General features: G+C 45.8%; 10 protein-coding genes and 1 long non-coding RNA gene across 26 annotated transcripts in view; 3 read left to right on the top strand and 8 right to left on the bottom strand.

Moving 5' to 3' along the window:
* EPHA10 (EPH receptor A10) overlaps positions 1–5,863 on the bottom strand; it is a 36,838-nt gene extending 30,975 nt beyond the window's left edge. Inside the window, exons 1-3 of the mRNA XM_081307269.1 lie at positions 5,627–5,863; positions 3,230–3,294; positions 867–1,545 (exon numbers count right to left, since the gene is read on the bottom strand). Coding sequence (XP_081163395.1) covers positions 867–1,545; positions 3,230–3,294; positions 5,627–5,732 — 850 coding nt within the window. The 5' untranslated portion in view covers positions 5,733–5,863. The remainder of the gene's footprint in view (positions 1–866; positions 1,546–3,229; positions 3,295–5,626) is intronic.
* Positions 5,864–23,458: 17,595 nt separating this feature from the next.
* MANEAL (mannosidase endo-alpha like) lies at positions 23,459–29,589 on the top strand. The gene is made up of 4 exons (XM_081306620.1): positions 23,459–24,683; positions 25,815–25,924; positions 26,803–26,879; positions 28,078–29,589. The coding sequence occupies exons 1-4, from the start codon at positions 24,137–24,139 to the stop codon at positions 28,712–28,714; spliced, it is 1,371 nt and encodes a 456-aa protein (XP_081162746.1). The 5' UTR covers positions 23,459–24,136; the 3' UTR covers positions 28,715–29,589.
* Positions 29,590–30,289: 700 nt separating this feature from the next.
* On the bottom strand, positions 30,290–34,619 carry YRDC (yrdC N6-threonylcarbamoyltransferase domain containing; the record flags this gene model as incomplete). The annotated part of the gene is made up of 5 exons (XM_081306621.1): positions 30,290–31,251; positions 31,544–31,686; positions 33,349–33,468; positions 33,589–33,703; positions 34,228–34,619. The coding sequence occupies 5 exons, from the start codon at positions 34,617–34,619 to the stop codon at positions 31,179–31,181; spliced, it is 843 nt and encodes a 280-aa protein (XP_081162747.1). The 3' UTR covers positions 30,290–31,178.
* LOC308656016 (uncharacterized protein C1orf122) lies at positions 34,616–35,883 on the top strand. 2 transcript variants are annotated; one of them, XM_081306623.1, is made up of 3 exons: positions 34,616–34,745; positions 34,970–35,171; positions 35,409–35,883. In XM_081306623.1, exons 2-3 carry the CDS (start codon positions 35,124–35,126, stop codon positions 35,502–35,504), a joined length of 144 nt encoding a protein of 47 aa, XP_081162749.1. In that variant the 5' UTR covers positions 34,616–34,745; positions 34,970–35,123; the 3' UTR covers positions 35,505–35,883. The 2 variants fall into 2 exon arrangements, with proteins under 2 accessions (XP_081162749.1, XP_081162748.1); XM_081306622.1 differs by lacking the exon at positions 34,616–34,745 and adding an exon at positions 34,751–34,879.
* Positions 35,884–35,970: 87 nt separating this feature from the next.
* MTF1 (metal regulatory transcription factor 1) lies at positions 35,971–81,648 on the bottom strand. Of its 2 annotated transcripts, XM_081306618.1 has the most exons (11): positions 81,526–81,648; positions 79,423–79,881; positions 61,806–62,044; positions 60,501–60,632; positions 57,724–57,797; positions 56,818–56,954; positions 52,075–52,152; positions 46,513–46,615; positions 45,252–45,847; positions 42,834–42,897; positions 35,971–41,530 (listed from the first exon to the last, which is right to left on the bottom strand). In XM_081306618.1, the coding sequence occupies exons 2-11, from the start codon at positions 79,828–79,830 to the stop codon at positions 41,430–41,432; spliced, it is 1,932 nt and encodes a 643-aa protein (XP_081162744.1). In that variant the 5' UTR covers positions 79,831–79,881; positions 81,526–81,648; the 3' UTR covers positions 35,971–41,429. The 2 variants fall into 2 exon arrangements, with proteins under 2 accessions (XP_081162744.1, XP_081162745.1); XM_081306619.1 differs by lacking the exons at positions 35,971–41,530; positions 42,834–42,897 and adding an exon at positions 42,924–43,752.
* A 963-nt stretch (positions 81,649–82,611) lies between these two features.
* Positions 82,612–137,584, bottom strand: INPP5B (inositol polyphosphate-5-phosphatase B). Of its 13 annotated transcripts, none has more exons than XM_081306610.1 (24): positions 137,214–137,584; positions 136,464–136,612; positions 135,998–136,092; positions 134,548–134,645; positions 134,366–134,395; positions 132,875–132,985; positions 129,088–129,471; positions 105,812–105,908; positions 103,106–103,273; positions 101,682–101,783; positions 100,405–100,519; positions 99,960–100,076; positions 98,772–98,959; positions 97,144–97,255; positions 95,194–95,303; positions 94,128–94,263; positions 92,117–92,227; positions 91,136–91,298; positions 89,940–90,175; positions 88,231–88,344; positions 86,824–86,908; positions 86,329–86,456; positions 83,912–84,023; positions 82,612–83,454 (listed from the first exon to the last, which is right to left on the bottom strand). In XM_081306610.1, the coding sequence occupies exons 2-24, from the start codon at positions 136,518–136,520 to the stop codon at positions 83,339–83,341; spliced, it is 2,985 nt and encodes a 994-aa protein (XP_081162736.1). In that variant the 5' UTR covers positions 136,521–136,612; positions 137,214–137,584; the 3' UTR covers positions 82,612–83,338. The 13 variants fall into 13 exon arrangements, with proteins under 13 accessions (XP_081162736.1, XP_081162737.1, XP_081162731.1 ...); XM_081306611.1 differs by having other exon boundaries at positions 136,464–136,543; XM_081306605.1 differs by having other exon boundaries at positions 136,464–136,574; positions 137,214–137,583.
* An 8,507-nt stretch (positions 137,585–146,091) lies between these two features.
* On the bottom strand, positions 146,092–171,821 carry SF3A3 (splicing factor 3a subunit 3). The gene is made up of 17 exons (XM_081306602.1): positions 170,974–171,821; positions 170,660–170,707; positions 168,558–168,610; positions 168,358–168,463; positions 165,233–165,305; positions 164,801–164,892; positions 163,803–163,885; positions 161,925–162,063; positions 161,364–161,432; positions 160,886–160,953; positions 160,604–160,711; positions 159,714–159,783; positions 156,847–157,011; positions 156,642–156,752; positions 155,300–155,390; positions 147,567–147,622; positions 146,092–146,399 (listed from the first exon to the last, which is right to left on the bottom strand). Exons 1-17 carry the CDS (start codon positions 171,067–171,069, stop codon positions 146,322–146,324), a joined length of 1,506 nt encoding a protein of 501 aa, XP_081162728.1. The 5' UTR covers positions 171,070–171,821; the 3' UTR covers positions 146,092–146,321.
* A 2,465-nt stretch (positions 171,822–174,286) lies between these two features.
* Positions 174,287–181,981, bottom strand: FHL3 (four and a half LIM domains 3). 2 transcript variants are annotated; one of them, XM_081306604.1, is made up of 6 exons: positions 181,807–181,981; positions 177,140–177,315; positions 176,857–177,031; positions 175,438–175,607; positions 175,154–175,349; positions 174,287–175,054 (listed from the first exon to the last, which is right to left on the bottom strand). In XM_081306604.1, the coding sequence occupies exons 2-6, from the start codon at positions 177,293–177,295 to the stop codon at positions 174,900–174,902; spliced, it is 852 nt and encodes a 283-aa protein (XP_081162730.1). In that variant the 5' UTR covers positions 177,296–177,315; positions 181,807–181,981; the 3' UTR covers positions 174,287–174,899. The 2 variants fall into 2 exon arrangements, with proteins under 2 accessions (XP_081162730.1, XP_081162729.1); XM_081306603.1 differs by having other exon boundaries at positions 181,745–181,979.
* A 2,894-nt stretch (positions 181,982–184,875) lies between these two features.
* On the bottom strand, positions 184,876–186,765 carry LOC308655638. Its single transcript, XR_014023483.1, has 2 exons — positions 186,630–186,765; positions 184,876–185,579 (listed from the first exon to the last, which is right to left on the bottom strand). It is a non-coding gene; the product is annotated as an uncharacterized lncRNA (long non-coding RNA).
* Positions 186,638–198,321, top strand: UTP11 (UTP11 small subunit processome component). Its single transcript, XM_081305711.1, has 9 exons — positions 186,638–186,848; positions 189,904–189,965; positions 191,639–191,741; positions 192,113–192,226; positions 192,716–192,809; positions 192,904–193,034; positions 196,207–196,317; positions 197,071–197,155; positions 197,935–198,321. Exons 1-8 carry the CDS (start codon positions 186,786–186,788, stop codon positions 197,152–197,154), a joined length of 762 nt encoding a protein of 253 aa, XP_081161837.1. The 5' UTR covers positions 186,638–186,785; the 3' UTR covers position 197,155; positions 197,935–198,321.
* Positions 198,322–215,543: 17,222 nt separating this feature from the next.
* On the bottom strand, positions 215,544–218,520 carry POU3F1 (POU class 3 homeobox 1). The gene has a single exon (XM_081305234.1). It carries the CDS (start codon positions 218,463–218,465, stop codon positions 217,110–217,112), a length of 1,356 nt encoding a protein of 451 aa, XP_081161360.1. The 5' UTR covers positions 218,466–218,520; the 3' UTR covers positions 215,544–217,109.
* Between the last annotated feature and the right edge of the window lie 48,113 nt (positions 218,521–266,633).

Here is a 266,633-nt window from a genome sequence, read left to right as displayed (position 1 = left end):
ATTTTTAGTCTTTGACTCTCTCCATGTGGTTGTGAGCTTCTCAAGAGCTGGAACTGTCTGATTCATTTCTGTTGCCCTGGCACCCAAAAAAGGACCTGCTTTAGAAAACGCGTCCCTTGATCTTCCTACATTAAAGGCATACATTCATAGCCCTGTCTTTAACACCCACTCCCCATTCTCAAAGAGAGAGGAGAGGTCTGTGCCTAATTCCCCACAGACTTGAGAACCCAGAAAAAAGAAAAATCTTGGTGGATCTCTCCCAGATGACACAATGAGTGTGGTGCAGAGAGTTAACAGGGACTTTCCCAGTCCTAGTGCAAATTTGCTCCACTCTCTCTTGAACTCACAAGCCCCCCCCTCCAGCCTCTGACTGGTCAGTGACCCCAGGAGAACTCACTCCCTACAGTGCTGGCTCAAAGTTTGGGCTGCTGTAGATTTCTTTCTTATGTACAGCAGAGGCAACATGGTATAGTTATAAAGAGCTGGACAAACCTGAATTCAAATCCTGGCTTCCCATTTCCTAATTTTGCAACTTCGAATCTGTTTCCTACCCATAAGTTAGGGATAATGATGACTGAGTTAGTTGCTGGGCAAATAAATGAGAAGGCCTGAATGAAGTGCTTATCCTAGTGCCTGAAATATAGATTCCTAAAACTTCCTTATATGCAGTCCAATTCACCTCTTAGGAACTTCACTCCTTGGTCCCAACTGAACCCGCTAGAAGTTCCACAAAAGGTCAGAACTCCCAGTTCCAAAGCCCATGGCTTCTCCACTCCCTCTCCTGCTTCTTTCATCTAGGACACACACTCTCCCAATTGCCACCTGCGCTCTGTCCTCCCACCTCGCACTTCCCATCCTCTGGATACCTTCGCAGATGTCACCACGTTCCTGGAATCCCGCACTGCAGCTGCAGCGGCCCACCGGCACCAGCCACTCGCCATCCGCGCCGCAGTGCATGCGCGGAGGGCTGCCGGGCTCCCCTTCCGAGTGTGCCACGCACGTTCCAGCCACTTCTACCAGAGTGGAGAAGGCGCTCTCCGCCGCGGTGGCTGGGAACGCCGCCAGGCCCCGCACGGTGGCGCGGCACTGCTTGTAGTAGACGCGCACAGAGACCAGCGCCACGCATGCGCCCACGTCCTGGAAGGCCAGGTGGAAACCCTGCCGACTAAGCGGGCCGATCTCACGCACCTCTGTGTTCAGCTTCATCTTGCGCTCGCCCAGGTCGCCCTGCGTGAAGCTCTCGTCCGCTGCAATCGTGTCAATCTTGCGGGGTCGGTTACCTCCTAAGCGGGGACGCCCGCGGCCCAGGTCTGCCTCGGTTTCCAGGTAGTAGACATTGAAGGTCTCCTTGCAAGTGCCTGAGGCGCCAGGGATACTGCTGCAGTCGCGCAGTGTGAACTGCAGCTCCACGAAGATGCGCTGCCCTCGACCTCGGCTGATCCAACCAGTCTGCAACCAGTTGTCCTGGTTGGGCTCCAGCACGTTGCACACTTGGTATGTGCGAATGGGACGGTCATGTTCGTCCACGCCGCTGATTTCCTCCCACTGGGGCAAGAGTAAAGAAGAGAACAGCTCAGAGCCAAGGTGCTCCTAGGAAGTCAAACACTGACTCTGGCTGAAAACTTCATTTTGCATCATTTTATCATTTCCTGCCTCCCCTCCCACTAGCACACACACCCCCTAAAATTATAAAATGCAAGTCATGCACACCTGTAATCCCAGCAACTTGGGAGGGGCACAAGTTCAAGGCCAGCCTCAGCAAATTAGTGAGGACCCTGACCCAAATTTAAAAATTAAAAGGACTGAGAATGTAGCTCAGTGGTAGGACACCCCTGGGTTCAATCCCAAGTTTGGTGTGGAGGTGGGGGAATGGAGGGGAAATCTGGGCCTGCAAATCACAGTGATTGGAGAAACTGAGGCAGGTGGATGGCAATTTCAAGGACAGTGTGCACAAGTTAGTGCTACCCATTCTCAAAAAATGAAAAGGTGGGCTAGGATTATGGCTCATAGGTAGAGCGCTCACCTAATGTGCAAGGCCTTAGGTTTGATCCTCAGCACCACATAAAAATGAATAAATAAAACAAAGGTATTGTGTCCAACTACAACTCAAAACAATAAAAAAGGGGGGCCAGGGATAAAGTGTCCCTGGATTTAATCTCCAGTACCACAATAAATAAATACATAAATAAAACCTGGTTTCTCTGTGTACCTACTTTCCTTCTTGCTAACTGGCACTACAGCATTGCAGAATTCAAAATTCCCTTTCAGGCAAAGTAGTAGAAGTCCAAAGTGATTCCAAAAAAATCCCAAAAGGGCTCTAAGGAGCTCCTGAACAAGGGAAAAGAAGGGTGAGGCCTGGCATGCACTGTCAGGGAGAACTATGGGACTTCAGGACCCACAGAGTCCAAGAGTTTATTCATCTTTTTCATCCAATGGTGGTAGAAAGCAGCCCAAAGTGGAAGGGCGGTGGGTAGTGGGTAGGAGAAGGAAGAAGAAGAAAAATAATAGATAAATAAATAAATAACATTGGCTGGAGCTAACTCAGGGATAGAGTTCTTGCCTAGCATGTGCAAGTCCCTGGGTTCAATTCCCTGAACCAAAACAAACAAACAAACAAATAATGGAGCACTTCACAAATCTGCATGTCATTCTTAGGCTGTGCTAATTTCTGCATTGTTCCAGTTTTAGTATATATTCAATTGAAATAAACAACAATCCTTATTGTTATTGGTGAGGAATCTGAAATTCCAGAGGGAAAGCAATGACTTGGTATGCACATTGAATTAGTGGCAGAGCTAAGAATGGTATCTGGAGTGTCTTGACTCTATATCCAGTGCCCTTTCCACTACACCAAGCTCTATTGCCTCCCACAGTACTCCACCCCAAGTTCCCAAGCCCTCTTTTAGGACTCCAAGTCTTGCTTTCTGTCAATCAACAACACTCTTTGCAGGATCTACTATGTACAAGCACACTCCAGCATTAACTCCACCCATTTCTCATATTTCTGTTCTTAGACATAGTCCTTCTTTCTTTTCTTTTCTCTTTCTTTCTTTCTTTCTATTTATTTGTCTAACTAACTGAAGACAACATTTTTTAATAGGCCTCTTTGGTTTGACACCAGGGCAACTGGAGATCTCACAGGTTTGAGTGTGTTTTGATCTGAGGTGACCATGGGGAGGTAAAGGCATTGAAGGATCTCTGAGACAGTGAAGGATAGTTTTACACCTACCCCATTACTTGGCAGTGAAGTCCAGCCCAGTTCAGCCTGGGAGGCTTTGGAATCCAGGAGGACGACTAAGGAGAGGGGAGAAGAGAGATGTGAGAAAGTCAGAAGGTCAGTATACAAGGAGGGTGGGATCCTTTGCTGAATTCACTGTAAATTTGCTAACTGAGGGATAGAGGATGTGGCAAAGGATACAAAGAAATGTTTCCCACTCCATACTTCCTCAGAAATGGAGTTATGAGTACCACAAATCCAGAGATAGGTAGCCACAATGATTAGAGAAGGAGTTCATATTAGTTTCCTGGGGTTGCTGAAACAGATTGCCACAAATCTGGTGGCTTTAAACGACAGAATTTTATGCTTGTCACAGTGATGCACACCTGAGTCCCAGTGGCTTGGGAGGCTAAGGCAGGAGGATTTCGAGTTCAAAGCCAGCCTCAGCAACAGCGATGTGCTAAGCAATTCATTGGGACCCTGTCTCTAAATAAAATACAAAATAGGGGTGGGGATGTGTCTCAGTGGTCAAGTGCCTCTGAGTTCAATCCCTGGTAGCCACCCCACCCCCACCCCCAAAAAAGCCAGAATTGTATTTCTTGTACGGTTCTGGAAGTCAGATGCCTGATCTCAGTTCCACTAGTATGAAGTCAGGTATCATCAGTAGGACTGATTTCTTTGGAGACTCTGAGAGGAGAATCCATTTTCTTGCCTTCTTCAGCTTCTAGTGACCACCTGTATTCCTTGGCTCATGATTCCCTCCTTCACCTTCTGAGTGCCTCACTTCAATCTCAGCTTCTGCCATCACATCACCTTCTTTCCAACAGACTCCTCTTGCATCCCTCACATAAGGGCCATCGTGATTATATTGGATCCATCCAAATAATCCAGTATAATCTCTCCATCACAAAATCCTTAATTATATCTGCAAAGCCCCTTTTGGCCACTTAAGGTAAGATTAACAGGTTCTGAGGATTAGGGCAGACATTTTTGGAGAGGGGGTGTCATTTTTCAGCTTTCCACAGATTCCTTAGAGAATACTCTAGAGTTGGCTCTCAAATTGGGGGTGGGGAGCCCATGATACACCCCAGTCTTTCCAGGTTCCCTAAATTACTGTTAAGTGTCAATTAGAGGGAGAAAAGGAGTGTAGCAGGGGATTCCTGTGTATACCCCCAAAATTCAGATTCAGGGGCTTTTTAAAAGTCATGTATGCAGGCAGAGAGGAGGCTTAGCCTTTTCATTTGACTCCCAGGATCTCCAGAGAAAATGGAGTGGAGAGACCTTACTAACCACAAGAGGAATAAAAATCTCTCATTTCCTCAGCCAGCTCCTTTCCCAGGGCTGTCACCTATATACTATGTTTGAAAGAATGTCAGGGTGTTTCATGTATGATCCATGGCTCCTCCTGCACCAGAGAAGCTTGGAGCCACTTTATTCCCCGGGAGGTGTCAGATCAGCAGTCTGCATCCTCTCAGCACTGGTCACAGAAATGCACTGGTTTGGACAGCAGAGCCAGCAACCCAGACACTGGAAGCCAGGCTATCCCCAAATCTCGGAAGATTACTCATATGGAGCTTAAGGTAGGGGGTGGGCCACCAAGACGAGAGCGTCTAAGAGGGGTTGGCTCCAGAGGCGTCAGCGACAGTGGGCAGGACCGCCAACAGCGTGCTGATTTCACACAACTGACAGCACATAGAAATTGCATACTGGAAGGCATCGGCTATCCGGCGCCAGGACCCTGCAAGTCAGCGCCTGATTCCAGCTCCTCAGGATTCTGCACCTGCATATGACGCCAACTGAGCATACAGCTCCCCTAAATGCAGAGACAGAAGCAAGACGCGGGCTCTGATACCGCCGATCGCCCCAAACCCGGCAACCGGGACCGCGGTTTACACTAGGCTCCAAATTCAGCACTGCGGACAGTTCCACGGCCAGCACTTCGCGACCCTGCAACCAGCATTCCACCTCCTGTTGGCCATACAGTGGTTTCCTAGCCTCCACTATGCGGGCTACATTCCATCTCCTCACCCTCGGATCTCACCTCCGCACACCCTCATCTCCTCCGCTCTCTGCATCTCCCCGCCCCCACACCTCCCACCTCCAATCACTCAGCCTGTCGGTCTCACTGGCCCCTTAACCGCTGCCTCTGGCTCCCGCGGTTCCTGGTCTCTTTCTTCCCCAGCTTCTTAGGTCTCCAGCCCTCAAACTCCTCAACGCCCCTCTCTTCCCCATTGCTTAGCAGCCTCTCGCTCTCTCGCGCTCGCTCGCTCTCTGCCACCCGCTGCCCGCTTGCTTCAAAAACCAATACAGACTCTAGTCTCTCCAATGACTCCTTCCCTAGCATTCCAGCACCCCAGCACTCTATCTTTTGGCATTCCAGACTCCGAGCACAGCCACCGGTCTCCTTACCTTCCTCGGCAGTCCCGGGCCGCCCGGGTCCCAAAAGCAGCGCGAGACAGAGTGGCATCAGGCAGACTAACAGGCGCAGCGGGTGTGGACCAGCGCCAGTCTCCATGGTCCGCAGACCGAGCTGTCAGTGCGGCGGCGGCTCAAGCCGCGCCAGCCCAGCACCGCTGAGCAGTGCCCCCAGACCCCAGCGCGGGCTGGAGGCGGGGTCTCGCCGGTCACCATCATCCATGGGGACCAATCACTAGGCATCGCCGCGGGAGGTCCACCAATCCCTGCCAACAGAGGGTGGGAAGGTGGAGTTTTATAGGCTAGGGGCGGAACACCCAACTGGAATGGGAAAGGAAGGGGTCCCGCAGATCTCCAAGCCATGGGGGTGGGGCAGCATTGAGAGCTGGCTCGTTTTCTGGGGAGAAGAGGACCTGGCGTCGGTGGCCCAGGGACGCTAAACCTTAGCCCCTCAACCCTGAGAAGTAGGCATTGTGGGCGTGGCTTAAGGAGGGGCGGCACGCGGGGAAGCGGTGACACTTGCAGCCTCTTAACCAGCCTGGAAGCTCCCTTGGTCCCAAGACTTGCAGGGGGTTTCGAAGCCTGACCCCAAGCTCTGGGGAGCTCTTCGATCTCCAAACCCCTTGCCTGTTTCTGCGTCTGCGGCTCTCGGCGTTTCACGTCTCGACCCCTCCTCTCTTCTCCCCGCCCTCATCAGACACACACCGAGGCAGGAGGGAGGGGCCGAGCCCGACCCCAGGAGCTGCTGGAGAAAACGGAGCCAAAAGGGAGACAGGTCCCACCCTACCAGCAGCGCTTCTGAGGCTGGGAAACCAAGTGGACACCAGTTTGGGGGCCGCGGTAGATTTTGCATGAGTGACTGGTTCCTCAGATTCTTGCTCCTGCTGTCAAGACACAAGTAGCACATTCCACCACCAGGCTGTCCTTAGGCTGGGGTTCCCCTCTGAGCACCCCACTCCGCCCACACTAGGAGACCGGTGAGGAGCGCAGTGGCGGGGAATCCGAGGCAGCTGCGAGAGAGGCGGAGCAATTTTCTCAGAGTTCAGCTGGTGCTGAAGAAGCCGCAAGAAAACGTGGAACACGACCTCTATTTAGTGAAGGTCATTTATGTGCAAGCTGAGGGTTTAACCGTTTGGTGGTGGGAAGGGTTGCGGCCCTCTAGCATGAGGGAGGCGGCGGCTCCTGAGCTTCACCATCTGAGCTGAACTCGAGGGGAGAAAACTCCACCCGACTCATTGCTTCTTCAAGCTCTTTACTTAGGGGACCCAACCCCTCTCTCCCTTTGGACGGTATATTAGCTCGAGCCGCCTCAAGAGTGAGGGTGGGTCCTGCATTTACTTGGCCTGTGTGGTCTGAGTGTCTCTGCATTCTGCATAAATGTACTCCTCACCCCTCCAACCGACAATTATTGGGCGCCATGCTCTGTGCCGAGTATACCTGAGTGAATCACCCAGTCTCTGCCACAGTCCATACCTCTTTGAGCATCCAGTGTAATAAGAGTTCCTAGCATCGTAGATCACTGGTCACTTACAAGCTGCTTTCAAGTGCCATTTGTGTGTGTATTTGTGTGTGTGTGTATGTGTGCGCTGTGCACACACCCACTTGCTCACTCACATACGTACCATATAGTAGCAAGAAGAGGAGTGGGTGATGGAATTAGTATCCTTTTTCTGCTGAAAAGAAAGAGAGGCTGGGGCTCCGACGCCGCAGGAGACTGAAGCCCACCGAAGAAGCAGAAGGAGGTGTGGCTTCGGTCCGGTTCCTGGATGCAGGCGGGGTCTCTGAAATAAGATCTACCTGAAGAAGAGTTACTACCTCCCCACCTCCTTCCTATCTCCATTCTCCTCATGCTCCATTGTCCCCTCCCCCTTCCTCAGCGCTGGGAGATGGTATTTTTAGAAGCGGCTCAGAGACCCAGGACTCCTTTCATTTCAGAATGAGTCCTCACTCCATCACCCCTCACCCCTCCCTTCAAACCCCACCCCCTTAGCAGGCTCTAAGGCACCCGTCACGGTTGCTTACCCCAGCTCCAGGGACTTCAGCCCAAATGTTCTGACCCTAGGTAAAAGCTAAATAAATCACAATGCAGGCTCCCTCAGAGCCTCCCAAGGATCTTTCAGGCTCCGAATAAATGAGGAGAATTAACTGAGGAGAGCTGCATAGGGCGCCTGGCTGTTGGAAGTCTGTTGTAGGCACACAGGGGAAATTGACAGACTGCACCCTAGGACTAGGGGAAAGAGGAAGAAAAAGAGGGAGATAGTCCTTCTCTTTCTTCTTCTGAACATTTATTTATTTACTTATTTGTTTATTCATTCATATTGGGAGTTAAACCCAAAGGGGCTTTATCACTGAGCTACATCCCCAGCCCTTTTAATTTTTGATTTTGAGTCAGAGTCTCACTAAGTTGCATAGCGCCTTGCTAAATTGCTGAGGCTGGCCTCAAACTTGCTATCCTCCTGCCTCAGTCTCCGGAGTGACTGGGATTACAGAGGTGCAGCTACCATGCCTGGGTGAACATTTATAATAATAAGGCCGGAATGGAGAAGACCCAGAGTATACAGATCTATGCAAATCAGCCAGATCTTAAGAGCTACTCCAAGGTGGATCCACACTGCCAGGAGACTGCATAGTAGACAGTTCAGTGAAGAAATTCTGAAGGGCCTTTGAAGGAAACCAAGTCATCATTTATCACAACGTTTAAGTGCTGGGCCAGTCAACCAAACAATGGCCAGGATTAGGTTCCTCTCTGGCATAGCAACAGGAGAGGGGAAGGGGGTAGGAGGTGAGCAGGGAAGGAGCCCCTGGCAGTAGTGCTGAAGCCTCAGCTTGCAGCCCACCTTTGACTTCATTTCCATGGTGCTGATCCACCAGGGTCTGGACCTTCCAACTTCAGTCATAGGCTGCTGCCCTATGATCCTCAGTCTAGGACTACCCACTCCTCCAGCCTGTTGCCACAATCTGGCCATCTGTGTGTGCCAGAGCCAAGCAGCCTTCACTGTCTGGAGTAAGAGTTGAGAGCCTGGGACACATGGAAGCAGCCTGCTTTCTCTACTGCCCTTCCCACACCTCCACTGAAATCTGTAAAAAGCATGCTTCTCTCCAGTTCACTGTCTTCTGGGACCATGAGGGAACACCTGTTGGGGCTACGCAGCCTAGTTCACCACCCCAAATATTCAAAGTGGTCTTGGGAGGGCAGATTTGACGTAACCACAATTTCCATCTCTGAGCTACTAAAAGTTACAAATCCAGGTGCTGAAATTTTGGTTTCCTCATTCTTCACATTCTGGTCACACTAGACAGAGAGGGTCGTCTCCTCCATGGAGAGGACTAAGATGGCTCCAGAAAAATCAGGGGCAAACCCTGATCTCTGGGAAAAGGGCAAGGAGGTGCAAAGAGAAGTCGGGAGCTCTGCCGTTCACAGGGACAGCTGCAATTCCGTATCATGCTCATTCACTCTTCATCTCATGTTCCTTTTTCCAGGATGAGAAAGGAATAAGCATCCTTCAGGGAGATTCTTCTCTGGGACAATTGACTCACAAGCAAAAGTAAGATGGAAGCTATGAGCAATTTTAACTGAATTTTTCTGAGATAAAGGGTTTCATTTAGTTACTGAAAATTACGGAGAGAAAAACCTTTAATGTTATGAGCTACAACCATTTAGCCTTTCAGAGCCTCAACTTCCTCCTCTGCACCACAGGAACAAGACCCTTTCGGAGCTATTGTGAGCTCAGAATATCATTTTAGTAGACAGCCGGGCACAGTACTGTTGAACTCTAGTATATACTATTATTCAACTCTGTGGTTAATTAAAGTGGAATATGGAAGAAGTAAAAAGGAAAGAAGAAAGGAAGTTAAGTGGTGAGGTAGGAAGAGAGACAGAATTAGGGAGAGAGTCTTAAAGGAAAAGGGAGTGAGGGATAAAGAAGGAAACCGCTGGTTGAGATGAACGTGGCAGGAAAGCACAGGAGTCTGCACTTGATGAGACAGGGGTGTCATCAGACAGGCTGGCTGGCCAAGTGCCAAATGGTATCAGAGGTGACACTTACTTGGTGAATTTATCATGGTCAGAATTATACATTTGACTCTAGCAGCACTCAGAGAGAATCTGTTTCTTGGAGGGCTGAGGGGAGATCTTACTGACTCAGTTCCTATCCTACTATCTGAGCTAAAGAACCAAAGTGTTCATTCATGATGAGAAACAGAATGTCCAAGGGGACCAGGAGGTTTACATCACCATGTCCATCACATCCTTTCCCTGTAGGGAAATGTACAAGGAAGCCAATTGATGACGTGAAGGCAGCTTTGAGAGTGCGAGAGAAGGAGTTGGAAGCTTAAATACTTCACAGCATCAGACTCTGAGAGCCTGGTGCCTCCAGACTCCCAGTGAGGACAAACCTTCCACTTGGACCTGAGTGACGATACTAGGGCTCAGGGCTGGAAATAAGACATCCCATATGCTTCCTTGACTCTTTGCTTATAAAATCCTAGCTCTGTTTCTGAGCATGCCATTTTCAGACTGAAGCAGGCCTCTGAAAGTTAAATTATCAAAGTAATATAAACTAATAAAATATTATAAGTAAAAATTGAAAAATTCATTCATTACACCCCAGATAACCTATTCCCAAATTCGAATCATGTGAAGATTGATATGTACCATTCCTATACACACACATATTTTTCTTTTTTTTTTTTTTTTAAAGAGAGAGTGAGAGAGGAGAGAGAGAGAATTTTTAATATTTATTTTTTAGTTCTTGGCAGACACAACATCTTAGTTTGTATGTGGTGCTGAGGATTGAACCCGGGCCTCATGCATGCTAGGCGAGCGCGCTACCGCTTGAGCCACATCCCCAGCCCACACACATATTTTTCAAGAAAATGAATATATTAGTAAGAGGGGGTTGTATAACTGACTACCCAAAATTTCTCCCCCTTTTCATATTTTATATTGCTGACAGAGCCTCGGCTTTATTTGTTCAACCATTATAGTCCTTTGCTTAGGAAATATGACCTTCTCCCCAAGATCAGGGATAAAAGATGATGATGATAAGGATGATGATTGTGGTACCAGGGACTCAACCTAGGGACACTCAACCACTGAGTCACAGCCTCAGTCCTTTTTACCTTTTGAGACAGGATCTCACTAAGTTGCTTAGGGCCTCACTAAGCTACTGAGGATGGCTTTGAACTTGCCTTTCTCCTGCCTCAGTCTCCTGGGCTGCTGGGATTACAGGCCTGAGCCACCAGGCCCAGCCAGAAGATTATTATTGGCTAATAATATTCATCCCATTCCATGTGCCACAGGATACATTTCTGGTCTTCTGAATTGAGGATTCTCGAAAAGGTTTTCCCTCCTAATAAAAAGAGCTGCAGGAAGGGATATGTCTGTTGGGATGTGGTGTCTGCATTAGGCACTAGGAGCAGCTACAACGGTATTGACATCGCAAAGAGTGATATCTTCAACTCTGTCACTTAAGTTTTTTTTTCAGTTCTATATAACAAGAAGCCCAACTAAAATTGGCGCAAACGGAAATGAGATTTTATATAACAAAATGGAGGTAGATCTGTGCAGAACAGTAAGATTTTACATTGGAATGGTGGTAGAGTGACAGCTCATCACCCAACCTGGATATTCTAAAAAGGAATGCCTCTTCAGCATTAGAAAGAAAGGAAGAGAAAGAGAGAGAAAAGAGAAAGAAAAGAAGGAAGGAAGGAAGGAAAGAAGGAAGAGCCAAACTGGGTGGTGCACACCTGTAATCCCAAAGATTTAGGAGGCTGAGGCAGAAGAGCAAAAGTTTGAGGCCAGCCTGAGCAATTTAGCAAGACGCTATCTCAAAATAAACAATAAAAACGGATGGGGATGCAGTGGTATAGTGCCCCGGGCTCAATCCCCAGTACCCACCCAGTCCCTCCTCAAAAAAAAAAAAAAAAAGAAAAAAGAAAAGAAAGTTTGGTATGGTGGTGAACACCTGTAATCTCAGAAACTTGGAAGGCTGAGGCAGGAGGATCACAAGTTCAAGGCTGGTCTGGAAAACTTATTGAGATTGTATCTCAAAATAAAATAAAAGGGGCTGGGGTGGAACTCCCAGTTGAGTGCCCTGGGTTCAATCTCCAATACAAAAAAAAAAAAAAAAAAGGTAAAATCCCAAAGATAATGCAGAGGCATCTTTAAAGTGATAAGGGAAAGTAACATATAATCTAAAAATTCTATACCAGGTGAAAATATCCTTCAAAAAAAAAAAAAAAAGGCAAGAAATACCTTCTCAGATCATCAACACTGAGAAAATTCTTCCTCAGATCAAATACTGAAAGGTATTTCCCCAGCACTGAAAAGAAAAAAAAATACTAAAAGGAATCTTTCAGTGAAAATAAACCCAAAAGGAAGCAGAAACATGCAGGATTGGAAAGAGTAAAAATATGGGTAAAAATAAATGAACAATGGCTATATAAAGCAATAACAGGATGTGGAGTTTTAAATGTAGGCAGAATTAAAGCACATCACAACAGAGCTGAGTGTGGGAGCCGGGTCCAAGACAACTTCCGCAAAGCTGAGGCTGGAACACAGGCCTCCTGGCTGAGCACTACAGGCCTATTTAGTCAAAGTGGGTGGCAAAGGCGAAGCTAGCAAATTACTATAAATTCAGCAGCTCCCATTGGCCATTAGTCCAGGTACAATTTAGATGGGTCCTTTGCGCATGATCCAACCAGGCTGTAACCAAAGTGTTGGCTAGGCTGCATTCCCTCCCCACCCCTCTTCTTTCTGCAGTGCTGAGATTGAACCTTGCATATGTAGGCAAGTGCTCTGCCACTGAGCTACACCCTCCGCCCCGTTAGGCTGCATTTTTATCTGAAATCCCACCTGGGAACAAGTCTCTTCCAAGGTCACTCAGATTGTTGGCAGAATTCAGCCAGGCATGGCGGTGCACACCTATAATCCCAGTGACTCAGGAGGCTGAGGCAGAATGATTGGTAGACTGAGGCCAGACTCAACAATTTAGCAAGACCCTGTCTTCTTCCCAGGTGTGGTGGCACATGCCTGTAATCCCAGTGGCTTGGGAGGCTTAGGCAGGAGGATCTCAGTTCAAAGCCAGCCTCAGGGCGATAGCGCGCTCGCCTGGCATGCGTGCGGCCCGGGTTCGATCCTCAGCACCACATACAAACAAAGATGTTGCGCCTGCCAAGAACTAAAAAATAAATAAATATTTAAAAAAAAATAAAGCCAGCCTCAGCAATATGTAGCAAGTCACAAAGCAACTCAATGAGGCAAGTTAACTGAGAGGGAGATAATTCCGACTTAATCATGAAAAGGTCCTTCAATAAATAAAAATAAAGGACTGGGGATGTGGCTCAGTGGTTAAGCACCCAGGGGTTCAATTCCTGGTTCCAAAATAGGAACAAAAATTAAAAAAATATATTGTTGGCAGAATTTGTTTGGGGATCCACACCTGGGGGCCTGGCCCTTTCGCTGACTCTCAACTGCAGGCTCTTAGAGCTGCCACTCACAGTCCCTGCCTGCCCACAGTTTCCCAGCATGACTGCTTACTCCATCCAGTCCACAAGAGTTTCTTACCTAGGGCTGGGGATGTGGCTCAAGCGGTAGCGCGCTGGACTGGCATGCGTGCGGCCCGGGTTCGATCCTCAGCACCACATACCAACAAAGATGTTGTGTTCGCCGAGAACTAAAATAAATATTAAAAAAAAAATTCTCTCTCTCTCTCTCCTCTCTCACTCTCAAAAAAAAAAAAAAAAAGAGTTTCTTACCTACTCTCTCTTTGAAGGACCTTTTCATGATTAAGTCGGAATTATCTCCCTCTCAATTAACTTGCCTCAGCTGATTTGGAACCTTAATTACATCTGCAGAATCCCTCATCATGGCTGTGTTTTACGGGCTCTGCCCACACTCAGGGGAGGAGATGTGGAAGGTCACCAACACCCCAGGGAATGGGGAAATGGGGACCACTCTAGGGTCTGCCTACCACAGAAATATTCAGATCACCACAAGCAAATGAGGGAGGAGTGACTGAGTAGAGGAAGCATGTCCCGTATGAGCTGGACAACCTGGCAGGTAGTGGAGCTAGGCTCCGCGGTGTGGTTACAGAGTTGCTGCTTGCTCCTTTGCATTTCATTTTAATTTACTTCTTCACCTGTGGTTCTAGGTGAACCTCGGGGTATTGTGCATGCTAAGCAACTCCCTCCTTTTTAAAAGAGCTTTTTATGACCAGGTGCAGTGATGCACATCTGTGATCCCAGTGACCTGGGAGGCTGGAAAGTTTGAGGCCAGCCTGGGCAATTTAACAGAAGCCCCTGTCTCAAAATAAAAAGTAAAAAGGACTGGATATAGCTCAGTGATGGAGTGCCCTAGATTTGGATTTGATCCCTAGTACAAAAAAAAAAAAAAAAAAACAGTTATTTCCTTCTTCCCTCCACTTCCAAGATCCTAAGATCCCTCCACTTCCAAGATCCAAGATCCTAAAAGAATCTAAGCGATGCCAGGTGAAGGAGTGTACTCCTGTAATCCCAGTAACCTGGCTCCGGAGGCAAAGCAGGAGGATTGAAAGTACAAGGTCAGGCCAGGCCAGGCCAGGCGCAGTGGCACATGCCTGTAATCTCAGCAGCTCAGAAGGCTAAGGCAGGAGGATGGCGAGTTCAAAGCCAGTTCCAGCAAAAATGAAGTGCTTAGCAATTCAGTGAGACCCTGTCTCTAAATACAAAATAGGGCTGGGGATGTGGCTCAGTGGTTGAGTGCCCCTGAGTTCAATCCCTAGTACCTAAAAAAAAAAAAAAAAATATATATATATATATATATATATAGTGTTGAAAGTACAAGGCCAGCCTCAGAAACTTAGTGAGGCCCTAAGCAACTTAGTGAGACCCTGTCTCAAAATAAAAAAGGGTTGGGGATGTGGTTCAGTGGTTAAGTGTTCCTGGGTTTAATCCCTGGTAGCATAAAAAACAAAACATAAATAAATAAATAAATAAATAAATAAATAAATAAATAAATAAACTAGAAGATTCACTATTCAGTTTGTTTAAATTCACTCTCATTTTTCATCCAGGTAACATTGTGCATAATATTAAAGGGTATTAGAAGTCAAATAGGAGCTTGGGACTGGGATTGTGGCTCAGTGGTGGAGCGCTTGCCTCGCATGCATGGGGCCCTGTGTTCGATCCTTACCACCACATTAAAAAAAATAAACAAATAAAAGATATTGTGTCCACATACAACTAAAATAATATATTAAAAAAAAGTCAAAAGGGGCTGGGGTTGTGGCTCAGCGGTAGAGCATTCGCCTAGCACGGGTGAGGCGCTGGGTTTGATCCTCAGCACCACATAAAAATAAACAGATAAAATAAAGGCATTGTGTCCAACTACAGCTAGAAAAAAAAAAGTCCAATAGTACTACAAGGCTTGTAATAAAAATATCAATTTCCTGCCTCTCCCTCCAACCCTGAGCTTTGTTTCCCAAGCCAATTACTTCTGACACTCGGGTCATATCTCCTCCACTGCTGAACATGGTTCTGAATCTAGCACAGAATGAGCCCTTCCTAGGCAGAATCTTCTGCTCCTCTCTGTTCTCTACTCCTCAGGACATGGTCAACTGGGGTGACATGATGAGCCACACACCTGGAACAGCTCACGAGAAGCTCAGCTGACATTTCCAAACACCTACGTGCTGAGTCAGCACAAACTCATGCCATGATTAAAAGCACGGCAGATGTGGGCTCAAATCCTTGCCAAGCCTCTTCCCACCTCTCAGAGACTTTGCTTCTTTCCCTTTAAAATGGTGGCACACGTCTATAATCCCAGCTTCTTGGGAGGCTGAAGCAGGGGGATTGGAAATTCAAGGCCAGCCAGGGCAGCTTGGGAGTCCATCTCAAAACAAAATATAAAGGGCTGGACAGAGTGTTGCCCAGCATGTGTGGGGCCCTGGGCTCTGCCGCAGTCTGGCTGGGCACAGAATCACGAGCCATTCACAGCTCTTTAGATTCAAACAGCAATTCTTTATTCCCGAACTCACACCGGCCCTCTACAAACACGTTCTGGGGAAATCCACGTTCTGGGCAAAATTCACTTTCTCCACCAGGCTCTAATCAGCAGGATATGCCCTATTCCTGGCAGGGTACACCTTAAACCTGGAACCGCCCTAAACCCAAGGAGCGGGATACTCCCTAAAACCTGATCCTCCCTAAACCTGGATCCGCCCTGGTCCTTGAACAGGGTCACCTTACTCAAGCATACGTGCAATGTCACTGCAAATGACCTGAGTCTAAGACAAGCCCATTTCCACAATGGAGAGTCCTTCCTCTAAGCAACATGGGGTAGGCTGATAAGAAAACTTCGATGTGTCATTCCTACTTGGCAATGGCTCTCAGCAGGGCTCAACCCCCAGTACTTGAAAAAAAAAAATGGCCATGACACAAGATTGTTCTGAGGATGGGGTGGGAAGGCGGGCACTCTAGTAGCCATCAGTCAGGAAACTGTGGCTGGGGGAGTTCTTGAGGGATGAGTGGAATTTGAACAGAAAGCAAAAGAAAAGTTTTTATAGAAAACAACTAAACTGCAGATTTAGAAGAATGAACATGGGGTGTTTGAGGAGCAGTAACAAGAGGTGGGAATTCCTGGGGGGTTGGCAGCGGTGGAAAGCCCTGCCGAGGTGCGCCAGAGGGCTGCTGTGGGGTGGGGGAGTGGGGGGAAAAGCAACCGGGCAGCACTGGAGGAGCATTTGTTTGTGAGAAGCAGGCAAAATGGATTCAGGGGAGTGGAAGACCCAGGTGTGATCGAGCTTTGCCTGATGTAACAGGCACGGAGCTGAAAGTTTTCAGAGAAGTGATTTAAAAAGAGCATCAGTAAGAAAGAGTAAAATGGAACTGGGGGTGGTGGCACATGCCCATAATCTCAGGGACTTGGGAGGCTGAGGCAAGAGGATCAACAGTTCAAGGCCAGCCTTAGCAATTCAGCAAGGTCCTAAGCAATTTAGCAAGATCCTGTCTCAAATAAAGTTTGGGAACTTAGTGGTAGAGCACCTCTGGGTTCAATCTCCAATAGAGAGAGAGAGAGAGAGAGAGAGAGAGAGAGAGAGAGAGAAGAAGAAGAAGAAGGAGGAGGAGGAGGAGGAGGAGGAGGAGGAGGAGGAGGAGAAGGAGAAGGAGAAGGAAGGAAGTTTAAGGCCAGCCTTGGCAACTCAGAGAGAGCCTATGTCCAAATAAAATAAATAGGGCTGAAGATGTAGCCCAGTGGTAGAGTGGCCCTGAGCTCAATGCCCAGTTCCACCTCCTCAAAAAAAAAAAAAAAAAAAAAAGTAAAATGGAATTATACTACATGGATGGTCTCTAAGATCACTTATGTCCTAGTCTATAATTTCTAGTATTATAGAATTAGTATGGGAATATAGAAAAAGAATTGGGCTGGGGCTGTAGCTTGAGATACAGTGCTTGTGTAGCATGTCAAAGGCCTGGGTTTGATCCCCAGTATAAGGGGGAAAAAAGAATTAAAATGATTTGCAAGTAGTATCAATAAGACTTGTTACCATTTGGATACTGGAGGGGAGGAAAGTCATCAATAGGGACTGAAGTTTACAGGCGGATGCCTGGGGATTGAGGCTCTCATGACGGGAAGGTGGGTGGTGGGATTAACAGTAAAACATGCAAGTGCTGCAGGAAGAACTTGCCAGAACAGTCCTATCTCCAGGATATTGAACTTGCTGTTGCCTCTGCCTGAAACTGTCTTCCTCCAAATGTTTGCATGTTTTCCATCTTCTCTCCCTTCAGGCCACTCTCTCAATAGTCTCTCCCTTGATCAATAATAAAAGTCTCTGTAACTAATTAGAACAAATTAAATTGTATTTATTTTATTTTTTTTTGGGGGGGGTACCAGGAATTGAACTCAGGGGCACTTGACCACTGAGTCACATCCCCAGCTCTATTTTGTATTTTACTTAGAGACGGGGTCTCACTGAGTTGCTTAGCCCCTCACAGTTGCTGAGGCTGGCTTTGAACTCACGATCTTCCTGCCTTAACCTCTCGAGCCACTGGGATTACAGTCATGGGCCACTATGCCTGGCCAAATTAAAATTTTAAATAATTTTTTAAAATAATAAAACCCCCAAACATCCACCACCCTACCCTTGCCCTCCTTGTCCCAATCTCCCACTTTACTTTTCTCTATAGCATTTAACACCTGGCCACTGTGTGTAATTTATCTATTCACTAATTGATAGACATCCTAATGTGAAGACTATGGAGAAGATAGAATTCAGGGGGATTTTACAGTCGTGTTAGAGAGTTTAAGAAAAATAACCAATAAAGATATAGAAAATAAATCAAATGGGGGGAAATGGAAATTATTTAACACAAGGAGAAACAAAAACTGTATGAGAAAGGAAGTGTTATCATAGACCCCAATTTGATTAAAATATGATAATAATATATCCACTAAAATAATGATCTACCCACAGAGGAGCAAAGAAAGAGAACTGGTTGCACATCAGGATACCTATTAATTTCATTTTTTTTCTGAGAATTTACCCACTCACTTGCTCACTTGTATTAGAACAAATGGCTACTTTTTGGTGCTGGGGACTGAACTGAGGGGTGCTTTATCACTGAGCCACCTCCCCAGCCTGTTTTTTTTTTAATTTATTTTCTAAAATCCATTTATTTTTTTTTTGAGAGAGAGAGAGAGAGAGAGAGAGAGAGAGAGAGAGAGAGAGAGAGAGAGGAAAAATTTTTTAATATTTATTTTTTAGTTTTTGGCGGACACAACATCTTTGTTGATATGTGGTGCTGAGAATCGAACCCGGGCCGCACGCATGCCAGGCGAGTGTGCTACCACTTGAGCCACATCCCCAGCCCCTCTAAAATTCATTTCTAAAAATTTCATTTTTTAGTTGTAGATGGACATAACTTTATTTATTTTTATGTGGTGCTGAGGATCGAACCCACTGTCTCACACATGCTAGACAAGCAACCTATCACTGAGCCACTCTACCCCACCCTCCGCAGCCCTTTTATTTCTTCATCTTGTGGTGCTGGGAATTGAACCCAGGGCTTTGTGCATGAAGGCAAGCACTCTACCAACTGAGCCATATCCTCAGACCTTATTTTTTTATTTTAAGACAGGGTTTGGCTGTGTTGTCAAGGCTGGTCATCCTCCTATGTAAGTCTTTAGAGTTGCTGGGATTATAGAGATGTGCCCCTGGGCCCAGCAAGGAGGTTAATTTTTGTGCTGTTTTTAAGTTGTCAAATTTGTAGTTGTTATGACAGCAGAGAAAACGAATATAGCCAGAGTGGACAGTTCTGTGCCAGTGTAGGATTATGTCAACTAGCCCACTTCAGACATACAATGTGCCTGTTTTTTTTTGTTGTTGTTGTTTTTGTTTTTTTTTTTTTTTTTGAGGGGGATTTGCTGGGGAGGAAACACAGGGACATGTGCTTTGCTGTGTGAGTACTCTACCACTGAGCTACACCCCCAGCGCCACCCCCCATTTTTAAACTTTTGAAACAGTGTCTGACTGAATTGCTCAGGTTAGCCTTAAACCTGCCATTCTTCCAATTGCTATGTGTTTATGCATCAATTTGGAAGAGTCCTGTTGGGATCAAGACCTCATTACCTATAGCAGCAATGTTCATAATACACCATTAGCCAGAATTGGAGACACGCACCTAAAGTCCCAGATATTTGGAGGCTGAGGCAGGAGAATTGAGTGAGCCCTGGATATGGCTCAGCCCAGTCTGGGTATCATAGAGAGACCCCATCTCAAAAATAAACATACGTACAGGCACAGTGGCACATGCCTGTAATCCCAGCTACTTGGGAGACTAAGACAGGAAGACCACATGTTCCAGGCTGTTTTAGTCAAGGAGGAAAGGTTTATTTAGGGATCATGGATGCAGAGGTCTCAATCCATAGACAGTTGGCTTTATTCCTCAGGTCTCCAGGTGAGGCAGAACGGCGTGGCCTAAGAATGTGGCAGAGGAAAGCAGCTCACATCATGATCAGAGGCAGGGAGGGCAGTCTCCACTTGCCAGATGTAAATATACACCCCAAACCCACGCACCCATACCTTTTCACTTCAGTTACCACTCAGTTAATCCCGATCAGGCGATTCATTCATGATTGGTTTAAGACTCTCACAACCCAATCACTTCTCCTTTGAACCCTCTTGCCTTATCTCCCGTGTGAGCTTTTGGGGGACACCCCACGTCCAAACCATAGCACAGGCTCTCAGATTACTTAGGGAGACCCTGTCTCAAAACAAAACTAAAAGGGCTGGGAGTGTATCTGAGTGATAGAGTGCCCTTGGGCTCAATCCCCAATACTGTAAAAACAAATAAATAATATATAATAAGATTAAAAACCCAATGCACCATAGATCTGGCTTTTCTTTCTTTGTTGTCTTCTTCTTCCCAATTCCTCACTCTTGCTTCCTGGGATTGCCTTCTAAATGACTCCTGTTCCCACCACTCTCAATCTCTGCTTGAGATCTATGCACAATCAATAAAGCCTGCTCCATCTGCTCGCCTTCCTTACATTAAAAGGTAACTCACATTTAAACTAGGTCTCAGGTGAACTAAAATCAGCTTTCTAACATGACTACTTCTCTCTGTTGCTTATCCCTTCTCCTGCAATGGCCTTACCTTTAGAGGGTATTAAATCAATCCTCTGTACCAGAGAGAAAAAAGTCAGAGGATCGTAATTGATGGGTCAGTGACCATGACTGGTACAATGGAAAAGAGAGTGCTATTATTGATTCATCTTGGGTCAGAGTTACAGCCCTGGATCAAATGATGATGGCCAGGAGGCAATTGTATTTCAAGTCATTCTTAAAAGGAGTAGAACGGCCAAGAGCTCAAGAAACACCTACCCATAAATTGTCCAAAACTGTCACCACCTACTCCCAATCTTAATCCTTCTGTAATGTTTATAATGATTCTTTCTCAATTTCCTTTTTAAAGTAAATCACTGGGGCTGAGCGCAGTGGTGTACCCTGTAATCCTAGCAACTCTGGAGGCTGATGCAGGAGGATTGCAAGTTCAAGGCCAGCCTCAGCAACTCAGTGAGACCCTTAGCAACTCAATGAGTCCTGGTGTCAAAATAAAAAATAAAAAGGACTGGTGATGTAACTCAGCAGTAAAGCACCTTTGGGTTCAATCCCCAGTATCAAATAAATAAATAAATAAATTTTTAAAAGAGAGAAGAAAATTAGTGGGCTGGGGATATAGCTCAGTGGTAAACTGCTTGTCTGGCATGTGTGAAGCCCTGGGTTCAAACTTCAGCACCCCAAAAATAAATAACTGACTATTATAGGGAGCCACTGTTTTGAAATTCTACACTGGGCCCTAGCCGACCAGGCTAAAAATCAACACAGAGTCACACTTGTTAAAGGTATATTTTACCAAGCTGGAAACTAAGCTGTTTATCTGACCTTCCAAAAAATCAGGATTCCAAAGATAACAGGCAAATTTCCCAAACAGGCAGTTTCAATAGACATGATAATGGAGTTAATCTTTACATAAAAGAAGAAACCTGAAATAATTTGAGGTTAACTAATCTATTATTTCCCTATTGTTCTCTCTATTCCTGCCTTATAAGGAAAGTAATTTTGAAATGAGCAGTTTGATTTTTGTTCTTTTGTTTCAACTTTCTTCAGCGTTTCTCTGCCTATAAAACCCTTATCTTCCATTCAGTTCAGCAGCACACAATTTATTTTACGGAGTGCAGTGTTACCCTGTTCTAGAATAAAAAATAAAGTCAATTAAGATCTTTCAGCTAAATTGTTATAATTTTGTCCTTTGGTACCTGTATAGGTGCCTCCCCTCTCTGCTCTGCTGGGGATTGAACCCAGGGTGCTTTACCACTGAGCTGCAACCCCAGTCCTTTTTATTTCATTTTAAAAATTTTGAGACAGGGTCTTGCTAAGTCGCTGAGGTGCTCATTAAGATTGTTGAGACTGGCCTGATATTTTTGATCCTACCTCAGCTTCCCGAGTTGCTGGGGGTTACAGGCCACATGCTCAACCTATAGGCTCTCTTCTGCTGCTGCTCAACCTCTAAATAATGCTGAAAGTTGCATCCCTATTCTTTTTATCTTCTCACTCTCATTCATTCCCAAAAGAGTTATCTCAGTCTTTGGCAACCATTATGGTGTTCTCTAGAACATTTAAACCACTCCAAAATTTAATCTAATTTCTTCATGGTAATTCCATTCCCTTTGTCTGCAATTTGGGGTAAGCAGGCCTAAACCAGATAAGACCAGTGAGATTCAGGATGTTTGTTTAGACTTCTGGGAAAAAAAAAAAAATTAGTCTTACTGTCCATCACCTGTTGTACTGGAAATAGGGCTCAGTTGCTCTAGCAGACATTTTGTGAAATGAGGGGAGCTAGTTTAAGCATGAAGTCAATAGTGGGGACAGCACAGCAGTGAGTTACAAATATCTGGGTTCCAAATGACATTGTTGGGCCAGGGAATCTACCCACCCTGCCCTATCAGTGGACTTCCTGCTTTTCAAGCTGACACACTTCCATATTGCTTAAGCCAGTTTGAATCAGGTGCCTGTGATTTGGACCTGAAAGCATTCTACCTCATTTACACTTACAACCATGAATTTGTCAAACTCACTCTCCTGGTCTCCGGCTTAAAAACATTTCCCAACCTTGTTACTCCTCTTCCTGGGTTCCCCACAATTTTCTTTTTCTTTTCCTTTATTTTTTTTTATTAGTTACACATGACAATACAATGATCTTGACATATCATACATTTGAATCAAATGGGGTATAATTTCTCATTTTTCTGATTGTACAGGTTGCAGAATCACATTGGTCATACAGTCACGTATATACATACAGCAATAATAATGTCTATTCTGCTGCCCTTCCTATCCCCCCTTCCCCTCCCCTCTCAACAATTTTCTTACTTAAGAAAAAAGAAGTAGATGGCTTCTATTATACCAAACTGTAAGATATAGAAAATGACAAACCCCCAAATAGTGTGGCCTGGAAAGAGGGATGGAGGAAGAAGGCAACACATTGATAACATTGATCCTTTCCCAATACATTCTTTCCCAGTGAAAAGACAATGGCCCAGTGGCAAGACAATCCCTGGGGAGAAGCCATCCATCAAAGCAAGACTGGCAGTCTCTGGGAGGAAGCCAGAGCATTGACCCTTCCCAAAATAAATCCTTTCCCATTGACAGTACAATGGGACCCTGGAGGGAAAGAGATAAATACTGAACACTGACCCCACACCCACCATTAGACACGCTCTGTCAATAATTAAATCACCTCTCATTGTAACCTTTATAAGCACAGACTCCCTCTTTGGCCAGTGGCTCATTTTCCACCAGGAAAGTGGGTCCATCAAAAGCGTGACTCCACCAGTGAAGAAAGGCTGTGCTGATTCATGTAGTTTGCATCCTGTTCTTTCATTTTGTGCTAACACAAACTCTTTTAGACTGCAGATAGAGCAGTGTGAGCAACAAAGTGACTCTCAACAACAGTGAGCAAAAAACTGTCCACAGAACATCACACCAGAGTCTGGTGTGATTCCCTGATCAGACAGATCAGGGAACTGGGTGACAGATCCTGTTCTGGAACCCTTGGTGTCTAACAGATATATAAGATCCAGGTCTGCCCTCTGGAGCTCAGAGCTCAGGAAGAATGGGGAACCGGTAAGCGTTTTCTCTGTCAGACACTGTACAAAGTGTTTTAGGGGAACCATCTCATTTAATCCTTACCTACTCTAGGATAATCTCTAAAGAGAGAATTCAGGGATGGCAGTGGCCTAAGACCGGCCAGTCCGAGTAGTGCAAAGAGCTCTCGAGAACCAGTCCTGACCCTTGGTTTAGGCTTGGTCAATGTGACCTTGCGCAAGTCATGGTCTTGCAACTCCAAGGCCATAGTCAGCGTCTGTAGGGTGGGGATTTCCAGATGTCCCCCTCCCCAGGCTTCAGGGGCTGCCCTGGGTGTTGCAGGGCCTGTGGCAAATAAGGATGGTTGGTGACTGAGACCAGTGGGAGGGGTACAGTGAAGTCAGTAAGGAGGGGTCGAGGGAGAAGAGGGTCCTTGGGGCAAGAGCGTCATAGACACCCTCTTTCTTCCCCACCCAGCCCTCTGCTCCTCTCATCCTGGCTCCAACGCTGCCACACCGAAAATCTCCTGAACTCCAAAGATCTGCATTCTCTCCCCCAAGCCGGGCGCCTGCACCCCGCTGTCCCAGCAGCGCGACTTAGGCTTCCGCTTCTTTGGCCTGGAACTCGCAGAGCTGGTCTCTACTGCTGTCCGGTCCCCCCTCAGCTCGTCACCACTTGGTCTACGCCGCCTGCATTCTCTGTGTGCGGGGCCCGCCAGCACTGCGGGGAGAGTCCGGGATCCGCCCACGCTTCTCCCGGCTCTGCGTCGCTGTCTCCCTGAGTCGCGCGCAGGCTGCGTGGCGGTGCGAGCCGGGCGGGCAGCCATGGCGCTGCTCACCGGGAGGTAGTGGGGCTGGGCCCGGGGAGACGCGGGGCCGCCATGGCCCGGCGGCGGCGCCGCGCCTGCATCGCGCTGTTCCTGGTGCTGCTCTTCGCCTTCGGTACTCTCATGGGCCTGCGCACACTCAAAGCTCCGGACGGACTACCCGCGCTGGGCCCGGGCCTGGAGCTGGCACCCTTTGAGCGACGTCCAGAGGGGGCCCCCGCGCCCGCCGCCCGGGCCCCGGCCGCCCCCGCCGCCCCGCCGCCGCCGCTGCCGCCTCGCACCGCGGAACCGCGCAGTTCGGCCGGGCCGGTCCCCGCGGAGGCCGAGTCCGCCCCCGGGCAGAGTCTGCGCGTCTACTCGGACCTCCACGCCTTCTACTACTCGTGGTACGGGAGCCCGCGGCGCGAGGGCCACTACATCCACTGGGACCACGTCATGGTGCCGCACTGGGACCCCAAGATCTCGGCCAGCTATCCCCGCGGCCGTCACAGTCCCCCGGACGACCTGGGGTCCAGCTTCTACCCAGAGCTGGGGCCCTACAGCTCCCGGGACCCTAACGTGCTGCGGGAGCACATGACCCAGCTCAAGGAAGCCGCCATCGGTGAGTTCCCCGGACCCCTCAGCCTTGCCCATCTTCCCCATTTTCGTTCCACATCTGCTGTCCTGTCACCGGCCTTTGATTCCATTCAACCTCCAACTTGACTTCATAGCCTTTCCTTCCCATTACGGGCCCACTACGCGGCATTGCGGCTTCTTTTTAGTATTCCAATTGCCTTTCTGGACCCTTCTGACCCCCAATTCCAGACCTTCCTACAGGGTGGAGCAGCTAGGGGTTTGTACCAGAGCTGTCCTGCATAGTGACAGCAAAGAGAGGAAGGCAGAAACTTCAAATCTGTTGGGCTTTTGGGTTCCAGGGAAGTGAAAATCTGGGTTTTCTGGTTCCTCAGGAGTCTGGGGTTCAAAGGAATAAAGCCGGGTATGACCTCTGCTTTCACATCAGGTGCAGGGAAGAGCAGCGGCTCTTCTTGCTTTTGCTGGCTGTAGAGAGGAAAGTTTGCCCATGTTGTATGACAGACCCTGCTTGGGGGTAGAAGGAGCTTTTCATTAAGTACCTATCCACAGGACAGGTCCCTGGGAGTCTCCTTTGTAGGCTAGCATGTTCAGTTGGTTCAGATTTTATTACTAAATTCTGCTACACTTTGTAGTACATTTTAATATCGTACCTGGAGATGGTTTGTGAATGACGGGGAAAACAAGGAATGACAAAGAGAGGGGTGAGAAATATTCAAAGATAAACAAGACAGGGGCCATCCTTCAGGTTTACAGTCTAGAGTCACAGTCAAGTCACGGCAAATGCTCTTGAGAAACACCAAGATGACTTTTTGCACAGGCCTCTACTCTATGTGAGACATCAGAGGTGATCCTCTTTTTGGAAGGTAGGACTGGGGCTTCTGGGTGGGTGTGGCATGGCCACCCTCTCCACTTCCTTCTGCTATTTGCTGATGGAACCAAAAGCCTTCTGACCTGCTTGGTGCTCTATGGCTCTCCTGGCCAGAGCGATTCAGCACTGCAGGCATGGACAGCTCCGAAGCTCTGGGATTGGTTCTGCAGGAAATGAACCTGGCAGAAGGTTTCCATGAATAGTTTTTCAGTTGGAAATCATCTGCCAGGAAAGAGAAGTCTGTTGAGGAGTACTCTGTACCTTTAAAGTGTCTTCTATGTTGTGTTTCAGGCGTCTTGGTTCTCTCTTGGTACCCACCTGGCATGGCTGATGATAACGGGGAACCCTCAGATGATCTTGTACCTGCTATTCTGGATACAGCCCACCAGTACAACATCCAGGTGAGTCTCAAAGAAGAGGTCATGTGCTCTCTCATTCTGGAGACTCCTCCTCCTCTGCCTACAGGGTTAAAGCCCCTAGGGAAGTTCTTGGCTGTAGTCCAGGGATGGCAAATAGGGAGCCAGTGTGGTGTTGGGGAAGGGTTCTCATAAGCATTGCCTGTGTCACACTTACTTTCTTTATTTGAGAAAAATAAATATAGGATAGATGGGCGACTAAATAAATACCACTTTTTATTAAATAACAACAGAAATTAGTTTGGAGATCCTGACCTTGGATAAAGGCTAGGCAAGTGCTAAATGGACCTACAGATTGAATTCTGGATCCAACTCCCTAGCAGGAGGCAGCGCTGGGCCTCAGAGTGGGCCACACACAGGTCATCAGCTCACCTTCAAGTGGAAGGACATGAAGCAAGCATGTGGTTATTTTCACTGAATGTACCAATTAGGTCAATCTCCACAACTGTGGCAAAGGAAGAAAAATGACAGGAGCTACATGTCCCATTCCTGAGTCCACCACTATCACATTTAACAGATCAAGGCACTTTTTCCTATCAACACAGCTTCCCATTGTTTCAGGCAGCTAGTGCCAATCACTTGGAACTGGTACATAGGTTGAAACCTGTCAGCCATCCTGTAGCAGCCCACCAGAATGATTCCTAGATGCCCTGTTGTGGAAGGTGAGCAAATTTCTTGTCCTTCTCCTTTTTTTCTTTTTGGTCTAGAAAGATAGTGTCAGTCTTAACTCTATTGTGCCCACCATTGCCAGGCTTTCTCCTGAACTCAGCTTCCCCTTCAGACCGTGTTTGGAGCATGAGCCTTATTTGTTGTGGCCCCTGGACAGACACTCTCTTGACCAGTAAATCCTTTGTTTGTGGCAGGTGGCTTTCCATATCCAACCCTACAAAGGCCGGGATGACATCACTGTACATGACAACATCAAGTACATCATTGATACGTAAGGCTGTTCTGGGGGCTAGGTTTCTTTTTATTTTGTGTGTGTGTGTGTGTAATTTATTTTTCAGGTATAGTTGGACACAATGCCTTTATTTTACTTATTTTTACATGGTGCTGCAGGGCTAGGGTTTTAATGGGGATCAAAATGGAGAGAAAGGGATAAAAAGTCTGGAGGGCCAGGTCAAGAGATCCAACCTGCATGTGTTCCCAGCAGCTGTTTCGTAGTAAATTACTGGGTTTAGCAGGGTACAGTGGCTCACATCTATAATCCCAGGCACTTGTGAGGCTGAGGCAGGAGGATTGTAAGTTCAAGGCCAGTCTCAGCAACTTAGTGAGGCCTTGTTTCAAAATTAAAAAAAAAAAAAAAAAAAAAAAAAGAGTTGGGGATGTAGCTCAGTGGTAAATTGCCCCTGGGTTCAATCCCCCAATACAGGAAGAAATTAGTGGTTTTGAAGTCAGGCTACCTGGATTTCAATTCCAGTCCTGGGGACTCTGTGATCAGAGGCAACCTGAATCTGTTAGGCACTTTGCTCTTGGACTTCTATGAGAAATGTGTTTAACTCAATAAAAGTGTTTGCCGGGGGAGGGGTGGTGGTGCAGGGAGTGTAGCATGTAGCTTACTTAGCATGCAAGAGACCCTGGGTTCAATCCCCAGCCCCCCTTTCCCCCTGAAAACTCTGCAAAGATAAGGGGTAAGGGGAAAATCCAGAAGACTGGCAAATGTCAAGGCCCTAAGATGTGACAAGCCTGACATGACAGGGAACAAAAGGCCAGATGGGTAGTGGAGATGGGTGAGATAATGGCAGGAGTGGAGGTAGGCAGGGTCAGATCAAGCAGATGGGACCTTATAGGTGGTGATAAACTAGCAGTCAGATCTGCTTTACATTTTAAAAATAAAAATTGTATTATAGGAAGGTAGAAATGGAAGACTGGAGACCAGTTAAATGGCTAATGCTGCAGTTCATATCAAAGATGGTGGTGGTGTGCCTCAAATGGGGAAGTGAGGTTTAGTAATGGCAAGGCTGGGGAAAGGAAAGTGAGGGACAAGGTTCTTGCTTAGAGGCTTGGTAAGTCCAACTATGCAGACTAGTTGAATCCCAAATTGTGCTATGGGCATTGAGAACAATCCCAATGTGGCTGCTTCTAAAGCTGTGCTAGTTTCTTGCATCCAACTCAGGCTCCTTCCTCCTGCTCCTCAGATATGGATCCCATGGTGCGTTTTACCGCTATAAGAACAGCATTGGCAAGAGCCTCCCACTCTTTTATATCTACGACTCATACCTAACATCCCCTGAAGCCTGGGCCCACCTCCTGACACCCAATGGGCCCCACTCAATCCGCAACACTCTCTATGATGGGGTCTTCATAGCACTACTGGTGGAGGAGGGCCATACCCACGACATACTTGCTGCAGGATTTGATGGCATGTACACCTACTTTGCCTCCAACGGTTTCTCCTTCGGCTCCTCCCACCAGAACTGGAAAGCTGTTAAGAACTTTTGTGACGCCAACAACCTCATGTTCATTCCAAGTGTGGGGCCTGGCTACATTGACACTAGCATTCGACCCTGGAACAACCACAATACTCGGAACAGGGTCAATGGCAAGTATTATGAGACAGCCCTGCAAGCAGCCCTGACCGTGAGGCCTGAGATTGTTTCCATCACCTCTTTCAATGAGTGGCACGAGGGTACCCAGATCGAGAAGGCCATTCCCAAGAAGACACCAACACGCTTGTATCTGGACTACCTGCCTCATCAGCCCAGTCTGTACCTAGAGCTGACCCGCCGCTGGGCAGAGCATTTCATAAAGGAGAAGGAGCAGTGGCTGATGTGAGGGGCCCATGAACAAGAGCATGAGGTGTGCTGGCTCAGCTGAGGCTGTAGGTACTCAATGGTCCCCAAGTGAGCAGCTGAGTGCTTCTGGGTGGGCCATGAAGCCAGGGCCCCTATAGAAGAGTCTGTTCCTCAGGCAAGCAGTGCTGGGGTAACCTGTGATGGAAAGTGAGGTGGTGTACCCAAGGGAAGAGTGGAGGCTGGCAGGTGTCTTTTACTTAGCCCAGGCAGCTCCACATCCTCCTCAGAACACTTTCATACAACCTCTGCTAGCTTTGAACTCTGCTGCAGGTGGTGGTTATCTAGTGGAGTCACCCGACCACTGCTCTTGGAAGGATTTCAGGGTTCTGAGCTAGTATGCACCCTGCTCCTTTCTGCCAGCCTCCCCACAACATTGTCTTCTTGGAAGACAAGCAACCACTTCTAAGACTTTCTAAAAGGAAACTTACAGGTTGAAGCTCCTCCCAGTAGATTCCTGAACCCAATTACCAGGAAGTCGTCTTGAACATTCACACATTTATTCAACACTCACAAACTGAGCACCTTACTATGTGCTAGGTGCTGGGGAAAACTTGACTGAGGAATGGCTCCTGTCCTTCTGAAACTTACAGGAATCAGCCTTCCTTATTTGGTGTGGCCTTGTAGCTAGTGCTTGGGCACAGTTTTAAGTTGTTTTTTTTTTTTTTTTTTTTTGGCAGTTGTACCCAGTGCTGAGAGTTCAGTTCTTTTTCCTCGAAGAAAATACCTCTGTGCTCCAGAACCTACTTTTTCTGGGATGAACTTTCAGTTCCAGGCAGAGTAGTAGGATACCTTTTCCCTTTAGCTGCCCGAACTGAACAAGGCCCACTTGTCAGAACCGCTTTCAGTGCTACTGTGATTTTTGCCCTCAAGACCTGTTTCTGACGTGAGTCAGATTCTGGGACAAAAATGATATATGGGCTGGGCTGGCTATAGTTTTAGCACAATGAAGAGTGGGTTTGCTTAATAAGTTACTAGTTTACCTAAGATTTCTAGAGGGTAGAGTTAACAAACCAGTGTTTATCTACGAATAAATTGCATTTAAAACAGGATCCTGAACACATTCTTGGCAAGATCCTTAGGATATACTTGAAATAATGTATGTTGCAAACCCCAATACTAAGAGTATTTTAAGACTGAATCACAATTCTGGGAAATAGGGTACAAGTGGAAAGAGAAGAAAGTGGACCCCAGGTCCTCTCAAGGATGTCTAACTCCAGTTAGGTAACTAACACTAAACCCTTTCAGACAGATAAGCAGCTCTGGCCACCTAGCTTGTGACTTCGTTGGGAAAGCCAAAACAGGCAGGGACACTTGAAAGTGCTGGATGTTGACCTATAACAATTTTGTTTCACACACATACAATTTGAAAAAGACAGCAGGGCTGGCAGGAAGGGGCAGCCATCCTTACACATTGTGGATGCAATGAAACTTGATTTAGTTCTTCTGAAGGCTATATCAAGAGCCATAAAAGCATATATACATTTTTGACCAAGCAATCCTACCTTAAGGAATTTACTTCAAAAGAAAAATAAACCATTTATAAGAATGTTTAATAGCATTTTTTAATAGTAAAGAAAAACAAAGCTCAAATGCCCAACAATAGTTATGTCTAACATTTGGTATACATACTGAACAAAGATAAAAGGCTGCTGAGTAAACACTGGAGTTAAATAAAGGCATATACATATAATCAACTATAATTTATTTTATAAATAAATAAGAAAAAGTCACTGGCTGAAAAGGATTTGGTTTCCAGTATTATTTAATTTGCAGCCCCCCACTCCCCCATCAAATCTCCCTTCAGGCCAAAATGACAACTCTCCCTGCCAGGCAATCACAACCACCCTACTGGCCCCACAGATTTGGAGGAAAATGTTTGGTCTGCAGTTCTACAATTTTTATTTTAACCTGGTTCCAGCTTGAGGAGCCAACAAACTCTTGCTTTTGGTCACCTGACTTTTTGGTATTGGTGATTGAATCCGGGGGTTCTTAACCACGGAGCCACATCCCCAGTCCTTTTTGAATTTTGAGACAGGGTCTCAAGCTGATTAGGGCTTGGCTAAGCTGCTATGGCTGGTCTCGAATTTGTTATTCTTCTGCCTCAGGTTACTGGGATCACAGGCTTGAGCCACTGTGACCAGCTTACTTTTCAATTTAAAAGACAGAGGGAGGGAGAGGAGAAACTGATCAGATTTAAGACCACCCTAGGAATGTTCTTAACCTTTTTATTCAGCTTTGCGCTGATGTATGCAACCACAGAAGAAATATAACCTTCCCACAAAGTGGTTAAACCAGCAGCTTCTGGTCTAGTATTCAGAAAGACGTGTTGCCTAAAGAATAGGCTAGTGTTGTGGCTCCAGTGGCCTCTGCAAATGAGGCCTTGACAACCACCAGTGGACAGACACATAGTATCCAGCACTGTCCTTGGGTCCTTCTCCTGAATTTCATGGGCAGGACCTGTGTGAGGGGAGTAGCCCGTACTTCTGTTGGAGAATGGCTGTAGTGCTTTCCAGGGCACTGAGGAGGATACAGAAGACAGTTACAACCTGACTTCTCAAAGCCCTGAGTCTACCAAAGCCTGGTGACCAGGGATCTCTCAATTTACGGTTTAATGCTCTGTTTATCAAACCCTTGATGAAACCTAAAAAAGCCAGCAAACACCAGCAAATATAAATTTAGTCCCACTGCACCTTCCATTTCTCCATGCCTACCAGCACCCCTCACAGCAAGATGGGAGTGACAACCTTCGTTTTGTCAAAGCTATTTTTCATCTTCCTAACCTCCTTCAAATTCTACTCCTCCAACTTACCATCCTGGACGAATGATGCCAAACTTTCCAGACACAGATAAGTCAACCACAGTAGAACCAAGGCGATACTCAGGGCTCTGACCATCCCCAATTTGTCCCCCATCAATGACCAGGGACAAATGAGGCCAAAGGTCTTGGAACTCCTGTGGAAGCAAAGGAAGAGCATGGCCATAATCTTTGGCATCTGCAATGATGTCACATTGCACACATGGCTCATAAATAAGACAGAGGCTGCAGTTTTAAAATAGGAGACATCTCCCTCTGGGCAGAGGAAGGAGCCTCACTTAGTTAAGGCCAGCTGTTCTAAGGCCCTGTGTTAATACCTAAGATAGAGAACCCTTTGGAGTCTGTAGCCTTCCAAGTAACACACGTCTAGAATTTAAAGAAAAACCTTGCTATGCCAAAAGGAATTTCCACACACTGCTTAATTAGGGATGTATAAATACAATGACCGGGGTTCCGGGTGGGGATTAAGATGTGGTCTTTAACCCTGGACTGTGTGACAAATAAAAATCATATTATCCAGGTCTATAAAATAAAGGGCCTGAACTAGATGACCAAGGATCCTTCCAGCTTTAGCACTCTGATTCTGGACCTTAATGGAACTTTGGATCAGGACAGGGAGAGAAAATAGGTACATGCCACCATACTCAATCCTTGGGATGTGGGAAGAATGCTCCTACCACAACTGTGAACTGGATCATTAACTGAGCTAGAGCTTGCCCTACCCCCTAGTGAAGACATTGCAGTGGAATTAGGACTGGGAATTCAGGATGGGGGAGTCATAAATGGCAGTTATTGTGTTGGATGGGTCTACTCATTGCTAACAAATTAAAGAGCCTATATCACCTCATAAAATTCCACATTTGTGTTTAATAAGAAAAGTGAAATTTGCATCCTCATTTTTAAATTTTCCCTTTTTCTCAGTACTGGGGTGATTTATCACTGAGCTACTTGCCCAGCTCCTTTTAAGTTTTTAAATTCTGAGACAGAGTTTTGCTGTTTTCAATGTCAGGCCAGCAATGAATTTGCAATCTTTGTGCCTCCAGAGTTGCTGGGATTACAGGAATGAGCCACCACACCTGGCCATGTTCTTATTCATTCTAATCTAAGTAGCCAAAATGGGATTAGCATTGATCCTTTCCCTGACCTGGCTTGTGCAAAATGACAAGACCAAGATGAGAGCTTTCACTTCATCTATCTACCTACCTATCTTCCTTTATTCTCTCTCCCTCCCATCATACCGCTCTCTTGCTCCCTATTTTGTTGTACTGGGGAATGAAAACCCAGGTCTCTGCACATGTCAGGCAAGGGCTCTACCACTGACCGACATCCCCACCTCTTTTTATTTAAAAAATTATCTTGAGACAGGATCTCGCTAAGATGCGTAGGCTGGCCTCAAACTTGCAATTCTCTTGGCTCAGACTCCTGAGTAGCTGAGATTAAAGTTGTGCAAAAGGAGCTGGGCTTCTTCATCTATTTAAACAGCACTATTGTAAAAAAGACTTATAGCCTAACTCTTTAGTCTCCTACAACTGCTACCCCCACAAAAATAAGAAAACAATAACTTTATTTATCAGAATCTTTCCTATTACAAGACAAAATGAAGGAAAAAAAAAAAAAAACACTAGTTCTCCACTGCTTCTCAAACTTAAGAGATAAAACCTTTACATGTTTCAGATTCCTTTCCCAACCCATGCCAACGGGGTAGCCTTCCCTCTGCTGGACCCAAAGAGCAACTCTCCCACCAGGCAATTTCTATGTACCATCAAGCCCATTGGTTCAAAGGACTGGATGACTCTCACCTCAACATTCAGAGAACTGGCCTGGGAGCTGAGGTTGGCACTGGTGAGAGCAAGAGGTCCCCCAAACATCTGGGCCAAGTCCAGCATGAAGGCATGGTCAGGAATCCGGATACCTACAAGCTAAGAAGCAAGGGTAAAGTGGGGGATCATCAGGTAGGCTGGAAAGGGTAGGGGTTACCTTTGGTCTGGATCCCAATGAAACCAAAAATGACCAGGAAGTCTGGAGATAATTTGACTCACAGGAGTAAAGGGGTTCAGGTCTTTGTTGAGCTCTTCTGAGCGTTCCATCACCAGGGTCACTGGACCTGGCAACAGGTCTTTGAGGAGCTCCTCGGGTACTCTTACTTGGCAATATCTGGGAAATAAAGGAGAAAATCCACTCAAAATGAAGAACCCCTGGTGTGGTTCTTTCCCAGACTCGAGGCAGATCCAGGAAAGTTTTATGGGCCTAAAATGAAATCTGCCTGTCTCCCTGATTCCTCTCCCGAAGAACTCGAGAAGGCAGGGCTGAAGAGAAGGAGACCAGGCTTGGCGTCCACTGCCTGTCTCAGGGATTTCAACAACTGCATGGCATTATCAAGCCCCGCGTTTTATTTTCTGCAAGGCACTCGCTGCTAAATTAAGCTTCCAGAGAACTGTTTTCTTTTTCCCCCATGGCCTCCCCTTGCGCACAAGAGCGCCAAGAGAACAGGGAACTGCCGGCCTCTCTAGTTCAAGGCCTGGCATACATTAAGAGCTCAGTACACATTTCCAGTTCCGGATTCCTTGGTGAGCCTGGACAAGCCCCTCCCGCTCTATGCGCCTCAGTCTCCCAAGCCTGTCACCGGAAACCCCTCCCGCGGTGCCGCCCCCAGCGGGGCCGGGTCGGGGCGGCCTCACCTGTAGACGTCGGCCACGCGGCCCAGGCATACGGCCAGCGGCTTGGTCTCGCTGCGGCCCTTGAGGCGGTACACAGCGTCCAGTGCAGTCGAGCAGCTCGCCGAGCAGGCCAGGCCGTACAGCGTGTCTGTGGGGACGGCCACCACGGCGCCGGCGCGCAGCTCGGCCACGGCGGCCCGCAGTGCCTCGGTCCAGCCAGCGCGCTCAGGACTTGCGGCCTGCACGGCCCCATTTCCCGGGAGCCGCAACAGCCGGGCCCCCGGCGCCGCTAGAGCGGGGCTCGGCGGGCGGAGAAGGCGTCCGCTACGAGCGGAGCCCGTCGGCCCCTTGCTCAACCCCACGCTGGCAGCCACTGCGGCCCTCAGCCCCGTGCACGGTCGCGCCGGAGACATCCGTCTAGGCCAGCTTCCGGGAGGAAGTGACGCACCTAACCAACTTCCGGTCCGGGAGGCTCGGCCCCACCTCCGCGCCGGGCAGCTTAAAGGGACCGCGACCCCCAGGAGGATTGAAGGAGATCGGTGGGGACGGGGCGGGGCACAGCTTTGCGGAGCCCTAGCGCAGCGCTGGGGAGGGGGGGCGGCCGAAAGGGGGGCGGTGGTCGGGCCGCGCAGGCGGAGATGGAATGGGGCCCGGGCTCAGACTGGTCACGGGGGTGAGAGGGGGCCCGTCGGGGCGGGGGGAAGGGGCTCGGACCCCGCTCAAGCGCCGGCCCTGACCATCTGTCTCGCTCTCTCCCGGGCAGGGAGGCTGCCGGCGTGGACCGCGGGAAGGCGGGGCTGGGGCTCGGCGGGAGGCCACCCCCGCAGCCGCCCCGGGATGAGCGCGCCCAGCAGCTGCTGGACGCGGTGGAGCAGCGGCAGCGGCAGCTCCTGGACACCATTGCCGCCTGCGAGGAGATGCTGCGGCAGCTGGGCCGCCGGCGCCCGGAGCCAGCTGGTGGCGGGGTCAGTGCCCACCCCTGGGGGGTGGGGTCTGCTCACTTGCTGGACTGACCAAGCCTTAGCTTCCCCTGGAGGGTGGAAGAGCGTCTCCAGCGCTTTACCCTTAACCTCCTTTAGTCTGGGCGAGAGGTTTTTAAAAAGTTAAGTACTTGATCCAAATGCCAAGTGGCCGTATCTTTGCGGGGCCTAATCCAAGGCCTTTCCTCCCAAGCTCACTTTTCCCCCTTCTGTTGCAATTAGAACGTCTCAGCGAAACCCGGAGCGCCCTCCCAGTCATCAGTCTCCGCCAGAGGTGGCTTTCCAAAGGATGCTGGTGATGGAGCTGCGGAGCCCTGACCATCCCCGAGCTGGACACCCTGACTTTTCTCCCTCCCCAGGGCTGGCGGCTGGACTCTGAACAACTCCCTTCAGTAAATGGGCCAGTCTTCACTGAGTGTGGCTGATACTTGGCCCTCAGCCTGGAGTGGCAGCTCTGCTAGCAGCTGGGTTCACTCCGACTTCATCCTGGCTGAAGGCAGTGCTGGGCTTTGAAATGTAGCCAATGAATACCCAGTCAGATTACTCGGATTTGGGCTGACCAGCAGTGCTCGCCAGAGTGGTCTGGCCTGCTTTGGGGGTTCCAGGTGGTATTACGTGTCCATTTCATCCTTTGGGGGCTCTTAGCCCCAAAAAACTTTCAGCAGAGCCTTGATTAAAAGTAAACCTGCAGACTCTCCTGGTGACCGACCTTTCCTTTCTGTCCCCTCTCCGAGACTGATGACTGGGCAGGGGGAGTGGTGGAAAAATGTCATCCATGGGCAGGGGTGGAAAGAAATGCCAGATACTACCAAATTTAAATAAGCATTTAATTAGGATTTCATTAGTATTTAATATTGCTTTTCAATTCCAAAAAGTTAAATTTTCACTTCTTAGCAGATATTTTAAAGTACAATATTAAGTTTATACAAAATGAGCAATTAAGCAAACACCATTATTTCACATTCTTCAAAAATACAAATTCATATTTATTCTTTTTGGGTTTGGAGGTTTCTTCCTTTGGAAGTACTGAACCTGTAACGTTTTCATATCGCTCAGTGGAAGTCTATTGTTCCCATGTTTCACACTTAAATAAATTTGATAGACTTTTACATAATCCAAATAAAACTATTTGGGATTTAAAAAACTGTCACCAAGACTCCAGCCAATGATTAGTGTGTGTCAAAAAAGAAGGCTCTTGGGGGCTCTTGCCTTTCCTGGCTAGAAGATCTGAGCCAGAAACCCAGCAAAAACCTGTTTCCAGCCACCTTCCCTCAAAGGGGACTAGGGGCAGTTCACAGGAAAAGGGAACAGCCACTTTGAACTCTGAACCCACCCCCTGCTTTCTCCAAAACAACCAAAGATGTAGACTGTTGAGTCAAACAGCCCTTAGGAGGCCTGAGAACATAAGAGGAAAAGGGCAAGAGAAGCCTCTGACTTGGCACCACTACAAGGACAAGGATATTGCAAAAAACACCCCTGGGTTTTGGTGAAAAAGGTTTTATGAAAAATTTTCCCATAAGAAAATGTAGAAACTGCATTGAGCTGAGAAAGTGACATGACATTATCACCCAATTTTTTGGCCCAGCAGGCACACCACCAAAAGGGCAGTGTGTGGTTTTAAACCTCGCTTCCAGTAAAAAAAAAGCTTGTACTATGTACACCTTGACATAAAGATCCAGTTTAATTTGCATTTTTCAGTGCAGACTGAGAAGTCTTCTTGATCAAGAGTACCAGTGAGAAATGCCCAGACTGTGATCATCAGCTCCCCCAAAGGGCAGAAGAAACAACAGACCCTTTCCCTCTCTGCCCAGGAATATGCAAGAAGAAACAGGCTAAATGGACTGACCAATCAGAAATATGTATTATTCGGTTTTGTTGCCAACCTCCCTCCCCCAAATGTTAAGGATTGGACAATTTTCCCCTCTGTATTGCAAATATGAAAATCTTTCTGCTTTGGCTGAAGTGTATTTAAAACTTCTCTGGTCTATAGCCTAAGAATTAAAGATTACATGGGAGGAGGTGAGGGAGAAGGAAGAAAATTGATAAAGCAGACTATTAATAGCTTTGTTTACTGGATTTAATAAAGGCTGGAAGCCTTTTTTCTTAGAACTAACACAGGTGGTATGGGGAGCAGTGCATAAATGGCTCATGTTGACCTCCCAAACATATTTCTGATTGGTGATATAAGAAAATTGTAAACTCTTGAACAATATTGTAATTCCACAAATCAATGGTTCCTGTGACGCTCGAGTTTTTAACATTAAAGACAATGGATGTGATTACAAATACAAAAGTCTAGAAGGTGCCAGGTTTCTACCTAGGAACAACCTGTTCCTTCCCTTCAGGCATCACTTTCTAATGGTGAAGAGGGGAAAGATGGCAAGGGACCAAGAAGTGGTGAAAAAGGGCCTCAACAGTCAGAAGAAAACATCCACAGCAGTTCTTCCGAGAGCCTGAGGGGGCGCCGGGGCGCAGGGAAGGCTTGCATAGATTGAGCAGCTGCTGGGGATGCATAATAGTGTTTCCCTATGGACAGCCTCAGAGCACAGGGCTCATTGAGGGGAAATCGTGGCCAGGCCAGGGCCACATGGGACAACGACCGTCAAGTTACACATATTGCACCAAGGTAAGTGCTTTTCTTTTCACACCTCAATTTAACTTTTTAGTCTGAGCAAAAAATAAAACTTTGTGGAAAGTATATATATGTATATATATACACAACAGAAATTGCAGCAATTGGGTTAAAGATAAAATAACCTAAAGTGCTTTTTTATTTTATTATTTCTTTAATATACCAATATGAGGTTCTGCAAACTTGTCCCTCTGGATACATTCAGCATTATACAAAGTCTCTCAGGAAAACCCACCTACCCTCCATTATCCCCATCAGCCCACTGCCTTGACCCTGAAAATAAATCTCCCATCTACCGACTCTCCCAGAGGTGGTGAAGAGAAGCCCCTTGCCTTCCATCCAGAGAGGTTTTCACATCTCAAGGCCTCTCCTGGGCTTTGTACCATGACCTCCTTCTAAAGTGGGTGGAATTCAATAAATGACACCACTCTTGTCACCAAACCAGTGATGACCCTGTGAGATTGGCCAGACCATGTCAGGAAAAGACTGGGCCACCTTCTCAATGCCTCACTTGCCTGTCTGGGAAGGGCCAAATTCACTAAGGCAGTTTGGTGGTGCCAGCTAGTTTCCTACTACCTCCTAAACCCTGGTGCTGATAAGCACCCTTAGAAGAAGCAGTCTAATGAAATACTAGCGGGAACTGAAAGTACTGGTTTAATGGGTGAAATGGTCAACGTTACCATGGGAAGAAAAAGAGGCTTGATTCCACCTGCTAGAACTCACCCTTCCTAACCTTATCCTAGGCTCATTCCCAGGTTTGGGAAACAATTCTCTTCCTGAAGGTTCTTTCTGGCTTCACTTTGGCAAGAAACCTTCTCTTCTCCAAGGTCCTTGGCACTAGAAGCCAAGCTGATAAAAGGAGAATGGGGAGGAAAGGAATTCTGGATGAGGAAGGAAAGAAAGTCTATCTACCCTGTGGAATAAACCTGCTCTGCACAACCACTTGTAGCATTTGAAGCACATTAATGAATTAATGATTTTTCAAAAGCTGATGGGATCTGATAGTCTTTGTCATTTAAAATCACCCGTAAGAGGCAGATACTTCAACTAGAAAAATCTTGTCAGCCAGAACACTGTTTTAAGATGTTTCTTCACCCACTTCCAAAGTGTAGAGGGTATAAAAGCCACTAACCTGGTTAGGTTCCCAACATGAGCACAACCCTGGCTAACCAGGAAGAAGCAGTATTTAAGCAATAGATGCTTCACATGTCCTTTCTTGGGCTCTTGTTTCCCACCTCAGTTCCCAGACAGGCATGTGGGAAAGTCATCACTACTTTCTGACACAGCTTTGGGGTCCCACTTGCTGATCTCTCAGAAGCTGTAGAGACGATAACAAGGGCCATGCTCAAAAGCTTCCTATGAGGCCCAGAGATAGTCAAGGACAACCCATGCTCAGCAGCTGGATTCCCAGGAGTGGTAAACGAAGAATCCTCCTGCCTCATTAATTTCTGCTGAGGTCAATGGTTGCCAAAAGCCACCAGTGTTTTGGAAAGGCATGCAGAAGGTCAAATAGAGATCCATTCTCTGGCTAGACTCCTAGAATGAAATCAGCTGCTTGCAGTGAAGCTTGTTTCTCCTCACGCAGTAACAGCACCACCACTATCACCTCCCTCTTGTTCACGCTTGTCCCTGAACATCTTGGCTGAAGGTAGGGCCTCTGGCTCCCAGGTAAGTTATCTGCTCTAGATACTGTATTGGCTGGCTCTGAGTCACAGCCCAGACAGCAGAAGTAACAAGTGCAGATCTCTCCTGTCCTGTGTGGGGAACCCTGCTCTTTGCTGAAGGCAGGGAAAGGGTTCTTGGGAGACAGAGGCCTATTCCACACCCTGGGTCATGCCTAGCTTCTGAGCTTGGTGAGCACTCATAACTACATTAAATAGCCTGATGAGAGACACTTTCCATTCTAGTGTGGATTGTATTTTATGTTTTATTTTAAGAGGCAATGACTTGAAGCCAAAGGCAGACAGATGGATATAATCCTATACACAAATCAAATCAAAAAATTTTTTTCCTATAATACAACTTAATTAAACATTCCAAATGAGATAACTTATTGCAACATTTCAGGCTTTTTGGTGGAAGGGGAATTTTTTATTTTGTTTTACCCTGAGTAGAAGATCATCGTGGTTTTCTTTTTTTTTTCTTTTTTTCTTTTTTGTTTAGAAATCACATGACTAAGCTGAGCAAGTCACATCCTTGTTTGCACTGTACTAGGCTATATGCAAAATCCAGAGAGTGAGAGCTGGAGAAAGGAGAGGGCAACCAAAAACCTGGCTAGAACCTGGAACCAGAATACCTGGCCTGCCAATTACCTGCCACCTCATCCACACTCCCTTCAATTTGTACCTTCTCCTGATAAGCAAAACGCAGCCATTCTGTTGAGGAGGAAAATACCATTAAAAGGAAGGCAGACCACCATCTGGCAACTGGCCATAAGCCACATGTTCACTCTAGCACAAAACAGTGATGTTCCCCAAGGAAAATTCACTATGACCTGTAAGCCCTGGCAAGCAAACTGAGAGATGGAAAGAACCAGGAAGGCAAAGAGTGTGACTGTGTTGCTAGAGCCTGCTCTGCACACACATCATTGACACACAGCAGTCAACAACTTGCCTGGGCCCTATCAGAACCAGATCATCCCACAGCTGGTGGACTAGGCTTTAAGTTGCCCATTTGTGCTGAGCACACTGCAGGACAGCCCCTGCGGCATCCACCCTGAGCTCTACTGACACCAATAGCAAACAGCAAAGCCATCTCACCCAAACCCTGTCCAAGTCACAGCTGTCTCACTTGCTCTTGCCACTGCCCACTTAGATGGAGTGAAGATCTGGCCTTCTGAGCAGGAGTCAGCCTCAGAGTAAAAGACACACAGGGAGGAGGAGCACCGCCAACACACTGAACTCTACTGCCCATCCACAAAGAGCCCAGTGCCAGTGCTGGGCAGTACCAGATTGATGGAAACCACACCCTTTCATTTAGAATTTTTATGCATATGAGTAACCTTAATTTCCAAGTTCACATGACAATAAGCAAAAGTGACATACAGTGCAGCCAAACAGTTCATTTATAACTTAGCTTTTTTTTTTTTGTTTTGTTTTGTTTTGTTTTTTCCAAAGATCAGTTCCATAAAATGGATGTTCCTGGGATGTGAATAAAGAAAATACGTCTGAAAGGTGAGGCTTTCAAACAGCAGATTTCTTCATCCTTCTGATTTCTGACCCCATGATGGTAGGCATCACACCTCATGCTTCCTGCTTGCCCTCTTCCTGGAGGTGAGCACACATGGGCCCTTCATTTGGAGAAGCTGGTCAGGCCCATCTCCTCCTCCCCCTGCAGTAGTGCTTCAATGGGAATCAGATTGGACGGGGTGTCCAGGCTCTGGAGGGACAGGAACTCTGACACATCCATGGCACTTAACATTTCTGTCTCAGGGTCTGAAGGAGCCTTGGCCTATCTGCTTTGCTCACAGGAAGAGGGTTTGTGGAAGATGATGACAGGCGACAGGGGTGAGGAAAAAGTCTGGGGTGGCAGCTGTGGGCTGGGACCATCAGGAGGCTGGGGATTCAGCTCTGGAGGGGGGAAGAACAGCCCTTTCTCCAGGCAGCCACCCACTACTTTGCAGAGTCCCGACATGCACACTGACACTGACACGCCTCCTCTTGTTTGATGATGATCACAGGAACACTGAGGCCAATCTGCTGGACAGAGCTCCCTGTGAGAGAGGCGAGAGAGACTGCTCTTCAAGTAGCTGAGGGCAGAGGCCTGAGGGACAGGGGTGAATGGCCTGTGTGAGGGCTGAGTGCCAAGGAGGCAGGATGCTGGGAAGAATGGGTGCCACATTCCAGGCTTTGTTCTGCTTTAAACTGGACCAGGTACCTTCTGGGGGGGGGGGGGAAGGGCTCTGACACTCCCCATCCCTCCAAGACAAAGCCCCTTCCTTAGAGAGCCACACACCCATCTAGATGCACCTTCCTTCTCTGCTATGCCTCTAAGGCAGGCATGGTTGATGCCTCCATTCTCCTGACATCTTCTTCATACCTCTGGGCCTCTGGGCTCTTCCTTTTGCCTAAACTCCCCCAGGACCATTGTTCTTCTGTAGAACTTGGTCTCATCTTTTAACACCCAGCTGACTGCCCTCCTCTTGCTGCCCAGGCAGTGCTTCCCTGCAGGCTGTGCAGAGGCCTGGCTTTGGAGAAGCTCTTCCAAGCTGCCTGGTACCCATGCCCAGCACTGCTGCCATCCACCTGCAGCCCTCTCCACAGGCATAGGACCTGTTCAGACTGAGCTCCTCAGGCTGTCCCATTCCTGTGTGGCCCCAGTGTCTGACACATGGTAGACAGAGTGGATCTCCTTTTACATAGCCAGCCTGGCGTGGGTACACGTTCATATTCACTCTCATTGTCTCTCTCATGTGTGCTGTGCACTCACGCTCTGAATTCGGCTCAGAATTCAGCCAGGCCGTGTGTCTCAACAGAGGCAAACAGCAAGGAACAGGAGAGAAGGGTGGGGCCAAGGAGGCCTGAGAGCTAGTGCTCTGGCTTTCCCACAAGTTCACTTATGACCTTGAGGGAGTCATTTAATTTGTTTGGGTCCCAGTTTCTTAATCCACAAAAGAAAGAGTTTAAAATTAAAGGATCTTTCAGCTATGTATGAGTCTCTGACCCAGATGCTATTTCTTCCTTACTGTAATTAGAAAAGAGTCCAGTGAATTAACAACTGCCCTCTTTAGCATTAACTGTGATTCAAAAATTTTTCCTGGCTTATGTTTAAAAGATGTTTCTGAAAGGAAAAGAACTCTAGGTAAAGAATGATAAACATGGAATTTATACTAGAATTACATTAACTTCCAGTAGTTGTGAAACATGAAATATGCTAATAAACAGTACAATGGGGATTTAATTGAGGCTGTTTAAAGACTTTCGAAGTTTTAAAAACCAGGGCAAAGCAATAATTTACTCTGACTCAAGGGGCCCAGGGAGTTGACTTTCTTTTAAAGCTAACATGGAGTTACATACCTGTGCTACTGGCTACTGGTACTGCAGTGGTAAAAAACACCTTCTCAACTTTAGATGCTTGTTGCTGGGGGGAAAAAAAAATCACACTTATGGCCAGTCAAATATGGCAGACATCCAAAGTCCTGAAGCCTCCCATCCAAGAGGACAGAAACCCTTCAGTGTTTAGGGAATTTTGTACTGAGTGATGTTTTGTTTGTGCTCTGACATGAGGCCTCTGTACTGTTTGACATTCCATCCTGACAATGTAGCTAGCTGGCTATCTCCCAGCTGCCTAATCCAGTGGGTTCTGCATGTTCAAAGGCTTCTTCAAGGTTTTTTTTTTTTTTTCAAGCTGATGGTCTCCTCAGAGGGAGCCTAAGGCTAGCTTTCCCTGTAGGCTACCCACTCCTCTATCCTATTCTGTGAAAGCTGGAAAGTTCTTTTCTTCCTCTCAGGGATTAAGCTGAATGCTAAGGAACTTACATGTTTCTCAGTTTTCTGCATGTTTCAGAAAATGCAGTGTGCAACCAGGCATATACTCGGCTCTCAAAGGACATTGAAATGAATGAGTCATCAGACCAAATGCTTCCTTATCACACTAATATACTTCCTATTAAATTGACTAAAGGGTTTCTGTTTTCTTCATCTTTTATTCCTTAAAAAAAAAAAATGCCTCAGGATGATCTGAGACAAAGTGAAAGTCTCTGGCTAAGTTATAAGAGATGACACTATAAAACAAGCTGAAAACATGAGACCCCTATTTATTATGTGGAAGAAGAATGACACTTGTTTCATGCAGTTCCACAGGGCAGATGTGGGGCGTGGGGGGACACCAACTCTATGGAGGCAGATTGGATCACAACACTGGAAAGGCCTTTTCATGACGCTGCCTATCTATAATGGAAACAGGATGTCTTGAGAACTGGTTGGCACGCCATTTCTGAAATTTGAGTGTTCAAATTATTTAGTCCGAAGCTACTTTTCCAGTTTATTTATATCTACCTACAAATTCTCCTACCTGGTATATCCTTTTCTCTATCCAGTTTCTACCCATGTCAAGGCTCACCTGATCTGTGTGACACCCAATAATTCCTTCCCCTTAGTGTATGAATCCCTCATCTAGCCACACAATGTAAAAACCAAGAGCACAGGCTCTGGGGTTGGTCCGCCTATGCTCAAATCCCAGCTTTTCCTCTGTAAGTTGTGTGACCTTGGGCTAGTCACATAACCTCTCTGGACCTTAGCTATCCACTACTAAAACCACACCTGTCTCCTAGGATTGTTGTAATGTGTTAAGTTCTTGTTAACACAGTATATGACATATAGAGATACATACTGAGGCAGTAAGAACTGTGTCGGGGGGTGAAGTATATATGGGTACTATCTGTTCAATAAAATCTAAAAATTATGTAAGTAAAAAAATAATGTATGTAAGTAATTATTGGCACATGTTAGACCTTCAGTTTATAAAAATCTTAAGTTAGGTGTGGTGGCATGTGCCTACAGTCCCAGCTATTGGGAAGCTGAGGAAGGAGAATTGCTTGAGCCTAGGAGTTCAAGATTAGCCTGGGCAACACAGTGAGACTCTGCTCAAGAAAAAAAAAAAAAGGAAAGAAAGAAGGAAGAAGGAAAGGGTTCAATAAATAAGAGCTGCTTTTTTTTGTTTTGTTTTTAATCACTATTATTGTCATTTGGCACTTTACTGGTAATATGAACTTTCTTTTAGGCATTTCAGCAATTTTAACCTGAATGTAAGTCTTTATGGAAAAAGAAATCATGTTTCTCGGTTTTCTGCATGTTTCAGAAAATGCAGTGTGTAACCAGGCATATACTCGGCTCTCAAAGGACATTGAAATGAATGAGTCATCAGATCAAATGCTTCCTTAGAAAATGGTTGTAAGGGAGCAGGGATGTGGCTCAGTGGTACAGGGCTTGCCTAGCATGCATAAGGCCTGGGTTCAATTCCCAGCACTGCAAAAGAAAAGAAAATGGCTCTAGTGGCTTTAGGATAAGCTCTGAGAGCATAGTTTACTTGTTTCACTTGGTCATTGCTGTCTGGTTATGTATGACTCAGTCACATCAGTCCCTTGTATCGGTCTTGGGGACAACCTGATTTTCTAAAATATTCTTGAGTCTCTGGAATCTGTTGACTGCTTTCCTGTACTAGATGATGTGATTAAACTGCAGATAGAATATTCTTTCAAGTGTCTACTGCTAGGTAAACTTAAAGATTGTTTCTCTGCCTCTTTATCATAGGTGTTGACCACAGCATTCCCTGTATTTATACCATTTGATTATGGAGAAAATAACTACAAGGGGTAATTACACATTTCAGGGTAGACATGCTAGCCATTTCCCTTTTTGCAATAAAAGCCTCTGAACACATCACCCCTGTATATACACTTCACCCCACTGGGTATATTTATATGGAATACTTACAATTTGTTCTTGGTTTTGTGGTGAACTGGTGGCACCATTTAATATCCATTGTAAGTTCTGTTCTCCCATAACTAGGCTGGGCTGCAGGATAGCCGTGTTGGGAGTTGGGGTGATGGTTATGGTGGGATTATTAGTTAGGACAGAGTTGGCACCCAGAGGCAGAGTCTGGACCATGGCTGGCAAGGGCTCAGTAGTACTTTGTGGTGGGGCTGGTGTTGCCACGGCCGATGCCACCGCCGCTGCTGATGCAGAAGCCCCAGCAACAACGGAAAGTCCTGGTACGATGGGCTGCGGTGCCTGGGGATGCGGAAGAAACTCTTGATGATTAGCAGCAAACTGCGCGCTGTGGGGAACAGGCACTTCTGGAGGTTGTAAGAGAGCAGGGGGGTTGCCAAATGCAGCTTGCTGGGAACCGGGTCCTAGGGAGGGAGCAGGTGGAGGAGCGGACGGAGCTGAGGCTGGCAGCAGAGGCTGGGGTGGCTCGGAGAGGCCAGGCTGCAGTACAAGCGGAAGAGATAAAGATGCTGAATTTCCTGCAGGTGGTGGAACATCACTGACTGATTCTGCATCACCATTAAAACTTTCAATCAAGGCAGCTGGCAAGAAAAAGAAATAGAAACATATATCCATATCCCAAGCTTTACATGAGCCACAAAAACAGAGTTATTATGGGCTAAACAGGACAGTGACAGTTGGCTGCAGCCAATTCCTTTACAGCTAGTAGGCTGGCTTTCTGCTTTCATTTAGTGACACCTCTGGTCAATGTAACAGGTTTCATGATCAACCATTCTTCCTCAATGTGATAACCTAGTAAAAGTTTTATGATTTTAAAAAAATGTGTACTAAGTTCTTTCTGGAAGAGACTAGGCATTCTTTTCTGGACATGACTATTCAGTATAGTTTGTGACGACTGTGAAGCTTTATAGACAGATTACCGTTCAAACACAATATGATTTAAGCCTGGTTAGTAGGTCTTACCCATGTATGAACAGGGTATCACATCTAAAGGCAAAGTTCACAGCTCCTACTTAAAGCCAAAAAGAGATTCTAGAAAAAGAAACCCTTTTCTTCCAGACCCAAAAAAAGTTGCAAGAACAGATGGAACTGAAATGAAAGGCCCATCCTTCTCTGACCCTCCACAGAAGGTCTGCTTCTTTTAAGCTAATTGAAATATTTCATTGTGCCTGTAATTTGGTATGTCAACAAGTGAACCCCCTTTCCCAGGGCTGAGATGTGAGCAGAAAGAGTCTGTGTAACCAACCTGTCTGCTGAGGATCTTCCTGAATTGCTGATTCATCTGAATTCTGGAACATCGATTCAAAGATGACTGCTGGTGAAATTGTGCTGAGGTCCTGGCCCTGTGTCTGATCAAGAGAGACAGAGATGTGACACTCTCCATCCTGAGACAATTCCTCACCACCAGAGAGTATATTCAGGGTGGCTGAACTAGAATGATCTTTTGGTATGCTTCTTGTTTCTACCTTCTCATATTTCAAGTGACATGCATTTCCCTAAAACTTAAGATACTGAAGATATGGGTCTTCAGGAGCTAGCAAGTTATGACTTGTAGGTTGATTTCTGGTTTTTATAAATAAAAGTTTTACAGGAACACAGGCACACTCATTCATTGATAGATTATGCTGCTTTCATGATATACCTGCAGAGCTGAAAAGTTGTGACAGAGATCATGTGGTCCACAGGTTCTAAAACATTTACTAACTGGCCCTTTATAAGAAAGGCTTGCCAATCTCTGTTCTAAAAGAGCAAATCCCACATAAAATGGGATTATATAATATCCATTACTGCTATGTTTTTTTTGTCCTTTCTGAAACTCATATTAGAGTTTAATCCCCTTTATGAGCTATTGAAGGGTACCTCACACTATGGTGTTTAGAGGGGGAGCCTTTGGATGGTGATTAGGATTAGACAAGGTCATCTGGATGGAGCCTCCATGATGAAATACTAGTGGCTTTACCAGAAGGAAAGAGACCAGGATATACACACATGCACACTTCCTGTCTCTCACCACATGATGCCCTACACCACCTCAGGGTTCTGCCAGCAAGAAGACCATCAACCAGTGTGGCCCCTCAACTTTGAACCTCCAGAATCATGAGCCAAAGTAACACACTTTTCTTTAAAATAGTCTGGAGCCAGGCACAGTGGCACCTGTAATCCCAGCAACTCCAGAGGCTGAAGCAGGAGGATTGCAAGTTTGAGGGCAGCCTCAGCCTCAACAACTTAGGAGGCTGTATACAACTTAGTGAGACCCCATCTCAAAAATAACAACAACAACAACAAAAAGGACTGGGGGTGCTGGGGTTGTGGTTCAGTGGTAGAGCACTTGCCTAGCATGTGTGAGGCATTGGGTTCGAGTGTCAGCACCGCATATAAATAAATAAAATAAATATTCATAGTCAACTGAAAAAAATATATACTTATTTAAAAAAAAAAAAAGAAAGGCAGAAAAGGACTGGGGGTATAGCTGAGTGGTAAAGCACCTCTGGGTTCAATCTCAGTACCAGGAATAAATAGATAGAGAGATAGATAGATAGATACATACATACATACATACATACATACAACTTAGCCTATGGTACTTTTGTAATTAGCAACAGAAAATAGACCAAGACAATTGCCATCCAACTTGCCTTTCTCAGGTAATAATGACACTGTAAATGTCTTTCAGGGTCATTACATATTATCTGTGATATTCTAATGTGTATATGTGATAAAAAAAATCATAAAAAAATCAAACAATATAAAGAAACTTAAATAGTGATGCCCTTAATAAAACACTAGCAACACTTAAAAAACAAAATGAACCAGGGTGGAGGTGGGTGAGGAGGACACAGCACGATGCCCTGGAGGGCCTAACTACTAATATTCACTAAATAAAATGACCACTCTTCATTTTAGTTAAGGGGAGGGGAAAACTGCAATTCTTTTATCTACAATCCACTTCCACCCTACATTCTGCAGGGCAAGAGTGTCAAAGGCAACTGCCTACAGAAGTCCAGGCGAGCAAGAGAAATGAGTGAAGCTGGATGTGGCACACCTGAACAGATGCACCTCAGCTGTCCCCAGGGTTCAGCTGAATGCTGCCTGGAACTATGCAGGCCAGGATCACCAGAGCTCAAGATGAGGCTGAAATCTGGAGTTTTAAGGTGAAATCTACTAACTTATAAATAAAAGCAAGTGATTTTGAATCTAAGAGTACTGACCAATCTAAAACCTATCTTCAGGTCAGATCTCCCCAGTGCCAACTAGTGTTTCTGGGTTGTTTTTCAACAACTCTGCTTCTGGGAAGGAGAACTCAAGGACTGCTCAGGGCTGGGTAGAATCATGGTAAACTGAGGACAGCTCTCCAATCTGAAGGTCCTGAGATGAAAATGTCCATGAGAGCCAAGAGGGACCAATTATTCCATCTTGATTTCATCAGCTGGAAGAATGAAGGAGGAAGTTCAGTAATTCTGATGGCTAGTAGGATACAAGCTGAAGGCAGAAAATTATGCAGGACTTCTAACTTCCAGTCCAGGGGGAATTAAGACTCAAAGCCAAGAGTACGGCTTTCAAATTTTTCATTGTGACACAAAGAAATACATTTTACAATCTGGGTGTGGTGGCACATACATGTCTGTAATCCCAGTGACTTGGGAGGCTGAGGCAGGAGGATTGCAAGGTCAAGGCCAGCCCCAGCAATTTAATAAGGCCCTGAGCAACTTAGCAAAATGCTGTCTCAAAGTAAAACAAAAATTAAAAGGGCTGGGGATGTAGCTCAGTGGTCAAGTGCCCCTGGGTTCAACCCCTAGTACCAAAAAACAAAACAAAACAAGAAAATTTTTATATCACACACACACTTTATCATACACATTTATCTGCACAAATGGCTAATAACTACCATTAAGCTGTAAGCTTTGTAGTTTACTCATGGTTGTTATTTTTGTTCTACCTATTTATAAATCCTTATTAGTAATTAACAACAGTAAAAAGGAATGAGTTGTATTTGTCAATGATATCTATATAACTTTGCAAAGGCTGGGGGAGGAATAGCCTATATGCCTCCAAAAGATGTGCAAGAATGTTCATAGTAGCACTCTTCATAATGGCTCCAAACTAGAAAGAAAAAGAACAGTGGGGTATCTTTATTTAGTTTAACACTGTTCAACAACCAAATGAATGATCTGTAACTATATGCAACAATATGCATTAAATTCCTAAACATAATGTTGCAAGAAAAAAGCCAGATGAAAAGTTTACAATTCCAGCTACAAAAGCAGAAAAATTAAGATGTTAGAAGTCAAGACAGTGGTTATCCTTAAGGAGAGAGAATGGCTACTGAGGGGCAGGGTGCAGGAGTGCTGGGAACATCTGGGTGAAATAAACTGTGATCCATCAAACTGTGCATTTATGATACCTTGCCCTTTTCTGTGAAAAGTGCTAAGTCACTGCCAGGCTTCAGGATAGAATCCCTAGGAATAAGTGGGACTGGCTTTCAAAACTAGAGGAGACAGAATAGCCTGAGCTTCTGGGACCTGGAGCACAGAGTAGAAGAACACTGGATCCTAAAACTAAGCAAACAAAAGACCCAATCAGCCATTCCTTAGCAGCTCCAACCCTCCTTTAACAAAGGGTCTGAGTGAACCAAAGTTCATTTCCTTTTTGTTTTTTTTGGTGCTGGGAATCCAACCCAGGGCCTTGTGCATGCAATGCAAGCACTCTACCAACTGAGCTATAACCCCAGCCCCCAAAGTTCATTCCTAAGACATGCACGCATTATGTGGAAGAACTCTGAAACTGGCAAAGTGATTATCTCATACAAATTTGCCATCAAGTTCTAATTTTTAAAAAGCAAAGCAAAATTAATCCCATTGCTTCAAGGAACTGTGGCCTTTGTTTGAAAGAATAAAAGCAAACTCTTTCTAAATCTGGGATAAATGCTGGGTCCAGGGGCAAAATATATAGTTAGACTCCAAGGGAGAGGGTTTCTCTCTCTTGATTATGTAAATTGTGGTAGAAAAGTAATCTTTTTTTTTTTTTTAAGACAAGTTATTATTTTCTCCTTATACCAGGTATTCCCCTGGTGACCTGAGGACTCTGGAAAGCTCCTCAGTCACATGTCACAGCCCTGACCAGAGTGGATGCCCTAAGCCATTTAACACTGTTAAATGTTAAAGAAATATTATACCCAAAATCTTAGGTTAGGTAATTCACAGGGCATCTAGGCCACCAAGTGTGTAAATTTCTTTCAGAACTAATGTTCTAAAATAGAAATAAAATGAAATATGCATATGAAGTGCTTTATTTTTTCTCTTTATTCTTCAGATTGATCTATCTTCAATTTAACAAATCAATTCTTCCTTCCTACCTTTTCTTTTTGGTACTGGGGATGGGACCCAGGGCCTCTACACATGCTAGGCAAGCACTCTATCACTGAGCTACATCCCCTAGCCTTTTATATTTTTTATTTTAACACAGGGTCTTGCTAAGTTACCCAGCCTGGCCTTGAACTTGGGATCCTCCTGTATCATCAGCCTTCCAAGTAGTTGGGATTGCAGGTGTGTGCAACTGCACCTGTTGCCCTTTTGGTTTTAAACCAGTGTCTTCACATAGTTGCTTTTTATGTTTTATCCAGTGTTTATAACTGTTTTCTGTGGGAGGGCTGGTTTCATAAGAACAACTCTGCCATTACCAGAAGGAGAATCCAGGCCATAGGGTGCTTATATAAAAATGCAGCTCAGATGCCACTCCCAGAAACACTGACTCAGTAGGCTTAAGGAGAGGCCCAAGAACCTACATGTTTAATTAATTACTTAATTTTTATATTTTTGAGATGAAATCTCCTTATGTTGTCCAGGTTGGTCTCAAACTCCTGGGCTCCTGTGATCCTCCTGTCTCAGCCTCCAGAGTAGCTGGGATTATAGGTATGACTATCATGGCCAGTTAAGAACCTGCATTTTAAGAAGTGCTGCAGTGCAATCCACTAACCATACTTTAATAAACACTTTTCATAGCATTCCTAAATCCTTCAGTTTCTATTCAAATACTTTCAATTACATTTATTCATTATGCATACAGTGACAGAAAATCTAGCCTAAGTTGTTGTTATTTTCTAGGAAAGAACAAACTCTAAATTAGTGTTGGCAACACAGGAAAATATTCAGATTTTATGAAAGAAGACCACATAAATTCAGACTTGATGCAGTGGTTTGTAAGTACTATCATGGAGTCTTGGAAATGGCAAGAAACTTCCTACTGGTGTGAATCAAAGTAATCAGATTGAGATAGAGTGGGCTTGTCCTGTAACAGAATCCTCTATAGAAGTTCCCTTCAAAAGCTCATTGAGGTGAGTTTAAAGGAGAAAAGAGACTAAGCCAGATCACTCAGGCAGAGTTTGAGAAGGTCTAGAAACTGGACTTTCTGGCTACATCTTATAATGCTAGACTTCAGACTCCTCAAAGACAATCCATACCTTCTTTGTTGCCACTATCAGCTCAGCACTGGCACAATGCCTGATTAAGTAGTATTCAATCAATATTTGCTAAATGAATTTTAAATAGGAAAAAAGAAAAAAAAGAAACTTTCTGGGGCCAAGAGGCTATCAACTGAGTGACCTGGGTCAAAAGGCATTAGGTGACAGAACAATTTTTCCTGATAAAAATCTGATCAGCAGAAAGAGGAAAAAAAAAAAATCCTAAATGGTCAGTGATTAAGCCCAATTAAATCTAGAAGACTTCAGTCTGGTCTTCCTCAATTATCCACCAAAGGGAATGCTCGACTCTTGCATCTATATTTCTAGCACCTACACCCCAGGTACACTTACTGTATTGGAATTTTCTTGCAGTTCTGAATCTGTGGACAGAAGGCACAAGTCACTCAGGTAAAGTGAGTGATTTGTATCCTGTGAAAGAGAAAAAAAAATTTAAGTAACATAAATCAGGATTTATACACACCGTATTACATAACAAAACACTTGATTATAAATTCCTTAAGGTTCTAAATGTCTGTGTGTTACCTGTATGAACCATCCAAAGAAAGACCTAAGTAGATTATTTCACTTTTTAAAATCTCCATATTCTTTTTTTTTTTTTTGGTAACTGGGATTAAACTCAGGGCATTTGACCACTGAGCCACATCCCCAACCCTGTTTTGTATTTTATTTAGAGACAGGGTCTCACTGAGTTGCTTAGCACCTAGCTGTTGCTGAAGCTGGCTTTGAACTCTCAATCCTCCTGTCTCAACCTCCCAAGGTGCTGGGATAACAATCGTAAGCCACTGTGCCCAGCTCCATATTCTTTTTTTTTTTTGGGTACTGGGGATTGAAAGTAGGGGTGCTTACCCACTGAGCCACATTTCCAGCCCTGCCCTTTTAAATATTTTTTTTTTTTTTTAAAGAGAGAGTGAGAGAGGAGAGAGAGTGAGAGAGAATTTTTAATATTTATTTTTTAGTTCTCAGCGGACACAACATCTTTGTTGGTATGTGGTGCTGAGGATCGAACCTGGGCCGCACACATGCCAGGCGAGCGCGTTACCGCTTGAGCCACATCCCCAGCCCCTTTAAATATTTTTTTAGTTGGAGACAGACACAATACCTTTATTTTATTTTTTATTTTTATGTGGCACTAGGCGTTAAGGATTGAACCCAATGTCTCACACATGCTAGGCAAATGCTCTACCAGCTGAGCTACAACCCCAGTCCCCCAGCCCTTTTTGCACTTTTTATTTTGAGTCAGGGCCTTGCTAAGTTGCTTAGGACCTTACCAAGTTGCCCAGGCTGGCCTCCAAATTGCAATCCTCCTGCCTCAGTCTCCTGGGCTGCTGGGATTACAGGCATGCACCACTACACCCAGCTAAATATCTCCATATTCCTAAGAGAAACTCTTATATTTTTAAAAGATGGTTAAAAAGAATTCTTAAATTATCTCACAACCCAGGTTAAGTAACAAAAACTATCAAATTCATAATATTTGTATAATTGTTTTCATCATTTCCAAAGTGATATCACAAGATTCATTTGCTATTCATATAAACCCTGGAAGTATTATTGTCTACCTCATTTGAAATATGAGAAAATTAATGCTATGACAGTTGGAGTGATATGCCCCAAACACATAGCTAATTAGCATTAGATAAAACTAGGGCTTCTGACTGAAAAGTCAACACTCCTTCCATTATATCACGTGTCTCCAACATAGGTACCTGAGAGTTCCTTACTCAGAAAGTACTGAGGATTAACTATTCAAATTCTGCTGCTTGGGCTAACTCTGAGCTCTGGATTCTAGAATGTCAGTCTCAATTCATATGCTTTAGGTGGTGACCCTGCTTACCTCAAGTGGATCAGATAGTCCCACTCAAGCATGCATGCATTCAACACATATAGTGGTCCCCCCTTATCTATAGTTCTACTTTTCAAATTCAGTTACCCAGGGGCAACTGTGGTCCAAAAACGTTAAACTCCAGAAATAAATGACTCCTAAGTTTTAAATTGTGCATCATTCTGAGTAGTGTGATGAAATCTTGTGCCATCCATTTCTACCCCCTTTATCCAGGCTGCACACTCTACCACCTACTAGTCACTCTATAGACATCTAGATAATGAGATCAAATGTCGTAGTGGTACAGTGCTTGCAATCTAGTATCATTATCTTACTTAATAATGGCAGTGAAGCTGGCAATCTAATTACAATATGTCATTACTGTTATAGTATTGTTGCCAATTTCTTACTGTGTCTAATTTATAAATTAAGCTTAAGCATAGATATGTAAGTACAGAAAAAAGTATTTATAGGGTTCAGTATTATCTGCAGTTTTAGGCATCCACTGGGAAGCTTAGAACATGTCTGCTGAAGGTAAAGGGGAACTACTGTATTCATTGAGCATCTAAGATGTATTAGGCACTCTTCCAGGCCTAGGAATACAATAGTGAAAAAAAAACTGAGTCTCTTCCCTCCCTGTACAGCTTACATTCTAGTAAGGACAAATAATAATAAATATACAGTATACAAGATGATACAAGTGCTACGGAGAGTAGGAATGCTGGGGTAGTTGTTTTTATATTAGAAGTTTAATGCCCCTCAGATAAATGAAATCTGAACAGAGAAAAGAGAACATGGGCCATGCATGTATCTAGGAAAAGTGTTCAAGCAGAGGGTACAGTAAGAAAAACCTGGCGGTAAGAGTGGGCTTTCCTTGGTTTAAGGAACCACACAGAGGACAATACAGCTAAAGAAAGAGGAAGAGAAATAGATGAGATCAGAAAAGTGACAAGGCCAGAGAGCATAGGACCACTGTAAGATTTTGATTTTACTCTAAATGATACAAGCTGCTTCTCTGGAGGGGTTACTAGCAGACAACAAGCAATATCTGTGTCACAGTCTAGAAAGACTGCTCTGGCTACATATAGAATAGTCTGCAGTAGACTAGGATGGGAAGTAGAAGAAGAGGAGAAAAGGCTTAGCAAATTATTCCATTAATCCAGGCAAGAAGCTAATGAGTGAAACAATCAGAAAAGTGATCAGGTTCTAGATATATTTTCAAGGTGGAGCTGATAGTCTTTGCTGGTGGACATGGGGTATGAGGAGAAGAAAGGAGTCAGGAGGAATTTTGGCCTCTGCCACTAGAAATTAGTTGCCATTTACTAAGACACAAAGACTGCAGAAGGAACAGTTTTGGCCATGTTAGGTTTTAGAAGATGAGATATTATTTGGGTGGAGGCATGGAGTAGATGGTGTAATATGCAAGTGTGTGGAGTTCAGGGGGAGACCAGATGGGAGATATCAATGTAGGACTTGAAGGCAACATAGATGGCATGTGAGGCCTGAGAGTAGGAAACATCCTTCTACTGGAAAATGACGAAGGATTCAGAGAAGATGAGCTGTGAGGACTGAGCAGTGATACACTCCAGTGCTCAGAGGTTGTTGGCAGTTAAACTAGCCATGGAGAAAACTGAGAAATTGAGAATTAAGAAAACTGACTGTGACTAATGAAATGCAGCTTAGTACAGAAAGACTCCCATGTTTAAATTTTCTATTTGGCTTTTACAGATGAAAAAACTAAGGCACAAGAAGTCATCTGCCTAAGGTCATGTGATTAGTGACTGAACCTGGATTTGAATCCACATAGCTGTGCTCCACGGGCTACCTTCTTCACAGCTAAGGCTATTCTGTCTCTCACAACACAAGGGTTTAGAACCAGGCTCTGGAATCACACTGCCTGCCTAAATTAGACTAATTATAAGTTCTGGATATTTAGGCAAGTTATTTAATTTCTCTTTGCCTCAGTTTCTTAATTAGTAACATGGGGATTATTAGTAACACCCTCATAGAGTTCTTGTAGATAATAATATAAAAGCACTTAGCAAGTTACGTGGCACATATTTAACATTCAGTAAGTGTTAGCTATTATTACTAATGAAACTCGGGGACTGGAGAAAAATCCTTTTAAATGGATTCTTTATTGTTTAAAAATTGGAAACTCTAGAATTAGAATATTCTGTCTCTACCGAAATCAAAATCATGCTATATATTTTAAGAGTATTCCAAAGAAAGTCAGTGAATTTGCAAGTCTGAAGTTCAGAGACCAGGTTGGAGACTCAATGGCAATACAAGTGGCATGGTCTAGAGAGAGGCAATTCCCTTCTTCTGGAGAATGAACATGGATGCAGAGAAGATGGGAGGCAAATTGGTGGGGATGTAGAAGGCAGGAGGAAAAGCTGCTAAAAAGCCCACTTAGTCCATTATTCCAATAATCCAGGCTGGGGTGGGGGGAAATGGATTGAACAAAAATGTAATCAGAATAAGTCATCAGATTCTAGATATATTCTCAAGGTACAACTGAAGACTTTGCTCTATCAGCTTCAGTTTCTTTATCCATAAAACAATAAGAAAATAATAGCACTTACTTTTCAGGCTTAATAGGTCAGTGCTTAAACCCTATTAAAAGTAATAACAGTAAATACTGATCCCAAGATCTTTCTGGAATGGAGTGGTAGCTTCAGGGGACCAGGAAATATGGAAAGACTCAGTAAAGAAAATTAAACAAAACCTAAAACTCCTCAGAGGCTTATTCTGTGGCTCAGTGTCTTAAGCTAGTAACTCTTAAACCTTTTGGTTTACAAACAATTCAAACAGGCCAGCACAAGAGATTTTTCTCCAGCCTTTGCTTGGCTCTCCAATGACAGGTTGTGTGAAGAACATAATAAATTTATGTCCCAAACTCAAGTACATATTTGCCACTTTATAGGTATAAAGATGGAAGAGGACACTCTGTAGAGCATCTGGCTGACCCTTTGAAAGCCACTCTGAGACCTCTGGGTTCAAGGGCACCTTCTTCCACCATACCTGATGGAAATGAGGCAGAACTGAAGAAGAGACTAAAGGACAGGATGTCTGGTGAGATTTCTGGCTTCCACCACCACTCCATTGCAAAGCCATAGATTTTGACCCTGATTTCTCCCCTCTCAATATCAAATATGTAAAGAAGACATTTCAACCTTTTTTGTGTGAGACACAAACAGTTGCTGTTTTGTGATGCTCAGATCAAAACGAGAGAGAAGAACACTGCGCACCTCTGATCCGTTGTGTTGTGGAAGTGCACTGTATGAGTGTCCTTTGTTATCATGACCTTTCATGTGACTTTTGAGACTGTATTGAGTGCTGAATGTTTTCTCACAGCCATTACTGGGGCAGAAGAAGGGTCTTTCACCTGCAAGAATGACAAAGTAGTGTTAATTTCACCATAAACTCATTTAGCTGGTTTAAGAACCTACCTTTTCCTAATGGGGGGAAGTAAAATTCTTATGAGGGTTTGAGTAATAGTTGTTAAAAGGTGAGTAAACTACATGCTAATTATCTCAGTTCTGAAACTTAATGCAGAGCAAAGCACAGGATATAGCTCACTCCTGGAAGTTTTTTATCTTTAATTTTTAAAAATATTTTTCTTGGGCTAGGGTGGTGGCTCAGTGGCAGAGCGCTTGCCTTGCACATGTGAGGCACTGGGTTCGATCCTCAACACCACATTAAAAAAAAAAATAAAAAAAAATAAAGATATTGTGTCCACGTATAGCTAAAAAAATATTTTAAAACAATATTTTTCTTTAGCTGTAGATGGACACAATGACTTTTATTTTATTTGTTTATGTTTATGTGGAGGATCGAACCCAGTGTCTCACACATGCTGGGTGAGCACTCTACCACTGAGCCACAACCCCAGCCTACCCAGGAAGTTTAAAGGGAAGATTCACTTTCTTACAGGTTCTTTTTAAAAGAATATTTCTGTACTGGTTTCATTTCTTAAAGGTGGATTCCTGAGTTTCTTTCTTCCTCTGAAAGAAATTCAAACATTATTAGGTGAAGGCTAAGCTGATTAGGCTCACTCCTCCCACCTAGTTTAACAGGTCTCAATGGAAACACACATACTTAGTTACAGGCTTGATGCAGGTTAAAATGAAAAATAGAAACTAGCCTCAACTCACCGGTATGTGTACGGACATGAGTTTTAAGGTGGTGGCTTGCTGCAAATGCTTTTCCACAGCCATCATGATCACATCTAAACAAGTTGTTAAAGCAAAGAGAAACAGAGTCATTAGCTAAGAGTCCTTAATCCTCAACATCTCTTGTAAATGCAAACTATACATTCAAAACACTAAGATTAGATCAATAAAACTGGTTTTAGAGATGGCAATGATGGGAGGCCCCTGAAAGATAAGGTGGCACATCTGGGATCAGAGGCAGCAGAGAGCTCAGGATAAGTTTTTCTAGTCTGGTAGGTAAGGCCCAGTTAAGAAGCTGATACAAAAGTCTTTAGTTAATTACTTAAGAGAACTCTACTGCAGAGCCCACGTGGCAAATCTACAGTAAAATATTACAAATATCAAGAGTGGGTAAAGAGGCCATCATATATGCACAAGGTTGAAATACAACCTTAGAACATAATCCATTACAACAGTTTGGCTATCACCTGTAATCTTCAGTGTAGAGACTCACTTCTTTCTCTTTTACTTTCTTGATTTTTTTTCTTGGTGTTATAGGGAGTTGAACCCAGAGACTTGTGCAATTATGGGCAAGTGCTTTACCACTGAGCTACATCATCAGCCCTCCCTTTTACTTTCTTGGTAATCAAAGCTAGAATTAACCTTTCCCTCCTTAGAATTACTAAGACAAGCATTTATCTACATGCTTCTTTTACAGCATCTCTCAATTCTAATCTTGTTTTATCTCTCTGTGTATACATTTACTATCTGTTCTCCTAGATAGTAAACTCTATAAGGGCAGGGTCCACATAGCCCTTCATATTTGCTGTTGTTTTTGCACACATTTAATAACTATGTGAACATTTAATAATTATGTATGTTAACAAATCCACTTTTTAATTCAAAATATCTTATTTCTTTGAAGTAGAAAGCTTCTCTAAGGCATTTTTTGGGGAGGAGGGTACCAGGAATTGAACTCAGGGGCACTTGACCACTGAGCCACATCCCCAGCCCTATTTTGTATTTTGTTTAGAGACAGGGTCTCACTGAGTTGCTTAGTGCCTCACTTTTGCTGAGGCTGGCTTTGAACTCAAAATCCTCTTGCTTCAGCCTCCCAAGCCCTGGAATTACAGGTGTGCACCACCATGCCTGGCTGGCACTTTCATTTTTTAAATTACATATAATCATTATCATTGTCTAAAATCCCATCTAATATTCATGAAAAAAGTTTTAATCATCACAAAAATAAATGCATATGCCTAGACAGAAATCATAATCCTCTCAGCAGCCTATGTGGGGGGGAGAAAAAACAACCTAAGCTTCACAGCAACTGCAGAATAACTAACTAGAATTTAACCACTCTTGTTCTTAAAGGGGCCATGACTCCAAAGTACATCTGTTATTTATTTATTTATTTATCTATATTTTTTTATTTTTTTATTAGCTACACATGACAGTACATCTGTAATTTAAAAAGTTAGTTCTGTTTAATTGGTATCTAAAAGCTGACTGTAACTGAAGACTTTTAAATTGTTTCTAAGTATTCTGATGAGGAGATGAGTGATTTGAGAATGGACAGGTAGCATATTTAATGCCTTGAATATAATAGCAATATCTCCTGCCAAAATTAAAAAATACTGTTTATGGGAAATCTTTGGCAACACATTTATATTACACTTAGGGGGATTCTTACAAAACAATTATCTCATAGAAATGTCATATAATCATTTCATAGATGTTTCTGAGGGCCTACTGAATGACTGGAACCATGCTACATGTTATGAACAGGAAAGCAAGCAGATGAAACAAGTCCCTCCTTCAGGTTTATAAATTTGTTTCATGAATATATATGTGTATATGTACACTAATATATATGTAAAATGGATGGTCCAGTGTGTGTATATACACGTGTGAGATATTACAAAGCAACAACTGAACAAATAACAAAATACAATACTTCACCACTAACTTAAGCATTCCTACCTCTCACTTTCCCTTGTGTCCCTCCTCCTTGCCCCGCTTCAATTACTTTTTTTTTTTTTGTACTGGGGACTGAACCCAGGGCTTTGCACACTGAATACTGAGCTACAGACTCAGCTCTTTTTATTTTATTTTTAGGGTCTCACACTAAATTGTCAAGTCCAGCCTCAAACTTGCAATTCTTTTTTTTTTTTTTAATATTTATTTTTTAGGTATAGATGGACACAACACAACACCTTTACTTTTATGTGGTGCTGAGGATCGAACCCGGGTCCCGCCCGTGCTCTACCGCTGAGCCACAATCCCAGCCCTGAAACTTGCAATTCTTCTGCCTCAGCCTCCCAAGTAGCTGGGACTACAGGTGCCCAACACCGTGCCCAGGTCTTATTTCAATTTTTAAGTAGGTATCTCTCTTTGGTCCTCAAGCCTTAGACAACGTCTACTAATTTGTGTTTCTTCTCCACCAGGCCAAGGCTGTTAAGGAGGGCCTGCTTCTTAGTATTTCTCTAGCACTAATAACAGTACGTATCACATACGTGAGTTCAAGAAATATTTCTTGAAAATAAAGGGGAAAAAATAAGGCAGAAAGACCATCATCCATAGAGCAGGGATGCTCCTGGAGTCCAACTGCACCCCTCTAATTCCTGGCAGTTGGTTACAGCTATCGTGGGGTGAGCCAACATGGCCAAAGAAAGAATTAGTAAAGGGAGTTTTCTTTCTACTTTGAAAAATTCCTAGAGTTTATCAAGATACTCAGCTGAAACCTAGTGAGTGACAAATAGGAAAACAGTAAGACTTACCGAAATGGCTTTTCTCCTGTATGGGTTCGAATGTGCTTCCTCAGATCACTGAGTGTGGTGAAGTATTTGCTGCAGCCTTCAGATTCACAGTTAAATGTTTTCCCTGTGTGAAGCCTCTGATGTGCTTTCAGCCTGAAAAATAGCCCAGAGAAATGCCCATTGACACAATGTACTATACAACTTCCCCAAGCCAGCTTAATATGCTTCAGGATCAAGTGCATAAGAATTATACACCCATGAGAATTTGGCACCCATTTTAGTATGTCAAAATTTTCACCTGAAGAGAAATTCAGGAGTAAATAACATAATGGTATAAATTTTCCAGAGACAGTCATGCAACCTCTCTGTGCTTCCACTTATTTATCAGCTGTTGTGAAGGACTAATACTTAAAAGACCAGTGTGTGCTTCTTTTCTTGTTTTTTTTTTTTTTTTTGGTAATAAGAATTGAACTCAGGGGCTGGGGATGTGGCTCAAGCGGTAGCATGCTCGCCTGGCATGCGTGCGGCCCGGGTTCGATCCTCAGCACCACATACCAACAAAGATGATGTGTCCGCCGAGATCTAAAAAATAAATATTAAAAATTCTCTCTCTCTCTCTCTCTCTCTCTTTAAAAAAAAAAAAAAAAAAAAAAAAAAAGAATTGAACTCAGGGGCACTTAACCACTGAGCCACATCCCCAGCCCTTTTTTATATTTTATTAGAGACAGGGTCTTGCTGAGTTGCTTAGGGCCTCACTAAATTGCTGAAGCTGGCTTTGAACTTGTGATCCTCCTGCCTCATCCTCTTGAGCCGTTGGGATTACAGGCATGCACCACTGCACCTAGTACAGTGTGTTTTCTAAATGTTAGCTATTGCTTTCTAATACTTTATATTTAATATTAGGGACTAGTGTAAGTCTCTTGAAAAAAAATATGGAAAAGAGAAATAGCCATCAAGTGAGTGATTCCCCATCTCTCAGGGTAGGAAAAGAGTTACCTTCAAGGTGAGATAGGAAAGAAAATTACAGAAGCCTTAGTATGAAGATCCTGCAGCAAGGGGAAATATTACTCTATGCAAACTACTAAAATTCTAAGGTCAGAATGTCACTTTATGAGATGCAAATCTGAATACAGATGTACTATCATTTCCGCCCAAACCAAGATATATTCATCTTTAGGTAACAAGTTTTGCTAATGAATTTTAAATAGCTGGAGTAAGCTGTGCTCTCTGAAGCTCTGAAAGTGAACATCTCTCTGTGCAAGGAGAAAGAGCTCTGCAGCCATAAGGTCAGAGTCAGGCTGGTGGTGCAGTGGAGGAGAGGCTGACCTGTACAGTGTGTTGAATGCCTTCTCACAGCCCTGCACATCACACTCAAATGGCTTCTCCTTCGTGTGCACTCGCACATGGATCCTGAGGCTGTAAGAGGTGAGGAAGGCCTTGCCACAGCCCTCCTGATTACAGACGAATGTATACTCTCCTCGATGAGTCTTCTGGTGGGTACGCAGGTTGCCTGCTGTGCTGTAGGTACGGGGACAGCCTTCAAAGGTGCACTGGTACCGCTTTACCTGGCAAACAGAGGACATCTCATCGATGGGACAAAAGGGCCACCCAGGGCTTAACTACTCCCCATGAGCTCAGTTACTAAGAGAAGTAGACAACACACATTTTTTTCATCAACACAGAAACAACATCTACTGGCAAAGTGTGGAAACTCTTTTGTTGATCAAATTACATCTGGACAATGTCTATGAATAACAGAGAAGAAATTGGCTTGTGTATAAATGAATATTCTAAATGAATATAAGGGTGTTTTTAGACTCTACATCTATCCATCAAAGAGGAACATACACTATTATACTTACCTGTATTCATATAAAACTCTTAACTTCACTTTTTTTTTTTTTTTTTTTTTGGTACTGGAGAGTGATCCAGGGGCGCTCAACCACTGAGCCACATCCCCAGCCTTTTTCTGTATTTAATTATTTAGAGACAGGGTCTCATTGAGTTATTTAGGGCCTCGCTAAGTTGCTGAGGCTGGCTTTTAACTTGTGATCCTCCTGCTTCAGGCTCCCAAGCCTCTGGGATTATAGGCTAGTGGCACCAGACCTGGCTCTTAACTTCATTTTAAAGCTTGATTTAAACACTTTACCACCTAGTGTTTTATCTCGATTACAACTAATGTTACACTGAGTTTAAAACATCTTGAAATTTATATGTTAACTATCAAACACTGTATCCTAGGTAGTTTTTCCACTGCATATTTCGAAGTTTACAAGATGAAAAAAAAATGTATCTTGAATTTCTTGGAATATTTGTAGGTGTGATATTTCTTAAACTACCTTCAAAGAATTTTTTTTTTCCTTTTTGCAGTACTGAGGACCAAATCCAGGACTTTGTGTGTGCTATGTAAGCACTTTACCACTGATCTATAATCTCATCCTTTTTTAATTTTTTTTTTGTTTTTTAGTTGTTGATAAAACCTTATTTATTTTTTATTTATTTATATGTGGTGCTGAGAATCAAACCCCATGCCTCACACATGCCAGGCAAGTATGCTACCACTGAGCCCCAGCCCCAGCCCCTAAATTTTATTTTTAAATAAGGTCTTGCTAAGTTAGGTGAGCTAGCCTTGAACTTGAGATCCTCCTGCTTCAGCCTCCTGAGTCTCTGGGCTTATGGCATGTACCACCATGCATGGAATAAGAATCATCCATTCTTTTTAGCTTTTAACATTTTCATGTGCATAAATCTTTAATTCTGAACTTTCCAAAGCCTCAATTCACATCTCCAATTATAGTACACTACTGCTACTGTACATTAGCCATTCATTCAACAACTACTGAACTACAGTCTCAGGTAACATGCTCCATACCACAGATTAAAAAGTGAGTAGGTAAAAAATCTCTGACTTGAAGGGAAGAGCCAGTGGTAAAGGAAGACATGTATTCAAACTATTTCACCCTGTGCTAAGCTTTCAAACAGATATGTATATAAGGTGCTTTGGGAACATAAAAAGGTAACTTCTAACACTTTTCACCTGTTAGCTTTTTTGGGGGGAGCTGAAAAGGCATTCCTCAGACAAAGCAGACAGAGAAGGGTATTCCAGAAAGACAGAACAGCATGGGAATTGCATGGTGATGAGTGAGTGTGATGACACAAGCCACAAACACTTGCAGTATGTGAGAGAGATTGTAAGGAGTAGGAAAAATGAGGTGAAGCATTCCTATGTAAGCCAAAGAAGAGGCCGTCAATGGGAGCCACTGACAGGTTTTGCCAAGATAGCAATACAATCAGAATTAGAATTTAGGTGAAGTCATTCTGATAGCTTTGGAGAAGACAGACTGGAAGATAAGAGCAATTAAAAGAGATGAAAGAGATGAGAAGAACATAAAATAGAGAAGTAACAGTGGACATTACAAAAGATGAATCAGAGAAATTAAAAGAGCTGGAATGACCAGTTGTAACAACAAATGGGTGCTGACAAGTGGGAGAGGTGGAGAGACAAAGCAAAGACCAACCCCAAGATTACAGCCTGGATAACTAGGTAAGTGGTCAGGTTACCAGAGTGGAGCTGGGTAGGCCAGAGATGATGAAGGGCCCAAGTAGAAACGTTGGGCATAAAGTACACAGTTGGACTTTTTTATAGACTGGAAGCTAAAGAAAGTCTATGGCAGGAACCTGTAGTCTAAGAGTTACAGCTGGCTACCTGTATACTACATATAGTAGGCTCAAGTTCAAGTTCCAGCTCTGCAATTTACTGTGTAATCTTAGGAACATTAATCTCACTATGCCTCAACTTTCTTATTTTGTTTTTTTAGGATTGCTATAAGGATTAAAAATCATTCATGTAAAGCATTTTAACATAGTGACTGGCACTATGTTAAATAAGATTTCATAACAGCACAAAGAACAGGCCCTGAAAAAAGCTACCACACTTAATGTACTAGTAAAAGATGAGAAGTCCTTGACAGGTAAGAAGAACGAGCTGGAGAGGTAGGCAAAGAAGCAAAGAAGAATGTCTCAGAAACCACAGAAAAAGGGTCTCAAGGAAAAGGGAATGATTAACATGTCAAATGTCAGAGAAAACAAGGAAGATAAGGACTGGGAAAACAACTGGATCAGCAGACAGGAATTCACTAATGCCTCAACAAGACTAGTCTGCACGTTGCTGGAAACAGAAAACTGGATTAAGGTAAATAAATAAAAGGAGAAGTGAAGGGAGAGATTAGAGATCATGGTAGACACACAGGAGAACTTCTGAATTGATGGCTTTTTTTCTTCTTAGTAGGCTAGTTCTTGAGCAGATTTGGAGGGAGAAAAGTCCTGGAAGAAAGAAAAGTTGAGGATCCAGGAAGGGACACAAAGAAGAGAAAGATACTATTTAAAAACCTGGCTGGGGGCTTTTAAATAGTAACCCCAATAATTTCAGAGGCTGAGGCAGGAGGAACAAGTCCAGCTTCAGTTTTGGCAAAGTCGGTCTCAAAATAAAAAAATAAAAAAGAGCTGGGGATGTACCTCAGTGGTAAAATGCCCTGGGTTCAATCTCCAGTACCAAGAAAAAAGAAAAAAGAGACCAAGCCTGGGTGGGACTGGGAGCTATAGCTCAGTGGTGATCTAGTATGTACAAGCCCTAAATTTTATCCCCAACTACAAAAAAAAGAAAAAGAAAAGGAAAAAAGCCTGGGTAGAGAGGGCCATTCAGTTTCAGGAAAGAGAATTAAGAAAAGGATAGAGTGGAGTCAAGGGTAGATGGTTTTCTTTTCTTTTTTTTTAATATTTATTTTTTTAGTTGTAGTTGGACACAATATCTTTATTTTATTTATTTATTTTTATGTGGTGCTGAGGATTGAACCCAGGGCCTTTCACATGCTAGGCAAGCACTCTACCACTGAGCCACAACCCCAGCCCAGGCGTGGATGGTTTTCTATAAAAAGCCAAACAGTACAAGTCTATGCTCTGTGGGCTTTATGGTTTCAGTCACTAGAATTCAAGTCTGCCATCACAGATTAAAGCAGCTACAGACATAAATAAATGAACCAAAGCTAGGTATACTAGTGCACACTTGTAATCCCAGAGGCTCAGGAGGCTGAGACAGGAGGATCACTAGTTCAAAGCCAGCCTCAGCAACAGCGAGGCTCTAAGAAACTCAGTGAGACCCTATCTTTAAATAAAATACAAAATAAGGGTGAGGATATGGCTCAGTGGCTGAGTGCCCCTGAATTCAATCTCTAATACTCCCCCCGCCAAAAAAAAAAAAAAGTAAATGAACCAGCAAAGCTGTTCAAAAGGCTATTAAGGACACTGAATTAATTTCATATAATTTTCATGTGTAATAAAATATTATTCTTTTGATTTAAAAAATCATTAAAAAATATAAAAAACTACCTTAGCTCCAAAGCTATATAATAACAAGCAAGTGGATGGATTTGGTCTGTGAGCCACAGTTTGCTAATCCCTAATACTTGCAGGGGTGGAGAAAGAGAGGGACCCTGACGCCTCCAGATTCTCCTGTCCACTTCACATTTCTCTATCCAACTCCCAAGGTGACCTTGCACAAATCTTCAGCTTTCTTAGGCAAGTGCTCTCTTACCTAGTACCTTTTCTACTGCCACAAACGAGATGCTCCAAGGAACTGAATTATACAATCACTCAGTGCCTAAGGTTTTTGTTTGTGGGACATTCTATCAATGAGCTACACCCTTAGCCATTTTTCACTATTTGAGACACAGTCTTGCCAAATTGCCCAGGCTGGCCTTGAACTTGTGATCCTTCTGCTTCAGCCTCCTGAGCTGCAGGGATTACAGCCATGCACCGCCACACCCACCTTCTCCTAGTCAGTTCAAAAGAACCTAGTTTTGAGGTCAATGCCAGAATAATTCTAAAACAGTGGTCTACACATGCCATCTCTGTCCAAACGATAAAATCTCAGTTCCTTAGCCTGATACTCAAGGATATTCTCTGGGTCTCTTCCATGTTCTATCATATTACTCGGTAACCAGCCAAACACAAGGCTGTCTAAGCCGGCAGGCAACAGCACACTGGTTCCCCAAATTCAACTCAGAATACCCACCTCTTTGCCTTTACTCTTTCCCTGCTCTCTGCTGAAAATGCCCAGTTCCTTTTTTTGCTTTTTGGAGTCTCTCTATTCCTTTAATTCAAGCCTAACTATCTCCAAGGTTCTCTATATAATCACTCCTTGTCTACAGGACAGGGCCTTTCTCTAAACGCCAATAATAAACTAACTATACCACTCATTTGACACTTAACCTATATTGTTAATTATCTACTCACGCATATATTCTTATGTCTCATTAAGACTAAAAACCTCTTTGGTGATGAAAGATTTCAAAATAATCACTGACTAGTAAAGAAAATTGGGACAGTGGATGCTGCAATAAAGGAGTCTGTATGTCTCAAACATAAAGCTTATAATAATCATGGTAGATAAGAGCAGAATTTCACTCTGAAGATGCTCCTACAGTGCTCAACTCTTTCAAAGGAATTGCAATAAATAATTAACTACCCTTTGTCTCTGCCCTGCTTCCATCTGAGTTTGTTTTTGGCCAATTCATGCTTCTACTGAGTGTTCCTTCCTCAAGGGACCATTTCCCTGATTGGACCTTATTATCACCTCAAACTAGAACAGGTATCCTTGTTATAGGTTCTCATAGCTTCCTGCAGCCAGTAATCTGCATCTATGGGTTCTTCATTCCTGAATTCAGCCAACCACAGATTGAAAATATTCTCAAAAAAACCCAACCTATGTCTGCACTGAACATGTACAGATTTTTTCTTCCTCATCAATCCCTAAATAATATAACAACTATTTATATAGTACTTACATTTGTTAATAGCTTTATTTATTTATTTAGTACCAGGGATTGAACTCAGGGGCCACTAAGCCACATCCCCAGCCCTTTTTTGTATTTTATTTAGAGACAGGGTCTCATGGAGTTGCTTAGTGCCTCACCGTTGCTGAGATTGGCTTTAAACTCATGATCCTCCTCTCTCAGCTTCCTGAGCTGCTGGGATAACACTACACCCAGTTTATTTGTTTTCATGTGATGCTGAGGATCGAACCCAGAGCCTCACAAGTACTAGGCAAGAGCTCTACCACTGAGCTACAACCTTAGCCCAGCACTTATATTTTATTAGATATATAAGTCATCTAAAGGTGATTTAAACTATATGGAAGAATGCGCAAAGTTAGATACAAATACTACACTCTTTTATATAAGGAACTTGGGCATCCATGGATGGGGAAAGGGGAAGTGTTTCTAGAACCAATCCCCAATGGATGACGAGTGATAATTCTATTTCTTTAAAGCACAAGATGAAGATGAAATAATTAAATAACTAAATCATTTAGATCATTATCTTTAATTAGGAAAAACAGTATCTAGAAAACAGCAGGTATTAAGTAAATATTTATTGAATTAAATAAATGAATGGCTACTTCTCAAATGAGCTGAAAGTTCCATGAGGGCAGGGACCATGTTTAACTTGTTCACTAACTACAAAATCCCAGAGACCAACCTTGTGGAGAAGTGGCACTTCATTTGTTGTTGTTATTTTATTTTTTGCAGTACTGAGGACTGAACCCAGGGCTTTACAAACGCTAGTCAAACATTCTATCACTGAGTTACCTCTTCAGCCCATTTTTTATTTTTATTTTGAGACAGGGTCTCCTAAATTGCTAAGGCTGGCTTGGAATTAGCGACTTCCTGCCTCAGTCTCCAGAGTAGCTGGGAGTATAGCTATGCACCACCCATGCCTGGCTTCCATTTTTATTTTTCAAATAAACAAAAGAAAGTAGTGAAGGACTACATGAGTTTCAAGGAGGGTGGTTAATAAATCAAATGTGGCAGAGATAATTGGTAAAGTATTTCTCAGTTTTAGCTGACTCAAAGTCATACCTACCCCAGCACACTAGTTTCACTGGAGTGGTAAGAGAAGAAGCCAAAATTAGGCAATAAGTATAAACTCAACTTTCAAGAAAACATGGCTGAGAAGAGAGAGATTGAGAATAGAAATTTAGGGGAGAATACAGATTAGGGAAAATATTTTTTAAGGTGCAGTAGACAGCTCACTGTCAAAACTAATGCCTGCTCCCTGCTAATAACCTGAATAATAACCTCCCAGTTCATCAGAAAGAGACAGTAAATCGAAGTCACTATTCTGTGTCTTTCAGAATTATTTTAAAATAGCACCAAATTTTACAAAAAAAAGAAACTTAAGCCTCCTCAAACTGGGGAACAACAGGAAGTCACAAAAAACATAAATGCAAGTTTTCATGATTACATAGAAATATCTGGTACTTTCTACGGTTAAAGTTTAGCATTCATGTATTTAAAAAATTATGCTCTGGGAATTATATCGTGCTTGGTGCTAGGAATAAAACAAAATAGCTGGCTGGGGATGTGGCTCAAGCGGTAGCGCGCTCGCCTGGTGTTCGTGCAGCCCGGGTTCAATCCTCAGCACCACATACCAACAAAGATGTTGTGTCCGCCGAGAACTAAAAAATAAATATTAAAAAAAAAAAAAAACAAAAAAAAACAAAATAGCTCTTGCTCTCAAGGAGCTAAAAATGAAAAGGAAAATCAAACAGATAAACATAAGAACAATATGGTCTGAGAAGCTGAACTGATAATGATGTTCAGCACACTAGAGGAATATACAGAAGAAATGTCACTTAGACTTGGGATAGCTAAGAAAGGCCTTTTGATGGAGTTGATACCCAAGCTGAATTTAAAGGCTTCAGAGAGGGGTGACACAAAAGTAGTTTGCTTATCAAAATGAAAGATAATATGAACATAATGTCACTGAAGACCCCACTGAATATAAAGAAAATTTGTTTCTTGAAGAGAGCTTAAGATTCTAAGCATAACTTTAATTTTCCCGTGTGGCCTCCAACAGTGGCCAATTACTATGCTAACAAGCTCAGGAGCCAGGGTAGTGTTGATAAGGATGGAGTCTAATGCTACTAATAAGCAGAAAGTGTGAGTGTTCAGAGATCTGATATTTGATTTACTAAGTGTTCTGAGCAGCTCTAATATCGAGAAATATTTAACAAAGATGATTGTCTTGTTAAGTCAACAGAATCAGAGATGGAAAGTGAATGAAATAAATGAAAAAACACTGCAACTCCAGGAAATAAAAGCTTAAAAAAAAAAAAAAAAGAGGGGAAAAAAAAGGCAGGGTTTCTGCTAGAAGGAAGGAAAAAAGTGAGGCTGGAAGACAAGAAGCGAGACTGAGAACTATATTTTACATACATTTGCAGCCCCTACTCAATAAGGAAAGGGAGTCCCTGATTCTTAGCACTGAGCAGATGAATGCTCCAAGTAAATGACTGGTCTGTTATGGTGACAGGAACTGTTCTTTCCTCCCCATCACTAGTGACCTCCCTTCCTTTCCCTGACACCAAAACTGTTTCCCATGCTGGCACTTATCTCATTTCTTCTACTCCATAATGAACAACTAAAATGCTTGAATCAGGAACATAAGAGCTCTGAACTGACCCTGTTTCTTCAATAGTCTTCCCATCACCCACCATCACAGCTGAATTCATTCATTCACCATCCACCCAGAACTGTTCCAAATCTCACCCCTTACTCTTAACAGAACTAATGACATCCTGCTGCCCTTTCTTTTCTCAGTCCTGTTCACAGCCAACAGAACTCAATGGCTAATTCTCCTATCTTTGCAGAAAGTGGTGAGTTATGGTAGAAAGCATAGACGGCTGGCATCGCTGATAGTTGGGTGTTTCTAAGCCTCAATTTTTCATCTGTAAAATGGGAACTAAGAGTATCTATTTTATCAATATGATATGAAAGTGAAATACAAAACTATATATGGAAACTCCTCAAGCACTGACTGGTATACAGCAGGTGCTCGATAGATTCTAGCTCTCTCAGCCTTTCCACTGCCAATACATCATTCTTCAGCTGTTAAGAGCCCCAATGTGAAGCCGGCACAGTGGCACACGCCTGCAATCCCAGTGGCTTGTGAGGTAGAGGCAGGAGGATCCCAAGTTCAAAGCCAGCCTCAACAACTTAGCAAGTCCCTAAGCAACTCAGTGAGACCCTGTCTCTAAATAAAATCTAAAAAATGGCTAGGGATATGGTTCAGTGGTTAAGCACTCCTGGTTCAATTCTCAATACCAAAAAAAAAAAAAAAAAAAAAAAAGCGCCCCAATGCCCATCATGGAAGTAACTTTCAGTGGCCTGGTACTACGAAAGCCAAAGTAAGTCAAAGGTAGCCAAGTATAAGGGCAAAGATTACCCATACCCATGGCAATTACTAGTGTTCTAGAAGCCCTCTCGGGAACTACACATGCTCTCATTTCAAAACACAGTTATAAACGGTAGTAGTTCAGCCAGGCACAGTGGCACATACCTGTAATCTTAGCAGCTTGGGAGGCTGAGGAAGAAGAATTGCAAGTTCAAAGCCTGCCTCAGCCACTTAGCAAGGCCCTAAGCAATTTAGGGCAATCCTGTCTCTAAATAAAAAAATAAGAAGGGCTGGGGATGTGGCTCAGTGGTTGAGTACCCCTTGGGTTCAATACTCAGTACCAAAAAAAAAAGTGATGATAGTTAATTAGACTACTAAGACTACTACTACTTTTTGTTTTGTTTTGGGATTGAACCCAGGGGTACTCAACCACTGAGCCACATTCCTAGCCCTTTTTATTTTTTATTTTGAGATAGGGGTCTCACTAAGTTGCTGAGGCTGGCTTTGAATTTGTGATCCTCCTGCCTCAGCCTCCTGAGTCACTGAGACTACAGGTATGTGCCACCATGCCCGGCTGCCACCAAAACTTTTGTGGGCTATCCTGGAACCCAGTCAACATTTATAACCTTGTTTAAGGGAGAAAATGCCTTCCCATAGAGTACCTAACAAAGACTGTCTTAACATTTTTACCTCTTCTTAAATTGAGATTACCTCTATACCTCCTCTCAGAATCATAGGGGTCTGTGAGAAAGAAAAAGCAAATGAATATTCAATGAAAAACCACAAAGCAGGAGGCATTATGTTCAATGTTTTATGCATATACTGTTGTATATTTTATAGGCATAAATCTCATTTAATCTTCACAGAATGCAATGGGATATTTTTATTTCAATTTTACAAAAGAGGAAACAGAGCAGTTTGCCCAAAGCCACATGGCTAGTATTTAGCAGAACAAAGATGGAATCCAGGTTCAAACTATACCATCACAGAAGAAACAATTTTAAAATAAGCTTGATTTAAATAAGGAATGGGTGGGGGGGCTGGGGTTGTGGCTCGGCAGTAGAGCGCTCGCCTAGCGTGTGAGGCGCTGGATTCAATCCTCAGCACCACATAAAAATAAATAAATAAAAGATAAAGATGTTGCGTTCAACTACAACTAAACAAATTTTATTAAATAAATAAATAAGGAAATAAATAAGGGATGGGTGGGTAAGCTAAAATTCAAGCACTTTCTCCAACAGCAAAAATTTAGCAATACTTATGTAAAATGCAAATCTGAGACCTATAATTCCTACAGCACTAAGTTTGAAAACCAGTGTGTACATAATACCAATCTCATCCATTTCCCAGGCCAGTGGGTCTCAGTGAGGGAAATGCTGATTACAAAGGAGAGGTACATAATACACAAGCAGGCACTTAGGGGGCATATGGAAAAAGGGGTATTATATGGTGGTAAACAGAAAACACATTCTTCTCTGGATTCATACAGAACCTCACACATGTACAGCTTCCAAGCCTCTGAGGGTAAGGACTATTTCTTTGTGCTTCCTGATACTTGACAGCGGTAGATACATTAAAGTTTGCAGTGGGAAATGAATGGATCCTAAACACTAGACTTTCAAGGAGAGACAGTCTCTGTGCTAGTTCTGAATGACAATTCTGTGGGTGTTCAGAAAGGGACCCTTGAAGAAATGACAGTATGAGAAGAATGGAAAGTAGGTGGTTCCCCCTCCCAGAGAGTCAGGAACATGGTTTGTCTGAGTACATCACTCCACAGCCTAAGGGATTTATATTGAGGGATAAGATTGGAATTAGGTCTCCCAACACAAAGGACATGTTGTGAAAAAAATGACACTGGAGCCAAATTTTCTTCCTTACTCTTATGACTAAAAAAATTTTCAGGCTTAAAAAAGAAATATGGGAGATGGTTGGTGCACACCTGTAATCCCAGTGACTTGGGAGTCTGAGGCACAGGATGGCAAGTTCAAAGCAGCCTCATCAACTTAGAGAGGCCCTAGGTAACTCAGCAAGACCTTGTCTCAAAATAAAAAATAAAAAGGGCTGGGGATGTGGCTATGTGGTTAAGCACCCCAGGATTCCATCCCTAGTACCAAAAGAAAAAGAAAAAAAGAAAAAAAATCTGGGGAAACAGCTCAGTGGTAGAGTGCTTGTCCACCAAATGAAAAAAAAAAAAAAAAACCCTGAAACCCTGGACCTGGATTTGACTCCCAGCACCACCCCCCCCCCCCACACACACACACACATACACAAAGAGAAAAAAGGAAGAGGACGAAGAGATAGAGGAAGAAGAGAATAAATCTTGTTTTGGAAAATCACTGACCACTTATTTCATTTCTTGTGTGTCTAGAAGCAATATAACATCACAGGCACCACTGTAACTGCTTTTTGGCAGAAAAGGATATTCTTTCCCAATCGATGCACTGCAATACTTTGATTCATTATGAAGAAAATATGTGGTATGATTCCTGGGTTTCTTTACATTTATTCACCAACTATTCAGCAGAAGAGCAGGAAGATCAGTTAGCCATAGATGACACATTACATTCACTAATGTGGTTTAGACAGAGATAAGTGAAAAGATACTCAGACAGTCCTGGCAGGGCACAAATAACAGAGTGGGGAAAACATGGACTGCATAAAACAACTAAATGAACAGCTGCTTAGAAATCAAAGTAGAGGTCAGTGCAGTGGAATCTGCCTGTAATCCCAGCAACCCCAGAGGCTGAGGCAGGAAAATCACAAATTCAAGGCCACTCTGAGCAACTTAGAGGGAGCCTGTCTCAAAATAAAACATTAAAAAAGTGAGAGAGAGAGTACTACAAAAGAAACAAAATAAAGAAAACAACAATAACAAAAACCCTCTGAAGTAGAAAAGCCTTTAAGGAGAAAATCTTAAAAATATATCTGAGCAGAATGACAATATCTTTACTGAAATTTCTCAAAGCTACTAAATGATCAGGGACTCAGTAGTAAAACTGCAAGTATGGGAATCTGAAATGTGAAATTAAGAGTTAGAATGACCAAGGGTCCTGTGGTAGAAAAAGATAGTACCTGTGGCAAGGTTCTGGATGGCTTATTTTATTTATTTTTTGTACTGGGGATTGAAGACTGAAGTTCTTTACCACTGAGTTACATCCCCAGTCCTTTTTATTTTTTAGTTTGAGACAAGGTCTCAAATTTGTGATCCTCCTGCCTCAGCTTTCTGAGTCACTGGGATTACAGACATGTACCACCCAATATGGCTGTTTGTTTTATTTTTGAACAAGACAAGCATAAGGGGGAAAATAAATGAAGCAATAGGTAAGCCAACTATACCCTACAGGAAACAATGGAACAATCAAGGGTAAACAGGAAAATCAGGCTAAAATCTGACTAAGAAAATAAGCTGCTTAGGAAGCCAACCAGACTAACTAGTTATCAAATTATTATTATTTGCAGTATTGGAGATTGAACCCAGAGCACTTCACACTGACGTGCATACACTTTGTCACTTCACACTGATGTGCATACACTTTATTATACATAAACCTCCAGCCCTTTTTATTTTGAGACAGGATCTCACTAAGTCGCCCAAACTGGCCTCAAACTTGCTATCCTCCTGCCTCAGCCTCTCGACTTGATAGGGTTATAGGCATGCACCACCACATCCAACTCAAGTGATTTGTTTTCTTAAGAACAATACCTCCGTGGTGTGGACATGCAGGAAAAAAACAAGTTTAATAAAAAGGTGGGGAAGCAGGAGTGGCTAAGATATCATGACGCTGTTACCAAATAAATCAGAAACAAGCCTGGCACAGTGTAATCCCAAGTGACTTGCAAGGCTAAGGTAGGAGGATAGAAAGTTTGAGGCTAGCCTAGACAAGTTAGAAAGACCCTGTCTCAAAAAATAAAAAGGACTAGGGATGTGGCTCAGTGGTAAAGCTCTTTGGGTTCAATCCCTAGTACCACCAAAAAAAAAAAAAAGTCATAAAACCAGGCCTCTTCAAGTCAATTAAATAGATTCTAATGTCAAAAATAAAATCACTGTCAAATCATAAGCTAAGGTAAGATGGCACTTCAAAAAGGCAAATGTTTTGAATGTCTGGTCATTAAGTAAGATTTTCCAAAACTAAAGCCATTGATGCTTCTTCCTCAATCCCCATCCAATCCCACACCTACCTATTTTTCCACACAGGTATCATTGATCGAACTGAATCCACAGTAAACTAACCAAAGTACTCATGATGATATCCTTGACCCTGTCCTGTTCAACATGATTATCAATGACCTGAAGACACAAATGACAAACCAGGTTTGCAAATGGAATAAAAAAAATCTGCAAATAGTACACAGTGAGAAAATGACAGCTAATGATCACTGCTTTATCATTCCCTCCCTATCATCTTCTCTTTTGCCTAGGTCAGCATTTCTCAAAATGTTCTCCGCTGAACCCTGAAAACAAGACCTGAAAAATGGCTTCCCAAGTTTATAACAGTTGGAAAATTCTACATTTTCTTTCTTTAAAAGCACATCAAAGGTTCTGAAAAGTACTGTAATAGATTTCTGTCTTGGTTTAATTTAATGTTTCCCAAACATTTACTCATGAAATATTCTCATACAGTAATTATTAACTGAGGATGGCCAAAAGTTAAGTCCTAAATCATGCTCAAACTTACTATGGTTAAAAAAAAAAAAGGCTCAGTTCCCCTGAGCTACTATTGCCTCACCATACTTCTGTCAACTATCAAACTTAAAAAAAAACTTGATACTTACTTCCTGCCTCCTGTTTCTTCATCACCCACTTACTTTTTTCATCACTCAAACTCTGGCTTCAGCTTATTGCTCTACTGAAAACATTCTTATGACATGAATGACTAATACACAATTGGCAAAACAGGGCCTTGTTTCCTCAATCCCTGAGAAGGTCACACAGGAATACTCACCTTTCTTGACCCCTCTCTTCCCTCAGCTTCCATACACTGCATTGTACCATCTTGGACTACAGCAATGTTCTCTGGTTCCTCTTTCTCTTTCCAATCTTTAAATTCTCAGACCAACTCTTACTTCTCCCTTGAATAAACTGTCCACAGTTTGAACTAATTCCACACCAACTCCTTACTTTGAACCCACATTTTCAATGGGCTTTTAACTTACTCTTATTACTCATCTCCAAGGACTACATCACTCCAACTGAACTCATCAATTTCCCCACTAAACCTTTTCTTCTTCCTATCTTGATTCCCACTAATGGAATCACCATTTATAGGGGAGCGGGGTAGAGGGTGGAGAGCAGAGTCAGCCACTTTCTCTTCAGCAATCACACAATCTGAGTATGAATATGAATATACCTTTTAGAGTATCTACCACAGTGAACTTGACACCACTCTTCTCCAGATCCATCAATCAGCTCTACTAAGATACAGAGGAAATTCAACACACTTGAAAAAATGGCCGAATCTTTTTAATCAACACGATCAAAGCCTTTGAATCACACCCAACTCATGGCTCATTATTCAAACTCCAATACCATACCAAGTTCTCTCATCTCTCTTTAAAATCACTATTAATTTTTTTCCCCTCATCAGGTTTAAATGAAACCCCAAACCTATGCTACAAGCGTCTCCTAACTGGACACTAAGTATGCCTCAGAACACTCTTTCTAAAATGCTACTCTAACCACATCACTTCCTGGCTCACATACCTCCAGTGGTTTTCCAATAGTTTCAGAATACAGTACAAACCTTTGGCATGCTACCACTGCCTTCCAGGTTTGGATTTTATCTTTCCATCCTTATCTTCTCTATTCCCTATCTTCCACAGCCAGTGTGCTAAATCCAGCCCGTTTGCCTGTTTTTGTAAAGTTTTATCAGAACACAGTCAAGCTGGGTGCAGTGGTGCACACCTGTAATCCGAGCAACCTGGAAGGATGAAGCAGGAGGATCACAAGTTGGAGGCCACCCTCAGTGACTTGGCAAGACCCTGTCTCAAAATAAAAAATAAAAAGGGCTGGGGATGTAACTCAATGGTACAGCAACTCTGGGTTCAATCCCAAGTACCAAAACAAAAAACAAAAACAACAACAAAACACAGTCATGCTCATTCACTTATGTATTATCTAAGGGTCCTTTTGTGCTACAATGGAAGAGTTGAATAGTTACACAGAGACAAAATAGCCTGCAAAGCCTAGAATATTTACTATTTAGCTTCTTACAAAAAAGATATACTAACCTTTGTTCTCACAGATAACTGGCTATTCCCTGAAAATGGTCTGAAATTTCCACCTCCTTTTATTTGTTCATGCCATTCTCATCTCTTGGAAGGACTTTTCCTTGCATTCCCCATTAATTGTATACCTTGTTTAAGAAAAGCTTAAATGACACCTTTTTTCTAGAAAACTTGCCTGATCCCAAAGGTGAACTTCTCTGTGCTCCCAATGCGATATCTGCACCTCTCCTTCACATTTACCACATTATACCTAATTTTGCAATGACTGTCATAAATATATTTCTACTTCTTTTTTTTAAAGATTTATTTATTTATTTATTTATTTATTTATTTATGGTGCTGAGGATCGAACCCAGGGCCTCATGCATGTAAGGCAAACGCTCTACCACTGAGCCACAACCCCAGCCCCTATATTTCTACTTCTATATCGTAAATCATCACAATCATCTGCAACCCCACAGAGCATAACAGCACCTTGCTTTATAACTGTTTGCTGAATTGAAATGAACTCTTAGAAGTTCAACTACTGGGTTAAAACCGGTAAGAACAAACATAGTAGGGTGCTGTTCTTATAGCTGATATGGAGGCCTCCATATCTATCTACACTCAAGAGAATGATACAGAGCAAAGGTTTCTCTATCTGAGCACTGTTAACATTTTGGGCCAGGAACTTCTTTATTGCATGGAACTGTTCTATGCACTGTAAAATGTTCAACACCATCATTAGCCTCTATCCATTAGATTCCAGGGTACCTCCACAGTGAATCAAAAATGTCTCCAGATATTACCAAATGTATCCCAGGTGGCAAAACTGCCCCAGTTGAGAACCACTATTTCACAGCTTTCCAAGTACAAGCTAACAGTTAAGATTTTGTTGCCAATAATATAGACTACATAGTAACCATAGTACAATGTCCAGATTAAGAGATAAGAGCCATAGAGGATTCAATGCTAGTTGACTCACACTCTGGATTTTAAAAGGACTTTGGAAAACTGGAGTTCATTCAATTAAAGGTGACAAGGCCAATGACAAACTGGGGGAAAATGTTGCAAGAGGGATATATTTAACTAAATGGAAGTGGTTGGCCTGAACAAGAGATGAAGAGAAACCCATGAACTTTACATGATCTAACTGGCTGTCCTGAGACAGGAAGATTATTCAGGAAGGCAGACCTAGAACTAGTCTGCAGCACCTGCAAGAAGGCAGATTTTGGTTCTATAGAAGCAAAAGCTTTCTAACAATCAAAGTGGCCAGCACAAGTACTGGGCTGAGCTGTGAAAGACCGCGCTTTTGTCATTCTGGAAGTGTGAAGCACAAACCAATGAACCGATGTCAGAGATTTCTGCATAGGGCAGGAGGTAGGACAAAATGGTCTCTTTAAGGTTCCTTCTAGCTCTGAGATTCTAAATCTAGACAAGGAAAAGCCAAATACCATGAATAAGCTATATGTATAAGCCACATGTAATTTCAAGAACTTAATTATGGCAAAAAAGAAAAAATATTTTCTTAAATAATTTACTGTATTTCTTCATGGTAGCATCTTACATTTAGCACCCAGCACTGCAACTATCAGTGATCTATTTATTTAAATTAATAGTTTCTGGATAAAGTTTAGTTTTTTTTAACCATATATATATATATATATATATATATATATATATATATATATATTTATTTATTTATTTATTTATTTTTTAATGGCACTGAGACTTGAACCCATGGCACTTTACCTCTAAGCTACATCCCCATTTGTGTTTGAGATAGGTTCTTGCTAAGTTGCAGAGGCTAGACTTGAACTTGCATTCCTCTTGCCTAAGCCTCCAGTGTTGCTAGAATTATAGACATGAGCCACTGAGACCAGCTTAGTACCTTTAAACCATATCTTTTATTCCACTTATCATCACCACTAGTACAAATTGTAAAAAAATGCTTTACAATTTTCAAAGCATCCTGACATTCATTACCTCACATTACCTAGGTATAAACATGACAACTTTATTTAGGTAACCTACTCTCATTTGCTGTCTTGTCTGAATTTCTAATATAATTAAGCTAGCCTTTATTATTCATTAAACATTCTCTAAGTTAATAAAGCATATTCCAGTAGATACTCATCTCCAAAACATACCATTTATAAACAACCCAGAGATGAGCCAAATCTAGTTAACGCACTATCAGATGTGCCAAATTTAGTTATTCTATCATGTGAAACATGGATTTACTTCAGTAAAATTTTTATTTTATTTATGATTTGGGAAAGAAAATTTGAAATGTTATTATTTAGTATTCCTAAATTTCAATGTAGCTATACAATCCAAAAGTTCTAGGAAGCAGACAGAACAAACATGAGGCATACTGTTGAAAGGCAAAACTATTACAGGCTGTAAGCCCAGGGTCTCCTTTACTCCCCTGTTAAAACTGCCAACAAGAGTTGTGTAAGGAGTTGCCCCAAAGCCAAAATGGGCCCTCACCCACTGCTTTACTTACTTCTTTACGTTTTGTTTCCGGACATTCCGACTGTAGAGTAAGGGTTGCACCTTCAATATTTCTTGGCATGGGTGTGGAACCAGGGTTTATAGTCAAATGAATTTGATCTGGTGAGATAATGTGTTGCACGTAACCCTGGGACATTGCTTCCTGATCTATTAGGTGGAAGCCCTCTTCACCCCCTACTAAAAAAGGCAAGTGTTCTCCACACTGTCCATCGTCATCTTCATCTTCCAAAGTGCCAGGGTCCTGCTCAATAAGAACAGTGGTCCTATCATAAACAGTTCCAGATGAGGAAGGCACCAGTCCGTTGGTATCCACAAACCTGAGCATCTTGTCATCGGGGGTCAGGTCATCTTCCTCTGCCTCAAAGAAGATGATGTTGTCGTCTGGACTGTGTTCCCCCATGGTTCAGTCGTATTCAGCCCAATTGTGAGAAATGGAAAGATAATGAGCTTTCTGCAACAGACAAAACCAGAGTTAGAGCCACACCACAAGACCCTCCTTCTACCATCCTAAGCAACCTTAGGGCTCATTTTTCCTCTCATTTAAAGAGCAAATCAAAGCAAATGAAAAAATCATCTTCCTTGGAAATAAGTTCTAAAATTTTAACTTAAGACAGCCAAGTCATTTTTTATGGAAAGCAATAGTTTTCCCCCCTCAGAATTGAAGGAATAGTAGCAGAGTTCATGCGACCTTCTAAGTGTGCTTTTTTGTCAAGCAATTTGAAGACTGTTCAAAATACCTAAAGAAGCAAACAGAACTGTGGCTGCTTCAAGACTGCGTTGCTATAAATCTTAAAGTAAGGAATTCCCCACTCAATATCCCCCAAATCACACCTTGAGGCAGTTCAGGGCCTCATGTAGTCTATGGTGGAAAGAGTAAGGCTTTGGACCTATTTATTCAGCAACAGATCCCAGCTTTGCCCTTACTACTTGCGTAACTTTTCAGTGCTCATTTTTCTTATGTGTAAGATGGAACTAGTAATTTCTGTTCTCTCAAAGTTATTATGAGAAATAAAACAGATAATGTATGTAAAGCACAATACCTGACAAATAGTAGAGGAACAAGTGAGAATTCCTTCCCTCCTTCCTAGAACAAGTGTTTCAGCTTCTGGATGGAAGGGCTAAACCCCAAAAAGGCACATCTAATGAAGATCACTTTAATTATTTATCTCACAAGACAATAAAGTATGAACCAGAAGATATGCTTGTATAGTGGGCGCTCTGCTGGGAGGGAATGTACTTAGCATATTACATGACACTTCTTGGAGTTCAAGAAATGCCATTTAAATGAATAAAAGACATGTAGATATTCTCTCTTAAAAAGACAGTGTCTCCTGGGAAGACACGCTCTCTTGGTGAAAATATCAAATATGAAGCTTTCATGGACTGGAATAGTGATTCTTCCTTCACCGGCAAACACACAGGTTCTATAAATGTGGGTTCCGCAAGCAGAACAGAATTTTAAAATAATCAGTACATCACTTAGTTTTCAGTCCGGCTTTGCACTTTATCGTTCTCTTCTGCTGAGGGTTAGAAAGTGAGCCTTTGCGTAGTGAGGCGACCGGGAGAGGTAGTTACCAGAGACAGGTCAAGGGATCTAATCCGGGAGGAACCGGCCCGACCCCTTGCTCTAGCTTACGCAACCCCATAGATGCACGTTTCGCTTCATCTGAGAGAAGAGATAAGAGTTCCCAGGGACCCAGTGGACTGCCCAGCACCTTTGGCGGCAAAGCGGAAACCAACTGTCCGGGACAAACAAGACACACAGCTTTGAGGGTAGCCAAAGAGGAGTGCGAACAGAGCACCCTTGAGAGAAAGCTGAGAAAGGGAAGCTGTCTGGGATAGCCCCCAGTCCAGGACTACACGGAAAAACCCCAAGACAAGCGGGGGGCTCCTAGCCGGACGAAGAGAGGCAGGGTCCGGGTCTCCATGGAAACAGGAAAGGGGGGCTGGATACCCATCCCCATGGAAACCGAGACGGGGTGGGGTCCTTACGGCGAGCGGACGGGTCTCTACTGGGAACTGCTTCAGGAGGAAGCCTAGGTCCCCCGCCCCCCGAATAGTCCCAGCCATAGCCGAGTCCAGTTTCGCCTTTTACCTCCGCGGCTCCCGGCAACAGCGGCGGCAGCAGCTTCTCCCCTCCCCAGCGGCACCATGATTGCCCCCACCTTCCCCTAACGTCACTTCCGCTTCCGCTTTCCGGAGGAAGGAGGGGACAGCGGCTCCGCCCCTCTCTGGCGCTGTAGTTTGGCTTCAGCGGCCCGAGGGCCGAGCCTGAGCTTCCAATTGGCGGGCGGGGGGCGGGGCGGCGCGCAGCGGACGTCGCCCGGGCTTGGAGCCAGTGCAGCGCCGGGAGGCGCTAAGGGCTTTAAGCCGGCCGTTCCCGGCGTAGGGTAAGTGGGCGACGCCAACCGAGAATCCCAAGTTTCCTCAGCTCAGCTCGCGACACTACTGCAGGAGCCCGAGTTTGCCGTCAGATTCCGGACTCGGGCCCTCAAGGGACGAGCCTGCGGTGTTCTTGGACTTCCTCTACGGCGCCAGCGTCCCCTAATCACCCAGCTACGTTAACAGGGCCAGAGGGTCCCAGAAAGGAGCAGACCCAAGGGACAGAGCTAGGAGTATTCCAGAAACAGCCAGAGGGAACGCTGCCCCTTCTTCCCTTCTCACAAGCTTTCACGAGACGCCCAGTTTCCTGCCTGCTCCCACTCCTGCCCCGGCTGGCAGTCCCAACTTTCCTCCTCAGGGGATTCTCGTGCCTGGACCAGTCAACGCCACCTACTGGCCACTCCTTTTCTTATTCATTTTACTGGCTCGTCTCTAATTCACAGAATTACCAAGAAGTTATAGCATTTCAGTGCCCAAGAAGCGATTTTGCAAGTGCTTCTGTGATGCGCCTGTCCTTTCTAAATGCCTGTAAGATCTGGATGTGAGATCTTCCCAGAAGTCACTGCCTGTTTTTCCCATGAGCTACTTCTCTAGGATATTCAGAGTGGGACAACTCCTAGACACTAGATCAGGGGCCAAGGAGTTCAGGCCATGGCTGTACTATCTTGCTTGAAAAATGTGCGCAGTGACTGTTATCCACCAGACTGCAAGACATGTCTTTAGCCCCTGATAAGCTGTTTCAATGCTTAAGCCATAAAGGTCCAGCCAACATCAAGACAGAAAAGCATAACACAACCACCACTGTTTAAAAATGTTTATCATTAAAATATATTACAAATATGAGAGGGATTATGCTCATATACAATTTGGAGGACTTGCTGGCCTAGAAAATTCCACCTGTTTCACCAGAAAACCCAGTTCTTCAGTGTTTGTACTTTTAAGCCACTGTATTGCCCTCAGAAGCTGAGTGGCCAGCCTCAGAATTATTGAACTATACCCGAGTAGGAAAGGGATAGAAGTTCCATATGTATTTTCACATGTCCTCAGACTGGGCAACTGAAGGATCTCAGGAGGCTAAACCTTGTTTATCCAGGAGCATCCACCTACATTCTTAATGTCCATTTCATTGTCTTTTCAGGACTCCAAAAGTTTGTTCAAATATCTGATCATGAGGAGCTCAGTCTAGGCTACAGAGAAGGAATTGACTGTGCCCTGGAGGCAGGCTGAATGAGCACAAGTACAAAATTTTTTTAAAATTAAAAAAAAAAATAGAGATCTATTTGTGTTAAATAACTTAAGTTGAACATCAAACGTCAGTTTTATTATTGTGGATTTCTCTCATGTCTTCACAGCTCAACACTGAGTGTGCTGATCAATGATGGCACAGGTGAGGGGAGGTCTAGGCTCAGGAGCTGCCATTCTTGCTTCCAGATGACCTCAAATGTTTTTAAGGGATCTCTTGAGCTGCAACAGGTGGAGCTGGAAATTGGCTACCCTGGGTAAAACAAGGAATGAGACAGAAAGGCTCAGAGTGGGTGGCATAGGAACTGGTGAATAAACTCTTGTGCCTTCTTTTTCTCTGTTATTTCAGGCTTTTGGTGTTGAGCTGGGTTTCGAAGCAGTAAGCTGCCAAATATGCTAGCTGCATGAAAAAACACAGAAAATAAATGATTAGCAAAATAAGGACTATATATTCTTGTGTTGTTAGGAGTGGGGAGGGGGTACCCAAAAGCAGTCTTTGCTTAAAAAAAAATTATTTGAATATAAACTTTGGACAAAACTTGAAATTTTAATCCTACTGTAATGTACTTTGGAACTTTCTCAATTTCTTTTCTTTTCTTTCTTTTTTTTTTTTTTTTTTTTGAGAGAGGAGGGAGAGAGAGAGAGGGAGAATTTTTTTTAAATATTTATTTATTTATTTTAGTTCTCGGGGGAAACAACATCTTTGTTGGTATGTGGTGCTGAGGATTGAACCCGGGCCGCACGCATGCCAGGCGAGCGCGCTACCGCTTGAGCCACATCCCCAGCCCCTCTCAATTTCTTTTCTTCACAGTGAATCCTCAGTTTGCAGAGATGCCACAGACATTTTGGTCACTTACCTAGAATATTCTCATCCAAATGATTTTTTGCTGAATTTTTCAGCAATTCTTGCAAAAACGCCATCAAGTAGTTGAAGACATTTTTGTGGAATGTGGGAAGAGTAGAAATAACCTGAAAGAGGAAGAGTTCGAATTTGTCATTTTGTTCATTCAATTATTTGTCAAGTTGGTGACTGTACTCCAAGAACTGAGTATGTGATCCATGAATGTGCATAAGACTATGCACAGAAAAATAATCCCTTACCACTTGGCATAAGTCCAAAAAAGAGCACCACTTGGCATAAGTACCAAAAAAGAGCACAAGTCAAACTCTACATGAATTTAGAGGTCAGATTTCTAACTTCATGCTCTCAGGGAGAATAAAAAGGAATAAAAGATATTTTGTTGGGTCCTGAATATAAGACAAAATTGGATTTGTAGAGGTAAGGACTAGGGAATGTGGGATAGAAAAAATGTAAAAAAAAAAAAAAAAAAAGGAAAACAGAAGGTAAGCTGAGAGAACACTTGATGTGTCAATCTTGGAAGGAGCATAACCATTTTAACAGGAGCAGTTGTTCAGGCTAGAATTCAATGAAAAGCTATCTATACATCAGACTCAGCTGGGGAATTTGTATAAAATAGATATCAAAAGACACTTTGATTCAGTGGATGTGGGGTCATGCTCTGGAACTTATGTTACTGGCCAGTTTTCTAGATTATTCTGTTAATACCTGTTGTACACTGAACCGTTTAGCTAAATCACTGAAAGTCTTGAATATTTAAGAAAATAATTGACAGTGGAAAACTTTTTGTTTTTTTTTAGCTTACAAATAATAGGATTTTTTTTTTTTTTTTTTTTTTTTTTTTTTTTTTTTAAGCTTACAAATAATTCCCTAGAGTTCTAGAGACTGAGAAGTCCAAAATCAAGATACTGGCAGATTCAGTGTTGAGTGAGGGTCTGTTTCCTGACTCTTAGATGGTGCTTTCTCACTGTGTTCTCACATTTTGGGATGGACTAGCTAGCTCTCAGTACTCTTCAATCATATTGCTGCCCATGTGATTTAATAATTTCCCCAAAGCCCAGTTTTCTAATACCATCATCTCCATGGTTAGGATTTCCACGTAAGAATTGGATGGGGACACAAATATTCACATCATGACACTTTTCTACTGATTTTGTTATTTCTTTTTTTAATACATATTTTTTAGTTCTAGTTGGACATAATACATTTATTATTTTTATGGTGCTGAGGATTGAACCCTGAGCCCTGCATGTGCTAGGCAAGCACTCTACCACTGAGCCACAACCCCAGCCCTGATTTTGTTATTTCAATGTTATAGTATTTAGTATATAAAGGTTTAAATTGTTAAATATTCATTACAGAATATTATTTTTAAAACTATAAAATTAATCAGTTTGTGGCATTTAATGATTTTTGCCTTAATTCTATTTTGTATTCTGCTAATCATTTTTTTAATTTATATATGACAGCAGAATGCATTACAATTCTTATTACACATATAGAGCACAATTTTTCATATCCTTGGTTGTATACAAAGTATATTCACACCAATTTGTGTCTTCTTACATGTACTTTGGATAATAATGATCATCATATTACACATCATTTCTAACCCCATACCCCCTCCCTTCCCTTCCAATCCATCTGCCCTATCTAGAATTCATCTATTCCCCCCATGCTCCCTCTCCCTATCCTACTATGAATCAGCCTCCTTACATCAAAGAAAACATTCGGCATTTGGTTTTTTGGGACTGGCTAACTTCACTTAGCATTATCTTCTCTAACTCATCCATTTACCTGCAAATGCCATGATTTTATTCTCTTTTATTGCTGAGTAATATTTCATTGTGTATACATGCCACATTCCAAGTGTGATTTTTTAATGTATGTTTTTAGTTGTAGATGGACAGAATACCTTTATTTAATTTATTTATTTATTTTTATGTGGTGCTGAGGAGCAAACCCCGTGGCTCACATGTGAATTACAACCCCACCCCTCTAATTGTGATTTTTTTTTTTTTTAACCAACATAAGGAGAACTTTAGAATACTGTATGCTTTGGATGACAGTATGCAAAACAAGTCAGCAGAGGGAGAGCCTGAATGCAGGGAACTGAACCCAGGTAGGCAGAATGAGAAAGGAAGATAGAGGATGAGTGATAGATCAATGGATCCAGGCATGTGGGAGGTGAGGAGGAGGAGGAGTCAGAAATGACTTAGGTTTCGGGACTGAGTCACTGAAATTAAGGGTGATGCTATTAAAAGAAAAAAGGACTCAAGAGGAAGAACAGGTTTGAGAAGGAAAGACATGGTACTGAGTTTTTAAGACTTCAGCGACTATGCCCACTTTGTTCATCAGGCCTCATTGCCTAGGGCTAGCAACATGTGTATGCTGGTGCTCAGTGCTTCCCCTTACCTGTTTGCTTGCTGTGTAATTGCCAGAACACTCCAAGCAGTTATGGTAGGCACTGTAACAGATGACAGGCTCTGGCAGGCTCTCCAGGAAAAGCAGCAAGGCTTCAGCTACAGAATGATTGCTAGCAGCTTTTGGCCCATCGTTAAGGAACAGGTAATGATGTTGCCCATGGTTAGGAGAAGGCCCAGGGCCAGCACATGCTAGAAGTACATGCTAGCACTGCCTCATCAGGCTTTCTGTTCAGAGCTAGGATGCCAGCCTGACATCTGGAAGGGGCCACACCGTCAAGTGAGCCAGGCCTTCCTAATTTCGTGCTATATTGGTTGCTTAAGGTTGTAAAACTTTTCTAGGCAAACTTTGAGAAAGAAAAATATGATGGTTGAGGACCCAGATTCAGACTACAAACCTTAAAAAATATCCCTACGCTTTTCTCACCGCTCTCACTCATTTTCACACATACACACATATGCACAGATCTGAATATCTGAAGGATACAGAGATTATCAATCATTCCAGTATCCAGACAGTCCCTGATATGTTCAAATTCTGATCTCAGGCCTGGCTGCTGAAATAGATCTTCCTGCAAGAAGGAAGAAAGTCACAGGACAATTACTTTCTCAGAAAATCAAAGTACAAAAAGGAGCAGTGTCAAGAGATCTCTGAATCATCCTGGTTGACAATATGATTTAGGTTGATGTGGCTAATTCATCTTCTCAGACATGGTTGTGCAATAGGTCTTTAGGCATCTATTATAAAACTATGGGTAGGGCACACTATCCAAGACAAGATCCAAGTAGCTGTTTCCTGCCTTGTTATGAAGGGATTAAGGGGGAAGTGGGGACACACTGAAAAAAATATATCATCTGTAAGATGGATAAAGCTAAAAAGGTAATTCAGAACACTGAACCAACAAGATTATGGCAATAAAGGTTATTTCCAATAGTTACAGGATACTTTACATTCATGTTTTATAAACTGATTTAACATTATATAACTGTGATAAAAGTAACAGTATTAAATGTATTGCTCAAAAGTTACATTTAAAAGTACTCCCGAGAAGGTAGACTAGCAAAGTACCCAAAAATGTAACGTCTACAGCCATATTCCTAACCCTGCCTATTAATCAGCCTGGGGACCTTAACTAATTTATTCACTTTCTGGGCATCTGTCTCCTCATCTGAGAACTATTACAAGAATTCAATGAGGCAATGAAGCGAAACACTGAGAACAGTGTTTGGTATATTGCAACACTCAAATGTGAGGTGAAAACAGAACATCATAAGAATATATGTTGCTGGACTAGGGATGTAGCTTAGTGGTAAAGTTTTGGCTTAATATGTATGAGGCCCTGGCTTTGGTCTCCAGAACTGCCAAAAAAAAAAAAAAAAAGTATGTTGTGGGATTACAATTTGTGTAGGTTTCTGTGGAACCTATATAGACAGGTCAGTCAAACTGACCAACTGACCCCATGAAGCTTGCCCAAGTTTGTCTAGAAATCAGGCCTCCAGATTCATGGGGGTTCCATTTGGTCCTCTGTCTCTGCCTGGACTTTCAATAATTTAGCACATCCCATTCCAAGAAGCTGGTGAAATTTCCCACAAATGAGACATCCCAGAAGGCCTTCATATGGCTTTGTTGCTGGAGGACCCTAGAGACCTAGGAAAGGAACATGCTGTGCTGGGAGATTGTTCAGTACAAGGCTGCTTCCACTGGGGTAATCAAGTACTATGTGTAATCGCACCAGGATGCGAAACACGGCACAAAATCTCTCACTCATTCCCCGGGGGAAGAACAGCTCTTCACAAGTTTCTTGTATTTCCATGCAAGAAGTTCTTGGATTTAATGGTCTTCCTCAAGGCAGTCTGACTTCAAATCAGGTTTGACTGCTTAGCCACACCCTACCTGCTGGATAGCATTTCGGTATAGGTAATCCACCATCATCCAGAGCTCTTTGGGGATTTCCATGGGTTTCTCTATCCGGCTCCCATCATCTTCAGTCTGCACTGGCATCAGAGTCTGAAATTAAAGAAAAATCATGACAAGGGGACCTACAATGGAACTCTGCAAGGCTGGCTTTGGTAGAATGCACAATATGGGGACAGCAAACCCATGGAAGAGGGAAGTATTTCAAATGCCTTTAACCAAACACTACACAGGCAAAAATGAAATCAGGTGGGACAAAAGGTGGCTTCTGAAAATTGGGAGAGGATTATGGCAAGCAGTTTCAATGAATCAGGTGAAAATATGCACCATTTTCTTAGGTAAAAATCATGCCTGTAGTATTTCACTGTTAGAACCAGAAAGACAGTGTGGTCTGGTGAGGAAAGAGCACACACTTGGGAGTCCAAAAATCTGAGTCCAAGGTCCAGGTCCACTGTTGACTCACCATGTGACCTCTGACAAATCACTCTCTTTGATTGGATCTCTGTTTTCATCTATATAATGGAGAGGATAATTCAAGAGTCCCTAAATAAAAAAATGCATTGGGAAAAGAAAGCATACGTATTACCATAAATCTGCCCCAAACTAGTTCACTTGCATTAGAATTCTCTCCATAAGAGCCTTTTAGATCTCAGCAAATTTAGTTTAGGATGCTAATCTACCAGGTAATGATTTTTTTAAAAATGAATAAGATCATGGGTCAGGGAACTTCCATTATCTTAGGATTTATTTCTCTAATATACTGTTAAATACTGAATGTTTAACCCCTACCCCCAATTCATATGTTGAATCCTAATCACCAATGTGATCATATTTGGAGGTAGGATTTGGGATTGTGGTTAAGTATTTGGGACTGTGTGGCTATGAAGGGGATTAGTGTCCTACAGGAGATCTGAGAAATCTCCCTCACATCCTGTGCCATGTGAGGACTCCATGAGAAGATGGCTCTCTATGAATCAGGAAGTGGCCTTCACCAAACACAAAATCTGTCGGTGTCTTTATTTTTGGACCTCTCAGCTTCCAGAATGTAAGATGTAAATTTCTGTTGTTGACAGGCCACCCATTCTAGGGTGTTCTGTTAGAGTAGCCTGAATAGACTGAGAAATCTCCTAGATGTAAAAAACTCAAAAACACAGCCACATTTTGCAGCTTTTCCCATCAAGAGATGGAGTCTTTCCCTGCCCCTCGAATCTGGGCTGGCTTCACATCTTGCTCTGGCCCATAAAATATGGCAGAATTGGTACTATGTGAGTTTGCAGCTAATACCACCAAACCCCTTATACCTTCTGCTCTCGTGCTTTGGTCACCATGTGTAGAAGCCTGAGTTAGCCCACTGAATGACGAGAGGCCATGTGGAGAGAGGGGCCCAGAGAGCAGCCAACACCAAGACCTGGGAGGGAGGCCACATTAGCAGCCAACCCTCTGACCATCACAGGTGCCTCCTGATTAAGATGGCCAGGCGAGTCTAGGCAAGACCAGGAGAAAAACCAATGACTCACTGTTGTTTTAATTTTGGGGTGGCTTGATGCACAAAAATATGTAACTGACACACTAAGCAAGCTCCAGAAGGCTGAAGAAGTCTTAATTCCCTAGGCAAGTGGGCATTGGAACACCCTGTTTGGCTTGGCTGCACCACAGTTCTAGATGTTTCCTTGTAGCATGTTACTCACCAGCTCACTAACAGTTTCCAATGGCAGGTCCAAGATTGGCTCCCTCATGTAGCACAGTGTATGAATGGGGGACCCGAAACAGCTGGGCAGGTAGTTCCCAGACACAGACAAAAAGTAATCTTTTCCCCCTTCCAAGTGCAAAACCAGAATGTCCTCAATTTTGTCTTCACCTGAGTTGAGTTTTGTAGCTGTGGTCTTATTTACAAAGAGCTCCAACTCAATCTCAATATCAGAATCTGCAGAAATATTGAAAAAAGAATAATGTTGGCTAAGGAAAGGCCAAGAGGAAAGGGTGGGGAGAGATAGGGAGAAAAGAGTAAGGCATAAAGAATTAGGAAAACAAAATAAAAGGTATCAACCAACAACCAGTAAATATGTGCTCAGAACTCAGGAGACACTAGAATAGAAGTTCATAGTCCAACTGGAAATACGAAAACAACAAACAAAAGAATTTGAATAGACAAATGCTAAAAAACTCAAGTACTGAATAACACCTATAAATCAACAAGAAGGCATGAATAAAAGAACCTTCCCTGAGTCAGCTAAGATGAAGACACCTGATCCAGTAGAAATGTGATGCAGTTATCAGCCTATGAATTGTCCACAAAGCACCCTTAATCTTTCTTAAAATCCCAGCCACTTGCAGGGTGCAAAGGAGAAGTCATTTGAGAACCAGAATAAATTTCTGGATTACTACCCCATTATCTTTCTCCTTGAGAGCAGATCACTGGGAGTTAATGACACCAAGACAGACAGGGGAAACGGCTCCTTGGCAGCAGCACCTTCTTTACAGTAATCCAATGTCTACTCTGAGAAATTATGAAACATTGGGGCTGGGGATATGGTTCAAGCTGTAAAGCGCTTGCCTGGCATGCGCAGGGCACTGGGTTCGATCCTCAGCACCACATAAAAATAAAATAAAGATGTTGTGTCCACTGAAAACTGAAAAATAAATATTAAAAAATTCTCTCTAAAAAAAAAAAAAGAAATTATGAAACATGTGCCTGGCTGAAAATATTTTTAAAACTGAACACATGCTCCTTGTCATTTTATATTTTATTTATGGATGAGTTCAGGTATTGGGTTTAAAATAAAATTTTCACTCAGAAGCAGAAAGCTTATTTTAGGAAAATGAGCAAAAATAGGGTAGGACATTCCCCAAACCAAAAACCAGGAACCTAGAAGAGAAACTTTACCTGGCAGGAGGAATCCTTTGTTGGGGTTGGCATTCAGCCACTGCTTACAGAAAGAGTGTTCCCCAGGCTTGTTGATGAATTCAAACTGACAGGGTACTTGTCCATTATGAATTGTAAAGGACTCTACTTGCAATTGCATGTATTTCACATTCTGAAAACAGAACTGAGAACAAGCACCCAACAAGTCAGAACCAGTGCCCTCTCCCTGGCCACCTGCCTGGCCAACCCAACTACACAATCCTTACCCTGGGAAGAAAATAAAGGACCATCTCTTTTCAATGTCTCTGCATTAGGTATTTCCCTCAGAAGACATAGCTACCACTAAAGATCAGTTATTTGTGTTTAACCCAAAACTCTAAAATCTCAAGGTTGTACATGTAAATTTACATGTAAACTTCCCAAATGAATCAAAGTTATATCTTCTATATCCATAACCATTTCCAAAATATGCTTCAAAAATTCCACCCATTAATATGAAGCTCAAGTTCACCCTTCTAAGTAGGTGGACATCTATAGCATTAAACATACCTTTACCATAGCCTCCATTTGATTGTGTGGTTTGGTCAACTTTGAAAGACCTATGCTGCAGTCTTTTCATGAAAAACCTTTAGATCTAATTGGACTTCCCTACTGCCCATCACTTTTCTATGCAAAAACAAAAAAAATTCAGAATTGATTTAATCTTAAAGCATCAGTAGAAAGACAATTCCATTGCAAGAACACACATGAGTTATTCTAAAATCAAACAACGCACATTTGGGATCATCTTCTGCTTTAGAAGATGAGGACATGAATATATCCTAAGCCAACAACCTCTCTCTTCTCACTAGCATCATCGGCCTTGCTTTATCTAGAAACAGCCTCTCCAGGAAGTCTAGAGTCTAACAGCCTCCAGAAATTCTAAGCTTTAGTAGAAAAGGGAGGTTCAAGTACTAGCAATAGAAAAGCCCATTACTAATATTCTTAACATGTCTTTCCTACCTCTCGCTTAGAGAGAGAGACAGACGGAATGTTGGCATTTTCCATCTTATCCAGGGAGCGAACAATTTCCTCCAGAGTCTTCCGGTACAGTTCTTCATTTATGACCTTCACCTAGAAGGGAAACATCAGAAACTAAGTACCAAGGCTTCTACCCACTTCCTCTTTTTTGGTATAGAGGGCATTCACAGCATTGAGAAACAGCAGTAGATAACTAAATAAATTTAGTTCATTAACAAAGAACCGGGGGCTGGGGATGTGGCTCAAGCGGTAGCGCGCTCGCCTGGCATGTGTGCGGCCCGGGTTCGATCCTCAGCACCACATACCAACAAAGATGTTGTGTCCGCCGAGAACTAAAAAATAAATATTAAAAATTCTCTCTCTCTCTCACTCTCTCTCCTCTCTCACTCTCTCTTTAAAAAAAAAAAAAAAAAAAAAAAAAAAAACAAAGAACCTAATTAGCAATAGTCTTAGAAGGATCCTTAAGCTGTGGTAAAAAGTCACCTGCTTCCTGAATAGCAAAAAGAAAACACAGGAGTAAAAGCTAATTAATTGGCAGCTAATCCTGTCACATCTGGCCCCTGGCGGAAAGAGGTTCAGTGCCTAGGTCTATGTTGCTTGCTGCCACCCTCAGGCTAGCAGTGGGAAACTTTTCTAGAGCTCTGATTTAAAGCAGTGTTTCTCAGGCTTTTTTTTTTTTTTTTTTTTAATATTTATTTATGTTTTAGGTGTAGATGGACACAACACAATGCCTTTATTTTTATGTGGTGCTGAGGATCAAACCTGGGTCCCGCCTGTGCGAGGCGAGCGCTCTGCCACTGAGCCACAATCCCAGCCCTCTCAGGCTTTTTTAAACCCATGCTCTATCAGCCAGGAAGATTTTTGTCAGGCTCTTTCTTCTGCATTTTGAATTATAATTTTTTTTTTCATTTTCCAGTAACAATTAATTATAATATTGACTTTTCTCAAACTATACACAACCTCATAGATTTTGATATGCTTCTGTCCATACCTTGAAAATTGGTAATAAAAGCATCTCAGAAGTCACTGATGGAGAAATATCAATAGATATTTCTATGAAATGAAAACATGTTTGAGCTGGGCATGGTGCTACATACCTGCAATCTCAGCAACTTGGAAGGCTGAGGAAGGAGGATCACAAGTTTGAAACCAGCCATAGCAACTTAGTGGGACTCTCAGCAACTTACAGAGAGACCCTCTCTCAAAAAATAAAAAGGGATGGGGATGTAGTTCAGTGGTAAAGTGCCCCTAGGTTCAGTCCCTAGGGTGTATAAATAAATAAAATAAAATTTTAAAAACACAAATTTTTTTCTCTTTCGAGATGGGGGTCTTATGTCCATGCTGGCCTTGAACCCCTGGGCTCAAGCAATCCTCCTGCCTTAGCCTCCCAAGTAGCTGTGACTATAGGCACATTCCACTGTGCCCAGCTAAAATACAATTTTCTAATAAAATATAATTTTCTAATGTCATTTCCTTCTATAGAAATACTCACACATACACAAAAATATATGTGAAGGATGTTCACTACAGCACTGCATATAACAGCAAAGCTTTGGCAACAACTTAAATGATCATTGATGCATTATGGTTCACCTACACTATGGAATAGTTTTCAACCTTTAAAATGATGAGGTAGCTCTGCTTGTACTGATATGGAAAGATTGTCTTAAGATATATGGGGGAGATGTTCTCAGAACAATATGTACAATGTGAACTCTTTTCCCAAAAGAAAGAGAAAAATAAAAATATCCTGATAGACTCATTTGTAAATGAATAAAGAAAGGTCTGGAATAATACAGTCCAAAAAGCAAATCTTCCAAGTATGTGGACATACACAGAATGATACCAAAACAATTATTAAACTAAGACAAATTTTAAAAGGCACATCCTCATATTAAGGGTGGTGGTAGAGAACAAAAAGACAAAACATAATCCTGATGTGAAAACAAATTCCCTACAGAAAGATTATAACAGGCATCAACTGCCCACCTACCCCAATGTCAAATACAGAGCTGACAGGCTTGTGGTCACTGGTTTTCAGGGCCATGTGGCTCTGGTAACTCAGCTGAATGATGTTCTTCCCTTTCCAGAGGACTCGGTCACACCAGGCAGGAGCACGACACTTCTCACTGAAATGCAAAGTCCACGCTGGGGAAACTCACAGCAACTACAGTAGGTTCCACTGCCTGGCTAGTGCTCTGGCTCAGGCAGGAAACAATGAGGCAAAGACTTTGTATCTATGTGGCCTAGTGATCTAAGACAGCAGAACAAGTTGGGCCCACCAAGAAATAACATGTATCCAAATAACAGGGTTATTATCCAAAGCAATTATGAAAGCTCAAAGTCCAACACAGTTCAGACTGATTCTCTGCTCTTCATCCTCCTGTGAGGATTAGGAGAGTGTAAAAAGGTGATACGAGAGTAGGCCTAACCTTCAAGGACGATGGTTAAGGGGACAGGCTGAACTCCTACTGCCTGGGTTCAAGTCCTGCCTCCACCACTTGCCTGTTTGGTAGGCTTTTTGATTTCTCTATGCCTCAACCCCAATCTCATATAATACCTACCTCAACAGGTTGTTGAGATGATTAAATGAGATAATAACGTGTCTCAAATAGTGTGTGGCACACAGTAAACACTAATAAAAAGATTCTAAATACTGTGTAATGACCAAGAACAAGCTTACTTGGAGTCATCTCATCACCCTAAGCTCAGCTGAAAAGTAAATCAGTATCAAGACATTATGGGGTTGGGGTTGCGGCTCAGAGGTAGAGCACTTGCCTAGCATGTGTGCGGCACTGGGTTTGATCCTCAACACCAGATAAAAATATTAAAAAAAAAAAAAAAGACTTATTATGGAGCAAAGCTTATGACAGTTAAAAGAAAATATTTGGGAAGGCTGGCTGCTTCATCAACAGATACTGACAGAAAATGTTTGACCAGAGTGGAAAACATGGGGAAAGAGAGGAAATTTATGTCCTTCTTAAGTCCATGAGGGCAAGTGCTTCCCAGAATTCCCAGGTTTCCATTTGTTAAATCCACTAAATTTACCCCTGACCTACCTGGTGTCCCAGTCATCGGAACCGGTGTCATACTTATAGGTAGGTTGGAACGTGAGCTCACCCTCTGTGAAGCCTTCGAAGACAGTCTTTGCAGCAACTTGAATTTTCAGCTACATAAAAGGATGGGAGAAAAAAATAGCCTCAGAATAAAGAGTCAAACCTTGAATCAGTAAAGAGGAAATCAATTTGGAATCTAAGCCGTACCTCAAAGGAAAAGGCCCCGTAAGATAACTACATTTTGTAAGATTTTTGAATAGAAGCAAGCTGACCATGCACCTCATATACGGTTTTTAAGGATCTTTTATAAGAGCAAACCCGCATCCAAGGGGCATGAGTACCACCTTCCCAAGATGTCCTTAAGAAGACAAGGGACCACTTAGCATAGTTTTTCTCTCCCAAGTATCAAACACTTATCTGTGCAGTACAGTGGCTCCAATTATACAGAGATAAAACTGTGGTACGTGAACTGGGAGAAGCTCTGTGCCTTGGTTCCCCATCTGTAAATTTTGGGTTTGTAATAGACCCTACTTTATAGGGTCATTAGAAAGATCAACTGTCAATCTAAAACAGTGCCTAACACATTTTGAAAATAGCATCATTCCTGTTGTATTAATTCTAGGACCTCTTTTGGATCACACTCAGAAGAGATAAAAACTACATGTGCTCCTGCCTCTTCCTGGAACAATAAGCTTGGTACTGCATGGACTGGTGGGGGAACTGTCAGCTCTAACGTGGGGGTCAGGGTCGACCACCACTTCCTGACAGTATTATTCTTTCAAAACACTATTAGGGCTGGGGTTGTAGCTCAGTGGTAGAGCGCTTGCCTGGCATGTGTGAGGCACTGGGTTCGATTCTCAGCACCACATATAAATAAATAAAATCAAGGTCCATCGACAACAACAACAACAACAAAACATTATTAAATAAAAAGCAATAGGAAATAAGAAAACTCTAGGTGTAAAGGCAAGCTCATGGTTCTTGAACAGTACAGATAGACTGTAAAGCATCTGCAGGCAGATAACACACAAAATGGGTGATACTACTTCAGGAAAGAATAGAAGTCGAGTGGAAATGGGTATCAAATTATAGGGAAAACTGGAATGTCTCAGTCCAGAACACAGAGAGAAACAAACAGACAGATAGGGAACAAACTGGGTGAATGCTGACATGGAGATTAAGTAGAATAAAAGTAATTTACCCAGGAAAAGAGCTGGAGAGGGGGGAAAAAAAAATGAGTCGATAAAAAAAGGAAAGACATTTCAGAGTTGGTTCTTTTCCTTTGATAAATCTGTACTGCAGAAGAAAGAGATAATAGAAAGATTTAGATTAATGATAATAACCTTAGTGATTATTAAAAGATGGGGACTCAGGAGACGAAAAAAGAAAAAGAACTTTGAACTCTGACCAATAAACAGGAGTAGCCAGAAGAAAGCGGAGAGAAACAGACTTCTCTTGTCCTGAGAAATGACTAATGCTCTGAGAAAGAAATGCTAAGTCCAATGATGATGGAGAAGAGGTTACAGAACTGGCTCCTGGAGAAGGTGCAGGAAGGCCCTTAGAGCTGTCATTCACACTGGAGAAGTCTGGTAAGGAGAAGGATATAGGGAGTAGGAGGCTCCTTCTAAAAAATTACTGAATCATCTTAAAGATACAAAATACTTTCTTTATAGAAGTTGGACCCTTCCGTGTCAACTTCAGACCTCTTGAATGAATGGAAGAGAACATGCTTTTGTTCCCAAAGGAGACAAGGTGCCTAGAGGGAAGAGTTGATGGGGAAAACATTTCTGAATAGAGAAGCGCAGATGAAACAAAGAAATGGCTGGACAACATCAGGACCTCAGGACCACCTTCCAAAATAGAAGGAAAAGCCAAGGGTTGGGAAACTGAGCTTTCCTGTGCCCTTACAGTGGGGAGCAGATGCCTGAAGAGGACATAGGTGGCCATCTGTACCTGATCATATGCATACAGGGTTTGAAAGGCCTTCTCTTCGATGAGTTTTTTCACTTTTTCCACATCCAGTTCTTCTATTCTGTAGTTGAGATCCCCCAGCCACAAGATCACACTGTGAGAACAGAGCACAAAGGTAACAGAGTTTAGGAGGGACTTTATCCTCTCCAGGGTGCTTCTGACATAAGGCCCCTGAGGCCCAGCCTCTTGGGAGTTGGGTGGGGAAGCGACTTAGCTGTTCCAAAACTTTTCTCTCTTGCCCTCACATCCAATACCATGTCTAACATGCTGCCTACTCAATTATCTTGATCCAAGTTCATTTTAAACAGCCTTGAGTTCTCCTTGACTATTTTATTCTTAGATAATTAGAAAGACAGTCTAATGAGATCTAAAAGCAAGATAAAAATTCACTCCTTTGCTGAGAAGTGGGGAAAAAAAAGATAAAAAATTGAGTCATGCCAATCACCTAGAGACCTCCAAACCAGACTATGCCTTCATGCCACCTCTGCCTCTACGTTGCATCCCAGTCCACAAAACATACTCTCAGCCTTTGCTTCTAGATTGAACTCCTCTGAAACAAAGCTCAATCTTTAGACAGGAGCTTGGATCTTAGCACCACATTACTGATTGGCTCATTCTGTACTCCTGGACACAGGGTGACAGGTGGTTTATTGTATCTGCTGCTTTGGGAAAAAGCAAACCGAAGGATCCCTGATGATATCACACATCTCATGAAATCCAATATTATTCTATCTGAAGCCAACAAGCATGTCATAGAGAATCTGCGCAGCAGTGTACACACATCCAAATAAATGCATCTACATGCTAAGAGCAGACCACAGAAACTCGAGCTGCATTCTCACAAACTAGGATGCTGTGGTTCAAGAATGTGAGGAGCTCAGCTGTAAGACATTCTCCCTGCTGGGGGTCTCAGGAGAGGCCCTGGAGGAGAAAAGCCATCCTGTTAGTATCTAGAACACCCACAAGCTAGGGACAGCTCCACTGCCATAAGGTGAGAGGTGTGACTCTGCTTATTCTATGGCAGGCACCAAGGCCCCAGTAGCTTCTTTGTCTTTGTCAAAGAAGTGGCACAGGCTTCCACTGTTACCATAAAGTCTGAAATTCTAAGGTTTTGAATTCAGACAAACAGCAAGTTGTAGATATAAACACAATAAGGATAATGAGCAAAAAACGAACACAAGATGCTCAAAGCAGCTGCAACTACAGCTTTGTAAAGCTGAACCAAGAGGAAAAAGTTGTGGGAGGCGAACAAGTGTGGTCCAACTCTCGTTTACCATGATCTGGAAACAATAGACAGCAAATCCTAAAACACACTTCTAAACACTGTTTGAGATGCTTGCTCTTTGGTTGCTCTCTTCACAGTGTCAGGTCAAGGAAGATCCACACTGACTAAATATTATACTTGTCCTTGGACAAATGATGCTTGAGCATAATTCTAGGGGTCTGTCAGATGGTAATCAGGAAACTAAAAACTTCCAAGAGATATAATCTACAAGTAGCCAAGAGCTGGCAGACAGATACCCCCACTCCAGCAGTCATCTCCCCAGTAAGACACAGCCCACAACTCTAAACATCACACATGACAACTATTTGGAGAAGCCCAGACTCACTCATGCTTGTTGATGGTGAGAGGAGGGAGACTTGGGTCCACCTGACAAAACTGCATTCGAGAACAAATGTCTTTATAGTCTTGGTTCCTCCTTTCATACTCTTCTGTGTGGGCTGCCAAGTGAGAATTCACAACGCAGATGCTGGTATTGTGCAGCTGGAACCTGATCGCCACGCCTCCTTTGTTACCCTATTAAAAGGATGCCCCAAAATCCAATTCACAACTTAATTGTGTTAGTCATTTCAAGCCACAAACTTTCAAATTTTTTTTTCTTAAATCATTTTCATAATGACCCTGTGAGGTTATTCTATTGAAAACAACTCCATGAAGGCAAAATAACGAGCCAGTCAGTGGGAGCAGAGCTCAGAGCCTGGCTCTCTCAACTGAGTGTTCTATTCTCTTATCACAGGTGAGCCACAGGCTCTCCCTTTATCACATGGGGTTCAGCTCTGCAGGAGAACCTAAGAACAGGACTCTAGTACCCTCAAGAAGAGAAGGAAACTGCAAACCTAATATCAGCACCTTAGTCTTCCTTGGTAACCCAATGTAATTTCTGTACCATACTTCATGGGTTAAATGGCAGGATCAACCAGAAGCTCTAGCATTGAGTAAATACAGATGAGTGCTATTCAAGAAAATCAGCCAACAATTTACTACTATATGATTTCTTTCTTTCTTTCTTTTTTAATATTTGTTAGTTGTGGATGGACCTTTAATTTATTTATTTATATGTGATGCTGAGAACTGAACCCAGGGTCTCACACATGCTAAGGCAAATACTCTTCCACTGAACTACAACTCCAGCCCCCTTTAAAAAAAAAATTTATATATATATATCCACACACATATATATACACATATATACATATATACATATTTATTTATTTATTTTAGTTGTAGTTGGACACAATACCTTTATTTTATTTATTTATTTTTATGTGGTGCTGAGGATCAAACCCAGTGCCTCACACATGCCAGGCAAGTGCTCTACCACTGAGCTACACCTCTAGCCCCCTACCATATGATCTCTAAACAGTCTGCTCAATCCAGCCTTGCTTGAGGGTAAACTCAGCTTGCAACACTGACACTCTCAAAGTAGGACACATGTGGTCGCTGCATCTCGAGATGCTGAGTTAAAACTTTAGGGGCCAAGGCCCTTATATGTCAGACACAACAACCCCAAACTTACCATCCTTCCCATGATTCCCGTCCCAACAGTCTCAGCTTCCACTTCTGAGATATGCGCTGCATGTTCTTGTTTGACATACAACAGCAGCATAATCCCAACCAGTCGGATAAGCTTCACCTGAAGAATATCCCAGTCATGACATAAGATAGAAGGTGCAAACAGGTATAAATATCCCAAAGGAAAAGGGGTCTCAAAGCTGACTGAGAATATATCTCCTTCTTCATGTCAGAACACAAGGCATGCTACATGATAACAGGAAGAGCTTGCAAGCACCAAAGCCCTGTGTCTTTCCCACCCAGAGGTACCCCTTGGAGGCCCTGGAACTGAAAACAGCAGCATAATTATGACTGGCTTACAATAAAGATGATGAAAGGGTGAAAAATTATCTTAGACTTTCCCTATGTGCAGTAACATAAAAGTAAAAGGTCCCTGACTCCTTTCTTACCTTTGCATATTTGGCATCTGGATGAAGACCCTCTGACACAGCTTTAAACCATTCTTCTTCCTTTGGGGTATCATGAAAGAAAAAGGCTTCCTTACTCAAGTCGAGTTCCTGGAATCTATTGGAGAAGCAACAAGTTAATAGAGAAATGCAATATGCAAATAATACATTCTTGAATTGATTTACGTGCATAAGTACTAGCTGTCTAAGCTGAACTGCAGGACCTTCAGGAGGGAAGAAAGATATACACTTGGAGCCAAAGAACTAAACACCATGGAATTTACCAGGTACTTTTGCAAACATCAGCCCATTTCCTCTTCATGACCCAGACTACGAAGTAGTTTAGCAGCATGCCCATTTTATATCTGCAATCACTAGTTCACACAAGCCCAAGCGGCAAACTGGGATTCAAACCTAGGTCTATGTGAACTCCAAATTCTACTTTTTTCCAATATACAAAACAGCTTCCTTTGATGCCACTCCCCACTAACAGTACCCAGTACAGTGATGAGAGAAGAGAAAGGGAAAAAAAATAAATGACTATTTGAGTGCATAAGTGCAAACCTGTAATCCCAAATATATAGGAGGCTGAGGCAGGAGAATCTCAAGGGCAAGGCCAGTCTGGGTAACTAAGTGAGATTCTGTCTCAAAAAAAGAAAAAGAAAGGGCCAAGAATGTAGCTCAGTGGTGGAGGACTCCTGGATTTAATCCCCAGTACTTAAAAAAGAAAAAAAAAGTAGCACACAGTGGCACATGCCTGTCATCCCAGCAGCTTGGGAGGCTATGACAGGAGAATTCCTCAGCAACTGCAATGCACTAAGCAACTCAGTGAGACCCTGTCTCTAAGTAAAATACAAAATAGGGCTGGGGACGTGGCTCAGTGGTCCAGTACCCCTGAGTTCAATCCCCAATATCAAAAAAAAACCAAAAAAACCCCTAATCTATGAGACTTAGTTTCCTTCCCTGGCAAAAGGTATTTTTGTTTTGTGACCAAATGGGTGTTGAATGCCTAAGTAATGAAATTCAGTTCAGGATGCACTGATTTTAACAGAAATCTACACTAAAAATCAAATATGAGCATTTCAATGCCATGCACAGCACTTTGCTGGACCTTTGTGTACCAAGAGAAGAACATCAAGCAGAGAAGCAGCCATTAAACGAGCACTCAGTTTTCAATTCCTTCACTGTCCTGAAGACTCAGCTACATGTCCAAGTCCCCATGGCCACAGCTGTACATACATTCTGAGGAAAGAAGAGACATCTAGGAGAGAAGCACTCACCCTACACAGTACACATCTGGGGCCTGGATACCGTGGCTCAGCCAAGGGCGGAGGCATTCTTTAGGGGACTGTCCATTCACATTGTAAGTTCCCACAAAAAACCTGTCATCAAAGAGAATTGATCAGTGACCTGGAAGCACTGAGGAGAGACTGGGAAAAGCATTTATGCTGATTTTACCTAGTTTCAGTCTCTACACAGTGGCATTTTAAGACATAGAAATGTCATATTTAACCAGGACCAGTGACTATGGCATCAAGGATGACTAGCAAACTCCATGATGCCTGTTGCTTTTGTGATAAAGACTTCACACAACACAGACCCACCCTGAACATTCTTATTTCCTTTCAACAGCCACTACGGAGCCATCATCCACAAAACGATTGCTTACCCTGTGTATGCTACTTAAGTGAGAAATGCCTTGGAAGTTACTTTTGGCAAGGAAACAACACCAGTGCTCAGAAGGTTATTACTTTACGATAACTAACTATTTCTATCTCTAGAAACAATGTTATTTTGACTTGTAATCCCATTAAAGATCCAGCAGAATCCTGCAACCTTTATTCATTTAACTTTTTTAAAATAATTTCTTGTTTTTATTTTTTAAATTTATTTTTATCAGGTATACGTGACAGCAGAATGTATTTTGATTCATTGTCCACAACTGCAGCACAACTTTATGTTTCTATGGTTGTACATGATGTAGCACATCACACCATATGTACAGTCACACTTTTACATTTATTTAGTTGTAGGGGCTGGGGTTGTGGCTCAGTGGCAGAGTGCTTGCTAGCCTGAGTGAGACACTGGGTTCAATTCTCAGCATCACATATAAACAAACAAATAAATAAAGGCCCATCAATAACTAATAAAATTTTTTAAATATATATATTTTTTAGTTGTAGATGAACACACAGTAACTTTATTTCTATGTGGTGCTGAGGATGGAACCCAGTACCTCACATATGTGATGCAAGTGTTTTACCATGGAGCTACAGCCCCAGCTCTTTTATTCATTTAACTTTTGGTAATCCTATAAAAAAGATTATCAAACACTAACTGACTATATTTTAAATGATTTCTTCAGAGGCTCAGAATGACTAAAGGAATAGAAGACCTGAGACTGATACACAAACTCAGAATATCTCTCTTTCTTCTGTATCTATTTATTTCTGCAAGTATTTTGGTAGCTATCTGCCAGCTGTGCCACTCCCACTGTACCATACCTATCTCAGTGCCTGCCTGGAAGAGATACAGGAAAAACGCCTGTGATGAAGAGTGAATGCAGTTACTCATATTGAAAAGGAAAGGAGAAATTCTACAGAATTATTTGCTTCAAAATCCAGGGTATGGAGGAAAGTGCTTAAATTCCAGAGAACTGAACGATCATTTTGCTTTGAAAACGATCTATGACCCTATTAATTACCTGAAGTTTTGGACATAGGTATAATCCTCTTCTTTCTGTATCAGATGTGATTTCACAATTGTATCTCGCAGTCCAAACTTCTGCATGGATAACATATGAGCCTTGTTTGATACTGTGATAGTGGAGGAGCGAACCATGTCCGTGATCTCAGACTTGGATTTATTCTGTCTGGAAAAAAATAAAAACTTTTTTTCATATTTTGATGAGTTCTCCATAGCAAAATAAATGAGTATGAAGCTAGAAGTCTCCACACATTAGCATCCGAATCCCAGAAGACTAAAGAAGCCAAATTTGCTAAAGAAACACTACTTCTATGGGGAATTAAGTGAACTTATGTGTTGTTGATTGCATAGTGTACTGGTCTAGAGAGTCTTCTGATAATATAGTCATAGAATCTTAGGCTAGAAGGTGATCTTGAAGATATATCTAATAATTCATTCATTCATTTTCTTTTTTTTCTTTCTTCTTTTTTCCCCTCCCTTTTTGGTACTGAAGAATTAATTCAGGGGTACTTTAACACTGAGCTACACCCCCAGTCCTTTTTATTTTGAGACAGGTTCTTGCTAAATTGCTGAGGCTGGCCTCAAACTTGCAATCCTCCTGTCTCAGCCTCCTAAGTGGCTGGGATTACAGGAGTACCTGGCTTCATTCACTTTCTCTTCCTTTCTTTCTTTTTTATTTTTGCATGTGGTACTGGGAATTGAACCCAGTGACACTCCACTACTTAGCTATATCCCCAGCCCTTTCAATTAGTATTTTTTAAAAATTTGGTACCAGGGATTAGACCCAGAGGTACTTTACCTTTAAACCACATCCCCAGCCAGCCCTTTATTTTATTTTATTTAGATACAAAGTCTCACCAAGTTGCTTAGGGCCTCACTAAGTTTCTGAGGCTGGCTTTGAACTCACAAACTTCCTATCTCAGCCCCCTGTGCAGCTGGGATTACAGGTGTGTATCACCACACACAGCTATGTATTTTTTTAAACTTTGAAACAGAGTCTTACTAAATTGCTGAGACTACTTGTACTTGAGAACCTCCTACCTCAACCTGCCAGGGTACTGGAGTTACAGATGTGCACTACTAGGTCTGAAAATTCATTCATTTTCAAGTGAGAAAAACAAAAACTAGCATCACCCATGATTTGGCCCATTGGATGGTGGCAGAGTGCTTAGATTCAGATCTGACAATAAGTACTCTTTTTGGACCCTGATGTGTCACAAGATGATAAAACCCTTGATTTGATAATTTTACTCTGCATCTCTAGTCCACAGGGATAATCCAAAATAAAAAGACAATTAAAATATATATTTCATTATTATTTATGTAGTACTTATATTACAAATTATGTGCAACATAAGCAAAATTTGACATATCGACCTCATAGAACCCTATATAACAGCTCAAGAAATTTTTGTTGAAGGTTACTTAGTGAACTAAGATATGTAAGACACTTAAAACAATCTTGAGGGGTGGGGGTACTGGGAATTGAATCCAAGGGCACTTTACCACTAAGCTACATCCCCAGCCCTTTTTTAAAATTTTTTTTCAGTTATAGATGAACACAATACCTTTATTTTATTTGTTTTTATTTTTATGTGGTGCCAGGGACCAAACCCAGTGCCTCATACATGCTAGACAAGTGTTCTACCACTAAGCGACAACCCTGGCCCCCACAGCCCTTTTAGAGACAGGGGCCTCAAACTTAGGATCCTCCTGCCTCAGCCTCTCAAAATTGCTGGGATTACAAGTATGCCCCACCACGCCTGGCTACACAACCCTGGCCCCCACAACCCTTTTAGAGACAGGGTTTCATTAAGTTGCCGAAGCTGGCCTCAAACTTAGGATCCTCCTGCCTCAGCCTCTTAAAATTGCTGGGATTATAAGTATGCCCCACCACACCTGGCTACAATAATTTTGCATGTATACTATTACTATCATTATAGACTGACTAAGACTATGTAAATGTACCTGTGTACACCAAGATGACTTGAATGAGGTGAGAATGATAGATCTAGCTACAATTAAATTTGCAAGATTGCTCACTGGTTTTTTTTTTTTTTTTTTTTTTTTGGTGGTGCTAGGGATTGAATCCGGAGCCTTGTGCATGCGAGGCAAGCACTCTACCAACTGAGCTATCTCCCCAGCCCCTGCTCACTGCTTCTTAAATGCTTAATTAAAATACTGACATAAGTAAGAAAGGCCAGTTTAATCTTGACCAGATGATTCTGGCTATGATCAGTAGGGGGCACTGGAGTATAGACTAATGCACAAGGGGCAGGGGGATTAAAAAAGGAAAAAAGAAAGAAGTATCTACAACATCAAGAAACTCCTAAAAGAATGAGAGGGAAAAGATCAAACATTTCTAATTTTCTACATTCCCAATTGAGGGTTAGAATGCCACGTTTCAAATCCTAGATCAGCCACTTGCTAGTTCTGGGACCTTGGGTGACTCATGTAAATTCTTTATCACCTGAGTTGCCTTAGCTGCCAAACAGAGAAAAGTAGTTAGCCTTTAGGTCAAAGACAGTCCATGTAAGAGGATGATGCTGGCGTACACAGTAAGGGCTCCATGGATATCAGTATTGAGGACATGTCTTAGGCCAGCTGCCTGGGCCAATTTACATCACATGCAGTAGTGGTCTTGGTTCTCTACTGAGGGGAACCTCAGTCCTAAGAGATACAAATAAAGGAAGAGCTTCATTACCTCGGGAGCAAGCTTTCTGGTTTATCCTGACCCCTGGAGCTTTGGTCCACAAGTAGACCTTTCTCATTCAACCTTGAATTGTTGAAGTTTGAACCACCTAAAGAGAAGGAGAAGGAATTAAAACCCACTAAACATATACTTTAACATACCAGACCACAATTTTCCCAAATGACAGCCTACGAATCACAGGTAGTCTGCAGAGAGCTCGGAAGCACTGGAAAGGCCCATGCCAGTGTCTGGGTGAAGTCCCACCAGGCGGATAGAGAAAAAGGACTTCACCTGGAAGTCTTTACTGCTGACTAACCATGCTAGCTACTCTCCACTCCCATTTCTTGGGGACAGGGTATTTTATACTAAGAATAAAACTCTAAAATCTGAAAACCCAAGTTGTATCTTATGCTTTATTATTTATTGATCTTTTGACTTTGAATAAGCCACCCTCTCTTTTTTATTTATTGGGGGAAAGGTACTGGGGATTGAACTCAGTGGCACTTTACCAACGAAATTCATCCCCAGACCTTTTTATTTTTGACTTTGAGACAGGTCTTCCTAAATTGCTGAGGGTCTCGCTAAATTTTTGTGTCTGGCTTAGACCTTGCCATTCCTCCTGCCTCAGCCTCCTCATTTGCTGGAAGTACAGGCATGTGCCAGCACACCCAGCCCCACCCTCTTAATCTCAGTAATTTGACTTGTCCTGCCTTTGATCCGGGTTTAGGGATCAAATGAGCTGACATGTAAGGGTAAGCACTTTAATAGCCACCGACATATCATAAAATGGAAGATAGTGATCTTATTACCCTCTTCTGCAAGTGAGACTGCGGCTCCAAGGAAGAGAAAGGCAAAGGTCAAGAGATCTAAAATTGGAAAGGGTCCAAGTGCTATGGGAATGAGAAGTGCCTGTCTTTGTCAACAAAGTGCCTTAAAAACCAAAGAGCCCAAGGACTCTCAACAAAGAAATATTTGGGGAGATTTGTAAAACCAAGATAAACCTAAAAAGGAAATTAATCTGCCAAGAACTTTTTCTCCTTAGAAGCCAAAATTCTAGTCAACAGGGAACAAGACAAAGCCACAGAGAGGCAACATCAATTCACAAATTAGGGGAGGGAAGACCAGGCGCATGAAACACTGCAGAAGAATTCTGCTCTGAAGACTGTTACTAAACATGGATTTCTCACTGACTTTATCATTGTTTATAATAGTGTATGCTAATGTGTACATCTGTATATCTTGCTATATTTTAGTAATGAATTGGGAAAGTCAAACTTTAATCTGCTTTATTAATAAAAGCACAAAAGACCTGAAAAAAAAAACCAAACTTTTCAAAAGTAAAAATAAAAAGTTTTTATTTTATTAACATGAAAATAGTTACATTTCAGCACCTCCAATCAATCCCAAACGCTGTGAATGTTTATGCCCCTCCCTTCCATATATGGAAATCATAAGCCCCAAAATGATGGTATTAGGAGGTGAGACCTGCAGGAGGTGTTTAGGTCATGAGGTGAGCCCTCTGAAATGGGATTAGTGCCCACATGTAGGGATAAGGAGACAAAAGAGTTCCTACTCTTGCCACATGAGGACACAGAGGAGGCAGTCACAGGTAAATCAGGAAGTGGGCCCTAGCCAGACACCGAGTTCTACTGGAGCCTTGATCCTGTACTTCCCTGTCTCCAGAACTGTGGGAAACAAATCTGTCATTATTTCTTTTTTGGCAGAGGGCAGGGACCAGAGATTGAACTCAGGGGCACTGGGCCACTGAGCCACATCCCCAGCCTTATTTTGTATTTTATTTAGAGACAGGGTCTCACTGAGTTGCTTAGTGCCTCACTTTTGCTGAGGCTGGCTTTGAACTTGAAATCCTCCTACCTCAGCCTCCTGAACTGCTGAGATTACTGGTATGTGCCACTGTGCCTGGTGGCAAACAAATCTGTCATTAACAGCCATCCATATTATGTATTTTATTATGAAAAACATAGTGGTCTGAAAGGACTAGGACATAAAGGCCTTTCAATTTGGCTTTGGAAATGCCCCTTGAATCCTTATAGCCTATCCCTAATGTCACTGCAGCAATCAGTTACCAGTATTTCAACTGAATGACTACAAGAGCTTCAACTAGTCTCCCTGCCTCTTTTCTTTTTTGCGGGGGTACCAGGGATTGAACTCAGGGGCACTCAGCCACTGAGCCAAATCCCAGCCCTCTTTTGTATTTTATTTAAAGATCAGGTCTCACTGAGTTGCTATGCCTCGCTTTTGCTGAGACTGGCTTTGAACTCGTGATCCTCCTGCCTCAGCCTCGTGAGCTGCTGGGATTACAGGTGTGTGCCACTGAGCCCAGCAGATTTTTTTTTCTTTAAGTAAATCTTCTCACCTCACTTTACACTGAATAATCCCAATCCCTTCATATGGTGGCCAAGGTTCTTTCTTGTTTGGATGCTGCCACCTCTCATCAGTCCTCTGGCCACTACCTGCTTGATATCAGGCTGTAAGCACATCAAAGTCACTGCAGCTATGCAAAGATCCCATCAGAAACCACCTTCCTGCCAGGCATGGTGGTGCATGCCTGCAATCCCAGCAGCTCGGAGGCTGAGGCAGGAGTATCAGTAGTTTAAAGCCAGCTTCAGCAACTACAAAGCACTAAGCAACTCAGTGAGACCCTGTCTCTAAATAAAATACAAAATAGGGCTGGGGGTGTGGCTCAGTGGTTGAGTGCCCCCGAGTCCAATCCCCGTAGCAAAAAAAGAAAAGAAACCAACTTCCCTCTAACTCATTGTGGGTTGGCAGCTAACTCCTACCCATCCTGTAAGCAGGGGTAAGAAAACTTTTTCTGAAAGGGCCAGAGAGTAGTGTCCTCGGCTTTGCAAGCCTTACAGTCTGTGTCGCAAGCAACTGCCTGGCTCTGCAATCAGAGGGCAAATAAAGTTTTATATAAGGATCCTGAGGTGTGAATCTCATGTAATTTCCATGTGTCACAAAATGTTTCTTTAGTCTTTTCAAACATTCAAATATTTTTAGTTGCAGCTACTCAGGAAGCTGGGGTAGGAGGATTACTTTATTCCAAGAGTTTGGGGCAAGACTGGGCAAAATACAAACTCTGCCTTAAAAAAAGGAAAGAAAAGAAACAATTCTTAGCTCACAAGCTGTTGAACAAGAGGCACAGGCTGAATTCAGTCTATGGAACTGTGACCCAACCCCTGCTGCAGCACACATTTTAGAGACCACTTCTTCTAAGAAGCCTTTAAAAAAAAAAACAAAACTGTATTTGTAGATAGACAGCAGCCTTTTTTTGTTTTGTTTTTATGTAGTGCTAAGGATCCAACCCAGTGCCTCACATGTGTTAGGCAAGTGCTCTGCCACTGAACTACAACCCCAGCCCCAAGGAGCCTTTCTTGACCCCTCCTTGACCAGTTCCATAGCTCCCTCTATCCCCACATTATGGCCTCAACTGTTTTTTCTCCCCAGTTAGACTGGAAGTTTACTGAGGATGAGACCTTGCCCAATTGTTCCGTCATCCAGCACACCACCCAGTGTAAGTGGTACACTCACTCAATAACTCAACACGGGCTGGGGATGTGGCTCAAGCGGTAGCGCGCTCACCTGGTATGCGTGCGGCCCGGGTTCGATCCTCAGCACCACATACCAACAAAGATGTTGTGTCCGCCGAGAACTAAAAATAAATATTAAAAATTCTCTTCTCTCTCTCCTCTCTCACTCTCTCTCTAAAAAAAAAATAATAACTCAACAGAAAACACTAGGTGTGGATCCCTTAGGTGCCATACAAATACATATCATCCCAGCTTAAACTTGTGGTATTCTTTTGGGATATTCAAAGTGATCTTCCCATTACCTTCAGTGCACAATGAAAACAAGAAAAGGAGAATTAGAACAGGTTGTTTTGAGTCCTGTTGTCCCCAGGGTTACTTAAAAATTACTTCTGGAGGGGCTGGGGATGTGGCTCAAGCGGTAGCGCGCTTGCCTGGCATGCATGCGGCCCGGGGTTCGATCCTCAGCACCACATACAAAGATGTTGTGTCCGCCGAAAACTAAAAAATAAATATTAAAATTCTCTCTCTCTCTCTCTTTAAAAAAAAAAATTACTTCTGGAAACCAAATGCCCCGCTAGATTCTACTCTTGCTTTTTCAGTAAGCTATGCAGCTTAAAGAACTAAGTTTTTTTTTTTTTAAAAAAAAACTTATTTAGTTGACAGACTTTTATTTTATTTATTTATATATGGTGCTGAGAATCAAACCCAGGGCCTAAAACATGCTAGGGAAATGCTCTACCACTGAGCCATAACCGCAGCCCAAGAACTAAGCTTCCAAGTTAGTGAATAGCATGCCAGGTTAAGAATGTCTGAAATTTTAAAAAAATTACAATGCCAGTTGCTATCAAGGATAGAGGCCAACACTCATTTCACTGAATATAAACATAGAAAATGGTACAGCTACTCTGGAAGACAATTTGTCACTTTCCTCCAAAGCTAAATAGTATTACCATTTGACCAAACAATCACACTCACGGGTACCTATTAATTTGTAAATTTATGCCTACTTAAAGAACTGCACCCAAATGTTTATAGCTTTACTTACAATTGCCCAAACTAAAAGCAACCAAGATATCTTTCAATGAGTGAATTGATAAACAAACTCAATACATTCATATAAATATTTTCAGTAATAAAAAAGAATGTGTTATCAAACCTCAAAAGACAATAATAGGGCTGTGGATATAGCACAGTTGGTAGAGTGCTTGCCTCACATGCACAAGGCCCTGGGGTCAATCCCCAGAACCACAAAATAAAAACTAAAAACCCATAGGACATTATAGCACAAAGAATGAACTTTAATATATGCAATTTTTTTCAAGAGACAGGGTCTCTCTCTGTTGTACAGACTGGCCCTGAACTCTTAGGCTCAAGGGATCCTCCTGCCTCAGCCTCCCAAGCAAGTGGGACCAAGCAGTTTCCATGGCACCAGGCTCTAATGAATACAAATTTCAAAAAATCATTTGGGACTTAGCATGTGCAAAGCCCTGAGTTTGATCCCCGGCACTGCAAAAACAAAACAATACAAAAAATCATTTAGGAAATCAGGGTATCCTGGAGTGAATGTAGAAAATGACAAAAAAAAAAAAAAATCCAACTCTATCCCAAATGTATGAAACAAACACACTGAGAGGGGTAGGAGAAATTTCTAAGTAATTTCAGCAATGAGTGGAGTCTGTCAGACTAACAGCAAATGGAACTGTATGTAAGCACTGTGCTCTCGTTGACAGCACTGTCCCATGAGGGTATGGATGAACAATTCTGAACCCACTACACATGTACACTGGTTTGAACAATAGCATGAATGGATGGTGAGTGGTGGAAGTCAGGTTTCCCACTGTTAGAGTGGGAGGTTGCAGATAAAGCAAAGGGAAGAAGCTAGAATAATCCATGTAGCAAGGGATTAGAGTTAAAGACATCTTATGCATTCATATTCAGTCTAATATAGAGTTACATGTAGAAATATTTATAGATGTGTATATATACATAATAAGAATATATACACATATTTCCTTGCTCTGTCAGTTGAGAGGACCTAGAACCAAGAACACAACAATGAGCACACTCTAATGCTCAGATCTTAGTTTCTTTCTTTGTTGGGTTTTTGCTTTTGTATAGGGGATTGAACCTAGGGACACCTAATCACTAAGCCACAACGCCAACCCTCTTTAAGACAAGATCTCGCTAAATTGCTGAGGTTGGCCTCAAACTTAACAATCCTCCAGCCTAAGCCTCCTGAGTCACTGGGATTACAGGCGGGTGCCCTGTGCCTGACTTCAGACCTTGATTTCTCATATTGTTCTCCAATAAAAGGAACCAGAGCTCCTGGGAAGGATGACTAATTTAGGACTGGAACAGAAAATGTACAAAATGAGCCCTAAACATCTTGTAGTGCCAGAAATCAAGAAACTGCTGGGGTGGGGGGAATAAAAATAAAAACCAACCCAGCTACAATAATGAGGATAGTTAAAGGGACACAGAAGCCAACTGAGAGAGTGAAAGAGCTCCCAATGGCCAAAGTGGGAACAACTGAGCAATAAAATAAAGTAGCACTGGATTATAACTCAATATATAAAATAAGTGTCCATCGGTCCATGTTGATACAAAACTAAATAAAAAAATACATGGGAGAGAAGAGACAAATCTTCCATGAAGAATTCCAAATAACTTATAGAGACAGCTCCATCTCCAAGGAGGCAGAGCATGACTTCCCACTCTTCAAGCACGGGCTGCATACAGTGACTTCCTTCCAAAGAGTACAGTATGGAAAGGGGGAAAATGAAAGCTTTATGGTGGAGAAACCTAACAAAAACTTCCTGGGCCAACTGGCCAAATTTCATAACAACATAGGTCATGTTAGTGTGCACCTTTGATGTAGCACGATAAGAATGAAACTTCACCTCTGAGGTGCCCCCATAGTCTAATGAGAAAACATCAGATGAATCCAAACGGGGGTCTTGACCAGTACCCTCAGAACTGTCAAGGTTGTGAAAAACAAGGGACATCTCAGCCAAGAGCCTAAGGAGACAGGACAACTAAATCTAATGTGGTGACCTAGATGGGACCCTGGAGCGGAAAAGTACATTAGGTAAAATCCAAGGGAATGGGAACAGATTCTGGATTTCACATCCCAGCCTCTTCTCAACCCCTGCGATTGGCCCTGTCTCCACTGCAACTGCTTGTGTCAAGATGCCCATAACCTTCATGTTGCCAAATCCCAATGTCACTTCTCAGTCTTCAGCTCAGTCTACTTCCACCTCTTTGCAGTACTTGAGGGATGATCACTTCCTCCTTCCATGAACACTTTCTTTAGTCCAGGAAGGCTCATTTCTTTCTCCACACCCTGCCCCCATGCCCCCAGGGAGACCCCAGGCAAGGCTTCAGACTCAGACTTCCTCTCTAACTTTTCCTCATCTAAAGATCTCAAAGCCTCAGCGTTTTAAAAACCACCAATATGCCAATCACTCCATCACAGACCTTCCAGGTTCTTATGCCCCACCTCCCTGCTCTGCTTTCTTCACCTCAGTTAAATGTCACGTCATTCAACCACTTGCTCAGACTAAAAACCCAGGATCCACCCGTGACTTTTTCCTTCTCACATCTACAACAAATTCATTAGCAACTCTGGCAAGTTCTACTTTTGAAAATATACCCAGAAGTTGCCAGGCGCGGTGATGCACACCTGTAATCCCAGCGGCTCTGGAGGCTGAGACAGGAGGATTGTGAGTTCAAACCCAGACTCAGCAACTACAAGGCGCTAAGCAACTCAGTGAGACCCTGACTCTAAATAAAATACAAAATATTTTAGGGAATGTGACTCTGTGGTCGAGTGTCTTGAGTTCAATCCCCAGTACCCCCTTCAAAAAAAAAAAAAAATACACACCACACACAAGTTCTCACTGAGACTACAACAGCAGCTTCCTAACTGTCTTGTGTGCTACTATGTGTACACCCCAAGAGTCAGTTTCCCAAACAGCAGACGGAATAAACTTTGAAAAAAAAAATCACATCACTATATCAGAAGGAACTTCAAGTAGCTTCCCATCACCTTGAGAATAAAATCCAACCTCCTCATCAGAGTTTTATAAGACTAGGCCTCTAATGCCTCTCCAACCTCACTCACTGAGACCCTGCCACACTTCATTTTTGGCTGTTCCCGGGGCACACCAAGCTCATTACTGATTCAGGACCTTTGCTATTACTGGTCCCTCTGTCTGAAATGTGCTTCCTCTGGACCCCCATCCATCACTCCCTTTCATTACAAAGGTCTAACACTTACTCTGACACTACCTGAGTCCCTGCCACCTCACACTTGCCCTTAATTCAGAGGCTCCTAAATTTTCTCAGTCCATAGCACCCTCCTTCTCAATCATTTTTTCAAGACACCTTGAAGCCACGAGAAATATCTAACAGTTTTAAGTAGTTAGTGCTAAATAAATTAATATGTATGTAAGTCCTCACAACTTAGTAGCAGTTTTGTTTTTTGTTTGTTGGTTGGTACTGAGGACTGAATCCGGAGTGCTTTATCCTTGAGCTACATCTCATTCCTTTTTATTTTTTGAGACAGAGCCTTCCTAAATTGCTGAGGGTCTCACTAAATTGCTGAAGTTGACCTTGAACTTTTGATTCTCCTGCCTCAACCTCCTCAGTTGCTGGTGGGATTATAGGTGTGCACCACCACACCCAGCTTCCATTCCATCTTAAGCACAATTATTGGGTTGGGAATACAGCTCAGACCACTTGTCCAGAATCTCTGAGGTCCTGGGTTCCATCCCTAGCACCAACAAAACACTAACAAAAATTAATAACAATTACTCACCAATGTATGCCTGTTATACTATACAACTTCTCAAACCCTGGAATCAGGTGGACATCACATATAATATTTCACATGGTTTAAGCACAGTATAGATTGAACATATCTAATCCAAAATGTCCAAAATCCAAAACTTTTTGAGTACCACCATAATGCCACAGTGGAAAATTCTACACCACCAAACTTAGTTTCATGCAACTCAGTGAGACCCTGTCTCTAAATAAAATACAAAATATTTTAGGGAATGTGACTCAGTGGTCACATTATTAAAGATATTGCACAAAATTACCTCCTGGCTATGTGTATATGATATACATGAAACACAGTGAATTTCTTTTTTTTTTTTTAAAGAGAGAGTGAGAGAGGAGAGAGAGAGAGAGAGAGAGAGAGAGAGAGAGAGAGGGGGAATTTTTAATATTTATTTTCTAGTTCTCGGCGGACACAACATCTTTGTATGTGGTGCTGAGGATCGAACCTGGACCGCACGCATGCCAGGCAAGCGCGCTACCGCTTGAGCCACATCCCCAGCCCAACACAGTGAATTTCATGTTTTATCCTTGAGCTACATCTCCAAAATCTGGAAAACAAATCCATTAACTGAAACATTTTCAGTCTCAAGCATTTTGGACAGGGACATGCATTAAATCACAGCAGCCACCAAAACCCAAGTTTCTAAAAATATGATCTCAAAAAGGAATGCAGCACTCTCCACTGATGAAACTGTGAGCCAGTGGTTCCTATTTACCCTGAAAAGTTTTAAATCTCCCACAATGTCCCTGTGAGTGTCACTGCAGAGCCTCAGCTCTGTGTGCTTTAACGCACAGTTTGGGAATGACAGCCCAGCTTTTAAAATTTTTTTCCTTGGGCTGGAGATGTGGCTCAAGCAGTAGTGCACTCACCTGGCATGCGCAGGGGCCCTGGGTTCGATCCTCAGCACCACATACAAATAAAGTAAAGATGTTGTGTCCACCAAAAACTAAAAAATAAATATTAAAAAATTCTCTCTCTAAAAAAAAAAAAAAAAAAAAAAAATTTTTCCTCTTAGAATTAGTACCATTTGAAGGGCTGGGGGTGGAGCTCAGTGGTAGAGTACTGCCTAGCATGAGGCCCTGGGTTCAATCCCCAGCACTACAAAAATAAAATAACCACTACCCTTTGATATTACATCACATTTATAATAAAATTTTATTTATTTATTATTGGATGTCATCCTCACTAAAAGTTACACCCTATGAGGCAAGACTGCCTTCGTGCTATTTCCCTGAGATGCATCCAGGGACTGGGGCGCAACAGACATTCAATGTATTACAGATATGAAAGAATCAATTACAAAGTTCCACTTGACCATTACCTTCCTGTGTGACTTGAGAAGTCACTTCCTCTCTTTGGGTCTTAGTTTCTTCATCTATAAAATAGGGACTTCAACATTAACAGTTCCTGGGGCTTTATAACATTCAACATTAACAGTTCCTGGGGCTTTATAACATGCAAAGGCACCTGCACTTTTCACAGGAATGTCAGTGCTTTCTAATTACACCCTCAGGATTTTCTTTCTTTGGATACTTCCTAACTGCCAGGCTGAAATGACATCTCCTGGGGACAAATGGTCTGCCCCTGTGGATTCGGCTTATGTCCATGGGTAGGAAGCACACTGGTGGGGAAACCGCCCTGCAGACCTACATCTTGCCAATGCTCTCACATGGGATCTCTCCCTGGACTCAGTCCAGCAAGGCTGGACATCTTCATTCATGACTCCACAGATGGAAACTTTAAGGCAGGATTTGGGGAATTTCCAGCCACAGGGCAGTCTTCTCAGAACTTCTTTTCCCCAGAATATGGCACAGAAGCTGACTGTCAGCAGCTCCTTACCAAATTTACCATTAGAAAGTACCATGATTCCCTCTCTGGCCACAACTTCCTGTCCTGTCTCCTCTCCTGCTCCCCGACTCCCACTCTGCCCTTTTTCCCCACCTCAGACCCCCAATCCATTGTCAGCCAATTTAATAGGTCACTTCTGGGATCTTTTCTTTCTTTTCACATTCAGTTATCAAGTCTATGGATTTCCTCTGATAAACACCTTTAAACCTGACACTTGTTCCTGTCCCCACCGACATGCCTTAGTTCAGGCCTTCAATATTTCTGCAAAGCCCAAAATGATTTCTTTACCTCCATCTTCACCCTCTCCAAACCAGCCTGCCACCACATGGAAAACACAATCTAAGCAGCTCATTATTGTGTGTAAAATCCCTCAATAATTTATAAGACTTTTGGAATAAAACTAATCTCTGAGTTACACACAAGGTCCTTTATAATCAGCTGCAGAGTACGTCTTAGCCCATCCCATCCCCACTCCAGCCTGTCCTCCCCACTCCTCAATCCAGTCACACCAATTTACCTTTCCAGATGATGCCTCCTCATCCTATCCCTGATCCTGGGTATATTTTTTTCCTACTATTATCAAGTATTTATTTTACACTTTGCAAAGCTGATCCTGAGTGTATCCTAACCTCCATCACATGGTGGACTACAAACTCATTCTTCAACTTCAAGACTCAGCTCAGGAGCCATCTTCAGAAAGCTGTCTCTAGCCCTCTTCTCACATCCTCACAAAGTGTCCAGGCATTCTTCATAATGGAATCATAACTGGGCTTACCTCTCAGTGGCTTCTGCCTTGCCATAATACAGGGCCCATACTAGGCAGTCAGGAAATGCATACTTAACAAATGGACTCAATTCTTCTTATGTTCAGGTCATTTTTCAGTGGTGATTTCTGGGTGCCTCCCCCATGACCACCTTTCATGCCTACAACTAATGGCATTTCCCAGTAGGAAACTACCTAGTAAGTCAACCGTAGTAACAGCTCCAGCTTGAAAGAGAACACAGGAAAAGAAAGGTGGGAGCATCTCATGAAGATGGAAGGGAGATCAGCAGAGTAGAGGAAAGGGACAAGCGGGGGGAACTAAGGAAGGAAGGGGATTTACTGGGGATCAGTTTGACCAAAATAGACTGCTATGTTGTGTGCATATACAAATGGGTAACAGTAAATCCCACCATTGTATACAACTATAATGCACTGATTAAAAAATATGGGGGAAAAACCCTCCAGCTTCATCTCAATGTGAAAAAAGTACAGAATGTTGGAATTGTTTTGCAACTTCTGCACTTTGCACCACACATCTTAGGGACTCAAAACTCCTCTCGCATGCCTTCCTAAATAGACACTGTTGGCTCCTGAGGTTCCTCCTCAGCCTGAGCAGCAATGTATCCTGAGAGAGCCCTACAATCCCTTATATGAAACCCTCTGAGCCAAATGCATTTTGAAATGAATTTGGGGGTTTTAGAAAGATAATACACTACCTGTACCATATACTACAATAACCCCAGCAGAGTATGTGGCATAGTATAACTCATGAATAATGACACTTAGTGGGATAAATAAAGCCTATAAATAGTCTCATATCAGTAAAAGCAATTCTTACTGCCAAACTGAGCCCAAATTAAGCTTGGTCCAAACTTACCAGAAAATTATTTTCAGCCTTCAGAGCTTTCAGGATCTCAGACTGCCAATAAGGCACTGAGGGTGGCAGCTGTGAGTATGCTCTGATGTATCCAAACCCATCAGAAAGGGGTGCAGCATAAGTCAATGTACATACATATCACATTTATAACCACACATATGTGTTATAGAGACACATATTGCTACAGCTGGGATGTGGCTTGCCCCCAAAGGTTCACTAGAAGCTTAATCCTCAGTGTGGCAATGTTGAATGGTGGTGGATCTTTTCAGAGGTGGGGTCTATGGGAAGGTAATTTGGTAAATGGGAGTGGTATTTTGAACTATTAGGGGTTCTTCAAAAGTGAATTGTTATAATTCAAGCACAGTGAGTGGTGCATACCTATAAACCCAACAACTCAGGAGGCTGAAGCAGGAGGTCAGCCTCAGCAACTCGGCAAGACCCTGTCTCAAAAATAAAAAGGGCTGGGGATGTAGCTCAGTGGTAAAGTACCCCTGGGTTCAATCCCCATTCCAAAAAAAAAAAAAGAAAAAAGAAAAAAGAAAAACCATCGGGGTGGGGAGGCTTTTAGAAAGAACAAGCCTGGCTCAAATCCTTTGGCTTCCTGTTTCATGGTGTGCTCTCTCTCAGGCACTGCCACCACTGTGATGCCATTCACCACAAGGTGCTCACCAGAGGCCGAACAGATAGGGCCAGCTTGTTCTTGGGCTTTCACTCTCTAAAACTGTGAGCTAAGTAAACCTTTCTTAACTCCATGCAGCATCAGATACTTTGTTACAGTAAAAGAAGCTATGAGACATAAACACTAGAAAGTCTGGATGGGTATCCACCAAAGCCTTAATGGTGGTCATTTCTGAGTGCTAGGATTTGGAATCAGACTTAGGTTCTATTTTGGTCCTGACTTTTACTAGCTGTGGGACTTTGGGCAAATTGTCTAACTTCTCCAAGTCTCTGTTTCCTTGTCAGAACAAAGATGTCTCCTATAGTTGCTGTCTTCTTTTCCCAGGGTTAGCTTTAACTTGAGGCTACCCCTCACTCCATGGCAAAAGGAGCTCTAGAAGCCGAATCAGACCTGTGCAAGTTCCAGACCCACAAAACAAAAAGGCAAGGCCTCAATTTCAATGTCTTAAGGCCAGCCCTATCAGTGATGTGGGACTCTATGATTTTTTTTTTTTTTTTTTTTTGGTACTAGGGATTGAACTCAGGCACTCAACCAGTGAGCCACGTCCCCAGCCCTATTTTGTATTTTATTTAGAGAAAGGGTCTCACTGAGTTGCTAAGCACCATGCCATTGCTGAGGCTTTGAACTCGCCATCCTCCTGTCTCAACCTCCTGAACTGCTGGGATTACAGGCATGGTCACCATACCCGGCCTTGACTCTAGGCTTTTTGATGCAAAGAAATAAACCAAACTCGGGGCTGGGGATGTGGCTCAAGCGGTAGCGCGCTTGCCTGGCAAGGTCCTACTTCCCCACTAGGTTCCACCTCCTGCAGTTTCTGTCACCTCCCACTAGTCTACTCGAATCATGACTCTCTCAGTGGATTAACCCACTGGTAAGTTCAGAGCCCTCATGATTCAATCACCTCCCCAAAGCCCACCTCTGAACATTGCCACACCAGGGACCAAGCCCTCAACACAGGAGCCATTGGGGGCGTTTCATGCCAGATCATACAACTGTTACTGGGCTTTTCTACAAGGTCTTCTGCACACGGGTGGATCCTGGGTAAAAATGTAGTCAGATGTCTAGGCCTGTTCCGGGAGCCCTCCCTCTGTCATCAGGACTGTCCTTCTCCTGTGGTAGGTTTGTAATCCTGCCATCCACTCACCCCTCTTCTTAGGCAGCCAGAAAGAGTCAGCCAAGGGTCTCTTCTTTCTCACAGCTGTTGTCCTCCAGGCCATCACCTCCTTGTTTGTTGCCTCAAGAGCCTCCGGAGTAGGAGAGATCCTCCCACTCCTTACACAATGCCTCTCTGGACTCAGCCACATCTACTCTGATTTAATCTCTCTCTGCTCTAAAATGTCCCAGGTTACACCACTGCCTAGAGGTTAAGGTCCAAACTGGTTCAACTAGCCTATGAGGCAAAGAGCCTCATATTGGCTTGACTCCACCATCCAGACAGCCCGATCTAAAAAGACAGGTTCCCCACGCACACACCCTCCTCTCTCGCCTCCCTAGGTACGCCTTCTTTCTGGCCAACTCCCCTTTAAAGCACGGCCTCAGTTCCTTCATGAAGCCCCACTAACCTGCACCTGTCCTCTGGAGGCCTTGCTTTATTCTGAGGGCTTTCTTGTCCGTGTATCTTGTTCAACATTTTAAGAGACATTAGAGTGTTCTAGAAAAGCCTTAGGCTTTGGAATAAAACACAGCAGGCTATTTTAGTGGTACCATTCATTACCTTATGTAAAACCTCAAGCAAATGACTTGTTTTTCCTCTTTTATAAAATGGAGAGGACACTGCCACACTTCAGAGAAGCCCAAAGTATAAAATACAATCTCTATGGGTCAGGAGCCTAGCACCATGCCTGGCAACAGCAGATAATCAGGAACTATTTGTTCTTTTCTTTCTTCATCACTCCTAATCCTCTGCTGCTTTAATAACAATAACTGCCATTTATCAAGCACACTTTCAGAGCTAGGTTCTATGCCACATGCTCCATGTACTGTTCATGATTATTGTTCTCATTTTACAAATAAGGATACTGAGGCAGACATGCCCAAGGACACAGAATCAGTAAATGGCACAGCTGACATTAAAACTCAGATCTGTTTTGATTCCAAGGCCCTACAACCTCCCCTTTTACAACTATGAGCACAAACATCATCAATAAAATTGAAAACTCTGAGGGATAAGTACTAACCTAGAAAGAAAACAAAGCAGAAGCTCCACAGTGGTTTCTGCAGGATGTGTGGGTGTGCGGGTATCAATGCAGGGTGGAGATCATATTCTACCCTTCCTAAGCATCTACTGGTCAGGTCCAGAAGGAGGTGCCCCTCCTATCCTCCTATCCACCAGCCTTTGCATTCCATTTCCACCAACTAGAAGAACCTGCAAAACCATATGAGCAAAACACCACAAATGATGTGCTCTAAAATACCAGCAAGGTTAAATGGGTTAATCCAATGCTTGCCATGACACTACGTCATCTCCAAGCCACATGGGGGCATCCCATGGGTTCTTTCAATTTAAGAGGGCAACACACATCAGCAAGAGATCCACTCAATCCACAGGGAGGTAACAGATACATATCCAACTACTCGGAATCTAAGTTGGGCTGTGTTCATGACAAGAAAAAATACTTATCATGAACAATATTAATGGCAAACACTTAAGTCTCACTATATATAGAACACTGCTTTCATCACTGTGGTGTCTTTTCTCTTCACAATTACTCTATGAGGTAGGTGCCACATTTCAGACCAAGAAAAAAACACAGAGAGGTTAAACTACTTGCCCAAATACACAGAGTAAGTAGGGAACGGCACAGCCAGCATTCAAACCCAGGGCATCAGAGAGGAGAGTCTGTGCTTTTTTTTTTTTTTTAAGAGAGAGAGAGAGAGAGAATTTTAATATTTATTTATTTTTTAGTTTTCAGCAGACACAACATCTTTGTTTGTATGTGGTGCTGAGGATCGAACCCTGGCCACACGCATGCCAGGTAGCGCCCGAGAGTCTGTGCTCTCAAATAAAAAACTTACAACTCCTCAGAGAATACAAGGGCTCAGAAACCAGAGGAAATAACTTCAGCAAAAGCATCAAGCAAAATGTTCAGACAGAAGTAACAACAAGTAAGATAAATAAGAGTGAAAAATTATGCTGAGAGGCACTTGGAGTCATCTAGGGGTTACAGGGGTTAGGACTCGAGTACTACATTCAAACAAATGACCTGAGTTCTGTTTTCAGCTCTGTCACCAACCAGGTTGAATGATCACTGGCATGTTACCTACCCTCTCAGAGCCTCAGTCTCCCCAAATGAAAAACGAAGATTCTCTTGTGGAACTTTATGGCATAGTATAAGGCCAACAGTCCCATAGTAAGTACTTCACAAATTGCAACTGCTAATGAAACTACTAGTGATAATAACAATAAATTCAGGGACAAACTGCAAGACTGAACGCTATGTGGAGTTTGAATTTTACTCATATAGCAAAGGGAAGCTAAGTGTTTACATAGTACTTAGTACACAAGGCAGGGAGCTCTTGAGTGCAGTTCATAACACAGGGCACCTGGCCTTAAAAAGAATGGAAAGAATCCATTTTTGCCACTTCAGTCTAGCCACTAATCTAAATAGTTCCGTCATCCTTTTTTCTTTTTCGGTACTGGGTTTGAACTCATTTGATCACTGAGCCACATCCCCAGCCCTATTTTGTATTTTATTTAGAAACAAGGTCTCACTGAGTTGCTCAGCGTCTCTCTTTTGCTGAGGCTGGCTTTGAACTTTTTTTTAAAAAATATTTATTTTTTTAGTTTTAGGTGGATACAATATCTTTATTTTACACTTATGTGGTGCTAAGGATCGAACCCAGTGCCTTGTGCATGCTAGGAAAACACTCTACCACTGAGCCACAACTCCAGCCCTGGCTTTAAACTCTTGATCCTCCTGCCTCAGCCTCCTGAGCTACTGGGATTACAGGCGAGTGCCATTGCACCAGCTATGTCATTCTTTTTTGTTTGTTTGATTCTGGTCCTGGGAACAAAACCCAGGGCCTTATGGATATTCTATAATTTTCTTAAAAATCAAATAACTATGCTGAGTTTTCTTTTTACATTTCCCAGTATCTTCATGGCAAAAAACAAAGTACCACAGATTTTCGCACAGACATCTCTTAAAAACCCATTTTGTGGGGCTAGGACTCAGTGGCAGAGCGTTTGCATATCACATGTGAGGCACTGGGTTCAATTCTTAGCACCACATAAAAATAAAACAAAGGCATTCTGTTCATCTACAACTACCAAAAAAAAAAAAAAAACCCACATCTTGTACCCTATTGTACCCTATACTCAAGATAAACCCTGGACTCAAGATCCAATCTACAAATATGACCAGTTTAGCTTTCAAGGAGGAAGACTACAGAGTAATTACTTTTTTTTTTTTTTTGTGGTGTTGGGGATTGAATCCAGGGCCTTATGCATTGAACCCAGGGCCTTAAGGCAAGCACTATACTGAGCTATATCCCCAGCCCCAGAGTAATTACTTTGCAGTACAAGTCAGAGGCGAGAGGATATTGGAGAAATGACTTGACTCTTTCCTCCAGGTTCTCCCTTCAGTGGGCCTTCTGTGAACTGCCTGTGGTCTGGTGAGAAAGCTGAAAGAGAAGTGGGCAAGAGCAAACCAAGACCGGAGGGGGAGGGAGTACAGAGCATTCTCAAAGAGGAAAGGGGCAAGAGTTGTTCAGGAAACAAACTGTTTTGGTCTCTACAGTTCAACTAAAGACAGACATTCCTCTCCCAACACTGCCCCCCCTGTTTTGGGGGCTCAAATCCGGGGCTTTGCATATGCTAGGAAAGTGCTTTACTACTGAGCTATAGCCATAGGCCAAGACACACATTTTTGCAGCACCTACTTATATACAAGACATTGAGCTGGCTTTGCTTTTGTTTTTTCAGGATTGAGCCCAGAGGTGTCTACCATTGAGCTACATCTCCAGACCTTTTTATTTTAGGAGACTGGGTCTTGCTAAATTGCCTAAACTGGTCTCAAACTTGTAATCCTCCTCTCAGAGACTCCTGAATAGAAGGCTGGCATTTGGGAAAGAGGGGATACAAAATGCTAAGAGCAGCAAAATTCAAGCTTTTAAAAACAGCTGAATGAGAAGTTAACAAAGACATGAAAAAGTACAGGGCTCCATCCAGAAATAATAAGCAGTCAAGTTTGAAGTAAGAGGATATGCACTTGAGTTGTGGCAGACAAGACTAGAGAGGTGGGCTGAGGCCAGGCTGTGCAGGACTTGAACGTCACACCAAGGAATCTGAACTTTATTCTGTAGGCAACAGGGAGTGGTAGAACATGTAAACTCACATCACATAGTGAGATGTGATAAAAAGCATGTTCTAAGGAGATAAGAGAGAAACTTAAGGTCAGGAAGACTTGTAAGAGAGCCAATGCAATTGTTCAGGTAAATTGTTCAGGTAATTCAATTGTTGATTGCATTCAGCCAATGCAATTGTTCATGTTAGTATGAACTAACTATGAACTAGGGGGATTTTGAAATGTGGGCAGGTAGGAGCAGTATTGAAGAAAAAGAATGGACAAAATTTGCTTATTAGGCATAAAAGGATAGAGAAAAGTAAGAATAACTGAGGTTTTTAGTGACTGCATTAAGAGAAAAGAAACTGGAGTGAGGGAAGGAGTAAAAAAGATAACAAATACAATTCTTCTGGAAAGAAACCACCAAGGGATAGACCCAGAAGAGGGCAGCCAGGTTCTAAACTCTTGGGACTGGGCATTTGCAATGTCTAAGTGTGTTGCTCACGTAAAAGCACCCTTAAGTTATCTAGCTTTGCTACAAGTATTGTGTGACCTTCCAGAAGGCAAACTTTTACTCCAATTTTATAGATGTTAAGAGAGGACAATCAAGGGCTGGGGTTGTGGCTTGCCTAGCACGTGCGAGGCCCTGGGTTCGATCCTCTGCACCACATATAAATAAATTAAATAAAGATATAGGGCTAGGGTTGTGGCTCAACAGTAACGCGCTCGCCTCACATGTGTGAGACCCTGGGTTTGATCCTCAGCACCACATAAAAAAATAAAAATAAACAAAATAAAGATATCGTGTCCATGTATAACTAAAAAAAAAAACTTAAAAATTTTTTTTAAAAAATAAAGATATAAAGAGAGAGAGAGAGAGAGAGAGAGAGAGAGAGAGCGCGCGCGTGAGCGCGAGCGGGCGGGCAATCAAAACATATCTAATATTGTACCCAGGAGCAACAGTGAAAAGACAAAAATAGCCAGGCTACTTAGACATACACTTTGTTTAAATCCTTATCATCACTATCATCACTATTTCAAGAATGAAAGTCTCTTCTGATTCATATTTGCTAGCTTCAGCTCATATATGGATCATCAGTAAATACTACAAATTTGCTACAGTTGTATTTTTTACATTGACTTTTTTTTTTCCTTTTGGCTGTTGTTACAGTATATTTTAAGAAAAAAACAAAACAAAAAACAATCAAACAACCAACCAAAACAAACAAACAAAAATGTAGGTCAGCCAGCATCTATGCCCAACACTGCCTTCCCTGTAATAGATATTGACACCTCCTCTTCCTAAACTACCCATCCCTAAGGATTCTTCCATTAAAAGCTCTGCACCTAAATAAATATTTGTGGGTCACCTTTCTTGTTATAAAAAACCACTGTAGAATTCCAAATCAAACTGTTTTCACAAGGGAAAAAAGTCTTTAGGGGATTCTCCTGTATTAGAAATAAACATATGTTTATATGGGACAAAGAAGGAAAACAGAGAATAAAAGGAGGAAGAAAAATTGGTACAGTTCTGTTTTATTTCATTTATTTATTTATTTATTGGTACCAGAGATTGAATCCAGGGGCACCTAAACACTGTGCCACATCCCCAGCTTTTTTTTTTTTTTTTTTTTTGGCGGGGCAGGGGTAACTGGGGATTGAACTCAGGGGCACTTGACCACTGAGTCACATCCCTAGTCCTATTTTGTATTTTATTTAGAGACAGGGTCTCACTGAGTTGCAGAGCTGCCTTTGAACTCCCAATCAATCCTCCTGCCTCCACCTCCCAAGCCACTGGGATTACAGGCATGTGCCACTGTGCCCTTTGTGAGCCCTTTGTGAGCCCTTTGTGAGACAGGGACTCACTAGTTGCTTAAGGCCTTGCTAAATTGCTGGCTTTGAATTTGTGATCCTCCTGCCTCAGGCTCCTGGGATTACAGGTGCGTGCCACTACCCTCCCACTTCTGTTTAGTTTAAAGAAACATGTGACTCAAATTAATTTGCTTAGAAAGTCTGCAGAGCTTACTACAAAAGTGGAAATGATATGTATGTAATATTCCTACCTCTAAAAGAAACAAAAGCAAATTCATTTTCTTCATGCTAAAAGGATCTGTTGGTCACACAGATTTTACTTATTAATACAGATAGAGCAAGACGAAAGAAAATCAACCCACAGGCTATTTTTCTAACATTCTCTCTGGCTCCTGCTCTAGTAATCTAGGTTACCCTTTATGTTACCCCAAGATATAAATAGCATTCATTTCCTTTCACAGGCCAGACTTTAAAGCTTTGTTTCCTGGGTCTGGGGGAAAAAACACTTATAACACATTTCATTCTAAATTTGAATTACTATAAAGCTAGCTCACTTTGAATCAACTATGGAAAAAAATCCAAAATACCAACATTTGTTTGCTCCTACCACTTTGATAAATTAGCCCTGAACAGCCCCCATGGGACTTCCAAGTAGCTGTTTCCTTTCCAGTGTAGAGCTCAGAATCCTCCAGAACACAACTGCAGGTCTTTGCATGGACCCAGGATGAAATGCAGGTGAACTTTTTACACAACTTGATAAATACTGAGCCCTATGAAGGATGTCCCATTGGGTTTTCAACCAGATAAATGGATTTTCAGTTGCTAGATAACAATAATGAGGGGCTGGCGTTGTGGCTCAGTGGTGGAACGCTTGCCTAGCACATGCGAGGCCCTGGGTTCGATCCTCAGCACCACATTAAAAAAAAAAAAAAATAGATAAAAGAAGATATTGTGTCCAACTAAAAAATAAATATTAAAAAAATGAGACATTTTCCCCAAGTCAGACCCCATTCTGTTTAAAGAAAGAAAAGGCTATAAAAGTTAAGAGCAATAAAATAAGCCAAGAAGCAGAAAAGCTCCTGCCTAAAACAGATACCAGTGTAAAGCCAGTGAAAGGTCTTAGCAGTTGAAGAGACCACAGAGAATCAGGTGAACAGGTTCCCACTCAACAAGAAGCACTGTGTCTCATTTCAACATCACAACTTGGCTCCTAGACTTCCATCCCAACCTAAGACATGGATTCCAGGTGGAAACTAGCTTCACTTTATTTTTCTACTACAATTTCTACCCCTAATATTCCTGAATTCAACAGAGACAGACCCAAGAAAGGAATGAACATTTTTGAGACAATCACTAAAGTGAGAATTTTCCTTTCTCTATCAAGGCAAAGGTGAGGAATGAAGACCAGATTCACCTTAGCCCCAAAACATTTAGGCCTTCCAGGGGCTCTTGCCCTTGGCTCACCCTACAAGGATCACTGTCCCACAAGGCTGGCCCTATGCTTTCTTACCTCCATAGATTATCAGACCCCCTCTCTGCCAGACTGCCAGCTCCTGGGAGGTGCCTTGTACTGCTGCTGTGTGCCACAAACAGCATTGCAAAAAAACTTTTCTCTGGGGTTGGCTACTGGGAGTGGGAATTTTAATCATATGCACATAGAAGAACCAAATCCACTACCTTGGGGCCTGGATCTACTAAGCGTCCAGAGTTGACCCAAAGGGTTTCTCTTCTCTGTTGTAGAAGCAGCAACTCTTTGGGCTGGGGATGTGGCTCAAGCGGTAGCGCGCTTGCCTGGCATGTGTGCGGCCCAGGTTCGATCCTCAGCACCACATACTAACAAAGATGTTGTGTCCGCTGAGAACTAAAAAATAATAAATATTTAAAAAATTCTCTCTCTCTCTCTCTCTCTCTCTCTCTCTCTCTCTCTTTCTCCTCTCTCACTCTCTCTTTAAAAAAAAAAAAAAAAAAAAAAGCAGCAACTCTCGCCTGAAGCCAGAGCAACTCTGGAAATAGAAATGACCCGAACAGAAAGGGGAGTTTGGTACCACTTGTACCAATTTTAATAGGAGCAAATCAGCAATTACTAGTGGAATCTCACTTACTGTGTTGTTTTGATGGGGACAAATTCTTTTAAACTAAAAGTAAAAACAAAACCTTAATAATAATTCCTCTCCAGCATGTGGCTAGTTTCCCTTTTGTGAAAGGAAATGAAAGATTCTGCCGTCCTTGCACATTTCTCTCTCAGGGGCAGATAACAGGCTTGGGTGCTAGCTGATCTGTCTCACCAAAGATATTCCTCTGCTGAAAGAACGAAGCACTACAACAGCCTGGCTCTGGCATGCGGGCTGAAAAGACAAATCTCACTTCTTTGTCCTGCCATTGGGCTTGTTGTCCACCGATTATCTGGATTCTGGCAGCCTCTTATGAAGGACAAGGAGAGGATGTGCTCTTAATCTTACACTCTCACCTGTCCCAGTACCACAACCCAGAATGTCATGGAAACTGAAGCAATAGCTGTCTCAAGACCGGCTCTTCAAGTGAACTCTAAGATAAGCCCAAGAAAGTGCAAACTATCAGCACCATCAGGTGCTTCAATCGCATCTTGTGGTGGCTGCAATGAAGGAAAAGCATAAGCATTGAGGAAGTCCTCTGCTTGCCTAGTTTCCTCTCATTTTACAAACTCTTGTGCAACATGTCACTCTCCTCCCCTCATAGTTTCCAAGCCTTGTAAGAGCAAATGGAGTGCTGGCCCACACTTAACACTGCTACTTGACAGCCTCTTCATCCCTAGCAAATGACTGAAAAAAGTGGTGCAAATGGGTACTAGTAGCTATGCCAAAGCTCACATGAAACTGGGGCCTCATGGCCACACCCGGGGGGGGGGGGGGGGGGGCGGGGGAGGGAGGGGACATCAGCAATCCCTTGCAGAAAACTCTGGATCTGGACAAAAAGACAGGTCCTCCCAAAGCACAAGACTGACCCAAATTTCAGCTCTGAGCCTCTAAGCTCTCCAGAGGATAACCTCCAGCTCAACAATTAGCCTTTTGTGCTACCCATTATCCACCAAAGGCTGTGTGGAAAAAAACCTAGTCCCTTTCACCTGTAACCTCATCCTGGCCCCCAGTGGCAGGGTGGACCAGGACTCCAGTGAACTTCAGCTCTGTGCATAGCCCAATCTACCGCAGGGGCCTGGAACTAAGACAGCCCTAATATACACCCCACTTCATCCAAAGGAAGTCTCTGTCAACAGCAGTGCACACCCCACACAAACACGTTCGCCCCTCGGAAGGTCAGGACTGAAAAGCAAGCTCAGCTGGAGAAACTGAGGCCCCAAGAGGGGCAGCGAGCGACCCGAGGTCACACATCGAGTCAAATGGAACTTTATTAAAATCCCCCTGCCTCCGGATTCCTGGCTACACCCTTCCCATCGGCCTGCCCTCCTCATGCCCGGCTGAGAATAACATCCCCACATAACTTCAGCCCCAGTGTCCCCACCTCCGGACGGCCGGGACCTTGGTCTCGCCCCTTGCGCGCGCCCGCCCGCCAACCCGCAGCACCTTTCCACCCGATGGCCGGGCAGGGCCACCCGCCACCGCCCCCAGCCCAGCTTCCCACAGCCCGCGCGACCTGCAGAGTCTCGCTCTCGAGAGCCGGCGGCGGCGGACATTTCCCGGCCTGCTTCCTCAAGCTCTTCATATCGCCGCCCGCCCCGAGCGTGCCGCCCCCATTCGGCTACGCCCCCGCGAGCCACCTCCGCCAATCGAAAGTTCGTCTGCGCCTTCGCCCCGCCCCTAAACAGAACGGAGCCCGCCCCCTGAGGCAGGACCTGCTCCAATCCCCACCGCTTCTGGCGAGACCGATACCTGCCTCCGCCAATTGTCCCGCACGCGGGCCAGGTGCCCGGGGCCGAGTTCCAATCGCGCAGTGTCGGTGAGCCAGCCTCCTGTGGTGGCGCGCACCTGTAACGGGACAGCCACTGGAACTCAGGATCCCGGGTCGCAGGGTCCAAGCCTGTGGGAGGAATAAGGAGCGCAGACTGAGCCACAGGCTTGAAGAGGCTGCACTTCTGTATGACTGTATTCTCGGGAGAATCTCCAAGCCCGTTTCGCTCGTTCACCGCAGAGGTACAAGGTCGAGATTCGATAATAGATGTAAACAAAGAAGTGCTACTCAAGGCGGAGATCCCAGGCACGCCTCCGACCTCATTGTGACCACGTGCTAAGATTACTCCTTAGTCTTCTCAACACCCTTCAAGAGATAGCTATGTTCATCCATTCAACAAATATTAAGTGCCCATTATATCAGGCTCACAATCAGTTATGATAAAGTTGTCAACACAACCCAAATTCACAGCCCTCTGGTGCCTTCGTTTCTTCGGTTCAATGCCTCTCTAGTCCCTCAATTCTTCCCCAGTTTCATCGCCAGGACCCTGGTCCAAGCCTTATTTTTATGCCTGAACCACTGTGATGCATTCCTACTGATTTCCCTGCTCCAGGCTCCCCCCGCCCCACCCCTTCCAAACCCGTTAGCAGAGGAATTTTCTTTCTGTCTTCTTTTTAGCAGAGGAATTTTCTAACTTGCAAATCTTGCCTTATTGCTCCCCAGCTTAAAACTCTTTACTAGCCCTCCACAAGCTGTAGGGCAGAGTCCAGGTTCTTTGTTACTTATTTAAATCTCTTCATGAGCTGCCCTCTGTTAGTCTGTTCTGCTCAGTTCTCTCCATACCCTTCCAAGCTCAGTACCTCTGAACCACCTGCTTCCCCCTCTCACAATCATGCCTTTTCCCCTCCTTGTATGCTTAACTGGGAAAAAGAATCTTGTTCTCTCTTCTAGTGTCAGCTCCTACACAGAGCCTTCCCTGAGCCATTTATAGGAAGAGGGAATCACAAACCAGGGAAGCAAGACAGCAAGATGCTCAAGGGCTCCAGCTCAGGCTCTGGAGTACAACTAGCTAATACTGCCTAATCCTGGCTGACAGTTTCCTAGCTGTGTACTCAGATAAGCATTTATCCTCTCTGAGACTCAGTTTCCTCATCTGTAAAATGGAAACATTGATAATACCTACCTTACAAAGTCATGGTGAGGGTTAAATAAAATGTTGTGTGAAAAGGTCTTAGAATAGTGTTTCACACATGACAAGTCCACAGTGAATGTTAGATATGATCTATACACCAAGGAATAAACACTTGCTGAGCTCCTTCTATATGGTGGGCAATTTTGAGACAGCTAAGTTAACCCTCAATCTTGTGAATTAAAAATACCAGAAAACTGGGACTTTAAAAGTAGATCAGATTTCAAGGCTATGAAATTAAGGTAGCACACCAGGAAATGGGAGGTTGGAAGCCAGGACCAAGGAAAACAAAGCAATTAATTGAGTTATCAATCAGCTCCACTAAGACAGAACAATAGGTTGCCCTGTTCTGAAATAGTGTCAGGTTTTTTTCCCCCCAATGGTGAGGGTCAAACACATGTGTAGAATAGTCACTAACTAACCTGCAATTACCTTTTCTAATTACTATGCTAATGAGCATAGAAATGATCACACCTGGAGGCAGAGACCCAAGATGATAATGAAGAGGGAGGAATGATGAGAGAATGGTGAGAGCTGGAACTCCACCTCTACCATAAAGTGACATCAAGAGATCTCCTCCCTGAATGCCATAGGAGCACTATAAAGCTACACATTTCTGTCCTTTTGTTTGTTTGTTTGAGTCAGCCTGGGATTTATGTCCCCATATGCTGCCTCCCTTGTACTCAAGCCTAAGAATAAAAAGTCTGTTCCTCTGCCAATGTGCCTTTATCTGGTTCTTCTGATGGAGAGCACAAAAACCCTCTACACTTTCAAAAACATTTTCATACATGTTACTTTTAATTCCCACCACCCCATGAGAAAGATATTCATTACATTTAGAAGATACCAAAAACTAAGGTTCAGAGAGGTGACATGACTTACCCAAAGTCACACAGATGGATTTTCTCTCTCTCTCTCTCTCGCTCTCTCTCGCTCTCTCTCGCTCTCTCTCGCTCTCTCTCTCTCGCTCTCTCTCGCTCTCTCTCGCTCGCTCTCGCTCTCTCTCTCTCTTTTTTTTTTTTTTTTTTTGTACTGGGGAGTACAAAAACCCAGGAGCATTGTACCACTGGGCTACATTCCCAGTTTCCCACCTTTCTTTTCTTTTCTTTTGTTTTTATTAGACTCACTAAATTGCCCAGGCTGGTCCCTCAAACTTCCTGCCTCTGCCTCCTGAGTTGCTGGGATTACAGGTGCACACCACTTCACCTGATACAGATGTATTTTAAACTCAAGGGGCTGTGTAGATTCAAAGCCTGTGCACTTTGTTGTGCAGAATGAGTACCTCTGATCTGAAATGCTTGGGACCTTATACACCTTATACATATAACCTAAAGGTAATTTTATACAACATTTTTAATCATTGTGGACATAAAACAAAGTTTCGTGGTCTGGGATTTTTCTACTTGCAGCATCACGTTGGTACTCAGAAAGTTCTGGAGTTTGGAACCATTTAGATTTTTGATTTTCACATTAGGGATGCTCAACCTGCATAACTACTATTATCTTTTCTATAATCACCACTGATAATCATAAAGTAGATGATCTTTATTGTTTTTAAGATTTAGAGATAAATTTTTCCCCTGCTTATAAAATAAATTTTAAATTCCTTAAGCAGGCCTTCAAGGCTACATAATGTTGTTTCTATTTCCTTTCCCCCAAAAGCCAGTTTGCATCCAAAGCCAGTCCCTTTCCTAGAACACCTAAGAGTTGGAATCCCTGAGCTTCACCCTCCACAGTGGAACCACCATAGAAGGCACACCCTCCCCTATTCCCAAAGAGACAAAATCTTAGCTTGACAGGAATCATGCCCAAACCCCAGCACCTGGTGGCTTGAATTTGCATGTTCTATAGTTAGTCCTCTGCTCTGTAAACAAATTCTCCTTTACCTGCCTGGCTGATCTCAGATCTAAACAAATTTTTTCCTCTCACTGCTAGACCATTTTCTCAGCTGCTGGGGAGAACACGACCAGGTTCAAGGGCATGAGAGCCCATACAACTGACTTCCTTTGGTTCTAGCTGGGTGATGGAGAGAGGGAAATGGATGCACCTCTAGAAGTTGCTGGCCCTGCCACCTTGTAAGAGTTTCATTATCAGAGTCACAAACTACCCTGTGCAGCCCTGTGCAGAGAGACCCTGCTACAGCTAATACTGAGGGCCAGAAATCCTAAACAGAAAATCAAATTACAGTTGGCTGGTGGCCTAGGGGCACTGCAGCTCCATGCCACCAGCTTTTAGAGGGCACAGAAGTTGTCGAATGTGAGTCCAAAGGGTGAAAAGTCAACTGGAGTAGGTAGGTCAGTACCCCCAGTCGACACCTCTCTGGGAGCCTGGGGTCTTACCTACCTACACAGGCCTTGGTGACTTCCTGGAGGAACATCCTGGTGTGTGAGCCAAAGGGTAGTCGGAATAGAAGGCTGAGCTCTGCTGTGTCCAGCTGAACGGTCACATCTGAGCCTGCACAAAGGAGGCAGAAAATGGGCCCTCAGCTGCCAGCAACTGAATATTTGGATTGATCTTAAGGGTAGCATTCCCAGGATGGAGAATCATCATTCCAGGCTCCCCCAAAGCCTCTGGGGCCTTAAGCAAGTCACTCAGGGTTGCTGCTGGCAAGTAAAAGAGCCATTTGTATCCTCAGATCCAAATTCACATCCTCTGCACTTTATTGGTAGGTAGGTTCTAAGAAGTTAGTAAGCCTCACCAATGCAGTACTGGATGGAGCTGGCAAAAACAGATTCTCTGAGCTAGTAGTGTCCACCCCTCCCAGTGCAATGAAGAGCACGTACAGATGGACCCTCTGGTGGGACTGACCATCAGTTGATCCTCCTGATAATGCCAGGCTCAGCGCTAGCACTAGGAATACCATGGTGAGGAACATAGATGCGGGCCCTTCTTCGGGGGCAAGTCTGGAAGTCACCAGTGGCACATGGTGAGCATTCAAAAACGTGCTGAACTAATGAAGGAACAAAAGCAACTAGCAGAGCAATTACAAGTGTGGACCCCAGGGTCTGAATTCTAAGTTTGAATCCAGATTCCATCCCCTACTAAATTATTTAATTTTTCTGGGCCTCAGTTACCTTGCCCACAAAATGGGGATAAAAACAATGATAATCTCATAGAGTGGTTGTGAAGAAAGCATGATGCGATGTATGTAAAGCTTTCAGCTTGTTATCTGACACAAGGTAATCCTTGGTTATATATTGGCCTCTATTACTATCATCATCATCATCATCATCATCATCATCTAACAAAGAAGTCAGTCATTAAGTAAGTCAGTACAAATCATCAAATCACTATGTGTGACAGGGGCCTGGCAAGGGCAAGAAAAAGAAAAAGTTTGCAGGAAATTTAAGTGTTCATCAAAGGCTTCCTTGGAAAAGAAATGTGTGACCTGACCCCTGAAAGATGACTAGGAAGTGTAAAGAGGTGTGAGGCTTTCAGGAAGAGGGAACTCCACTGTGAGAACATGGGGTGTTCAAAGTGATGAGAGAGACCCAGAAGAGTCTAGGGCAGTAAGCAAGGGGGAGAGAGGATGGAAATGAGCCCATGGAAATTTACTTACAGTAAGAGAACCCTCTGTATTCTCACTTCCAAAATAACCCATTATGTCCTATAAAGAATTGAAAGCTTGGGACTCAATTGGTTAACACCCTCCCCACTTTATAGAAGGGGAAGACTCAGTCTCTGAAAAGTCCCTGCAGGGTCTTATTTGCCACAGTAAGGACATCAGGGGTGTTCTTACTTCACACATTCCTTCCTCCCTCTCTCTCTCTCTCTCTCTGTGCAGATCCTGTACCCTCTTCCCCAACTGGGACCCAGAGTGAGAGGACCACTCACCAAGGATGTAGAGTTCACCATCTGGGGACACTGTGCAGGAAGGAAACGAGAATGTCTTTAGCAACTGAGCACCCTTGCCCCAATGTCATCCTTATTCCCACCACCCATCCCCAATGTGGGCAGAGATGACTCAGGGGACACCTAGAGGAGAGGGATTCATACCACCCAGCCCTCTGTGGCACCTTCTTCCAGCGTAAAATCTCGTGAGACTGGCACTATCTGGTCCAAGGAGACATCATCCCCGGTAATGGCCATCCTCCGGTGCGTATACAGGAAGAGACTGAGGGCAGGAAGCGGAAGTGAGGACAGGGCCCACTGGCCATGCCTCAGGCTCCTCTTCGAAGCCTAGGTGCTGATGCTGTCTGTGGGTCCCTAGGGCAATTCTGGTGGTGCCCAGGCTCACTACTCAGGCCAGCTCTGTTCAGGGTGCCTGTGGAAACTGCAGTTTATGGATGAGGTCATCAAAGTGGAACTTTTCTCACTTTGGGGAGCCCATGCTGTTAGTAAAATGTACCTTCTAGCGCTGCATGTGACAGCCACAGTGCAACCTCAGCCACCCCCTCTCCCTTCCCCAACCTCAGTTTTCTATCTCTAAAACTAGGATGGAGGATAAGAAAATCCACCTCTGGCCCCTTCCACCCAGTTCTGAGGCCCTGAGGTCCACTTACTAGCTATGAGGTCTTTGGCGAGTGTCATTTACCCTCTGCTCCAGTGTACTGAGTGGATGTGGCCGGGCATTGCTTCCAGAGAACCTCTATGTGCCTCACAGTGTTTCAGACCTTTGAAGTACAGACTCATCTAAGGCCATACCACCCTGAACGCACCCAACCTTGTCTGAAGGGCGCTGATGCATGAGGAAAATTTTAAGTTCCCTTGTGTTCTAAGGCAAAGATAAGTGTTGAAAGGACTTTGCAGTTGCAAAATTTGATTTTTCCCTCCCTAATACATCTTCCTCGGGTTCTTAAATCCTCCTCCATCTAAAGAGTCTCATTTCCCATGATGCTGCCCTTTGGCACATCTGCCTCCTGTGACCACTCCCATTTTTTTTTAAATTAATGGTAAATGAACCTTGGGGCTCCCTACCACTGAGTTACATCCCAGACCTTCTCATTTTTTATTTTGAGTCAGGGTCTCACTAAATTGCCCAGGCTGGCCTTGAATTTGCCAATATTCCTGCCTCAGCCTCCCAAGTAGCTGGGATTACAAGGTATGTGCCATAATCTTTTCTTTTCTTTTTCTTTTTTTTTTTTTTTCAGTTTTTTTTTAAAAAAAATTTAGTTGTAGATGGACACAATATCTTTATTTTATTTATTTTTATGTGGTGCTAAGGATTGAATCCAGTGCCTCACGCATGCAAGGCAAGCGCTCTACCACTGAGCTACAGCCCCAGCCTGACACAATCTTTTTATTTATTTATTTTTTTCGAGGTGCTGGGGATCATCCATAGTGGGCAAGCACTCGACCATTGAACTCTATCTTCAACCCTACTTTAATCTCTTTTTTTTTGGCGGGGGTGGGGGGGAGATGTACTGGGGATTGGATTGAAGCAAGAGGTGCTTAGCCACTGAACCATACCCCCAATGGAGACTAACCCCAAGTCCTAGACAGGCAGAGACCAAGCCCCTCACTCACGCGTGTTCCTGGCCACCGTGCTCCAGGCGGTAGCGAACAAGCCCCAGTAGGCGGCTCTGCCGGCTGTCCCCTTCACATAGCACACCTTGTACCGCCTGCTGCTCAGAGTCAAGGAAAAATGAAACCCGAAGCCAGGCCTCTCCCCATCCAGACCACCCCACCTTCCCTGCCCTTCTCCTGCCTCCCAGACTCCCTGTGTGACCTTGTCAAGTCATTTCTCCTCTCTGAGCCTCCTTCATCTGCGAAATAGGGATAATAATCCCCAACTTCATAGGGGTTTGGGAGGCTAGTTGCATACTTAAGGCACTTGACAAGGAGTCTAGGACCAAGTGAGTACTTAGTAAATATTGGCTTCCTTCTCCCCTGACAGCTCAGAGAAAAAGGGAAGAGAGTGGACAGACACCTTGACACCCTTGTTTGACCTCCCACAAGGCCAGAGCTAGGAGCTCAGAGCCAGGAAGGATATGATGATGCAATATTCCCCCTCAGCCAGAGTCTCCTGGATAGCCACCGACTGGTCCATGCTGGCCCCCGCTGAGACTCTCCCTGGGCAGGACAGATAGGATCCCCCTTTGGTCTACAAGTGAGGGATGAAGTGACAGCTGCTTCAGAGGGCTGCGGGGCAGGAAGGAGGGCTTTTGTGCAGGGAGAAGGGAAGGGGAGGCCTGGTCCTCCTCCTCTTCCCACTCTCTAGAATGGGCTTTTAAAGCTTTTCAAGAGAGGAGCCCCAACCCTTTGCCCCTGGCCAGGGCTGCAATTAGTTGTCGTGCCTTTTATCTGGGAGGGCATCCACCGTTCCTAGTGGGGGCCAGTCTACTCCTTGAAAGTGGGATGCCGGGTCACATTGCGGAGACAGGACTTTGTTCCGTTGCTCCTGGGGCAGGCTCTGCCTCCCTTCTCGGGGGAGCAGTATTGATCCTCTGGGAAGTGTTAATGGTGTATCCGAATAAGCTGGCGGGACATCTCCTTACTCTCAGGTAGGGAGGGTCCCATCCTGGAGAAGGAACCCAGTTTTGCTCCTCTATCCTGGGAGAGGGAAAAGTGCCCCGTTGCTTCTTGCCCTTCTTCCTGCCCAGCAGGCCCCGTTGCATCAGCCATAGGCAGGGGGTGGGGGAAATGTCCAATCTCATGGCTACAGGGTAGGGGTCCCACCTGTCAGCTTGCCCTCTCCCTCCCACCCGACACCTACTCCCAGACCCCTGCCATCGCCGCCTACCTCCTGAGCTGTCACCGCTGGGAGCGCGGGACTCTGCGGCCGGCAAGGTCAGTGACTACATTTCCCAGCGGCCCCTGCGCCATAGGATGGTCAGCCAGTCTGCAAGTCCCAGCATGCCCGAGTAAATCCTGGGGTGGGGGTATCTCCCCGCTCCCGTTAACCCTGTAGGTCCTGAGATAGGCTGGGGTTCGTATTCCGGAAAGGCTTTCTAGTGAATGCCTAACCCTCACCCTCAGACCTCTGAGACAGGGGGCCAGGCCCCGGAAGGAACATGGTCACATTTACCTTAAGGGAAAGAAAAAAAAAATTTAATTTCCTCCTTAATCTACTCTCAACTCTTCTCACTCCAAGAGAGCGAACTCTGACCTCTACTGAAACTCTTCATCCCCAAATAACTACTTTGTCTTAGCTTAATGGAGGGAGAACAAGATTATGAACAGCCAGTATCTCCATTTTTCCAGGCAAAGAAACTGAGGTTTAGCCAGGTTAAGCAATCTAAGGCCTGCAGCCTGGCAGTTGGTGACACTGGGACAGAGCTGAAGGCCTCACTCCTGCTCCTGTGCCATTGAACTGCCACTCAAGGCCATGTGTCCTCTCTCAGTCCCTCCTGGCCCTTCTTGTCCACAGGAGACTGTTTGAGGATAAGAATGTAAACATCAAGTGTGTGACACTATTTACTCGTGCTACTGGTGTGACTGTCAACAGGCTGTGTCAAAGGCCTCTGTTCCTCAGCTCTCAGGCAGCCCTAGGCTGGACTTCACTGTTCTCAAGTCCCTTCCCCTGATTTCCCTGGTCATGGGCCCTTGGTAGAGACATTTCTCCTTTTCAGACTGGAGTTTTGAGATGAAACTACATTCTCTGCTTATCCAATTTCTTTCTTGGTTCTTGACTCACAAATTTGAAAACTAAAACCCACAGACAATAAGGAAAGGGAAAAGTGAACAGAGTAGGATTTATTTCAATGAGAAGAAAGAGAATTCCTGTGACGTAGGAGGGCAACTGATAGTGTTATGGTGCTGGCGCCTTCTGGGAAACTGAGACAGTGTGAAGAACGCCTCCCACACACACACACACACTTTCAAACCCCAGTTCTTGCGATCAGGTCAGAAAGATTTCAGACATATTGCTCAGAGTAATAGGATGAGTTTTTTGAAGGCATAGGAAAGGGGAAAGGGGAAAGGGACACTCTCAAGAGAGAATGGGTCCTCTCAGAGAGGAAAGGGACAGCATGCTTCTCTTGCACTCCAGTTTTATTGGGGATCCCAGAAAAGTTTCCAGAAAGTCCCTCCCAGGTCTACCTCTTGATTTTTTTTTTTTTTTTTTTTTTTTTTTTTTTTTTTTTTTTGCTACCAGGGATTGAACTTGGGGGCACTCAACCACTGAGCCACTTCCCCAGGCCTATTTTGAATTTTATTTGGAGACAGGGTCTCACTGAGTTGCTTAGCTCCTGGCTTTTGCTGGGGCTGGCTTTGAACTTGTGATCCTCCTGCCTCAGCCTCCCAAGCTGCTGGGATTATAGGTGTGCACCACCATGCCTGGACCACCTCTTAACTTTTGACTGAAATTAACATGACGTCATCTTTCAAGTCACCCCTGTCATGACAATTCTAGGTCACTTTGGCCCATGTTGACTGGTTCTAATTAGATTCTTAATCATACATTCTTAAAGAGTTTATGGTTAGGAGGAATTATCTTTATCTCCCTGAGTTCCAGGATTTGGTCTGTGATAAGGGTTCCAAAGCCCTCCCCGTTCAGGGTAACTTGGGTTCCTCTTATCAACATTATTTTGGGCCTGCATTTTTCTTGCAGGTAATTGGTAGTTTGCTGAGGAATGTGACATATCCCGTCCACTTAAACTAGGCAGAGATGCAGGTAAATTGTTTCTTGGACAAGAAAGAATGTGGTAGTCAGCATGGTGGGCACATTTTATAGAATTATTCTTTTTTTTTTAAAGAAAGAGTAAGAGAGAGTGAGAGAGAGATTTTTAATATTTATTTTTTTAGTTTTTGGTGGACAAAACATCTTTCTTTGTATGTGGTGCTGAGGATTGAACCCGGGCCGTACACATGCCAGGCGAGCGCGCTACTGCTTGAGCCACATTCCCAGCCCCTAGAATTATTCTCTTAACCTTGTGTTCTGTTCCCACCACTCACATCTGTCTTCCCCTTATCACTTTGGGGCTTTATTGACCCCATCTAAGATATTACAGTTGCTCTGCCTAGACAAAATGGACAGTAAGTTTTTCTAGGGTGGTTCTCTGTCAGTTCTTGGTTATGTCACTAAACTAAAATTCCCTGAGAACTGGGCTATGTCTTTCTCTCATCATCTCATCACCCCAGCAGAGTTTCTTCTGTTCTTCCTCCTTCTTCTCCTTCTCCTCCTCCTCCTCCTCCTTCCTCCTCCTCCACCTTCTTTTCCTTCTTCTTTTCTTCTTCTTCTTCTCCTCCTCCTCCTTCTTTTCTTCTTCTTCTTCTCCTCTTCCTCCTTCTTCTCTTCTTTTTCTTTTCTTCTTCTTCTTTTTCTTTTCTTCTTCTTCTAGAATTTAATCTGAGGTTTTCTACCACTGAGCAACATCCCCAGGCCTTTTTTAAAAATTATTGTTTATTTTGAGACAGGGTCTCACAAAGTTGCCCAGACTGGCCTCCAACTTGTGATCCTCTTGCCTCAGCCTCTGAAGTAGCTGTGACAACAGGTGTGAGTCAACACTCCTGGCCCTCAGAACACACTTATTGAATCAGTGGATCACTCAGTGAATGATTTCAATGAATACACCTTCTCTCAAGCTTTGGCCCAAGCTGAAGGAGCAGCAGATGGGCCAGTGCTGAGGAAGGGGTGATCACCATGACTTCTGACCAGTCCCTTCCTCTTTCCCTAAATTGTGCTTTAATGACCATCCAACTTGCTTATGGAGACTCATTCCAGAAGCAGATATACCTCCCAGTCATCTCTTGATGCATCCACATCACAAATGGATCTCAGGTTTACTGGAATTCATTTTCAAAGTGATGTAAGGGGTGAAGGGAAAGGGGATTGTTTCTACCTTGAGAGATCAAACAGGAAGGGATCATTGCAGGAACTCCAATTCCAGCTCCATCTTTATGTTAAAGGCTGGGGAGGAGGGTCTGGAACAGATACCTGTTCCCTGTCCCTGAAGGATCTTGGGGCCTTTTCATTGGATGGGGATTAGGCAAGAGTTTCTTTTTTTTTTTTTAAGACAACTCCAGCCTCTTTCCTGGGATTGGGGTTAATGCCCTGATCCCTTGGAGGGTCCCATGTCATAGGCCCTGGGAAGGAGGGGGGAGGCACCTCGAGCCCAGAGATGTGGACTTGGCCAATCACTTGTAAGAAAGACAGACACAGCTGTAGGATTGGAGTAGGTGGGCCTGGGGGCCTACAGGGTCTCCTTGACTGCTGTTCTTTTTCTTCTGCTAGGGTAACTGGGACAGGAGCAGGAGTGGAGGAGCAGCAGAGTGTCCATAGCCAGAGTGCAGGGAAGTGCACTGGTAGCCCCTGAAGCTGCCTGGCTAAAGTGGAGGTTCCCACCATCTGGAAGCAGCTGCTGAAGGCCAAGACTGGGCAGCGCTACTGATAGCAGGGTTAGTGTCAGCCTTGCAACACCTGGGGTTCCTGCCATATAGTTCTGGCTGCAGCCAGTACAGCTTAAGCAGGATTGGTTCCGCCTCAAGAAGAGATGGGCCCTTCTTCCTTTCCTTACCCCTCTCCCACTCATGGAGGCCGAAAGCAAAACATGGGCTGAGCTAAATATGGACTGACCTAAACCTCTTTGGTCCCTAGCTCCCGCCTCTTGAGGTCAGCCAGGCAGTCCCTAGAGAATGTGCAGGTCAGGAACAAGGGGGCATGTATGTCATGGAGATGTGGAAAATTCCAGCTGCTGCCCTGGGTTTTGGCATCATGTGGTGTGAAAGGATGGAACTTGCTAGACCCCAGGCAGGCTGGTTCCTTGAAGGTCCAGCTCTGGTGAGATTCGGGTGTCTGATTATCTGCTCCAGGCTGTGGCTCCACTCCCTTTCCTCTCATGATACCATCAGGCTGGAGCCCCATCGTGCCAGGGTCCTGCACCTGCAGTGGTGCTCCCCATGCCCACACTCTGCTGTGTGGTTGGAGTGCTATGCCTCTTGGTAACATGTGTCTTGGAAGCAGCAGAATCTGTCATGTCTGGCCAGCTTTGAGCACTGTGATCCCACTCCATGTGCTGAAGGGCATCCATCAATTAGGAAAGCTCTCCTCTCCTTCACATGCTGCTTACCTGGACAGGAGCAAGGTTCAGCTACCAGGAAGACCAGCAGGAGGGCTGGTAGGAGGAAAAGGAGAGGATAGTACTCCATTTGTGTACAATGTGTCAAAATGCAATCTACTGTCATGTATAACTAATTAGAACAAATTAAAAAAAGAGAGGAGGAGCCATTGCAGGGAATGACAAGTTTAAAGGTCACAGGTCAATGAAAGGGCACGCAGTGCTTAAATGGAAGAAGTTAGGAAAAAGTACAAGCAGTCCCAGGGTCCACCATTTGGCCTAGCTTAGAATTGGTCACAGGGTCCCTGGGCTGAGGACAGCTACCTTTGAGCAAGGCAGCTTTATGGCTACCATTGGCTACAGACATCTGATGAGGTGCTGCAGGAGCCAGAGTGAAGGGCCAGCTCTGGGTAGCCAGAGGAGGGCTGCAAACAGAGATTGCCATTATAGCACTATGCAAATAAGCAAGCAGGCTGGGGAGCACGGGAGGTCAACCTCTAGGGAACAAGGGATTCCAGGGGTTTGGCTTTTGCTTCCTGAAGGTGGTACTGTCCAAGGGACAGCATAAGGGAGGCACAAAGAGGCCTGCATCCTAGTAACTGCCCCTCTGAGAGTTGTTGGCATGGCCACAGCAGCATCCCAGGCCCCAGGGGAAGCAGAACTAGAGCAGGTGCAGGGACAGGAAATAGATATCTGTTGCCTCTGATCTGACCTCATTTGCCTCCATCAGAAGGTGCCTGAGGTGATGGGTTTCCTCAGAGCCCACACCAAGGAAACCCTGAGTCACAGAGGGTTAGAAAGCATGGTTTACCTTGTCTCAGGGTTCTTCAGGTTCAGACCCCACACTGTCCCTAAGTTGGACCTGAGCCAAGGGCAGGAGGCAGCTCTCAGACTGGATTCCTGAATTCCAGGCTCTGCCTCCCCCAGCCTGAGGGGTCAGACCTGGAAGTGTCTGCTTAGGCACCTTTTACGTTTTCCTGTGCAAGGTAAATAACTGCTGGAGGTGAGAGTGGGAATTTTTTTTTTTTTTTAAAGAGAGAGTGAGAGAGGAGAGTGAGAGAGAGAGAGAGAGAGAGAGAATTTTTAATATTTATTTTTTAGTTCTCGGCGGACACAACATCTTTGTTGGTATGTGGTGCTGAGGATCGAACCTGGGCCGCACGCATGCCAGGCAAGCGCGCTACCGCTTGAGCCACATCCCCAGCCCCGCGAGTGGGAAATTATTCTAATCTTTCCACCCAGCTCTGGGAGGCTGAGCACAACCAGCCCCCTTCATTCTCAGGGCTAAAGGGGCATCTATTCCCTCGTTCTTGGCTATAGTCCTCCACCAGTCTCTCAGTGACAGGTGCCAAGGTGATATGATACAATGGAGAGCCTGAAGCGAGGACCTACTCTGGGATGGGCCCTTTCAGTTTTTTGGTACTGGGGATTGAAGTCAGGGGTGCTTTACCACTGAGCCACATCCCCAGTCCTTTTTTATATTTTATTTAGAGACAGGGTCTTGCTAAGTTGCTGAGGCTGGCTTTGACTTGCGATCCTTCTTCCTCAGCCTTGAAAACTGCTGGGGTTATAGGAGTGCACCACCACACCCAGATTCTCCTCCTCTCCCCTTTCTTTTCCTTTTATTCTCTTTTGCTTCCACATGAGAACATACAACCCTCTACTTTTTGAGTTATTTTGCTTAACACAAAGTTCACAAGTTCCATCCACTTTCCTGCAAAGGACATTTCATTCTTCTTCATGGCTGCATAAAACTATAGGTGTATATATACCACATTTTCTTTATCCATTCTTCCATTGATGGACACCTAAACTGATTCCGTAGTTTGGCTGTTGTGAACTGTGCTGCTGTACACATGGGTATGCGTGTATCACTATAGTATGATGACTTTAATTCTTGAGGATAAACACCAGGCAGTGATATAGCTGGGTCATATTGCATTTCCATTTCGAGTCTTTTGAAGAACCTTCATATGATTGGAAAGGTGACTTATTTGACTGGATCAGAAACTTGGCAGGTGGAGGGACTCGGAGGGAAGGGAGACCAGGCTCCTCCCAGAACGCATATGGAATGACAAAAGATGATGGCAGGACTTGAAGCATAAATGGAGAGGGAACTGTCATCCCAAGGATTAAAAAAAAAAAAAAAAAAAGTGCAGAGGAAAAGTCTCAAAGTTTGTTTGCCTCTCAGTTCCCCAACACATTGGTTACATTTAGGGTACTCCCTCTCAGTGTCTTCCAGCACCAGCTGACCTCAGGGAAGGGACCAGAAGACAAGAGAATAGGGATAACTGGTTGAGGCTTGACATATCTATTCCCTTCCTCTCAGAGCTGGAGAGCATGGAGACTCCTGCTCTTGGGAGGCTCATCCCAGGATCAGCAACTGGGTTCAGCAGAGGTGGTGAATCCTAGCAATAATTCCCAAACAGTTCTTCCTCAGCCTAGCAGCCAACCTTCTTGAAAAGCTGGCTGAATGGGCTTTTCTCAGCAGTCGGCATCTGGGCAGAGATTCATACTCCACATCCAAAGGCAAGATTCTTTTTGTGGTGCTGGGGATTGAACCTGGGCATTGTACAAGCTAGGCAAGTGCTGTCACCGAGCTACACCCCCAGTTTGGTAAAGGTGAGATGCTTTAGACTTAGGAAGCAAAGACGGGCATTTGGGAATTCCTAAGTGCATGGAACTACGCAAACATGGGCATGCATTTTTCTAGTAAAAAAGTTCTGTATCCTTGTTTCCAAAGGAATCCATAATTCTAAAAATATTAAGAACTACTGATTCAAACCAAGGAAAGCAACCTCTCCTCCTTCCACAGCCTGGTCAGGGCGTTCCGCAGAAATACGGTTCTCCCCACAGCAGATGCCCTGAGGTGGACTTCCAGGAGGTCCCTCTGAGAGGGCCTGATGTTCTTGCCTGCACCTCAGCCAACAGCTGTGTACCCCTTCAGTACCTGATGGCGCTGGCCACATGGCTCTTCATTGCAACTGAGCATCCTTACTCTGGCTTCTGCTCCCACCATCTTATTTCCACTTAATTTTCAAAATTTGCAAATCTAATTGTGCTTGGCACATACAAGGCACCAAAAAATCTGAATGAATGAATGTAACCAAAGAACAGGAGAAGCCTTTGTGGCAGCAGGTAAGCCCAGATTCCCTCCAGGGCTATTCTGGCACACAGTGCACAGGACGACTGCAGTTACCTAGACAGGGCAATGGCAGGACCCCTCAGACCTCATCCTACCTCCCTTCCACACCGTAAAGGGGCATCCCAGGTACCCACTCCTAACGACGGGGCTCTGGGGAATGTGACAACTAGAAAGCAGTAGGTACACTCCTGGGAACCCTCAATGCAGCTACTGTTCCAACAGGCAGGCTGGAGCCATGTCTTCTCGCTGCACCTCCATTTCCAAGGCTTTAACTCCCTTCCCATTGGCAATGTCTCTTTGCATCCTGGGCTGGTTTTCAGAATCAGTTTGTAGTCAGCTCTATTAGGTATGCTTATCCACTCACTCTTCTTCAGAAGTTCAGGCTCTAGAGAGGTTGTCCACTGGGGTTTTAGGCAACTGGAGGAGCCAAAGCACAAACCAACGTGAGGGGTTGCCCAAGAGACACGTTGAACCAGGAAGGAAAATACCAATCCAGAGTGAAGTGCTACAGGGGTGGGGATGGTGACTAGAGCAATAGATAGGTGGGAGAAAGATGGCCAATCATGAAGTTGGGATTTCTAAAAGAAGACATGTGAAAAACAGAAGATCCAAATGCTGAGGGCAAAGGGGCTGCTGGGAATACTGTTCTGCAGTAGGCCCTGGCCTTTGGAGAATTGTTCTTATGGGTAAACCAGTGCTTCCTGGCTCCCCTAGCTCTTTTTTCTTTTTTTTTTTTTTAAGCAGTCATTTTTCTTAAATATTTATTTTTTAGTTTTAGGTGGACACGATATCTTTATTTTCTTTTATGTGGTGATGAGGATTGAACCCAGTGCCTCACGCACGCCAGGCGAGCGGGCTACCACTTGAGCCACATCCGGAGCCCCATTCCATAGCTCTTTCTATTGGATACCAGATTCAGACCCTGGGGCAGTTGCTCAACTCCACCCCAAGATCTTAAAGGTTGGGGTTGGAGAACACAAGAATATTAGCTGCTTCTTGCAGTCAAACAGGGATCTTGTAGAAGAAATAGGCAGACAGGATCACCAAAGACTCTCATTTTGAACCTGATCTAAATAAAAAAGGCAAGCATTGGGGCCACACAGCGGTGGGGATGGAACCCAGAGCCTTGCACACAAAAGGCAAGTGCTCTGCCACTGAGTTAAATTCCAAGCCCCAAAATTAGTCCTTAAGAGCATCCCTTCCCACCCTTTCCATTCTTCCTGAGTATGAGCACTGATGACTGATTTCAAAAGGGCAGGGATCACCCTTGAGTGATGCTCCTTTGGGGAAGTGACAGCAAAGGGGTGGGATGAGGAAAGAGGTTAGGTTGGAATTACCTAAGATAATATATTTGGCATTAACAAGTGCTCATTAAATCTCGGCTACTACTAAAGTTGGTGAAAGGAAGTAGAAAGGCATTAATAACTAAAGTATTACATTAGTCCCAAATCTTGGGTTTCAGGAAAAAACACATTCAGAACAAGGGATTAGTTTTATTTTCCCATAGGACTTTTTTTTTTTAATATAAAACAAAAGATAAAACACATCTCAACCCTGTAATCTGCCAACATGCCTTGTTTCTACAAGATGCATGCTAGACCAGAAGACTATGCAGCAGAGTCTTTAAAAGCATTTGGTTGAGAGAAATAGAAAAAGCAGACCTCAGAGAAGCCTGGGCAAGCCCAAAGGCTGAGCTCTGTCCTGTGCTCTAGAGCAGTCCTTGTCTTTTCAGATCCTCATATGTCTTCTTATTCACAACATTCCCACTAGAGTCTTCATATTCTTCCTAAAAAGGAAGGGGTATACTTTGTTAGCTAAACTCCTCAAAAGAAACAACTAGAAATAATCTCTGGGTACCTGAGCTCACCTAATCAAATTCCATGGCATACCCTAGTACTACTACTACTTTTTTTTTGGCACTAGGTATTGAACCCTGGGATGCTCTACCATTGAGCAATATCCCCAGCTCTTTTTAAATTTTGAGATTGAGTCTCACGAAATTGCCCAGGCTGTCCTTGGATTTGTGATCCTCCTGCTTCAGCCTTCCGAGGTGGTGGGAAAACAAGCATGCTCCATAGCACCCAGCTATACCCTAGTACTCTGAGTTTGGCGTTTATCTAAGACAGTCTTTCTCAACTGGGGTTCCATAGAGAATTAAATTCTCTTCTAGATATCCAGAAGGGTATAATACACCCTTAGGATATCTGAGTTCAGAGTTCATTCTGATCACTTCCTATGTTTAAAATAAGAAACTCTGGTTGAGAAAGGATGACCCAGGACAACATTTTTCAAATGGTTCCCAAGAACCCTGTCTTTGCCCAGGACTACTGCAGAGGCTGACAGGGAGGCCAAGAAGGCTAAGTTTCCCCACTTCCAGAATCATTCTGCTTTATATATTGGAGTTCTACACTACAGCTAGAAAGGTTTGTTCCCCTCATGCCCCACTAAAAAAGAAATACTAAAACCACAACCTCAAAGAAAGGGAGGCTACGGCCAGTCCCTGTGGAGCTTGGGGTCAGTCACTACCATATTTCATATACATGTCATTTCCCATCCCTGAAATCTGGTGCTTGGATGATGACCGAGACCAAAAGGACATTTCCCACTCTTGTGAGAGGTTCATTTCTTGTGGAATGTTTTTTTTTTTTTTTTTCCCCAAAGGAGACCTAATTACGACATAAGATTCCTTAGTTTATAAATTCCCGACAGGACAAGAGATGGAGTCCACCTTCTTGCCATTCAATATTTCAATGGGAGAACACAATCTCTCTATAGATTCAAAGTGTAACAGATATCACACTAAATTAGGTTTATACCTCAGGAGTAGACTGATAGACTTATCATATTATACTTGCTATTAAAGTAAACCAAGGACCACTTTCACCTCCCTTCAACATGGTGAGGGAACTCTGTCACCTGATGCTGTCCCCAAGGCTGTCCCATTAACACCCACCTCAGTGTCAGGCTGCCATCTTTCTGAAGCCTTCTGAAGTTTCAGCTTGGCCCACACTACAGGTGGAGAAATAAGCAGCAATCAGGACTTACTGGTGTCATTCCACTGGTAAATAGTGCCACAACACTCCCCACTCCCAGAAAGATCCCCCTCTCCTTTGCCTTTGAGACCTTTACCTGCTCCAGACTGGAATTTGGTTCTGAACTTCCTATAGACAAAACTTTTGATGCAAAATTTACCTGATATTGCTTTGTTTTGAAAGAAAAGGAAGATCAAATATAACAAAAGATCTCTTAGAACTGAGAACTGACACTCTTGAAGAAAGAAGTTAACATGGAACAACCCCTGGGAATTACAAAAGAAATTAATCTGCCTTCAAGTCCGTAAAGGAGAGGAAAATAATATTTGATATCATCAAATATATTTACTTAAAGTCTGGTACATATATTTCAAATTCAGAGAAAAAGAGGAGAAATACATGGGCCATATTATATTGTTATACAGTATGTATATACAAATATGTGACAATGAATTCCACCATTATATACAACTATAACACACCAATTAAAAAAAAAAGCAAAAATATGGTAGCCAGAATCTGAAAGGTAAAATGATTCAACAGACTACAGAGACATTAAAATAAAAATTCTGACAATTCAAGAATAGATTATGTGTGGCACACATCTGTAATCCAAGCAGCTCAGGAGGCTGAGGCGGGAGGATCTTGAGTTCAAAAACCAGCCTTAGCAACTTTTGAGACTCTATGTCTCTAAATATAAACAACAGGCTGCCAATGTGGCTAAGTGGTTAAGTGCCTCTGGGTTCAATTCCTGGTACCAAAATAACAAAATAAAACAAAAAACAATGGAGGAAAAGGGTAGAGCAGTAGTGGATATGTAACTCTTCATAGAAATCTGGAAGTCATTAGGAAAGAATGTGATCATCACTGGGGGCCTGAGTGAGTTCACTAAGAATAAGTCAAGGGGCTGGGGATGTGGCTCAAGCGGTAGCGCGCTCGCCTCGCATGCATGCGGCCTGGGTTCGATCCTCAGCACCACATACCAACAAAGATGTTGTGTCCGCCGAGAACTAAAAAATAAATATTAAAAATTCTCTCTCTCTCTCTCCTCTCTCTTAAAAAAAAAAAAGAATAAGTCAAGCAAACTAACTCAATTTCCTGTTTTTGATGGGATATTGAACAATAAAAAAATCACAGATAGATAAGGGATATCATGATTTTAGTAAAGAAATTACTTTTAGGGGCTGGGGATGTGGCTCAAGCGGTAGCGCGCTCGCCTGGCATGCGTGCGGCCCGGGTTCGATCCTCAGCACCACATACCAACAGAGATGTTGTGTCCGCGGAGAACTAAGAAATAAATATTAAAAAATTCTCTCTCTCTCTCTCTCTCTCTCTCCTCTCTCACTCTCTCTTTAAAAAAAAAAAAAAAAAAAAAAAAAAAAAAGAAATTACTTTTAGAGATAATATCCATGGATTTCCTTAAAATATGTAAATAAACCATGCTACCATTATAAATAAGATGGAAATGTGGCTTAGGGGCAGAGCATTTTCCAAGCAAACATAAGCACCTCAAAAAAACCAAAAACAACAAAGGAAAGCAGTACAGTATGGAGGAAGGAGAAAAGACTGTTTTAGGACAGTCATGGGTTTGACCCCTGGCTTTTTCCATGTACAAGCTATTTGACCTTGGAAAAATTACCTAACTTCTATGGACTTTAGATTCTTTTGAAAACATGGGTAACCCACTACTTTACTGGTTGTTCTTTTTTTTAAAAAAATTTTTTTTGTAGTTGTAGATGGACAGAATGCCTTTATTTGTTGATTTTTATGTGGTACTGGGGGATTAAACCCAATGCCTCATGCATGGTAGGCAAGAGCTCTGACCCTAAGCTACAGCTCCAACCCTCACTGGTTGTTCTTAAGACTAAGTATACAATATCTCTTATTTGTCACCCACATAGTAGGCACTTGATAAATGATAACTAGTAATATTAAACTTAATAAAAAAGAGTGACTTTAGATCTTACTCCTCAAACTCTAAAAATAGCCTAGAAATGAAGATGAGGATGATGATAGCTTACATTTAGTCACTAGATACATGTTATGTTATGGTGTGGTTATGAACATTCACCTGTGCTATTACTTCACTTAAACTTCAAGACAACTTCATGAAGTAGATATAGTATTACCATCCCCCTCTTAATAGATGAAGAAATCGAAGAGCTAAGGGAAGTAACTTGCCCAGGAGTCTCACAGCTAGTTAAGTGGTGAAGTGTTAGCTTGTACTCCAATAGACGGCTTCTCTGGATTTTTGTGTGTGTGTGTGTGTGTGTGTGTGTGTGGTGTTGGGGATTGAACCTAGGGCCTTGTGCATATGAGGCAAGCACTCTACCAATTGAGCTATATCCCCTGCCCCAAGAGACTGCTTCTGTGGGGTTCGCATTTTTTTTTTTTTAATTTAGTTATAGATGAACACAACACCTTTATTTTTATGTGATGCTGAGGATCAAACCCAGGTCCTCCCACATGCCAGGTAAATGCTCTATCACTGAGCCACAATCCTAGCCTTGTTTTTTTTTTTTTCCGGGGGGAGTCACATCCTCACCCCCATTTTGTATTTTATTTAGAGACAAGGTCTCACTGAGTTGCTAAGCGCTGCTGAGGCTGCCTTTGAACTCCTGATCCTCCTGTCTTAGCCTCCTGAGCTGCTGGGTTACAGGCGTGCACCACCACACCTGGCTCCCAACCCTGCATTCTTAACCACATGAAATTCTACTGGAAATGTTTTTGATCCAACTTCAACCTTGAACAGAACACATCAAAACATAGAGAACCTGACAGAATCCATCAACCAAATCCTAGGGTAAAGGGTCCTGAAAAGATGGATGGGAAATTAAAAGCAGAAAAACAAATTTTTTTTGAACAAAATGGTAAAGAATATAGATTGAAGACAAAACAATATCTACAGAATCATTATGGGAATGAAAAAAGCATAGAATTTGCAGTGTTTCAGATAATCAAGATATAATCACCATGTATGCATAATTCAACCAAATAATATATATTAAAATATCTGTGCAAAATGGATAGTTTCAAGTCTACTATATAATTTGTGTAAATGAGAAGTATAAACAAACCTAACAAAAGCCAAGATATTCTTCCCAGGAAAGGAAAAAATATAAATAGAGCAATTAATATACTTAGTATAAAAAGCTTAATACCTCTATATAATCAAGAGTATTGATGACTGGGTTAAAAACAGACAACACTTGCTGCCAAACTTTATTACTTTTTAGAGACATGGACTTGCCAAGTTGCCAGGCTGGCCTTGAACTTACTCTCTTTCTGCCTCAGCCTCCCAGGCAGCTGGGATTATAGGCATGTGTCACTGCCTGATGCTGCCAAACTTTTGATGGCTGAGTAAAGGCAATGAACCACAATGGGAGTGATTAATAAAGTTACAAAATTGAGTTTATGTGGCTTAAACAACACAATAAATTATATGCAAAGCTGGCAGAAATACAAGAAATAAAATTTAAGTATAAAATGTTCCTATCAGAATTAAATATGAATAGATTATAAAGTATAAAACTAAAGACTTGAACACTGCAGGAAGAGCAAACCAATCCACATATGGAGAGAAGTACTTCTTTTCAACAAATCGTTGATATATATTTGGATGCAAAAATACAACATATCCTGGGCTGGGGATGTACCTCAGTGGTACCAGCGCTTGCCTAGCTGGCTCAAGAGCCTGGGTTCCATCCCCAGCACCACAAAACAAAAACAACAACAAAAACATATCCTAAAGACAGAATTCTACACCTTTCAGCAAGGGCCAAGAAAAATAATTTTTTTTTAAATATATTTTTTTTTAAAGAGAGAGAGAGAGAGAGAGAGAGAGAGAATTCTTTAATATTTATTTTTCAGTTTTCGGCGGACACAACATCTTTGTTTGTATGTGGTGCTGAGGATCGAACCCGGGCCGCACGCATGCCAGGCGAGCGCGCTACCGCTTGAGCCACATCCCCAGCCCAAAATAAAAATTTTAAAGAGTTCAAAGTGTTCAAACAATCAGGATTAAAAGTACTCTTTTATAAAAAATTTTTTTTTTATTAGTTATTGATGGGCCTTTATTTGTTTAGATGTGGTGCTGAGAATTGAACCCATGCTAGGCAAGCACTCTGCCACTGAACCCTAGCCCCTAAAAGTACTCTTTAAAATAATTTTTATTTCTTGGTGCTTTAACACTGAGCCACATCTGGGACCCGTTTTATATTTTATTTAGAGACAGTGTCTTGCTAAGTTGCTTGCTAAGTCTCGCTAAATTGCTGAGGCTGGCCTTGAACTTGGAATCCTCCTGCCTCAGCCTCCAGAGTCCCTGGGATTACAGGTGTGCACCACCCCAGCCCGCTTAATTACTTTTTTTAAAAAAAATATTTGTTGGGCTGGGGATGTGGCTCAAGCGGTAGCGCGCTCGCCTGGCATGTGTGCGGCCCGGGTTCGATCCTCAGCACCACATACCAACAAAGTTGTTGTGTCCGCCGAGAACTAAAAATAAATGTTAAGAATTCTCTCTCTCTCTCCCCGATGTTGTGTCCGCCGAGAACTAAAAATAAATGTTAAGAATTCTCTCTCTCTCACTCTCTCTTTAAAAAAAAAAAAAAAAAAAATATTTGTTCTTTTTAGTTATAAATGAGTGTGCAGTCTATTATGACATATTTATATAAACATGGCGTATGTCTTATTCTAATTAGGATTCCAGTTTTGTGGGTGTAGAGGATGTTGAGATTCACTGAGTTGTATTCACACACGCACATAGGAAAGTTATGTCAGGTCCATTCCACTGTCTCTCCTATTCCTATCTCCCTCTTCCCTTTATTGTCCTTTCTGTAATCCACTGAACTTCTATTTCCCCCTTGCACCCCAACTGTTTAATTACTTTTTAAAACTAAAAAAAGTTGGCCACAGTGGCACGCGTCTGTAAATCCTGGCAACTTGGGAGGCTGAGGTATTCTTGGCAACTTTTTTTTTTTTTTAATTTCTTATAGTTGTAGATGGAGAGCATGCCTTTATTTTATTAATGTGGTGATAAGGATCAAACCCAGTGCCTCACACATGCTAGGCAAGTGCTCTGTCACTGAGCTACAGCTCCAGCCCCGTTGGCAACTTTTAGTGAGACCATATTTCAAAATAAAATAAAAAGTACAGAAAATACAGCTCAGTCACAGCACCCCTGGGTTCCAATCTTAGTACCAAGAAAAGAGCGAGCAAGCAAGGAAATAAGCTCAGAGAAAACATCTTTACTAAATAAAGCTCTAAGTACAACATATCAAAACCAGATATTTCTAATGAAGTCCTTATAGAATGACATCTAGTAAATGTTTGTATTAGAAAGAATAAAGCAAAAAAGAGAATAAAGTTCTTGATTAAAGATTTAAGAAAGGAATAAACAAGATCACAGAAAGCATTAATAGGAAAAATAATAAAACTCAGAATAGAAATGAAACATGTGGTTCTCTACTTTGTCATAAGAAATTACGATAGTTATTAAATAAACATCTTCTTAGAGCATTTCCTTGTATAAAGGACTACATATCTGTGTAAATTAGCAATTTTCTTTTTCTTTTTTTAAAGAGAGAGAGAGAGAGAGAGAGAGAGAGAGAGAGAGAGAGAGAATTTTAATATTTATTTTTTAGTTTTTGGCGGACACAATATCTTTGTTTGTATGTGGTGCTGAGGATCGAACCCGGGCCGCACGCATGCCAGGTGAGCACGCTACCGCTTGAGCCACATCCCCAGCCCTAAAATAGCAAGTTTCAAGCAACAGAAAAGAATATAGCACATAATCTAATCCATTTTATGTCATAAATATGGTTCTGATCACTAAACTTGACTATGTCTCAAAACAAACAAACAAACAAACAAAAAAAGAGCTTATCTTATTTATGGATATAAATACAAAACTTCTAAACAGAATCCTAACAAGTTAAATCAGTACATTAAATTATCTATTGTCTAGTATGAAACAATTTAGGAATGCTGTTATATTCAATTCCTAAGAAAAGAAAAAGTGGTAAAATCTTACTACAACTATTTTACAAGTTAGTACAAGCTGGGTGCAGTAGTGCTCACTTGGAATCCCAGCAGCTTGGAAAGCTGAGGCAGGAGGATCTTGAGTTCAAAGCCAGGGCTTGATCTAATCTTATTCTTATGTCCTGAAGAGTAATAAACTAACTAAGAAGTGAAGAGTAATAAATTAACTAAGGCAAATTATAGGAAATAAGAAATACAGAAAAATGAACTGTGGAGCTGGGGTTGTGGCTCAGTGCTAGAGCACTTGCCTAGCATGTGTGGGGCACTGGGTTCGATTCTCAGCACTGCATACAAAAATAAAATAAATAAAATAAAGGGTCATAAACAACTGAAAACAAAACTATGATCTATTTTTTTAATATAAGCTTTTTTTGGTTATAGATGGTCATCATATCTTTATTTATTTTTATATGGTACCGAGGATCCAACCCAGTGCCACACATGCTAAATAAGTGCTCTACCACTGAGCCACAACCCCAGCCCCTTGTGATCTATTTATTAGTGCTGCAGAAATAAAAAAATACATCTAAAGATATGAATGCATTCAAAATATGGTGTTGATTCATTCTATGAAATTTTATTACTACTTAAATTTTCTCCCAACAAAATAAAGGGCAAAAATGGGAAAATAAAGAAGCTAATTAAGGGGGCTGAGGATATAGCTCAGTTGGTAGAGTGCTTGCCTCACATGCACAAGGCCCTGGGTTCAATCCCCAGTACCACCACCAAAAAAAAAAAAAAAAAAAAAAAGAAGCAGCAGCTAATTAGGTAATAAGACATGTTATGACTCTTATTGGAAACACTTTTGATCCTGTTTAGAAAATTATTAAGGAAAGGTATGAAAGCAAGGAGAAAAGTCCCCAAAGCTAACTACACACAAAAAATGCAGTGAAGAGTCCCCAGAATCCATGGGTTAAATCAGGATCAAGGAGCTCTTCTATTTGGGTTGGCCATGGAGCATCTGACAACCTGAAATGGGAGCCAAGGGAGCTGCCTGGGCAAGAAAGCTGAGCAGCGGGCTGAGTGCAGCAGAGAGTGAGCACCTGTAATGTAACAGTGGAGTGGTAAAGTCCCTTTTTTCTCAGTTTTATCAGCCTCAAGTGAAACTTGACAGAAAAGAGATGAATCAGAAAGAAAAGAGTCTGCCAGGAAGATGTTAATGGTAGAAAAAACTACTACTGTCAGGAAGGTAGGAAGCCTTGGACTGAGGGACCCTGGGTGCCTTGGCAGCACATTTCCTGATGTGCACTCCACTTCACACTTTCTCCACAAAGCGTTTCTACTTTTCCCCCTTTATATCAGTGGTTCTTAAATTAAAATAAATTCATAAAAATAAAAATACGATCATTCACTCAATCTTGCATACAGGGGAGTTCACAAACTCAGGTTAATCAAAAGCCTTGTTATAACTCTGCTCTGGGCTCTTCTCAAGGGGGGAAATAATCAGTACTACTAACTCACTCCCTTCAAAAAAGCAGTAATTATATGAATGCTCTAGCTTTTATATATCCACAGCCTACTGCCCCTGGACCTAGATACACCAGGTACTGGGAGAGTGAGTCGCCAAGAGAAGTGGCCACTTGGTCTGGACTAGAGAGCAGTCAACAAGCTTACTTACAGGAGACAGCATCTTCAATCTGTGTCACATTAGCAAAGTGGGCAGTGTTTGGAATGCCCAAACACCTCATGCCATGGGCATGACGCCATTCCTGGAACAGAAAAACAAAAGAACAATGTAAAATGGAAACAACTGAAGCAGAGCACTAATTCTATTTTATTCATAAACTCTACCCTGAACCTGTGCAAAAGACTCCCAACTAAAGGCAGCATTCTTTTAGTGGTTTATATTTATAAATAGCTGGCTATGACTGACAATAGATTGATATTTTTTTTCTTTTTGGTACAGGGATTGAACTCAGGGGCACTCAACCACTGAGCCACATCCCCAGCCCTATTCTGTAATTTATTTAGAGATAGGGTCTCACAGAGTTGCTTAGCACCTTGCTGAGGCTGTCTTTGAACTCTTAATCCTCCTGCTTCAGCCTCCTGAGCTGCTGGGATTACAGGCACGTACCACTGTGCCTGGCTGGGTTGATATTTCAAAGCCAAACTGCACAGTCTCAGATTTACAAAACCTAGATTCTAGATTCAATTGTCTTACAGACAAAATCTCTGGGTCAAAACCACAGAAAAACAATTCTAACCTGTAGCCTACTGTGCTGTGGGAGAAGCTGACAGCCCTAGCAACATCCACCACCAGCATAAGGGATATGATGGCAGGTAGGCATCATCTTTGTAAGTAAAGGAGAACATGGTATTAGGTAGAAGAGAGGATGTGAAAGAGAGTAGGGAGAGATACTAAAATAATGACAATTTTGGCTCTCGGATGGCAAACGACATGGGCTTTATTCTAGATGCCAAACCCAATCATTCAGTGGTATTAAGAAAGATTCAGAGCAAGAGACTCAGAAGAAAGGACCCTAGGATCAACTAGCAGCATGGACCTAGGGGAGTTAATACAAATTCACCATCCTTGGTCTAGCATATGAAAATTTTCCTTTCAAGTACTAAGAACTGAAGGCAGAAATGAAACAAAGGTGAGTCCATTTTCTAGAGTACTACTCAGACAGTGCCTTGTCTCAAGAATTGCTTGATAAATTTCAGAACCTTGCAGAGTAATAACCTAGGGTCAGAAATTATCTAAGATGCTAGCAGAAACAAAAGAGAAATAAAAGAATAGCAAGAGGAAACCGAAATGATGCCCAATAGCTGAGTGATAGAATGCTTCCAGAAACCGTCTCAGGTATTCAAGGCAAGCATTGTTGCCAAGGGCCAAATGCCATGGATTCTTTTTCCCTTCAGCTCTAGACACTAGTGGTCCTCGTGGGTTGCTTCTGTCCTTCTCTAAAGGTCTCATGTTTCTGCTTCATTCTCAGGAAATAAGGCTCTGAATTCCTTACAGCAAAGTGCCGCTGGAAGGCCTTAGGCCCTCGGTAGGTGTAGTTTCCACAAATCTCACAGTTGTAGTTGATATTCAGGCCATGAAGCTTATACAGCCAGTAGGGAATGGGCTAAAAGAAACCAAATGAAAAAAAGCATCAGTTTACTAAGGTTTGCATCTGCTTAAAGGTTGGGGAGCAGAGAAAGTGGTAGTGTGGGACTAACTTTGCCATCCCAGCCGAGGGGCAGGTTTTTGGGGTTGTAAATGATCTCATTCTCTTCATCTTCACTTTCACTCTCACTAATCTGCTCTTCCTCCTCCTCTTCTCGCTCTTCTCCAGTCCTGGCTTGCTTGCGTTGTACATTTTCATGAGTAAGTTGTCGCTGTTCCTAAGGAAGGTCATAAATGAAAAGGAAAGTCAGGACAAGGTAGTGCAGAACAAGAACGAAAATTTCCTTTTTTCCTATAACCCTTGCTGACACCTCATTTCCAAGGATTAGGTTCTTTGTTGTAGAATAGGGCAAGTCCTGCCATCTTACCAGAATTCCTTTTCAGCAGGTCCTACTGAAACATTTCCTGAACCAGTCATTTCTTCTTCCTGCTGTTACTACTCTAATCAAGGTGATGAACTTCCAACTCATTCCAGGTATCCCCATTCCAAACCAGTTTCAATTTTGCTGCCATATCTATCTATTAATAAAAGCAAATCCAATGGTGTACTGTCCTCCTTAAGGATTTTTTTCCCCTTCTTTTCTTTTTGCAGTGTCAGAGATTGAACCCACAGCCTCACACATGCCAGGTAAGCATTCTACCACAGTGCAATACCCCCAGCCCTTAAAGAATTTTATTGGTTTCCTACAGTTTATAGGACAGTTTAGACGAAGTCCAAATTTCCATCATAACTCTCCAAAATTTTCTCTGACCACTCCTTCCCCAACAAAGCATACTCCAGACCAATTAACTTATTTCAGGAAGATGCAATTTCCTTTCATAATGTTGTACCTGTGTCCTTGCTGTTTCCTCTAACTTGAAACACCTTTTCTCCCTCTTTTTGCTTAGAAAACTAAATCTCAGTGTATTATGCTATGTTCACATTACAATTATTTGTCTCCCTTGACAACAATATGAGTTTAAGGACAAGAGCCCATGAGAATACACACTATTGTACCCCCAAATTTAGCATAATGTCTGGAAATCAACAGATGTCAATCAATGGCAAAAATCTTATTGGTGCATGAGAGCAACTTCTGGAAACCATTAGTTGAAATTGGAATTCCAAAGAGAGGTGCCACCTCCTGGCAGGCAAGGTGAGATGCTCTCAGAGAAGGGAGACAGTGGTGGGTATTTTGTCAACAGCATGATGCCCATGGCCACCTAGCCAATCTTCAGAGGACTGGTAACTCAGTCTGCTGAACATACTAGGACAGCCAAGTTTGTTCACTATGGATAATGTGTGTACTCAGGGTTTAATATCTGGCTAGCCTTTCACTGAAAGCAATCATAAGAGAATCAACAAGTTCCACAGCCACAAAATAGCAGGGTCCTCAAACAAGGGCAGAATGAACATGTCCATGGCAACTGACAAAGATATGTAAACAAATTCTCTGGGCCACTCTGAGAGCACCTGCAAAGGGAATTGTTCCAAGAGCAGCTGGGAATTGCACATAAGCAGACATGCCAGAATAGATTGTATGGAGGACTCCCTGAGACTGTGCATCTTCTCTGAATGAGTATAGCACTTTCTTCCCCTTCTCCTCTCAGAAAGGAAGAGATGTGGGGCTGGAGAAATAGCTCAGTTGGTAGAGTGCTTGCCTTGTATGCACTAGGCCCTGAGTTAATCCCCAGCACTAAAAAAAAAGAGAAAGAAAGAGATGTTTCTCCCATTCCTCCTTCTTTCTCTTGAGACAGGCATCCTGGGCAGGCCAGGCCTTTCTCCCCTCTAACCATCTTTCAACACTTAAGAGAGGGCTGGGGATGTGGCTCAAGCGGTAGCGCGCTCGCTTCGCATGTGTGTGGCCCGGGTTCGATCCTCAGCACCACATACCAACAAAGATGTTGTGTCTGCCGAGAACTAAAAAATAAATATTAAAAATTCTCTCTCTCACTCTCTCTTAAAAACAAAACAAAACAAAACAAAAACACTTAAGAGAACATAAAAGCATGTTTATAGCCAGCTTTCTGCTGCATCAAGCTACCCTACCCAAATTTCTCAGAATCTTCCTGACATCTAAGAAAAGCCTTTCCATAATACTTCACACCAAAAGCTTCTGTGGGTGGCTTTTTTCTTACTTGTCTTTTGACAATCTGCTTCTTGTGCCACTCCTTGGCATATGTTGAAGTTCAGGCAAAGAGTTTGTACTGTTATGGTTACTATGTTGGCAGGGGAATCTATTCTCTTTACTTGGTCTTACAGGAATTGGGCAGCTGTGGGAATATTACCCAACAACAGAACAGGAATCTACAGAAGGTCCAAGGACCAAGAGAATCCTATTTTGTACTGAACTGATTTATTACCTACTCCTTCCTCTTACGACCTGGGGGTGGTGGGGCAGGGGGTCGGCGGGGGGAAGGGGCGAGGGGGGGAACCTACCCCTTCTCTCTTACTCCTATTCATAGCCCCCAGCTGTGGGAGACCATCCTTGCACATGACTTGAGATTCCTCCCCAGCTGGGTGTGAGGCGTTCAGTCGCAGAAATGTGGCAGAGCTTTCCCCACCCTTCTTGGGTTCGAGAACGTGTCCGTGTGGAGGCGCATCTTACCACTATCCTGGGATCCAATCACCTCATCTGACCTTGCAACAATGACCCCCTTGACCTTCATTGGATGGGATTTTCCCCAGTATTTTTAGTTCCCCAATAAAAGCCCTCTCCCTAGCATATTCTCTTTCTCTCTCCCTCTCTGGCCTCTTCTGTAAAACCTTGCTGCCCCCCTGGGGAGCTTGAGGCTGAGAGCTGGAGGAGCCATCCAGGAGCTGGTTTAAAGGTAAAACTGTGTGTCTGTGTCTTTAGTTTAAACTCCCCGAGAATTTTCCCTAGTGACTGAACCATTCCTGTCTGTGCTGGCCGCAGACTAAACCCAACAGAGTACTCACCCCAAGAATCTCCACGTATTCATAAATCTGGGCTTCCAGGAAAGCAATGTCTTTGTTCCTCTCAGTGTCTCTAAGAATAAGAAACAAGCTATATCACTCAGGAGTTCTTTCTTTCACCCGGAACTTTGTTTCCTCAGTCTGGGAACATTTATATTATATTTGCATTAAAAATTACAAGCATAGGGCTGGGGATGTGGCTCAAGCGGTAGCGAGCTCGCCTGGCATGCGTGCGGCCCGGGTTCAATCCTCAGCACCACATACCAACAAAGATGTTGTGTCCGTCGAGAACTAAAAAATAAATATTAAAAAAAAAAATTCTCTCTCTCTCTCTCTCTCCTCTCTCACTCTCTCTTAAAAAAAAAATTACAAGCATAGAAGAAAATAGCTATGAAAACTAATGCTCTGTTCATTTTAGGACTCACGGAAGTCCTGAGATTATTTCTTAGAATGCATGGAGGCTTCCCTTTTGAACTCACCCACAAGATGAGAGACCTGTTAAGACCATGTCAATTGACATCGTTATATTTATGAAGGAAATGTGGTAAAGAAGAACCAGCTCTGCATGTAGGTAGATCTGGGTCAAAAACACTAACTCTTGCTACTTAGTAACTGCAGGACACAGTTACTGCACTCTACAATTTTTCTGAAACCTCATCTGAAAAATCAGGATAATAACTACTTTTCAGGGTTGTTGTGAAAATTGGAAAAAAATATAAAAAGGACTGGGGATGTAGCTCAGTGATAAGGCACCCCTAAGTTCGATCCCTAGAATCAAAATACATACACACATAATTAGATAGATAGATAGATGAAAATTCTCCACTGTGGTAAAATTCTGCATGGGAACAAAATTTGAGAATTACAGCAAATGTGCCACCTGAGCCACTCACCGCTTAGTGCCCTTTGATTTTGGATTTTTTGCAAACAGAGAGGTGTCAAGAGATTCCAGGGACTTTCCTTTGGTGCTGAATAGCCTCTGGGCTCGCTCTTCTAGGGTCCTAAAAAGATAGGAAGGCAGAGAACATTAGGGTGACTTTACTAAACCCAGTTTTGCTTATTTTTTTTTGAAAGATGGGGTGACCAAAAAAAAGTAATCAGCTACTTATAGGATCACACAAACATGACAAACAAGACAGCCTTGATGGAAAAAAAACAAAACAACAGTCTCTTACCCACCACATTTCAGGCCTAAAGCTAAGAGTGCAGACTTCAATCTGTCCAGACCCAGGGAAGCCAACTCCTGTACAAAGAAATAAGTTACTACATTATATGGATACATTTTGGTAAACTACTAATTAAGGCTGATGGATCTGAGTTCTTAAGGGTATGGCTAGAGCACACATTCCATACCTAATCCCCTAGCAGAAAGCTGAAACTCTTCACAGGACTGACACAGTAGTCATATTCATACTTAACTAAACTGGTCGTATTCCCTTACCACTACTATCGCTTAATGTACAAGAATCATTTTGGAGTTTTCAGACTACTTAGATACAATTTTTTCTTTTTATGTTCCATATTCCTTATAGATACCTGCTCCCACAAAATGGTGACTTATATTATTAGAGTCAAGGCATTAAAGACAGGAAAGAAAATTATTCCTTTGTAAGAGGAACAGGTGAGACCAATACTGCTGCTACAAAAACCTACCTCCCAGGAGGAAAATGCAGAGAGGTCAAGATGGGCTCCAGCATGGGTCAGGGCACTGCTTGTCTCTTTCTGCCAAGAACAATAATATGATGTTTATTAAGATTCAGGCAAATGGAACCATTAAAGTTATTAGGTACTGGATGGCTTCCTTCTTATACATATATGTTAATGAGGATCAAGTTCCTATGGGAACAAGGCAAAAAAGCACATGATCCAGTCTTTCCCTCGAAATTCCAGAAAAACTCAAACTTATTCCCAGGAGTGAAAACATATAGATTGCTACCACAAAATCTGATAAGTTTTTGGTTAGCAGGAACCACACAGCAATTGTGATGTAGCTGATGAAAATACTGGGCCCATGCAAATGGTCCCTGATAAACTCTGTCGCAGGGTACACAAAGAAAATCCAGTACACTTGGTAGGGAACACCTCATGGCCAGTGCTGATACCAAGGGACTGGCATCCAATGCCCTGAAGTGGAGGCTCAAGATTAAAATACAACAATTAGTTCAATTCTCTGGCTCATCCTCCACTTGCACCTCTAACACCAAGGAAGCTCACCGGCCATCCAGGAAAGGTTCCATTATCCCACTTCTTCTCAAACTCAGTCTGAATCTTCCCAAAAAGTTCGTTCTGATCTTGAAGGGGTTTCACTCTATCTGTGTAATCCTGAAGGTACTCAAGCAGCATCTCTAGGTATCTACAGAGGAACATGCAATACAAAGAAGGCAAATAGGGTTTCTATCTTTGATATATTTCTATGCCCTATAGACTATACTTAAAATTCTAATAATAATAGTTTTTGAAATAACACTCATATTATATTATTATTATTATTATTATTTTGGCAGTGCTGGGATTAAAACCAGGGCTTCATGCCTGCTAGACAAATGTACAACCACTGAGTTACACCCCTAGCCTACTTCTCAACTTTTGTGGGGAGGGGCACTGGGGATTCAACCCAGGAGTGCTTTATCACTAAACTACATCCCCAGTCCCTTTTATTTATTTTGGAGCAGGGTTTCTTGCAAAGGTGCTGAGGCTGGCCTCGAACTTACAATCTTCCCACCTCAGTCTCCCTGGTCATTAAATACAGGCAGGTGTTACCACCCTTGGCCAAATACTTTTTTTCTTTTTGTGTACTAGGAACTAAACCCATGGCTTCATGCATGCTAGGCAAATGCTCTCCCACCACGCTATATCCCCTATATTTGTTGCAGATAAACAGAATGCCTTTATTTTATTTATTTTTATGAGGTGCTAAGGATCGAACCAGTGCCTCACTCATGCTTGACAAGCACTCTGCCACTGAGCTATGGCACTAGCTTCTCCACATACTTATTATGGTACCGGGAATTAACCCAGAGTGCTTAGCCACATCCCTGGCCCTTTTTTCTTTTTTAAGTTATACGTGGGCACAATATTTTTGTTTATTTATTTTTATGTGGTGCTGAGGTTCGAATCCAGTGCCTCATATATGTGAGGCAAGTGCTCTGTCACTGAGCAACAACTCCAGCCCATCCCTGGCCCCTTTTATATTTTAGTTTGAGACAGGGTCTTGCTGAGTTGATGAGACAGGCTTTGAATTCATGATCCTCCTGCCTCAGCCTTCCGCACTGCTGGGATTACAGGTGTGCACCATTGCACCCAGCTCCCATGCTTATTTTTAAATGAGCTTATAAATTTACTTTTTCCAACATGATTTTAATTCTCTTCTTCCCTACCTCCTTTCATCCTTATGACATAATGACAAGTACAAAGGTCTTAATTTAATCCACAAATGAAAGATTTTAGGTAAAAGAAAATGAAAAGAGATTATGAGTACAGGATCACTAATCAGGGGCATTATTAACACAAACATAAGCTTCCATTTAATATCACATCCAGGCACCTCACTTCAGCTGCAAGCTGAGAAAGTCTAATTTTTCCTATTAAACTCCAAAAACACAGTTCCCTGAACAGGAGACTTCCTCCTATAATTAGAAAAAAATAAAAACAGTATTGGCAACAAATAAACCCTTTTTCAAAGCCAGAGTATTCAAATGCTTTAAAACCATCATAGCCGGGCATGGTGGAGCAGGCCTATAATTCCAGCAATTGAGGAGGCTGAGGCAGGAGGATCACCAAGTTCAAAGCCAGTCTCAGCAATTTAGCAAGGCGCTAAGCAACTCAGTGAGACCCTGTCTCTAATAAAATACAAAATAGGGTTAGGGATGTGGCTCAGTGGTCAAGTGCCCTGAGTTCAATCACCAGTAACTGCCCCTCCTCCAAAAAAAATCCCAAGAAAACCATATCATTTGTAATACTTATTCTCATCCTCCAATAAACCTAGAAGTCATTCATGTGCACCTTTTAGGCAAAAAAATTCAGAACTTCCCTTAAACTTGACATTATCCTCTAATCCAATCTGGCACAGACCTGGAAGCTCTGAATGCCTACCTCTTATACTCTGCATTCTTCCTTTCTTTAGGAATGTCAAATAACTGGTCAAAGATGGACAGGTACGTGATATAATCCAGCTTCTACAAAGAAAGGCCAAAAGAATCAGTTAAGTGATTACATTAAGTTAAAATACAAGGGCTGGGGATGTGGCTCAAGCGGTAGCGCGCTCGCCTGGCACGCGTGCAGCCCAGGTTCCATCCTCAGCACCACATACAAACAAAGATGTTGTGTCCGCCAAACACTAAAAAATAAATATTAAAATTCTCTCTCTCTCTTAAAAAAAAAAATCTTAAAAGAAAGAAAAGTTACAATACAACCTCAAATAAGCGAGATCAAAATTGAGTATTCTTGGGGCTGAGGGGTGCAGCTCAGAGGTAGAGTTAGAGTTGATTGTCTGGTATGTGCTGAGGGCCTGGGTTAGATTCCCAGCACTGCACAACAGCAACAACAAACCCACAAGTGAAAACTGAGTATTTGCTAATAAAGTAACAAGGCCTAGCTCACTTTAGTTTTTCTTTCCTCCCATTTAATTCCCACAAGTGTTAATCCCACTGACTCATGTAGACTATCAGACATAAACAACTCTACAAAATAAAGATCGAGTCAGTGAACAGTAAACGAAAAGAAACATTTGTCTAACACTGGTAAAAATCATGTTGCAACTCCCACACACTCAGCACTGTGTTCACCCGACACAGGAATCTGATCAGTACTTAAGGGTTAAAAATATATTTTTTTTTACAAAAATAAAAAAATGCTTGTTGCAATAATAAACTAATATGAATAAAATAATACACTTATTGTATTTATAGTAGAATCCTGATTTTAATTTTCAATACCATTTCATTCCAAGAAAGTTAAACACCTCTTTTAATTTATTCAACAGTTACATAACCCAAGGAAAATGCTCTAATTGCTTCATGTCTAGATATTCAACATAACATCCTGACTTAGTTCCTAGAATGAGAACCTCTCCCCCTCCTCCCGGGCCTTACCTCAGATGCCTTCAGATTAATGTACTTGAGGTAACAGTCATGGAGGTCAAGGTACCGTCCATATCCCTCTTCATCTGTGAACTCTACCAGGTCTAAAAGGAATCAGGAATGTCAATGGTTTGAATACTTATAGACCTGCCTTTTCAAATGAACTGCCTGTCCCAAGTTCCATGAGGCACTGAACCCAAATGTCCTCCCTAAAAGTGAAAAGTCCTTAGCTTTCCAAGCTGTTGAATTTGAATTTGGATAGGACAAAATGAACAAATTTGCACATGACCCATTTAGGATGCCAATCTAGCCCAGAAACCAGTAAAAGGAAAACCAGCATGAAAACCTTGTTATCAATTTTTCTGAGGTCCTGTGGGCAATCTGAGCTCTGTCATTAACCTGTACTTTTTCTAGTGATGAAGGAAAATGTTAAGCCTTACTTACTTTGTGCCTCTTCACTTGGATTCTCACGAGCTTTCAGGAGCTCCTCAAATTCCACAGACATAGGCACACAGATCTGAGGGAAAAGAGAAAAAAGCTCAGGTGGGTGTATCAATGTAAAAGTTTTAATGCCACAGAAAAGGGGATTACAGAAAGTTGGCCTTTTTTTTTTTTTTTTTTAAATGGTGCAGGGGATTGAACTTAAGGCCTTGTGCACACAAGGCAAATGTTCTTACCACTGAGCTACAACCCGAGGCTAGAAAGTTGGACTTCTGACATTTGGTCTTCATTTTTCATACAGAACCTATAACTATTCTTTAGCTAACTCACTGCCTTCCTCACTCCTTCTCTTTACCTGGGATTAAACCCATCCAGGGCATTACACATGCTAGGCGAGTGCTCTATCATTAAGCTATATCCTCTGCCCTTTTAAAATTTTATTTTGGGACAGGGTTTTGCTAAGTTGTTGAGGCTGACCTCAAACTTGCAATTCTCCTGCTTCAGCCTCCTGAGTAGCTAGGATTATAAGCTGTTCTACTTACCCAGCTTCTTTTTCTTTTTTGTATTGTTTGACTAAAAGCTGCTGAAGTGCTGCTACAGTGCAGTAGAGCATGCCTATAAACTGAGGAGGGAGGATGGTAAGTTTGAGGTCAGCCTGGGACTCTGTCTCAAAATAAAATACAAAGGAGTGGCTCAGTGGTAGAGTGCTTGCCTAGCACATGTGAGGCACAAGTTCGATCCTCAGCACCACATAAAAATAAATAAACAAAAATAATAGCAGATGGGGCTGGAGTTGTGGCTCAGAGGTAGAGCACTCACCTAGCATGCGTGAGGCACTGGGTTCGATTCTCAGCACCAGATAAAACTAAAAAATAATTATTAAAAAATAATAGCAGAGGGGCTGGGGATGTGGCTCAAGCGGTAGCGAGCTCGCCTGGCATGCGTGCGGCCCGGGTTCGATCCTCAGCACCACATACCAACAAAGATGTTGTGTCCGCCAAGAACTAAAAAATAAATATTAAAAATTCTCTCTCTCTACTCTCTCACTCTCTCTTTAAAAAAAAAAAAATAATAATAATAATAGCAGAGGGAGTAAAAAAAAAAAGGCAGTACCACACACACAAAAAACCTTGATATTATTGCTCTATATATTTAAATATATATATTTGTATAAGCACATTCCTTCCTGCACAAAGATTTTAATTTTGTTTTTTACATAAACAGACTTGCTTTTTTCACTTAATATCTCTTGGGCATCCTTTCAATCATTTATTTAATATTTATTCCTCATCACCTTTCAACCGTGGCTGAAATAAGGTGAACACATTGAATGGTACTCATGTCTTCTCCCTGGTTAGCAGATCATACTCTGTCCTCCAAAAAGGGTTCCATATGTGTGAGAATATATACCTCCATACTACTTCAATAAATAGCTTCTCCTTTCTGGTATTTTTATGTCTTCCTTTTTCCATCTGTTCCTGCCCTATCTTCTGACTCTCGTATTTTTCCTCTTCTATTTCCTGCCAGCCTCTCACATACGTTCCACACTCTACACTTCTACTTACCCATTATCTACCTTTACCCCATGACCAGATTTCATTCCCATTACCCCAATAAAACAGCAATCCTGGCAGCAACCAATCAACAACAGTTGACACTATAACTGCCTTTCTAATAGGATCTTTGTAATGAAAGTCCTCCTAAGCTCTTTTCTGTTAACTACTTTAAGTGTGCTCTATGGCACACAGAAAAGCTCTGACAGTCTCCTTTCATATTCTTTCTCTCCCAGAATGCTGTGATTAACAACTTCAACCATCAAGTCCATGTGATGATTCCCCAAATGTAAATCAAATCTCTCACATGAGCCCTAGTCACCTAATTCAAACTGCTCACAAGACACCTGTAACTAGATATAACACTACTTAAAAATCTATACACGTAAAAACCTGTTGTCTACTCTTTCTTCCTTATTTTTATCAAGAGAACAAACAACTTTCCAGTTCTACAGGCATAAAGGTTCAAAGTAATCTTTGTCATAGTCTTTTCCACTCTTCCCTGAGTCAAGTCTTACTCCCACTTCTCTCACAATTCCTTTGGTCAGCAATGCTTAGTGGGTTCCAGACAACTGAATCATAATCCCTACTCCCTATAATCCTAAGAATACAGCAGGACAGACATTCATTCTCACAAAATATGATAGGTTCATAAAGAATAATCAATTTGAGGGCTGGGACTGTGGCTTAGCGGTAGAGTGCTTGCCTAGCACATGTGAGGCCCTGGGTTTGATCTTCAACACCACATAAAAATAAATAAATAAAGTAAAGGGGCTGGGAATGTGGCTCAGGTGGTAGCGCGCTAGTCTGGCATGCGTGCGGCCCGGGTTCGATCCTCAGCACCACATACCAACAAAGATGTTGTGTCCGCCAAAAACTGAAAAATAAATATTAAAAATTCTCTCTCTCTCTCTCCTCTCTCTTTAAAATAAATAAATAAATAAAATGAAGATATTGTGTCCAACTAAAAAATAAATACATTTAAAAAAAAGGATCAATTTGAAGGAGGCAGACTAGGAAGATATTTCATGATTCCATGAAATATTCATGAAATATCTTCCTCTGGGCTGAATCTTAAAAAGCATGGATGAACTTTGAAAGTGAGTACAGTATCTCTGTGTTAGTTGGATCTTCTAAGTAGAAGATGTTAAGATAGTTTGGAGCACAAACAATTTATTAGGAGTGAGAGAGTCCTTGTGAAAGATTAGGAGAAAACAGGACTTGGTAGAGAGAGACTAGATACAGATTTGACAAAATCTTGATCAACCCAATGAGAAGCTCTGTAGCAAAGATCACTCAACAAAGGAGCCTCAAAATGGACATAAACAGGCAGGCCCTAGGGTCCCTACCATGCTCTCACTGGCTGAGGGCTGCCGAGGATGAGTGTGCTTTGGTTTAAAAGTTGAGGGGGATCCTAAAAAAAACAGTAATAGAGTGTCAGCTAACTAAGCTCCTTGCAGCTAAATGGCAAGTTCTTTCTTGAAGGGACATTTGAACAGCACTTTCATTTTCCTAATATTGTTTCTTTAGTATTCTCTTTGGGTAGGTTGGGAGAAAATACTTTCTAGGTCATACCTCATTTGGGTGCTTCCGGTGGAATTCTTTTATTTGCTTGAGTCTGTTATAGAATTCAGCAAACTCATTGGGTCCTGAAATAGCATTAAGCTCCTCCTTTCGTAATCTGCAATTTCAAGAAAAATCCAAAGAGCACACAAAATCAGTCTCTTAACTAGGGATCCTCAAAAGCATTAACTCCATCTATGACTGTTACTTACCCATCTTTATCATCATACAAATCCCTCAGGTTCCCACTGACCTCCATATATCTCTGAAAGATAATTGCAAACCATCAGAATGAAACAATTTGTGCAACCGTAGAGCTAAGCAACCAACAAGGGCTGTTTGGTCAAACCCCAGGAAAACCTCATGAGATATGGCCTTAAAAGTTCCTGTGCTTTCTAACAACTTTAAAAGACAATTTGGTTCCTGGTTAGTATTTTGGTTCCAGGTTGATATGATTAGTGATGTGATTTGAAGAGTGGAAGAGAGCACCAATTTTTACATACAACTAACTTTTGTGTATGAGATTCATCCCCCTTTGACCCAACAGACATTCCCACCTAAGACCCTCAAAGGTAAAATGGTGGTCCAAGAGATTCAAAAAGCTTGAATGAGGAATACATAAGCTAAATAAAACATCACATAGCTTCCTTTGGAGTCAAAGAATATTAACTCAAGATGGTACAGGTGTGTGGGAGGCCATCCTTGCATGTGATTTGAGTTACCTCCCTGGCTGGGTGAGAGGCGCTTAGGCACATTTTGTGTCCAGAGCTTTCCTCACCCTTCTCAGGTCCAAAGGCTTGTCCATGTGGAGGCGTGTCTGACCACTACCTGAAGACCCAATCGTCGCCCCTGACCTTGGGATGCTGCCCCTCTTAATCTTCATTGGATGGGATTCTCCCCAGAATTTTTTGTTCCCCAATAAAAGTCCACTCCCTGGCATGTTTCTCTCTCTCTCTCTCTCTCTCTCTCTCTCTCTCTCTCTCTCTCTCGCTAGCTTCTTCAGTAATCCTCGCTACCACAATAGGTGGCTAGAGGCTGGAGCTAGGAGGAGCCGTCCTGGAGCTGGTTTAAAGGTAATTAGAGTCTTGTCTCTTTAATTCAAAACTTCCTAGTGGTTTCTCACATCTTGAACCTTCATTTATGAAGCCAGCTGCGGGTCGTGGGCTAAACAGGTGATAGTCACTTCTCCAAAACTTTTGGGACTAGATTTGTTTCCAAATTTAGAATAAGAAAGATATGTTGCTGGGGGATGTGATAGAAGGCATTCCTAACATGTTTAAGGCCCTAGGTTTGGGCTTTACTATTGAGCTACATCCCAAGCTTTTTTATGTTGAGACATGGTCTCACTAAGTTGCTCAGGGCCTCCCTAAATTGCCAAGGCTGGTCTTGAACTTGGGATCCTCCTGCCTCAGTCTCCTGAGTTGCTGGGATTACAGGTGTATGCCACTGCGCCAAAGCTGAGCATATATTAACAATTCTGCACTTCAAGCCCTAGCACAAGCACATGCACCAGCACACATACACACACAAATCTGCAATAACACTTATGTGTTATTTAATTAAATGGGATAAAGACCACAAAAAGCCTCCCATTGATTCAGACCAGGTTTAAATGCCAAAGGAGATCTGATAAAGAGTTATCACCAAATGAACTGTCTCCTCCTCCCCCAAAAAAGCATTCCTTGGTTTTCAGAGCATTTTGGATTTGGGAACTTATATAAGGGTCTGGAGTCCTATAATCTAATTATCTCCTAAAAATCATAAGCTCTGCATAGGCCTTTCATTATTTTCTAAATAGATATCAAATATACTTAAAAGCAAAAAGTATAATATGACAAGCCTCCATTTAACCATCAACCAGCCTTAATAATTATCAATACTTTTAAAAAATAAGAAATTGCATTATCAGCAGGAAAAAGCAGTTTAGAAGCCAAAAATACTATTAAAACAGTATCCTGGGAGGAAAAACACAAGTATACAGCATTCCTCTGTTTTTGAGAAGAGACGGTTATCTTCTGCACCAGAGTCACGGATACCTAAAAACTACTCTTTATACCCCCACAGGATTCGACGTGCTGTAAAGATCATCTTCTCGAGCGAGGAAGAATGAATGAGTTCCCCACGTAGATAAGTGAGGAAAGGACGCCGCAGCACCCTCACATTCAGCAGCCTATGGACAACCTAAGCAGACAACCCGCCACTGGCCAACTCGGTTACCTTTGACCAGCCCTGGTCACGCTGAGACCCCGAAGCTCACCTGCCCTCTTTTCCTGCCCACCCCGACCCAAGAGGAAGCAGACAGCGGGACACTCACATCTTGCATGGCCCGGGTGCGGTGGTCGGAGTTGATCTGGTCCCGGAGCTGAAGAAAGGTAAACAGTGACACAGGGCCGTTAGTTTGAGTTCTGGAGTAGGAAAGGCCGCTCGAGCGGGGCGGAGCTTACTCGCTCAGGTCTTAGCGGCTGCAGCAGAGGAGCCTCCAGGCTGCTGGGCCCCAGGAAGACGGGACCCCGGTGGGAGCAGGGAGGCAGCTCCGGCAGCAGGCGGGGAGAGTGCGGGGAGGATCTGAGGCCCAAGGGAGCGCTCAGAGGTTAAACACGGCCCAGCCCCTGACTAGGCCCCACTCACCGTGGACTTCTTAGTGAGCATCTCTTTGGCCATGACGTCCATGAGCCGTTCTTTCTCTTCATGGTATCGCCGCTGCTGCTCCAGAATTGTCTCCATCTTCCCCTCGCCGCGACACCTCAATTCCGACCACCAACACGGCCGGAAGCAGTTCCTGCCGCCTTACGCGCTTGCGTCCCCACGCTGTGCATCCGACTACACCAAAGTTCCGCGAATCCCGGAAGTGCCTCGGGGACTCGAAAAATGAACACCAGGAGGAAATTCAGTCTGGGATGCCGAGATGGCAACAGTGCCATCTGCTGGTCAGTGAGGTGAAGGCGTGATGCCCAGAGGTTCGCAGGTGCCTCTAGGGGGCATAGAAAATCTAAGAACCTGAGGATAAGCGGGCTCTGGTTTTCCTGTGGTTTGCTGGGGCCAGCTGGGCAGTCAGGAACTGAGAAATTGAAGAGTAGGGAAACTGGAACTTGAACCTTTTTGCTTTCAGTGTGACCTCTGATAGCGTTTTTCTCTTCTGTGGACCTCTGTGTCTTCGTCAGTAAAATGGGGATGATGGTGTTTTTTTAACAAAATTCATATGTGGAAACAACTTCCTAGTCATTAGCAGGGGACTCATTAAATAAAATATGGCATATCCTGGCAGTGAAACGCTGTAGAGCCTTTTAAAATGAAGGCAAGCCGGGCTCAAACACTTGTAACCCAACTACTTGGGAGATTTAGGATTGCATGTTCAAGGCCAACCTCAGCGACATAGTGAGGCCTTTTCTCAAAGAAATTAAAAGGGCTGAGGAGGTAGCTCAGTGGTAGGGCACCCTGGGTTCAACCCCCAATATGGATTTTTAAAAATCCATTCTGAGAAATGAAAACATATATCCATATGTTCATAACATTACTCCACAAAATTGATGCAATCTGATTCCACCAGCTGGTGAATGGATAAACATAATGTGGTACCACATACTATGGGCTATTGTTCAGCAATAAAGGAATGCTACAAAGATGAGCCATGAAAATATCATTCTACATAAAGAAGATAAACTCAAAAATCACACAGTGTATGTACAGATGAAATGTACACAACAGCAAATCCATGGAAGCAGAGGGTAGATGAGTGGTTGCTATGACTGGAGTTAAGATTGGAAGTGACTACAAAGGGACCCAATAACACCTTTTTTGGGGTGATGACGTCCTAAAATTGAATTGTGTTGATAGTTGTGTAGTTCTATTAAATTTTCTAAGATTAATTGAATCAAACACTACAAATGGATGAATCTTAAGCTGGGTGTGGTGGTGCACACTTTTAATCCAGCAACTCTGGAAGCTGAGGCAGAAGGATCTCAAGTTCAAGGCCAGCCTCCACAACTTAGCCAGACACCTTATCTCACAACGAAAATTGAAAAGGACTGAAAATATAGCTCAGTGGTAGAGCACCCCTGGGTTCTATCCCCACTGCATTAGAAAAAGAAAAAAAAAGGATTAATTTTATGGTAAGTAAATTATACTTTAATTATATGTGGGATCTGGTATGGGAAGGATCTGGTATGTAAATTATACTTGAGGATCTGGTATGGGAAGGAAATTTTCTTTGTATCCACCCAAAGTACAGCATCAAGTTTTTTTTTTCTTTAACATATGCATGTTACTTCCTCAATTTAAAAATAAATTGGGTTTGACATGTTAAATCTTAAAAATGTTTATATTGACATAAATGAAAGAGTATTGTAGTTGTACATCTAACTCTTAAGTAGGTGGATCACCTAAGCAATGCCATTCTCTGTCACTTGGCCTCAGATCTGAATCTGTCCTTCCCCTAAATGCTTTTCTATCCTCACTCCATCAAGTCAATCACCAAGTTCTGTCTCCCTCCTTCTTGTTACCTACCTCATGACCTCCCACTACCCACTGTCCTAATGTCCTAACAGACTTGCTCATATTACCCCCCCTAATCTGTTATTCATGCTGCAGCCAGAGTGATCTTCTCTAAAACTCTGACCCTCTCACTGCTTAAACATTTCCACTGGCTGCTTTATCCGCAGGGTGAGGTCTGTTTAGCTTGGCATCTGGCTTTTCATGACCTGGGCTCAGCCTGCCATTTTATTCTCTTGGCACTTCCTCCAAGTGCAATTACTTGCTGCTTCCCCAAAGCACCAGATGTTTTCAGGCCTCCAGGCCTTTCACCAGCTGTTTTCTATGCTTGGACTGCTCTTCCTTAACAAGTTTTTATTGAACATGTAGTAAGTGCCGGCAGCCGAGAAGGAGGGGTGAGCAAGGCAGGCGTGAGCTCAGTCCTCAGGCCAGTGGGAACAGAGAAACAAAAAAAGTAAAGACTACAATTATTAATTACAAACAGGCGTTCGGCATTCATAAAGATTTGTTGAACTGACTCTAACTGGGCCCGGGAAACAGTGTAAAGCGGACTAGAATCCCGGCTCTCTGGGGAGTACCTGTGTGACTTTAGACGAGTCACTCTGGGAACCATCTCCACCTCTGTGGAATGCACGTAGTAACTAACGTCCGCCGCATTACACTACATTTAAACAATCACACGGTTTCCGCGGGCCGACCGGGCCTCTCCCCGCAGGGTCCAGGGTCTCCACCCCGGGAGGCTTCAGGCTAGACCTGGGCGCGTACCTGCCTCGGGCAGCCAGACTGCCCAACTCGGCCAGCCACCGCTGGGATTGGAGCTGGGGCGTCCAGACGCCAGGCGAGCAGAGCAGCGCCCCGCCCCATCTCCCCACTTCGGGGGACAGCCCCTGTCGCTCATTCCCGCCTCCTCCCTTGAATCACGGGGGTTGGGGGGGGGCAAGGGGCGGGGCCATGACCCATTCATACTGGGAATCGGATCCAGATGTTCCCGCGGCGCGTGCAGCTGCATCCTTGCCTTTTTTGGCAAAAAACGTGCGGCCGAGAGCGTTCCCGGGCCGCCCCCGCTAATCCTTGGGAAGAGGGGGAAGGGGGTTGAGGGTCTGGGCCAGACTGGGGACCAGGACCTGGTGCTCGTATTGCAGGATTTATGCAGGATTGTTAGGGTTAGTGGAGGGGGCGATGTGTACCAAACTAAGAAATCCATCCCACTGCCGTCTGGGATCTCCCCGAATCCCTCCCTTCTTCACACAAAAAAACCCCCGCAGCAGCAGCAGCGGGGGAGGAGGCAGGTCAGAGAGGGGCGGTAGCTGAGCGGGGATCCCCTTCCTGGGGAGACTTCCCTCTCCATGGCCTGCCCCCAGACATCCCCCTCAAGAAGTCTAAAAGAGCTTTAGTCTGCAAAGGAAACTTCCTTTACCCTCTTATTCCCAGACAAACACACTGAGGCCTGTGCTTCCACACACTGCTTTATTGCAGAATCTGGAAGGGGGGTGAGCCAAATCCCCCTCTGCCCATCTCTGGGCAAAATGAGCTAAAATAAAATGGGAACATGCTTCGTGGACACGGGCTGGGAAGTACTCAGTACCTTAAGACCCTCTAACCAGTTATCTGATCTGCCCCCATAGTGGGAGCCCTAGGGAAAGGGGTAGGATGGAGGTGGGGTCAGCCCGAGTAGTCTACTTTTGAGGACTTCTTTGGCACCTGTAGGAGACCTAAAATCTATGTAGAGAAGTCTTGATTTATGGAGGCCTAGGCCCAGAGTCCAGGTTTGGAAGGCTGGAGTCTAAAGCCCTGGTTTGGGAAAGGATCTTGGTCTGGGAACCCTGATTTTAGGGGAGAGGGCCCAGTTCTGGACTCCAAATTTGGAAAGCGGGCTTGAATCACAGAGGCTCCATAAGAGCCCAGATTCGTGGGCCTGGGTCAAGGAGTACCAGTAAGGAGACTGAATCCTGGAGCCCAGGGGAAACCCCATTCTGGGGGTGGGGGGCTGGGTCTTAAGTGGTTCAGAAAAGGAGCCAAAGTCCTGGAGCCCTGGTTCGGGAAAGCCCAGGCCCAGGAGCCTTGGCTTAGGACCCTGCCTGGCTGCAGCCTTGACACAGAACTTGGTCTCCATCCGGCACGAAGCCTTGGCCCACCAGGGAAGTGGAGCAGCGGGCACAGGAGAAGCAGCTGTGGTGCCAGTGTCGGTCTTCAAAGGACACATACTTGCCTCCACCGAGTCCTGCAGGGAGGCTGGAGGTTAGCTCTGCTGATCTGGGGCAGTCCTGCCCCTCAGCCTCACCCAGTACCACATCCACGCCCTTGCCTGCACTCTACCCACCTGTCCCACCGGTGATGGGGCGTTTGCAGCTGCTGCACTTAGGTGCAAAGAGTTCTCCAAAACAGGTCACACAGTAGGGATCGTCATCCCGAGAGGTGAACTGCTGCCCGGCCAGGGGTGTCTGGCACCCAGTGCAGACCAAGCATTCTCGATGCCAGGGCTGATCACGGTAAGTCACTCCACCCTGGGTCAGCGTCTGTGGGGGCAGCATCCTTCAGCGGGGGGGAGTAGGAATTCCCACCCCACAACAGGTCTTACCCCTAGCCCACTGGCACAGCCCCCACCTTGCTGCAACGGGCACAGCGAGGAGCAAACTTGTTCTCATAGCAGGGCACGCAGTAGTGAGCATCCTTGTCGGGCACAAAGGAACGAGATCCCAGTGGCTGCTCACAGCCGCTGCACAGGAAACAGTGCTCATGCCACGTCTGGCCTCCATACTCCAGCTTCCGGGACCCTGTGGGGAACAGGAGTCCCACTCAGAGGCTATGTTTCAAGCTCCTGAGGTTCAATCTCTGCTCCACAACCCGCTTGCCCCCACCAGAATGTACTCACTGCTCCCATGGCTTTAGTAGGGTGGTGTCCAGGAACATGCAGCAAGACTTCCACTATGCATAATGTATATTGCACATGCTAACCTCTCTCCAAACACCGGATATGATAGTTCAGTATGTACTAGGCCTCCAAAACTGGTCAAAAGTGTTTTGGTGCCAGGAGCAGTGGTACATGCTTATAATCCCAATGCTCAGGAGGCTGAGGCATGAGGACTGCCAAGTTCAAGGTCAGCCTCAGCAACTTAGTGAGCCTCTTAGCAGCTCAGCAAGACTCTGTCTCAAAATAAAAACGACTAGGGATGTAGCTCAGTGTTAAAGCACCCTTGGGCTCAATCTCCAGCACCAATAAATAAATAAATAAATAATAGATAGATAGATAGATAAATAAATAAGGTTTGGGGCATGTATTAATCCTTTTTATGTTTCAGATAACTATCTTAACACACATCAAACCTCCACATAATAGGCATGTTGTCTTGGCATATGCTAAACCCTCATACACCAGAAGAGATAGTTTAACATGCACACAAGAGCCCACAAATGCTAGGAAAGCAAATTTTTGCTTACACGAAGTTCTCATGCCCTGGATATGATGGATTCAGTACATACTAAGTCCTTGTAAATTCTAGGCATGCCATTCTCCACACATGCTGAGTCATCACACAGCTATTAAGCATGCAGGTCCCCATACATGTTAATCCTTGCACACACTAAGCCCTGATGCACCAGGCATGATAGTCTCACACATCTTTCGCTCCTATATATACCAAACATGCAGGTCTTCATACATGCTAAACCCCCAGGTGTGTATTAAGCATGTCAAGTCTGTTCGAACATGATACTACCCCAGGTGTAAGGCTTAATGGTCCAGCCCACACTGAACCCTTAGGAAGGTACCAATCTGGTCAGTTTCTGCACCTGCCAAGTTTTTATGTGCAGCCACAGAGATGCTGATCCCTGTGCACAGTAAGCTTCAGGCACAGAGTGTTCAGGCACAAGAGATCCTGCACACACTAAGTTTCTAGGAATGAGCTGTGTGTGAAGGTCTCTACCAATGTCAAGTCTGTGTGTGTGTATCAGATAGGATGTACAAAGACTACCCAGATGCCAGGCACTCCAGTTTCCAGACAGGATGAGCCGATGGGGACATACCAGGCATGACAGTTTCCCCACAGGCAGAGCACTGTGAAGAGAAGGCACTGCAGTAACAGTCATTGCAGAGCAGCTCGCTGTCCTGGCAGGTGAAGGGCTCATCAGCTAGAGAGCGCTGGCAGCGACAGCAGCGGAAGCAGCCCTCGTGGAAGTGGCGATCCTCATAGAACAGCTCCTGTGGGGAGCACAACAGGGGCACTGGTCCCCAAGCCTGGTGGATCCATCCTTTGCCTCCTCCCACCAGCCTCCACCCAACTCCTGCCAGGCCTAGTCTGGTCCTTACCCTTGAGTCATGCCCGATAAGCTGCTGGCATTCAGCACAGGTGTTGGCAAAGGTGTTGTCATAGCAGGGCACGCAGTAGGGGCCACTGTCTGTCTGGATGTACTTGCGGCCATACAGGGACTCACTGCATTTCGCACAGTCAAATGCCTCGCTCATGGTGGTGATGTGTGTGAGCCCTGTTGGGAACACAAGGTGGAGCAGGGGTCACCTAGAGGAGCCCTAGCTTAGCCCTTGGCACAAACTCTTTTCATTCAAAAACAGAGACCAAGCATAGGAAATGCCACACAGAGCAGGTAGGGATGGGGAAAGGGGTGCTTCTGGGAACCTAGGAGTTTCGCATTTTTATTTCTGTATTTGACTGTGGGGGTGGGAAGAGGTCAGGAAAAAACCAGGAAGCAGAAGTTGTTTTCTTATCTAGGCCCTGGCAGATCTAGGGGGAGGGGGCTTTTCCTGGGTCAGTGACTCATTTCCTGCCCCAGACTGAGTGTAGCCTCCAGTGTGTCCCTACTGTCCCCAGGGTGGCAGGAGCAGGGGGCAGCAGTCACCTCCTGACTTCCAGAAAAGGACTCTAGTAGATAAAGGAAACTTTACTAGAGCTCTGAACTGGGGAGCTTGGGGTTGTTCTGCCCCCCCTCCCCCATCCAGGAAACAATGGAATGCTAGAGGGAGGCTGGACAGATGAATGGTAGAGGCTGGCGTCCTCCTCTCCCCAGCAGAATCAGCCAAGCAGTAAGAACTTGAGAGGCTCAGTCTAGGGTGTAAGCAGGAAGGAAATCCTGCAAGCTGGACTCAGCTGAGCTTCCCCAGCTGGACACTCTGCCCTTACCCCCCTCCACCCCTGCTGTGTCTCAGGTCACACCAGCTTGGGCAGCCTTGGCTGCAAACATCTGCAACAGCTGTGGCAGCACCGAGGGCCAGATGTCAGATTTGCCAGCAAAAGGGAGAAAAAGGAAAATGAGATGGATGAGGAAGCAGAGGGGAACTGAGACATACCACGGCGGGCCCCGTGCTACTTCCTGCCAGGCACCTCTCTTCAAGGCCCCAAGATCTGCTCCCCCTTCATGATCCTCTCCCCTCCACACAGACAGCCTTTTCCCACCTTGAGTTTGAGTCTTAGGGTAGAGGTGGGGGAGAAGAGGGTGAGGGCAGGAGCCAGTGGAGACCTTTCTCCTCTGTCAGACCCCCTCTTGGGTGGGGAATAAGACCAGGGGAACCCTGAGAGCCGCTGCTGTAGACACCCAGCCCCCCAACCAAACCTCAGACACTTTCCATTTTCTCAGGAACAAAGCATGTTTGTGGGATGAGGTCATCCACACAGCTGCCTCTGGAACAGGAGCATGGGGAGTGGGGGGGCGGTTGGGAAGTGGGGTTCCCAGTCCCTTCGTTCCGCAGCCAGTCTCCAGCCCAAAGTCAGAACTCGCTACCCCTGGCCTCCTCCACCAGGAGGCCTGCTCTCTAGGGGCTGGGATTACAGGTGGTGGAGAGGAACCACCAGGACCTATGGGAAGGAGATGTTCTCACAGCTGCAGATAAACCTCTGGGGAAGTTAAGAGACTACAAAGGGACCCACCAACCCCCTTCTCTTCCCCAGGAGACACTATGGACTGGCAGTTCTGGCTCAAGTTGAAGGAAAAGCCCTTTTCTCAGCCACCCCAGTGGGAAATTCTCACCCACAGTGTGGCTCTGGCTTGGAGTTCAGACTTCAGGCGCCAGTAAATGCCCCAGGCCTGAAGGCCCTGACTCCTCTGGGGCTTGTGTTTGAAACTTCCCTTCCATACAGCAAAGAACACCCAGCTCACTTTCCAGGCGAGGCCTGAAGGCCACCAGAGCTGGGATCTTCACAGTGGGACTCCTGAGGTAGGAGCTATGCTGTAGGGTGGAGGTTGCCACTCCTCAGTCCCTCCCTGCCACTTTGGCCTGGCATATAAGGATTGCCTGGGCTGTCAGCCACTGGGCAGCAGGGGGCCACGCAGGTGGTATGTGGCCCAGCGTCCCTCAGGGAGTACCCTGGGCCCTTTCCTTCCTTCCTGGCAAGGCTGGCAGCAGCAACCACCTTTCCAGGCCCAGGCTAGCCCTGGATCCGCCCCTGGGAGTCAGTCACCTCTGAGACAGGGGAACCCCAAATAGGGTATGGGTGTGGCTTATTCCTTCCCAGAATCCCCCATTCTCTTGGTCTTTCCAGCTGGGCTCTGGTGAGGACACAGTGAAGGGCACCATCAAGACCCACCTGTCTCTGCCCATCCTGCTCCCTCCCCCTTTCCCTGGCAAGGCTGGGGGGCTGAAAGAGAGCGGGAAGCCAGTCCTGTATTCCTTCCTGGCTGCTAAGGGAATAAGGTTCAGGGGAGACTGCTGGATCTGCAGGATGGCTCTCAACCCTTAATCCACCAACACACACATCCCTCCACCTGACCTAGACACACATACCATACGCAGTTTAGAACGGCTGGTGTACAGTGTATAGAGGCTTGAGCTATTAAATAAAAGCCTGGGATTTGAATACTGTGACCTTGGGCAAGTCACTTAAGTGCCTGGAGTCTCTTTGGCCATCTAGTTAAATGAGATAATGCTACTCCCTCCCTCCTAGGATTGTCATCAGGCTTACATGTGATGATCTTTGGAGAGCACTTGGTAGATAAGTCCCCAGCGAATGGCAGCTGTTTGCATTTTTACTATGAGCCCCTCACTTGTACTGTGGTCAGACAGAAGGCCTCATGCAGGCCTAGGTCAGGGAACTAGTCTGGGATGTGACCTGGGCATTCCCTGTGTAGGCCCACAGAGTATAGGAGGTCCCAGCCTCGTGGATCTCACTGAGGTGACCACCAAGACCAGCCATCAGCGCGACTCCAGTGAGCATAACTGTAAGACTGCTTATGCAGGTACACAGGTGTACACACCTGTCTGTTACTCTGCCGCTCCACAAGGTACATTCCCACCATCACCTCATTAGCTCCCACAAAAGACAAGCAGAACAGAATATCGCTTCTACTTTATAGTGGAGCACAAGGAGGCCAGAGACAGGGCGGGGCATGGCCAAGATTGCTCAGGTATCAGATCTCAGGTCTCCTCCATCCAGCCTGGAGCCCTTTCCTCTTCCTTCTCTAGAAATGTTTGGTAATGAGTGGAGGGGGTGGTCAGCTTTTAAAGACAAGGGATATATACCAAAGCCTGGCTCTCCTGCTCAGCTGCCAGCCCTGTGATTGGAAGATAACCAGAAGCCTTTCCAATTAGCCATGCCAACTGCTCAACCCTTTTGTCCCCCCTCCTCACTGTCCAGGAGGACCCTGGCCAGGCCCCACAGTTGTGAGTCAGAATCAGAATAGATTCCTCCCCCAACTCCCAGGAGTTGACAGGAGACTTAGGGGAAAAACTAAAGTCCTCCCACCCCCACCCCTGTACCCAGGCACCAACCCCAAACTGCTCTCCCCCTTCCTCCCCTACAGGGCCTGGAAGTCAAAGCAGTTTAGGGGAAAGGGGGTGGGAATAGGATCCGGCAGCTGCTCTGGGGACAGGAGAGGAACAGTTCATTCACCCTGGGTCCCCCAGGGCTGAAGCAGCTCTTCCAAGATTAGAGTTTAAAAATAAGCTGAGGCTGTCTTGGTGGCTGTGTGCATGCATGAGGCTACTTCTTGATCTTGGTCTTACTGACTTAGGTCCTCTGCCTCATGGGGGATTGGTTAGCTGAGTCTCTTTTCCCCACAGCCTTGTCTCCCACTCTTAAAGGCCTGGATCTCTCAGGGTCTGTCTTGGAACTGTCAGTGCACCCAGGTCTCTCCACCTCCAGTAACTTTCAGTCTCTGTGCCTAGCTTGGCTCCACTCAACATCTTTGTGTCAGGCACACTTAGGCTGGTCTCTTTATGTTTGATACAGATACATAACTCTGTATCTCTGACCGGCTCTCTCCCAGTGGGGCCTCCACTACCTGGATCTCTGTCTCCTGTACACCCAAGTCTTGCTTAGCCTTTCAGCGTCTCTAATGGGCTGAGAGTCTTAGTCACCACCACCTCCATTTCTCAGTCTCTGCACCCAAATCTCTGTCTCTTAGCATCTCTGCATGCCTGAGTGTCTCTTTCTCCAGTCTCTGCAGATCTGAGCGGCGGATTTAGCAGGAAAGTAGCAAAACTTCAGCCTCCAAGGCCCTGGCAGGGGCCCTAGCTATGTGTTCACAGGGGCCATATGCATACTTTTTCTTAAAATGCTGCACAAAATCCAGGTCTGCCCCATGCCTCAGGTCGGTCGATGGGCAACTCTGTATGTCCAGTCTCTGCCCTTGTTTCAATGGTCTCTAGCCTGTCCCGGTCTCAGTCGTCTCTCGCCCCAGCAGGCTTTCTGGGAGCCTCAGTTTCTCTAATCCTCCCCCTCCCCGGTCTCTCCATGGCTTTTCTACTTCAAACTTGGCCCCCTCCCCCGCCCCACTCTCGCAGTGGTCCCCGGCCGGAGCCGTGCAGTCCCAGTGGGTGCTCTCCAGGGCTCGGAGCGTCCATGGTGCCCGCGGTCGCACCTGGCAGGGCAGGGGCAGGGGCAGCGGGCCAGTAGTCCTCAGCCCCCGCGGGCGGAGTACGGGGGCCGGCAGCTGGGGCTGGGAGCCGGGTAGGTGGGGCGCTCACCTCGAAGCGGGCGCACGCGGCGCAGATGGGACCGGGGGCCGGCGTCCCTCAGCAGCTCCTACCTGCTGGCCGGGCCGAACGCGGCCGAGCGAGCGCGGCGAGGTTGCCGGCTGCGACCGACTGTGTGGGCGAGTGGGCGCGCGGCCCCAGGCCTCCCGAGGAAGTGCGCGCGGGCCCGCCCCGCCGGAGCCCGCCCCCGGCCCCCAGCCCGCCGCTGGGCCAGACCCCGCCCCCGCCGCGCAGCCAGCCCCGGCCGCCCTAGCCCCGGCGGCCCGGCCCAACCTGGCTCTCTAGCCGGCCCCGCAGCCCGGACCCCGCCCCACCGCGCCCCGCCCCTCCCTGCAGCCTCCGCTGCCCTCCGGCTCTGCGCCGCGACCCCTGCGGCTGCGGGAGGCTGCGGTATTCCACCCCAGGCAAGGGGTGCAAATCGGGATGCATTTGGGGACTAGGAGCCCTTACGCCTCCTTGTGTTCGCCCCTCACTTGCCCCCAAGTTCACCCCCAGGAATTAACTACACCCCAGTTTATGGAGGTAGCCTTAATACAGCCTGGGGGCGGGGGGGGGGAGTGGTTTTGACTCTTGCTATTAAGGCCCTGTCAGTGGTAGCCAGGTATTTTCTGGAAAGGGGATGAAGAGAGGTTCCCCCTTCCTGCCCACTCAACAAGGCCTGACCTTCCCAGAGCTTTATTCCATAACTCGGAGTGGCAAAAACCTTGGTAACAAAACTTGGTAACCACCCACCCTCACACAAACCTCCTCCTGCATCCTGGCACTGAGGAGTCCTGCTTGTATCCACAGTGCCCAGGAATAGTTTTGACCTTTGAGGCCCAGGGAGACCCTAATCCTTGGCTCCATGATCTTTGGGCTTCTCAGGGAGGGGTGTGAGGGTATAGGGTACTGCAGGGTGGTGAAGGAGATGGGAGGAAACCTTTGTAGTTCTGACTCTCAGGCTTCCTCCCTGTGCCCAGCAGGGAGGAGAGGACTGGCATTTGCCAGGGACTTGGGGCCCCTCCAGGTTCTTGAGGCCACCTCCCCTGGGATCCTCAGGCTTGTCACTAGGAATAAATAGCCTCAGGCTGGCGGGGGAAGGGAGGGTGGGGAGGAGGCTCTGCTGTGCTGTTTGCAAAACAAGAGACAACAAACTAACCCTGGAAATAACCTCAGCATCTCAGTGGAGATTCAGGTGCCCAAAGTCTCTCCCACACCCCAGGCAGCTCCTTCCAACCTCTCACTGCAGAACTAACACCCTCCCAGGCTGGGCATCATGTGCCATTTTCTGGGTCTAAAATCATCCTCCACTCCAGGTTTCCTTTCAAAAAAATAATTGTTTATTATTGTTTCTGCCTAAACTAGGCATATTGGGTCCTTTTTGTTTAACACTGCATTCCCAGTACCTACTTCAATGCCTGGTACATAATAAATATGAACCAACGAATGAATGACACGACTTCAATATGGACCCCCATCTCCCCAGTTGGGACCATCAAGCAGTAGTGAACATCAGCCCATGGGTGGGCCCTTTCTCTGGGATTTGTCTTGCAAGTGTACAGGAACCGGAGAAACCAGGGAAAACTAACCTTCCTGGTTGGAGTAGGTAGCAAGAAGGGGTCTGCTCCAGGGTGAAGGGAGGGCAAAGTGAGAAGTCTTCAGAAAGGGAAGGGGTATGAGGGAGCAATAAGGTGTTGGATAAAAGACAGAGTCTTGAGATCTCTTTTCTTTTTCTTTTTTAATAGCTCAATTAAAAAAAAAAAAAAAACAAAGAAACAATGCCTTTATTTTTATGTGGTACTGAGGATGGAACCTGGGTCCCGCCCATGCTAGACGAGCACTCTACTGCTGAGCCACAACCCCAGCCCCAAGATCTCTTTTCTTATGACTCGAATCTCTGCTGAACAGTCTAAATGAGAGACAGTAGTTCTTGAGTTCTTATTTTGCACCAGTCTCTAAAACTTTATACACACACACACACACACACACACACTTAATTACCCAACAACTTTATTAAATATATATTTTTATCCTTGTTTTAAAAATGAGAAAATGGAGGCTGAGAGAGATTAGCTTGTCAAAGCTGACACAACTAATAATAACAAAGTCAGGCTTCAAATCCAGATAGTCAAATGTCAAAGCCCCTTATGCCAAAAAAGAACTTAATCATTAGGTTGTAGAGCATCTGCAGTCATTTGACCTTTGTAAACGGGTCTCCTCCTGTCTCAGCATTGTTGCTGAGGACTGGATGTGAGCACACAGTAGGTGTCCAGTATGTGTCCTCCCCCATCCCATTTAATTGTCAAGTGTTAAGGTTCTGCTGCTTAGACTTGGAGTCTGGAGGCCAGAGAAAATTAGGAGACCTCTGCTTTAGGCCAATCTGGGGAAGGGAGACTGGTCTAGGGCAGAGTGGACTGTGTTCTTTCCCATCTCCATTTTCAGCTCCCCAGTGGGTTCACATTTCCCTGCTCACTTTATTTCCATTGGCCCTGGAAGATGTGCCACAGGGAGTTCAGGGATCAGCCGCATGGACTCCCTGTTCCTGTTCCCCATCTGTCTTCTCCCCCTCCCTGGGAAACAGGTGTGTCTGAGCCAGGGCTGGAAGCAGACCCTGAGTGCTGGATGAAGGGCCTTGGGTAAGTAGGTTCTGGTTGTCCCTTTCCCACCCAGGAAGTCCCCACACACCTTTCTCTATCTTATGCTCAGGGTCCTGCAGCTGTTCTCTTACCTTGGAAAAGTTTTCAAAAGGAGGCCCTGGGTGATTACTGACAGGCCTCTAGTGGTTTCCTCTGATGCTGAATCACTCTCTGGTGCCTGTAACCACAAGCCCTCCTTCTCCTAAGTTAGAAGACATTCTTCCTTCTCTGGGTGTGTTGCTCACTCTTACCACTGCAATGCCTAGAGCTCTTGCAGGCTTCAGGGCTTAGCAGACACCTTCTTTTAAATCATCCAGAAACTTCCTTGTGATCTCAAGTCTGGCAATAGGTTTATGGGTGAAGAGGGTGGAACAAGTGACTCTCACAGAGCATAGGGTTGGGGCAGAGAGAGAACTAACATGGTTAAATGCTGACTGTTTGCAGGATACCATGCTTAGACTGGCCATTCTTATGTTTAGTCACAAAAACCACACAAACTAGTCATTGTTTTTTATTTATTTATGTTTATTTATTTTTATTAGCTACACATGACATTACAATGATCTTGGCAATTCATACATTTGAATCAATTGGGGTATAATTTCTCATACGAAGTAGTCATTGTTGATCATCATTTTACAGAGAAAGACAAGGCTCAGAGATTTTGACAATGGGGTTCCAAATCACAAGTCAATAGATAGTAGATAGATAATCAATCCAATGCTGCTCCAGAGTCCTCCACCTCCAGAGCTGGCTTCTGCTGGCTCTGCTGATACAAAATATTCTTGGGGGAAGTGGCTGGGGCAGCCACCTGTTCACTCTGATTGATGGCTGGTCTTTTTAATTAAGATGAGACTGGAAAGGTAGGCCACATCAGGAAGGAGCTTGTCTGACAATGCAAGTGAAAATTGAGATGGAATTTTTTAAAATTCATGTGACCCTAGTTGGGCAAGGCTGAAATGCAGAGGTAGGAAAAAAACTTTCTGCACAGCAGATCTCAGCTACTTTTACTTTTTTTTTTTTTTTTTTTAAACAGAGTTATTGAAGGTGAAGGTGAAAATAGAACTCCATGAGGTGGCGGGGATTGGTCTGAGCAAGAGAGAGAGTTCAAGCCTGCTTTTACTCTTTCATGCCTACTGGTTGGCTGGACTGGCCCCTCCAGGGACTCTCTGGAGATTTCTCTGGAGCTCTTCAACTGGAGAGGTTGCCCACTATCATAAGAAATGAAGGTATCATGTATGTATAATATGTCAAAATACTCTCTACTGTCATGTATATCTAAAAAATAATACAAAATAAAAAAGAAATAATAGTTCAAAGTATTACAGGAATTAAGAAGTAATGAAAATTAAAAAATGAATGCAATTACAGAACCTGCTGAAGTTCAGCTTCACATAGTGGAAAAGAAATCAAACATCTCTGGAATGTTTTGTTGTGTTCAACACTCTCTTTAGACCTAAAAGAAGTTTAGTAATAATAAATATAACTGATAGCTCCATTTTATTGTGAACCTAATCAGTTAAAACATATTTAATTCTCCCAACAATCCTGGGGGTACATATAGCATTATTATTATTACCTCTGCAGACAGGGAGAATGAGGCTCAACAAAGCAAACTTAGCCTTTGCTGGTTGGGATCAGAACATGCCTCCATAGTTCATGGTCCTATTACATTGTATCGCCTTTGGCACTCACTCTGCTTCCGCCATTTCCATGAGGGACTCAGAACTTTATAACTACTGCTATTAGGTGATTTCATTCTGTGTTGCTTACAGATATGATTCCTCAATTCAACTATGAGACCTTTACATCCCTGAGAGGGTGGAAGTGCATGCTATTATTAGCTTCGTTTTATGGGTGAGAAAAACGATGCTCATTAAAGTCAAAGAGCCTGCCCAAAGTCACACAGCCAGTGACTTGGCGCATATAACTTTTAAAAAGTCTCTTGTCTTTCCATGGACCGCTCTTTCCGGTACACTGTAAAATTCCCATTGCTCTTAGCTTTAAATATACCGCGTAAATACCGCAACAGGGTCCGAGCAGTGGGTAACCGCACACTCCAAGCCCCCTCAGCCTGAGCAGTGACAGCCACGTGTTCCCAGGTAACAACGCGCGGCAAGCGCTAAAGCTAGGTCTCGGTACGCGTGGATCCGCTCCCGCGAATAAGAGCCCGCCCGCCCTCGCAGAGTCACGAGACGACACCTAGGAAACTACAACTCCCAGAAGCAGCTTGCGGGGGTCGCCTTGGCTGGGAGACGTACTTCCGGTAATTCAGGCTTCTGATAGGCTGAGGAGCGGAAGTAGGCGGCTCCAAGTAGCTGAGTGTGGGACCTGTTTCCGGCGGGATTGGTGGACGCGGAGCCTTAGGAGGTGCGGTACCGGTGTAGTCCAGTGAGCTTTTCAAGAACTGAGCGGACATGGCGGCGGCATTTCGCAAGGCGGCTAAGTCCCGGCAGCGGGAACACCGAGAGAGAAGCCAGGTAGGACCGCACAGGCCCCACGAACTCTCGCCTGGGCCACATGTGCTGCTCTCGCCCCAAGCTCCTCACCGCCCCGGGGTCTTGGTCCCGGTGCTTAGGTGCTGAATGTAATTTCACGCAAATGTTGCTGACCACGCCCGCTTGGCCGGGGCGGAGCCTCGTGGGACTGGAGCACGCTGCTTCCCATACCTCTATCAAATCTACCCTCCCAGGTTTCAGTGGGTAACTAAGAGATGGTGTGTGTCCAAGTGCCGGGCCATCCCCGGGGAAGTTGAGGGCAAAGCTCACACAAGCTAACAAGTTCCCAGCAGGAATGCTAACGCACATCAACGCCCAGCTCTGCCTGCTGCAGTGACCAGAGAGATGTTGTTACTAATGTGGCATCATCTTGATGCGTGGGCTTTGTGGTCCACGAAAATCTGCCCCATGTTTTGGCTTCACTCTGTCGTGTGGTGTTTTCTGGCTGCATTATACAGGTGGGGAGACTGAGGTCTAGAGAGGAACTGGATTATTTACAGACGCTAAATTTAGGCAACAGTTGAAGGATTTCAGAGGAGAATGTGTCTGTGTGGAGAGAATGGGGGAGAAATAAGATCATTTGTAGAATCAGTTTATTCACTTGATTGTTCTCAGGAGTCACCTAATATCTGATTCAGAAAAATTGGTTCCCTAGAAATATCTGGTCCAACTTCATTTTACAGATGGGGAAGAGATGTGGAAGGATGTGTCTACAATTGTATAGCTGACTAATGGAACAGATCCGAGGCCTCTTAACCACTGTTCAGTCTTCCTGCTTAATGCCTTTATCAAATACTGCGCTCTTTATTTGTGCATTAGTATACTGGGCGTGATAGTGTAATTTGTGATCTTTCTGGGAGATTATATGTGGACCTATCTAAAATTAATAGTAGGTAGAAGTGCACAACAAAGGGCAAAGTATTTTACTCACTTATTTTGTTTAATTCATAACAGCTATGTGGAAATAGGTACTATTATTTCCTCACATTTATAGATAAGGGAAAAAAGGCTCAGATAGGTTAAGTACTTTTCCCAGAGTCACACAGCTATAGCTGGCTAGTGGCAAAGCCAGAAATTAGGTGTTTTGAATCCAGGAGTTACTAAAAGATGAATAAAGACACAACTTTGTATGAGATGGCACATAAAAAATTTCAGCTGAAGGAAATGCATGGGAAGGGTGGAGATGATGAGAGCATTGTGATGAAGTTTGTTGGACTTGGATGGCAATTTGCCTTTGAAGGCAAAGCTCAGTTTTTGAGCATAATAGTATCCTAGGCACAGCCCCACATGTTTTACAGGGATTGTCTCTCATATTCTTTTAGCTTCCCTATGAGGTGGATGTTACCCTCATTTTACAAATAAGAAATGTGGTGTTTAAAGAAACAGTGTAAGGGCTGGGACTGTGGCTCAGTGGTAGAGTGCTTGCCTTGCACATGTGGATCCTCAGCACCATATAAAAATAAATAAATAAAGATATTGTGTCCATCTACAACTATATAAAAATTTTATATAAATATAAAATATATATATAAAAAGAAAAAAGAAACAGAAATAGTGTATCCAAAGGTTACAGCAAGTAGTTGATTTGGATTTGCCTGAGTAGGAAAAGAAGGTCTTTGTGGGCGGAGAGAGGAGATGGCCTTGCTGGAAGCTGGGTAACCCACTGATTGAAGCATTCCCTGTTTGGGTACTTTGGATTTTATTCTGTAGGTCCCTTCAGTGAGGCAGTGGGAAAACTACTATATGGAGGAGGTAAATGTGACGTAAACTATTTCAGATGCAGGATCTGTTTTCCTTTTGTAATTCAGATATACCTGCAAGTGGACTTGCAGGACAGATTTAAGTTTTCTGCCTGATGTTTTGCTCTTTTTGATCCTTGAGTTTTCTTTTTCCACTCTGTCAGCCTCCCACGGCTGTAAAATAAAAATTGTCAGCCATGTGCCCGCCTGTAATTTCAGTGGTTCAGGAGGCTGAGGCAGGAGGATCACAAGTTCAAAGTCAGCCTCAGCAGCTTAGTGAGGTCCTAAGCAATTTAGCAAGACTCTTTCTCTAAATAAGGTATAAAAGGGGCTGGGGATGTGGCTCAGTAGTTAAGCACCTCTGAGTTCAATCCCTCGTACCAAAAAAAAAAAAAAAAAAAAAATTCATCCTATTAAGATGAGATAGGCAGGGCTGGGGATAGAGCTCAGTTGGTAGAATGCTTGCCTTGCATACACAGGCCCTGGGTTCAATCCCCAGCACCCCCCCCCCCCACACACACACACAAAAGATGATATAAGCAAAGCATCTAGCAGAGACACTGACAAGTGCTTGTAGAAAGATAATACCAGGATTTAATCATTGTACCCTTCATGCTATCCAAGTCTGTGTCAGAGAAAGTACTTTTTGATACACTTGGTTTTCTCTCATACCTTGAACCAAAGGTACAATAACAACAGTAAACATAGGCTGGGCACCTGCTGTGTAACAAGCCATGTGCAGGCGCTACCACTTACAGAGGCTCCTTGAATCTTCGTTTATAACCCTGCAAAGTAAGTACTGTTCTCATTTTACAGTTAGGAATTGGCAGCTCAGAGAAGTTAAGTGACTTGTCCAAGGTTACAGATTGTTAAGCGGTAAAGCTTGGATTTGAACCCCAGTCTCCAGACTCTAAATATAGCTCCCTTACACAGTTGCCTCCCTGTTACTATGTTTTCCCTTCATAGTATTTTATAAGCCCTTGGATTAAGTTGGTAGTAATTTTAGTACAACTGGCAACTGCGTGCTTAGTGCCGAGTCATTGTTGCCTCTCTCTGTCCTTAATAGGCCAAGAAACCTACTATGGCAGTGCTTGTGACCTGCCTGGCGTCTGCCTGGTCCCTCTCATCCTTGTTGGAACCCAGTTGCTGGGAGGGGGAAGGAGCAAGGTGGTGGTTTGGCTCCAAGGACATGGATTTACTGAGCACTGCAGAGACTCTTGTTCCCCTCAGGTGTCATGTTGATCTGAGCATGTGCTTGCTGAAGAAACTAAGTGCTCTTTTTTTCTTTTGTCTTCCAGCCTGGCTTTCGCAAACATCTGGGCCTTCTGGAGAAAAAGAAAGATTACAAACTTCGTGCAGAGTGAGTCTTCTTTCTGGTAGAGGTGCTGCCAAGAAAGCTGAAAACATTGCGCACTGCAGCCGAAGTGCCTGAGTGTCTAACAGGGAATAACTTCCTGCCATTGATAAAATGGCCTTGGCTCTGGCAGTCTGTTAAATATTTTTCTACGACTTTAAACTTCTCTTTTTGTTTAGGCAGAGCATTATTTATTTAACCAGTTGCATTGTAAATTTTTTTATTATACTGCTGCAGATTGCTTTCTCACAGTGGCTTTGATTTGCCTTTGTGTTTGAACCAAAAGCCGAATAATTCTTTTCTCCCTTTTCTTGAAGTGCAAGATATAATCTGAAATTCCATTTGTTGAGTCTTCTTACATCACCATGTGTGTGGTGTGGAATGAAGAGATGTGAAAGATGGATTCATGAGACTGAGCGTGGGTGATAATGGACTTGGAAAACATTTTATAAAACAATTATGCCCATTCTTTTTGTTTAGCTCTACATTTGCAAAACACTTATAGTTATTTGCTAGCCATACATGTCAGCTGAGTTCCTTCTTATGCTCTGGGTATGGTCTGTGCCAATGGATTAAGTGGATTTCTGTAAGTCCCAGAGTTTTGGAAAACAATGGTAATAATTGAGTGTTATGATTGGGTTTATACTCATTATACTCATCTGTTCCTTTTTTTTTTTTTTAAATTAGTGCATTATAGTTATACATAATGTCATTTATTCCATTTAACCTTTTGGGTAGGTTACTGTTACCATAGTCATTTATGTAGTTGAGATATAGAGTAGTTAACTAACTTATTTTCTAAGGTTACTTAACTAGAAGGGATAGAGTCAGATCTGAACCCACACACTGTGGCTCCAGAGTCCCCCATTTGAGTCATTATCCTCCATGGCACTGTGTGGTTTCTGAATTAAAATATTTGTTATTTGGTGCTGAAGCTGGCACCAGAACCCTATCTAAGAAGTTTTAATTTTTTCTCTGTTTGGTTCCCTGTAATGATGTAAGTGGCACTAAGACATGTGGGGTAGAGGCAGTGAATTTTAGATAACTGGGATGGGAGTGTATCGTTAGATTGTGGACCTGTAGAGACACAAGCCCAACTCAGGGACAGTGGAGTGTGGATCAGATCCAGTCACCACTTTGGTTTTTTGTCTTATTTTATGTAAACTTTTATGTATTTATTTTTTTCCTAGGTCCTTAGCATTTTTATTTATTTTTTCCCCACCATTTTGGTGGGGGGTACTGGGGATTAAACTCAGGGGCACTTAACCACTGAGCCACATTCCTAGCCCTTTTTTGTATTTTTTTTAATTTAGAGGCAGGGTCTTGCTAAGTTACTTAGCGCCTTACAATTGCTGAGGCTGACTTTGAACTTGCAATCCTTCTGCCTCAGCCTCCTGAGCTGCTGGGATTACAGGCATGCACCACCATGCGCAGCCCCACCTTTTTAAAAACTGGTGCTTATAGTTAAACATAGTGATGGAATTCACTGTTACATATTCATACATATTCATTCAAATTATATAACAATATAATTTGACCAATATCACTTCCTAGCACTTTCCCCTTTTATGTGAACTTTTAGGTTTTATAAAGTTTGCTCATTGAGTGTGTGTTTGTGTGTGTATTTGTATGATATGTTTTGTTTTGTTTCTGATGGCCCTGTTTAATCTGTGTTTTAGTGATTATCATAAAAAACAAGAATTCCTCAGAGCTCTCCGGAAGAAGGCTCTTGAAAAAAATCCAGATGAATTCTACTATAAAATGACTCGGGTTAAGCTCCAGGTGGGTGCCTAGTGAATCAATGGATGTTTTGAGGTCCATGTGTTAGAAAATAAAGTTGGGAAGAAGCTGGATCAGAATGATTCTTGGCTTTAATCAGCCCTTTCCAATTGGTCCACATGCTCTTGGTCAGTGCCCAAGGCAAACCTGCAGCTTGCATTCCTGCTTCAGTATCTGCCTTATCTAATGTCTGGAGATGTACTAAGAGTAAATGTATGGAGTTGCCACCTCAAACATGCACCTAGGAGGCCTAGTGCCTTGAATTACTGGTGACATGCAGTTTCTAGTTGTCTTTGTTCAAACAGTGATCTATGCCAACAACTCATTAATGGCCTTATTCTAATTGGAATATATCTTTTAAATTTGGGTTTTAGGATGGAGTTCATATTATTAAAGAAACTAAGGAAGAAGTAACTCCAGAACAGCTAAAGCTGATGAGAACTCAGGATATCAAATACATAGAAATGAAAAGGGTTGCAGAAGCTAAGGTAACAATTTATTCTTTGCTCTAATATATTTTTGTTGGTTAAGAAGGGAAACAAACCCGTTAATCTCAAGTTATCAATTAATTTCTTTGGGCATTTACAAACTTAATATTTGCTTGATTGTGATAATGATTTAGAAGTGTATCATGGTGAAGAAGAGAGTTCAAGTTTGAGAATGACACACATGTGGGCTGAATTCTGGTTCTGCTATTTACTAGCCCCATGACTATGGACAAATAACCTCCTCGATGCTGTTTCCTCTTTTCTGTCTCATAGGATTGTTATAAATATTAAGTGAGTTTTGTGAAATGCCTAACGCAGTTGGCATGTAGTTGGTACTTGATATATTTTAGTACTCCTTGCCTTTAAAAGAATGAAACAAATTCTTAGCTGGCTGGTAATAATGATGTGAAATGGTCTAAGTTTTTACAAATTTACTTCTGAAACTCCAGAAGATCACAATTTAAAGTGAGACCATATTCTGTATTCTAGAAAATTGAAAGACTAAAATCAGAGCTCCATCTGCTGGATTTCCAGGGGAAGCAACAGAATAAGCATGTATTTTTTTTTGACACCAAAAAAGAAGGTATGAAATGTTTGAGGGTTTCTGGGACAGTGTACCATAGCCCTCTCTGTTTGTGTTAGACAGGCAGTGTCTTAAGGTTTGTTTTGATTTTTAGTTGAACAGTTTGATATTGCAACTCACCTGCAAACAGCCCCAGAACTAGTTGATAGAGTCTTTAATAGACCCAGGATCGAGACCTTGCAGAAGGAGAAAGTGAAAGGAATTACGCACCAGACTGGACTTAAGGTAATTTTCTCCATTGTTATTCTGATGGGAGTTTGGGGAAATCAAGGTTCCTTTTTTTTTTTTTTTTTTGTGCCACTGCATTTAATGTTATTTGGAAAACTCTTAAGTTCTCTTTGAAAAATGGAAGGATTTGATGATGAGGCTGGAAGTGGAGGAGGGTTGCTTGGTTTTCTGAGATTGGAGAATGTGTGGTAAAGTGGTCAGGAGCTTATGTTTTGCCTTATAAATCTGGGTTTGAGTCCCAGCTCTGGCCCCCTGTGCTTTATATTCCCCTTTTTGTTTGAACCCAAGGGCACTCTACAATTAAGCTACATCCCTAGGCCTTTTTCTTTGTTGAGGCAGGGTTTTGCTAGATTGTCAAGACTGGCCTTGAACTTGGGATCTTCTTGCCTTAGCCTCCTGAGTATCTGGGATTACATGTGTGCCCTAGTGTGCCTAGTGCACTTCTCCCCTCACTCCCATTTACTGGGGATAGAATCCAAGGTCACTTTGACCATTGAGCTACATCCCTAGTCTTTACATATTAATTTTGAGACAGGCTCTTGCTAAATTGCTAAGGGTCTCACTGAGTTCCTGAAGGTGGCTTCAAATTTATGATTCTCCTTCCTCAGCATCCCAAGTTGCTGGGATTACATGCCTACACCACCACACCTGGCTCCAGCTCTTTTTTATTTTTTTAATTTTGAGACAGGGTCTAAGTTGCAGAGACTGTTCTTGAACTTGTGAATCTTCAGTGTGCTGCTGTGCTCAGCCTGCCCAGTCCTTTGAATTGCAGTGTGCTGCTGTGCTCAGCCTGCCCAGCCTGGTGCACTTTTAATGCTTGTAATAGATTCTAGCATTTTCGAAGTGCAGAGCAGGGAGGGGACGTTGCAGATGAAGGAATGTGGTATACAGTATCTTGATATCAAACTTTTGGTGGTAAACACATATTAAAAGATCTTTTCGTATTACATTTTTTTTTTTTTTTTTTTAGAGAGAATTTTTTTTTTTTAATATTTATTTTTTAGTTCTCGGCGGACACAACATCTTTGTTGGTATGTGGTGCTGAGGATCGAACCCGGGCCGCACGCATGCCAGGCGAGCGCGCTACCGCTTGAGCCACATCCCCAGCCCCTCGTATTACATTTTTGTAGAAAATTTTGTAGTGACTTTTCCTTCTGGTGTTTTCTAGCACTGTAACTGGGTTGTGGAGAAGACATGCTTTTCCTCAAAGCTTTCTGGAGTTGAACTCTCACTTCTGACTGATTCATTAAAAAAAAAAAAATGCTGTCAATGTGTTTCAAGCAGACAGCTGTTCTGTTTTGATTTGAATCATTTACACCGCATCAGTTTTGCTTCCAATGTTTAATTTCACAGCAGCTTTCTCTAGCTCAGAGGCAGCTAAACTTGCTTTAGTAATATAAATACCCCTAATTAGTTTGACTATATTGGGTAATCCCATAAATTTGACAGTCTGTGCAATAAAGTGAAAACAAAAGCTGTCTGAACCACTGCTGTGAGACTGTGCTAGAATTGGTGACTTGTTGACGTCTGAGGCCAGTGATATGCTTCGTTATGTAGATAACACTCCCAGCTGAGGGGCTGGCTGACTAGTGTTCTTGTGATAACCCTGTTTATCAATTAGTTGTCTTTTCAGTTAGCTGTTCACTGACACTTCTAAAGTCTTGAGGTAGTCTCTAAAGAGATGAGTATTCCAAACTCCTATGCAGAATAGTTCACCGTCATAGCTTTTGAGAAGTAAAGAAGGTTTGGATTTTGCCATTTTGTCTAGTAGTTTCATTCAGCTGTTTTGTTTAAAGCAAAATCATTTTTATTAAGAGATTACTGGTGGGGAGCCGGGCATTGTTGTGCACACCTACAATCCCAGCAACTTGGAAGGCTGAGGCTGGAGAATTTTTGAGGTCAGTCTCAGCTGCTTAGTGAGACCTTTGTCTCAAAATAAAAAACAAAAAGGTCTACAAATGTAGCTAAGTAGTAAAGGGTTCAATCTTCAGTTCCAGAATAACAAAAACAAAAATGGTACATACAGGTTGAGCATCCCTGATCCCAAATGCCCAAATCCAAATGCTCCAAAATCAAAACTTTTTGAGTGCTGATGTAATGCTACATGCGGAATATTCCCTACCTGACATCATGTGATGGGTCACAGTCAAAACGCAGACACACTAAAAGTATTGTACAAAATTTCCTTCAGTCTGTGAGTGTATAAGGGGTACATGAAACATAAATGAATTTTCTGTTTATACTTGAGTCCCTTCCCCAAGACATCTCGTTATGCACATGCAGGTATTCCAAAGCTTAAAAAATTTCACAATTCAAAACAACTAGTCCCAAGCATTTTGGATAAGGAATATTCAACTGTGTGTTATCTCAGAAAGGAATCTAAAGCTCTCATAAGTGTCTCAGAGGTTTATGATTCCCCCCAATTTTAGGAATCTCCTGGTCATGAGGAGTCATAATGGTGAGAATTTTCAGGTCAGCCCTTGCTGGAAAAAAATCCTTCTCCTCTCTGGTGTTTTAAGATTCTCTGGTAGCAGCACACACACACTTCTCTGCTGCTCCCTATCACTTTGTGCAGGGTTTCTGATACTGGCCCATCCCTGCCATCATGTTAGGTAACCAAGGCCCTCGCACAGAGGTTGAAGCAGCCTAATGTAGGGGTAGGAGAAATTCCTGGAATCCAGAAGACTGTTCCAGGTGAATCATGTGTCCTTGGGTCAGTTACTTTCTTCTCCCGGCCTCATTCTGAATTTATAAAAAGACAGATCATGATAAGATAGTCTCCAAAGTTTCTTTTTTTTTAAATTTTTTTTATTTTTTAGTTTTTAGCGGACACAACATCTTTGTTGGTATGTGGTGCTGAGGATCGAACCTGGGCCGCACGCATGCTAGGCGAGCGCACTACTGCTTGAGCCACATCCCCAGCCCCTCTCCAAAGTTTCTGTCAGCTTTAGAATGTGATGTTCCTAAGGTTGACAACTTTGTAGTTATCAAATTATGTTGATTCTGGAGAAAGGAGGGAGCTGATGAAACCATTTACACATTTGGGCTTAAGGGGCTCAGGAACCAGTTTCTTGTAGTCCAAAGCTTAAAACATTTTGAAATCCAAAATACTTTTAAATTAATTTTTGCTATAATTGTTTTATTTAAAATGTTTGTGTTTCTTCTGTAGCGAATAGCTAAAGAAAGGCAAAAGCAATATAATTGCCTGACACAGCGGATTGAACGAGAGAAGGAATTGTTTGTTATTGCGCAGAAAATTCAAACACGCAAAGATCTTCAGGTGAGGAGAGAGAGCTTTAGGCTTTTTCTCGCTCTCTTCTTCTTTTTTTTTATTTAATTTTTTTCTTGTAAAGGTCTTAACTGAGACTGGATTTCAGCTGTGTGTAAATCAACCCCAGTGAAAATGTCTGCTCCTCAGGGGCAGTGGTTTGAGCCAGTGTCTGTTGCCCTGACAGTGTTGAAATGTTCCTTGATTAAGAAGGTAATAAGGGGGTTATTAGTCAGTGCCTTGGAACAGCAAAGGGTAGGATCGGGTAGCATATGAACTTTATAGCTTATGAGCAGCTCCCGTAACATTTAAACAGGTTAACAAAACAGTGCATGTCACTCATTGGTGTTTAAAAATAGACAACATTGTGTAGTTAAATAGCAGAGCTACAGAATATAAGATGCTGCTTTCGTATTATTATCATTTCTTTAAATGTCAAATTCTTTAGCCTTGCAGATCATTTAGAATACCCTTTCTCAACTGGGGTTCCGTGAGAGAATTAAAATGATAATTTAAAACAAAACCATTATTTAATCACCTCTCTCCTTCCAATTCCTCAAGGACTGGGCATAGGTAATTCCATTCAGATGCCCAGGGGAAGTGAACTCATCGAACTTGGTGGATGCTTAGGGCAATAGGGCACTTTTTTCTTCAGAACGTTGGGAACAGCATCTTGGGGGGTTTCTCAGGGTTAGCTTGTCAATCTTCCTGTTTTATGAAACCCTCTTTCTGTTAACTGACCATCATCTTTTTATTCTTTTATAGGATAAAACTCAGAGGGTGAAGGTGAAGAAAGAAACAGTGAATTCCCCAGCTATTTACAAATTTCAGAGTCGTCGAAAACGTTGAGGTGCTATACATAAGCCTTATCATTTTGCATTGAAAATAATTCTATTTTGGGAGTAATAACTTCAATTCCATTAGTCCAAATGGCATGGTTTTCCTGTTTGTAACCATGATTTATTGATCTGATATTTGAGTCTTTCTCTGAACAACATTAAAGTCCCTTCCCCCATGTCATCGTTTTTGGGTTGTGAAATCAGTCTTATTTTTATAGACAGTACTTTAATTTTTTTTTCATTGTGAAAGTTACATAATCTCATTACAACAAAGTAGGAAGTAGATCATCTCAGTACTTGAATTCAAGAACAACAAATATTTATTGCATGGTGAGAGCTAAAGCTTGGGAGGTAAAGAGCTACTGTGAGCTTCCAGGGTATTTCTGCATTTTGTAAAGCTGTGCCTCGGTTTTGTTTATATTTTTGTGTTTTGTATTTGTAATTATGGTAAATAATTTTATATCCTAATTTTAAGTCATTGGCTCCTTTCTGTCTTGTTACAACACTGGATTTTTCAAAAGTAATATGCTTATAGTAATAATTAAAATAATGTTTTTAATGATTGTCAAATGTTTTATCCACTGGAGAGACTTTTTTTTTTTTTTTTTTTTTTTTTTGTGGTGGTGGGAATTGAACCCAGGGCCTTGTGCATGGGAGGCAAACACTTAACCTACTAAGCTATATCCCCAGCCCTTGGATAAACTGATTTTATTGTCATTCTTTTATTGGTTATTCAGGTGGCTTCAAAAGTTGTCAAAGAATAAATTTTTTTCTTATTTTTTATCTGTAGATAGAAATCCTTGGAATTAGGAAGCAACAGGGGGACCAGTTCTTCATTGAAGCTCAAATCAGAATAGAGTGGAACAGTCTCTGCTCCTTTCCTCTGCATTCCTGCTCAACTCAGAATTCCAGGACTGAAAACGCTTCACCCTGAGATTACAGACCCCAGGCTGTGCAGGGCAGCTTCCTTCTTCCACATTCCTACCCTTCCCTTCCTTGCCCTTGTAGGGATCCTAGGCCAAGACCCGTCAGGACAGGACTGAGCCTGCCTAGGGCAAGTGTGGGAGAACAGGGCACCACAGGGTTCTAGGAGGCTTGTTCACACCCTTCCCGTGGAGGAGCAGCAGCTGTGTGTGGATTTGAAAATAAAAAATATATATTGTTAATACTTAACAAATCCTTATGACTACTAGGGTCCTGTATTTTTTATTTTTCTAGAATGAAAGCCTGTTTCTTCAAGATGTACTGGAAAATAAGAAGGGCCAGGAGAACAGAAGCCAGCAGTTTTTGCCTTCAGGAAGGCAGTGCTTCCAGTCTGTGTGCTCCCCAGGGGAGGTGCTGAGCTGATTGATAGTCTTGAGACTCAAGTCCCAGGCCAGGGATGGGACCCACCACAGGGATGTTGGGCAGGTGCTGGGAGATCCTGGCTGGATGAGAGGTGAGGTTGGGAGGAGCTTGAATCCATACAGTTACCCTAGATGGTGAGGAGGAGCAGACTAAGCAGCAAACTGTTTCTGGGATCAAAGGCTGGGTGCTATTTTTCAGGCTCTCGCCCCTGCTGGAAAGGTGGGGGAGGACAGGGAATATCCCTGAATGCCTTCTCATGGAGTGTACACCCACACCAAGGCACACGTGCTTTGTAGGCTCTCTTAACAGATGCACAAGGCAGGTAGAACTTGGGCCTCACAAACAGGTACAGGCACACCTACACATCCTCTGGTACACAGACACAAACAGACGCTTGAAGAGCAGGAAAGTCCATCCTCAGAGTGCCATAAGCTCCACGCTGGTGGCAATCAGGACCATAGGGGATGAGGCTGGGTGTCCTGAATTGCTGTGACACCAGGGGCTTTCTCTGAGGTCTAAGGATTTTAAGGGAAGAGATTGGCTGCCCCTTAGGACTAAGTGACAAGCTCCAGCCTCATAGGTTCAGAGAATAGGCCGGATGCTTTGGTGCTCAGTGGGACTCCAGACTTGGGGCTCACTGGTGAGCAGAGATGGTATCATTTCCTTGGGTTCCATGTCTCTAGACTTGGAATGATTTGGGCTGTTCATGGCATATCACTGGCTATGCCAAGGGAACTGTGGGCAGCCTGTGAAGATGGACAGCTTTTCTGTGACTTAGGACTCTTGTTTTGGGTCTGTTGTATAAACCAGAGCTGCAGTTAGATGGACCACATTGAATCCCCAGGTCTGTCTGAGAGAAAGTGAACCTAACTCAGTCCATGGTCATATCTTAAAACCTTTTTGACCAAAGCAGGAGAGTGTCAGCCCTTGATTGAATAAAACAATCTGATTTTCTGGGTGTAGGGGAAACATTCCTGGTGGCAGAATGGAAAGGGCCCAGCAGGTGGAGCTGCTGCCCCTTTGCTGGGTTTCGTTCTTGGGGAGCTGGTGTCCACCCACCGAGCACACTGCTTCTGTCACAAGCTTCATGTACTCTGGAGTGCTTAGTACGGATTTGATTACTGAGTTTAATGCCATGGGGGAGAGCCCCCGTGAAAAAGGATTTGTCTCCCCCTGAGCTCGAGATTAGTGTGGCTCCAAGATGAAGACCTGGCAGGATGTGGCTTTCCCTTCCTATTTCTAGGGAGGTCCACATGGGGAGCATTGGGGTCTTCCCCAGGGCTCTGTCATAGAGCCTCAGGCTTCCCCGAGGGTGGTTCCCCCAGGGTGTGGTAAGGTCTCCCTCCGTGGGGTTTTGAGGGTGGGTTATGGCTGCCGTCTCTGCTGCTGGCTGTGGCACTGAACAACCAGAGCTGCACGTCCTCCAGCAGCGCAGCAGCCAACACTCAGGCTCTGCCTGCCTGTGGAGGCCGGCGAGGCCAGGGCCTGTTGGGACTTGAAACAGTGAGGTAAGTCGGTGTCTAGTGCTGGGCTCCCTTCTCTTCAAGCGCTCTCAACCTGCCAGTTCCTGGAGCCTTGTGCCTAGGGCATTGGGGAAGGGCGGGCAGGGCCTTGGGTGGGAGTTCTGGCCTAAAGCCCTGGGTGAATGCAGGAATCGGGGGTGGACCTGAGACTTGGGGCTCAGCCTGCAGGTTTCTTGGGCTTGTGCAGTTGCCTTCTGGGGTCAGAGGGTGCGCTGTCTCTAGCCAGCCGGGTCACGGGGCCTCCCTGCTGGCATAGCCCACACAGACTCCTGGATCTGTAGCAGAAAGTGCAGGGAAGGATGAGGGCGGCTGAGAAACCTGGAGAGGCTGTGCTTCCCTTGTGAATCCATGGTGGGGCCTGCAGCTCGGGTAGAGTGCCTATATGTGCAAGGCCAGGGCACCATGGTTCCCAGCACTGCACACGTGAAATGCGCCTAAGTCCAATGAGGAGACTTGGGAGACTGGAAGCAGCTGCTTGGTTCAAGTCCTGTCCCAGCTGGGTCAACTCTCCCTATCCAACTGTCTGCTTCACGTGTTCATGTGAGGGATCACCTTGGTGCCCACCAGTAGTGCATCCTGGAGCCCTCAGTTCTTGCAGGCTGGTATAGGGGCTGGTCCAGAACAGAGCTAAGGATCCAGCTCCTAGGCAGGGGTCTGCTGTATTTGAGGATAAGAGAAAGGTGGGAAGGAAGCCCTTTCCTCTCCAGTCTGTCACCTGATGGCCACGCGCAGATCATAAGAGTTAATGAAACCATGGTGCCCGGAGGCTGTTGGGCAGCCCCCCCTGCCCTGAATCAGCCTGACTCATTTACAGCTTTCTCCCAGTTACCCCAAAGGCTTCTCTCTGAGGTGACGAATGTGGGGGGTTGGTTTCGGGTTTCATGTTTTCACATTACTGAGTGGAAAAAAAAACCAGCTTCTACAGCAGAAACAACTTGTCCCAAGAGCTCTGAAAATTCCCCCATCTTTTCTCCTCAGCTGCTCAGAAACATAGACCAGAGACGGAGGGGTTAAGAGGAGGGGCGACAGCCAAGCTGAGAGGTGTTAGGGACAGCCCCTTTGGAGGTGGCAACACCTGCCTTCCTGCTTTACTGCAGGCAGGGGAGGACCTTCGCAGAGACTCTACCCTGGGGTCTTCAGTGCCCAGTGCCGGATTGCCAGGGTGAGGGGCAGTCAGCTCAGAGTGGGAGGGGCCAGGGTAGAAAGGGATCATCTATCTCCCTTCCCTAGTTAATTTGGTCCCAGGAGGTCGGGGACAAGTGTCCCTCTAAAAAAGGGCTCTTTAGGTGGAATGGTAGGTGGAAAAATACAGGGTCCATCTGGCACGTGGAGGCTGGGGGGTGGCACCCCTCCTGTTACTGGTAGCATTATACACCACCCCCTGCCAGGGGCAGATGGCCTCCATGGCAGATGGAGACTAGGCCAGTAGTGGCTGGATAGGCTCTCCGGTCTCAGCCTGGCCTTTCTGGCTAATAAGACAACCAGAGGGGCAGTGGCACTGCTGCGCGCGCGCGCGCGCGCGCGCGTGTGTGTGTGTGTGTGTGTGTGTGTGTGTGTGTGTGTGTGCGCGTGTGTGTGTGTGTGTGTGTGTGTGTGTGTGTGTAAGAGAGGGAACCCTGGCCTTGTTGGGCCATTCTGGGGGAGAAGGAAAGAGCAGACCCCAGATGGAGCCAGTGGATCTCTTCTCTGGGACACATTCAAGTTTGCTGTGGAGGGGTGGCAGGTGCTCAGAGGCCTGACACTGCCCACCTGCCTGGGCTCCTGCTGCTGCCCTGGTTAGTTCTCAAGTGAAGGAGAAGGTCCCTGGGGTGGGAGACTCCACTGCAGCTGGAACCTGGCCTGCTTGATGCAGACCCCCCGCCAGGTCCCCAGAGCTCAGGGCCTGGGCAGCAGCTCCTCCCAGAGGACGCCCGTTTATTATGCGCTCCTGCCCCTCGCTGCTCAAGCAGGCAGCGGCCTTCATTAGCCAAGGAGCTGGGGTCTGTTTTGGCTGCCTCATCAGCATCAGTGAACTGCGTCCCTGCGAGATTTGATACAATTTAATTAACCTAATTAAAAGCTCTGATTGCAGAGATGATTGGGGTAGCGCCAGCAGCGACTGCATATTTATAATGAGCTGCAAGGTGTGGGACCGCAGCCAAACGCCACGCATCCTAATGAGCGGGAGCCGGGAGCCAGGGAGCGGGAGAGGGAACGTTTATTTTTGGCAACAATGCCCAGTTCCTCTCTGCCAGGGAGTCAGAGACCCAGGGAGCAGAGACAGACCTGCCCACCGCACTCTTCCGCACAAGGTGGAAGCAGAGGTGTGTGCTTTCCACACGTTCTTGGGCCTTTGGACCCTACATGGACCCAGGGTCTGTGTCTTTGTAGAGTGGGGGCCGGGACCCCAGCAACCCACGTTTTCTGCCTCTCTCCATCTCTGGGAGCCAGGGGCACCTTCAGAGCCATGAGTCTTCCTGGTCTGAGGAAGCAGGGCCCAGCAGAACCACCTCATTTCCAGGCCTCAGGATCCTTGGGCCGTTCTCTCAAACTTGCCGAAGAACCATCAGAGGCTGAAAAGAGTGAGGCTGAAGGGGGTTGAGGGGAAGTCAGAAGAGGGGACCGATTGTCCAAGAGTCCCAGGTGAGGATCCTGAGCCTGGGTGATTGAAGACACAGCAGAGACAAGTCCCCACTCATCCCGGAGCCAGGGTCCTACACCTCCACCTCCTGGGTCTCTCCAGAGGACCCTGCCCAGAGAGGACCAGCTCCCCTGGACTCCTCTCGGCTCCCACTGCTTCTGTCTGGGGAATCTTGGTTTGTCTGACTCAGCGCTTCCGCTGTAAATCACATCTAATAATAACGAGAGTGAGAGCTGAGGCAGAGAGGCTGTGGGTGAAGGGACATCAGTGAGAAGGGGTGTGCTGCCCAGGTGGCAAGCGGGAGGAGTATCTGGGGTGGCAGGAGTGGGGGCTGGGCTCTGGAAGCCACCGTCAGAGGCCTTCGGGGGAGCAGTGGGGAGCAGCCCTCGGTGGCTCCTGTTCTTGCTCTGGAGCTTGTGTAGGTCATGAGCTCAGTCAGGCTGGCCCAGCCCCCCCCCCCCCCCCCCGCCCGTGCTTTGAGCATCGCCAGGACAAGATGAGATTTGTCCCCAGCCCACCTTGCAGAGTTGCAGCTGTTTAGCTCCCTTATCAATCTTCTCTGTGGGTTTAATCATCTCTCTGTCATCCTGCTGGGGCAGCCCTCCCCTTTCTGGAGCCCCCAGAGGGGCTGGAGCTTCTCAGCCCCGGCTTTCCTCCAATCCCCCTCCCCCAGACAGCCGCCTCTCCCCACCTGACTCCCTTGTAGGAGACAGAGGGTGGGCCAGGGTGGCTTTGCCCCAGGTCCTGGAGGTAGGGCTGGGGCAAGGAGACGTCCTTATTTCTGCAAGATAGAAGTAGAACCTGTCCTAGCTGGTCCCCATTTCATTCCATTCCAGGGGCTAGAGGTTGGCCATGAGGGTCTTTGGCCCAAATCTGGGAGACTCTTGTGTAACACCCTCCTGCCAGCCCCTTTGATGTGTGTCCAGTTATCCAGCCTTGGCCTCCTTCCCTGGGTGGATCCTGTGGATCTCAGGGGCCTGTGGGTAGGACCACAAACCCACAGCTTTTTGAGCATCTTGGGAAAAAGTGTGCCCAGGAGTCAATGGGGCCTGTGTTGCTGTCCAGGCTGGGAGCCAGGGCCCAAGGGACTCTGGGGCCCCTCCCAGTGCTGACGTGCAAGATGACCTTCAGGGTTACACTTCGGCCTTCTCTGCTACACCCTCTTTCCTCCCAGAGCATCTGGGGAATGGGTAGGGAGGGGATGGCATGGTGGCATATGTACCTCTTGGAGACCATAAAAAAGAGGATCCTTCCTCTCCTGCTCCCCTTCCCTCCCAGGTCTTCTCAGAGCCAAGAGAAGGTCATAGCTTCCCATTTCTCAGAAGGGAATGTAAAGTCCCAAAGAGGATTGGGATCCAAGTGAGTATCACTCAGTTTGTCCTCAAAGTGAGGGCTGAGGGACTGGCCCAGAGGAGGTGACCAAAGTTCTGGAGGGTCATGAACTAGCCCTGGGCTGGAGGGGCTCACTGGGTGCAGCACAAGGCTGGACTCTGAAAGACAATGGGGTGTTGATGAGTCTTTGGTCCTGGTCTCACATGACCTGACCAGGGCTGTGGGTGGACTGCACGTGGCTGAGCCGCCTGAGCTGACCTTTGGTGGCTGGTGAGGGAAGAGAGGAAGCCATGAAGTCTCCTGCCCACTCAGTGTCCGGGCACCCTGCCACCCCACCCCAGGAACTGCCCTCTGGGCGCTCACACTCTCTCTTCTGCCTACCTTCTCCTTTTGGTCTTTCCTTTCCCTTTCTCTTTGCTCTGCCATGTGTGAGAGAGTGCATATTGGTGTGAGGGTGTGCGTATTGGTGTGTGATTGTGCGTATTGGTGTGTGATTTTGCGTGTCTGTGTGAATGTGAGAAGCGAGTCATGCAGAGGATGAAAGAGAGAAGAAATCCCTCTCCCGGGTTCCTCTCAATCAGGGATGAAGACTTAGTTACTTCCGTCGTGGGGACGATACCATGGATGAAGCCAAGTGTATGTCTCCATGTGCATGTGCTCATGTGGGGGGCAACGCCCTCTGCGCTGCCTTGTCCTTTGACCTGTGTCCTCCTTGGGTGACTTCTGTGGTCAGCATCTTAGATGCCTGGGCTGCAGCCAGCTCTGTGACTTTCAAAGTGATGGAGCTGAAGCACCAGTTTCTTTTTAAAAATTTTTTATATGGTGCTGAGGATTGAACCCAGGGCCTGGCACATGCCAGGTGAATGCTCTACCACAACCCGAGCCATATTCTATGTTTTATTTCTCCTGTGCTGCAGATCAAACCCAGGGCCTGGTGTGTGCTAGACAAGCACTCTGTCACTGAACTACATCCCCAGTCCTAGACTGTCACTTTCAAAAGGAAAAAGGAAAGCTTCGGGGCGGGGTGATGGTGGTTGTATAATTATCATAATCTATGAATTAATTAAAAATGACCATTTAGTGGGGAAGCAAGGTGCTCATGTGTGAGCGTGTGCACACATGTGCGGAATTATACATAGACAAGGGTACACAGAGAAGTGGGGATATAATCATGGACATACCTATATTTTAAATAAAATTATTTTTATTTTTTAGTACTGGGGATTGAACCTGGGGCGCTTTACCACTGAGCTGCAAGCCCAGTCCTTTTTATTTTTTATTTTGAGACAGGGACTCACTAAGTAGATGAGGATGACCTCAAACTTGCAATCCTCCTGCCTCAGCTTCTCAAATTGCTGGGGTTACAGGTGTGCACCATGCATCCAGCTCCCACTTTACCTGTCTTTCTTCCTCCTCCCTCATCAAGACACTTAGCCTAAAGTCCCTGGGGGGTTGAGGTACAGGACCTTGAATATGGACAAGATAGTACAAAAGACTTGATGCGGCAATTTGGAAGGAAATCCACAACCTGCCTTCTTCACATATCATTGCAAATATCATGTGAAGGCTTTATTTTTTCCCTTTTTTGTGGTACCCAGGGCTTTGCACATGTTAACTACATCTCCATCCCCACCTTTAAAATTTTTTTTTGTAGTTGCAGATGGACAGCATGCCTTTATTTGTTTATTTTTATGTGGTGCTGGGGATCGAACCCAGTGCCTCACACATGATAGGCAAGCACTCTGCCATGAGCCCCAGCCCTCCAGCCCTTTTTAAAATTTTCTTTTGAGACAGGATCTCACCAAGTTGCAGAGGCTGGCCTCAAACTTTCATTCTTCCTGTCTCAGCCTCAGTTGTTGGGATTACGGGCCTACACCACTGTGTCCAGCTTTGTGAATTTTTTTTTCTTCCCCCCACCCCTATGTGAAGTTTTATTGATGAACCTTCTTTTGCTGGGAGCCCTATCCAATTTTTCCACTAGGACCCCCTGCACATTCTGTCATGTCGCTGAGAGTATGTGGAGGAAACAAAATTCCTAGACTTTAGTTTGGGGGTGGGATTCCCGGACATCAGCATGGGGAGAACTCTGAGTGAGAACAGCAAACACAGGTACCCCTCCACGTGCTCTCAGGACTTCTCCTGGATGAACAGCTTCAGGGAGTTTGACTTCATTGAACATGGACCACAGTAGGATGGTAGAGGTTGGCAGGGCATTTCCTCCAGTCTTGACAGGATTCTGAGATGCCTATTTTTGGAGTCTAAGGCAGATGTTCTCTTCCAATGAAGAGACTGTTTGGTGTCTGCTCTCTCAGAGGGATGGGACAGGTCCCCTCCCCCTGCTCCCCACAGCTGAGCAGAGCCATACATCACCAAGGGGCTGGGGATCCCTAGATGTATTGCCCTAATACGTCGCTATAGCAACCCCACTCTAATCCTGCATTATTCTAATGTGGTCCCCTCCCCACTGTGATGTATAGCTTGGGTCTCAGAGCTGCGAGCCCCCTTCTCTGAGAGTCTGTTCCAAGTACCCCGGGGATGGGGGGTTAGAGGCTGGCTTAGCTTCCTGGGATCCCATCCTGATCTCCCCATCCTATGGATGGGATCTTTGCCAGGCTGGGTGTGGAGGTGGGGTCTGGTCCATCAGCTTACCCTCCTGCGTACCCAGGGAGGGGAAGCTGCAGGTCATGTGTCCCTGGCCCTGGCACACGCGTGCCTGACGCACCAACCCACGCCAGCCTGCCTGGCCTGGGGACCTGAGGCCTTGGGGTTGGGGGCCAGGGCAGGACAATGGTTGCATTCCGGCTGGTTGCCACAGGCCCCCATTGTTTCTGTGGACACTGCCTGCTTGAGGGCTGCCATTCTGGCCCTCACCCCTCATGGGGCGTAGGATGCTTCCTAGACCACTCCCTTGGGGATCATAGAGGGGTGATTCATGGGGTGACCAGGGCATAGCAGGCCCCAGCTGTGCCCAGATTCTGGGAGGTGGGAGGGGGAGGCGACTGAGGGTTGTTTGTGTCAGGGGAGGGGGTGTTGAATAGCCAGAGGACTCGGGGCCCTGAACGCCAACCACGTCATCTCTTACCCTTCCTTGTGTGTGGGCTGGTCAGAGAGGCCCTATTGTCAGAGGAGCAGGCCCACCCAGGCTGGAAGGCTAACAAGAACTTCAAAACTGGGAAGACCCAAAGACCACCCTTCACATGGCATTGGTGGGGAAATTGAGATCAGGGCAATGGCAGGGATGCTGTAAGTCACACATCCAGGTATTGACAGGTCTGGGACCAGATTATTGCTTTATATCTCCTTAGTGCTGTGATGCTGCTGTTGTTTCTGATAGAAAATAGAGTCCTGGCTAGGTGCAGTGGCCCAAGCCTATATTCCCAGTGGTTTGGGAGGCTGAGGCAGGAGGATCTCAAGTTCAAGGCCAGCCTCAGCAACTCAGTGAGACCCTGTCTCTGAATAAAATACAAAATAGGGCTGGGGATGTGGCTCAGTGGTCGAGTGCCCCTGAGTTAAATACGAAGAAGGAGGAGGAGGAGGAGGAGGAGGAGGAGGAGGAGGAGGAGAGGAGGAGGAGGAAAACAATAGAGTTCTAGGGGTGTTCTTCAGTCATGGCAGAAGTTATATTTGTGAGTTCCTTTCTCTCCCCTACTTCCTTTAAAATCTTTCTAGTTTAGGTCGACACATGGCATCCCTGCAATAAGCAATGAGGAGAGTCCTAAGGTCATGAGAGGCCATATGGACTTAGACCTTCTCTGGGGGCCTGAAAAAAATGATTGGGGCATGGGGGTTTCTAGCACTCTGACCCACGAGATTCACAGACACTACAATAGACTTCATTGTTTTCTTCCAAACACTTTTGCACGTGGGCACTCACATACCTACCTTACATGACCAAGAAGCAGGGAGGGAATGAGACTAATCTAGGAGTGTTTTGAGGACAGAGGGACTGATTTCACTTATCAGTGTGCTTAACTTAGGGACCGACTCTGAAACTGAATGATTGAATGAGTGGATGGTAGATGGATAATTGGGTACTTGAATAGATGGCTGAAGGGTGGATAGATGAATGGATGAGTGGATGGGTGGGCAGATGGATGAATGGGTGGTGGCATGGAGGGGTGGGTGGGTTGATGAATGAATGAGTGGATGGGTATAAGATGGATGCGTAGATGAATGAGTTAGGGAAAGCCTCTATTTTGAGATCTAGGGAAGACAAATGACTCAATTTGGGATGAATTGTGGAGTGAGTCCTGAACTCAGGTGCCCAAGGCTGGGCTGATCCATGGCATGGTTTGATGGTTAGCCTCTGGGCAGGTTGCAGTAGAATCCAGAATGGGGACCTGAAGGAACCTACAGTTGGATTTAGTCATACGGTATGTAGCTCCACAGGGTTGAAGAGCCGTGACCCTCAGTTGAATCTTCTGTGCTATGGTCATGTGTGTGGCAGGAGCTACTGGGGAAAGGGTCCTGATTAAGGCAGGAAGGGCATGAAGATTCAGGAAGGGGAAATGAGTGGGGTCTGAGGGCGCTGGAGCTGAGTGACTCAACTCCTTGGGATCAGGCCCTGACCCAGGAGCCCCCACTCATTCTTCACAACCCAGCTTCATGGCGCTACCTTCTGTAAGGCCTTCCCTGTTTCTCTGGGTGCCTGGGTGCTGCCTCCACAGAGTCCAGCATGGTGCTTTTGTATGTAAAAGAGGCTCAGTGCACATTCTTGGGGACATGGGATTGTCACAAACAAGCATATGTGGGAACAGGTGGAGGCTGCACCTGTCATTACTTCCCAGGGTTTTCTTGGGCAAGGCCTTTACTATCCTCGGACCTCATTTCCTCATCTGCAGACTGGGGATAGAGATCTTGAGATTTTCTTTCCAGAGTAGTTTTGAGAATGAAGAGAAACAATTTTAGGAGGGAGCAGGGGAAGTACTAGGCATTATTTTTTCTGCCACTGCTTTGGCTCAGCAATAATATAATATATATTACACGTATAAAATTATTTTTATGACTAACATTTAATGTGCACTCACAATGTGCCAGGCTCTTTTCTAAGTGTTTACATATATCATCTCTCATCTAGTCCTCATAGCAATCCTCCGAGGCAGGTGCTATTGTTCACAGATGAGGAAACTGAGGGATGGAGAGCTTAAATAGACCCGTGGTTAATAGGTGGTGCAGCCAAGGTGAACATCTGGATGGGTGCCAGGGTCATATCTAAGCTGCTGTTTGAGACTGCTCAGTGTGTGGAGGCTTGGCGTGGACAAATTAGGAAGGCTTCCTGACTTTCCTGATGATCCTAGGCGAATTACCCAGTTTCCTTGAGCATCATGGGATTTACCTGATTGTGGGTAGTGGGAGAGAGGGTTAGACCCTAGTCAATTACCTCCAGCACCTGTGGTTCCAGATTCTCTCCCTGGCCCAGTCCTGAGTTACACTCAGTTTCACTGAGACCTGAATGTAGTCCACTTCTGGAAAATACCCAAGCATTGAATGATACTGTGGTAAGGGGTATAAAGAGAACATGGAGCAGGGCATGGTGGCATGTGCCTGTAATCCCAGGAACTCTGGAGGTGCTGAGGCAGGAGGATCAGAAGTTTAAATTCAGCCTCAGCCATTTAGCAAGACTCTAAGCAACTGACTGAAATCCTGTCTCTAAATAAATAAAAAAATAAATAAATAGAACTGGGGATATAATTCAGTGGTAAAGCATCCCTGGGTTCAATTCCTAGTACTGAACCAAATCAAACAAGTACGCCCTCCCCCAAACAAACAAAAACAAAAAAACAAAACCATGGACCCAAGAATCAGATAAAAGTAGATTTTTATCCCAGCTGCTATAAGGAACTGGTCTTGCTTCCTTGGCCAGATCACTTACACTCTATGGACACCAGTCTCCTCATCAATAAAATAAGAATATGTAGCATGACATAGTGAAAATAAAATGCAAAGTAAGCACTGGGTAAGGATTATGTCAGAGAGCCCTGGACAGAGTGAGGTCCACCATAAAGGATCATTCTAATCTGGTGTTCTTCCCTATTTACTTGTTTCTGCACAATACCCTGCTCAGGCCTCACAATAAAATAGCTTTCATTCATTCATCCTTTATGCTAAATGCTCTGTGTACAATATCCCACTTAATTCTCAAAATAACTCTACCATAAGGGGACTGTCATTGTCACCATACCATACCAGGAAACTGAGGCACAGAAATGTAAGTAGCTGGCCGAAAGTCACCCACACACTTGGTAAAAGGTGGAGCCAGGACTGGTCCCTTGGATCTGTCTGACTGCACATCCCCTGTGTTCCATCACTCCTGCTTTCCGTCTCCCACAAGGGCACGAAGAGCTTCCTGAGGGACTTTGGTAACAATGGGAGATGGCAGATGACCCAAAGGGGCTGGAGGGGCCTTGCCATGGGATGGGTGTGTGCACAAACCACTTGGGTTAGCTCTAGCAGTTTCTGTATGGAGAGAGCACTCTGTGCTCCCCAGGCTGGCCCAGCCCTGGGGGAAAGCCCAAGGGTGGTGACAATATTCCATTCCAGGCCATGGAAGCAGTAGCAGTGCGGGGGTCCAGGTCTGCTCCGGCTCTTGCTTCTGTTCAAAGCTGAATAATCTGGAGCCTTTGAAGAAGGATTTCTGAAAAGCCATCAGGAGTGAATCATTGACTTAGGGAGGCGATGAATCAACGGGGAGTTCATAAAACGGCAAATGAATCGGGTGTGAGAGCGACGGAGCCACTGCTATTCCCCAGAACCCTCCGGGGACAGAGAGCCGAGAGAAAAGAAATAAAAATAACACGGGGCCTTACGCTTGCTACAAACCCGAGGCAACCCCTCCTTCCGTGCTGGAAGACAGAGTGGAATAGAAGGACGGGACCCACTGGTGGGTGAAATGGGGCAGAGGGAGGCTCCCGGGGGCACCCCTAGCTCCCTGATTCCAGGCTGTGGGTGTAATTAGCAAATGGCTTTTTCCCTTCTTTTCAGGAGCCCTCACAAGAAAGAACACTGATTTTGACGAACACCCAAAATAATGTGAGATCAGGCACCATGCATTATGCATGAGGTCTGATTTAACATGAACATTATTTCTTGTGTACGAGACCATATGCCTCCGTGCTGTCTCTGCAGCCTAATAATACCCAGACCCACCCTGGTCAGGCTTGGTGGGAGAATTGTCCACTGGTGTGTGGGTGGGTGGGAGGTGAGAGGTGAGGGTTGGAGCAAATCTCTTCTGGTACTTAGGTTGTCTGAGGAGAGCCCACTCAGATGCCCTGGAGGGAGCTGGGGAGCAGGAGGTTGGTTATACCCTTGGAGAAACACCAGGGAGCTGGAAGTGATACCATGCACAAGTGCTACCATGTGTACCTGGGTGCCTGTGTGTGTGTATGAGAGAGATCAGGAGCCCGTGATTAGATCATGCTGGGACCATCACATGGCGATGTGGGGGCATGTGCATGGTGGAGGTTTTACTGCACAAGAAGCACCATGGCGGAATGGATAGATCTAATTGCTGCGTGTGTTTGTATATATACACGCATATGTACGTGTGGGGGTGTGTGTTTAAAAAATAAGATCACACATACATACAAACACACAGCCTAACTTAAATTATCTGAAAGGAGCAGGAAGAGATCTGGGAGGAGCTGGGACAATGATGGGCAGGGATGTGTTTGGAAAGTGGTTTGTGGGGTAAGTGCTTAGAAATCCCGACAGGAGAGGATCTGTGAAATCCTACACAGAATGGTTGTGTGCTTGATTAAATATCACATGTACCAGGTATTCGGCGACTCCCAAAAGTTCAACAACAAAGACCGGAAAGCTGATCTTGGATGGTCAAAATGGTGTGGGTGTGACCAGGGTGTGTGAGCATGTGTGTGAATGAGCAAATTGTCAGGACCTGCCAACTGGCCGCAAGAAAGAATGATGGGAGTGAGTGTGAAGAGCATGGCTATGCGCAAGGGCAGGTGGTAGGTGGGACGGGAAGAAGTGTGTAGAGTATGTGCCCGTGAAGCAGGATTGCTTCCTTTGGAGGCTAAAGTTGCCTCTGCTTTAGTTGGCACACCCCAGGGAGTGGCTGCCTTGAAGCTGATTTTGGGGACCCGTGCTCAACTTCAGGGTGGCTCTAGTAACTGCTGCCACATCCCATTTCAGGGACCAATAGAGGGCAGTCCTCCCACACAGAGTCCTCAGAGGTAGCAAGGGGGAGCCCTGAATGACTGGTCAAACACTAATTCTAGGGCCTTCAAACGTGACAGGCAGGGGACAGACCAGCTCTTTCAGCTGCCTCTGGCCTCCGTCTCAAAGTTCAAGGTCAGGGCTGGGGATGTGGCTCAAGCGGTAGCGCGCTCGCCTGGCATGCGTGCGGCCCGGGTTCGATCCTCAGCACCACATACCAACAAAGATGTTGTGTCCGCCGAGAACTAAAAAATAATAAATATTAAAAAAATTCTCTTTCTCCCCCCCCTCTCACTCTCTCTTTAAAAAAAAAAAAAGTTCAAGGCCATAGGTAGCTCCTCTTGGCTGAGCTTAGGGGGAACAGCTGAGCCAGATAACCCAACTCCTCTCACTCTATCTCCTCTAATGGGAGGTCTCCTTTCTGGAGCTAGGGAAAGTCCCTGGGAGGGTGACAGCCTGGCCCTGGGTGGTCACTGGGGGACTGAGTCTCCTCCATGCAGGCTCAGAGCTTTTCCAGGGGAAGCTGCTGAACAGCTCTAAGTGTGCAGTTGTGGTGTGTGTGTGGGGGGTCAGTTAGTCCTGTGGATATTCAATCAAGCCCCAGGGCCTAGGACTATGCCATGACCATCAGCTATTGCAACCTCCTGAGGTAGATGGTGGGAGAGAATATCAATGTCCTTGGGGCTCAGGACAGGGTTCCTTCTGGGTTTGCCTTGATGACCACAGGTGACCATGATGATCTCCTTTCTTTTTTCCAGGGTTGGCCAACCTCACCCTGCAAATGTTCTTCCAGCTCACAGCATGATTTGCAGTGTAGCATGGATTTTCTTTTCCCTTCTACTTCTGGGATCAGCTATGGATTTGCATGCACAGTGACACACACACAAATTCTTATACCCACATGCAGAGGTTCCTATGGGGAGAAGAAAGTCCCTTCAAGCTTTACCAGAACCTATGGCCACAGGATCGCAGGAAATAATTTTGTTCAAGCATGAAAGGGAGGAAGACAGGAACAGAAAATCCCAAATTTGCTAGGGAAAGCTTAGGCTCTCTCTCTCTTTTTTTTTCTGGAGGTCAATGTTAGGGATGTGTGCCTCTCTTGGACGAAAGGAAGTCTGAGGTTTTCTGGAGCAAACAGGTAGACACACATACACATAGCACGAAGAAACGGCGGGCAAGGCCACAGCTCGCTCTGTGTTTCTTAAACTCTGCTCTATCCAGGAAATAAAACTTCAGGGGAAAATATTTCTCTCCCTTTGGTTTTCTCTTTATAAAGTGAAAGGTGCTGAGATTCCTACCGTCATCCTGGGCTGAAGTCTGGGAAAGAACCCCTGGGGCTTTCTGCCACCAAGGGTTGATCACTGGTTAGGTGTCCCAGGCTGGTGTCTCATTAAACAAAATCATTGCAAAGTGGAAGATTTTCTTCCATCCCCTTGCCCAATTTTCTTTTTCTTTTCTTTTTTGTTCTATTCCTCAGCTGCTGCTGGTTCTTGGGAAGCTGCATTGTTTTGCTGTTTTTGAGTTGACTTGCTTAAATAATAAACCCACCCTCTTGTATAGGATTAAGCAGACAATTAGGAAATCAATCAATCAATTGGTGTCAGCTGCAGGCAGAGGCCAGTGAAAGGCCCCATCTTCCCGGTAGCCCTTTCCAACCTCAAAACCTGCTGAGGCTCTGGGCCTGTAGGGGCGGGGAGCCCTGAGCTTCATCTGCTTCCATTTCAGGGCCCTGAGGCTGAGACAAATCCAGGGATGGAGAAATAAAGAGGGAGTAGGGAGGAGTGTGGGATGGCTTCGAAGTTTTGTACTTAGCGAAAATGAGAGGCAAGGTAGGGTGGCCAGTGGCTCCTGAATATGCCATTATCCTGATGGTCATCAAGTCCCTGGCCTCCTCTTTAAGATGTACAAGGAGTACACTGGCTCACAAGTATGGAGAAAGGCAGGGACACTGGTGTCAATTATAGGGCTATCTGTTCACCAGGCTGGGCTGAGAGAGCTAAAAAAAATTAAAAAAAAAAAAAAAATAGAAGCAGGGGTGAAAACCACGACAGCCCTCGTACTTGCAGAGAAAATCCTCCCCACCAAGATTAAGGGGCAGAGCCCAAAAAGTCACCAGAAATTCATCCTGGCACAGTCATCTTGAGGTCTCAACTTGGCCAGGGACCACCAACTTAAGAGCCTGGAATGCCTCTCTGGGTATCCTGGATGCCAACGGCTACAGCCAAGGCCTCTCATAGGCCGCACTTTGGCAGCTTCTCAGGCACGGCAGGTCCCACATACCCCTTCAGGAGGGACACAACTTTCTCCCCAGCCAAATGATTTTGCCTTCAAGCTTTGGCTCCCAGAAGAGTATGAGAAACTTTGTGTGATTTTTTTTTTTTTTCCTGAGAAGAAAAGAGTGCATCGACGAAGCACACAGAAAGTTGTTTTAAGGGGAAAAATAAGATCTTGACTGGGACACAGATAGTACTGCTTTGGACCCGAACCTAGGTCTGCTCCCAGCTGCCGCCTCAGAGAGGATGTGACTGCTGAATGCTTGAGAGGGCAATGTCTCAGAATGTCTATGGTCTCCCCTGCCAGGTCTCCACGGCACGGTCACAGAGTCCTTCCTCTCTCCAGTATATGTATCACGCCCTGTGGTGGAGGGGGGAAGGTTCTTGAGTCCACCCTTGGAAATATGTCAGGTCCTTCTGGTGGCACAGTCATGTGCCCACTTCTTCCCAAGAGAAGTAGGTAGGGGCAGGTGGATTGTTTGCAGAGAGGTAGGACTGGCTTTGCCTAAGCAAAGAGGCATGGCTTTCTCCCAGGCTCATTCAGACCTGCAGGACCACTGAATGAACTTCGGTCTAAGCTCTCAGAATGCCCAGAGGATCCAGGTGGGCTTGGGCACCATCTGGTTATGGTGAAATGGGAACAGTAGTCAATTGGGACAGAAAGGTGGGGCCTGACCAGGCTTCCAGCTGTGCCAGGACCTGGAATGGCAAAATTCCTCTGGACCCCACACATGGGATACAAAGCGAAACCAAAGTTCCAGGTTGGGGTGTAGGGCAGGGGATACAGAGATTCTAGGCTAGAGGTCAAGGCCAAGGAGGACTTCTTCCTTGGCTGGGGAGAGCAGTTATGTTGTACCTGACTAATGGCTGACCCAAGTTCTGGGTGGTGTCTGTAGTTTTCTGTCCCGGGTCTGGTCTTCGGAGTCTAGTTATGGGAAGGGTACATGAAGCAGCTTTATCTTCCCTAGTCTGAGGGACCTGGGGTAGGGGCCAAACTGTTGCCCAAATAATAGGCATACTAATACTGGCCTGAAATAGTGAGGCCAGATCTTTGTGGGAGGAGAGGAAGAGCATCGCATGGCTTCGACCAAAAACCGCCCCAGCCCTAGGAGTAAAGAGGACAGGACACAGCCCTGGGGTACAAGTTTATGTGAGTAATAAAATATTTACTATAACATAAATATAAAGGGAACTTCCCAGTCTACATTATTTTTTTTGCAATAAAGATACAAAGAGAATGCACCAAAACATTGTTCCAAAAAATAATAAAAATAAAATAACAAAATTTAAATTCAAACCTTAACAGAAGAAGAAATGGAAAAGGGGGAAGCTCCAAACATATCCAGAAAATAAATAGAGATGGGTCAGAAACCAGGAAATCATATTAAAATATCTTTTTCGGATTAGTTGGGTGTACAAAATCCTTTAGGATGGGGAGGGAGGACAACCCAGAAAACCAAAAATAAAATCCAAGCACAAAATGTTTCTTTTCCCCGCCAGTGTGTACATATCTCACATATTTACATGGTTCCCACCTCACCCCAAACTTGGGGAATTTCTCTCCCCGCCTCCCCCAGCATCCCGCATCCAGGGGGGGCTGGAAAGGGAGCAGAGGGAAGCTGCAGGGAATCAGGCAGAAGGTTCTCAGGGAACGGCTTATTTCTACAGCTGGTTAAAAAATATCTCCAACTTTTCCAAGTTTCGTTTGTTATGGCCAGGAGGGCAGGGCCCGGCGGGGAGCAGAAGCCCCAACGGTTCCAAGGTTAGTCCGCAGACGGGCAGAAGCCCCTTCCCACTCGAGTGTGTGGGAGCGCAGACCCCTCCAGCGAGGCCGGGAACGAGCCGAGGCTCGGATGAAACGAAACGAAAAATGAACACTCGAATTTTTTTTGTTAGTTTTTTTTTTTTTTTTTGCTTTTTTTGTTTTGCTTTTTTTTGAGAGGGGAGGGTTAAGGGAAAGAGAAGAGGAAAAATAAATTAGGCTAGATTAAAGCTTTGGCTATTTCCTGCTTTTTATACACAGATGCGGCTCTCGCGGCCTCCCCTCTGGGGCCCCGATAAATACAGTATACAGCGATTTAAATTAAGGGCGCGGGCGGAGTTAGAAGGACCCCAGAAGCCGAGAGGCTCCACAAATAAATAAAAATCGTAAAAAACCGAGCCCGAAGAAAGGGGAAGAGGTGGGGTGGGGCGCATCCTTATGGGAGAGAAGAGGCGTGGAGCGAATAAAGTGACAGCTCCCCCGCATCCTTGACCCGCAGGCTGGGGAGTCCGCCCCAGGGAATGGGGATGGGGGGAACTCTCCTCTCTTCGTCCTCTCTCCCGGGGAATCCCTAACCCCGCACCGCATTACCTGTCGCTGTGGGGAGACCGCTGCCGGGATCCGGCCCCGAACAGCCCGGGGGGGCAGGGTCGGGGGTCGTCGAGGGGATGGGGGCAGGGAGCAGGCGGCGGGCAGGATGCCCAGGGTGAGTTGGCGCGTTCTGGATCTTTGCTTCTTTCTCAGGGGCTCGGGCGACACAGCCTACCGGCCGTCTTCGCCGCTTGCCGGAGAGGGTCGTCCGGGTGTTTGGTTTTGTTCGAAAGTTTCTGGGCTTTTTGTAAAATCCAAAGCAACCGAACAAAAAGAGTCCAGGCCGCGCGGGCGGACTGCGCGCCCGCGCCTTGCCGCGCGCCGGCAGGGACCCAGCCGGCAGGGTCACTGCACAGAGCCTGGAAGTGTGTGGTGGTGGTGGTGGTGTAGCGCGGCTGGCGGGGGTGGCGGGGGTGCGGAGGGCGGCGACGCGCCGCCCCCGCCCGGCCCCAGCTCCCCGGGCGCGTATACGTCGTCCATGGGCGGGTGGCCGGCGCCCGCCGCTGGGGTCATGCGCTTCTCTTTCTGCCGCCGGTTGCAGAACCAGACGCGCACCACCTCCTTCTCCAGCTGCAGGCTGTCGGCCAGGCCTGTGATCTCGTGGGCCGAGGGCTTGGGGCACTTGAGGAAATGGCTCTCGAGCGCGCCTTTGACTCCCACCTCGATGGACGTGCGCTTCTTGCGCTTGCGGCCCTGCGCCGCGATCTTGTCCAGGTTGGTGGGGCTGCCGCTGGAAGAGTCGGTCTCCTCCAGCCACTTGTTGAGCAGAGGCTTGAGCTTGCACATGTTCTTGAAGCTCAGCTGCAGGGCCTCGAAGCGGCAGATGGTGGTCTGCGAGAACACGTTACCGTACAGTGTGCCCAGCGCCAGCCCCACGTCGGCCTGTGTGAAGCCCAGCTTGATGCGCCGCTGCTTGAACTGCTTGGCGAACTGCTCCAGGTCGTCCGAGCTGGGCGCATCCTCGTCCGAGTGTTCTCCTACCGACGAGCCGCCGCCGCCCGCGCCAGGGTGCAGGTGCGCCGCCGCCGCATGCAGGCCGCCCGCATGTGCATGTCCGTGTGCGTGTCCGTGGGCGCCCAGGTGCGGCGGCGGCGATGGCTCCAGCTGTGCCTCGTGGCCATCCTCGTGCAGCGCATGGTGCAGGCCGGGCCCCGCGCCGCCACCGCCCGCCGCCAGCATCCCGGCCAGGCCTCCGCCGCCGCCCCCTGGGTAGGCCGCCTGCGCATACAGCCCGAGCGGCTGGGGTTGATGGCCCCCGCCAGCCCCGGGCGACGGCGACATGGCCGGGCCCAAGTGGTGAGCTGTGCCGCCCTGCGCCCAAGCCGCGCCCGCGTGGGCCGCCCCCTGGTGCACCAGGCGCGCGTGGAAACCTCCGCCGCCGCCGCCGTCGTCGGCTCGGCCGGTGCCACCGCCGCCCGCCTTGCCGTGTTCCAGGTGCGGGCCGCCGGCCCAGTCGCCGCCGCCGCCTCCTCCGGTGGGTAGCCACTGGGGGTGCGCTAGGCCTACGGGGTGGCCCGCGCCCGCGCCCAGCCACTCGTGGTGCATCAGCTTCTGCACTTCGCGGTACGCGGCTCCCGCGTGCAGCCGCTCAGCGGCCGCCGCGGCTGCAGCTGCCGCCGCGGCGTCCGGATGCATGAGCGGCCCCGTACCCCCGGCTCCACCGCCGGGGCCCCGCGGCAAGTACTGCGCGGTGGTGGCCATGCCGCCCCGCGCCCTGCGCCGCGCCGCCGCCGCCGCCGCTCCGCTCCGTCTGCGGGCCCCGCCGCCGCGCTCCGCAGGCTTAAAGCCCGGACCCGCTCGGCGCTCCGGAGCCCCACCCCTCCCGCCGCCCATTGGCTGCCCGCGGAGCCGCCTCCCGCCCCCCGGCCTCGGCCCCCGCCCCCTGTGCCCGCCTGCCGCCTGGCACGGCCACCCAGAGCTCGCCATTGGGCCTCGCTCCCGGGGTCCCGCGCGCCGGCCGTGCTGATTGGCCGTTGGGGCTTCATTCACAGCCCCCCTACAGTCCGCGTACACATTCACGCCCCGGGGGCGCGGCCGCCACGTGGGGAGTGGCGCGGGGGTGGCACTGGGACCGCACCCCCTCTGGTCCTAGCTGCGTGGGCCCCGCTTTCCCCCAGTGCTGGAGACTCGGAGCCCGACCGGCCCCATATTCCACGCAAGCTGAATTCCTGTCCGCATCCCACCCGGGCGGCGGGGACTGCGGGCTCCGGGAGGCGCTCGGGCTCCAAGAAGCGACTCAGCCCCTCACTTCCTCCCTCCTCAGTGCGGCTGCCTGCGGGCTAGGATTCCCGCGGGTCTCCGCGGCGGCGAGCGCGAGGCGGCGCGGGTTCCGGCTCTGTTCCCGCGCGGCTGCTCACCTCTGCCGCCTAGCCTCCCGCGGCTTCCAGTTTTCACCGAGCGCTCCTCCGAATGCCTGCCTGGCCTGTCTCGTTTTCCCTCTTCTCTCTCTAGACTCATCGCGGACCTCTGCCGCCCTGACAGAGCGCGCAGAATCGGATGGCCTGGGCTTCATGCCCTGCGCGGGCACCCCTTCCTACTCCCGGACGCCGAAGCCAGGTGAGTAAGGCGCGGGAGGCTCCGCACCGGGACAGCGGGCGGCAGCGGTTATGTGCTGAGACGCGAGCTCCTGTAACCCAGCCGTGTTCTGGGGTTTGAGAATGAGAGGACCATGAGGTGAAGACTGTGGCTCCGGGGAAAACGCCACCTGCGGGGGTGATGGACCCTGGGCCCAGTTTTGCGCTGCTGTAGCCTTCTCACTCCATCTCCTTCCAGCTTGAACAGCTCATAGGCGATGAGCATGGAGGGGTAACACCCTGGGGAGACTTGCTCTAGGAAAGGAATGGTGTAGACTCAGGGAAGGGTAGCTGGCACTTCAGAAATCCAGAATACAGGCTGGGAGCTGTCCAGCTTCTCGTGGAGTCTTGGAATTTACCCAGACTTGCCTGGGGCTGCTGAAAAGGGAACTGAGGTTGAGAAGTCCCTGTTGAAAAGGTGGGTAGTGGAATTCCGCCACTTCCTCACACTTGGAACTCTTTGGAGGATCCTGAGAGGAGTAGTGCCGCAGTCTTGGCTGGGCACAGAATCACGAGCCAATCAAGCAGGAACAAAACTTTATTTTGAAAAAGCCGCTAACACTCTCAGCGCCAGCAAGTCAAAAACCGGTCCTCCCACGAGGGTGTCCGACCGGAACCGCGCGCCGACCGGAACCCCGGGGTCCCCCGGACCTCCCCCGGAATTTCCTCCTACTATCCTTCCCCAACCAATGGGAACTCTCCAAGAGTCTGGTAACATGAGTCCGTAACATGAGTCCGGTAGCAGGCCAAGGTGAACAGCGGGAGTCCAATTTGCATATGAATGTAAATCTTAACATAATCATCTCAGTGGCTAGCTGGCGTCACTTTACAACCAAAGGTGCCATACATTGTATATTTGCTTGTGGCTCCTAGCATTTGCCCCCTTCTGTTTAATTAAGCAACAAGCAATGTGGCTAGGGACCGTGCCTGGTAGGTTGTCCAATTTAACATATGGTTCTTACCCGTCATGGGAGAACTGACCTTTAGGCGTCAGTTTCCTGTCTTAGGTTGAATCCACTGTAATCAGAGCAACCCGTCGCTGACTACCGGTCCAGCATTCAGCCATGCTCGTGGATAGGCCTATGCACCAGTGGGGGGGTGAGGTTCTTGCCTCACCTCTGTTGGCCCCCAAATTTTGCCTTGGTGCCAGTGGGGGGGTGAGGTTCTTTGCCTCACCTCTGTTGGCCCCCAAATTTTAGACCATCACTAGTAGAAGGGAGGAGGATACAGAAATGCCACGACACCAAGCCAATTGATGGCTCCTTGGAAAAATTGCGTCACTGGTGACACCATCAGCAAAGATATGCCAGTATTACCACAATAAACATGGGGTGAGCTGGCAAGGAAATTGCATCACTGGTGACACCATCAGCAAAGATATGCCAGCAGTACCACAATTCGGTGCACCAGATGATATTTTACAATGTATACAACTGATATATAGTCCAGGCAAGTTCTGCAAGCAGTTCAAATTGGAGGAGTCTATCAATATGTCCATTTCCTCCCAAAGTAAATCAAGTCCTTGATTGAGCATTACTTGTTGAGTTATATTCATTGATGCATCAGTTTATACAGTTTACTGTGATAGCTATCATAGAAGCTGTAGTTTGGTTTTATCTCAGTCTTCACCGGAATTGGGATGGAGATGGAAATTCTGGCAATGATGCTAAAGAGACATTATCCTGAACAGAGTTATTAAATATAATGAAAAGGAATGGTGAAAGTAAACAAACAGATCTGTTAACCATCTTTAACAACAATCATAAACAGCTGTTCACCTAATTTAAATTAAACCATATAAATCACGTGAATAAAGAAAAAATTCGGATCCATTTTTTTATGAGCGCTCCTCATATAAGAAATATGGACATACACACATACAGACATACAACACAAAACAGAAGTGTGCACACAACATACAACACATAAGACAATAGTAAATAAAGGCCTTGTAACTATACTTAGGTGAAATCTCCATTGCAATGTTTAAAAACTCCACAGTCAAAAAATAAATAAATAAATAAATAAATAAATAAAAAATAAAACACAGTCAAAAAATAAAACTGATCAGAAAAACATTAACCTAGGTTTGTATGAGCTCAAAAATAAAATAGAACTTTATGATGTGGAAAAATGCAATAATAAAATAGATACTGAAAAAAAAAAAAAAAAACACCTTGGTTAATCACTGTCGCCGATGTAAGAATAGCCAAGCTGGAGCTCTGGATGTCAGCTGTTATGGATTTGAGTCAAATCATCTTCTTTTTCTGTAGAAATTGTTTTAGTTAATCTCTCTGGAATCCAAATTGGTTGCTGTTCATCCTGTGGGAAAACACAGACAGCGCCCCGATTCCAGACTATCACTGGATCCGGGCCTTTCCATTGTCCTGTTAGAATATCTTTCCAAAGTACCTTAGGCTTATGTACATTTTTGGGGTACAAATGTCTTTCCGCAGCACTAAGTCCCGATGAATCTAAATTTAAAAAGTTTAGAGTAAAAAGGGTTATTTTAAGTTTATCTTTGGGGGATATATACCCCTTTCCAATTCCCTCCTTTTGTTTTAATAAGTACATTTTAATAGTTTGATGAGCTCTTTCAACTATGCCTTGTCCTTGTGGATTGTATGGAATTCCTGTTATGTGAGTAATACCAAATGATGAGCAAAATTGTTTAAAAGAGGAGGAAGTATAACCAGGACCGTTGTCCGTTTTTAACTGTTTTGGAACGCCCACAGTGGCAAAATTTTGTAAGCAATGAGCTATAACATCTTTAGTTTTTTCTCCGGCATGAAGGGAGCCCATCAAAAATCCGGAAGAGGTATCAACTGTAACATGTAAATATTTTAATTTTCCAAATTCTGGCAAGTGTGTGACGTCCATCTGCCAAATATGGTTAGGTATTAGTCCTCTAGGATTGACTCCAAGATTAACTTGTGGTAAAAATGTCACACAATTTTGACATTGTTTTATTATATGTCTGGCCTGTTCTTTAGTTATTTTAAAACGCTTTTGTAAAGTATTAGCATTGACATGGAACCTTTTATGAAAATTTATAGCTTCTTCTATTGTGGAGAAAATATGTATGTCATGTGTAGATTTATCTGCTAGTTCATTGCCCATACTAAGGGCTCCAGGCAATCCTGTATGTGCCCTGATATGACCTATGAAGAATGGATCTTTTCGGTCCCAGATTAGACTTTGTATAGCGGAAAACAAAGAGAAAACAGTAGAGGAAGGGGAAATCCTACCAGCATCTTCAAGGGAATTAATAGCATTAACTACATACTGACTATCAGAAAATAAATTAAATACAGAATCTTTAAACATCATAAAAGCTTGTAATACTGCATTAAGCTCTACCTTTTGAGCTGATTGTTTGGGTACTAAAAATGTAAAAGTTTGATCAGGAGTAACTACTGCTGCTGTACCATTGTTTGACCCATCAGTGAATATATTTGGAGCATTTATGATAGGGGTTTTTCTTGTCATTTTTGGAAAAACTACAGGATGCTTAGACCAAAAAGACAACAAAGGATTAGATGGTAAGTGATTATCAAATGAAACACTAGTTTTACACAGGATTATTGCCCAAGTATTTAACTCATTAGCTAACTCATCAATTTGATCCATAGTATATGGAGTAATAATTTTATTGGGAGAAATCCCAAACACTCCCTTAGCTGCTTTTATTCCTTTGAGTATTAATTGTCCTACAGTCTCAGGATATCTAGTAAGAATAGTGTTAGGGGAATAAGATAAATGTATCCACAATAATGGACCTTCTTGCCAAAATACTCCTGTAGGAATATTTTTTGTTGGTAGTACAATAAATAATAAAGGCAAACTTATATCAATTCTATCCAAATGTATATTTTCCATATATGTTTCAATGATTTTTAATACTTTTCTTGCTTCAGGCGTTAACATGCGGGGTGAATTTGGATCTGATGGACCTTTTAGAATATCAAATAAAGGTCCTAACTCTCCTGTTGGTATGCCTAGATAAGGCCTTATCCAATTTATGTCTCCCAATAACTTTTGAAAGTCATTAAGTGATTTGAGTTGATCTACTCGTATTTGAATTTTTGGTGGACGGACCATGGTTGAGGATAATAGAACTCCTAAATAATTAATTGGAAGATTTAATTGTACTTTATCTATTGCTATCTCTAGATTATAATTTTTTAATAAATTTGTAAGTGTGGCATAACATTCTAGTAATGTGTTTTTATCTTTATGTGCCAGTAACACATCATCCATATAGTGAAATATTTGTAGTTCAGGATTTTGGTTTCTAAGTGGCTGGATTGCTTTATTAACATAAATTTGACACATAGTTGGGCTGTTAGCCATCCCTTGAGGGAGTACTTTCCATTCATATCTCTGATCAGGACCTTCATGATTCAGTGCAGGGATAGTAAATGCAAAATGTGGACTATCCTCGGGATGAATTGGAATTGAAAAGAAACAATCTTTAATATCTATAACTAAAACATGCCAGGTTTTTGGTAAAGCAGACAATTGAGGAATCCCTGATTGAGCAGGTCCCATAATAACCATCTCATTATTAATGGCTCTTAAATCTTGTAATAATCTCCATTTACCAGATTTCTTTTTAATGACAAAAATGGGAGTATTATAGGGGGATACGGAAGGTTGTATATGTCCTTCCGCTAACTGTTGTCTGACCAAGTCATGGGCTACTTGTATCTTTTCTTTAGTCAAGGGCCACTGAGGAACCCACACTGGTCTTTTTGATTTTCAAGTAATTTTGATTGTCTCAGTGGCCCTTTCTGAAAACCCAATTCATGTCTATTTATTTCTTGATCTATTTGAATAGGTGCTGTCATACCTTGTTCTTGTTCTCTTAATCTTTTTTCTTTCCTAAAGCCTTGTTTAGCCCTAGTAGTGGGCGCGTTAGGATTGATGTTATTTGTTAATGTCAATCCTAATTGATCTAGGACATCTCGTCCCCATAAATTTACAGGAAGATGATCCAATACATAGGGCTGTATAGTTCCTTCACATCCTTCAGGATCCCTCCAATCTAATACCATAGCACTTCTATGGGGATTTGTTGCCACTCCTAGGCCTCGAAGCGTTTGAGTGGCTTGTTGTAATGGCCAATGTTTTGGCCATTCTTGACGAGATATGATGCTGAGGTCAGCTCCTGTGTCCAGCAGCCCATTAAAGTCATGTCCTTGAATTTTTAATTTTAGCATTGGGCGAGAATCTAAATTTAAAGACAGCATAGCCCAATCTACACCTGTGGAGCCTAATCCCTTGGAACCTCTTTCTACATTACAACTGGAAAATTTATCATGCAGGCTGGGTATTATTAATAACTGTGCTATTCTATCTCCTGGTGAAATTACTGATATACCTCTTGGAGAACTAGCTATAATTTTTATTTCACCTTCATAATCGGGATCAATTACCCCAGGACTTATCATAAGTCCTTTTAGTGTAGAAGAACTGCGTCCCAATAATAAGCCTACTGTTCCCTGGGGAAGAGGTCCTTTTACTCCTGTGGGAATGATTTGAATTCCCATCTCTGGGGTTAGTACTGCTCTGGCAGAGGCGCAGATGTCCAGCCCTGCGCTCCCTCTAGTTTGTCTGATGAGGGATTTAATGGATAATGCGTCCTGGGCACTACCTTGATGGGGCTGTTGGGTTCCTCCATTGCCCCATATATTTGTGGTTTGGGGCCCCGGGGCATTGGGCCTTTTAGTCCGTTTTTTGGCAATGGAGCTTGATACCTTTCTCCACGATATCGTGGGTAAACACTTGGTCCTTGTCCGTTTTTTGATAACGGAATACCCTCTATGGTGGTTTGAGAACGGCATTCATTAGCCCAATGTCTCCCTCTACGGCATCGTGGGCAAATACCTGGTATTCTATTCCTTTGATATCCAGCTTTGTTAAACCCTCCTCTTATGGGGCAACTCCTTTTAAAATGTCCTGTTTGATTACAATTATAGCATGTTCTTGGCCTGGCATCTAAAGCCTGTTGTACTGCTGCTAAGACTTGCCCCTGTTCATTAATGTCTCTACATAATTTAATATATGTGTTTAAATCCTCATGTCTCCATGGTCTAATGACCTCTCTGCAGCAACGATTTGCTTGGTCATAAGCCAGTTGTTTTATAAATGGCATTACCTGTTCTGTATTTCCAAATATCCTAGAGGCTGACTGAATAAGTCTATCTACAAATTCAGCATAAGGTTCATTAGTTCCTTGTATTACCTTAGATAATTGACCTTGTAAGTCTCCATGCCCCTGTAAAGTTTTCCATGCCCTAACTGCATCTACAGCAATTTGTGCGTACACACCAGGGTCATATTCAATTTGTTGTCTTTGACCCTCATAAGGTCCCTTCCCCAAAAGCATGTCCATATTTCTTTGAGGGTACCCAGCTTCTGCATTTCGCCTAGCTGTCTCCATGCAAAATTCCTCATTGGCAACCTTCCATAACAAATATTGTCCTCCGTTTAGCACAGATCGACACATGTTAGCCCAATCTGCTGGTGTCATGTCCAAGTTGGTAACAGATTCAACCATGCTTATTGTGAAGGGAGCTTGCGGCCCATAGGTCGTTACAGCCTCCTTTAATTGCTTTATTGTTTTGAAATCTAAAGCACGGTGAATTCGTTGCCCTCCTGCCTGCTCAAGTACAGGGCATGCTAATCTTTGGGGTCCTGCCTCAGAATTCCGTCCATCAACTACGGTAGTTGAGGGCCGCTCAGCGGTAGATGGAGCTGTTGGCTGAGTTACGCCCTCTGGTGATAGAACGGAGTTGGTAGCAACCTCCTGTTGTAATTCTCCACCTGATGGCTGCTTGTCCTCTAAGCTTGCTTTCTTTAAATTCTCCTCTGTCTGACTAGCTTGAGAGACCTTCTCTTTTGCTTGACCTAGCGTTTTTTCTACCATAGTCTGGACCTCTAACAATTTACTTAACAGTTTTTCGGTTTGTTTTTTATTGGATTCTAATCTACTATAACCTAACCCAATAAGGTAGGATAAAACAAAGCCGAAGCAGAATGAAACAAAGACGGAGCAGACAATGGTTGTATCAATTTTCTCTTTCTCAGGGCTGAATAACTTCAAACCTTGAGCCAACCATTTTTTCTAGTTCGCCTGAGAAAATTCTAGGGCTAGGGAGCTCGAAATGAAAACAAAATAAATCAAAACAAGAACACATTGTTTTCTGAGAAGGTCATCCATCCTGTCGCCTTCCCTCAGGGGCGAGCAATTTACTCACCTCTAAGCTTCAGGCGTTCCCCGTACGGGCCGCCAAATGCCGCAGTCTTGGCTGGGCACAGAATCACGAGCCAATCAAGCAGGAACAAAACTTTATTTTGAAAAAGCCGCTAACACTCTCAGCGCCAGCAAGTCAAAAACCGGTCCTCCCACGAGGGTGTCCGACCGGAACCGCGCGCCGACCGGAACCCCGGGGTCCCCCGGACCTCCCCCGGAATTTCCTCCTACTATCCTTCCCCAACCAATGGGAACTCTCCAAGAGTCTGGTAACATGAGTCCGTAACATGAGTCCGGTAGCAGGCCAAGGTGAACAGCGGGAGTCCAATTTGCATATGAATGTAAATCTTAACATAATCATCTCAGTGGCTAGCTGGCGTCACTTTACAACCAAAGGTGCCATACATTGTATATTTGCTTGTGGCTCCTAGCAGAGTAGGACTTCAGTTGTGCCTCCTTACCCCACTTTGGGCCCCACCCTAAATGTCCTGAGCTGTAACTTCCACCACTTCCTACATCTAGCCTTGAGTCCCAGGGAGACTTTTTCACTGCCCTTTTCTGTTCCCGATCTTAACCTCTAATGGATTAATACATTTCAGGACCCTGCCATTTCCAATCACAGGGCTGAGCTAAGTGCCTAGCTAGGGCCCTATTGGGAAAGTCAGTCCTGTGGAATGAAGCCTCAGTGTGTGAAGGAAGAAAGGTGTGTGATGGGGACTTGGGGTGACCGCTGCTGTGGAGGAGATTCAAGGGTGGCTGGGACAGTTGACAGTGACAAGGGTTACCCTAGGCATAGAATGTGCTCATCTGGGCTCTGAATGTCCCAAATCCAGCCTTTGGCTATTCCTCTACCCCAAGGGAAGGAGTGGAACAGGGCATGGTTCTTGTCTGGCCAGTGGTCAGTGTCCTGAACAACATCCTTTAGGTCCCATTCTAGATCAGCAGTTGTGAACGCAGCTAAGGACACTGGGTTTTCCTGGACTCTGGCCCAGGAAGTGTCACCTTGAGGCAGCCCAGGTCTTCCTGGCCTACTGGGCTCCCTGGGCTTTCTCCCAGATCCAGGAGGTAGGATCAAGGCCAGAGTCCTTAAGTGAAGTCTCCTCTTGTGCCAGCCCTAAGTAGGCCTGTATGACACTGAACCTTAGATTTTCAACCTGAAACTGCCACTCTTTCTGGGCAAGTATGACTCTGGTACATTCACTCTGGTCCTTCAATTTTCTTCCTGTAAATTGGGAATAGCGATATTATGGGCAGCCCAACTGTCTCACTAAGTAAGCAGATTGTGAGACAAAGGGAGTAAAAATCTCTCAGAAAGTGCATTTACTCTGTTTGTTCCTATTGTTCATTCCCGGTGGGTGAGCAAGGTACTCCCATCTCTAACTAAAATTCAATTTCCTCATCTGTAGACTGGCATGATGGAGGTTTGGACTATCTGACTTCCCATTTCCTTCTACCTCTGATGGTCAGTGATTTTGTAAATCAGACCCAGTTCCTATTGGAGGATGGGAAATATCTGGATGTGGGTATCATGATGTCCAGGCTTTTGGAGTTGCCAGTGAGGCTTGGAAAACAGTGACCAGTGGGCATGGTGCTTTAGAAAGCACTTTTGTGCCTCTTAGTCCTGTGAGAGCACTGAGATTATTACCCTCAGTGCATAGATAGGGAGCTGAGATTTGCCCAGGGGCGCAAGACCCATGTGTTCCCTGTCATTGCTTTCTTGCTTGCTGTGGAATGGGGGGGGGGTGCCTGTGGAGGCAGCAGCTTTGGCCATCAGGCCAAAGAGAGCCCTCAGCCCTATTTCTGGCAGCTCTCAGGGGCAGGTCAAGGCCAGCTGGCACTCTGGAAGCTGGCTTTTCAGGTCTGTGCTGAATTGAGGGGAGTCTGCAGCAAAGCAGTAGCCAGGCTTCTAGGTAACCAGCCCAAGTTCCATCACTCCCATTAGCAGCCTGCGACTTGGTGTGAATTACCTTACCTCTCAGAGGCTCACTTTTTCTATCTTAAAATGTCTGAGCATCCTCTTCAGTCTTGTTCCTAGAGATTCTGTGTGGGATACTGGGGGTTGTGACACTGCCACTGGCAGACACCTGCACAACCCAACAGCCCCTCTCTCCAGGAGCACCACCTTCACAGACCCTGGGGAGAACTTTTCCTCATACCACACCACGCAGCTGCAGGTGTACCCATGGAAGTCAGGCACTCACAGAGTGGTGAGGACCTTGCCAACTGATGGGCATTCACACGTTTACACACTTGACACACAGATACAGATGCACATTTTAGCACAAGGGCAAACATACTGATTCACATTAGGAACACAAGGACTTGTGTCATTAGGCCAAATATTCAGAATGATATAAAGCAACGCCTAACAATAAACACAGGCATGTGTCTAAATGGGGACAAACAGAATACGCACATAACTGAAATAGGCCTATACTTAGGCACTCTTTCACTGACACTGAGAGCCAAGAGCCCTCCAGGCCCACAAGGTCACAAACATGGAGACTCTCAGCCAGCATGCAGTGTTATTCACCCAAATAGGCACACCTTGCTATTCACACAATACACACAAGGCCGGTCATGCACACTCTCCCTCCCAGGTGCAGATACAAAGAGGCCCACCCCCATACCTCCCAAAGACACACAGCCATCCACAACCATATCCTCAAGGAACCAACAGATCTGCTCAAAGGATCAGAAAGCAGGAAGGGGGCTGTGTTCAGCTCAGAGTTTGGTCCATGTGGTTGGCCACAGTGTTAGTCCCAAGGAAACAGCATTGGAAGTCCTTTCTTTTCATATTTTCCCCCGTTCTCCTGGTCTGTGGAGGGCAGCTCCCAGTCAGGCTGCTGCGGGTCTCAGGCTCCGTGGCCTCCCTCCCCAACGGGGCCCCTGCCCAGCCCGCCCCCAGGCAGGAGCTGCTCAGCTTTCCCATAGCAGGGAGGCCTCCTCCAGGCTCTGGAGTGTGACCGAGCGCCTGCTCATTTGACACAGGTCACCGAGCCTCCAGCAGATGGGGCCCTCGCTGTGGGGGGTCTCTGAGCCGGAGGGGAAGCTGGGGAGGGGGGTAGGCTCTGCAAGGAGGAGGGGCAGCTACACAAGCTCCAGCCCCATGAACTCTGTCTGCAAAGCCCGGGGTCACAGACATGGACCTCCTCCCAGGAGACACAGACATGGCCTCGACAACACAACCACACTCCATTGCCGTCAGCACCCTGATGGTCACATGTGCATCGCAACAGTCCAGTCCCACATCCCAGGCAGGGGTGTCTGCACAAAGGTGTGCCAGGCCCAGATTTCGGGAGAATGAGGCTCAGTCTTTGCCAGTGTCTCCTGGGGGGAGTGGGGTCTGGCTGCTTTGGTCTCTGAGCCCCAGAGCTCCCTTCTGTCAGATGGGCAGTTGGTCAGGAGGACGGCAAGTGCAGAGAGAGTCCGCTGCAGCTGCAGACCCCAGACCTTTTCAGTGCTGAGGGAGGAGAGGCTCCAGGACATGCCGCCTAGGGTCCTTGCACATCAGGAGCATTGGGAAGAGGTAAAGAGAGGAGAGGAGGGGTCCACAGGGAGGGCTGCTGCAGGAGCTGAGTTTTATGATGTTTGTCTGTGTGGGTTTTGAGTTTCTGTCTTGCTGCCTGGGCTGGGGCAGTACTCACAGCCCACTTCCTTGCCCATCTGCCAGTCTTCTCCTCATGCCCCAGATTGTACGTTTTCAGGAGACCTTGCTTGGGAGTCAAACATCCTGGGTTTCATCTGGGCCCTGACTCAAGTTTGTTGGATGACCTGGGGTCAGTCTTAGTTTCCTCTCTCTGTGACCCTCAGGCAGGGTGGTCTCTGTTGGGCTGCTTGGAAAAGTGGGATGAAATCACTGGAAGCTTGGAAAGGGAGAGTGTGACTTGGTCCCGGTGCATCCTTGGCCATCTGGGGTGAGTCAGTTGGAGCAGAACCTGCCTGCTCCTCCCAGCCAGTTCTTGCTGAATGGTATCAGGAGCAACCACGCCCACTGGGGATCCCTGCCCTGCTTATTCTGGGCTGGAATGTGATTTTTAACTGGACAAGCCTGGCGGGGTCCTGTCTGCTATAGTTTCCATGTCTTGGGTGGTGAAAGTGGGGGTTGCCAGAGTCATCTTATCCACCTGCTGCCTTGGCACAGGTGGGTGCCAGTTAGACAAATATGTAGTGCTTATCACCATTGGAAAGCTCTCCCCTCAAGCCCCACATCTTCCTTCAAAACTCAGTCCCTTCAGGGGTCTGGTACCTCCTCTGTCCTTCCTGTGCCCTCTAGAACCTAGAACAGAGGAGGGCAGTGGAGGCAGGATGTAGCTGCCCTTGGCAGAGAAGAAAGAGGCAGTCTCGCTGGATGTGGTGGCACACACCTGTAATCCCAGCGGCTTGGGAGGCTGAGACAGGAAAATTGTGAGTTCAAAGCCAGCTTCAGCAATGGTGAGGCTCCAAGCAACTCAGTGAGACCCTGTCTCTGAATAAAATACAAATAGGGCTGGGATGTGGCTCAGTAGTCAAGTGACCCTGAGTTCAATTCCCAGTACCCTCCCCCCCAAAAAAAAGAAAGAAAGAAAGAAAGAAAAATAAGGCAGTCTTACTTACCTAATATCAGGTTCCCTGTCCCAGTCTTGGTGAAGGGAAGGAGGGGTAGAAGGTGAAGTGTCTCTTTGGGACAGATCTTCCCTTGCATTTCCCCCCATCACAGTCCCTAGGCCTATGGGTGGGAATGAGGGTCCTCCTAGTGTATCAGTAGCATGTTCAAATTAGGAATGGTCAATTGCTCTTGAAACTTACTTTCATTTTTAGCCTCTGAGCTGGTGTTAATGCCCACAATCCAGTTATGCAGAACACGGCTCTCTGCAAATCGGTAAATCATTAGCAGGGATTAATCACTCTGAAGGGCTGGGGCTGGGTTTTAGTTTCCTTTTTTCTTTCTTTTCTCTTTTTAAAAAACACTTTTATCTGGATGGCTGCAAAATTCACCACCACAGGGTGGGGTGGAGCAGAGAGTGATAATTTAAGTCCTTGTCACCATTGTTAGAAGAGTGAGGTGCCTTCCTGGGCCTGGGGTCGACTTTGTGATCCATTTGAAGGTTGAGGGTGGGCAGCTTGGGTTGGGTGGAAGGGAGAGGGGGCTTCCCCCACGTGTGTACGTGTGCCGGTTTGATGTGCTTGTGCACATGGTGACTGTGTTTGCATGCTTGCATGAATTAGTGTTCAAGTTTTATAGATGCCCATGCGTATTTAACCCATGTTAAGGTGCTTGAGCTTGGTTTGTATTCATGTGTATGCATTAGTGTTTGTAATTGAGTCAGACAGTGCTTCCATTTGAAAGGAGTTTCAGTGTTCTTTTGTTTTGGGGATACTGTTTTATTATGTGAGAAGGGTGCACTTCACCTTCCTTAGCCTCAGCTCCTGAGGGCAAGAAGGTAATACTGAAGGAAAGTCCCAACCAGCACAGGTGAGGGGTGTGGCTCAGGCTTGATTTACATATTCATGAGCTGGCTGCCCATGGAGGCCTCTCCTTGGGGAGGTTCAGGCTCTCACTGTTCACACATCTCGCTTCCCCATCCTAGGTACCAGGGCTGTCTTTCCACCTGTGGTCTAGGAACACCTATCCCCCATGGTTCTGGAAGTCCCACTTCTGCATAGTTCCAGTACGCACAGCTGTGGCTTCCTGGTAGGAGCCAAGTGGCCACAGAGGGGGTGTTCTTTTTTCCTTCTAGGCCCCTGATACCCCTGGGAGAGGTTTTGGGGAAGGAAGGCTGTTTTTTTTTTTTTCCAGTCAGGAACAAGCTAATGAATGGGACTTTCTCCCCACTCTGTGTTCGCCCCGGGCCTCTGGATCCCTCTTTTTCCCCAACTTAATGCAGTCCAGCTTTGGGTAGTGTAATTACCTTCACATGACCCAGCAATGATGTCTCAGGTGTGGGGCCTAGTGGGTATGGATGGGGATGGGGTTACAGGGCTTCTCTTTCTCTCCAGTCCCAGAGTGTGCGTTTGAGGCCTGCTTCTTACATCAACCCACTCTCCTTTCTGTAATGTCCCCTCTCCTCATATACTCACTCGGCACAGGGGACCTGGGCATCACTGTCCACCACTCCACACATGGCTGAGGTACCCTGCTCTCCTGGACATGGGCCTCTTCATTGCTACACTGTGTGTTCCAGCCTCCTCCCTGCAGCAGTTGCCTGGAGTCAAGTGGGAGGAACAGAGTGACAGAGTTCCTTGATTTTTTATGAGTTGGGAGGCTTGGGGGAGAGTGGCAGGCTCAGTGCTGGCCTTTTTAGCTTTCTTGGAGGTTAGCAGGTGGTGGGTGGAAGTAGAGAAGGAGGATTTAGGAATTATATTTTCCCAGGGACCTCTCAGCATCTTTATATATCTCTGGTGGCAGACATCTGTCTGAGCTTAGGGTAGCATCTGCCTGGGCTGGAGACAACATCTGTTTGAGGCTGGGACACCTGGCTGAGCCCAGCACATTATCTGGCCCCGGGACAGCTTCTGCCTAGGCCCAGGACATGTGTTCAAGCCTGGCACAACATCTGTCTGGTCCTGGTGCAACATCTTCCTGGCCTGGGGCGATGTCTCTTTGAGCTCTGGACATGTGTCTGACTTGGGGACGTCTGCTGGGTCTGGAACACTACCTGTCTAAGCCTGGGGATGGACTTGTCACTGCAGATAAAATCACCCTCAAGTCTCAACTTTGGTTTTCAGCTGAGAAGAGTGTGTGCCGGGCTCACATCCTGCTCTTCTTTCTGCTAGGAAAGGACTCTTAGGTGGAGGCCTCCATTTATCTTTAATTTTGGGCCCAACTGCTTAGTGCCTCGCTTTTGCTGAGGTTGGCTTTGAACTCGCGATCCTCCTGTCTCAGCCTCCCAAGCTGCTAAAATTATAGGCATGTGCCACTGTGCCCGGCTCCCCCCTTTTAATATATATTTTATTTAGAGATAGGGCCTCGCTAAGTTGCTAAGGCTGGGTTTGAATTCACAATCCTCCTGCCTCAGCCTCCTGAGCCTCTGCGATTATGGGTGTGTGCCACTGTGCCCGGCACTGACTTCCTGTCTTGGAATGCACCTCTCCCTGGAAAGCCCTTTCTCCTCTGCTTCACTCCTCACTTCAAGGGACATTGGCTCTGAGAAGTTTCCCTCTCTAGAGCAAGCTGTGCCTTTGCCCTGCTTCCATAGTCCATTTGTATGTTAGCATTTCTAGGCTCATGCTGTTCTTAACTCTTGGTGTGTCTTTCAAGCGGGACTGTGAGCTCCTGGGGTCAGGGAATGGCTCGGTTCCATCTCTGTCCACAGCACCCACCTCAGTTCCTGGCTATAGTAGGCACCGGTAAAGAAAGCCTAGGAACCACCACATGGCTGTGCCCTGTGATCTCGGTTCCTTCTATTCTTTCTTTTTTTCCCCAGAGGGAGACAAAGGAGAGACACTGTAGACACTGGTTTTAGCCAATCTTCTTCTTCACACCTGGCTGTTGACCGTAGTCAAAGGGGGCCAGGTAATCGGCCCAGAGCAGCCGGGACGAGGGTCGGCTGTGGTCGGTCCTACTCAGTGTTCTTTATGCACAGCCAAGATGAGGATGCATAGGACGATAAGGCCATACACTGCTGCCAACAGGGAAAGGAGGGGCAGCCACAAATCTGGACTGTGGGCTGTGGGATGGGACTAAATCTGTTAAAGAGGACCCTGTGAGGCAGGTCAGGACCTTGACCTGAGGGTGGGGGAGAACAGAGGCCTGGTTCAACAATCATGGAAAAGTTCTAGGGTCCCCAGCTTTGCTTGTCCTGAGGCATCGTCAATATAAACATTGTGTCCAGAGGAAACTGCTCAGTGGTCAGGCCAGCCTGGCACCTGGTCAGGGTCAGAGGGACGCTGGTTTCCAGGAGAGAGGCCACAGAAGTAGGAGCGTGGAACCTGGAGGAGGAGGCAAGTCTCCACCTTGGGGGCTTTTAATCTACAAAACAGAAATGTCTTTATTGTTTTTACTGCTGATAAAAGCAATCTGGCTGTGGCTCAGTGGTAGCACCCTTGCCTGCAATGCGTGAAGCACTGGGTTCAATTCTCAGCGCCCCATATAAATAAATAAAATAAAGGTCTATGAACAACTCAAAAAATATTCAAAAAAAAAAAAAAGACTCTTAAAAAAAAGCAATCTGAGCTTATTTGCAAAAATTCTTTACCCCAGAAGTATCTGAATAGAAAGTGGAAGTCCTCCATCCATCTGTCTGCCTCATTCCTCATTCCTACTCCTATTCGCTATATCTTTCCAGAACTTTCCTTTTTTTCCTTTTCTTTTTGCAGTACTGGGCCTCAAACCCAGGGCCTCATGCATGCTAGGCATTTCCAGAACTCTTTTTTTCCTCCCATGGACATACATTATTTAATAAGAGCTGAGAGTTATTGAATGTTAATCATGTTGCTGTGCTAAATGCCGTCACCCAGGCTTACACATTGGTCCCTCACCAAACATTATGAGTTAGGTGCAACTATTATTCTATTTCACAATGAAGAAATAGAGGTTCAGAGAGTTGAATTAACTTGCCAAACTTATACAGGTTGTGATATATATTTATATCTATGGATGTATTATGTATAGATATATAGCTAGATATAGATGTGACTTTTTTGATGGAAGATGTAACCACAGTACATATGGTATTTTTAAATTTGTCTTTTAAAATTAACAATATATTTTGGATATCTGTCTGTGTTTTAAAATACACCTCATAGCCGGGCATGGTGGTACATGCCTGTCATCCCAGTGACTCAGGAGGCTGAGGCAGGAGGATGGCAAGTTCAAGGACAGCCTGGGCAACTTGTTGATATATCTCAAAAAGAAAAAACAAACAAACAAACAAAAAAGGTAGGGGCAGTTGGGGATGGAGGTCAATGGTAGAGCACTTGCTGAGCGTGAGTGAAGCCCTGGGTTTAATCTCCAGAATCTCCCAATATACCTCATCCACCTAACCCTTTTGGTAGCTGTATTCAGTGGTTTCCATGTACTGAATCTATTTAGACAGTTCACCATTTGTGTTAACTTAGATTTCAACTTCAGTTTCTGAGTGTCTGCAGGGCTGTCCTGGGTTCTAGAGACAGGGGACATAGGTCATACCAAGCCATGGACATTTTAGGGACCAGAGCTCAGGTTTTGCATTCTAAGGGCCGTTTCATCCCTGAGAGAGCCCCCTGACTCTGGAAGAGCCTAACTAAAGGCAGAGTAGCTGATTTTGAGGATAGGCTTGGCCTGTCAGGACTGCCGTTGGAGGATTTTTATATTCAGCAGTGGTTGGGGGGGTCTAACATGTAGTGTGTAGTGGAAGGAGCGCTGCTCAGGAAGCTTGCATTTGAGTACTTGCTCTAGCTCTTAGCATGCTTCCCAGAGTTTTAGTTTCCTCACCGGTCAAATTAACAGAATACCACAGCAGTGCAGATCGCAGGCTTGCAGCCAGGAAGTCCCAGCTCTTGCCAGCTGGGTGGCCATGGGCAATGTGCTCTCATACTGCAAGCCATAGTTTCCTGATCTTTCACCAGGAATAGAAATAGTTTGTCCTCCCATTTCAACTCATATTTTTGATCACCTGTTTTGGGCCAGGCATTGGGGGTAAAACAATTGAAAACCACAGGAAAGGCTCCTGACCTTGGGGAACATACATTCTAGAAGAGGAGAGAAGAGAATCAGATAGTAAACAAAGTACATCATTTCACAAACAAGATGACGACAGGATGTAGCAACAGTTACGATCAAGTTGCTGGATTCGGTGATTGAGAAGGGTCTCTCTGAGGTGGTGATGTTTAAGTGGAGGCTTGCAGAATGAGAAGGGCCAGTCATTGAGGGAGCCTTCGAAAGAGTGTTTCTGGCCGGTAAGTCAGCAAGGGCATCCAGGGGCCCTGATGTATCCAAGCAACGGGAGGAGGCCAGCATTGCTGGAGACGAGTGGTAGGGGAGGGAGATTGGGGATGCAGAGAAGGTAAGACCAGCTCTAGCAGGACTTTGCAGAATGTGGCTGGGAATCCGATATCCTGATCAGGGCAAATTCCTACTTCCCAGGGTTGTTGTGAGGATTGCATGAGATGTGTGCATGGTGTCTCAGTTCAGGTTTCCCCGGAAGCAGACCCTGAGATAAGGATTTTCATGCATTCCAGAAAACATCGGTAGGGAGTGGGCAGGTGAGACAGGGAAGGGGAGGAGGCCAACAGAGGGAGCCTCATCCAACAAGTGGCAGGTCACCACCGTGGACATCTGTTCCACTGAGGACCATTGGGCGCCAGCATTGAGCACATACCTGAGAGTTTTCTTACTTAATAGATGAATCATTTATACGAGCTGGGCCATTTATATACTCACATATCAGTCATTCTGGGCTTGGGGTTAATTCTCCAACACTTGGGGCCTGCCTTGGGAAGGCAGAGCAGCTCCCAGAGACCAGAAGAAGCCCTTAGGCAAAGCTGCAGCTGGAGGCAGTAGGAAATCAGGCTGGAGGGCCCTGAAATGGCAGGGCCTGGAAGGATGAGGGGACACCAGCTCTACCTGCCACACACAGAAAGCTTGCGGTGTTGGAAGCACCCAATAGATGATAGTAATTATCGCTATTATTACCAATATTAGGTATGCTGAGCGTTGCTGTTACTGTGAGTTAAACTAGATGGTATTGATAATAGTGCACTTTACACGGTACTTCATTTAATACTCGTAGCAGTCGGTGTGTAGGTGAATGCATGCATGTCATAGGCAATCTATAAAAGGTGGACGATGCTTCCCACTTGAAAGTTCTAGAATCCCAGATGATGCATCTGAGATTGCACAGTGACCCACCCCGGCTGGATGCCGAGGACTATTGTCCCAAACCTCCTGAGCTGTAGGCAGCCTCCCTCCCTGGTGCTTGGAGATGCTGACTCAGCAGTGAAATATGTAAATTCCTACCTGGTTTGCATATGATTTACACATATTTATTTATGAGTATCTTTGATTAATGTCAGAACGCCTCTGTGATTTTCCTGCCAGGCTTCAGGGCCCCACAGAGGACACGGCTCGGGTGGACGTGGCTGTGGGCTCTGAGTGTGCACTTGTGGGGGCTGTTGAGTGGGGTGAAAGTGACCCCTGTGGTAGGCAGTTGGCAGTCGCAGGCCTGCGTAGCCGGTGGGCTGGAACGTGGGATTCTGGAGTGGTGATTGGAGTAGCTGGTGCGAATAGGGTGCTCATCAGGAGGTGGCAGGGTCGGGGCTCTGGGCACTGGGTTGAGGGACTGCTGGGTTGATAGGTGGCCATGGTCTTGGAGAACGAGGGTGCCAGCCAGGCTTTCTAAATAGGACCTCAGACCCAGGGAACCAGGGCAGGATCTGGGGTCCAGGGTCATGGTCTAGGACAGGAACCCCCTGCTCAGCTGCTCCAGGAGAGGGAGTATTCTCTGCAGTCCTGGCCTGGGACAGGAATGGGGAAAATCTGCCAGTCAGCAAGAATTTTCTGTGTGTGCTGGCAGTGCCCAGCCCTGTGCCTGGAAATGTGGGGAAGATCAGTCTCAGCCTGAAAACCTTGGCAGGAGATCTGTGAGATAAGGAGGGAAGGGCAGGACCTGACCTTGATTGAGGGCTGTGTGCCTGGCACCCTATCATAGTTTATCTGCTTTAATCCTCATACAGGCCCAGAGAGGCAGTCCTCCTTGTGAAGGAGAAAGCAAAGACTCAGAGAGCGGCAGTAACTTGCCCAAGGTCACAAAGCAAGTGAGCGGAGAAGCCCAGATTGGAACCCAGCTCTGTCACCTTCCAGAGCCCAAGCATTTAGCTAGTTTATTCTGCTTTAGCAGAGGTCAAATAAGGATAGCACCCATTTCACTTTGCTTGTTGTGACAGTGAAATGACCCCAGTTTTGTTGAGTACTTAGCAAGGTGGCTGGCACACAGCAGGTGTGCTCACTGTAAGTATTTTTCTCTTAATGGATGGAGCAAGGATTCTTACATCCTGGCATGTTGGACTCCCCTGTTCCCACGGTACCATGATTCCTGCTGAGGCTTGCTGGGAAGGTGGGTGGTTGGGGACAAAGTATGACTCCCTGTGGGTTGGGTGAATCATTGTCATACATGGACACTGGGGGCCATCAGCATATGAGTGGCACCATCTGCCAGGCCAGAGCCCCTGTCAGCTCAAGTCCTAGCCCTGGTTTGGAGGGGGACACTGGATTGCCTGAATACATAAACAAGTACCTGGACTTGGTGAGGGTTCTTGGCTGAGAAGGAGAGACAACTTCGGAAGAGGGAGCTCTACCAGCAGGTGATGGCCAGAACCCTTTCTTATTCCAGTTGCAGAGGTCTGAATCCATTGAGGGAGTGGACGGTGTGAAAGATGCATGTGGGATTCCTCCTGTCAGAGGACACAGCAAGGGCAAAGTCCCTGGGGTGGGAATAAACTTGATGTATACATCTTTCCCTGTAGCCATAGAGACTAGTCAATTCCCCTCCTCCAGGGTGGGAAGAGCAGAATGGACCAGGATTCATTCATTCATTCATTCAACATATATGTAGTGCATACTTCGTGCCAGGCACTATCCTCGGTGCTGATAGCTAAAATGTATTGAGTGCTTACAGTTTCTAAGCACTTCACAGGTTATTTCATTGAATTTTCTCAACACTGCAATGGCTTGGGGAAGTCTGGGGAGACCGTTGTTCTCTCTCGTAGCCTCCTCCTGTCTGCCCACCACCTTGGGCACGTGGTGTTTAGCCTGCAGAAAGACCAGGGTGCCCACCATAGGTGAGCTGGAGCGGTTCTGAGAACATTTTTGCTTCAGCATCTTTCCTGTGTTGGCAGCCTGTGGTGGACCAAGGCCAGGGAGGGTGGGGGCCATCCAGCCTGGCCTGCCTCAATCCCACCTTCCCTGTGGCCAGCCTACAGCTCAGCTCCTGGCCCCTCCAGCCCTCCTGCAAAGCTCAAGCCTGTCCTCTGGCCTTGCTCAGAAAGCCAGGTCTCGGCTCAGGAAGAAGAGCGTGCTCCACACGCTGCGGCTTCAGTAACTGACGGAGGCACAGGGGTGGAGTGCATCCTGCCAGGCTTGCTCAGAGGGCAGGCCCCGCTCCCAATTGCCCATCAGCCTGTGCACCCAGCCTGTGCTGTGATCTGGGCTCTTCAGTCCTTGTGGAAGCAAGGGGGCAGGTAGAGAAGAGAAAATGGCAAATCGCTCAAAAATCAAAAGCCAAGCGAGTGCCTGACACTTTAGTCTGTCTGTCCTTGGTGAATAAATTTACCTGGTAAAGAGAGTTTCCAGGGTGAGATGAGGGAAAATCAAAGCCTTGCATGGCAGGCTATGCTCCAGTGACCTCCCTTCCCATCTGTCCATCTGTCTGTCCATCCATCCATCCATGAATCCTCCTATTCCACCTACCCACCTGCCCTCACATCTGCTGACTGATGCCTGATACAGTCACCATTCGTGCTTTTTGAGTTAGAGTGTGGGGAGGTGGTCAGTGGTTATGTGTGTGTGGGTCGACTCCTCTTTGCATTTCTTTGCTTTTCTCTCTCTTTTTTTGGTACCTGGGATTGAATCCAGGGGTGCTTAACCACTGAGCAATATCCCCAGCCCTCTTTTATATTTTATTTAGAGACAGGGTCTCACTAAGATGCTTGGGGCCTTGCTAAGTTTCTGAGGCTAAGCCAGATCCTCCTGCCTCAGCCTCCCCATCTGCTGGGATCACAGACGTGCACCCCCTGCACCTGGCCTGGTGGGGAAGCTTGTGTGCTGTTTCCACTCCTGCTGGACTAGGCCTGTCACACTCATTCCCAGCTGTGGGTGACGCCAGGTGGTCACCAGGTAGGCAGGGCGAGGCCTTGTGCTGCCCCAGGGGTGGGGCCTTGCTGCCTGGCAGCCTGCCCACACTGCTGCAGGGGCTGCTGGCCCCCTGCCAGCACCAGGCTGGCGGAGTGCTAACGCGGTGCTGCTGCTGCGAGCTTCCTGTAGTAAACAAGCAGGCTGGGCTCTGGGCCTGGGAACCATCTTGGCAAAACAGGAGAGGGCTCAGGGGTGTGGCTGGGTGAGCTTCCAATAGCCACTTTCCTCACCGTCCCACCCTGCCCGGGCCAGACCCAGCCTGGTCAGTAAATGTGGGCAGCACACTGGGGCTGGGCTCCTCTTGGAGGTGGAACTGCAGTGGGACCAGAAGCAAGACCTAAATGAGGACAGAGATGCAGAGAGAGAGAGAGAGAGAGAGAGAGAGAGGGAGGGAGAGAGAGAGGGAGGTAGAGACCGGGTGGGGTGGTGGGGGAGAGAGAGGGACAGACAGACAGACTCCCAAGGCCAGAGTCAGAGTCAGGGAGAGGGAGGATTTCAAGGCCCGAAGGCCTGATAAGGGTCAGGGCGGGGGGTCCAGGGCAAAGGCAGAAGAGGAATGGGGGGCTTTGGTCCAGCTCCTCCAGAGGCCCGAGTGTGAGGGGCAATGCTGATGCTCAGTCCCGGCCCCTCCGCCTGGACAGCCGCTCACTGTGAGTGACATTTCCTACTTGCTCAGACGCATTCGGTCCTCCCAGGAGCCTGACTGAGCGGGTGGGAGCCCCCTGCCCTGCGGGGTGGTGGCAGAGTGTGCCGTGTCTGCTGGGAGGGGCAGCTGTGACTGGACCCCAGGACTGGCTGGGTTGATGGGGATGGGTGGGCAGTTTGGAGACAGGCCCTGGATGAGCCTGTGTCCCTCTGGGGACTGAGACCTCCCTGCATGCTCCAGAGCCCGGGATGGACACGGCCGCCTTGTGGTGGCCCTTCATGCCATCTACATTAGGGCTGCTCTTTCTGGGAGAAAGAGGTCGTCCCACTCAGGACGCCCATGTCCTGTCCCCTCTCTCCTGTCCCCAACTCTAGTGCAGGCTGTGGTAGTTCTGGGAGTGTGGCCATCCTGGCTTACAGCCCAGTCCCTCTCAAGGAAGGGCCTTTGGTGACAGCTGGGGGGCTCCCTGCGTCCAGTGGCTGACCAGTTGCTGGAGGACATACAAAGGCTCTGTCCTTTGTTTCCACCTGGGACACTCCTGAAACCCAACCCAGTCCCAGAGTTCCGCCTCCAGGTGGAACTACTCCCTATTTGCAGAAGAACGACCAGGAACTTGTCCCCTGTGGATTTAGCTCAGAGGGACAGGGCTCCAGCCTGCTGCCCGGCACCTCTGTGCTCCCGCCAGAGCGGCAGGAAAGTGGGGTGGGTGAAGCTCTGGGGCCAGGCTGCCTGGGTCACATGGCAGCCCCCTTCGCCCACCCCCGGTTAGACGCTGTGTGGCTTTGGATGACCAGGTGAAGGGTGTTAATCTGTACTAATGTGTTTCAAGCACACAGTGGCCCGTGTTAGCGGTTATAATTATTATTTTTGTGGCTCATGAGTCTCAGTGTGTTTTCTGTTGCTATAACAGAATAGGAGACGAGGTAGATTATAAAGGAAAGAAGCATTTTTAGCTCATGATTCTGGAGGCAGGAAATTCAAGCGCAGGTGGCTGCCGCTGGCCAGGGCCGTGTGCTGTGTCAGAACTTGCAGAACCGAGAGGCCGCGAGCCTCCGTGAGGACACAGTGCCTGGGGCCGGGCTGGCTTCAGGACAGCCCATTCTCGCGGTGGCTAACTGAGGACTGTGCCAGCCTGTCACCTCTTACAGGCCCCGCCCCCCGTGTGGGGAATCAGATTTCAACATGGAGGTGACAAACCAGATCCAAATCATGGCGGCATGAAATAGCACCTGGTCTTCCCGGTTGGCGCGGCTGCGTGTCCAGCCCAGGGGACGACACATTTGAGGTGATCTAGGAGTCCCCCGTGTCCCCTTAGCCTCATGCATTTCGAGGGGTGCCCTCCCTTCAGGGCCGAAGAAGACCCGGGCCCTGGCGTCCAGCTCTGGAGTGCGGCTGTGGGCTCCGTCCTCCGTGTCCCAGGGCCAGCCTCTTCTCTCCCTGACTCTTGGGGTGTAGGACCAGAGGACGGGGTGTGTCCTCGTGGCGTTTGTGGGCAGGGTGGTTGTGCTTGCTGAGGGACAGAGGTGACAACGGCCCCACACCATGTCCCCCTCCCAGTTCTGTTTTTGGAGGCGGGAGGCTGGCCTTGTTGGGTCTCTACAAGATCAGATGGGAGGCCACTGAGCTTCTGAGGATGAGCCCTTGGCACGTGCCTACTGCACATAGTCCGCGTGGGCCACTCAGTCCTCAGTGCCAACACGGGGCAGCTGCGGCTGACCCCCGCATTCCTGCCTTGGCCACCCCTCCCGCTTTCCTGCGTGTCCGGCCTGTTCCTCGTGCTGTGAGCCCGCCCGGCGCCCCCTGGCAATGACATCTGCTGCCCTCTGCTCTCAGCCCTGTCCCTCTAGAGCTGTGCCGTCCAGCACGGTGGCCGTGTGTAGCTGGTGGGCTACAGGCCAAGCCAAGATGGGCCATGATGATAAAATATACCCTGGATGTGGAAGACGGCTTGAAAATAAGTTGATCTCACCTGTTTCTTAATTGTTGTTGAAGGTCTTTTTTTATTTCCTGTGGTGCCGGGGATGGAACCCAGGGCCTCTGCAGACCAGGCAGCAAGCACTCTGACACTGAGCCACCACCCCAGCCTCTCCTGTTACTTTACGTTTTTTCATGAAGGCTCACAGAAGATTCTAGATCATACATGTGATTTGGATCATATTTCTATGGGCAGTGCTGAGTCCATTGTTCACACAGCAACCAGGGAGTCTTTAAGAGCTTGGTGAATATGTCCTGTCTCTGCTTATAATCCTGTAAGTGTTCCCATTTCACATGGAGTAAACATTGCAGCCTTATGGCCTTCAGGACTCTCTGGGGGTAATCCCCCCTTTTGCTTCCTTGTGGATCTTCCCTGCTAACTTGTTTTAACCATGCTGGCCACTTGTAGCTACTTAGACTTGCAGAAATCATTTCCACCCCAGGGCCTTTGCACTTGCAGTTTCCTTTGCTAGGAGTGATTCCCTGTTTCTTCATATGTTCACTACATTACCGATTTCTGCTCACATGTTCTCTCCCCAGAGAGGTCTTTTCTGTCCACAATGGTTGAAAGAGATACCTCCTCATTCCTCTCTGGTCTCTTAGGCAGAGCATGAATTTGCATGTTGTATTTCATATGTGGCCTGGGGTTTCTCTCCCTGTGGTTCCTGGGCAGGCCCTTAGAGATCACTTATTCAACCTCTTCACTTTACAGATGGGAAGATTTAGATGCAGGGAAGGAGAGAACTTACCATTTATTGAATGTCTATTACCTGCGAGAAGGTTCACATCTGTTCTTTTGTGGATTCTCACCATTTCCTCCGGACTCTGACTTTGCAGATGAAGAATCCCAGGTGGAGAGAGGTGAAGTGATTTACCTAAGGTCACACAGTAGGTGGGTGGACCTGGGGTGGGATGCAGACCTGCCTGTGGCCCAGGCTTGGGTTGTTTTTTCTCTGATCTCCCAAATTCCAGGACCAGGCCTCCTGCATCTCAGCCCAGAAGATTTTCCTACAGGGGTGGAAGCTTCTGCAGGTGGTGGGCGGCGGCAGCAAAATGGAGGGAGAGCCCCAGCATCTGCTCCTGGTGTTGCCCCCCACAAAGCCAGGGGAGGAGGGGCGCCCGCCTGCCAGGGCCCAGCCTGGGAGCCCCCAGCGCCGGGCTCTTCTCCCCGGGGGCTGAACGCCTCTCCCTGCCCGATCTGGGCCAGCCTTCATGTATTATTGATGGCGCTGCCAGCCTTCCTGTTTTCACGCTGATAACCTGCTGGGGAGGGCGGCGGGAGGCGGAGGGAGCAAGGTGCGAACCCCCAGCTTCCAGGGCCCCTCCTCCGTGGAGGCGCTGCGCTGCGGGGGCTGGCACCGGCCCAAGTCTCTGAAGTTGGCTTCTAGAGCTTCTCCAGCCCGTCCTCTGTCCTCTGATGGGAGCCCTGGAGGGGACCAGCCCTGCAGAGGGAGTCCCTGCGGGAGGCTGGACCACGGGGTCCGGAGGGGCCCCGTCCCCCTTACCTTTAGGACACGGAGAGCTCAAACCCCAGTGGTCTTGCCCAGAAGCAGAAGTGGCCACATTGGGGGGGGTGGTGGGACTCAGGGCTGGGTGTCCTGTGTTGTGTGTGTGTGTCCAGGAAGCACCAAGCGAGCCTCTCTTCCCAGCCTCCTGCTCCGTGATGTCGCACTGGTGGTTTGCAGTTGGCCCAGAATCGGCACGTGCTGCCCCTCAGGGAGCCCCACCCCCAGAGCCGGTTGTTGCCTTCACTAGCACAGCCCTGGGGACCCGAGGCCTGGGCTCTTCCAGCCGCCCACCCTGCTGCCTCAGGTTCTCCCCTCTTCCCTTTGCCTAGCTTTCAACCACGATGATACAAGCGGTGGTAACTACGGCTCCCATTTATCGTACTCTTATTGGTTATGCTCTGGGTCCATTGGAAGAGTTTTACAGGGTTCGTTTCATCTCCATGGCCATCCGGAGAACGGGCGCTGTATCACAGAAAGGTTTACTGATGAGCCAAGAGGCACAGAGAGGGTAAGGGACATCTGAGGCCACACAGCTGATTGATGGCACAGCCGGGACCCACACCAGATCTAAGTCACCGCTGCTTCTGTGCAGGGTCTCTTGGGAAGTGCCTCCTGGATTCCTTCTGACCGTCCCTGGGCTCCCTGGCAGGCATTCTCCGTCATCTCCCAGGGCTGTGCCTTGAGCCCACGGACCTGCCCTGCCTGTCCTGCCGCCGGCTGAGAGCTGCGAGAGCCCGGTTCCGGCTCTGATTTATTTTGTGTCACTGTACCTGGCCCAGGAGCAAGCACAGAGTCAGCTGCTGAGCGAGTCACTCACAGCTAATCAGGGGGACCTTTGGCAGAGTCCCCGGCACCTTGCAGGTCCTTGCATGTCCCGCGCTCAGCCAGGGCTGCTGGGCTTGTTAGGGACCTGGCTCCGTCTCTTTGTGCTGATGGCCCTCCCCCTGCCAGGCCTGGTTCCAGGAACCTGGAGTGGTAGCGGCAACATGGCCAACAGACATCTTTGTTCCCTTGGACGAAGCTTGGGTTCTAGTGGGGGAGGCACCCAACAAACAGGGTCAAGAAGGAAGATATAAAGATTTTAGTGACATGTGCTCAGGAGGAAAGGAAAGCAGCAGGAGGAGGGATAAGCAAGCTTGGAATGTGGATGGGTTGGTCAGGAGCCCATCAGACTGAAAAGATGACAGTGAAGCAAGCCAGGGAGCAAGCTGCGTTGTTTGCTGGGGAAGAAACATAGGCAGTGCAAAGGTCCTGGGGCATGACCTTACTAGGTATGTTTGAGCAACAACTAGGGAGCCACTGTGCCATGGAATGGAGTGAACGGAGGGGAAAATAGGTCAAAAAGTGGGAGTCAAGCAAAGCAGTGAGGAGAGAAGGGGCTGAAGGGAAGGATGCTGTGAATGGGCTGCTCCTGATGTTCCTGCCCTCCACATTCCCCTCCTTGTCCCCAAGGTCCTGCCTCTGGGCACAACCCGGCCACAGGAACAGAGGAGAGGTCAGGGTCTGGAGAGGCTGGCAGCACAGGGACAAAGTGGCAAAGGAAGGACAAGCCGGGGTGGGGAGGCTGTGAGTTGAGAGGGCAGGGATGGTATGGGGTCTCCTCTGGAGCAGGTGCCGGGGCTGCTGGGGGAGGTGGTGCCGGGGCAGGTGATGTGTGGGCCGGGAGCGCGTGGACTGGATTTATTTGTCCAATGCTACACCCCACCCCGAGCCCTAAGTACTCAATATCATAAATAAAACTCACCTAATAAATCTCCCCTGTATATTTTCTGCGTAGAATTTCATTACTCGTCTCGTTTCCAGTCATTAGGTTTTAGTCCAATTTGGAGTTGTCCTGATGGCTGCGTAAATCACGCCTGCGCCCCGAGGAGCGCGCACTCCAGGGAGAAGTCAGGCCTGCACCTGGGGGAGGTGACAACTGAGGCCTGGACAGCCAGGGCCCACGCGGCCACTGGTGAGGTGCAGGCTGCGGCTTCCTGCTCGCCCTGGAAAGGGGAGAGAACTCTCATTTCACACACCTGGGAGCACATCACCTCCATCTTCCCTCAAGCCCTGGGAGGTAGGAATGACTGTCACCCCCTTAAAGAATGTTACTGAGGCTCAGAGAGGGGAAGTCACTTGCCCAAGGTCACACAGCTCCGATGGTTTGTACCTGGCACAGTCTGGCTTTGAGCTCAGGTTTACCTGACCCCAGACCCACCACATCCTCTGTGTCCTAGTGTCGGGGTTAGAGGAGACCGTAGATGCCTAGCACAGCGAATGCCACCCTCCCACCAAGTGCTCCTTGTCTCCTAGCAGGGGCCGACCCCCTGTCATATGCTTCCTGTACTAACTTTGAGCCACTTAGGAGGCCTCTGTCACCACCAGTGGCCTCCGTGCCCTGGCACGTGCTGTGCTGTCTGACATGGCTCCCCGGGCCGTTCATTCATGACCCTCCCCTGCTTCTATTTATGGCCCCGGCTCTGTGACTCTGGGTTACTATTTTTCTTCCCTTTTAAAACCTAAGCTCCCCAGGAGGGTTGAGGTCACATGCTTGGCTTACAGTCTGTTCCAAGGTGGAACACAGTGTTCTGCACATCATAGGTGATAAAGGAACAGACGAATGGAGGAATGAATGAATGAAGGAAGGTGTCACTCAGAGAGTGGAAGGAGGACATGTCCCCATGCCAGTGGCTCCACTGTGCAGGTCATTTAGATTCCCAAAGCCCAGAGGATCTCTGTGTGGGCAGACTCATGCCCCGGCCCCAACTTAGGGCCAGTCTTGGCTTCCACGCCAACATCAGCTTTAGCCTCTCACCCAACTCAGAATCCAACCTCGGCCTCCACCCTGAACCCATCTCTGACCCTGACCTCAGCCCCAGATCCAGTGTTAGTCCAGCCACAAACCTCACTGCGTCCAAACCCAACCTTAGCCCCTGGCCCAACTCAGCTTCCAACCTCAGCCTCAACACCTAACCCGCCTCCCCAGGCCCAGTCCAGCCTCGGCCCAGCCTCACACCTGTCCCCGACTGACCTCAGCCTCAGCTCCATGCTCAGCCCCTGACTCATCCTCAGCCTCAGCCCTGACGTCAGTGCCAGTCCCTTCCATGTCCCCATCCCAGCCTCAGCCTCCATCCTCAACCACCTCCCAGACCTAACTGCAACCACAGCGTCATCCTCAGCCTGAGCCCAGCCCCAGCTTCAGCCTCAGCCTTGATGCCTCCAGTCTGCCCGTCCTTCCTCACCCATGGGTCAGGGAGCAGCCTCGGGCACCGGTACTGGCTGTTCCCGTGGCTTGTCCTTCCTCCGCTCATACCTTACACTTGGAGGGCAGGCGTGGAGGGTCCTCACACCCGCGTCACAGTGTGCAAACCACGTGCAGGTCCGTCAGCTCACGGCCTCTCTGGCACGGGTCTCTTTGTGCTGCCCAGGGGGAAGCGGGGTTCTGGTGGAATGTGCTGGTGGGTTTGTGGCTAAGGGGGTGCTGTCGCCCAGGGTGCTGTCCCTCGTTCTCCCTGACCTGCCAGGAAGGTGTCAGGGGTCTTGGCTGGGGGTGTGTGTGTGAGCAGCAGCCCCCTCCCTCTAGCCCTCGGCAGCCTTGGGAAGTCCCCCTAAGGGATGGGGACAGAAGCACTTGCAACATTTCCCACCCTGAATTCAGTAGGACTTGTGGCGGGGTGGGGGAGGAGATAGAGAGCAAGTGGGAGAGGTGAGTGGGGCCAGCCATGTCTGGCTGGAAGCAGGATTCTCCTCCAGTGGTTTGCTGTGAGGGCGGCCTATACCTCTGGGAGGCAAGCTGGTAAGGGTCAGTCATAAGAGGGGGCTGAGGCAGTGACAAGAGCCAGGGAGGCCGGGCTCCCTGATGCTTCCTTGTGTAATCCCAGCGGCCTGGGAGGCTAAGGCAGGAGGATCTTAGGGTCAAAGTCTCAGCAATTTAGGGAGGCCCTAAGCAACTCAGTGAGACCCTGTCTCTAAATAAAATAGAAAAAAGGGCTGGGGATGTGGCTCCATGGTTAAGTGCTTGTGGTCCAATCCCTGGTACCAAAAAAAAAAAAAAAAAAAAAGGCGGTGAGTCCTGGGAGACCAGCTGTGGCCAGGAGCCCTCGCCGTCTCTAGGGATGACGGGACGAGGGGAGGAGCCAGTGTCAGGGAGCCCAGGAGGGTGGGTGCTGTGGAGGGAGGGAGGCCTGGTGGAGCTGTCCTGGAGACATAGCCACCGCCCAACGTGTGGCCCTGGAGCGGGGAGGATGGGAGCCCAAGGCCGCCTCCCCCCACCCTCCGGCCTCTGGCAGCCCCTCCCACCTGCTGGACCCGACCCGGGGCACCCAGGCCCTGCAGGCCTTGGGGGTCAGTCTCCAGGAGCCCAGGGTAGGACCGAGAAGGGAAGGGGTGGATGTGGACCAAGGGATCCCGTGGAGAAGGACTATCAAGGAGAAAGATGGAGGGACGGTCATCAGAGGCCAGTGGCAGAGAGGTGGGGGGGAGAGCAGCGTGGGCTGGGGAGGCGCCTTCCCTGGCCTGGCAGGTCTGTTGGACCCCGGTGTCTGCGCTCCTCAGATAAACTTCTGGGAAGCGACTGCCCAACGCTGGCAGAGGGCAGAGAAGTCAGCAAATACGCAAGTGACAAACTTGGGCCTTCTGTTCCCAGCTCCTGGGAGAAGCAGCAGAGCCTGGGGCACCTCCCTGCCACCTGGTCCCCTTCCTGGCTGCCCTCATCCCCCATGGCCTCTGCCATGGGCTGACGGAAACAGAGAAGAGTGGCTCCCCCAGCAGGTGTGAGGTCCAGGTAACATAAATGACACCGGAGAGCAGGGCGGATCCCCAGGTTCACACAGCCCACACCTGCCCATACCTCTGGAGGCAAGCTGGAGGAGGACCCGTGTTCCCATTTTATAGATGAGGACACTGAGGCTCATGGAGAAGGGACTTCCCAAGGCCATATCATGAGTGCCACAGAGCTTTGAACTTGGGTCCAGATGGAGCCTGAATCCTGACCTCACACTGAACCATGAGCCAGGCCTCAGACTGGGGCTGCCCCTGGAATATCCCTGAGGGTTTGAATTTTTCCAGAGGATATATTTAAATATATATATTTTAGTTGTAGATGGACACAATATCTTTATTTATTTTTATGCAGTGTGGAGGATCGAATCCAGTGCCTCACGCGTGCTAGGCAAGCATTCTACCACTGAGCTATAGCCCCAGCCCCAGAGGATATATTTCTTTTTAAATATTTTTTTAGATGTTGATGGACCTTTGTTTTATTTATTTATTTTTATGTGGTGCTGAGGATCAAACCCAGGGCCTCACACATGCTAGGCAAGTGCTCTACCACTGAGCCACACCCCCAGCCCCCCCAGAGGATATTCTTACTAAAGAAGGCTCACTACTATTTATGAAATACTTCTTCTGTGTTGGGCACCAGGCTGAGTTCTTTGCATCAATTATCTCATTGAATCCCCTTAACAATGTCTAAGTTTGGTACTAGGGTTATTCTCATTTGACATGACAAATCTCTTACCCTTTCTGGGCCTGTTCCCTCCTTTGCAAAGGGCGGTGGTGGCCCCAGTGTTCTCTGGGATCCTGTTACTCTGGTTTCACCACTGACTCCTCAGCTCTGAGTCCTACAGCATCTCCTTATCCTGTTCCGCTCCTCCCATCTCCAGCTTCTGGACAGAGGCTCTGGCCATGGTGCTGAAGGTGGCCATGTCGTCTGCAGGGGCTGGCGGTGTGGAGGTGAGCCACGTCCCCACCTCGGGATTTGTGAGGGCAGAGGAGAACTAACCTAATTGAGCACTTACTATGTTCCTTTGCTGTTCACTTTACATGCATTGCCACATTGACCGACCCCAGCATCTCTTGAAGGAAGACATTATCACGGGGGGAAACAGGTTCACGGCCGTGGGTCCTACACCTTCTAGGAAGCAGAAGGCTGCTCTTCTGACTTTGGGTTTCACAGGAGCCCTGGTTCCCAGAGATGGTCCTGGGACAATTAAGGGCAGTTGAGAACACGGTGGCATGCAGAAATGGTTGATGAAATTGTGAGGGAACGTCTGTTGACATTGATTCGGAGCCTGCGGCCAGAGATGAATGATTGAAACACCAGGCTTGTTAAAGCGAGAGCACGTTTGATTCTCTCCCCGGCACCGCATGCGATTTCGCTGGAGGGAAGTTAGCAATCAGCTAATTGACATTGAATTAACCATGAAACTCAGCCCGTGCCTTCTCTCTGAAGCGCTCTCCAGCAAGACTTTATCAAGGCTTTGAATTATTGATTATTACTTATAGCTCTGATGGGGTGATTTCCTTTTATTTGTTTTCACGTTGGGTGTCCTTCATAAGTGTCCCTGAGAGTGGGAGGCACCAGATGCGGAGCTTCTTGCCACAGAGCAGTGGGGAGAGGGCCAAGTCCAGGGAGGACAGATCTGGACCGTCCATCCTGCCCCGAGAAATAAACCTGTATTTGTTAAACCACAGAGCATTTGATTTTTGCTTTTGCTGCTATTATGGTAGCAAAGTCTCCCCTCTAATGGGACCAACGGGGGCTCTGAGGCTCTGCTTGCTCCAGATACCTCATGCTCTCGGGCTTGGGGTCTGAATGAGGAGTCATGCTTGCGGCCCCTGCCATTTAAACCCCATCTGTCAGGACTGTGGGTCCATGTCTACTTTAGCTCTTTCCAGCACCTGAATTCTCCTAAGACATAAACCAAATAGCACTCTGGACCCTGTTGGTATATCCTGGGGGCAGGGCGTACACGCTCTCTCGAAAGTGTCCAGCTGTCTTCTTTGGGATTGTTCATGTAACTCACATCGGTCTGGCTCCACCCCATGGAACCCCACAGAGAGCTTTCTTCCTGTTGTCCTGGACAGCTCTTCAAAGATCTGACATGAGGAATCTGGAATCTCTCATCTTCTGGGCCAAACATCTTTCCAACTCGTTCTCACAAGGTTAAATTTCAAGAGCCTGGGGCTGTGGATCTTGGGTAGCATGCGTGAGGCACTGGGTTCGATCCCCAGCACCACATAGAAAAACTAAATAAACAAGATTAAATTTCAAGTCTTTTTCTCAATTGGGTCTCTTGTCGTGGGAACCCACTGTGTCTGGGAACCTCTGAAAATCCAGCACCTAGAAGCGGATGCAGCGCTCTAGGTCTGGCCTGAGAGGGACGTGGCTGAGCAGAACCATTACATTCCTCAGACTGGATAGTAGACCTTTCGTGATACAGCCTGGTAGTTTCGTTCAATGGCAGAGCCATGGCTTGTGTTTTTAAAAACGTGTCTGGTGCACAGTGTGGTAAAGAGATGTCAGATGTCATCTTTGCCATCACCACCATCATCACTGTCATTGTCAAAAGGATCAGGGGATTTTGCTGTCCATAGGTCCCCATGGGGAGCAGAGGAGAGGGTCATCCAGGAAGAGTCTCAGCCTCAAGGCAGTCACAGGTGGGGAACTGAGCAGGTGCAAGGTCAGACAGAGCCCCTCTAGCTCAGGGTCCAGTCCCGTGCCCATGCCGGCAGCAGTATCCCTCCGAGGATGCTCAGGGATCCGCACCTCCTGCCCATTCCTCACTCAACTTTCATGCAAGATATATTTGGCTTGACGTGCAGCTGGGCACATCTGCCAGCCAGATCCCTAGTATACCTCTGCTTGGTTCTGGCAGAAAACTGTACCAGGTGACAGGATATGAGGGCCATGTCCCTGTGGGAGGTGTTCAGTGTGCAGGGGAGGGAATGTGGCCTCTGAAGAGATGCTACATCACAAGTGGGCAGCCCAGCTGGGTGCAGTGGTGCACACTCATAATCCCAGAGGCTCTGGAGGCTGAGGCAGGAGGATCACAATTTGGAGGCCAGCCTAGGAACTTAGGTCCTAAGCAACTTAGCAAGACCCTGTATCAAAAAGTAAAAAAAAAAAAAAAGGTCTGGGGATGTGGCTCAGTGGCACAGTACCACTGGGTTCAAGCCCCACTACAAAAAAAACCAAAATAGTAGACAGCGTATATGGAGAGATGTCACAAAGATTTAAAAAATCTGCTGCCAGGCAGGGTGCCGCATACCTGTAATCCCAGAAGCTCAGGAGGCTGAGGCAGGAGGGTCAAGAGTTCAAAGCCAGCTTCATCAAAAGTGAGGCACTAAGCAACTCAGTGAGACCCTGTCTCTAAATAAAATACAAAATAGGGCTGGGGATGTGGCTCAGTGGACAAGTACCCCTGAGTTCAATCCCTGGTACCCCCCAAAAAATCCGCTTGTGAACCCCAGAAAAATGTCACTGTGCAAATCCACATCATTTTGATGCATAACGTGCTTGGGGGAGAAAAAGAAGCTTACATTTTTTGAGCACTAAGCTGTTATCTAATGTAATCCTCACAATTCTGTGAGGGAAGGCTTATTATCCCCATTGGAGAGATGAGGAACTGAGACTTGCCCAGTGTTTGGCTTGGGACTGGAGTCGCGGGGTTGTCTGACTGTAGAGCCTGCCTGCTTTTCAATACCGACCTTCCTTCAAGACGTGTCCTCCAGCCCAGGCTTTCCCTGCTCTCTGCCTCGGCCAGTGTGCAGTTTTTTTTTCTTCCCTAAAATCTTTCATGATCATCAGGCACTGTGTGGTATGTTCAGAGCCTCAGTTTCCCCTCCTGCAAACAGGAACACTAGTAGCACCTACCTCTTAGGACCGTTGTGATAACTGAGTTAATACACAGAAGGCAGTTAGCGCACTGCGTGGTGGAGTTAGCAGTAGGTGTTTGTCAGTCATACAACAGCCAACGTCGTGTAATGGCCCTTGTGATGACCATGTCCTGGGCAGCACATCTAATACTCAAGCAACCCTTGAGGCAGGTGCTAGAAACTTCCTTTGCAGCTGGGGAAATTGAGAAGTTATGTGAAGTACCCAATTTCACAGTGGAAGGACGTGGCCGGTCAGAGTCTGAGCTCTGTTCTCTCAACATCTTTTGACATCAGACCTTGTGTATGGTCAGGGCCATGGACTAATAATCATACAATAATAATGATGTCCACATATTGAATGGTTATTGTGTGCCTGGCAGAGCTCTATTACCTATATCTCAATTTGCAAAACTCTTTTCTATGAGGCAGGTCATATAATTAGCTGTTTTTTTTTTAACACTAGAGACTGAGAGATTAGGTAACTTACTCAAGGTTTTATAGTTAGAAAATTGCAGTGTGTGTGTGTGTGGGGGGGGGGGCCCTGGACCCGTGACTTCACTAGCCCAAGCATTTAGCCTTTGCAGGGTACTACTGAGATTGTAGGAAACATATATTATTTTATATTCTTTGGATGAAAAAATCCTTTACAAAATACAGACTGAAAACAAAAGGACTCAGGAAGTTTTAAGAGGAAGGGTAGATTAAGATATAAGTAAAGAAAGTGTGGAAACTGCCGCTTTCCTGTGGCCCCAGGTGATTTGAACAGGTTGCAACCAGTTTGAGTCAGCTTGATCCAGTCTTGGGGGGAGCCCCACACATTTTGAACTGGTCCTGACAGATCTGGTTTGATTGGACATGGCTTGAATCCATGAGATCTGGTTGCCATCCGTTGGTACCAGTGTGAACTGGATTGACCCTGTTTAAGACCTGGTCTCTCCAGGTGGATGTGCCTTCCAGTTTAGAGCTTTGGGATTCCTTGCCTGGATGGCTCTGGTTGGGATATTAGCACCGAAGGAGGCATAAGTAAATGGTTCTCCTTGCATGGTCCACTCTCGGGGCCCTTGGGGTCCCCCAGTGGAAGGGGTAGCTGGCCAGCCCCTCCTCTTCAGCCTCCTTCTGATGCTCCTGTTTGGTTCCTCTTAGAAGATTTTCCCTTCACTTTCTTTTTGAAGGGACCAAAACAGGGGATCGGGACAAGCAGACCTGGAGCCCTCCCCTGTACAGTGGGCCCTTCAGGGACAGCCATTCTGAAGTGTGGGTGGTGTTCCCTGCGATGGGTGACCAGTGCGAGTGGCTCGCTTCATTCCTAGACCCGGAACAGATGTGACTTGCACCACGACACTGGCAATTCAATTAAGCGTTGACGTGAGTGGAGGCTGGGGGAGGAAGGTGGGCACAGAGGGCAGGTGCTGGCTAATGGGATGCCACATCACATTATCATCCTGCAGAAACCGTGCCCCCTCCAGAGAATAACGAGGGCCGGAGGAAACGAGGACCAAACCAGTCTGGGGGCCAGGGCTCCGCGCGGCCTGGATCCTGACCCTGGGGCTCGTGGCTCTGTTCCCAGCTGGACTGGGTTGCGATGGAGCCATGGGACCCATCAGACCCATGTCAGAAATGCAGCACCAGCTGTGTCCTGAAGGCTGGACCCCCAGGGCTGGCCACCTCCCCCAGCCAGCACCATGCTTAAGGGGATGGGGATGTTGGGCAGAGGACAGGGCACCCGGCTGGGAATCTATGTCCCCACAACTCGAAGACACTTGTCTGATGCGTTGTCCAGGCCCCGGGAGCAGCAGCCAGGGGCACCCATGCTCGTCCTCAGCCTATGGGTCCATTCCTCCTGGAGAGAGGACCTGCTGGAGCCAAGGGGGTCTCCTAGCTACTGTTTTTACAACCCTCGCCATGAGCTGAAGGCAGACTCTGCTCCAGGGGGTGCTGGCGGGGCCAGGCCTGGCTCTCTTGCTGCCACCTCCATCTGTTATGAAGTGGACCATGCAGGGATCTCAGGGACCTCAGGATATTTCCCCTCCCCTCCCTGGGGCCCAAACTGGGTCTTGCTGTGGGGACAGGGACCATGAAGGAGCAAGTTGGTGGGTCCATGCACTTCAATCCATGGGGGTGGTCTCAGTGGCCTGTCTTGAGGTCCATTTTGTCCAAGGTCAAGGTTGGATTCTCAGGCACCGACTGCCTGCCGGACCATCTGTGCCCAGAATCAACTGTGCCCGCAGACTGCCTGCTGACAGGGCCCAGGGGACTGACAGTCCAGGAACCAGCCATGTCCAGGGACTAACTGTACCTGTGGGATGAATCTACCCAGGAACAACTGTTCCCAGAGACCCTCGGAGGACTTGCTGTATTGGGCCCATCTGTCCCAGTGCTGGCTTGTCTACTGGGCCTATGCCCAGGCACTGACTGGACTGAGTATCCTAGAGAGGATCTACACTTGGGGACTGAGTGTACCCAGATGACTGTGCTCAGGGACTCTTTCCAGGGACTGACTATGTCCAGGGACTAGCATTTTCCAGCCGTCAGTTGTGTTCAAGAGCAGCAGCTGTAACTGGCAAACCAGCTGAACCCTGGCACTGGCCCTGCCCAGGGCTGGACTGAGCCCAAGGACAGATTCTACCCAGAGACCCCAAACCTAAGCTGGGGCCAGGTACCAGCTGTGTCAGAAAACTAGTATACACCTAGTATACAGGGTGCCCGGCTGCATGTCACCATGACACGCCATGTCATGATACCATGGTGAACCAGGAAAGGGAAGAAGGTGCAGAACTGTGTCAGATCGTACTTTATCCTTTCTGCCCTTATGTCATTTCTTTTCTGTAACTTTCTTTTTTATACTGGGATTGAACCCAGGAACGCTTTACCACTGAGCCACATCCCCTGCCATATGTATATGGTCTTGCTAAGTTGCTTAGGGCCTCACTAAATTGCTGAGGCTGACCCTGAACTTGGGATCCTCTTCCTCGGCCTGCCAACTTGCTGGGATGACAGGCGTGTGCCACTGTGCCCGTCGACTCCAGAATTCTTAATCAAGGTAACTATGTGTGCGGTTATGGGCTAGGCTGCTGCAGCCTCTCCCATCTTACGAAGGAGGAAACTGAGGACAGATAGAATCCAGGCCTCTGGTTTGCACTTGGCAAGGTCAAGCTCTTCATGCCAAGTGACTCTGACTTTCCAGGGAGGAGGGCACTTGGCAGCCTGGTGAGAAGGGCTTCCTGCAGGCTGCATTCCGAGGTGCTGTCCTGGAGGCAGGCGGCTGGGGACTGGAGGCCGTCCGTCTCATCACAGGCCCCCTTTCATGGGGCTCAACAAGGCTTCTTCAGAGCCCGCGCTCGGCTGTGCACACATGCACATCTGGGCTGCTGGCCGGAGCCGGGCAGCGGAACTCCCCACAGCTGGCGGGGTCCTCCTGACCTTCTAGACAAAGGGAGCTTTGGCCGCGTGGGGGCTCCCAGGAACTTGGGGCTCTGGAGGGTGCACCACCCAGCCCTCCGCGGGCGGCAGCCCTCTCCGGCTGCCCCTGTCATAGCCGTCAGGACTGGACCTCTGCCTCGGGACAGCGTTTCCTGAGGGCATGCCCTTCTCCTCCCCCGAGAACCAGCACCAGCCAGGACCCAGGAGGAAAGGACAAAGGCCGAAGGCAGAAAGGAACCTGGAGAGGCAAGCCAAGAAGTAACCCAGCAGCCAGCCTGGTCTAACCCCCATCCTCATGGAGCTTATAATTTCATGGAGGAGAAAGACAGATCAAACACAAACAACAATGATACCTACAAAGTGTTCTTCGGGTTCCGGGCTCTGTTCTTGGTGCTTGACATATTTAAACTCATTTCGTTCTCACAACAACCTTCTGCAGGGGAGGATGCTATTATCATTCCCATTTTATAGATTAGGTAGTCAAGGCACAATGAGGTTAGGTGACTCGCTTCAGGTCACATAGCGAGCAAGTAGCAGAGCCAAGATGAGGACGCAGCGTGCATTGTTGTCCATGATGCACCTTTACAACCATCATCAGGGCAGTGGCAGGATGAGCTGGGGAGTAGAGTGGGGGCTGCTGGGGAGGGAAGTGGGATTAGAGCTCAGGGAAGGATCACTCTGGCTGCTGGGTGGAGGCTGTCACAAGAGTACAGATGGGAGATGACGGCCATAGGGTCCGGACCAGTGCAGGGCAGCGGGCATGGGGAGAGGAGGCAGGTCTGGGAGGGACCCAGGGTGTAGAGTGGCAGTAGCAGGTGGCCTAGTGGGTGTGGGAGTGAGGTGAGCGGGGCTGAGGCTCTGCCCTGGGCTGCTCCCCTGCCTCGCAGGCCCACTTGGGCCCTCTCGCCTCCCTAGGGCGTGTTGGGGCCTCAGTTATTGCTGGGAGCATACCCACGGGCTCAGGGGGACAGGAGGTCCCGGATGAGTGGAGGAAGCCTCGGACGGGGCGTCAGGCCCAATCTGTGTCCCCGTGGCTCTGACAAGCCGTGAGACTCTATGTGACTTGGTGCCTTCATGTCTTCTGGGCTTCCTCACAGGGGTTGTGAGAGATAATGGGGACAGACATGGACCTGGGGTGGAGGGCTCTGCAGCTCAGCAGCATGGTCCCCTGAGACGGGAGAGGTAGGCGGGAGGCTCCAAGAGGTGTGACGCTGGGGCCTCAGTCACCTGATCAGGGATGTGACCCCCCACCCCGTGAGAGGCAGGACAGCTAGAGTGGTCCCCCCCCAGGCAGGTGGAGAGAGCTCTCCTGCCCTCATCTAGCCCCTGGGATGGGCAGGCAGGAGAGGCCGGGAGGGGGAGAGAGGCCAGGTCCGGTCGGCGTCTAGGGAGAGTGGACTTCATTCTAAGAGCGATGGAGGGGAGGCCAGGAGATTGGCAGCCTGGGCCCGAGAGTCTGACCCGTGTGGGAAAGGGACCGAGGGTGGGGAGGCCTGGCCCGCTGCCGCTCTGCCTCCTGTCCCACCGCATTGCCTGCCCTCCATGTTCTCCCTTCCTTCGTCTAGGCGGGGTCGGGTTGTGCCAGAGAGCACCAAAGGTAAGAGGCTGTGTGCCCGCTGACCGGCCCCAGGCAGGGACCCAAGGGTGGGCTTGGCTGGCCAGCTCCTGCCCCCCAAGCAGGACAGGTCCCCACCCCCACCCCACATGGGGCTTTTGATTTAAAAAGTCTTAACTTTGTCTTTTAAATGGCAGCTCTGTGTACTGTACTTGGTAATTAATACATTAGCATTTATGCAAAATACCATCACAGCCAGGCTGGTATGTCAGCTGCCTTCCTGAGCTGCAAAAATGTGAGCGCCCCGAGGTACCTTCGACAGGCCCCGCTCCCAGCACATAGCTCCCTTTGACCCGCGTCCCTCACTAGCCCGTCTCGGGGAGCGTGACTGCACGCACGCCTCCGTGTGCATTGGCCAGGGACCTGCTTCTTCTTGTGAGGGCCTGTGGCATGCATGTGTCCTCTGCACACACACCTGCATGTTGCCTGTTGTTTATAGGAGTGCGCGTGTGCAGTAGATGAGGGTGTCCCTGTGTCTGCACAAGTGCATAGCTGTCTGTGTGTGCATCTCTGTGTGCTTGTTTGAATCAGTGTGGGTCTGTTTTTGTCTTGAGGTGCATGCACATGGATGCTAATGTCTGCATGTTTGAGTGTGCCTGGCCATCTGGGTGGGCTGTGCACACACATGTATGTGCATATACATGTTCGTGTGTGTATCGGTGGCTGCTTGGGTGTGAATACCTCTGCATGGGTCATTAGGCATGTGTGTGGGGACTGCTCTTCGTGTCTGTGAGCCTGTGTGTTGGTGTGACTATGTGCACGCCTCCGTGTGTGTTTGGTGTGATCCGTGTGCATTCTTTGCATGTCTGAGTGTGGGTGTGTATGCACCCACGTGCTCGAGATGCTCGTGAGAGCTGTTGTGGGAGCTGCGAGGCAGTGGAAGAACACTTCTCTGGAAGCAGTGACGTCTGCATTCACGTCCTGGCTCCGCCTCTTGCTAGCTCTGTGGCCTTGGGAAAGTCATTCCACCTCTCTGAGCTCGTTTCTTCATCTGTAAAATGGGCTGATGAAACCTACTCTGCTGTACCGATGGCAGTGGTATTCACTGGACGCCGGGCACCTGAGTGCACAGCCCAGGAGGAGAGATGAACCAAGCAGCAGGAGGGCCACCAGGTCATCAGGGCGTTGGCACAGGCCAGCCCAGGGCACTGTGTGGAACGCCATTTGGCCTGGGTAGGAGATGGGGTGGGGTGGGGTTAGAGGACAGCTCTGAACCGGTGACCTTTGAGAGGCACCTTGGAGGATGACCAGGAGCTCTAGATGAAGAGGCTGAGAAGATCGGGCCAGCCCAAGGGCGGGTAGAGGTGGGGTGGAGGCCCTGCCGGCCCCTCAGAGTGGCTGGAGACCAGGAGCCAGGTGGCAGGAGTAGGAGGAGTTGGACCAGGTCACCCAGCACGGCCGGCCTCAGGGTGAAGGGGAGCCTCTGGGGGTCTTGGTGAAGGAGAGACAGCACCCAGTTCTCCAGGAGGAAGGACTAGAGAGGACAGGGACACTGGAGGTGAGGCACTGGAGACTGGTTGCTGAGGTGGCCTGGGAGGTGGTAGGCCCAGTCTAGGGCAGTGTCGAGGGGGACGGGGGCGTCCGAGGGCACCCCTGAGGCACAATCAGTAGTGCGTAGATGGATTGGATAGCGCAGTGGGAAGGGAGTGCAGAGGCAGCGGTGACCCCGACTTGTGGCTCCAACAGGTGGGTGGCGTGACGATGTTCACTGGAACAGTGGACACGGGAGGGGGTCTCTTTAGAAGGAGGGCGATGCGGTTGGCCATCCGGAGTTTGAGATGCCTCTGGGATGACCTTCATTGGTTCATCCACACACCACACTTCAGGCATTTGAGGGACCAAGACGAGCGAGCAGAGGATTGTCCTGGGCGGAGGTGAAATCAGGTACAAAGGCCCAGAGGCAGGAGAGGCCACGGGGCTTGGGAAGAGCTGTGAAGGGCTCAGGAGGGTGGAGCATTGAGGAGAAGGGAGAGAGCGAGGCCCCACACCACGCAGGGGCCTGTGGCGGCATAAACAGGAAACACACTTGGGGAAGAGGGAGGGGCGGCAGGGGAGGGTGGCATGGGCTTGGATTTCAGGAAAACTCTTCTTTCCTCTTCTTGCTCACCCGACAGTTGAGGGACGCCTGGATTTCTGACCTGGGAAGCAGGGCTCATGACCTGTGCCGTTGCCACACAATTGGGGAACGGATGAATGCTGCTGAAGTGTCCCTGCCTCTGGGAGCTTGCTGACTAGCCAGGGAGCAGGCACCAAGGGAGCACTGTGGGTGGCACACACCACAACCATGAGGGTAGGCAGTGGGTGCTCAATGGTGCTCAGGGGTCTGAGGGGCTGAAGGAGGAGTCTGACCCACCTGTTGGTAGAAGATGAGGTGACGCCCAGGGGATCTTCTGGGACCGTAAGGAAGCAGCCAGGTGAACCTGGGAGGGAGCAGTGTGGACGATGTGTGACAGCCCGGAGGCCTGGACGGGACAGCTAAGTCATCGGCAGGGCTCCACTCAGCATGCACAGGGAGGCAGGAAGGGCCATATCACGAAAGACTAAGGAGCTTAGCTCCTCCCACAGGGAATGGGGAGCCACGGAAGGCTTTTGAGCAGGGGAATGGCTGGTGAGCTTTGTATTTTACAGAGATTGCTCTGGATCTGGGTATTGGGTCCAGGTGGAGGGAGGGCAGGGTTAAAGCCAGGGAGGGAGGCAGTGACGGAGGCCCTTAGCCTGGGATAATGGCCATGCTGCCACAGCTCTTAGATTTATTCTAAGGGAGAGGGCAGCAAGATTTTTTAAATTTTTTTTTTTTTTTTTAAAAACAGAATTTCAAGCAACACAGACCAGGTGGCTTTCACCCCAGCTGCGCTGCTTTTGCTCTGTCACCAAGGGTTGGTCACATCACTCAGCTTCTCAGGCTCCAGGTGGTTCTTGGGTAAAGAGCCAGGGTTGTAGAGGGAGGGACACTGGGAAGGGTTTTGGTCACCTCCTGGGGTCCTGAGATTCCCCTCGGGGGCACAGGAGGGACCTGGGCGGGAGGCGGCTGCCTTCCTTCTTCCTGCTCCTCAACAGGGGAAGGAGAGGAGGGTGAGGACAAGGACAAGGACGAGCTCATGTATTTTCATGCCGAGGCCTCCGCTCTCGGCCCACAGTCCCAGCTCACTGAGGCCGGGAGGCCGCTCCGGAGTGGAGCCGGTGCTCTGCTATTGTTCAAAATGGAATTGGTCCCAGGAAGCCCGAAGCCTTGAATCACCATGAATTTTGCAAAACAGCTCTAAGGCGATAAAGCATGTCAGAAGAATCAAATGTGGAAGTCCTTATTTAGACACCCCACTCCGGACAGGCTCGGTGCCTGCAGGAAGGACGGGGCCGGCCCGCCGGCCCTAAGGGCTCCGCTCCTATATAGTCTTGGAGGGTCCCCAGCTGCACCAGAAGAGGAGATGACCCCCTGGTCCCTGGCTTTTGCCCAGTTCACCTGGTCTCCTCAGGTTCAAGCCCCTCACGAAGCACCCCCACCCTTTCCCAATGCACCTATACATTTTCTTTTCTTTTGAAAGCAGCTTTATCATTCTGTAAAATAAAAAAAAAAGGGTACATATGCTCATTGCAAAAAAAAAAAAATCAGACAATATGGAAAAGTTCAAAGAAAAATGTAAAAACCACCTCAGATTTCACCAGCCAGAGATAACCACATAGCATTTTGGTGAACGTCCTTCCAGACTTCTCTCTGTGCATAAATATACACAAATAGATTCCACGTATGCAATGCTACCCTGAGTGAGATCAGACGACACATGCTGTTCTGTCACCTGTTTTTTCCCCCTCACTCAGCAATATGTCATGGACATCCTTCATGTCAATTCATATAGATCCACCTCATAGTTTCAACGCCTGCATTATGTATATGCATGCACTGGTCCGCAGATCTGCCTGACTTTGCTGCTTACCCAGCCTCCGGGGATCATGTTCTTCCAATTGTCTTGCTCTTAAAAACAGCCCTGCAGTGAACATCTATGTGCTTGTATCTTTGCACATTTCATTTCTTCATTCATGCCACAGACGTTTATTGAGAATGTTCTAGGTACCAGCCTACTGCCAGGTGCTGGGGACAGAAATGATTCACAAACCAGACGTGGTCAACCCCCGCTCTTATGGAGTTTCTGATGTCGTGGGGAGACAGAGTCCAGCCCTGTTGCAGGAAGGATGGCAAGTTTTTTTTGTTTTTTTTTTTTTGGTAAAGAGTCTATGTATGAAGCAGTTACATAAATAATTATCCAGTTAGCAGTTGATGGTAGCACCATGGAAAAATGTATATAATTGCTAGGCTAAAGTACTGGTCACAAGAGAATTCAACAAGAGAGGTCATCCTGTGGGCTTGGGAATCAGGGAAAGCTGCTCGGGGGAGGTGACATTCAGATTGAAGGATGAGCAAGAGGCTGGGGTGTGGCTCAGGGGAACAGTGCCTGCCTGCCATGTGCAGGGTCTGGGTTTGATCCCCAGAATCCCAGAAAAAAAAAAGAAAGATGAGTGGGCTCAAGTCAGGGAGCAGAATTTTCAATTATTAACATATGGGAAATACCTAAAAATGGAATTGCTGGGTTGACCAAAGGGTAAGCAGAGCTTGCATTTTTGTCACATATTGTAAATTGTTCCCCACAAAGGTTTCACGAATTTACAGTCCCATAAAGGCTGCTCCAGAGGTTGTCGTGAAGATTCAGTGAGAGAGCTGGCTCGGGGTTAAGCCTGGTGCTGGCACATCGGAAGTGGGCCGTTTGCTCCGATGCCATTATTATTATAATTATCTTTGCCAATCTAATCAGTGAAAAATGATATCTCATCTTTGTTTTTAACCAACGTGTCTTTTTTTTTCTCCCCGACTCTGCAGGAAATTGAGCCCTTGGGGGGGAAATGAGCCATCTTTCTTCCCTAAGCCACCTCTGTCAGAAGTCTTCCTGTGTCTCTTGGGGAGGCAGGATATGTCCAGGGTCCCTGTCCTGCACAGGGTCCCATCCTACACCAGTGCCCCTAGGTCTTTGAGAAGACTCTGAGCCCCCTTTGGCTCTGGGTTTCCAAAGGCAGGTGCCAATCAGAGAGGGAGAGAGGGAGTGGGGATGTGCATGGAACCGGTGTGGCACTGGTGGGTGTTGTCCCCAGGGGCATGGCCGCAGGGGCTGGGGTTCTCCGGAGGGAAGCAGAATGCACAGGCCATTAGGGGTGCTTGGAGATCCCAGGTGCTTCTGGATGATATTAATGCAGCTATATGAATATTAATAGCACGCCATTAATATTAATGACAATAATAAACAAGTGTGAGGATTATTTTTAAAGAGGACTGCTACTCCAGCTGTTGCCTCCCTTCATTAGGAAGCCTCTGAGCTTCTGGCCTTCCTCTCCCCAGACCTCTGGTGTGACTCTGTGGCACCCTGGTGACCTCGGCCTGGGTGAGGGCTGAGCCCAAAGGACATACATGTCCAGTACTTTGGATTGAAGAAGAATCAATGCAGGAAACTCTGAGTGTCCATCCACAGAGCGCTGGGCCATGTGTGCAGGCAGGGGACAAGGAAGGACTGAATCAGCCTGTGCATGGGCAGCCAGCTGCAGGGACTCTCCATCTGACCCTCTTGGGCATAAGGCCCTGCTGTCTGCGTTCCCCAGAGGTGTGTGGGCAGGGGGTTTGCAAGGGACCACTTCCTTGGGAAGGTGGTGAGAGGAATTACCCTGCTAAAGTGGTCATGAATTATAGAAAGGAAGAGGGGGGAGGAGGGCCCAGAATATCATATGTGTAAATAAACCGGAGTGGCGGCCAGACATGAAAGCCAGCCACCAAGCCCTCGCGCCCACAGAGCCCCTTCTCCTGTAGACCCACCTCCCGCCAAGGGCCCCAGCGAGTCACTTACAACCTCCTTCTTCAAAGGATTTGTTAATAAGTCAATGACGGAACATCTAAAGGGGAAAAATATTTCTCTTTATAGTTGGAGATAATTGTCCCAGGAAAAAAAAAAACAACAAACCTTTAATTACAACTCACATAGAGAAAGCTTGATTTGTGGGCAGAGCCCAAATGCTGAGGAGCTGGATGTAAAATATTTGTAATATTTAGGGAACCTAGAGTTTTACATAAAAGTAAACAGCATTGCCTGAAGGCACAATTTCCAGCAACACAATAAAATGTGCAGTGAATTTATGGCGGCCATCCATTAGCTCTTACCAAGGCAACGTCGCCCCTATCTGTCGTCCATCATTATAATAGAGGGTTAATGCACCGAATTTACATAAAAAAGTCATATTGTCTGCATGAATTATTTACACTCGAAGCTGTTTTTACAGCTTGGTTTCAAGCTGGATTCTGGGAGAGATTCTGCCAGTAAATTACTCTGTGGAGACCTGGTTCTATAACTGTGCGCGGGAGCCGGCAATGAAAAGAAAGGGAAATGGGCAGGCCCTGGCGGGTCGTTGGTGCTGACGCCTCCAGGGTGGGGGTTGGAGGCAGCCTTGGAGGCTTCGGGAGGCTGTGGGACCCTGCTGCAGATGGAGCTCTACCTCTTGGCCTGTGGCTTCCTGGTTGCTGCCCACATGCTCAAAGCTGGCCCAGGCTTAAGGAATCCTGGCAACCCCCCCTGGAGGTGTCCCAGGGCTCCTGGTGGCTGAAGCCTAAGGTCTTTTGGGGATCAGGGACCTGGAGAGGGAGAATAGCTGAGTTGGTTGGAGCAGGGGCCCAGCTCAGCAGCGTGAGCAAGACATATCATCCCCATTGTACAGATGGGAAGACTGAGACCCGGAGAGGCTCAGACAAGAGGCAGGGAGCCCATTCATCCTGGGGCAGGGACAGTTCAGATAGAGTAGGATTGGCATGGAGCGCTTCTGAGGGGACATATGGGAAGTCCCCATGCTTGCCATCTCCACCCTCGTTCTGTCTTTTAGGACCTTTGGTTAATCAGAGTGGGTTTTAGTGGTTGGGCTGGAGTAGGAGGGACTGTCAGGGAAATGGGTTCCTATATTCTCTTTCCTTTGGGGCGTGGGGTCCTGGGGGTCACCAGTGATGTGGTTATGAGGAGCTGATGCTGCAATGGAAAGACCTGGACTTTTAACTCCATGTCAGCTGTATAGCCTTGGATGAGCTTTAGGGGCTCAGTTTTCTCATCTGTGAAATGGGATGTCTCACCTGAAGGAATGGTGAGAGGCTCAGGTGGGACCAAATGCTTTGGGAGGCTTGTGGTGTGCTGCAGGCAGGGCCTCAGGTGACGCGGGATCTGCAGAGGGAAGTACTGAGGTCAGGGGGGATGGAGGGAGTTGAAAAGAAGATTGCAAGATGGCCAGACGGGGAGGTGAGGCCAGACAATCAGACAAAGGGTAGGAGGACCTGGAGATAGACAGGGAGACACTAAGAGCAGATGCATAGGAACAAAGAGAATGGTACAGGGTGCGGAGGGGAGAGGGGACGGGCACGGGGAGGGAGGGGTCAGGGAGCACAGCTGCTTGGGGCCCTGGCCGCCTGGGCTCGAGGGGTGCGTCCCTGGATCATGAAGAGGTCGGTCCTCTGGGGCCTGCAGGACCTCCTCCCTTGTCCAGGCCAGGAAGTGCCCGAGATCCTCTCGGGTCTGCAGGTCCTGCCTGTTGTCCCTTTGCTGTCCTGCAGCAGGAGGAGTCCAGAGCTGGACGCCGGTGCCCTTCCCCCACACCTTGTTGTCCTGTGGCTGAGCTTGGGTCTCTGCAGCAGCCACAGCAGGTCCCAGGGGCCTGGAGACAACAAATGACTCCCTGATGATGGGCTGTTCGCTGCCTGCCCCCTGCCAGCCCGTCCCCCCACACGGGCACATGATCACGCAAGGTCCGGGAACCCTCCTGCCCCGGGTGTGATGATTTAAACCTCAACTTTGCTTTGCTTTCTTTCATCCCCCGGAGAAACAAGATTTGGATTATAAATTCCTCTGTCTTCCTGGTATCCTGCACACACAGTGGCCCAGACACATGGAGACGCTCAACGTTGCAGATGCCCCATGCACAGGCGTGCACAGGCATGCACAGGTGTGCACACTTACAAACAGGCCCGCCCACTCCCAGGCCCCAGTGCCCACAGTTTGCGAGATGCACTGGTGTGCACACTCAACTCACGGCCACAGGGCGGGTGGAGGGGAATCCCTTGGTGGCTGGGCAGCTGTGAGGTGTGAGGTGGTTGGCGGACCAAGAGACAGGATGCCACAAACACAGAGACCCGAAAGCCCTTCACCCCTGTTTCGTGGGAGAGGGGAATGAAGTTTGTGTTCTTGCACGGATGTGTGCACCTCTGTGTGTGTCCCTGTGTGCAAGTGTGTGCGTTTCTGTCTTGCAAGTGTGAGTGTCTCTGTGGGGCATGGAATTGATGTCTATGGGCGGGGGAACATATTGGGACTGGAATGGTGTCCATGGTGCCGCTGCTGTCCTTCGGCCTCAGACCAGCTGT

Source organism: Spermophilus citellus (genome assembly GCF_964194105.1).
Source record: "Spermophilus citellus genome assembly, chromosome: 9".
Taxonomy (NCBI): domain Eukaryota; kingdom Metazoa; phylum Chordata; class Mammalia; order Rodentia; family Sciuridae; genus Spermophilus; species Spermophilus citellus.
Note: the sequence above shows the minus strand (reverse complement) of the source record. Positions and strands in the feature narration are given on the sequence as shown.

Excerpts from the sequence above, each read along its gene's own strand:
- MANEAL (XM_081306620.1), top strand. The coding sequence starts at position 24,137 with ATGGCCCGGCGGCGGCGCCGCGCCTGCATCGCGCTGTTCCTGGTGCTG. Across the intron at positions 24,684-25,814 it reads GCTCAAGGAAGCCGCCATCG|GCGTCTTGGTTCTCTCTTGG; the intron begins GTGAGTTCCCCG and ends GTTGTGTTTCAG. Across the intron at positions 25,925-26,802 it reads CCCACCAGTACAACATCCAG|GTGGCTTTCCATATCCAACC; the intron begins GTGAGTCTCAAA and ends TGTTTGTGGCAG.
- LOC308656016 (XM_081306622.1), top strand. The coding sequence starts at position 34,845 with ATGGAATGGGGCCCGGGCTCAGACTGGTCACGGGG. Across the intron at positions 34,880-34,969 it reads GGCTCAGACTGGTCACGGGG|GGAGGCTGCCGGCGTGGACC; the intron begins GTGAGAGGGGGC and ends TCTCCCGGGCAG. Across the intron at positions 35,172-35,408 it reads CGGAGCCAGCTGGTGGCGGG|AACGTCTCAGCGAAACCCGG; the intron begins GTCAGTGCCCAC and ends TGTTGCAATTAG.
- MTF1 (XM_081306618.1), bottom strand. The coding sequence starts at position 79,830 with ATGGGGGAACACAGTCCAGACGACAACATCATCTTCTTTGAGGCAGAG. Across the intron at positions 52,153-56,817 it reads CACAACACAACGGATCAGAG|GATACAAATCACTCACTTTA; the intron begins GTGCGCAGTGTT and ends TCTCTTTCACAG. Across the intron at positions 45,848-46,512 it reads GGAAGATCCTCAGCAGACAG|CTGCCTTGATTGAAAGTTTT; the intron begins GTTGGTTACACA and ends TTTTCTTGCCAG.
- INPP5B (XM_081306610.1), bottom strand. The coding sequence starts at position 136,520 with ATGGACCAGTCGGTGGCTATCCAGGAGACTCTGGCTGAGGGGGAATAT. Across the intron at positions 94,264-95,193 it reads TCCGATGACTGGGACACCAG|TGAGAAGTGTCGTGCTCCTG; the intron begins GTAGGTCAGGGG and ends TTTGCATTTCAG. Across the intron at positions 86,909-88,230 it reads ACCGAAATGCTATCCAGCAG|GAAGATCTATTTCAGCAGCC; the intron begins GTAGGGTGTGGC and ends TCCTTCTTGCAG.
- SF3A3 (XM_081306602.1), bottom strand. The coding sequence starts at position 171,069 with ATGGAGACAATTCTGGAGCAGCAGCGGCGATACCATGAAGAGAAAGAA. Across the intron at positions 165,306-168,357 it reads ACCGGAAGCACCCAAATGAG|ATCTGTGTGCCTATGTCTGT; the intron begins GTATGACCTAGA and ends CTTTTCCCTCAG. Across the intron at positions 163,886-164,800 it reads TTAATCTGAAGGCATCTGAG|AAGCTGGATTATATCACGTA; the intron begins GTAAGGCCCGGG and ends CTTTCTTTGTAG.
- FHL3 (XM_081306604.1), bottom strand. The coding sequence starts at position 177,295 with ATGAGCGAGGCATTTGACTGTGCGAAATGCAGTGAGTCCCTGTATGGC. Across the intron at positions 177,032-177,139 it reads TTATCGGGCATGACTCAAGG|GAGCTGTTCTATGAGGATCG; the intron begins GTAAGGACCAGA and ends TGCTCCCCACAG. Across the intron at positions 175,608-176,856 it reads TGGGGAAACTGTCATGCCTG|GGTCCCGGAAGCTGGAGTAT; the intron begins GTATGTCCCCAT and ends TGTTCCCCACAG.
- UTP11 (XM_081305711.1), top strand. The coding sequence starts at position 186,786 with ATGGCGGCGGCATTTCGCAAGGCGGCTAAGTCCCGGCAGCGGGAACAC. Across the intron at positions 186,849-189,903 it reads AACACCGAGAGAGAAGCCAG|CCTGGCTTTCGCAAACATCT; the intron begins GTAGGACCGCAC and ends TTTGTCTTCCAG. Across the intron at positions 196,318-197,070 it reads AAACACGCAAAGATCTTCAG|GATAAAACTCAGAGGGTGAA; the intron begins GTGAGGAGAGAG and ends ATTCTTTTATAG.
- POU3F1 (XM_081305234.1), bottom strand. The coding sequence starts at position 218,465 with ATGGCCACCACCGCGCAGTACTTGCCGCGGGGCCCCGGCGGTGGAGCC.